Source organism: Chlorocebus sabaeus, chromosome 13 (genome assembly GCF_047675955.1).
Source record: "Chlorocebus sabaeus isolate Y175 chromosome 13, mChlSab1.0.hap1, whole genome shotgun sequence".
NCBI classification, from domain to species: Eukaryota; Metazoa; Chordata; class Mammalia; order Primates; family Cercopithecidae; genus Chlorocebus; species Chlorocebus sabaeus.
The window spans coordinates 92,056,684-92,345,041 of record NC_132916.1 but is presented as its reverse complement, the minus strand read 5'-3'; the positions used below and the strand labels follow the sequence as shown (position 1 = coordinate 92,345,041).

General features: G+C 37.1%; 2 protein-coding genes and 1 long non-coding RNA gene across 29 annotated transcripts; 2 read left to right on the top strand and 1 right to left on the bottom strand.

Annotated features, from left to right (window-relative positions):
* The first annotated feature begins 28,498 nt into the window (after positions 1–28,498).
* On the top strand, positions 28,499–41,452 carry PRSS35 (serine protease 35). The gene is made up of 2 exons (XM_008006476.3): positions 28,499–28,700; positions 39,016–41,452. The coding sequence occupies exon 2, from the start codon at positions 39,036–39,038 to the stop codon at positions 40,272–40,274; it is 1,239 nt and encodes a 412-aa protein (XP_008004667.3). The 5' UTR covers positions 28,499–28,700; positions 39,016–39,035; the 3' UTR covers positions 40,275–41,452.
* Positions 41,453–60,862: 19,410 nt separating this feature from the next.
* On the bottom strand, positions 60,863–211,501 carry SNAP91 (synaptosome associated protein 91). 27 transcript variants are annotated; one of them, XM_038002218.2, is made up of 29 exons: positions 211,141–211,255; positions 209,621–209,780; positions 173,586–173,728; positions 170,488–170,563; positions 169,646–169,748; positions 167,189–167,282; positions 164,929–165,040; positions 147,861–147,967; positions 129,811–129,852; positions 123,720–123,790; positions 117,398–117,425; positions 114,467–114,576; positions 112,345–112,463; positions 108,268–108,282; positions 107,954–108,121; positions 101,168–101,275; positions 100,271–100,534; positions 99,975–100,052; positions 99,737–99,808; positions 99,245–99,328; positions 98,123–98,206; positions 89,163–89,297; positions 87,367–87,501; positions 82,932–82,962; positions 81,934–82,045; positions 68,984–69,067; positions 68,232–68,336; positions 64,305–64,407; positions 60,863–62,452 (listed from the first exon to the last, which is right to left on the bottom strand). In XM_038002218.2, the coding sequence occupies exons 2-28, from the start codon at positions 209,748–209,750 to the stop codon at positions 64,315–64,317; spliced, it is 2,703 nt and encodes a 900-aa protein (XP_037858146.1). In that variant the 5' UTR covers positions 209,751–209,780; positions 211,141–211,255; the 3' UTR covers positions 60,863–62,452; positions 64,305–64,314. The 27 variants fall into 27 exon arrangements, 25 of the variants coding, with proteins under 25 accessions (XP_037858146.1, XP_037858145.1, XP_037858148.1 ...); XM_038002217.2 differs by having other exon boundaries at positions 210,929–211,209; XM_038002220.2 differs by lacking the exon at positions 211,141–211,255 and adding an exon at positions 210,489–210,603.
* LOC119625169 (uncharacterized) lies at positions 211,257–227,991 on the top strand. Its single transcript, XR_012095081.1, has 3 exons — positions 211,257–211,537; positions 224,533–224,610; positions 227,823–227,991. It is a non-coding gene; the product is annotated as an uncharacterized lncRNA (long non-coding RNA).
* The last annotated feature ends 60,367 nt before the right edge of the window (positions 227,992–288,358 follow it).

The following is a 288,358-nucleotide window of genomic DNA, read 5'->3' as shown; positions in this document are numbered from 1 at the left end:
GGCTGTATTTGGAGTAAGGAAGTGATTAGTGTCAAACAAGATGATAAGGGTGGGGCCCTTGTGGGTAGGATTAGCAGCCCTATAAGAAGAGACACCTCCAGCCTGGGCAACAAAGCGAGACCCCATCTGTACAAAAAATTAAATTAGCTGGATGTAGTAGAGCCTAGGAGTTCTAGTCTGCTATGATGCTGTGACCTATCATTGCACCACTGCACTCCAGCCTGGGTGACAGAGCGAGACCCTATCTCTAAAAAGCCAAAAAAAAAAAAAAGAGAGAGAGACACCAGGAAGCTGCTCAATCTCTCTCTGCCAAGTGAGAACACATCTGGAAGGTAGCTATCCACAAACCAGGAAGAAAGGCCTTACCAGAAACCAACCCTGCCAGACTTTGATCTGAAACATCTAGCATACGGAACTATGAGAAAATGGATTTCTGTTGTATAAACCACCAGTCTATGATATTATTTATGGCAGCCCAAACAGATTAATAATACACTACCAATTCATAGTTAATATTTAGTACCATGCCACTGGCCCTGAGGAACAGTTAACAGCAAAGTCCAATTGTGTTAATGCAAACTTATTACTATTTCTGAAAAACTGACTTAAAGTGCGTCACCTAAGCTAATGGATCTTGATAAATAGCACATTTCAATTTTTTGGGGGGCTAATACTGAAATGTTTGGTTTTGTTTTGTTTATGTGGGGTCTCACTCTGTTGCCCAGGCTGGAGTGCAGTGGTGCAATCTCAGCTCACTGCAACCTCTGCCTCCCAGGCTCAAGCCATTCTCCCACCTCAGCCTCCGAGTAGTTAGGATTACAGGCATGAGCCACCATGCCCAGCTAAATTTTTGTGTTCTTTGTAGAGGCAGGGTTTCACCATGTTGCCCAGGCTGGTCTTGAACTCATGAACTCAAGCAATCCACCCACCTCCGCCTCCCAAAGTGCTCAGATTACAGGTGTGAGCTAAAATGTATTTTTAAGTCTACTTCTAGTAATGAATTATTGACTATAGCTACTTAAATCAGCTCCTTGTCTTACCACTAAAAAATAATCACAGATATCTCTTTACAGGTTATAGCTTTCCTCTTGTAATACTATTAATGAGAGGCTCATGGTACTAATATAGCCATACACTAAAATGAGGAAATACAAAACAGGAACAAGATGAAAATGCCTGCTATCTCTTTTCCATACAGCATCCAATTACTTTTTATTAAAAGCCCTTCTGGTGTAAGACACAAGAAGAATAAAGAGATACAAGGATTAAAAAGAAAGTCATAAAACTGTCATTATTTTCCATTTATATGTTTTTCTACAATAAAATATTCAATGAATCAATAGATAATGGTCCTGCAAATCAATTGTATTCCTAAAAACCAGCAACAAATGGTTCAAAATACGATTTTTGAAGATATGTATTATAGCAATAATGCATATAAGGTATCTAGAAATAAATCTTTAAGACTTTTATAAAGAAAAATAAAAATTTTGAGAGATATTAAAGAAACAAATGCTCATGAATGGGAAGTCTCAACAACATAAAGACATCAGTTCATCCAAAATCCAACAGGCTTTTTTGATAAAAGTTACTGAGTTTATCCTAAAGTTATCCATATAAATGAGCAAAAGGCCAGGAATTGCCAAAATAATTCTGAAGAAGAATAAGGGACTCATTCTTTAAGATATCAGGAATCTTACATCCTAAAGATACAGTAATTAGAACAATGTGGTTTAAGACAGAGCATGGCTGTCTGAACCTGACCTCTTCTCCTTGAGGAATCTTTTTGCCCTTTACTCTGTGAGTAATAAACTTTATTTCGTATCTATTGGTGCCTATGTGTCATTCCTTCCAACATTCCTATAAATTCTGGGGTGGAGACTGCTAGCGTTCAGCCAGGGATACTAGATGCTCAAATAAAATGATGCTATTCTCAAAACCATAACAATGAAAGATGGGGGAAGAAACATCTTTCAGAAAGTTGCAAACACCATGATGCCATTTATGAAAAATTTTAAAAACATGCAAAATAATATTGTATCTTTATTGATAGATATATACACATTAGAGAAAGTATAAAACCACATGTGAATGAGAAACATCAAATTCAAGACAGTGATTACCTCTGGTGAAAAAGTGAGGGGAACAACAGGATTGGGGCAGTGTACACAGGGGTTTCATATGAGTCCGGAATCCACCCCTCCCCTTCCCTTCCCTCCTTTTTTCTTTGAGATAGGGTCTTGCTATGTCACCCAGGCTGGAGTGTGGTGGCACAAACACAGCTCACTGCAGCCTTGACCTCCTGGGTTCAAGTGATCCTCCCATCTCAACCACCATGCTTGGCTAATTTTTAAATTTTTCTGTAGAGATGAGATCTCCCTATGTTGCCCAGGCTGGTTTGAAACTCCTGGGCTTGAATGATCCTCCCACCTCAGCCTCTGAAAGTGCTGGGATTACAGGTGTAAGCCACTGTGCCCATCCAGGTGTAAGCTTTTCCTATCTTAGGGTCAACTGATTTGGGACCTTAATTACATGTTCAAAATTCATTCATAGCAACACCTAGATTGATGTTTGAATAGTGGAAGAAAGTATATGTACACCAGGACCCAGAAATTTGGAAGGCCAAATTGTGCCTACCACAGACTAGGACTAGGGAGAGTATAGAATAGAAGGTAAATGTCGGGGGAATTATTAAGTGGTGTGTCTACATATGCCCTAGATGTTTAATGTTAAAGATTAGCTAGTATATCTGGCTCATGATGTTCTGCATGCTTAAAAATTAAGGGAAGAGAACAAAGGTCATGAAAATCTCTATGACCTTGGCAGACTGAAGCTCATTAAGTAATAGTCTAGGTACTGCTAAAGATAGCTACAAGCAGGTCAGAGGAAAACTAGTTTGCTATTGGAACCAGTTATCTGAGTTATCAATGCCATTGAAAGTGATAGGTCAATATAAATCTTATATAAAGACAAATGTAAACATAACTAAACATAAATATAAATAAGCATTTTTAAAAACCAGAATATTTATTAAGTAGAATAAGGCAGAGACCATTTATATTGGTGAGAACTCTATATTATATCCTGTACATATATAGACCATGTTTCCTTATTTTCTACGTCTATACAGCAGCTACCCCTATATTGTAACACATGGTAAAAGGAATAAATCGTTAATTGTTTAATGAGTAATACTGATAGCTGGACATCTAAAACCCCCCTCGGTATGGTTCATCTTATCTTTCCAGAATTATCTATTATTTCTTTCCTACTTTTACTTTGTATACCAACAAAACAGAATGGCTCATTTTTCCTCCAAACCTATCACTACACCTTTATTAACGTGTTTACCTCTAATATTCTCCACTTCGTCAGTAGCTATTGTTTCTACCTAGCCTTTAGGGCCCAAATTAAATGCCCCCTCCTTTATAAAGCATTTTAAAAATCTTTCTCGGCTCCCATTGTAAAAAATCTTTCCCACTTGAACTCCCTTAGTATTTTGTTCAAATGTACAGTGCATGCCACTTTCTAGCTTATACTATGGTTATCTGTATTCATGACATAGCTCCTCCTACTTGACAAGGTCTTCCTTGAGCAGTAACTCAGACTTTTTAAATTTCAGATTACCTATGGTGCCTGGCAGAATACCCAGCACTAAAAGTGCTTAAAAATTGTGAATCAATCTTTTGAATGACTGTGTCTCTTTGTCTTTATCCTAGTGCCAAAAGCAAGGCAAAATACATCAATATTATTATGGCTAGGGAAAGACCTTAACTACATCAGAGAACTTAGTTACAATTACATTTCAAAGAATTATTTCTCAAAATTCCCCAAAGTTTAGTTTCACCATTGCACTAAGTAAACCCTTGGTTAAGCATAATCTTCACACATGCACAGACTTACATCATACCTGTGTGACACAAGCCAGGATCACATCAATTGCCAAGGGAGGTAAGTTCCTCTAGGAAGCCTGTCCCAAACCTCTCTTCCGCTACAGCTTTCCAGAGTTCAATCAATTTACCAGAGGGAGAGAAAGATATTTCCTTAAGAAATCATTTTTTTAAAAAAGGTGACATGAAACTGATAGAGTATATATTTGTTCTATGATAGAAGTGGCTGACATGACATGTTTCCTATAGTTTTCATGAGTTTTGTTGTAAGATTTTATGGAAATGCATACTGAATTAAATTTAGACATCATTCATATCTGTTTCACAGGAAGTTTTATGAGCATACAACTTTTCTCTTTAAACACTTGAGTTAAATTCTGGCTTACAAGTTAAAGAGCTTGACAGGACTGATATGTTGTCATTTAACCAATCACTTCAGTGCACTCAGAGATGAATGATGTAGCAACCACAAAAAAGAACAAAACCATGTCCTTTGCAGCAACATGGATGCAGCTGGAGGCCATTATCCTAAGTGAATTAACACAGAATCAGAAAATCAAATACTATATGTTTTCACTTATAAGTGGGGGCTAAACATTGGGTACACACAGTCATAAAGATAGAAACCATAGACACTGGAGACTCCCTAAGGGAGGAGGTATCAAGGAAGGCAATGGTTGAAGAAACACCTGTTGGGTACTCTGTCCACTATTTAGGTGACAGGTTCAATAGAAGCCTAAACCTCGGCATCATGCAATGTATCCATGTAACAAACCTGCGTGTGTACCCTCTGAATCTAAAATTTAAAAAAGAAATTAATGAAGTAACAGAATTAAATTATGTTCTTAACTTCATCACATTTTAATTTATAAATTAAAGGCAACATTCTCATGGCATAGTCACACACTACATGTGCAGACACATGTGAAGCACACATCCTGAAGAAGGCAGTAAAGGAGGAGCACAGAAATAAAAAACATATGAAGAAATAGAAAGTGAGTACTGAGAGGGTAGACCCAAAACCATATCAGTAATTACATTAAGTACAAAAGGATTAAACACTCCAACTAGAAGGCAGATAGTTAGACTAAATTAAAAAAACAAAACCAACGATCTTATAAGGCACAAAATTCAAGACTGGGCGCAGTGGTTCCCAGCACTTTGGGAGACTGAGGTGGCCAGATCACTTCAGGCCAGGAGTTTGAGACCAGCCTGGCCAACATGGCAAAGTCATTTCTCTACCAAAAATACAGAAATTAGGCATGGTGGCGTGTGCCTGTAAATTCCAGCTACTCAAGGAGGCTGAGGCATGAGAATCGCTTGAACCTGGGAGGCAGAGGTTGCAGTGAGCTGAGGTTGTGCCACTGCACTCCAGCTTGGGCGACAGAGCAAGACTCTGTCTCAAAAAATAAAAAGACAAAAAATTCACATATATGGACACAGAACAGTTGAAAGTAAAATGATAAAAACAAAAATACCATATACCATGTAAACACTAATCATAAGAAAGTTGATATGACTACATTGATACCAAATCAGACTTTCAGGCAAAAAATGTTACTAGATATAAAGGGGTACTTCCTAATGATGAAAGGGTCAATTCAATAGGAAGTCACAAAAATCCTTAACATATATTTGCCTTAGAGCATATCTTCAAAACAGAAGTAAAAATTGACAAAAATAAAAGGATAAACAGATAAATCTACAATTAGAACTGGAGATTTAAAAACACTTCTTTCTGTAATTGATAGACTAGCAGACAACATATCAGTAATATTAATAACATAGAAGATGTGAACAATACCATTAAACAATCTGATTAATTGAACATTTATAGAGTTTGTAGAATATTATACTCAACAACTACAAAAAAGAAAAAAAACATACTATTTATATGCACATAGATCACTCACCAAAATAGACAATATTCTGGGCTATAAAGCCAGTCTCAATAAATTTCAAAGGACTGAAGTCATACTCAGAATATATTTTCTTACCACAATGGAATTCAATTAGAAATCAAAAGCAAAAGGTATGTTCAGAAATTAAGAAATACATTTCTAAATTATCTATTGGTCAAAGAAGAAATCACAAGAAAAATTAGAAAGTATTTTGAATTGCACAAAAATACAAATAAGTTCTGTGAGATACAACCAAAGCAATACTTAGTAGAAAATGTGTATTAAATGCATATATTGGAAAGGATGAAAGTTTTCAAATCAGTGATCTAAGATTCCACTTCAAGGAGCTAGAAAAGAAAATTCTAAAAAAAGTGTGGAAGATCTATATGCTAAAAGCAATCAAACATTGCTCAAAAAATTAAATATCTGGTCGGGTGCGGTGGCTCATGCCTGTAATCCCAGCGTTTTGGGAGCCTGATGCAGGTGAATCACTTGAGCCCAGGAATTTGAGACCAGACGGAGCAACATAGTGAGACCTCTTCTCTAGCAAAAATAAAAACAATTAGCTGGGCATGGTGGTGCACCTGTAGTCCCAGCTACTCAGGAGGCTTGAGCACAGGGGAATCGGGGCAGCAGTGAGCCAGTGTTTGTGCCACTGCACTATAGTCTGGACAACAGAGGAGACTCAAAAAAAAAAAAAAAAAAAATTAAAGACCTGAATACGTGTAGAGATAAACCACTTGTGTGGTGTTTTTGAGATATCATTTCCCCCTAAACTGATCTATAGATTTAACAGAATCCCAATCAAAATCCCAGCAGGCTTAATTATTTGTGTGTAGAAACTGATAATATGAATCTGTAGTTCATATGAAAATGCAAAGGACCTACACTAGCCAAAACAATCCTAAAGAAAAAAACAAAAACAAAAACCCAACACTAAGCTAGAAGACCTACTTAAACAGATTTAAAACTTGCTATAATGGTTAGGCAATTAAGACAGTGTGGCACTGGCATAAAGATAGATAAATAGATCAATAGAACTGAAAAGAGTCCAGAAAATAGCCCATGGATATTTGGTCATTTGCTTTACAACAGGGACAATAATTTATATCCAAGAAAAAAAAAAGATGGTCTTATCAATGGATGGTGCTAGAGCAACTAGATATTTGTACATACAAGAAATAAAATTTGACCCTTATCTCACATCCATGCACTAAGTCAATTCTGGGTAGATCAAATATACACTTGAAAGCTTAAAATGCCTTGAAATAGGGAAAGGATTTTTTTAACAGGACACAAATGGCAACTAATCATAACATTTTTTAATTGATAAGTTGGTCTTCATCAAAATTTTAAAATTTGCTCATCAAAAGGTACTATTTAGGAAGAGAAAGGAACTCCATAGTCTAGAACGAGGGTGTTAAATCTTTTGGCTTCCCTGGGTCACATTGGAAGAAGAAGAATTTTCTTGGACCATACATAAAATACACTAACACTAACGATAGCTGATAAGCTAAAGAAAGAAATTGCAAAAAAACTCAATGTTTTAAGAAAGTTTATGAATTTGTGCCGGTTTGAATTCAAAGCCATCCTAGGTTGTGTGTGGCCCATGGGCTGTGGGTTGGACAAGCCTGGCCTAGAAGAACATACTTGAAATACATATATCTGACACAGGACTTGTATTCAGAATATTATATATTTTACATAACTATGTAAAAGTTTACAAGTTGTATTTTTAGGATTTGTATATATAATTGTTGATAAATTATACCTTAGTAACTTTTACATACATGTGATATATTTTTTAAAATCTATGTATTATAGATTAGGCCCTTACAACTCAATAATAAGGCAAGCAACCCAGCCTGGACAATATGGTGAAACCCCATCTCTACTACAAATACAAAAATTAGCCGGGTATACTGGCGCATACCTGTAGTCCCAGCTACTCAGGTGGCTGAGGTGGGAGGATGGCTTGAGCCGAGGTTTAGGTGTTGGGAGGGTTGGGGTGGGCAGAGGTTGCAGTGAGCTGAAATTGCCCCATCGTCAAAAAACAAAAAACAAAAAAAAAACAAACAAACAAACAAACAAAAAAAAACAAGAAGAAAAAGAAAGAAAAAAGAAACAAATCAAACGGAAAAATATTTAACAAGAGTGATTACAATACATAATAATTCAACCAGTTTCACAGAATCGACACCATGCCAGAGTGACCAACTATCACAGTTTGCTCAAGACTGAGGTTTTTCTTCGATAGGGACTTGAGTGCTAAAACTGGGACAGTCCTTAGCAAATCAAGATGATTAATCACTTATTAAAATAGAAACCCATAAATATTTCAGTACGTATCTGTAAAAGAACTCTTGTTTTCACACAAATCACTATACCATTATAGCAGCCCAAATTAACAATAATTATTTAATATCCACAGTATTGTATCCACTGAATAGCATCAACATCCAGTGGCTGTTCAAATTTCTGTGTTATAAATGTTGTATTTTTATAAGTTGCTTCAATCAGAATCTGAATAAGATATAAATATATTGTAATTGGTGAATATGTCCTTTTATAATCACTAGGTTCCCTTCCATATTTTTATATTTTCCTTGCAATTTATTTTTAAGAACAATGAGTTGTATTAAGGAAATTTCTACAGTTCGGATTTTGACAATTGCTTATCTGCAGTTTAGTTTAACGTATTCCTCTAGCTCCTTTATATGCTCTCAATTGATGGTTGGATTTTGAGGTTTAATCACATTCAGGCTCCATTATATTAGTATGACCATCTCATTTATGAAAATGTTCACTGTGTTTTTTATTTTAGTTTTAATCTCATCTTGAAAAAATTTATTTAGTTCTTTTTTCAGATCTGTTTGGTCTTTAGAAATGAATCTCTTGACCTTTACACATATTTTCAATACCTTCTTTTATTGCTTTAAACTGTTTAAACAGACTTATTTAAAATATGTCTATGGAATCCACCCAAATGCCTATCAATGATAGACTGGATAAAGAAGATGTGGTACATATACACCATGGAATACTATGCAGCCATAAATAGGAACGAGATCATATCCTTTGCAGGGACATGAATGGAGCTGGAAGCCATTATCCTCTGCAAACTAACACAGGAACAGAAAACCAAACACGGCATGTTCTCACTTATAGGGCAGAACTGAATGATGAGGTCACATAGACACAGGATGGGGAACAACATGCACTGGGGCCTTTTCAGGGGGCTGGGGGGCAACGGGAGGGAGAGCATCAGGATAAATAGCTAAGGCATGCTGGGCTTAATACCTAGGTGATGGGTTGACAGGTGTGGCAAGCCACCATGGCACACATTTACTTATGTGACAAACCTGCACATCCTGTATATGTGTCCTGGAACGTTAAATAAAATTAAATTTAAAAAATAAAATATGTCTAATAATTCAAATATGTGCAGTTTCTGTGCATCTTATTCTCTTGGATCTTGCTTATGTGTCTTGTTTCCTGGGAGCTTATATTCCTTGGAAATTTTTCTGAAGGAATTATTTTAGGTCTGTCTTAAAGGTATTTCAAGATAAATACAGTAAACAGACCTAGAACTCCAATTTCTTGAGGCACAAGCCATTGATCCAGAGGAGTGGCCCCTGGAGCAGAGTAAAGCAAGTGACAGACATCAAAGGTCACTACTACACTCATTGGAAACTAATCACTGACGGGGTATGGTGCCTCACGCCTATAATCCCGGCACTTTGAGAGGCCAAGGCAGGTGGATTGCTTGAAGTCAGGAGTTCGAGACCAGCCTGGCCAATATGGCGACCCTGTCTTGACTAAAAATACCAAAATTAGTCGGGCGTGGTGGTGGGCACCTGTAGTCCCAGCTACAGGGGAGGCTGAGGCATGAGAATCGCTCAAACCCGGGTAGGCGGAAGTTGCAGTGAGCCGAGATTGCACCACTGCACTCCAGCCTGGATGACAGAGTGAGACTCTGTCTCAAAAAAAAAAAAGAAAAGAAAAGAAAAGAGAAGCTGATCACTGCCTACACTGACTCCCAGGAGAGAAACAGCCCCTGAGACCTCTAATGTCAGTCTCTCTACCATGGTATGTTATGCCTTCCTGTTCTTTTCCCATTATGCCCCGAAGCTCTGACAGAACCTCCTACAGGATGAAAAGGTAAGCAGAGGCCAAGGAATGGCTATCGAGGAGAGAGAGTGATGTGCAAAAGCAATCTTGGAAGATTATTGGATTTGCTTCAAAATGATACTGGGCTAGGAGAAAGTGGATGGAAAAAATAGGCGAAAAAACACAGTTGTTGAAGTTGGCCAGTGGGAATATGGGCATTCATGATATTCTACTGTCTACTTTTGCATATGTTTGAAAATCATACAGAATAAAATATTTTAAAAATATCTTCAGTAGATGGGTTTAACCATAAATGACACAAAATAAACTGGAAGATATTGTGGAGGAAAAATAAACAGAATATAGTAGGGAGAGGGAAATAAAGGAAGTCCAGAGAGTATAACAGGTATTAAAAGTGGGAGCAGAGGACCAAGGATAAAAACAGGGAGAACTGGAAGGAACATGGTCAGAGAAGGGGACGGTAAAGGTCAGTGGCCCTTGAATGTCCCTAGAAGAGATGGTATATGTTTTTGGGTTTTGCTTGTACAGAAACTCAGTATGAACAAATTCAGATTCCTTCCTGAATTATCCCTAAAGAAAGGGAAATATATTATTTGGGGCATATATAACTTTGGGCATATATGGTTCCCTGGCAACCACCATCACCTCCAGCAAGTCCTAGGTTTCAGGAAGGCTTGCCCCATCTTAGTGAAGGCAACTACTTGTGAAGTGGATCTGGACAACTCTGACTTCTTTCCCTACTTTCAACTCCTCTGTCTGACTAATAGCACATGGAAAAACAATTAAATATGCAATATTTTTAGATGTCCCAGGTGAATATCACTTTTCTTTGAAAAGTGAACCAACCTTTGCTATCACCATCATGTCACAAATATGCTATGATTTCAGCTGATTTGGGCAAGTCTGTGAAATTTTAATAAGACTTCAAAATATCAATAACACCAACCTGGGCAACATAACAAGGTCCTGTCTCTACAAAGAATAATAAAATTAAAAGAAAAAGCTGGGTATGGTGGTGCTTACCTGGACTCCCAGCCTCTTGGGCAGCTAAGGTGAGAGGATCGCTTGAGCCCAGGAGTTAAAGGTTGCAATGAGCTTTAATTGTGCTATTGCACTCTAGCCTGAACAACAAACCAAGGCCTCATCTCTAAAAAAGAAAATAAATAAAATATCAACAGTAAGAGAAAAATATTTTCCAGAAAATATGAAAGAAAACTGCATAATGTAGGTGTTATATTAAAAGTACACATAAATTGGCAAGAAAAAACTGGCACTTGTCTATGATAAGAACATTATTTAAAAAAATTTTAACCAGGCATGGTGGCACATGCTTGTAGTCCCAGCTGCTCAGGAGTCTGAGGCAGGAAGATCACAAGTACCCAGGAGTTTGAGGCTGCTGTGAGCTGTGATTATACCACTGCACTCAGCCGGACAGCAGAGTGAGACCTTGTCTCTTAAAAAAATTTTTTTTGATAGACTTTATTTTTAGACTAGTTTTAGGATTACAAAATAATTGCAGAGAAAGTACCCCGCTCCCCGCCCATGACACAAACATTTACCTCTTATTAACATCCTGCATCAGTGTGACACATTTGCTAAAATTGGTGAGCCAATATTTATATGTTATTATACACTAAAATCTACAGTTTCCATTAAGGCTCACTCTGTGTTGTAGTTTCATGGGTTTCAACAAATGCATAAGGCCATGTAGCTACCACTATAGTATCATATAGAATAGTTTCATCACCTGGAAAATTGGCTAGCCATAAGTAGAAAGCTGAAACAGGATCCTTTCCTTACTCCTTATACGAAAATTAATTCAAGACGGATTAGAGACTTAAATGTTAGACCTAAAACCATAAACACCTTAGAAGAAAACCTAGGTAATACCATTCAGTACATAGGCATGGGCAAGGACTTCATGTCTAAAACACCAAAAGCAAGGGCAACAAAAGCCAAAATTGACAAATGGGATCTAATTAAACTAAAGAGCTTCTGCACAGCAAAAGAAGCTATCATCAGAGTGAACAGGCAACCTACAGAATGGGAGAAAATCTTTGCAATCTACTCATCTGACAAAGGGCTAATATCCAGAACCTACAAAGAACTCAAACAAATTTAAAAGAAAAAAACAAACAATCCTATCAAAAAGTGGGCAAAGTATATGAACAGACACTTCTCAAAAGAAGACATTCATACAGCCAACAGACACATGAAAAAATGCTCATCATCACTCGCCATCAGAGAAATGCAAATCAAAACCACAATGAGATACCATCTCACACCAGTTAGAATCGCAATCATTAAAAAATCAGGAAACAACAGGTGCCGGAGAGGATGTGGTGAAATAGGAACACTTTTACACTATTGGTGGGACTGTAAACTAGTTCAACCATTGTGGAAAACAGTGTGGTAATTCCTCAAGGATCTACAACTAGAAATACCATTTGACCCAGCCATCCCATTACTGGGGATATACCCAAAGGATTATAAGTCATGCTGCTATCAAGACACATGCACATGTATGTTTATTGCGACACTATTCACAATAGCAAAGACTTGGAATCAACCCAAATGTCCATCAGTGACAGATTGGATTAAGAAAATGTGGCACATATACACCACGGAATACTATGCAGCCATAAAAAAGGATGAGTTTATGTCCTTTGTAGGGACATGGATGCAGCTGGAAACCATCATTCTCAGAAAACTATCGCAAGAACAGAAAACCAAACACCGCATGTTCTCACTCGTAGGTGGGAATTGAACAATGAGATCACTTGGACACAGGAAGGGGAACATCACACACCGAGTCCTATTGTGGGGAGGGGGCAGGGGAGAGGGATAGCATTAGGAGACACACCTAATGTAAATGACGAGTTAATGGATGCAGCACACCAACATGGCACATGTATACATATGTAGCAAACCTGCACGTTGTGTACCCTAGAACTTAAATAAAAACAAAAAAGAATAGTTTCATCACCCTAAAAGTGCCTTGTGCTCTACCTACTCATCTTCTCTCTCTTCCCTGAACTCCCAATAACCACTCATCTTTTAAATTGTCTCTATAGTTTTGCCTTTTCCAAAATGTCAGATAGTTGGAATCATATCGTGTATTAGTCTACGCAGGCTGTCACAAGCTACCACTGAGTGAGCGGTTAAACAACAGAAATTTATTTGTTCACCGTTCTGGAGACTAGAAATCCAAGATCAAGGTGCTATTGGGGTTGGTTTCTTCTGAGACTGCTCTTCCTGACTGTCTTTGCATGTTCATGCTCTGCGCACATACACGAAGAGAGAGAACTCTGGTGTCTCTTACTCTTCTTATAGGAATACCAGTCCTCTTGACATAAGGTCCCACCCCTAAGACCTCATTTAACCTTAATTACCTCTCTAAAGGCCCTATCTACAAATCGAGTTAGGTTGTGGGTTAGGGTTTCAACATGAATTTTGAGAATACATAATTCAATCCATAACACTCTACCCTCTACGCCCCTAAAATTCATGTCCTTTGTACATGCAAGATGCATTCACTCCATCCCACAGCCCCAACAGTCTTAACTCAGCCTAAATATTAGCTGAATCAGGTATCTTAGGTGTGAATCACCTGAAGGCAAAATTCCTCTCCAGCTATGAACCTATAAAACCACGTAAATTATGTGCTTACAAAATACAATGGTGGGGCTGGGCACGGTGGCTCACGCCTGTAATACCAGCATTTTGGGAGGCCAAGGTGGGTGGATCACCTGAGGTCAGGAGTTCGAGACCAACCTGACCAATACGGTGAAACCCTGTCTCTACTAAAATACAAAAATTAGTGAACAGGGTGGCATGCACTTGTAGTCCTGGCTACTTGGGAGGCTGAGACAGGAGAATTGCTTGAACTCAGGAGGCAGAGGTTGCAGTGAGCTGAGATTGCGCCACTGCACTCGAACCTGGGTGAGAGAGTGAGACTCTCTCTCAAAAACAAAAACCCAGAAACCTAAAAACAAAATGCAATGGTAGGACAGGCATAGGATACACATTCTCATTCAGAAAGGGAGAAATTAGGCCAGGCTTGGTGGCTCATGCCTATAATCCTAGCACTTTGGGAGGCTGAGGTGGGCAGATCACCTGAGGTCAGGAGTTTGAGACCAGCCTGGCCAACATGACGAAACCCCATCTGTCTCTACTAAAAATACAAAAATTAGCTAGGCGTGGTGGCGCATGCCTGTAATCCCAGCTACTTGGGAGGCTGAGGCAGGAGAATTGCTTGAACCCGGGAGGCAGAGGTTGCAATGAGCAGAGATTGTGTCACTGTATTCCAGCCTGGGCGACATAGCAAGACTACATCTAAAAAAAAAGGCAGGGGAGAAATTGGAAAGAAGAGGGGGTGATAGTCCCCAGGCAAGTCCAAAACCTAGCAAGTCAAATTCCATTAGGTCTTAAGGCTCAAGAATAATCTTCTTGGCCGGGCGTGGTAACTCACGCCTGTAATCCCAGCACTTTGGGAGGTCAAGGCAGGTGAATCACCTGAGCTCGGGAGTTCAAAACCAGCATGACCAACATGGAGAAACCCCATCTCTAATAAAAATTACAAAATTAGCCGGGTGTCGGAGCGCATGCCTGTAATCCCAGCTACTCAGGAGACTGAGGCAGGAGAATCTCTTGAACCCAGGAGGCGGAGGTTGCGGTGAGCCAAGATCTTGCTATTGTACAACAATAGCCTGGACAACAGAGCGAAACTCTGTCTCTCTCTCTCTCTCTCTCTCACACACACACACACACACACAAACACACACACACACACACACAAGAATAATCCTTTTTGGCCTTAAGGCTCAAGAATAATCCTCGTTAGCCTTTTGTGTCCACTGGGGTGGCAGCAACACCCCTATAGCCCTAGGTAGTGGCCCTTCCACCTTGGCTCTTGGTGGAGGCCCCAGCCATACAGCTCTTTGCTATGGTCTTGCCCCTGAGGCACTGGATGGGAGTAGCCTGGTCTGCTGAAACCATGAAGGGGAGCCTCCCCTCTGAAACTGAGGAAGAGACAGCCTTGCTTCCTGGACCGGAGGTGGGAGTGGCAAACCTGATGATCTCTGAATTGCTCTCAGAGTCATTTTTCTTTTTCTCTGAAGGATAAAGCATTTTTACAGTCAAATAGCTCTATTATCTAATCCTGCAGAATCCCAGACATCCAAAAGCCTTCCTTTATTCCATTGTGTTCCTGTTTCTTTGGTGCAAACTGGCAGTGTCTCTGCGGGTATAATCCCCTCTCTATTGTGGTGCTGCTGAGATGACTGATTAGCTCCATGAGTAATCTCCTTATGGACTGATTGTCCCACCACGCCCTTGGTATTCTCTCCAGAACATGCTTCTCATTTTTTTGGAAATATGGATAGGTTAAGAATTTTCCAAATCATCAGTTTCTGGTTCCTTTTTGCTTAACAGTTCTTTCAATGTATTTCACCTCTTGCATTTTATTATAAGCAGTAAGGAGAAGCCAGGTTGCACCTGCAAGATCTTGCCTAAAAATCTCCTCAGCTAAATTTCCAATTTCATTGCTCATAAGTTCTACCTTCCACAAAACACTAAACACAATGCAATGAAGTTCCCTGCCACTTTATAACAAAGTTTGCCTTTCTTCTAGTTTCCAGCAGCCTGTTCCTTGTTTCAATCTGATACCTCACCAGAAGCACCTTTAACACCTATATTCCTAACAAAGGTCCCTTCAAGGCAATCTAGGCTCTCTCTAACATGCATCTCAAAATTCTTATAGCCTCTACCCATTACCCAGTTCCAAGGACACTTACACATTTTTAGGTATTTGTTACAGCAGCATCTCACTTCTCAGTATTTAAAATCTGTCATCTGCTTGGGCTGCCATAACAAAATACTGCACACTGGGTGGCTTAAAAAAAGAAATTTATTTTCTCACAGCTCTGGAGGCTAGAAATCCAAGATACAGGCTCTATCAGGGTTGGTTTCTGGTGAGGCCTCTCTTCCTGGCTTGTATATGGTTGCCTTCTTGCTGTGTCCTCACATGGCCTTTTCTCTGCAGAGAGAGTGGGAGAGAGAGGTGGGAGAGGGAGAGGAAGGAAAATGGGGGAAGAGGAAGGAAAATGGGGGAAGAGGAAAGAAAATGGGGGGAGAGAAAGCAGGGGAGAGGAGGAGCTCTCCTGTCTCTCTTTTTTGTTTTTTGAGATAGGGTCTTGCTCTGTCACCCAGGCTGAGTGCAGTGGTATGATCGTAGTTCATTGAGTCACAATCTCCTGAGCTCAAGCAATCTTCCCACCTCAACTTCCTGAGTACCTGGGACTACAGGCACATGACAACATGCCTGGCTAATTTTTTAAAATTGTATCTTTGTGGAGATGGGGTCTTACTATGTTGCCCAGGCTGGTTTTGAGCTGCTAGGCTCAAGTGAGCCTCCTGCCTTGTCCTCCCAAAGTGCTGGGATTACAGGCATGAGCCACTGCCCCGGCCCCTTTGTCTTCTTGAAAGCACAACAGTTTCACTGGACCACACTGTGACCTAATCTAACTTTACCTCGTAAAAGTCCTGTCTCCAAATACAGTAGTCACATTGTGAGTCAAGGCTTCAACATATAAATTTGGGAAGACACAATTCAGTCTATAACACACTATGTGTAGACTTTCAAACTGGTTTCTTTCACAAAGCAAAATGCACCATAGATTTCTTCATGTCTTGTCATGGCTTGACAGCTCATTTCTTTTCTTTTTTTTTTTTTTTTTTTTTTTTGAGATGAAGTCTCACTGTGTTGCCCAGGCTGGAGTGCAGTAGCACAATCTTGGCTCACTGCAACCTCAGCCTCCCGGGTTCAAGCGATTTTCCTGCCTTAGCGTCCTGAGTAGCTGGAACTACAGGTGCACACCACCACGCCTGGCTAATTTCTGTATTTTTAGTAGAGACAGGTTTTCACCATGTTGGCCAGACTAGTCTTGAATGCCTGACCTCAGGTGATCCACCCACCTCAGCCTCTCAAAGTGATGGCATTACAGGCATGACACTGCGCCCAGCTGTTCATTTCTTTTTATCACTGAATAATGTGCTATTGTATAGGTATATCTGTTTGTTTATCCATTCATCAATTTGAGGATATCTGGATTGCTTTCAAATTTTACCAATTATGAATAAAGTAGCTATAAACATTCCTGTGCAGGTTTTTGTGTGGATGTACATTTTCAACTCTTTGGGGTAAATACGTTTTCCATCCATATGTATTATTTGATTTTTGAACGTTGAATGAGCCTATATACCTAGAATTAGTCCTGCTTGGTTGTGATGAAATATAGATCTGCAACTTACTTTGATTTTTTTTTTTTTTTTGAAACAGAGTCTCGTTGTGTTTCCCAGGCTGGAGTGCAGTGGCGTGATCTCGGCTCACTGCAACCTCCACCTCCCGGTTCAAGCAATTCTCTGCCTCAGCCTCCCGTGTAGCTGGGATTACAGGTGCCTGCCACAACACCTGGCTAATTTTTTTTTTTTTTTTTTTTTTGTATTTTTAGTAGAGATGGGGGTTTCACCATCTTGGCCAGGCTGGTCTTGAACTTCCGACCTCATGATCCACCTGCCTCAGCCTCCCAAAGTGCTGGGATTACAGGCATGAATCACTGTGCCTGGCCTGAAGGGTATTTTCAAAATAACATGGATAAAAGAATGTATGTTTGAGAGATTTTGTAATAAAATGTTAGAAAAATTAGAACTCTATATAGATTAGGACTGTAAAGCCAGAGACAAATATAAAAACAAAAGTGATTTGATTTGTAGTCATTTTGTTATTGTGAGTACTTTTTTCTTTCTTCAATTTAGAGCACTGAGTATTTCTAAAACTTTTTTTAAAAAACACATCAGTGAGACCAGGCACAGTGTCTCATGCCTGAATTTCAGCACTTTAGGAGGCTGAGGTAGGGGGATTATTTGAGGCCAGGGTTTGATACCAACCTGAGCTGTATAGCGAGACCTCATCTCTACACAAACTAAAAAGTTAGCCAGGCATGGTGGTGCCTGCTTGTGGTCCCAGCTACTTGGGAGGCTGAGGTGGGAGGATTGCTTGAGCCCAGGAAGTCAAGATTGTAGTGAGCCATGATCGTACGCCACTGCTCTACAACTGGGGTGACAGAGCAAGACGCTGTCTTTAAAAAAAACCAAACAAACTGGTAAATCCCACTGAATTTTTAAAAAAGTGCTTATAATTCTCTACAAATATGTTTCTATTTTAAAACTCACTTTCTGGTTAAGAGCCTAAAGCTCAAAATTCCATCCAATATAACTGTTTTCCACTAACATCAGAAATTCTCCTTCTCTGAACCCTATTGCTTTTTCTTTCTTATTTACTTAAAAAAATCTAGTTAAATACATAATTAATTCAATTTTCCCCTAATGTTCTAATTTTTTATGAACACACTTGGCATTATAGGGAAAAAGTGTCTGCCACTCGCCCTGTCTGTTCATCACCATGTGAATTTGGCAAATGATTCCTCCTCTGATCTTGAAGTTCTGTAAACATAAGCTATAGGTTTCTGTATTTGCATTATTCTTTTACTGCAACTCCAGAAAACATTTTTTATGAGAAAAAAGGGTTACATTTCTCATTACAGACGTTTTTAATAAGAAAATTTCACAATCAAATATCTACATCTAGAAATATCAAAGGAAATGTTTATTGTGGCATTTTTCTCAGTTTCAATTATTTTCAACATCATTTAAGGATAATTTGACTTTTCAAAGGAGTAAGTTTAATTATTTGCTATGCTCAAGTTATTGTGCTACTATGGGAAATGTAAAAATGAAATAAATAAGGCCTTGTTGATATAGTTTGGCTGTCTCCCCACCCAAATCTCATCTTGAATTGTAGTTTCCATAATTCCCACGTGTTGTAGGAGGGACCAGGTGGCAGATAATTGAATCATAGGGGTGGTTACCCCCCTACTGTTCTTCTGGTAGCGAAGAAGTCTCATGAGACCTGATGTTTTCATAAGGGGTTTCCCCTTTCCTTGGTTTTTATTCTCTCTCTTGCCTGCTGCCATGTAAGATGTACCTTTCACTTTCTGCCATGATTGTGAGACCTCCCCAGCCATGTGGAACTGTGAGTCCACTAAACCTCTTTTTCTTTATAAATTACCCAGTGTCTTTATCAGGTATGTCTTTATCAGCATCATGAAAACGGACTAATACACCTGTCCTCATAGTGCAGATTTCCCAACTTTTCAAACATCACCTATGATGGCTATAAGAGCAATACCGGCAGAGGAAGGAGTGAGGTTAGTTGAACTGACTTTGTGGAGAAGAGAACATTTGAGCTTAGATGCAAAGCAGCTTTAGGGGAAAGGTTTCTTAGTAAGGGCTCTGCAGAGAAAATGAACTAATAAGATGTAGGTACAGGATAGAGAAATTTATTTTTAGGAACTGACTTATGCAGTTGTGGAGGCTGGCAAGTCCAAAATTGGCAGGCTAGGCCAGTAGGCTGGAGACTCAGGGAAGAGTAGCAGCTTAAGTCCAAAGGCAGTCTGCTGGCAGAATTTCTTCTTACTTACAGAAGGTCAGCCTTTTTTTTCTATTAAGTTCTCCAACAGATTTGATGAGGCCCACCCACATCAGGAAGGGTTACCTGCTTTACTCAAAGTCTGCTGATTTAAATGTTAATTCCATGTAAAAAATACCTTCACAGGAATATCTAGAATAATGTTTGACCAAATAGCTGGGTACTATGGCCTAGCCAAATTGACACAAAAAATTAACCATCGCAGTGGGATAAGCATGTTCTCAGGCTTAGGGAAGAATTGAAGCTTTGTAATAGGGATAATTTGCAATGGGGACAATTCATGAAGCAACATCAGAGGGAAAGGAGAGGGACAATCAAGGTCACACAGAGAGGGGATGGGCTTAAAAAGAAGGATGGTAAAGGATGGCTTGGGTGCCAGAATAATTGTGAGAAGAAGGCAGAAATGCTTATTCACATCAGATAGCTTTGATCTCTCAGGGAAAAATGGGGTATTTGTTGGAGGGAAGGGCTGGGAGCTGGTGGCAGCTACAAGCACATCTTGGGGACAAGGATGGTGTTGGAGAATATGGAAAAGTATTAGGAAGGAATAGCACTCAGGCACTCAGAATAAAATTTGTTTTAAGAAGTGTTGACCCTAAGTTGGCTTTCTCACCCTCTTCTCTCTTTTTTTTTTTTTTTTTCCCAGCATGATTTCTAAAAGAAGTGCAGCTGTGGAATTATAGCAACTGGAATTTGAATCCCAGGAACTCACTCACTTACCTACTATGTGACCTTGGGAAAATTACCTAAACTCTTATGGCCTCTGTTATGAAGAGTTATTAAAATGACCTGTGTAAAAGTGTCTGGGATAGTGAGTGGTACTCAATCAGAGGCGATTTTACCTCTCAAGGGATAGTTGGTGATGTCTGGAGACATTTTTTATTGTAAACAGCTGGACAGTGAGGCATGGTGCAAAGATGTGCTATTGGTATCTAGCGTGTAGAGGCAAGGGATGCTGCTAAGCATCCTACACTGCACAGGACAGCCACTTACAATAAAAAATTATGCAGAATTGGCATTATCCAACATGCCAATGACTCAGGCATTATACACAGTAAATGTTGAGTACTGTCTACTAATCATGGTAAACCAAATTGAACAGAATTTTTCCCATAGGTGACCACATCTGAAGGTTTGTTTTCTACAGTGTTGAAAATGCTCTTCCTTTTGAAGAAGGTTAAAGTGTACAGACACACACAAAAAGCAAACTCTATTCAGAAACTCTTACACAAATAAAATATTCCATTCAATTCAAGAAATACCCAAAATTCAGCTCTCTGATATTTGTTTTGAAAAGCTTTGGGCTAGGACAGACTTGAGATTTAATGTACTGTGCTCCATGAGCCAAACTTTGAGGGGAACTTTCAAGTGATTTGGATTTACGTTTGTAAATGCATTTATACATTTTCCCAATATTGGTGATATATTTATAAATAAAACAGAGAACTCAGCAAATCAAATGATTCTGTTTTATCTAGTCCTATGTGGAATTGCTTGGCTAAGAATAAAATACTCTAGGCAATTTCAGTGCCAACATAGTATAGCTTTATCTGAAATGTCTTAGTATCTCTTTCTCAGAAGTACAGATACTAAACAAATATGCAAATATAAGGTGATTTTAGTTCCGTTGAAGTGATTTGACCATATTTGTGTCAAAAGTTCAAGTAGTTTCCATCATATTTGTGGGGCAGGGAGGGAGCAGCGACTCTGTAAATACATTAGCTAGTTAGCTAGTTCTTAGTAATGCTATCACGTCTAAACCCTGCATTTATTTAATCCTTTCCTTTATGTTTTGGGCAAAACTTGCTAGACAAACCAACAAACAAAAACAAAAACAACTTACAGAAACTTACAAAAACAAGTTCTATTTTCTATTCATCAAATTAAATGTGGCTAGGAGGTTTGAAAACATATTTTGAATTTGATGGTTAAGTTTTAAACTATGAAGTGAGATCAGCTAAAATTGGATGAGGAAAAAACTGTGTGAGCCCTGCTGCTTGCTCACTGGACAGCAGGCCACAATTCATTCCCAGGCCTCAAGTAACTGATCAAAGTTGAGAGAAAAGGGGAAGAGACCATTATCCCCCAAACTGAACTGAGAAGTTCCAGTGGATGTTAGGGAGGGACTATAGGCCATGGCTGAAATCATCAATCATGTCACCCTTGTGACACCATGAGCAGGGGTAGAGAGTGATTTTGAAAAGTAGCTGCCATTTATTGAGAGCCTACTATGGGCTCTCATAGTAAGAGTTATAATACTTTAGATATTCTTTTATTTGATCCTGACAACACCTTTCAGGGTTGAGATTATCACTCCAATTTTTCCAATAAGAAAAATCAAGCTGAGGGAGATTAAGTAAATTGCCTGAATTCACCCAACTGGTAAATACCTGAAGCAGGATTTAGACCTAATGTGCGAGGAATGCTGAAATGGCTGAAAAAAAGTATACCTTGATTTGTGTTTGTCTATGTTAAAATAGATTTATTGTGGTTTAAAAAAAATGAATAAGCTTATTTTTTTCTTTTTGAGACAGCGTCTTGCTCTGGGCTGGAGTGCAGTAGTGCGATCCTAGCTCTCTGCAGCATGAAACTCCCCAGCTGTAGCAATCCTTCTGCCTCAGCCTCCTGAGTATCTGGGACTACACAACATGCCACCATGCTCAGCTAATGTTTTATTATTTGCAGAGACAAGGGTTCATTTTGTTGCCCAAGCTATTGCCTCGAACTCCTAGGCTCAAGTGATCTTTCCACCTCAGCCTCCCAAAGTGCCAGGATTACAGGTGTGAGCCACTGCACCTGACCCTAAACTTAATTTTAAAGAGCCTCTTTAGGTTCACATACTGTAGGGGTTTTATGCCAATTATATTATTATAAATAATCTATAATAATATAAGAAAATTAAAATAAGTTGGAGTCCCTCAAGCTCCATATGACAACCTCATGCATCTTTTTTATGGTTATATACACATATGCAGTTTGATAAAACAGAGTCATATACATTCTTTGAAAGCTCAAGATGACATTTTTTAATACAGATGTTTTGCTTTCTCCTTAGTTCTTTCCTCCTCCACTTACCCCCACATTCTAACATACAGTATATTTTCTATACCTTCTCCTTTATTCACATAATCATAATTACACATATGCATTTATGTATACATATCTACATATAGATACATATGTAAGTTCTTTGGTTGTTGCTTTTCTATAAATGGGAACATCTTATGTATGTTCCTCAGTGCATTTTACTTAACTACACTGAGGAAATCCCTACAATGCAGCTGGTTTGGTTCTGATTTATTCCTGATAATAGCAGCATAATATCCCAGAGTATGGATATACCATAGTGTATTCAACTATTTTCCTTTTATGGGCATTCACTTTATTTCTTCTTTTCTGCTATTATACAAAAATGATTGCCATAAGTATCTCTGTACATAGCCTTAATTTATTTTGAGCCCTGAAATCCTCCCTTTCCCTAACTCCATATCAGTCACCAGCTCACTCAATTTGAACCCTGACACATCTCTGGAATCTGTTCTCTCCCCAACTCCACCTCCATGGCTACTGCCTGGTTTGAAGCTTCATAATATCTAGCTTGAACTATTTTAACAGTCTCTTAGCTGTTCTTTGTTTTAAAACTTTCTCTCTCTCTCCCAACAATTCTTCTGCTTCCAGGATTCCCTTTTTGATATGCAAACGATCCTTATCTTTTCTGGTAACCTCGCATGTAGTTTGTGCAGTTGGCTAGGAGTAAGAGAAACAATCATGCATTGGAGATGGCGAATGGAAACCAATACTCTGACAGCATTTGGAGGCAACAACAAGGAGTGCTGACACCTGCCGACCTCAAGAGGGCCTGTTTCATCAGAATTGTTAGCTCCCACTTAGCTTCAGCTGACTACTGCCATGAGGGAATGTGGACCAGACTTGCCTGATAGTCTAATTTTTCTCTCACACACCAAAAATCTAGAAATCAAATTTTTAATGAAAATCTTCAAATTTTCTGGCCACACCAAAACATCTGCAATCTGAAACGTTTGTCCTTCAAGACAAAATGTGGCTCAGCCTGTGAGTTATTCACATCTCTCATTGTTCTTCTCATCTATCATCTCTTCATTGATGATTTTTTATTCATCCTCTAGGAGGTTACCTAAATGTGACGAAGGTTATTTGATTGAATGGATGTTTCATCTCTGGATCTAGTGAGAGTCTTGGGGCATTATAAGAAAGAGAAGGAGTTGGTTGCGGTGGCTCACACCTGTAATCCTAGCACTTTGGGAGGCCAAGGCAGGCAGATCACTTGAGGTCAGGAGTTCGAGACCAGCCTGACCAATATGGTGAAATCCTGTCTCTACTAAAAATACAAAAATAAGCTGGGTGTGGTGGCACATGCCTGTAGTCCCAGCTACTCGGGAGGCTGAGGCGGGGCAGGAGAATCACTTGAGCCTGGGAGGCAGAGGTTGCAATGAGCCAAGATTGTGCCACTGCACTCCAGCCTGGGCGATAGAGCAAGATTCCATGTCAAAAAAGGAAAAAAAAAAAAAAAAAAAAAAGAAGAAAAAGAAAGAAAGGGAAGGGAAAGTATAACAGAGAGAAGTTGACATTAGAGGTACCGTGGTCTCTTGCCTTTCCTGGGAGTGAAGTGGAAGCACAAAAACCAGTCATATGTCACTCACTAGACTCTGCTCCTGGGGCCAATTCCTGGCTCTCCTTATTAAGCACTTATGTGCCAGGCCACAGCTAAGGGTGTCCACATACATTCTTCATTTGCTCCTCATAACCACTCTTCCAGACAACTTTTATCATGCTGACTTTCAAATGAGGGAAGAGGGACTCCCAGAGGTTAAGTGGCTTGGCCCAAATCACATGGCAGGTAAGTGGTAGTGTTCAGGTTCAAACCTTAGTTTCCTAATCCCAGATATATTTCCATTGAGTACACTGTTCTTATCCATAGTGGGTTCAGTTCCATATTCAGAGGCCATGTAGAAGGAGGAGGAATAGCCTTCATTCTTCTTGACTGGGTATGTGATTAACTAGGTGGTTTGCCCAGGATATTTGATTCTGATAAAGCTCTTTATTGAAGGCTTATTCATGTCCTCTAGTTATTTAATCATCATTTCTAGAACCAAGAAAACATGTCATAATAAAAAATAAAACAAAAAGCTATCATAAATTTCCACACTGGAATATAAATGACTCTGATCCATTAGCCTTAATTTACATGCCTATGAATTAAACTTTACAAGAGTCTCTCTCCTCTGGCAATGTCCTGTGAAATCCTATCTCTGGGAGACTTTCTGGTTGGGGCCCAGTGCTTTAGTCCCGGCTGCATTTTCCGGAGTTCATGTCCTCTTCAGATTTTTAATTTATATTTATTTGTGATGCTTCTAGGTTAAGTCTCTGGTTTCTGTAAGAAATCCAGTTTCCTCTGATAATTCTCTCTATTGTGGCTAAACTACAGATGAGAGTGGCAGAATGTCTTGATTCTGGTTCATTTGATTTTCTCAGTTAACATTTGTTAAATATCTACGTTGCAGGTACTGTACTTAGTGCTGCATATATAAAAGTTTTGCTGCCCTTGAGGCTGTCCTATCTGGGAGGCAGACATGGAAAAAAATAATTCCCGAACAGTGTGGCAAGTACCCAGGACCAGTGCTGGCACAAAGGCAGCGGAGAGGTCAACACTGCCTATCAGAAAGAACAGGACCAAATGGAGGAGGGGCTGCACTGACAGACCCAACTTTCAGATTTTTGGGGGAACACATCATTGCATTTCCTTGGGCCACCCAAAAAGACAGAGAAAGCCAATGGTTTTGCAGGTTTGTGGAGCGCCAGCAACTGTTCCTCAAATGAGCAGATCATAGGTGGCTTCTATCAGAATATATCTAATTTGAGAACAAATGCTACCTTATCTTTTTTTCTTATTACATCTGCTTAATTTTCTCAGTCTGCCTTAAGCAAGGGACCCCTAGGTTTTTAAACAGGCAGAACCATACAACCTAATAAATAAAGAGGGTTTTGATAAAACCTTGGGATTAAAAGTTAACAGGAAGATTAGAGCCACAGCAATTCAGGTCCCTCTACAAGGTTGAGTCATCACTTAGACCTTCACTATGGACCATGAAACATCTCCTCTTCCTGTCTTTCCACAGCTAAAACTTTCCAAGTACATTTCCATGATAAATAAGATTTAGTCTTGGATAGAGATTTATTCTATTTTGGTCTCAGCCTCTTGGGAAATCAAGTGTAGAAGAAAAGGCTAAGTAGCACAGCCTAATCATAGCCAGGCCTGACAGTGGTCACCGCTTCTCTTCTAGAGAGACCACTGTATCCCTCATGACCTGAAATGTGACAGAAGATGTGTTCTGGGCCTCTTGGTTCCATTTCAGGAGAAGCATACAAATGCCTCCATTAAGCTGGGGACCTCACAAAGGACAGATAGTTATCAATTTTGTTGGCGCATTAATCAAGAATTTGGGCTGTATTAAAAGTAATTTGATAAAGTCTTTGGTCACAATAATCACAATAATTGAAAATAAAGTCTAAGAGCTTGGGGAGACATGGCTAGAAACTTTGTTATGAGTTTAATTTTTTTAACTGATAACATTTCCTACAATGCATTATTTCCTAAAAAGGTAAGAGTTATATTATACAAAGTTTTCATTCCTATGTGGAAAGCTGGTTGAGAAACACTGGAAAATTATAGGACCATCACTACAAGACCAGAACGAGGAATTTGATAGGTTGAGAATCTAGTTTGGTATGGGTGTCAGAATTGCTCATACTTTGCTATAGAAAACCTGAGAGGCTGGACTAGGCCAGGAGAAGAAATCTTGATTAAGAGAAGCCAGAATTCTGGCCAGGCATGGTGGCTCACTTCTATAATCACAGCACTTTGAGAGGCTAAGGCAGGAGGATCGCTTGAGGCCAGGACATCAAGACCAGCCGGAGCAACATAGCAAGATCGTGCCTCTACAAAAGAAATAATTTAAAAAGCTGGGTGAGATGGCATGTGCCTGTGTACCTGGGAGGTGGAGGTGGGAGAATTGCTTGAGCCCAGAGTTTGAGGTTGCAGTCAGCTATGATCCTGCCGCTGCACTCCAGCCTGGGTGACAGAGTGAGAATTAAAAAACCCTGTCTCTAAAACTTTAATGAATTAAAATTTTTTAAAAATAAGGAGGAAGCCAGAAGCCTAGAACTAGAGAAAGAGTAAACATGAAGCATCAGGACCAGATGAAGTAAAGCGATACATTTTGAAAACAGTCAAACCAACAAGACAACCTGGAATAGATCCAGAAATAGGGTGCACGGGGGCTTGGGGTCAAAGGTTCAGGAAGGGGGGCATGAAAATGAGAGAGCCCTGGAAGTCTGCTTTCTGTGATGCCAATGGAGAATGTTGAGTAAAGTGAAGGAAGCAGACCTGGGTCCGCAGTGAATCCTTCTGGATTTATACAGCCTTAGAAACCCAAAAATGTTTGAGAGCTGCAGGCCTTGGAACTCCTCCAGCTCAACCATCTCAATTTACAGATGAAAAAGCAGAGGCCCAGGGCACACAGCTATTTAGTGTCAGGCAGGATTCCCATTCTGCATTGTGGGCTTTCTCTGTGACTTCACACTCCAGCTGACTAGCAAACTTTTTAGTTCCACGTATAATCCAGCAGCTACTATATGCCAGGCCCTATGGTAGATGGTGGTGATTCAAAGATGCATGTGGCTATTATGATCTAATTGGTGAGGCAGAGAGCTTCAAAACTAATTCTAACCGGTAAAAATTACCAATGGACTTTAATATATGGGTAAATGCATATGTTAACGATGCTAAATGAGAAAACAGCAATGAAATTGTATATATAGTTGACCCTTGGACACATATTTGAACTGCACAGGTCCACTTACATTTTTTTTTTTTCACCCAAAAGAGGTTAGAAAACAGCATTTTCAGGCAGAACTGCTTAAACTGAGGGCAGACTTTTCCTATATACGTGTTCCCCAGGGCCCACAACTGGACTTGGACTTGAATATGAGATGATTTTAGTATGGGGGGCTGAGGGGAAGAGGGCCTGGAACCAGTCTGTTGAGTATAACGAGGGACAATGCTAAGTATGTTATGATCTCATTAAAAGTACATAGAAACTTGAGATATGCAGTGATTCACTAACGAACTGAGCGTTACAAGACATGCTAAGACCTTGTGTCATGAATACTTGTGCTTTTACTTGATCTCCCCGCTTTAGGGCCAGGACTGAGTTTTGTACTCGTTGTATCAGTGCATCTTGCCCCAGACCCGTCACCCACTGGAATTTGTTGTTAAACAAATGAGGCTTCCTTCCTCATGTGGCCCCCACCCCTCTCCTAAAGAGGACAATTAAAGTACGAGAGAACGGATGAGGTTAGAATGCTGGTGGGACTGAGATGGGAAAGGACCTTAAAGGTTATTCGTCCAAAGAAGAAAACCAGCCTTTTCCTGGCAGACGGAAACTGACGCGCTCCCCCTGGAGGCAGCGCAGGATGCTCCCGGGGGTCCGGGCGTCCCCGCTTGGGGTCCCCATCCTCGTGTGCAGTCAGGGCACTGGTGGGAACCCTGGGCTCCAGGCGGCCCTCGCGCTTGGCGCTGGTACAAGTCGGGGTAACCTTACGGCTTGTGCATCCAGAGAAGCGAGGTCCCTGGTGGAGACTAGCTTGGGATGGGTTGGGGAGACGCCCTCCGTTCTTCTAGATGCCTGGGGTCTCAACAGCAAGCAGTGGGGAATAAGACTTACTGAACAAACCCTGAGACTGTTAAAGGAGTGCATACTATCAAAGGGACAGGCATCCCCTGTGAACCTACTCAGGAATTTTTCCTAATGCTTAATTTAGCTTGTGGGTAGAAATGCTGGGGCGAGACACGGCCAGGTCCGTCCTGTTCCTCCAGGGAAGTCCCCTCTCCGCCCTCCCTCTCCATCTCCATCTCCTTTTGCCCACCTCCTCCTCCTCCCCTTCTCCCCCATCCCACCGCGCCCGCCCCGCGTCATCGCCCCCTTTCCCCTCCCACCTCCCGGCCGTGGTGCGGCGCAGCTCTCTCCTCCTCCGCAGTCTCGGCGGGAGCTCCGGGTGCTGTGGCCCGGCCTTGGCTGGGCGGCCTTCAGCTCAGGCTGGCTGAGTGGCTCCCAGCTGCAGCGTCCCCGCCCGCCTCCTCGGGAGCTCTGATCTCAGCTGACAGTGCCCTCAGGGACCAAACAAGCCTCGCAGGTAAAGATGAAGCTCCCCAAACCCAACAACCTTAGAACTTAGAAATTTCCCTGAGAAAGGCAGGACCTACCCGAGGAGCGCTTCTTTGAAGAAAGGGATCGAACTTGGCACTTTCTTTCAGTCCTCAAAGAAACTAACCACCCTTCCCATAGGCAATTCTGTGTGCTGGCCTCTGCAGTTTAATATTAACAGCAACAATGTTTGCATTGGAATATAAATGGAATTCTTTCTGCTTAAGCAGTACCAGAGGGGACCCTCTTTATTTTTATGATTGTTAACAGATGCCATTGAGAAAGGTATAAAACGCATTCCTGGAAAGTCTCTTTGGCGGGGTTACTATGAAAGCTAGCCTCGCCCTCTACCCTTTTATCAACTTGGCTGCAGGGGTCAGCAAAAGGAGCATAGGAAAACGTTTAGAAAATAAGGAGGCGAAACGAAGTAGAAAAGCTTTTGACTTGCTTTGAAATACTCTAGCTGAAGAAAAAAAGTGTGTGGGGTGGTGGTGGATGAAACATTGGCAAAATATTGACAATAGTTGAAGCTGGTGATGTGCACATGGGGGTTACACTTTTCTCTCAACTTTTAATACTTTTCTCTGTGCTTTTGCGTGGTCGTGAAATTTTTTATAATAAAAGGTTCTTTAAAAAGTTGTAGAAACACTCCCGCCTGATTGCTCAGACGTTTTTACACTGTCCTTGATTTGAAAAGAAGCTGCATGCTGTGTCTAGGGGGCTTTCACCCCTTATTAACCCTTCTGACTTCTGAAATTCATTCTTATTTTATCCGAAGTACATTTGTCTCCCCAGAGGATTAAAAAAGTCATATTTTGCTGGCCGGAGAATTATACTTAGAATCTGGTTTATAATTTAGAAGAGAGAATGTTAAAATCCCTGCCAAATAAGACATGTAGGCTTGAAAGTAGCGGCCAAGTATCATATGGAATTTTATTTTTATTAGGAAATATTAGAGGAGTTCCTTTAGTGAGGGAAGTGGTGGACGTGGATACTGTCCCCCATTTTTCTTCCAGATAGCTGGAAAAACTGTATGCTTTTAAGAAGCTTTTTCATGTTTTAAAATGTGAGATTGTTTAGCATATACTTGGCATATAGTATATGCTCATTAGATGTTAAAATAAACAATTGCTAGTGTGAGTTAATTTTCTCCATTGGGTAAATTGTTTTCCTCTGCCCAATGCTCAAATACCCAACAAGCATATTGCATTTTAACAGTAGGATCAGACTCAGAATTTGGGAGGAGGGAGCCACTTTGCCTTAGCACTGAGTTAACTTTGCAGATGAGAAATCTGAGATGGAGAGCTTAGGAAACAGTAAAGTCAAGTTAGTAGTATGCAAGTTGTTATTTTATAATTAAAAACTTTAAGCTTCGTATAGGTAAAACTTATGTGGGTTAGCTAAAAACATTGTGACCATAGATGCTTTAAAACCTGAAAAGTAGCATACCTATTTATAGATATTCTTTGCTCTCAAAGGCCAACTTGAAAAATACAGATAAGTTTAGAGCTATATGCTGTGCACTTCATAAGGCAGCATATGAAAGAATCCTCTTAGGGTTCCTTTAATGTCATTCACCCCAAATTTGATTGATCCATACCATTGCAGAAATTGCAGAAATTTACATGTACAGGTCATGGAAAAATAGCCCCAAAACAAAGGGAGGTTTTGTTTTTTATTGTGATGAGAAACAGAAGTTGTGGGTTACTGTAAAATAATCAACTGTGTAACTTTACCATCTTCCTTTCCCTCAAGTACTGCCAAACTTTTTAAACAGACATTTTTTTTGGTCTCCATTTATGAAACTAAACTTGAAAATAGTGCTATGGTATGATATTTTGAATAGAAATTGGCCCGCTGTCAATGAACTTTCTTGCCGTTTATTCTCAGCCTAGAATCAGTGGAGAGCTTATCCTTTAGTAATGGATTATAAAGCATTTGATAAACATATGTGAAATATCTGACAGGTTCAAGATTTTCCTTAGCATTGAAATAAATTGTGGCACGTTTGGGGGACTAGTTCACAGTGCTGTAGGTCATGCTGGAAGTGTGCTGGCACTACAACTGTTTTTGAAAAACTCTCTGCCAGAAAATTGTCTGGCTGTAGACACCATTATCAGCCCTCAGTTCATCAGGATGGGCTCCGTGGCCTGTAGGTGGGTTTTCTAAATGTAATAAATTCCATATGTCACAGCCATTTAGTATATTATTAGCCAGTTAGAAGTTTTGCCCCTGCTGAATCTTACATGTTTTTAAAATAAAATCTATTTCACAGCTGAGTAAGTGTAAATATTTTAAATACCTGCCTTAGATTTGCCATCAGCAGGCTAACTTTGCCATCTAGTGGTAGCAACATGGATAACAGGCAAGTTCTTCCCTGGATGACTAGGAATTGAACCTTCCTGAGAAGCATTGATGAGTAAGTTACTTGTGTTTTCTCATTTGCGGTTTACTCTAGAACTTTAAAGCTGGAAGAAATCTTAGAAATGTTCTAGTCCAACTCAACAGTTAAGGACTATCAGATAGATTCTTTAAAAAAGGCTTCGAAACGATGCATGACAGAGTTAGCACTTGGTATGCATTTGTTGAATAGACAAATTTACCGTTCTAATTCTTTTTTTTCCTCTAGCAATATTGCCTGTCCTACCGCCATGAAGTTTTATCGTGATCTTCTGTTTTTAGTGTTTTTAGATTTAAAATTGCATTTCTGTATATTATTTCTTAAAATAACACGTTTTCATTTATGTTTTAAGTCCCAGAAGGAAACATTCTTTTCCGCTGGATTTTTTTTTTTTGGAGACAGGGTTTACCTGTCTCATTCTAGTTGCCCAGGCTGGAGTGCAGTGACACAATCACAGCTCACTGCAGCCTCGACCTCCCAGCTTAGGTGATCCTCCCAACTCAGCCCAGAGTAGCTGGGACCACAGGCATGCGCCACCACACTTGTAGAGACAGGGTCTCCCTATGTTGCCCAGACTACTCTCAAACTCCTGGACTCAAGTGATCCTCCCATCTCAGCCTCCCAAAGTGCTAGGATTACAGGTGTGGGTCACCGCGCCTGGCCCTTTTCTACTTTTTAATCACTCCCTACTACTACTACTTGTTTTTTCTTTTTTTGACGGAGTCTCGCTTGTTGCCCAGGCTGGAGTGCAATGGCGTGATCTCAGCTCACTGCAACCTCTGTCTCCCAGTTCAAGGGATTCTCCTGCCTCAGCCTCCCCAGTAGCTGGGATTGCAGGTGCGCAACACCACACCCAGCTAATTTTTGTATTTTTAGTGGAGACGGGGTTTCACCACGTTGGCCGGGCTGGTCTGGAACTCCTCACCTCAAGTGATCCACCCACCTCGGCCTCCCACACTGCTGGGATTACAGGTGTGAGCCACTGCACCCGCCACTCCCTGCTACTTCTTTCTTTCTAAACAGTCAGGCAGCCTGTTGTTTTTACGTGTAGTAGTTTCCTACTGCTGCTGTAACAAATTACCGAAAACTTAGTGGCTTAAAACAACACAAATTTATTATCTTATGGATCTGCAGATCAGAAATCTAAAGCTTTATTGTGATCTATTTTTAGTTTTTAAATTGCATTTATGCATATTTTTCTTAAAATAACACATTTTCATTTATGTTCCTCCTTCTGGAAGTTCTAGGAAATACTTTTTTCCTCACCTTTTGCAGCATCTAGAGGGCACTCATATTCCTCAGCTCATGGTCCTGCGTTACTCTGGCCTCTGCTTCCATCTAGCAGCTCTTCCCACTCTTAACCCGTTTTTGCTCCTTCTTATATGAGCCCCTGTGATTGCACTGGACCCACCTGGATAATCCAGAATAACCACTTCACCTGAAAATCCTTAATGTAATCGTATTTGTAAAGTCTCTTTTCTTGTGTGTGGGAAGTAGTCACAGGTCTTGGGGATGAGGATATTTGGCATACCATGATGAGGCAGTTAGAGATGTATAAAATACCTTATAAATATCTACCTGAGGTTTGGCTCCCCCTGTTTGATATGAATAACATTTGCTTTAATCTTTGTGGAGTGCTTACTGTGCTCTGGGCATTGTGCCTATCATATTAGTTTCTCCCAAAAATATTCTAAAATATTATCTCTATCTAATAAATGTGGGAAATAATGTCTAGAGAGATTAGGTAACCTTCACAAGATCACAGTGTAACAAGTGGCAAGTGTACTTAAGTTGATTGGGCTTCAAAGCCCACTGCCCCCATAATCATGGAAACACTGTAGTTCTTACTCCCCTCTTTCATTACGTTACAGACACGATTATTTTCTCATACACTTTCTAACTTAAATGTTTCTAACTTATCTTTCTAACTTAAATGTTACCTCCATGCAGTGCTGCTGTCAGGGAGCGCCTCAGTGGGTCAGGAATTAGATTCCAGCATCTGTTCTCCTCAGCATCTCTTCCCCCAAAATAAAATTGACTTATGAAAGTTTTTACAATTGTCATCCAAAACATCACCGATTTCTTTAGTGATTGCTTTATTCCTGTTTATGTCATTTGTAACTCTCCCCCTCTCCTGCTGTGGCCTTTTGCCTAAGCCATTTCTCTCTGCAGTTATTTGGAATCATCCGGCCAGGCCCCAGTGTCTCCCTGTTGTGTGTCAATCCTGAGTAGGTGGAGGATGAAAGTAGAGAAGATGAGAGCATGTCCTCGAATTTAGGTATGCATGTAAACACAGCCAGTGGTGCTGGGAAGGACAGGTGTTGGGATTGCAGATGGCTAAATAGAGGACAGCCAAGTTTTAAAAGGTGGTCATGCAATCATTGGTGTGTCCTAACATACACACTAAGGTAGAGGGTGGTGTTGGCCCTACAGGGTCATTGATATGACTGAGTAGTTCCTGACCCACAGCAGCCTCCCAGGAACTGTTTGACAGATCAATGCAAAATCGTGTCGCATGGCAACATACTATATACATAAATATGGACAAGTTCCTCACTAGACATTACAAGGAACCAGGTGAAAAGAAAGGCATGAGTAATTGTGAATCTGTCACCTGGTGAGGGAAAGCAATTCAGTGCAGGTCCTTCAGTGTTAAGTCAGCATCTTTGCTTTCTCATAGACAGGAAAAATAATTGATTTGAAATATTAATACAGTGGGCAGCCTTCTAATCTTTCGTTAGTTTGCCTGCTCTATCTAAGCTAGAATATAAACTTCTAGAGTAAAAAACAAAACACAAAAGAGAAACTGAGCCTTAAGGTATAATGTCATTTCATCATAGGATTCTATATACTCTAGATAGACTCACTCAAAAAGTTGAGTTTTTCTTTCATTGTAGATCACTCCCTTAGAGTAATTATGTTGACATAGAGTCTGTTTCTTTTTAGACTGAGGGTCTGATGCAGTTCCAAAATTCCCAGTGAAGATCCAGGCTATAAATAAGACACAGAAAATGCAATTTACGTGTTTTGTGGCTGCAGAGTGTTTAATCACACTTAAGTTTAATAGCAATGAAAAAAATATATTATAGAGCCATGGATATTCATAGAAATGAGTAATTAGGAAAGCATTCATTTGGGAAGTCTCTAAAGTGAAGCTGTCCTTGAACAAAAAACAAAACAAAACAAAGAAAAAGGGAATTTTAGAGTGAGTTGGAAACTATCTATCTTGAAATAAAAATATTTGACTGTGAAACTGACTTTTTAGAACACTACAAGGTCTCTAATTTTGGCTTATATAACAAGCTGTTCTGAAGTGATACGAATTCACCAATTAAGGTAGGATAATAATTATAAAATAACATGTGCTAACTGCTTACTATCCTCTGGGCTCAGTAGTAATTCTTTGCATGTATCATCTCATTTAATCTCTATAACAATGTTATGAAGTTGAAATTACTGTAATATTATCCCCACTTTGCAGATGAGGAAAGTGAAGCTTCGAGAGTTAATGAAATGTCCACATGTACATGCCTCGTAAGTGGTGAAGAGGGAATTGAACCCAAGCCTTCCCACTCCTTGGTCTGCACTCATAACCACTATGGTGGAACAGATGCAGAAATATTCTCAACGCTGAGAGCAATCACATTTCTAAGAAACTATAAACAAATAACAAAAGGGTAATAGTAAGTGATCTCGTAGTTAAGTGTGGTCACGTCTGTTAATAGATTGGGTACAAATGTGTAATTACATCTCTTCCATCGGTAAGCGTTCGTCTGCGTACACAGACATTCTTACTTCCTCCTTAATTCCCTTCTACTCAATCTGTCTTCAGGATCTAACCTATAATCAGCTGTGTGTGTGCTGACTCACAGTGGTGGACAGCAATCACTGCAACTTCGCTTTCATTCACCAAAATTGGAATTTGAAGCCCCAAATCCAAGCCATCTGGAAATGGACAGTGAAGGTCACAATTATATTGCAAGACAGGAAAAATGAGGGGGGTGGGGAAGACAAGGGACGTTAGACTTTCAACATTTTATAGCTGCCCCTTCAATTGGGACTGTGTCTTTTTAGATCAATGAGTTAGTCCTTTTTGGACAATGGACATATGTAGATATCCACTGAACAAACTGGGGATTGCTCTATCAGTAAGAGCTATCATTTATGCCACATTGACATTTTACCACAGGACAAACTTAGATTTTCCAAAAGAAAGTGTCCTTAAACATTTGCCCAATTTTAAATTACAGGCCAAATTAGGCTAAATCCATGTCCTCTTATTACTGTGATTCTGAGGTCATATTACAAAGCTCTGCCCTTCCCATGCCCAAGGGTAGACGTGGGCATGGTTTTTATTGTGGTGCACTGCACAGAGCTCCCTCAAAGGGCACCAGGCAGGGCTGGTGAACCAATGCCATTGAATGATCTGTAGTATGAGATATTGGAGGCATTACATATAAACCTTATGAATTTCATTTTTTGAGACATATGATCCTAGTTCACACCACTGCACTCCAGCTTGGGTAACAGAGCAAGACTGCCTCTGAAAAAATAAATAAAAATAAAAATAAATAAAAGTAAGTTATGTTTGTTCTTTATGAACTGGCTGAGTGATTTGATATTGTCAGTTGCTAACATAGTAAAAGAATGAAGTCAGAATAAATTAATTTTGTACACAGAGATAAGCAGATGTCATTTAAAATCCAGATAAGCCATCATCCTTGCAAAGACCACCTTCTGGGGTACGGCTCATGTTGCTACACCAGAGCCTTGGCTACTGTAGTGGTTCTTAAACTTTATTGAGTGTCAAAATCACCTGGAGGGCCGGTTAAACCTACCTGGGAACTGCTCTCCACCACCCTTTCAGGAGAGTTTCTAACAGCAGGTCTGGGCAGGCCCTGGGAATTAGCATTTTTAACAAGTTCCCAGGTAATGCTGAAGTTACTAGTGTAGGGGCTGTCCTTTGAGAACCCCTGGTCTGGTGTTTCCTTTTGGTGAGCAACCAGGATTTGGGTTCTCAACCACCATTCATAACTGCTGTGAATGTGAATGTGAACACAGAACAGGAAAACCATGCCTATGTCATTGGTGTTATCATTTGGTAAATCAAATCATTGCTTTGTACCAAGCATGGTTTCAAAGGAACTAATGGCATTGGAAATTTCCAAAGTATTGGCTAAGGCCTTTGACTAGAAAATAGCTTTATCTACATAGCCAGAAATAAAATTATACTTAAATACAATTCAACTCTGATGAGGCTTTCTTAGAAGTCTGGCTACAGAATTATGGCATAGGACAGAACTACCTGGGGAAAGAATATCTCAGTAACACTATTTAGACCTCCTTTATTTTGCCCAGGAAGGACTTTCACATGCGTATTGCTGCTCAGATCATTAGTATCAAGTGTTAAGATATACCAAGTGAGATACTTTGTGTCTCTTGACGTGGATATTTGGCTGACTTTCAAGCTTTGATGTAATCATATATTAAGTACACAGTGGACAGCTGTTGTCATAAAGAGCTAAATGAAAAAGCAATTAAAAAAAAGTTTCCCACACCAAAACAACTCCCTTGATTGAAATTTTGCTGCGAATCAAGTAGATTTTTTTTTTAAAAAAATATATGTATAATGATATATATCATTTTTATGTATTTTGGTTTGTTGATAAGCTAAGTAGCAGTAAATAACTCTTTGATTTTCACTTTTTTTTTTCAGCCAAGGACGTAAATTTTCATCCTGGGAACTACAATTTCAGCGCTCAGTAGAGTTACTGAGTTGTGAGCCTTTTTCATTCTAATTAAATTAACTCGATGAAATACTATTGTGAAAAATTGCATAGAAGACAAAATAAAATACTAAGTGGCTCTACTCTACAAAATCCTTGATGATATAATTACTGCTTTGCAGTGGTGACTATTAGAAAATATTGTAACATAACGCAGATTTCCTCCTCTCCTCCCCTCCCCTCCCCTCTCCTCCCCTCCCCTCCCCTCTCCTCCCCTCCCCTCCCCTTCCCCCCCGTCTGTTCTTTGACAGGGTCTCACTTTGTTGCCCAGGCTGGAGTTCAGTGCCATGATCATGGTTTGCTGCAGCCTTGACCTCCTGGGTTCAAGCGATCCTGCCAAGTAGCAGGAACTACATGCGTTTGCCACCATGCCTGACTAATTTTTTAGAAGTTTTTTTTGTAGAGATGAGGTCTCAGTCTGGTCTTGAACTCCTGTATTCAAGGGATCCTCCCATCTTAGCCTCCCAAAGTGCTAGGATTACAGGTGTGAGCTACCACACCCGGCCTGCTTAATATTTCCAAATGTATAACAGTTCAAATTAATTATGTTTTCATTAATATATCACATTTAAACAATACATAGGTTAATGTAGCACACATTTTTGTAATGTTTTAGTTTGTTAATAAAATTATTGTACTTGTATATGGCAAAATAAATTCTGTTGTATCAAGGGATACCGATATTGAACTCTGCATCAGGGTTGATTTTTGCCTTTTGTGCCAGTGCATACATCCTGTGGGTGTACCCTGTGGTACAATGGCTGTGGGCCATTGCTAATGTGCTTTCTTTTCCATACAAAAACCAAATAAATAAAATAAAACTTATCAGAAAGCATTGAGGATGAAGGTATTGTAGGGCTAAGCGAATGCTGAATTGCCTCTGCTTTATACAAAGTACAAATCATTTGCTTAAGTCTTGATATTTTAACTATTAGTTAAAAATGACTTGAAGCATAGTTCACAAATAACAATGACACAGAGGTTCAAAATTGCTGCTCCAGCGTGCTCCTACTATACCCACCTCCAAGCAAAGATTGACACATATCAGTTCCACTAAATAGATACATGTACGTGCCAGTGAGCCTCTAGAAAAGAAAAAGAGAGCAAGAAGATTTGAACAGTAGGAGAAATATTATATAATTTATTACGTGCTGGCACCTTTAACAATATTTAAATAACACAACTACACTGGTCTTAGATAGTGAGACCTATGGTGAAAAGAGACTATATCTAACCATTATCCTGTCCTCCCAATAGCCTGTACTTCATAAATTCTTACAAATAATTTTAATATGCAGTAATGTCCCACCATAAGGCATTTTGTAGGATGCTTTGCTTAGATGGTGGTTTCAAGCATAACTTTGTTTTTTAACAATGCATGGTACATTTTTCTTACTTTAGCATAAAATGGTCTGTGCTGTATATTTTCTTTTTATGACCAAGAGTTCTATAAAAATCAAAGCAGATCAATAGAAGATTAATTAGCAATTTATTTATTGCTAACACTCTTACTGCTTTAAAACATTATCCAGTAATTTGCATTGCACCTTTACATCAGCTTGGGCTGCCCATCCTGGTTCATGGACATTCACTGTATTCAATGAGCGGTTTTTTTAGCTCTGTGCTAGGCAGTTACAGTCTAGAGATGAAGAAGTTATGATCCCTGTTTTTAAGTAGCTAAGTGTTGGAAAAGACCGCAGCGCATTTGCTGCTATCTTTATTTCTAAATCATCTGGATATAAAGTTGTAGGATACCTAAGGAGGAGAGTGTGGCTTAGCCGACAGAGGATCCCAACCTACTACCATATTGTACTCCCTCAGGCACTGGGCTGTTAGGGGAGCTGGAGGGGGAGGTGACAGGATGACAGGTTGGGGTGGGAGCGAGGTCGATTAGGGCTGGTGGAGGGAAGTTTGGGTGAAAAACAACTTACTGATTTTGGAAGTCTGTGTGAGCCCACTTACCAGCGTTTATCTAATCTCAATAAAATCTAGGTAAGGTGGAAATAAGGGCACCTCTTTGTAGGGAAGGTACATTTAGGATCCAAGGCCTAAATGAAATGGATAAGTAAGATTTAAAAAGAAAACACTGTAAACCTCTCTCTTTTTCTGTTTTTAAGGAAAAAATTAGAAGATCAAAATGGAAAATATGCTACTTTGGTTGATATTTTTCACACCCGGGTGGACCCTCATCGATGGATCTGAAATGGAACGGGATTTTACCTGGCACTTGAGAAAGGTACCCCGGATTGTCAGTGAAAGGACTTTCCATCTCACCAGCCCCACATTTGAGGCAGATGCTAAGATGATGGTAAATACAGTGTGCGGCATCGAATGCCAGAAAGAACTCCCAACTCCCAGCCTTTCTGAATTGGAGGATTATCTTTCCTATGAGACTGTCTTTGAGAATGGCACCCGAACCTTAACCAGGGTGAAAGTTCAGGATTTGGTTTTTGAGCCGACTCAAAATGCCACAAAGGGAGCATCTGTTAGGAGAAAGAGACAGGTGTATGGCACCGACAGCAGATTTAGCATCTTGGACAAAAGGTTCTTAACCAATTTCCCTTTCAGCACAGCTGTGAAGCTCTCCACGGGCTGTAGTGGCATTCTCATTTCCCCTCAGCACGTTCTAACTGCTGCCCACTGTGTTCATGATGGAAAGGACTATGTCAAAGGGAGTAAAAAGCTAAGGGTAGGGTTGTTGAAGATGAGGAATAAAAGTGGAGGCAAGAAACGTCGAGGTTCTAAGAGGAGCAGAAGAGAAACTAGTGGTGGTGACCAAAGAGAGGGTACCATAGAGCATCTGCAGGACAGAGTCAAGGGTGGGAGAAGAAGAAAACAATCTGGCCGGGGTCAGAGGGTTTCCGAAGGGAGGCCTTCCTTCCGGTGGACCCGGGTCAAGAATACCCACATTCCGAAGGGCTGGGCACGAGGAGGCATGGGGGACGCTGCCTTGGACTATGACTATGCTCTTCTGGAGCTGAAGCGTGCTCACAAAAAAAAATACATGGAACTCGGAATCAGCCCAACGATCAAGAAAATGCCTGGTGGAATGATCCACTTCTCAGGATTTGATAACGATAGGGCTGATCAGTTGGTCTATCGGTTTTGCAGTGTGTCCGACGAATCCAATGATCTCCTTTACCAATACTGCGATGCTGAGTCGGGCTCCACCGGTTCCGGGGTCTATCTGCGTCTGAAAGATCCAGACAAAAAGAATTGGAAGCGCAAAATCATTGCGGTCTACTCAGGCCACCAGTGGGTGGATGTCCACGGGGTTCAGAAGGACTACAACGTTGCTGTTCGCATCACTCCCCTCAAATACGCCCAGATTTGCCTCTGGATTCACGGGAACGATGCCAATTGTGCTTATGGCTAACAGACACCTAAAACAGGGCGGTGGATCATCTAAATCACAGAGAAAACCAGCTCTGATTATTGTAGTGAGATCACTTCATAGGTTATGCCTGGACTTGAACCCTATCAATAGCATTTCAACGTTTTTCAAAATCAGGAGATTTTCATCCATTTAAAAAATGTATAGGTACAGATATTGAAACTAGATGGACACTTCAATGCCAAGTATATACTCTTCTTTACATGGTGATGAGTTTCATTTGTAGGAAAATTTTGTTGCCTTCTTAAAAATTAGACACACTTTAAACCTTCAACAGGTATTATAAATAACATGTGATTTCTTAATGGACTTATTCTCAGGGTCCTACTCTAAGAAGAATCTAATAGGATACTGGTTGTGTATTAAATGTGAAATTGCATAAAAGTCAATGGTAACACAATTAGTATCAGGATAGAGACAGAAAGTTACAACATAGTTTGTACTACTCTGAGATGGATCCATTCAGCTCATGCCCTCAGTGTTTATATTGTGTTATCTGTTGGGTCTGAGACATTTAGTTTAGTTTTTTTGAAGAATTACAAATCAGAAGAAAAAGCAAGCATTATAAACAAAACTATTAACTGTTTTACTGATTTAAGAAATAACAATTACAATGTGTTATTTAAAAATGGGAGAAATAGTTTGTTCTATGAAATAATCTAGTTTAGAAATAGGGAAGCTGAGACATTTTAAGATCTCAAGTTTTTATTTAACTAATACTCAAAATATGGACTTTTCATGTATGCATAGGGAAGACACTTCACAAATTATGAATGATCATGTGTTGAAAGCCACATCATTTTATACTATACATTCTATGTATGAGGTGCTACATTTTTAGGACAAAGAATTCTGTAATCTTTTTCAAGAAAGAGTCTTTTTCTCCTTGACAAAATCCAGCTTTTGTATGAGGACCATAGGGTGAATTCTCTGATTAGTAATTTTAGATATGTCCTTTCCTAAAAATGAATAAAATTTATGAATATGACTTTTAAAAGGAGGGTCTGGTTATTTTCCTTAGGAACCAAGGCTGCAACACTCATTCTGGCCATCATGTAGTGTAAGCAGAGTCCAGTGACTGCCATGGGGCAAAACACACAGTAGGCACTCAATGTGTATTTCTTGAATAAATAAATACTTGCTGAAGGGCTGTAAAAAGGGAATAGTTCAGGGCATTATGTTTAAAGAGTTTTAGTGATCTATAAATCAAGTACACCTTAAAATTCAGCAATTGTAGGCCTTATTTCTGGTCTGGTCTGTTCTTTCCAGTAGTTTCTAAGGTCACATCATTCTCTCTCTCATGGCACACTCAAGTCGTTAATTCTGCCAGGGTTCAAATTTATCTTACCATTTTTTAATAATGGGGAGTTATACTCTGGACTAGTATGCCAAGAAATAATTGATTAGATTATGATAAATGATTTTGTGAATGATGTTCAAAACAGCAGAAATTCAGTACAAGTGCAGAATTTTTTTTTTTTTTTTTTTTTTTTTTTTTTTTTTTGAGATGGAGTCTGGCTCTCTTGCCTAGGCTGAAGTGCAGTGGCATGATCTCGGCTCACTGCAATCTCTGTCTCCTGGGTTCAAGCAATTCTACTGTCTCAGCCTCCAGAGAAGCTGGGACTACAGGTGTGTGCCACCATGCTTGGCTAACTTTTGTATTTTTAGTAGAGATGTGATTTCACCATATTGGTCAAGCTGGTCTCCAACTCCTGACCTTGGTTGATCCACCTGCCTCAGCCTCACAAAGTGCTGGGATTACAGGCATGAGCCGTTGCACCTGGCCATGCAGATTCTTCTATAATGTGAACCTCTTAAAAATAATTCCATAAAAATTTAAAAAATAAATTAGCTGTAACTCTTACTGTATCTGTATATATGCTTTTGTAATTTTTATTTAATTGAAGTAGAGATAGAGTCTTGCTACATTGACCAGGCTGGTGTCAAACTCCTGGCCTCAAATGATCCTCCTGCTTTGGCATTAAAGTGTTGAGATTACAAATTTGAGCCACCATGCCCAGCCATATGTGTTTTGTATACAGGATTTCAGCAAGTATTAACTACCATTTTATTTTTTTAATGATTTGATTTAATTCCAAGCACATTTCACTGAGTAGTATTTTATTATTGTTTCCAGTGGAATACGGTTATTGACTCAAACATTTTGCTCAGTTTTTTTGGGGGGGAAAACATCTATGTGATCACAGAAACAAAAATGTTCCAAGGTCAGTTTTGCATACTTACACACTTGCAAACACACAAAGACATACACAGAATCTTCGTCTTTGAGTCTTTGAATATAACTCCTAGGATTTGAGCAAGTTTAGAATACCTTTGGGTGCTTAGTAAAATAGTTTGGTACTGAAGGTTAAATTCTAAGTACATATTTATTATATATTTAATTATTAAAATCATTGTCCAATATACTTTTCAAAAATATAAAATTGAGCTTGTTTAATTTGCAGAGACTTTTTCTTTTTTTCTTTTAGGAACAGTCTTGCTCTGTCGCCCAGGTTGGAGTGCAGTGGCACAATTACAGCTCACTGCAGCCTTGAACTCCTGAGCTCAATAGATCCTCCCTCCTCAACCTTACAAGTAGCTGGGATAACAGGCATGCATTAGCATGCCTGGCTAGAGGTTTTTTGTTTTGTTTTTTTTTTATTCTGTCATGCACTTTTCTTTTCCAAGTGAATCCTGAATCTTATATGACCTATTTAGGAACACTAAAATGTATTGTATTAACCAGAAAGTTTTGCTTCATATACTTTTTCCTCTTATGTTTATCAGATTTGAAATTGAGAACTAGATTGAACTCACTTAGCTAAACAAACATACTTAGTAGACATGCATACATGTCTACTGTGTGCGAAGGACTGTACTGATTTATCGTCTTGGGATGCTTGCCAATGGTGGATTTCAAATAACAATTTTCAAAACAACTGAAATTTAAAATTATGGCATTCCCTCTTTATCTAAATAACACATTTTATTTACGTTTTTTTCTTGTTCAAACGAAATGTGTGTGGGCAGAAGCAACTTAACAATTTTTTCCGTTTTGATATGTTTCTTAGTTAAACCAATGTTTATTTTGAAAAAGATTTAGATAATGTTTGATTGTCTTAGTCCATTTAGGTGGCTGTAACAAAATATCTTAGACCGGGAACTCTTAAATGATAGAAATTTATTGTTCACAGTTCTGAAGGCTGGATAGTCCAAGATGGAGTCATCAATAGATTTAGTGTCTGATGAAGATCCATTCCTCCTAGACGGCACCTTCTTGCTGTGTCCTCATGTATTGGAAGGGGCACCCAAGCTTATGTAAGCCCCTTTTATAAGAGAATTAATTCCAGTTTTGAGGCAGGAGCCCTCATGACCTAATAATCTCCCACATGCCCTGTCTCTCAATATTATCACCTTCGGAGTTAGGTTTCAACATACAAACTTTGGGGGGATGTAAACATTCAGACCATAGCAATAACCAAGATCAGAGTTCTGGACACATTTTTACCTTTCTTACTTGTAGATAGAATAATTCTTTTCAATTCTTATTTCATAGAAAGAATCTCAGGACAAGAAGAGGCTATAAAAGATCATCTACTTTAACCCTATACTTTAAGTTTTAATCCCCTTCAGTCACATTCTCTGCAAGTGGTTGTCCAGTGATAAGAAAATTTTTTACCACTTATTGTTTAGTTATTAAAATTAATTCAGAAGTATAACTTACCATAAGTTATTCAGTTTGTTACATAGTGTAAAAATTATATTGTGTATATCTTGCATTTTATTCCAATGTTGACCATTTTAATTACTCATAAGTTTTTGTCCTTATGTTAGTAAATCAGGTTATTTACTCTCATCAAACATAAACTGTGATTATTAATCAAGAATATTGGGATAAGTCAACTGGACCAAGCACTGGATATTACAAGAATGTGGCTCTATAGCTATAAAGAACCTAGAATTAGCATCATTATTCTTTAGTGTGGTTTCCCAATAACAAATGCTTTTTTTGGCTACTGATTTTTAAAAGTACCTGCCAGGCTTTAAAAGTACTTTAATAAAACTACTTTTACTAAAAATGATCAGCAAAACCATCTTTCCTTAATTAACAGAAGAGCCTTTTTAATAAACTGATTTTTGCAACTAGGTCATTGCTCTTTCTTCAATGGCCAAATCATTAGGTTCAGAGATATTTAGGAGATTTGGTCTAACAGGTGGTGAAATCATGTCCTCGTCAAATACCATAGACCGACAGGCAGATTCACAAGTTTTAATTTTTATTAAAGTAAAATTTTAATAACATATTTCTCTGTTGCCCAGGCTAGAGCACAGTGGAGTGATCATGGCTCCCTGAAGCCTTCCTCCTGGACTCAAGAGATCCTCCTGCCTCAGCCTCCCAAGTAACTGGGACTACAGACAAGTGCCATCATGCCAGGCTAATTCTTTAAGTTTTTTTGTAGAGATGTGGTCTTGTTTTGTTGCCCAGGTTGGTCTCTAACTCCTGGGCTCAAGTGATCCTTCTGCTTTGGCCTCCCAAAGTGCTGGGATGATGGGTGAGAGTCACTGTGCCCTCCCACATGTTTTTATTGATTCACTATTCCACTAAGGGGAAAAACCATCCTCCGATGGTTTTCTTTTCTACTTATAAAATCTAGGGAGGGAAATTCCCTGCTTCTTCCTTTCTGTATTTAAAAGCTGATGATTTGATCCAGTTAGCTAAACTGTCTAGAATATGGTGGACAAAATGACTTATGATCCTGATATGGTCTAGTTTGCTTACCCACAGGTAAGGTGGTGTCTTAGTTGCCATAACAAAACACCACACACTGGGTGGTTGAAACAACAGACATTTAATTCTCACAACACTGGAGGCTCGGAAGTCCAAAATCAGGGAAGTTTCATTTTGAGACCTCTTCTCTTGTCTTGAAGTGGCTGCCATCTCACGGTATGCTCCTGTGATCTCTTCTTTGTGCACAAGCAGGATGACAGAGAGAGAGAGAGAGAGAGAGAGAGAGAGAGAGAGAGAGAGAGAACAGACTCTCTTTATTTTCATCTTATAAAGACACTAATCCCATCATGAGGGTCCCATCCTTATTACCTCATTTAACCTCAGTTACCTCCCAAAGACCGCATTTCCAAATACCATCACAATTGGGGGTTAGAAATTCAGCATGTGACATTTTTAGGGGTGGGAGTGGGACACAAACACAGAGTCCATAACATGTATCTAAACCTACAAGTTGCATTAAACTTCTAAACCTATAAGTTGCACCTTGGGCCAGACCCAGGGAATTCACAAGGATGTGTCACTAGAGAAACTAGGCAAAGGGGTATGAATGGCAGCTCAGGATAACCAATCTCTTTTTCCTAATTTTCATCATCATTATTTCAAGTACCAGTACCTGGCACAGAGGCAGCGATCGATACGTGCTTAAACTTATCACCAAGTATTCATTGAGGCTTACTCTTAAAGGGCTTTACTTACTGTATGCTATATGCTGAAGCTCAAAAATGCTATAGGTATTGTCTTAATCGTGTATCATATTAAAGATATAACCAAATATTTAGATAATGGGAATATTTTCTTGTAATAAGAATTTTAGTATTGGAATACACTATAGCGTGTGACTTAAGGAATTAGATATTTGACGCATTCTCTGCTGACTCATGTATGTTTCTGATAAAAATTACCTTCAGACAAGTGCCAACCTTCTGTAGCTACACCTTATCTTCTCCTCTGCCATGTAAATATTTAATCAGACAATCTCTGCCTCAAAACCTGTCACCAAAGTCTTTTTGCCTTAGTAATATTTAAAAATTTCCAATAACACCTTAACATCCATTCACTTTTCTCAAGCACTGAGGACAAATTGACCACTTACTTAGAATATCTACTTTGATCCACATTGTAATCAATCTATCATAGGACCTATCATTGCCTCCCTGTGTGGTTTTACCAACTGAGTTTACACAGTTTACCAAACTGAGACTGTATGATCATATTTCACTTTATATTTGTAAATGTTTACTCGTATTCAACTAGTATGAACTTGTGTTTGTTATTGAAATCTTCTGTGCGTGTTCACATTATACTGAAGTGTGTGTCCATTCTCACATGCAGCGTAGATAAGAGGAATACTTTGAAAACTGTTCACACAACCGAACACAGATGAGTTTGGAAAGTTCCTCTGGGCTTTTGCTCAGCCTAATTAACACTCATTTTCCTTACTCTTCTCTATTATATTTTCCATTTAATTTCATTAGTAATTTGTAATATACCACACAACATCTCACTTATCTAGAACTTCCTTTTCTGATGATTTCAAGTATCTAAAATGTAACAAAAAAATAAGCTATACAACGTATCTTCTGAATAACCGACATAGATGCCACAAAATTACTTTTACTCTAGAAATAATCTTAACAAGTTTGGTAATCTGATTTCTGGAGCTATAATGAGAAGGCTGCTACTGAGGCAAGTCCAACAGTCCCAAGAAGTGACAGCTGATAAGAGAAGGAGGATGTAGACAAACTATTAAACTATTTTAAAACCCCCCAGATATATAGGAACTATAAAATTTTAGTAGTTTGGAGCTACTGAGTTTGGGCAAGTAGCTCTGTGAGCCATATTAGCCTGTGAAATCATAGCGATATATGTTATGTTTATAACGATGACTGAAAAATCAATATAAAATCATGATCAGTATGAGTTTTGAAAGGCATTACATGATAGAAAAATTTTCATGAAAATGGCTTGACATTTTATTAAAGTCTCGTTTAAAATAAGAGAAACATCAGTGGTCAATGGAATTGACTTGTTTTTAGGCTCAAATGAAATTGTAGCCTCAAAAATTGAGGAAAAAACCTTACCCCAATATTTTGCTCATTCTTCAGGGTAAAAACTATTTTGAAGGCTAATGTGTGTTATTGAAAGTTTGAAAGTTGTCAAACAGCTACACCCTATTTACGCATATATACAGCGCTAGGAGATAGACACAGCAACTCTGGTATAATGGAAAAAGTTCAGGATGCAGAATAAAATACCTTAGTTGTCTAATCATAGTGGACTGCCCTGTAGAGAGCAAATGTTGACCAAATATAATGTGCTGATCATTGTAATTAGTATTCTAAAATTGCAAAAGTTACCTAAGACAACCAATAGTTGCATACAATAAATTAGTTGCATTCTGTTTTACCTTATGTTTGTGAAAGACAAACTGGAATTTCCTAAGAGCAGAGATCAACAATCATGTGTCCCTGTAGAACTAAGGTAAGTGTGTGTGCTGGTGCAAATTTTGTTCTCTGAAACTAGACACCCTCCCCTCCCCACCATTATGTTACTCCTAAACTTGAGCTTACCAGAGTTTGTGGTATAGCTCACAACACATTTTCTAAGAACTGTCCATTATGGAGCCTACCTCTTCTCAGCCAGCTAAGCAATCCGGGGATCTCCAGAGTAATCTAATACCCAGAGTACTAGGGGCTTCCGGAAGGTAAGGAAGAGAGACCTCTTTCTGTTACACGTGTGTTTCATTGACCAGCCCTTCCTCTCCTATTAATTGATAGGAGTCAAGACTGCAATTTTGCTTTGCTTAGAATTTAAACTACTGCTACTAACTCCAGATCGCAAAGCAATATAAATCTCAGGAAACAGAAGAAAAGAATTTACTGCTATACCCTAGAGAGAGATCTAGGAGGACATATGACTTTTTTTCTCCTTAAGCCTACTTTAAGTGGATAAGTTAGAAAAATTTGCAGCTAACAATCTTAGAAGACAGAACTTTTAAATTAAATTTTTTTCCTCTGCGATACCTGCAAAAATGCAGTTTATTTTACTTTTTTCTTTTAAAAATCAGGACTTACTTAATGCCAACATTCTACTGCCAAACAAAAGTACCACTTTATCAAGCAATTAACTAAAAATAAAAATGGGCTATTTTTGAGACAAAACTGAGTTTAGTACTCTGCCACTGTACTTGGACCATTTACTTTAAGAGGCGTTCTTCATGGCCTGGGGAAATAAGTGACACTGTTGTACCCAACAAACGTGCAGTTGTGCCACTTTATGTAGACTAGTACGTGACTGATGTGGTTCCATGAACAGATGTCCTGGAGCCACATGATGGCTATGTGTGGGCAGTCATTGGCTCCCATACAGTAGCATCTCTCTCCTGCACATACCCCCAAATTAAAGTTTGGTTTTTGGTGGAAACTAGTATATCACAATGCCACTGTGTTTAGTATCCTAAACACAGTATTTAAAATTTGCTGCTGTAGGAGGTTGGCGCCTCTTAGTGGCCAGGAATGGCAAGAAACAAAGCTTCCAAGCTAGACTTGGACCACCTTTTGGAAGGATTTCGAATTGTATGCTAGAGTGCTTGGACTTTAACCTTTAGATTACTAGGAATTGATACAGGTTTTAAGTCAGGTAAGTGTGATCAAATGGGAATTTTGAGAAGGAAACCTTCTGAAAGCACTATTTAGGCTGCACTGGGGTGGTTTGAGTGGGGATTAGACTAGAAGCAAAAGAGCCCAATAGAGAGACTGCTGAAGCAGCTGTCGTAAGGAAAAGGCAGAGAGAAAGGCAAGAGAGGACACCTTGTGAGAGATTCAGAGAGCTGAATGTTTACTATACTTAGGGGCCTTTGAATATAGGAGAGAAGAGTTGAGGGTGTTCTGTTCCCTGAACTTCTGGTTTGGGAGACTGGGTAGATGGTGAGACCACTGACGAAGACAGAAAGATTAGGGTTGGCAAAAAGATAATGAGTTCATTCTTAGACATGTATGTTAAAACGTGTTGTAGGATATTTATCAGTAACATTGACAATACCCTTAATAATGACAAGAAAGTTAAATAAAAAACGTGGTTCTATAGTGAACTAACCTATTAATTAACAACATAACCAGTAAATCATATAACTATATTTTGTTCTGAACTCAAATAGCAACTACACTTTTTTCTTTTCTTTCTCTTTTTCTTTCCTTTCTTTCTTTTCTTTCTTCTTTCCTTTCTTTCCTTCTTTTCTTCCTTCCTTTCTTTTTTCTTTTCCTTCCTCCCTCCCTCCTTTCTTTCCTTCCTTCCTTTTCTTTCTTTCTTTCCTTTGTTCTCTTTTTTCTTTCTTTCCTTTCTCTCTCCTTCCTTCTTCTTTCATTTTTTTCTTTTCTCTTTCTTTCCTTCTTCCTCTCTTTCCTTTCCTTCTTCCTCTTTCCTTTCCTTCTCTTTTTCTCACCTTCCTCTCCTCCTTCCTTCTTCTTTCTTTACTTCTTTCTCTGTTTTCTCTCTCCCTCCTTCCTCCCTCCCTTTTCTCTTTCTTTGCTTTTTTCTCTTTTCTCTCTCCTCCCTTTCCCTCCCTCCCTTTCTCTTCCTTTTCTTTTCTTTCCTTTCCTTTTTCTCTTTTCCTTCCTTCCTTCCTTCCTCCCTCCCTCCCTTCCCCCCTTCCCTTCCTTCCTTCCTTCCTTCCTTCCTTCCTTCCTTCCTTCCTTCCTTCCTTCCTTCCTTTTCTTGTTCTTTCTTTCTGAAAGAGTCCTTACTGTCACCCAGGCTGGAGTGCAGTGATACAGTTATGGCTCACTGCAACCTCAATTTGCCAGGCTCAAACAATGCTCCCACCTCAGCCTCCTGAGTGACTGGGACCACAGATGCACGTCACTATGCCTGAATAATTTTTGCATTTTCTTTAGAGACAGGGTTTTGCCAAGTTGCCCAGGATGGTGCTGAACTCCTGGGCTCAAGCGATTTGCCTGTCTCGACTTCCTAAAGTGCTGGGATTACATGTAGGCATGAACTGCCACACCTAGCTACCTTTGTTTTTCTGTTCTTAACAAAGTGCTCCTTTTATCTCTGAATCTTCAATTTTTTTCCGTAAGAGACAGGTTTTCTAAAAATCTGGTCCCAAATTTACATCTAAATATTACATGCATGGTCACAACTGCATTTCCTGTTTTTCAATAGAGTGCCAAAATCCACATGATCCAAAATACGGATGATTTTAGAAAAACTGCAAATTTCCTTGGGACACATTTATAAGACTTTTCAGATCATAAGGTTTAACTTTGTGTTCTGGTTTACAGATGCCATTACAAATTATAAAATTAGTTAACTTACCCCAAAGATGTTTCATACACTGAAAAAGAAAGATGAATCACAAGGATGTTGGGTATCTGGAGATGAATTTAGTATCAAAGGGTGGTTTAACACCAGAGAACATGATCACTAAGAGGTGATTGTCTCCCTTTACCTTTGTTGCAAGGGGACCCCTCCAGGTCCTGCCCCTTTGTGGGGTTACTGTTTGCAGGCCTGGGTGCTGTTCTAGGCTACAGTCTCTTGCAGTCATAGGCTTTTGCTCAAAATTGTCACCCTCCTCCAGCCCTGATGGTTGCAACCTGCACCACACTACTATGTTCACTCTGGATATTCTTATTGTTCGATATCATCTTCCATCTCAGTCTAATCCATTGCTAAATTTTTTTTTTCTTTAAAAAAGTCATTGTCAATTCACAAAGTATGTTTGTTAACCTTTTTGATCTCCAAATAAAAACACTTTAAATTTTATCATTGGCCAAAAGCATCCATTCGCATCTTTATGTTCTTAGAAAGTGTCACTGGATATTGGAAACTGTGTAAGGAGTCTCCAAGAAATGGAGTTTAATCTCTGTGATGGATGCTGCCCATGCCATGCCAGCCCACTTCCCAGCTGTAGCACCCATCCTCCAGTGTGGTCAGGGGACTCCTAAGGATGCCAGAGAACCTTTCAGAAGGTCTATGTCAAAACTGTCTTCACAGTAATACTAAGACACTCATTTTCCCACAAGTGTGCTCACAATGGAATTTTCCAATAACTACCTGACATAGGCTATTGTAACATATTGAATGCAGAAGCAGATATGAGAATGTGGCTGTCTTCTGTTAAGTCTAATATTAAAGAGGTTTGCAAAAATGGCAAAACAGTACCACTTTTCTAAGTTTGTAACATTTCACCTACATGTGAAATCTAAAAAAGTCAAACTCATAGAAGCAGAGGGTAGTATTTTTCATAAAACATTTTATGTATGTAAATATATAGTGGTTTTAATATTTATATTTTTACTTTTACTGCGTTTTTTTTTTGAGACAGAGTCCCACTTTGTTGACCAGGCTGGAGTGCAGTCTCATGATTCGGCTTACTGCAACCTCTGCCTGCCAGGTTCAAGTGATTCTCCTGTCCCAGCTCTGAGTAGCTGACATTACAGGTGAGTGCCACCATGCCAGGCTAATTTTTATATTTTTAGTAGAGATGGGATTTCACTATGTTGCCCAGGCTGGTCTTGAACTCCTGACCTCAAGTGATCTGCCCACCTCAGTCTCCCAAAGCGCTGAGAATGAATACAGGCATGAGCCACTGTGTTTGGCCATTTTTACTACATTACTTTTAATGGCAAAACCAGCAATTACTTTTCCATCAATCTAATACATGAATTAAAATTAAACAAATATGAAAGAATTTCAGTTTTAATTTCTAACACAGTAAATATTGACAGACATAACCCACCTACATAAAAGCTTTTGGGGGTGCCTCAATAAATTTTAAGAGTGTAAAGGAGTCCTGAGACTAATGAGTTTGAAAACTCCACTCTGTGAATCAATTATAGAAAACTTTTATGTTTCAAAATTGAATGTGTATGTGATGAGTGGAAATTAATTCACAGAATTAAATTAACATGAGAGTTTAGCTAAGGTTAACTACTATATCACTAAATCACAAAACATCACTCCCTCATATGTCTCATTACAGAGGAGATCTGAATGACGTATCCAGAGATGAAATCTGCTGTCAACCAGGCTATGAGAAACAAATTTCCTTAAAACCCAAGAGGATTAACCAAAAAACCAAAATACTTTAAATAGAACAAACAAGATATTTTGCTTCAAAAATATAGGTCAATGTGACTTTTCAACTAATATACACATTATTTTGATTTCCAACAAGTGCTTCTACACAAACCACATGTAATCACTGCTGCAAGACCATGCCTTTTTCCATCAACAAAATTGTGGGCATCTATTGTTAAAGATGTCTATTTAAGGGTCAGAAAGAAGCCTTCGCACAAATTTATCTTTCTGTGCATTGAATTCTCATTTCTTTGTACATGTCCACACCTTTCCTCTTCTTCTGAACCTCAGGACTCCTTCTAAAGTCTCTAGTCTATCCTTTTTTTTTTTTTTTTTTTTTAAAAAGTGTAATAAATAACATAAAAGAGAACAAGGGAGACAATTTATTTATTTATTTATTTTGAGATGGAGTCTTGCTCTGTCACCCAGGCTGGAGAAGGGAGATAATTTAATATGGAGAGAACCACCTTTGCAATCATTATTACATATATGAAATGATTCAAATCTTCAAGATGGGGTGTCAATTAGAGTAAGTTCTTCTACTATAATACACAAAGCTATCAAAACTCTAATAAAGGAGAACTGCCAAATGATCTAGCTATCTTGCTTCTGGATATATATGCAAAGGATTTGAAATCAGTGTATTGAAGAGATATCAGTACTCCTATGTTCACTGTAGCACTATTCACAATAGCCAAGGTATGGAATCAAACTAAGTGTCCATCAGTATATAAATAGACACAGAAAATGTGGTGTGTATATATACACAATGGAATACTATTTAGCCTTAAAAAGAAGGATGTTCTGTCATTTGAGACAACATAGTTGAACCTGGAAGACAATATGTTAACTGAAATACACTAGGCACAGAAATAAAAATTCTGAATCATCTCACATATATGTGAAATCTAAAAAAGTCAAACTCATAGAAGCAGAGAGTAGAATGGTGACTACTGGGGCTGGGTGGGGTAGGAGGTGAGGATGGAGAGATGTTGGTCAAAGGGTACAAAGTTTCAATTAGAGGGGAAAAATAACTTTTTGAGGTCTATTCCACAGCATGGTAACTATAGTTAATAATGATGTATTGCAAAATTCTAAGTTGCTGTGTTTCTTTGTTTTTAATTAATTTTTTAAATTGACAATAATTGTAGATATCAGGTTGGCTGGCAAGATAGCTGAATAAGAACAGTTCCAGTCTGCAGCTCCCAGCAAGATCGACGTGGAAGGTGAGTGATTTCTGCATTTACAACTGAGGTACTCGGTTCATCTCACTGGGACTGGTTGGACAGTGGGTGCAGCCCACAGAGGATGAGCCGAAGCAGGGTGGGCTCACCTTGATCCTCACCGGGGAAGCTCAAGGGGTCAGGAGATTTCCCTTTCCTAGCCAAGGGAAGCCGTGACAGACTGTACTGGGAGAAACAGTACACTCCGGCCCAGATACTGCGCTTTTCCAGTGGTCTTCGCAACCAGCAGACCAGGAGATTCCCTCAGGTGCCTAGCTCAGCAGGTCCCACCTGCGTGGAGCCCAGCAAGCTCAGATCCACTGGCTTGAAATTCTCGCTGCTAGCACAGCAGTCTGAGGTTGACCTGAAACACTCGAGCTTGGTGGGGGAAGCGGAGTCTGACATTGCTGAGGCTTGAGTAGGCGGTTTCACCCTCACAGTGTAAACAAAGTTGCCAGGGAAGTTCGAATTGGGTGGAGCCCACCACAGCTCAGCAAGACCGACTGCCTCTCTAGTTTCCTCCTCTCTGGGCAGGGCATCTCTGAAAAAAAGGCAGCAGCTCCAGTCAGGGACTTATAGATAAAACCCCCATCTCCCTGGGACAGAGCACCTGGGGGAAGGGCCAGCTGTGGGCATGGCTTCAGCAGACTTAAACATCCCCGCCTGACAGCTCTGAAAAGAGCAGTGATTCTCACAGCACAGCGTTTGAGCTCTGATAAGGGACAGACTGCCTCCTCAAGTGGGTCCCTGACCCCCGTGCCTCCTGACTGGGAGACACCTCCCAGTAGGGGCCAACAGACACCTCATACAGGAGAGCTCTGACTAGCATTTGGCGGGAGCCCCTCTGGGATGAAGCTTCCAGAGGAAGGAACAGACAGCAATCTTTGCTGTTCTGCAGCCTCCACTGGTGATACCCAGGCAAACAGTGTCTGGAGTGGACCTCCAGCAAACTACAGTAGACCTGCAGCAGAGGGGCCTGTTAGAAGTAAAACTAACAAACAGAAAGGAATAGCATCAACATCAACAAAAAGGACATCCACTCAGAGACTTCATCCGAAGGTCACCAACATCAAAGACCAAAGGTAGATAAATCCATGAAGATAGGGAGAAACTAGGGCAAAAAGGCTGAAAATCCCAAAAACCAGAATGCCTCTTTTCCAGAGGATCACAACTCCTCGCCAGCAAGGAGTTGTGAAAACTAGATGGAGAATGAGTCTGACAAATTGACAGAAGTAGGCTTCAGAAGGTGGGTAATAACAAACTCCTCTGAGCTAAAGGAGCATGTTCTAACTCAATGCAAGGAAGCTAAGAACGTTGAAAAAAGGTTAGACGAATGGCTTACTAGAATAACCAGTTTAGAGAAGAAGGTAAATGATCTGATGGAGCTGGAAAACACAGCACGAGAACTTTGTAAAGAATAAACAAGTATCAATAGCCAAAGTGATCAAGTAGAAGAAAGGGTATCAGAGACTGAAAACCAATTCAATGAAATAAAGCGAGAAGACAACATTAGAGAAAAAAGAGTGAAAAGAAATGAGTAAAGCCTTCAAGAAATATGGGACTATGTGAAAAGACCAAATCTACGTTTGATTGGTGTTCTTGAAAGTGATGGGGAGAATGGGACCAAGTTGGAAAACACTCTTCAGGATATTATCCAGGAGAACTTCCCCAACCTAGCAAGGCAAGTTACCATTCAAATTCAGAAAATACAGAGAACACCATAAAGATACTCCTCAAGAAAAACAACCCTAAAACACATAATCGTCAGATTCACCAAGGTTGAAATGAAGGAAAAAATGTTAATGGCAGCCAGAGAGAAAGGTTGGGTTCCCCACAAAGGGAAGCCCATCAGACTAACAGTACATCTCTCTGCAGAAATCCTGCAAGCCAGAAGAGAGTGGGGGCCAATATTCAACATTCTTAAAGAAAAGAACTTTCAATCCAGAATTTCACATCCAGCCAAACTAAGCTTCATAAGCAAAGGAGAAATAAAATCCTTTACAGACAAGCAAACGCTGAGAGATTTTGTCACCACCAGGCCTACCTTACGAGAGACCCTGAAGGAAGCACTAAACATGGAAAGGAAAAACCAGTACTAGCCACTGCAAAAACATACCAAATTGTAAAGACCATCGATGCTATGAAGAAACTGCATCAACTAACCAGCTAGCATCATAACGACAGGATCAAATTCAAACACAACAATATTAACCTTAAATGTAAACGGGCTAAATGCCCCAATTAAAAGACATACAGTGGCAAATTGGATAAAGAGTCAAGACCCATCAATGTGCTGTATTGAGACCCATCTCATGTGCAAAGATACACATAGGCTCAAAATAAAGAGATGGAAGAAGCTTTACCAAGCCAATGGAAAGCAAAGAAAAGCAGGGGTTGCAATCCTAGTCTCTGATAAAACAGACTTTAAACAAACAAAGATCAAAAGAGACAAAGAAGGGCACCACATAATGGTTAATGGATCAATGCAACAAGAAAAGCTAACTATACTAAATATATATGCACCCAATACAGGAGCACTTATATTCATAAAGCGAATTCTTAGAGACCTACAAAGAGACTTAGACTCCCACACAATAATGGTGGGAGACTTTAACACCCCACTGTCAATATGAGACAGATCAATGAGACAGAAAATTAACAAGGATATCCAGGACTTGAACTCAGCTCCGGACCAAGCAGACCTAATAGACATCTACAGAACTCTCCACCCCAAATCAACAGAATATACATTCTTCTCAGCATCACATAGCACTTATTCTAAAATTGAACGAACAATTGGAAGTAAAACACTCCTCAGCAAATGCAAAAGAACAGAAATAATAACAAACTGTCTCTCAGACCATAGTGCAATCAAACTAGAACTCAGGACTAAGAAACTCACTCAAAACCGCACAACTACATGGAAACTGAACAACCTGCTCCTGAATGCCTACTGGGTAAATAACAAAATTAAGGCAGAAATAAATATGTTCTTTAAAACCAATGAGAATAAAGACACAATGTACCAGAATCTCTGGGACACACTTAAAGCAGTGTGTAGAGGGAAATTTATAGCGCTAAATGCCCACAAGAGAAAGCAGGAGAGATCTAAAATCGACACCCTAACATCACAATTAAAAGAACTAGAGAAGCAAGAGCAAACACATTCAAAAGCTAGCAGAAGACAAGAAATAACTAAGATCAGAGCAGAACTGAGGGAGACAGAGACATGAAAAACCATTCAAAAATCAATGAATCTAGGAGCTTGTATTTTGAAAAGATCAACAAAATAGATAGACCACTAGCAAGACTAATAAAGAATAAAAGAGAAGAATCCAATGGACACAATAAAAAATGATAAAGGGGATATCACCACCAATCTCACAGAAATACAAACTACCATCATAGAATATTATAAACACTTCTATGCAAATAAACTAGGAAATCTAGAAGAAATGGATAAATTCCTAGACACATACACCCTCCCAAGACTAAACCAGGAAGGAGTCAAATCCCTGAATAGACTAATAACAAGTTCTAAAACTGAGGCAATAATTAATAGCCTATCAAGCAATAAAAAGTCCAGGACCAGACAGATTCACAGCCGAATTCTACATAGGTACAAAGAGGAGCTGATATCATTCCTTTTGAAACTATTTCAAACAATAGAAAAAAAGGGAATCCTCCCTAACTCATTTTATGAGGCCAGCATCATCCTGAAACCAAAACCTGGCAGAGACACAACAAAAAAAGAAAATTTAGGCCAATATCCCTGATGAACATTGATGAGAAAATCCTCAATAAAATACTGGAAACTGAATCCAGCAGCACATCAAAAAGCTTATCCACCATGATCAAGTCGGCTTCATCCCTGACGTGCAAGGCTGGTTCAACACACTCTAATCAATAAATGTAATTCATCACATAAACCAAACCAATGACAAAAACCACATGATTATCTCAATAGATGTGGAAAAGGTCTTCGACACAATTCAACAGCCCTTCATGCTGAAAACTCTCAATAAAGTAGGCATTGATGAAATGGATCTCAAAATAGTAAGAGCTATTTATGAGAAACCCACAGCTAATATCATACTGAATAGGCAAAAACTGGAAGCATTCCCTTTGAAAACCAGCACAAGACAAGGATGCCCTCTCTCACCACTCCTATTCAACATAGTATTGGAAGTTCTGGCCGGGGCAATCAGGCAAAAGAAATAAATAAAGGGTATTCAATTAGGAAAAGAGGAAGTGGAATTGTCTTTGTTTGCAGATGACATGATTGTATATTTAGAAAACTCTATCATCTCAGCCCCAAATCTCCTTAAGCGATAAGCAACTTCAGCAAACTCTCAGGATACAAAATCAATGTGCAAAAATCACAAGCATTCCTATACATCAATAACAGACAGAGAGCCAAATCATGAGCAAACTCCCATTCACATATGCTACAAAGAGAATAAAAAATACCCAGGAATACACCTTACAAGGGATGTGAAGAACCTCTTCAAGGAGAACTACAAACCACTGCTCAAGGAAATAAGAGAAGACAGAAACAAATGGAAAAACATTCCACGCTCATGAATATGAAGAATCAATATCGTGAACACGGCCATATTGCCCAAAGTAATTTATAGATTCAGTGCTATCCCCATCAAGCTACCATGGACTTTCTTCACAGAATTGGAAAAAAACTGCTTTAAATTTCATATGGAACCAAAAAGGAGCCCACATAGTCAAGACAATCCTAAGCAAAAAGAACAAAGCTGGAGGCATCACACTACCTGACGTCAAACTATACTACAAGGCTACAGTAACCAAAACAGCATGGTACTGGTAACAAAACAGATATATAGACCAATGGAGCAGAACAGAGGCTTCAGAAATAACATCACACATCTACAACCATCTGATCTTTGACAAACCTGACAAAAACAAGGAATGGGGAAAGGATTCCTTATTTAATAAATGGTGTTGAGAAAACTGGCTAGCCATATGCAGAAAGCTGAAACTGAATCTCTTCCTTAAACCTTATACAAAAATTCACTCAAGATGGATTAAATACTTAAACAGAAGACCTAAAATCCTAAAACCCTAGAAGAAAACCTAGGCAATACCATTCAGGATGTAGGCATGTGCAAAGACTTCATGACTAAAACATCAAAAGCAATGGCAACAAAAGCCAAAATAGACAAATGGGATCTAATTAAAGTAAAGAGCTTCTGCACAGCAAAAGAAACTATCAGCAGAGTGAACAGGCAACCTAGAGAATGGGAGATAATTTTTGCCATCCATCCATCTGACAAAGGGCTAATATCCAGAATATACAAAGAACTTAAATTTACAAGAAAAAGCAAACAACCCCATCAAACAGTGGGGGAAGGATATGAACAGACACTTGTCAAAAGAAAACATTTATGCAGCCAACAAACATATGAAAAAATGCTCATCATCACTGGTCATTAGAGAAATGTAAATCAAAACCACAATGAGATACCATCTCACACCAGTTAGAATGGTGATCATTAAAAAGTCAGGAAACATCAGATGCTGGAGAGGTTGTGGAGAAATAACACTTTTACACTATTGGTGGGAGTGTGAATTAGTTCAACCATTGTGGAAGGCAGTGTGGTGATTCCTCAAGGATCTAGAACTAGAAATACCATTTGACCCAGCAATCCCATTACTGGCTATATACCCAAAGGATTATAAATCATTCTACAATAAAGACACATGCATATGTATGTTTATTGCTGCACTGTTCACAATAGCAAAGACTTGGAACCAACCCAAATGCCCATCAATGATAGACTGGATGAAGAAAATGTGACACATATACACCATGGAATACTATGCTGCCATAAAAAGGAATGAGTTCATGTCCTTTGCAGGGACATGGATGAAGCTGGAAACCATCATTCTCAGCAAACTAACACAAGAACGGAAAACCAAACACCGCATTTTCTCACTCGTAAGTGGGAGCTGAACAATGAGAACACATGGACACAGGGTGGGGAACATCACATACCAGGGCTTGTCAGGGGGTGGGGGTCTGGGGGATGGATAGCCTTAGGAGAAATACCTAATGGAGATGACGGGTTGATAGGTGCAGCAAACCACCATGGCATGTGTATACCTATGTAACAAAACTGCACATTCTGCACATTTACCCCAGAACTTAAAGCATAATAAATTGTAGATATCAGGTACAGCATAATGTTTTGAAATATATATACATTGTGGAACAGCTAAACTGAGCTAATTAACATATGAATTACCTCACATATTTATCACAGGAGAGTAAATTTCAAATGCTCTCATCATAAAAAGGATGTGAGGTGATGAATGTTAATTAGCCTGATTTAATCATTCCACATTATACACATATAACATCACATTGTATCCCATAACTATACACAATTAAAATGATTTTTAAATAAAATGGTAAAAATCACCTATTTGACAATAAATGTACTATATGAGAGTTATTCTTCAGTAATTAGAACTACAATAATGGCCCAGCCATACCTAGGTAAGTGAAGAAACCTCTGAGAACTAATATACTTGTGTTCATCCTTCATATATTTATCAGGCACCTACTGAAGTGCTAGTTGCCAAGGACAGGAACAAGAGGAGATGTTTCCTGCCTAGGAAGCTCCCAATTGGCTAGAGCAGATGACACTTTCACAGCTGATCATAATACAATATGTTAAATGCCATAAAGGCTGATGAATATTGTGCTCTAAAAGAGAGGGTGGAAAGCAGGAATGGACTGCACTGGCAGGGTTGGTTAGGTAGTTTCAGGCATAGGGATCCTGTGTGAGCCAGCAAAGTGCTTGGAGGGAACAGCTGGTGTGGTCATGAACGGAATGGTGTGTGTGCACACACAGTCTGATTTGAAAATAATGCTCTTGCAGCTTCACTTATTAAGAATTTATACCACATGGGCCATTCAATGAAGAAATAAAAGCTTATTAAAATGCAATATTAAACTTCAAATTATTTACAATCTTAAATATATTTTTATTGCAATAAGCCCATGAAATAATATATGATTAAAATGTAATCTATAAAATTCATATTACATACTTGGATACTAGCTGCTGAAAGTTAGTTCTCAAGACACACATCTTAAGTAACTAAGGGAAAGAAAGTTTTAAAATAGAAATAAGAATATGTCTCACTAAAGAAATTCTTCTATTTGAGACTGGACTACTTTTTGAGACATAACAATCTAGTTGTAGGCATAATATCACTAATTTTATTAACATAGGCTAATCTAGGTATTGTGTGAGAGTATACATGTGTGCCAGTGTGTCAGTACACTATAACCTACCTAAAGTCATATTATTCTTCAACTTTCATGGCTAATTCTCATAAAAATGATTACAAGACTTTAATTGCACATTTTAAAAGAAAGTTCACCGTAAAAATACATATACATCTTGAAATATGGAATTTCAACTCATTTGGCAGCAGCTATGGAGACCCAAGTTTAACGAAAGCTTGTTAAAATTGCTTTTTCCTTGTTTTTAATTTTTTTGTAAAATAATCAAAACTCTATTGGCATGAACAGCATTTTAAAATCTTCAGTATTATGTCTGCTGTGTGTGTCATTTGAAACAGATCTTTTTCTCAAAACATAATCAAAGAGAGAAGGGTTATGTTTGCATTTCTTTGTTCAAGGTGTTTATTGCATCTCAGAGGGCATACATGCACTGGGTTTTTAAACTGAAATACAAAGAAAGCCATTTTGAAATTGGTTTTAGGTAATTTTTCCCCATTACAGTGTATGTTATCCCCACAGTAAATTCAGATACAACCACTTTTAAATGGTACCATACATCTATTAAATAATTTGAAAAATAGGCAAACACCTTTCCAACCCAATATGCTTTTATGAAGAGCTGCCAAGCCACTAGCAACACTGATCAACAGTGACCTCATTTGTGCATCAAAATCTTAAGCCAAGCCATCAGCACAGACAGTATGACGACAAATTAAAACTTAAAGAATACAGTATGTACAGTAAAAGATACAATTCTCTGAATTAGTTTAAATCCTAATCACAATGTTACAACAAAACCTACTTTGAGCTCAATTGAAGGATGGAAGAACACTAGTCTACAAAACACACAAAGAAATACTAAATCAACAGATGTACCAAAAACCCACAGTAAAGTAAAAATATCTGCAGTAATATCTTTAAATTACAGATATACCTTGGGGTGCCTTCAGAATAACTTGAACAGTACCTCTCTAACTGCATTTTCATGAACGTGATACAAACAGACTCTACTTTTCAGTGCATTTAATCAAGAATGAATAAATAGGTCAATTTAGATGCAAAACCTGTCAAATATAATTAAAATATATATATTTTAATATAGCAGTGATAAATAGGGGATTCTTCCCATATGATTTTTCATTCTTGATAAGGTAGCTTCAAAGAGAAGTATTTATTATGGACGTTAACCTTTATATTTTTTAAAATAAAATTTCTGAACATATACAGTGCCACAAAAATAAACATTTCTCACAACAGTTGAAGTTCCTGTGATTGGAAAAATGTACTCCACACTGAAAAAAGTTTTGTATATTTATGAGTGTTTTCCTTATTATCTGATATTATCGCACTACGCTTGTAACAGATACAGAAGAAAAGATAATTTATGGGAAGAGTTTTGGGTTTGTTCGAAAGTTATATGTACATTGAAACCTTCAAAAACACAGACACATCTTTCCAAATAGCTCACCACACAACAGCTGCATCATCTGTCCTCAGGCGAAGTCCAGAAAAGCACTAAAGGCATCAGTAACATCCATTCATTGTTTACATCGTACAATACACAAATAATCCAAATACACTACAATTTCGAGAGTAGGGATAACAGCTAAGGTAGTACACATTCCTAATGTTCACTTTCACGGCTGTGCTACACATTTTGGAAGAGAAGTTATGAGTAAGCATTGGGTTTGGTACTGGTGGCTCCCTTTGAAACTGAGCATCAATCTCATTTGAAGTCTCCAAATTCATTTATTTTCCTATTCAGTCACAAAAATTGCAGCTGTAAAGAAAACAAGAATTAGAATTAGAAAAAAAGAGTATTACATAGTCCTCAAACATTTTACTTGCAATTTTACTTCACAGTTTCTGCAAACAACTTTTACATAAAAAGGTCTCTGCATGGACAAATTCACATTTACATACTTTTCACGGCTTTTTAAAACAAGCTTAACATTTTTAAAATTTAGCCAGAAATTAAAAAAAAAACTTTCGAGGTATAGTTTCATTTTAATAATTATATCAACAAAAATTTGAAATTTAGACACATATTAAAAATTTTAGTAGCAGGACATTCGGTATAGCATTCAGTATCTAAGAGCAGCTAACCTTTAAAAACGTCAGCCAAAGAAAAAGGGGGCATGGCCATGACCTTACATTATTTTTTCATGTATTCAGTTACGGTGTTCAATGAGTCACTTACTAAACAGCTGAACCAGTGACAGAATAGAAGAGAATGGAGAGATCCCTGGTGACTCAATGCCTTTTCTCAGCCACTTCCCATTCATCTCCTTGGCTAATTCATGCATCATTCATTTCTGCTGGAAACATTTGTGGGGTCTTAAGGCTTAGCCGCATAGATAACTCTTCATAAAATAGTCATTCTCTCTGTGTGTCTGTCTTTATCTGGCTCTGTCTCTGTCTCTCTTTCTCTGTTTCTGTCTGTCTGTCTCTCTCTCTCTCTCAGGTAAGGACTGTCTCAAGCATACCTGTTTCCTGTACTTATCAAAGTTCCAGGCATATGATTAGAGCAACATTTATTAAGAGGTGAATACAGGCTGCTCTACGCAGTTTCCTTGGTCACTCCTGAAAGTTATTAAGTGTTCATTGTCTCACTTATGTCTACATTAGCCAATCCAAAGTGTAATAGAAAAGTTGGGCATAAGGAGAGTTTACTTGACTGAGATGTCAATACCTTAAAATAATACATCATTAATCTTGTATATTTAAAAAAAATCAAGAATCCACAAAAATCTTAGTAGGCATTAGGGAAGGTTTTTAAGAAATATATGTAGCACAGTAGGTGCATACTGAAAACAACACTGGACAGAAGTCCAAAAACACTGAGTTCTTCCTGGTGGGACACTGGGCAAATTCCTTAATGCCCAAGGATCAGTTCTTTCGGCTGTGAAATGGAGACAAAAAATTTCTGGCTAGTTTATCTCACATGATTGATCTCCTACTAAGAAGTGGATGTGAAAAGTACCATGTAAATTATGTTCGTCCATTCAGCAAGGATTTGTTGAGAACCTACCCACTGTGTTAGGTGCTGGGGTCAATAGTGAACATTTTTCCTTCATTAGTTTCCTTCCATAACTTCAGCATGACTCATTTCATAAATTATACGAAATTTGTGAAATTTAAAACTCGAACATTAGAAATTTAAAATTCTGCTTGAATGCAGAAATGTAAAGAGTAATAATCTAAGCTTTGTGGGGCAAAAGAAGGATAAGCAAAATAAAAATACAATTATGCAGTCAAATACATTCTTAGATGATTTCTAAATGCAATAGTATAAATGTTGACTTTCTATAAATTCCAGTCATCATGTAATAAAGTGGCAATTTTCTAATTTACCAAGTAGCTTGGGCACCTTTTTGCTTTATTAAAGTTAATCGTTGTGCTTTCCAGGATAAGGACAATTTGGAGGTTACTTGTCCTCCCAGTTACATAAATTAAGATTTTAAAAAATTCTTAAAGATAGCTTTTAGTATCTTTAATAAATTATTTTAATAAATTATTACTATTACATACAGCTATTCAACACGCAGAAATAATGAATACCTCTTGAAATAGCTAAGCATTGTATACAGCTCATTATTACAAGCCTACAGGAAAAGCTCAATATTAGATACCTTAAATTGTTTACAAGAAATCCTTGATGTTAAGATCCGCTAATGGGTCCTTTGCTGGAGGTTTCTTGGGACTCTGAGTGGCAGGTGTAGGGCTTGGAGAAAGCTAATGGGAAAAAGACAGCCCCAAAGAGCAGGAATAAAAAGGAGAGGGGGAGAGAGAGACAGAGAGACAGAGACAGAGACAGAGACAGAGACAGACAGAGAGAGAGAGAGAGAGAGAGAGAGAGAGAGAGAGAGAGAGAAAAGCATTAGGCAGAACACATATCAAAGAAAACAAACATGCAGAAAATTAGATGGTTAAAGGCTTATAAAATCTACTTGTTCTACATAGTCACAGAGTTGTGTTTAATTCTGGACTGGTAAAATATACTTCAACTGATATTTGGCTTTCTTGAACTTCTCTGACATCGGATTTAGCCAAAGTAAAATTTAGGGACTCCAGTAGAATAATATGGATATGACTTAGGGAAGATGTGAAAAACTAGTAACATAAAGATACTATGAACAAACAGTAAAACAAACAAACAAACAACTGTTTTCTCTATACAAAAGCATTTTTACTTTGAGTCATTAGTACCTCTAAACTAATAAAGCAATTTAAATGGCTTTTCTTATATGAGAGTGAATTTGAAGGAAAAATAGGAAACAGTTTGCAGAAAGCTATTTAAGAAATTACTTATACTTATTAGCTAAATATACTAGAATTTCATATACATTCTTTTAAGTGAAAATCAGTCAAGTTTGAGGGCACTGTTTGTTTCACATGACCAAATAATTTCCTAGTAGTGAATGCCACTAAATTCTAATGCAACCTATTCAGCTCTCAGAGAAGGCTAAAACTTATTATTAAATACAATAGGAAAGAATCATATTGGACTTGCAGCAAAAGTAACAAATAATTAACTTGCCTTGTTTCTGTTTAACCAGAATCTAAATTATTTTTTCATTGTGTCACAGATACAACTTCTGGGAGCTGGCTTTTACAGGACACAAGGTCTTGAAAAATCTCATGTAGTCTATAGAGTAATAGTTGACATCTAGGCTTTGAGTCTAATTAATCTCCTATGCTTGTAGTAACATGCTGGGACTGTGGGGCAGTGATGTATATTTTTATTAGTTCAGCAAACAGAGTTCCAGAAGTGTGGATTTTGAGCTTTGGTCCTATGTCCAGAAACTGCTGACTAATTATATTATCTATTTGTCAAATTTCCATGTTTAAAACTGGGACATGGGCTGGGTGTGATGACTCATATCTGTAAAATTCCAGCACTTTGGGAGGCCGAGGCAGGAGGATCACTTGAGGCCAGGAGTTTGAGACCAGCCTGGGCAACAAGGTGAGGCCTCATCTCTACAAAAAGTAAAAAAAAAAAATTAGCTGGGTACAGTGGCTTGCACTTGTGGTCCCAGCTACTCAAGAGGCTGAGGTGAGAGATTCCTGGAGCCTGGGAGTTCAAGGCTGCAGTGAGCTATGAGTGCACCACTGCACTTCAGCCTGGGCAACAGAGTGAGACCCTATCTCAAACAAACAAACAAACAAATAACAACAAAAAACCTGGGATCTGCTTCATAGAAATATTTAAAAAAAAGTAAGACTTGAAGTTCCTTAGATAACTCAAAGATTGGTCCATTATTGATAATTAGGTAAGATGACGATATCATACCAACCAATGAAAGAATGCTGGGATAGTCCTGGCATCAGTAATAAAAAAACTACTTTGTTTTCTGAAGCTACCAACTCAACATTTATTTTATTATCTAGTATAATTATGCTTCTCCTCTGATATAGGAAATATAATCTAAAAATTACATAAATATGATGTATCATTACCTGGCTTATTATGAATTCAATTACTGATTAAAACAATGTATTTCCATGATACTATCTATCTTTTATTTTCATTCTTCTAATTAAGTAAATTGTTGCTAACATTGGTATTACACAAGAAAAACAACTGCCTTAAGTAATAAAATTATATTCATTTATTTCTGAAGCTTTCAATATATCAAACACAATAAGGTTAAAAGAAATCTCAGTAACATTGCTCCAAGTTCATAATAACAGAAATATTTCTTTTATTCAAAAAGATGATAGTCATGGATCTATTCAAACATCAAGGAAACATTTATGATAAATGAGATCCCATAGAATTTAAGTATATCTAAGTTACACTTAACCGCAACCATTATACCCAAAACCTTCCTCACTGTCCCCAAAAACAACACTACACAGGGTTCAGTAGTCTTCAGGTAGACTAGAAAATTTCTCCTGAAGCCAGTTATGGCCAGTAATAGCCATGAAGGCTAGGGCTTCTCACATTCTAAATTTCTGTCTTTCAATATCCACCATTCTTTCTCTTGGTCCCTGTTGCTTTTGAGGGGCAAAGTGAAGAAGCTGAAACGAAATCTTGGTAACAGGTCCATGGATTTAGAGATGCATCAAAGAAGCAAAAGCGATTAAGGTATACTCAGAAAGTTCACAGCAGGTATTCCACAGATAAGGCAGTATAAATACTGATTTGATAAGTTAAAAATAGTATAGGACTGAAAACATTTACTCATAGCATTAAAATATATTTGAACTATTTGGTCTAGTTTGTAAAGCATGCTGCTACCAAAGTAGTAATTTGGTGTCCTGACTCCATCCAAGTCAATTTCTCATGAGGAAAACTTCTTTGGTTTGACATGTACCATCACCTCAGCCAGACAATTTAAAAGAGGAATCAGGAAAGCATGATTCATCACTAAGACTAGCACCTCTAGCAGCAAAACGGTTCAACAAAGTGTAATATATTTTGTCATTTTTGAAGAGGAAGTAGCACAGTGTGTAGTAAGGAATTTAGCTTTACCTAAACTGAGATTTTTCCTTTTCCCAGAAAGGTAACCTCTAAATCCTTCTAATTTCCCAAATGGTAGGCGTGTCTTTGTTATTCAAGGTGGGCTCCAGGAACACCTGACAGTTTATGCTAACAAGGTGACTCAGAGTGGAGGCAGAAAGCCCAACCATGTGATTTTAGGGCTGGGTCTTTGGGCCGCATGAAACCAGTCTGATCTTCAGGGGGGAGCAGGGGTTGAAGATTGAGTTCCACAAAATGGGTAACAATTCAACCAACCAATCCTACATAATGAAGCATCAATAAATGCTGGACGCTGAAGCTCAGGTGAGCTTGCGATACTGCATGTGTACTGTCATACGATGATGCCCGGAGGAGAACCCACCTCTGAGGACAAAGAAGCTTCATGTTTAGAACTTTCCCAGATGATGTTTATGTATCTTTTCCTATAACTGGATCTAATTTGTATCCTTTTACTACAATAAAACTCTTATAAGTTTAGTGCTTTCCTGAGTTCTGTGAATCATTCTAGGAAACTGCTTAACCTGAGGGTGGCCATGGAAAAACCTCGAATTTGTAGCCAGCCAGTCTGAAGTGGGGGTGGCCCCGAGGACTCACAAATGTGTGCTTTTTTCCTGCAGTGAGGAGATTCTAAAAGGGACTATTCTCACAGACTATGCAGTTTGGCAAACTTATTGCAGTTAGTGTCACGAGTCTTGGGCAGACATGGCAGTCTGGAGGACTGTGCTGCCAACCTTTCTGGCTAACACTAGGAACACATGCTAAAACTACAGGCCAGAAGCACCCACTTCTCTGGGACAAATGCCTTGGATGCCCTGAATATCTGGATGTTCTCAGGAACCAATCTGAATTAAGTAGGAAGACAATGGAGGGATCTTTAGACAGTAAGTTATTTCCATCCTTTTTTCCCCCAAATCTCACACTTTTGCAGATCTGTCTTCCATGCTCCCTTTACTTCTGAAGCAACAGGTATGAGAATTACATTAGGTAAAAACACTTTACAGTTTGCTACACCAGTGTTTTATACTTATTAGTTAATGTCACTGGCTGGTTTGTGGACATTGAACAAACTGACCTGCGTGCCAGGTACAGCAGCAGCTCCAAAGGGCGGCCTCATCATGGGCTGTGCAAACATGACTGGCTGCTGAGGCATCATGGGCATGCCTGTCCCAGCAGGAGGCTGAGGAGGAAGAATGGAGAGTGGTTCAGAGCATGAGTGGAACCCACTAGGGCACTATCCTGACATTTATTGCTTTTATGTACTTCTGACAATATTTGAGGAATGCAGGACTATGAGGAAGTATAATTTGTAATTTTAACTAGGGATAATGTGAGGCTGTACTGTGAGGGAGAGAGTCGCTAAGGTGGGTGGGTAGCATAAGCCTGGTTGGCCACATGGTATCCTCATCCTAACCAAACTTTATCGTTGTTTATTCATCTTCTCTAAGCATAATTCTTGGAGAGATAAAAATTTGTTTCTTTATGAAAGATGGTCCTAAAATTGGCTGGTAAAATTGGTGAATAAACAGTCCTAGTATAATAATTAAGGGTTGATTTTGATGATGGGCTAACACTATTTGTAAATATTCTAGTAAAAATGATATAACAACGTACTATAGAAATTAATTTGATGGTAGAACATATTTTATGACTGATTTTGTCACTTCATGTGTAGACTACTTAAGGTTTAAAGCAGATGACAACTTTTTAAGTTTTGCTTACTGTGTTTTGGGAAGAATTATATTCTGTAGGAATACTTACTAATTTGGGATTTGGCAAATAATTTAGAAATGTCGATTACAATTTTTAGCATAGGTCATCACTCACCATTCCAAATCCTGCTCCAGGTTGTCCAACCGATGGGGCCCCGGCAACAGGAGGAACTGAACTGGTTGGAGGTACAGCTCCTTGCTACACAGATAGACAGACAGACATACACATACAAATAACACAAAAACACACAAAACAAACAAAAAGAACAATATAATTTGGTTATTGTTTATTTATTTTAAAGATGGGGTATCACTCCATTGCCCAGGCTGGAGTACGATGGCATGATCACAGCTCACTGCAGCCTTGAACTCCTGGGCTCAAGCAATTCTCCCACCTCAGCCTCCTGAATAGCTGGGACCATGAGCACATGCTGCCATGGCTGACCAAGTTTTAAAAATTTTTTGTAGAGATGGGTCATGCTATGCTGCCTAGGCTGGTCTCAAGCTCCTGGCCTCAAACAATCCTCCTGCCTTGGCCTCCCAAAATGCTGGGATTACAGGCAAGAGCCACTGTACCCAGCCGAACATAATTTGATTTTAAAATGACAGAATTTTAAAATGAATGCATGTCAAATATGTATGAGTGGATATGTAAAGAAAATCTCAAATTTCAGTTTTAAATTTAAAAAGGAAAATGGTTTCAGCACCACATCAATGATATAAACAAGATTACTGACTTGATGTTCTCTGTTACAGTGTCATTTGGACTTGCTGGCTTGCAGTTTGCTCACAACATTGGACTTTCTCTCTATCTTTTTAGACCCATCCTCACTGGAAATGAGTCAAACTTCCCTAAGGTTGTCTTTTCCTATCATCATATCCTCTAACGGTATTGGGTTAGACATTTGAGAATTGTTCTAATCTTTCTATATGGCTCCAATTTATATTAAGCAAGGTTTACAGGTGGATGTGGTGGCTCACGCCTGTAATCCCAGCATATTAGGAGGCCGAGGCAGGAGAATCACTTGAGGCCAGGAGTTTAGGAACAGCAACACAGCAGTATGGGCAATGTAGCAAGAACCCATCTCAACAAAAAAAATTTTAAAAGTTAGCTGGGCCTAATTTTTGGTGGTGTGTGCCTGTAGTCTTAGCTACTCAGGAGGCTGAGGTGGGAGGATAGCTTTAGCTCAGAGCTTGAGAATGCAGTGAGTTGTGATAGCACCACTGTACTTCAGCCTGTGTGGCAAAGTGAGACCCTGTCTCTAAAAAAACATCAATAGCAACAAAAACCTTCCATCAAAGAAAAAATCCAGAACTAGATATTTTCATTGGTGAATTCTACCAAATATATAAAGAATTAATATCAATTCTTCTCAAGCTTTTCAAAATAAAGGTAACACTTTTTAACCATTCTTTGATGCCAGTATTACCCTGACACCAAAGCTAGACAAAGATATCACAAACAAAAGAAAACTACAGCACAATATTCCTTATGAATGTTGATGAAAAAATTCTCAACAAAATGCTAGCACACTGGATCCAGGAGCATATTAAAAGATTATACACCATGACCAGGTTTTACCCAGGAATGCAAGGTTGGTTTAATATATGATTAACACATGCAATACACCATATTAATAGAATAAAATAAAAAATTACATGATTATAGTTAACTCCTATAATTTATGTTACCTCAGCATCTATTTAGGATACACCTTTAATTTTCTCATATCAGAAGCAGGGCTTAGTCACTCTTGACACAGTTTCTAGTTCTCTGCCTCCTCCCAGTTCCTTCAGGTGGTCATCTAGACATCTGCTTCATACCAACACCTTCCCTATGGGATAGCTAGATACAACCTACTTGATTTACCCCACTGTCCCCTACACTCTGCAGAGCTAACTGTACAGATATGCCACAACAACCAACTCTCAGTCACAGCGTCATTCCATGGAACTTGTGCCTGCTTGCTGTAAACCTACCAATTAAATTCCTGTGGAAAATCTGCTTGGGTGATATACTAGACCCCAATAAAGGCCTTGGCCCACAGATCCCTCACTCTCACTCTCTTTTGCTCCTACCCACTGGTTGAACACATGTGTCCTGGATGGCTCCCCACTTCCCTTTGGCATGTTGCCCTCTTCTCCCTGGAATCTGTAAGTTTTATTACTGACAGATTCTGTAATTTCATGTGTTTTATCGTATGCCTCCTCTGTGTCTCACTTGACTGACACCTAACTTCTTTGCAGGTCAAGTTCTCTTAGAGAGTGGCTATGTTGGTAGAAATAACACAGTTTAGACAAGAGCCACAAGGGCATTTGCCAGTATAAACAAGCTTCCTGTGAGAGAGACATCTTAGACATGAGGCTTCCACCACAATAAAGAAGTATCCCATGAAAGGCACATTGTAAACAGCAACCCGCTTTTGAGGCCTGTCAGGGCAGGGTTAGAGTTTGCAGCCACTTTCCTAAGAGAGACCTCAAAAACGAATAAGGGAAAATCACAACAATGATCATATCAACAGATGTAGAAAAGCATTTGACAAAGTCCAACAGCTTTTCATGACAAAAAGTACTCAACAAACTAGAAATAGCACGGAAATTCCTCAACCTGATAAAGGGTATCTACAAAAAGCCCACAGCTAACATCATACTTAGTGACTGAAAAAAAATGACTGAAAGCTTTCTACCTAAGAACAGGACAAGGAGGTTCTGAAAGTTCTAAGTCAGGGCAGTTAGCAGGAAAAAGCAAGAAATGGCATCCAGGTGGGAAAGAAAGAATGAAACTATCTTTATGCATTGATGACACAATCTTTTTTATATATAGAAATCCCTAAAGAATCCATATACAACAAAACTATCAAAGCTAATAAACATGTTCTTCAAAGTTGCAGGATATAAGACCAATATACAAAACTCAGTGCAGTGTTCCTGTGGAACTAGCAATGAACAATTGAAAAATGTAATTATGAAAACAGTTCTATTTATAATAGCATCAACAATAAAATATTAAAAAATAAATTTAACAGAAATATGAGACTTGAACACTGCAACTATAGAACATTGTTGAAAGAAATTAAAGAAGAACTAAATAAATGGAAAGACACCCTTTGTTCATGGGTTGGAAGCCTTAATATTAAGATGGTAATAATCTGCAAATTGCTACACAGATTCAATGAAATCCCTATCAAAATTTCAACCACTTTTTTTTGGAGAAACGGATAATCTGAACCTAAAATTTATACAAAAATGCAAGAGAACCAGGATAGCCAAAACAGTTTTTAAAAAGAACAAATTTGGGGGAATCACACTTCCTGGTTTCAAAACTTAAAACAAAGGTACATTAATCAAAACAGGTGGTACTAGCATAAGGACAGACACATAGATCAACATAAGCAAATAAAGAGTCTGGAAATAAACCCACACATCTATGGATAATTTTTTTTCTCTTTCTTAAATTATTCAGCCCAATATGTCAGATGGTCAATTAATTTTTGACAAGGTTATCAAAATCAATTAATCAAGAAAAAATAATCTCTTCCTTTTTTTCTTTTTCTTTTTTTAAGACAGGATCTTGCTCTGTCACCAAGGCTGGAGTGCAGTGGCATGATCATGGCTCACTGCGGCCTCTAGTTCCCTGGCTCAAGTGATTCTCTACTTGCCTGGATCAAGCAATCCTCTTATTTCAGCCTCCTGAGTAGGTGGAACCACAGATGCATGCCACCACATCCGGCTAATTTTATTTTATTTTTTGTACAGATAGGGTGTCATCATGTTGCTCAGGCTAGTCTCAGACTCCTGAGCTCAAGTAATCCATACACCTTAGCTTTCAAAAGTACTGGGATTACAGGTATGAGCTGTTGTACCCAGTCAGAGTAGTCCTTTAAACAAATAATTCTAAGACAACTGAACTTCCACATGCAAAACAATAAATTTGGACCCCTATCATATAAAAAAAAAAAAGAGCTCAAAATAGGTCAAAGATTTAATGTAAGAAGTAAAACTATAAAACTCCTGGAAAGAAACATAGGTAAAAAATTTCAAGACCTATGATTAAGGCAATAGTTTTTAGCAATATGACACCAAAAGCACAAGTAATAAAAGCAAAAAATAGATAAATTGGAGTTTATCAAAATTAAGAACTTTTGTGCATCAAAGGACACTATCAAGAAAATGAAGAGCTAACTCGCAGAATGAGATAAAAATATTGGCAAATCATTTATCTGATAAGCATCTAGTATCCCGAATATGAAAGATCTCTTTCAACTCCATAATAAAAAGACAACCCAATTATAAAATGGGCTAAGGATATTGTAGGGTAGCAGAATATGCCACCCCAAAATATGACACTTTGGCATAATAATTACTTTGAGCTGAAGGCAACTGAAAAGAAGCAGATACAAGAAAAGCTCTCCTCCTTCTCACTATTTGGAACATAAATTTACAGAGATATTTCTCCTCCCCTCTCTATCAGGGACAAACGTTTATCACTAGAGACAACTTGAGACCCGAATCAGCCTGAAGAGGGCATCAGAACAAAATGCCTAACAAACTTGACTAATTAGCCTTGAACTGCCATTATTTTCTCATCTATTTGCCACCTTAGAGAGTCAAAGTCCTTTTCCTTTGTCTTGTGACTTCTCTAAACATTTATTGTTCCTTTGCTAAGATGCCACCTAAGCCCACGTTCTAATCAAGCCTCTGAGTTACTCATCCTGAGTGCTCCCATGAGTAAGCATGATGCATGCGCTAATAACTGCTGTTTCTTTTATTCTTTTTAATTTGTCTTTGGTCAGTCCAGTGTTCACAGCCCCAGCCAGAGAGTCTAGGAGCGTAGAAAGAATTCTTCCTCCTCTACAACATAAATAGACATTTCTCTAAAGAAGATATACAAATGATCAATACACACATGAAAAGATGTTAAACATTGTTAGTCATCAGGGAAATGCATATCAATGTCATAATGAAATACCACTTCATGCTCATTAGAATGATATAATAAATAATGAAATGAAAAATAACAAGTGTTGGGAGGATAAAGAGAACTGGAAACCCTATGTATTGCTGGTGGCAATGTAAAATAATGTAGCTGTTATGGAAAAGCTTGGCAGTTCCTCAAAAGTTAAACATCGACTTACAGATGACCCAGAGTTCTATTCCAAATAGAAATGAGGATATATGTTCATATGAAAACTCATATATGATAATAAATACCTATTATGTGTAACAGAAACAACATAAGTGTTCATCAACTGATGAATGGATAAACAAAATGTGATATATCCATAAAATGAAATATATTCAGCCATAAAAATGAAGTACTGATACATACTTCAATATGGATAAACCTAGAAAATGTTATGCTAATTAGTAAAAGAAGCCAGGCACAAAAAGCTATAAGGGTAAGGGGAAATTGAAAGAGACTGCATTTCTTTTTGGGGTGATGGAAATATTATGAAATTAAGACAATAGTGATGGTTTTGCAATGCTGTAAATATACTAAGAATCATTGAATTGTATACTTTAAGTTGTTAAAATAGTGAATTTAAATGTTACGTGAATTTTATGTCAATAAAAAATTTTTCAAAAGAAATAAAATACCTATAAAACTATATTTCACATTAATGCTTTACCCATCACTCAATAGGGTAGGTGGTAGGCTATTTACTAGACCAGAATTGCATCATTAGGACTTCAGGCTATAAAAGAGAAAAGGGCTTTATTAGTTATCAAAGCAAAATGAACCTGCAGAAATTCCTGATCAAATAAATGGTCAAACAGTTTGAAGAAATTGTCTGAGTTAGTCATTTTGCTAAAATGGTAGATTAACTCTTAGATTCAGTGGTGATAAGATTTTAATTGGGATGCCACTTGACTGGTACAGCTCTAGCACCTTGAGTTCTCATGTAAGCAAAATGAAGCCCAACATAAATAATAAAATGAAGCTGGAGACTTTACCAATCAGAAATTGCCAACTAACAGATTCTAACTAGAGACTTTATCAAGTAGAGATCAACAACTAACTTCTAATTAGGGTCTTTCTATTCTGATCAACCAAATATATTTTGTTGTACTTCTCTATCAGCCAATAGAAGTTCATGGTCCACACTGCTATGCTGGAGCTCTCGGAACCTCTTCTGTTTCTGACTGGTACCTGATTAATGGATCATTCTTCACTTAAATAAACTCTGTTAAACTTGCATAATCATAGCTCACTGTAGGCTCAAACTCTTGGGCTCAAGCAATCCTCCTGTCTCAGCCTCTCATGTAGCTTTTACTACAGGCATGTGCCACCACACCCAGCTAACTTTTTAATTTTTCTAGAGATGGGGCCTCACTATGCTGCCCAGGCTGGTCTCAAATTCCTGGCCTCAAGTGATCCTCCTGCCTCAGTTGCTGGGAGTATATGGGTAAGTCATTGCACCCAGTTCAACTCTGTTAAATTAATTTTGTCTAAAGCTTTTCTTTTAACAGTGATCTTCTTGCAAAATGCACATATTTCTGAATTGCAAGTATCTTCCCACTTCTTCGATAAAAAGTTAATAGGTCTGCTGTGCACTGTAAAACACATTCGAATAAGTAACCCAGGAAGCACAGGGCTCCTGATGGCAATGATGACAGAGCCCTGCCAGCAGACATAGTTCAAATTCAAGTCCTGCTAAGGTTTTTAGATCTAACTTGGGTTCTGTGATCTGAAAAATGTTATAGCTACACCTCTAAGAAGCAATTAAGGGAAAATTGGAATAAGTGGGGATAAGTAATCTTAGTTCTTATCTATCAATAAAAACTTTAAAAAAGCAGCAAAAGGATCCCCCTTCCCAAATCTGCATCCTTCCTCTCCTTCTCAATAGCAAAGACCTGTAGATTACAAGGAAAATTGGGAAACACTGCTTTGCTGCTTCTGAAGCACTTGTTTCTGGTGTCTCTAGCTTCTTTTCTTTGAGTATTCCTAGAAAGAGACTATAAAGGAACAGAAGGATGGAAGAGATCAACCGGGGAGGCAGGGTATAAGGGCATGTGAGAGAAAGCTAGACTAGTTCCCTCAGAATAATTTCTTAAGTAAAAGCAAAGCCACAGCTTTGTTAGGAAAGAACAGCTTTGTAAAAAATAAATGGAGTAAATGGCAGCGAATTTATAAAAGAATATAGATAAAACTAAGAATTAATAAAGATAAAATATGCATAAGAGAGCCTTTATATTGTGGTGTAAAATGGTAAGTAAAATAAAGGAAATAAAACTTTATGTAACTCTTTATTGTAACAAATAGTTTCTGTTGTTCTAATTTCTCTTTCCATAGCTGCTGTGGATACTTTATGCTAAAACTTTCCATATTTAACTTTCTGGGGTTTAATTACCAATAATTAAAAATTTTCTGCTTCATAAACAAAAATAAGGAGTTTTGGGGTTAAAAAATGAGACATTAATCTCAGTCTCTGTGAAACTGCCTACCAATCAGTCAGCAGCTTTGTCTAAAGATGCCAAACAGTTGTTAATTAAATACTTGATGAATTCTTAACTTTGCACAGTTAAGTCTTGATCTCAGGGTGAGTAATGGCCAAGGAAGTTGTTCAACTTAATATTACTTTTAAAGTGCTTTTCCCTTGTTCCCTTCTGGGTTAGTGGCCTCATTATTTAGTAAATTGCCTCACATAGAAACCTGGGTGATATGGTTTGACTGTCTTCCTACCCAAGTCTCATCTCGAATTCTCACGTGTTGTGGGACGGCCTGGTGGGAGGTAATTGAATCATGGGGGGTGGTCTCTCCTGTGCTGTTCTTGTGGTAGTGAATAAGTCTCATGAGATCTGATGGTTTTATAAGGGGGAGTTTCCCCAAACAAGCTCTCTCTTTGCTGGCTGCCATCCATGTAAGATGTGACTTGCTCCTCCTCGTCTTCCACCATGATTGTGAGGCCTCCCCAGCCATGAACTGTAAGTTCATGAAACCTCTTTCTTTTGTAAATTGCCCACTCTCAGGTATGTCTTGATCAGCAGTGTAAAAACAAACTAATACAGTAAATTGCTACCAGTAGAGTGGAGCACTGTGGAAAAGACACCTGAAAATGAGGAATCAACTTTGGAACTGGGTAACAGGCCAAGGTTGGAACAGTTTGGAGGTCTCAGAAGATGATGGCAAAATGTGGGCTACGGTGGTCTCAGGTAGAGATGAGGAACTTCTTGAGAATTAGAGTGAAGGTGACTCTTGTTACATTTTAGCAAAGAGACTGCTGGCATTTTGCCCCTGCCCCAGAGATTTGTGGAACTTTGAACTTGAGAAAGATGATTTAAGGTATCCGGTGGAAGAAATTTCTAAGCAGCTAAACATTCAAGAAGTGACATGGGTGCTGTTAAAGCCAATCAGTTTTAAAACAGAAACAGAGCATAAAAGTTTGGAAAATTTGCAGCCTGACAATGTGATAGAAAAGAAAATCCCATTTTTCTAAGGAGAAATTCAAGCCAGCTGCATAAATTTCCATAAGTAATGAGGAGCTGAATGTTAATCACCAACACAATGGGGAAAATGTCTCCAGGACACGTCAGAGATCTTTGTAGCAGCCCCTCTCATTGTATACCAGAGGTTTATGGGGGGAAAAAGTGGTTTCATGGGCCAAGTCCAGGGTCCCTCTGCTGTGTGCAGTCTAGGGACCTGGTGCCCAGTGTTCCAGCTGCTCCAGTTGTGACTCAAAGGGGCCAAAGTACAGCTCCGTCTGTTGCTTCAGAGGGTGGAAGTCCCAAACCTTGGCAGTTTACATGTGGTGCTGAGCCACAGAAGCCAAGAATTGAGGTTTGGGAACCTCCACACAGATTTCAGAGATGTATAGAAACACCTGGATGCCCAGGCAGAAGTTTGCTGCAGGGGCAGGGCTCTCATGGAGAACCTTTGCTAGGGCAGTGCAGGGCAGTGCAGAAGGGAAATGTGGGGTGGGGGCCCCGATGCAGAGTCCCTACTGGGACACCACCAAGTGGAGCTATGAGAAGAAGGCCACTGTCCTCCAGACCTCAGAATGGTAGATCCACTGACAGCTTGCACCATGGGCCTGGAAAAGTCACAGACACTCAATACCAGCCTGTGAAAGCAGTCAGGAGGGGGTCTATAACCCTGCAAAGCTAACGGGGTGGAGCTGCTCAAGGACCACTGGAGCCCACCGCTTTTTTTTTTTTTTTTTTTTTTTTTTTTTGGAGATGGAGTCTCACTCTGTCACAGGGCTGGAGTGTAGTGGCGTGATCTTGGCTCACTGCAACCCCTGCCTCCCAGGTTCAAGCAATTCTCCTGCCTCAGCCTCCCAAGCAGCTGGGATTATAGGCACGTGCGACGATGACCAGTTAATTTTTGTATTTTTAGTAGAGATGGGGTTTCACCATCTGGCCAGGATGGTCTTGATCTCTTGACCTTGTGATCTGCCTGCCTTGGCCTCCCAAAGTGTTGGGATTACAGGCATGAGCCACTGTGCCCGACCCGGGAGCCCACCTCTTGTATCATGTGTGACCTGGATATGAGACATGGTGTCAAAGGAGATCATTTTGGAGCTTTAAAATTTGACTATCCCACTGGATTTCAGACTTGCATGGGGCTTGTAGCCCCTCTGTTTTGGCCAATTTCTCCCATTTGGAATGGCTGTATTTACCCAAAGCCTGTACACCCAGTGTATCTAGGAAGTAACTAACTTGCTTTTGATTTTACAGGCTCATAGGTGAAAAAAACTTGCCTTGTCTCAGATGAGACTCTGGACTGTGGACTTTTGAGTTAATGCTGAAATGAGTTAAGACTTTGGGGGACTGTTGGGAAGCCATGATTGGTTTTGAAATGCGAAGATGAGATTTGGGAGGGTCCAGGGGCGGAATTAAATGATTTGGTTTTGTCCCCACCAAAATTTTATATTGAATTCCCACATGTTGTGGGAGAGATGCAATGGGAGGTAACTGAATCATGAGGGCAGGTCTCTCCTGTGCTGTTCTTGTGATAGTGAATAAGTCTCACAAGATCTGATGGTTTTATAAGGGGGAGTTTCTCTGCACAAGCTCTTCCTTTGCCTGCTGCCATCCATGTAAGATATGACTTGCTTCTCCTTGTCTTCCACCATGATTGTGAGGCCTCCCCAGCCATGTGGAACTGTAAGTCCATTAAACCTCTTTTTCTTGTAAATTGCCCAGTCTCGGGTATGTCTTTATCAGCAGTGTGAAAACGGAATGATACACTGGGCAACCACTGTCTTGGTTGTCTCATCTATAAAAATCCCCACTTGTGTGGATTCTAACTGAAAATTTGCCTTCTCCTCTTCCTTTCTACCCTAACCTCAGGCTCTAAACTTGTTTTTCTTTTGTTTTTTTTGAGACAGGGACTCATTGTCGCCCAGGGCTGGAGTGTAGTAGTGCAATCTTGGCTCACAGCAACCTCCTCCTCCTGGGTTCAAGTGATTCTCCCACCTCAGCCTCCTGAGTAGCTGAGACTACAGGTACATGCCACCATGCCTTGCTAAGTTTTGCAATTTTTTTGTAGAGATGGGGTTTCACCATGTTGGCCATGGCTGGTCTTGAATTCCTGACCTCAAGTGATCTGCCTGCCTTGGCCTCACAAAGTGCTGGGATTACAGGCATGAGCCACCATGCCCAGCCAACTTTTTTTCCTTTTCTTAACCTACAGTCTGTCTGCCAGATACGAATATTCTCACCACCATGCCTTCCAATCCCCTTAACTCATTTTAGACTGTGCTACTACCAGTGATTGTTCTGAAACTTGTTAAAAAACAAAAGTTTTATCCTGGTGATAAGGGCAACATCACCAAAGTATAAATTCCTTAGAACAGCAAATAAGGCCTTTCTAATCCTGCACAGAAGAGAATAGGAAAATTAATTCCTTTACTTTGATAATGATAATATACACACATTATGAGATTTTATGTCATTATGTCATATTAATAGACTTACCAAATCAGTTCTAAAAAAGCTTGCTTCTTCCTTTGGGAATTTTATTCAGATTTATTTACTCTGTCTCCCCCTTCCCACAGCAAAATAGAGGCTATCAAATGTTTCATATCTAAGAATGGAGGGCAGTCCCCTGGGCTGGAGTGCTACTTGCTTATGGTCTCAGCACCTGGGTCAACAGGCACAAGCCATGTTTAGGGTCCCAGGGCAATAATGACAGTCCCTTTCACCCTCAAACCTTTATTCCTGGTTTGGAAATAAATTATGTATCATCCTAGGCAAAAGTTAGTTTAAAAGAGATTCGTAGTTTTCTACTAAATATCCTTCATTAAGAATTAAATTGAAACCCTTTATTTTATAGCTAAATATGAAAACTGTCCTCTTAAGCATTGTTTTAAAATAATGCATAGAAAGATGTAAATAGAAAAATATCTAGATTTAATAGGTATTTTTATCATTGTTATCTGTTAGAAACCATTTCTTAAAACTAAGTTATTTCATACCATGAACTCACCAAAGTCAGAGAACATTAAGTGCCTAAATTTCCTGCTCTCTCACAAACACCAAAAGACGAGGTGGAAAGACCAGAGGAAAATGAGTTTAGAGAACTCAAGTCTAAGCACAAAAGGTATTTTCCTTAGAAACTATGTAATTTAATTAATGCTACTAGTACTGCTTAGTGGCAAATTCTTCATTCAAAAGGCCATTTTCAGATTGATTTGAACTTATTAAACTATTTTAAAAACTTTTTATATATAAAAATATCAATACAGCTATTTAAAAGAAAATGTGTTCTAGGCCGGGCGTGGTGGCTCATGCCTGTAATCCCACCACTTTGGGAGGCTGAGGCAGGTGTATCATCTGAGGTCAGGAGTTCTAGACCAGCCTGGCCAAATGGTGAAACCCCGTGTCTACTAAAAACTACAAAAATTAGCCAGGCATGGTGGAAGGCACCTGTAATCTCAGCTACTTGGGAGGCTGAGGCAGGAGAATCGCTTGAACCCGGGAGGTGGAGGTTGCAGTGAGCCAAGAATGCACCATTGCACTCTGTCTCAAAAAAAAAAAAAAAAAAAAAGGAAAGAAAAGAAAAGAAAATGTGTTCTACATCCCAAAACTCAGATATTTAAATCAATTTCTGGAACACAATATTTTTAATGGTGTGTTTCTAAAACATTTTAATTAGAATTTATATTAATTTACTTCTTGCATGTTTGTTTGGCTGGCAGAAGTGAACGATGGTTAAGAATTAATTCAGGTAACAAGGAAAGGATGACATCAAGAAAGTCTTAGAGATGGGTTTGATTTAGATAGGTGGAGGTGGTAAGCAAAGGTGAAAAACTGCCAGTAAGTTTGGGAAACAGTGATTAGCTTAGTTTTGCTAAACACAGAGTGTATATAGAAAAATTATACATTTTGCTACTCCAAAAACATGTTGTTTTTGTGTCATCTAATTTCACGGAGCAATAGTCTTTATTTCCAGTGATATGTTCTTTCCCAGAGTGAATGGCAGTATTGATATATTAACAGAAGTTTAAAATACAGAAATGAAATCTATTTAAACCTTATAGAAAATATAGTGTGAGTAGTTCCAATTTTTTAAATGGTGAGCAGAAGTAATAGGATTTTAAAACGAACTTTTACTTACACAATAGAAAACTGCCCGATCTTTCTGGTAAGGAAAAACGTTATTACTTGGTAAGACAATCAGAAAATTTGGGCAAGAAATATGATAAGATAGATAAAATGATCAATGATATGACATGCTTTTGATAAATCATTTTCATAATTTTACAAATATGGAAGTATAAATATTAATTAAAATGTTTAAAAATTTTAAAAGGTCATAATCATTATTAAATATAAAGTCAATGGAATCTGCATTTTGGTAACTTTTACATCTTGCTTAGTTTTTGCATCTTGCTTATTTACTCTCTCTCCCCCTTCCCACAGCAAAATAGAGGCTATCGAATGTTTTCATACCTAAGAATGGAGGGCAGCCCCCTGGGCTGGAGTGCTATTTGCTTATATTTCTTCAATCCAGAGGAATAAGTACACCGTTGGCAGCAAAGTTAGCAAAATGCACTCTACTCTACACACTTGGAAACTGGCAAACTGCCTGCGCTGCCCTGGGCTCTGACTGCTACATACCAAAGGTGCACTTGGTGGAACGCCTGCTGACCAGGTTGCTGGAGCTACTTTCGGCTGCCAGTTGGCTCCACCAGTCAACTTTTTCTCTCCAGCATTCCACTGAAGATCTCCCCTAAAATCAACCATGCAAAACAAGCAACAAACAAAAAAACACAAGTCAGAAAAAATGGTGTGTGGCTCCTTAGATTATTTTATTTGGGTTTAAAAGCAGTTTGTTTGAGTCAAATGGTATAGTAATAAGAACAGCAGTTAAAACTTACAGAGGAATCTTGCCATTCTGTATCTAAGAAAGCTTAAAAGCATTTGAAAAAATATCATTTAGAGTTTGGACCTCAGTAAGTTCAGGAATTTCCTATCCTCTATAAAGAAAAGTATGTCAGAAAATCCAATTGAATTCATTTGTTATTAAAAATGCAAATACATATATATACTGTACACTTATGTTTTGTTGAATTTAAGATGCATTGATGATGGCACTTTCTGGATCTTAGAGGGTTCAGCAGAATGTTTCATACAACTGTATCGTGACTGCAACTTGCCTTACAGTGATCGTAAGACACCATCTACTGAAAAATATGTCTCAATTTCAATGACAAAATATACATCTAAAAAAGAATATATTGCTTACCATTTTTACTGTCCTTCCTTACAATTAATAATTCATGAAAGACTTTTAAAAATTCATATTAGCTAGAACTATGGTAATGAATCTAGAATTTAATGCTATTAAAATATTCAAGCCACAATTCCCAAATATTTCTAGATATAACTTAGTGACAATCTCAGAGATTGAAATAGATTATTCCTTTTCATTGCAAAGCAACAGTTTGGAGCTTCCAGTAAAACAACAACAAAAATCTGGGATGAAATAAAAAAACCAATTGTGAAATTATCTAGCATGAGAATGAATAATTACTCCAATGAGTAAAATGGTTGATAGTCTCAAATGAATACAAATATACTGTCAAAAGGAAATCACATAATTTCCAAACACTTACTTTTTTGATGTGGTACCAGAAATTCCAAGATCTATAAATGGATAAAAGAAAAAAGATTGTAAATCCCTATATTCAGCTTATATGATAGGACATTTAAAAGATCAAAGAATCAAAAGTCTATAAAAAACGTCCTTATTTTGCCTAGGAATGACTGCATTCAGTTATACAGAAAACAAACTATATTAGGAAATATTTTCATAAATTAAAGATTTTCTTTTACTTCATGTTAGACTTAAGGATCCATTTTAATGTCAACTGGTGTCCAGAAAAGAGCAAACATACCAGGTTTGATGTTGCTATTTTAGAAAGGCTGCTATCTGGGGACTTGGTTAGTAAATTGTTCTCTATACTGGGATAAAACTTTCCCTAAATGATAAAGGTGGATCACTGTGCCTACAGTATTTGTACAAATGATATTGCTTATGCTACATAGCCACTTTCGTTCTGCAAGTCTGAAATTTTGGCACATGCCAGGCAGAAAATGCCTACATGATCACTGCCCAATAAAGACTCAGGGTGTGGAGTCTCTAAAGGTCTTCTTTAGGCATAAATGCCTCACACATGCTGCTGCATTTTTGTTCCTGGGTGAAGAGTATGTTCTTCTCCTCAAGGGAGAGACAGAGCATAAGGAAGTCTGCATGTGGATTATTCTAGACTCTGTTTGTCTTTTCCCCTTATCATCAGCCGTGTATCCTTCCTCTGCTTCCGTAACAAATCTCAGCTGTGAGTACAACGATGTGCTGAGTCCCATGTGTCCTTCTAGTGGCTCTGTGAATCCCTTGACATAGTTGGCTTAATCAGTCTGCTCTAATGTCAATTCATTTATTACTTCAGAAAATATTTATTGAGCATCTACATATGCCAGGCACCGTTTTAGGTACTTGGAACATGTTAGTAAAGAAAACAGTTTCTCCTATCCTGGAGAAACTTGCGTTCTGATGGTGTCAGACAGATGACAAAATAATAAAAAAGTAAATGATATAGGCTGCTAGAAGGCGATATGGAAAGCTTACAGAAAAAATGAAAAGGAAGGGCAGAGTAAGTAGGGTTGAAGGGATAGGATAGGCATGGGGCTAGAGAATATTACACAGGGCACTTGGGGAAGGATTCATAGAGGTGAGACTTGGGCAAAGCTGAGCAGAGATCTGGGTGAGAGCTTTCTAGGCAGATGGAACAGCCAGGACAACAGCCCTAATCAGGTGAATAATCAATGTATTAGAGGATGAAGTTAATATTTATTTCTTACCAAATCTTGGCATTACAAAATAGAATAAGGTATATTTTAACTGAACACCAAATATAAAAATGATTACCCATAATTTATTTTTTTTGTTTTTTAAAAGACAAAATTCATTTTAAAATTTATTTTTCAATTAGACTATAAAACTAAATCTATATGTATTAAATGATTAAAAAGCTAAACCAAGTATTTATGCCTGTTTATGTGAAAAAGCAAAAGAAAGTAGAAGTGTGTCCTACACATGTATATATGAATCCCTCGTCAAATTTTGTGGCAGACAGGAATGAGTACCTCAGGGCCTGGGCCTCTGTTGCAAGCTAGGTCTCCTGGGAGGAAGGCTCTGGGATGGAGATTAGCATGCAGGAGATTTATTTTGAAAGGGAAGAGAGGAAACTGTGATTGGGCAAGACTGCAATGCAGTCTCAATAGAAGCCTCAGCTAACACTGAAAAATGTTTTATAAAAACATTTTTATTGAGATATAATTCACATACCATAAAATTCACCCCTTTAAAGTGCATAATTCAATGGTTTTAGTTTTTTCACAGTGTTAATATAGAACTTTTTTTGTCACAACAAAAAGAAACCCTGTACCGATTAGTAGTCACTCCTCTTCCTCTCCACTTCCCTCAGCCCCTTGAAGGCCCAGTCTACTTCCTGTCTCTATGCATTTGTCTATTCTGGACATTTCATATAAATGGAATCATATATGAAAATACATAGTCTTTTATGCCGGACTTCTTTCACTTGGCTTGTTTTCACAGTGAATCCAGTTGTAGCATGTATTAATACTTCATTTCTTTTTATTGCCAAATAATATTTCATCATGTAGATATATCATGTTTTGTTTGTCCATTCAACAAGTGATGAACATTAGGGTTGTCTACTTTTTGGCTATTATGAATAACAATACTATAATCATTCGTGTACAAATTTTTGTGTGCATACACATTTTCATTTCCACTCCATACACCTAGGAGTGGAAATGCTGAGTCATACGATAATCTATGTTTAACATTTTGAGTAACTATCAGACTTCTTTCTATAGCAGCTAAACCATGTCACATTTTTACCAGCAATGTCTATGGGTTTCAAGTTTTCCATATCCTCATCAATACTCGTTATATGTTTTTAATTATCTTCATCCTAATGGGTATAAAGTGATATCTTATTTGGTTTTGATTTGCATTTCACTGATGAATAACGGTGAGCATCTTTTCATGTGCATATTGGTCATTTGTACATATTCTTTGGAGAATACAGGTGCTTGGGTCAAAAAGTCTATTCAAAAAATATGTTTGCCATTTAAAAAACTGCATTATTTGTTTTTTCATTATTGAATTGTAAAAGTTCTTTATTCTGAGTACAGGTCTCTTTTCTGATAAATAATTTGCAAAATTTTCTCCCATTCTACGGCTTGTCCTTTCACTTTCTTACTGGTATTGTCTACAGCACAAAAGTATTTTGATATATTCCTATTTATCTATTTTTTCTTTTGTTTCTTGTACTTTTGGTGTCATATGTAAGAACCAAACATAACCTAATCTAAGGTCATAAGGATTTACTCCTATGTTTTCTTCTAAATGTTGTATAGATTTAGCTCTTACATTTGGTTGTATGACCTATTGTGAATTAATTTTTTTGGTATAAGGGTAAAATTTCATTCTTTTTCATGAAGTTATTTAGTCTTTTCCCAATATTTTTCTCCTGAAAAGAATGTCTTTTCCCTCACTTGAATGGTCTTGGTATCCTTGTCAAAAATCATTTGACTATATATGTGGGTTTATTTCTGGGATCTTTATTCTATACCTTTGGTCTCTAAGTCTATCCTTATACCAGCACCATTTGTCCTGATTATTGTAGCTTTGTAGAAGTTTTGAAATTGGAAACACAATTGATTCAAATTTTTTCTTTTTCAAGATTGTTTGGCCATCACTCTAGCAGGTTAGCTTCTTTCAGCTGGGATCATTCTCAAAGGTGGTTGACAGCTGAGGGCTGTGTGTTGGTGGCACTCTCAGCAGCTGGAGGTATGAGTCCTTTATTTCTGAAAGGGGATACATTATAGTATGCAGAAAAACCAATCACTTAGTGAGATGAAATTTTAGTGTAGGGGGAAATATTCAAATAACCTCTCCCTGGGTATTATAAAAGTATTTTCATGGTTGCTAAAACCACAGGGAAGGAATGGAAAACAAAATGTATGTCCACAGGCAAATTCACAGGTAAAGAAGTCTGTATCAGTGATCTGCTAAACTTTTGATACTGCCTTGAATATTACATACGTACAGTGGTAAACCCATTCACATGAATACAAAATTCAGAATTAGGAGCAAAGGTCGATCTTTATAATAGCTGCCCTCCTCCCTAGGACTCTCTCCTTCACCCACTCAGCTCTAGTCACTCATCTCCTGGAAGTCCCTTGACTCTGCCAGGCAAACCTCAAAGCCTTTGCACTGACTATTTCATTTTCCTGCAGATGTCCTTCTTTAGATCATCACATAGTTTACCCCTTTACCTTCAAAATCTTTGCTCAAATTTTACCTTCTTATTGAGGTTTGCTTTAGCTCCTACCCTGCAGCACTCCCAGCTCTCCTTTGTCTGTTCTGTTTTTCTCCATGGAACTTATGATCTAACACACTATACAATTTATTTATTTTAAAGTTTGTGTCTGCCCTTCCCAAGTGCCATAAGTACAGACATTTTTATCTGTTTTGCTTACTGGTTTATCTCTAGAGCCTAGAATAATGCTTGGTAACCAATAAATATTTGTCGAACAAATGACTGAAACTCAGTTGGATACTCAATTTATAAAGATACTGTGCTTCATGTAAGTTACTCTATGTTCTTATTTCCAAATGAAATGGAAAGTTAAGTGCTTATTACACATAATACACTTAGTTTCATACTTGTATATGCTCCCTAATTATACCTTTAATACTTTAGATTACAATGACATGGGTATTGCTCATGAGTCAATGGTATAGGAACTGTTTGCCTTCCAAGGACCTGCACTGGGTAAAGCACTAAGTATTTCTATTCCCTCCCTGCTATACTCACCCATAAGAGACTCCAGAAACAAAACATATGAGATGAGATGTGAGAGAGAGAGAGAGAGAGAGAGAGAGAGAGAGAGAGAAAGACAAAAAACAATTCACATATGCTTCAGTTAAAAAAAAACACAAACTAGATTACTCACTGCCTACTAAGCTGGCAAGAGAAGAATCAAGATCACTTCCAAGTGCTTTGCTGGCTGCCATCGCAGGACTGGGTGGTACCATTGAGACAGGTGCAGGCTGCCCAGCTGGTGCCATGGTTGGCATCAAAAGATCACCTAGACCATCAAACACTGGAAATCAAATGGACTAGGTTCAGAATAATTGAAAACAAAAAAAGCTCATATGCAAAATTAAAGCAAAACTGTCTTTTGATAAACTATGGAAACAAGTGAATACACAATCTTATAAAAGAAGGCATGTAATTCACACTTTCCATGACTGTAACACCAAGAAGAACATGTCGACATATGTCTACTCATAAAGTATGAAAATACTAATGAACATGAACAAGGATGGAAAAAAATCTGTATAATGTATAGGAATGAACACAGACTTTGCAGCCAGAACTGGGCTTCAATTCAGCTGCATGCCTCACTGGCTATACAACTTTAAGAAAATTACTCTCTGAGCTTTTTAGTTTTCTCATCTGTAAATGGGGAGAGTATGACCAATACATGGCTTTGTTATAAATATCAAATTAGGTGATATATGTCATGTGTTTATTATAATGCTTGCTTTATATGGGCACTCAATATTGCCATTGTTGCTCTTATTCAAGAAAACAGCAAAAAGACTTCTAATGTGCTTTATGGCGAAGTCTAAATAATTTCCTCTGAAAACCTAAAATGTTTACTTTAAAAATAATTCTTAAATGAGAAAATAATGCATCTCTTAGTTTCCTATGAAATTAGGAAACAAAACATCTGATATAACAGTCAGCATCTAGTAATAGGCACCTGAAAAAGTTGATCACATTTTAGAATTAATCATTTTGATTTTTTTCTCTCTAATTAGAGCAATCATTTCTGGTTGTAACTCTAAGGGCATAAGTAAATTAAATACTATTTTAAATATCAGGGATCAAATGCATTATTGATGGCTCCTGATCACCAAATAAGTTACTAATTGTTCAGTTCCTAGAATACAGAAAGTCCATTCAAAATGCAGACACATGGCATTTGCATAAGACATTGCTAATATTATCTATGTCAAAAACTTTGTAGTTATAAAATTTTATCAAAAAACTATGCATATCTACCACAACAACTACTATACAATAATTTTAAAGTGAAAAAGGACAGCATTCAACTAGGCACTGGCAATAGAAGCAACCAAATTGTCAGGCAGAGGATTTATTTGGGGTGTTTCTGAAACACATTTAATTGCCAAAAACTCACCAATTGAAAATTTGTAGTAAGGACCCAGCATGGGAAGAGTAGAATGGAAGAGAATACAAACAAAATGACAGCAGTGATGAAAGGTTAAAGGCAGGCAAAGAATACTATTTGTGTCTCAACTTCATAAAACTGAGGGCCATGCAGGCTTCAGGGGATGTAAGCAACAGCAGTGGGAGTGTTCACATATTCAAACACTGTACAAAGATTTAGTACAAAGTATTTGTTTTTCTTTAACCATCTCTAAACCATGTGCATGTAAGCTCAGGCAAATAGACAGTGTGCAGATTAAGTTAGATTTCTGCTAAAAACAAACAGAAACAGAGAAAGGATTGCAGGTTATTCTTATGGATACCAATATGTACTGTAAATTTTAATTTAAGTTACTGAATGAGAGATTTATTAATGTTTTATAAACCAAATTATCACTCAATATTTGCTTGTTGTAAATTTCCTGAGAGCATACTAACCTTAGGTAGTTTATTATTACTATTATTATTGCCAAGGCACATGAAGAGAATGTTTGAAAGTCACTGCCTCACCTGATGGATCAAAGGAGCTGCTGCTGGAAGTTGAAGGCGTTGTCCCAAAAGCTGCCTCAAAATTGGGCTGTAGCAGGTTATTCTGAGCTGGAGTCACTGGAGATGGGGAAGGGGCCATGAAAGAACCCCCAAATCCTGAAAAAAAAGTTCCAAAAAAACATAAGCAGAAATAACATAAAGGTGGGTAAAGGCCATAAAAACAGAATTTAAAAATTTACAGAAAAGTGAAAAGGAATTGATTGCATGTTGATTAGCAGTGAGTGAAACAGAGTAGCTCTAAAAAGTTTAATATTTTGACATCTGATATGCATTAATGAGAGATTTAATTTAATTAGAAATAAGATAGCACACAAGTATACCCTTATTAAGAGGAAACTATAGCAAGTAAATCTATTATTACAATGGAGTATATAAAACAAAGAAGGTATCACTAGGGTTAAAATTCAGATACTGAAATTTTATGTTTCTTCAAATCATAATATCTGGTTTCAGAAAATGTTTACTGCAAATTATAATAAAATGCAAATACAAATCATAAAAATACACATCAAATCTTTAACATCTATCATACATGTTCTAGCCCCACTGCTGTTACCACCAGTGCAGATCCCTACAACACTGCTCTCTGGATTCATGAACAGTCATGGAGTGGGATGCAATCCTGTCTCTAGTCTAGATCTCCTCCAATCTAGTCTCCACAGTGCAGCCAGAGTGATCTTTCCAAGTGGAAAATGTTGACAAAGTTACTTCTCCAAAATCTTCTATCAGCTTCCCATAATTTTTCAATTCATGTAATTTGAATTCCTTTGGATAGTGATCAGGTCCTTCTGTCTCTACCCACTGGCCCCTGCAGCAAAGCAGGCTGCAGCTGTGATCCGCCACCAGCAGTGCCAGATGCCTGCTCTGGGAGGAATTCCTTGCCCTCACACTGCTGCCCACCACCAGCTGCACCCCACCCACATCCCATATACATGCCGAGTATTCTCAGCACTTGGTACATGGCCCCATGCTACTCTCATTACATGTATTTATCCCACTGCCCTGACTCCAACCCCAAGATGGCTTTATGAGGCCAGGAACTGTGTCTTCTTTTCGTGTTTTTTCCACTAATATCCTGCATAGTACCTAAAACACTGAATTAATGCTTATTAAATGAAGGACACTTTTGAATATAAAAGGTGAGGACAAATCAAAGATTACTGTAAAGTAATCCAACCTCAGATGAACTGTTTATCCTTTGATGGCTAGAAGCAAAACATTTCTCTCAATCAACAAACAGAAACAAGCAGAGATCACTCTGTATTGCTGCTGAACAAAACTATACAACCTGTGAAGGAAGTGGTTTCTTAACAAGACACTGGATGATGTTCTATTATAAAAGAATTTATTACCACCAGAAGTCATTCCTATATACAGCTTAAGTATATGTTCCTTTCAAATCCAGCCACATTGTCTCTTCTTCACAAACTGCTTGCAAAAACAATGTTTCAGAAAATATCCGTAAGTTTACATTTCATAGAATCAATATGTAATTTTGAAAATGATTTCCACTAAAATTCTCTACTATTTTCTAAAGAGGGTGGCAATGCTGTTCAAGTTATATTATTCCTAGAAATTGACAGTGACGTGGGTTTAGGCTTTCCTCATGTGTGTATGAAAAAATTTTAATTTGGAAAAAAAGTTACTGATTAGATGATCTTTACAGTTCATGATGGCTACTTTAAGTGATTTTAGTATTTGAAAGGCATAAGTATCATGTAACTTTCTTTACTGGAGAAGACATTCTCTAAATCAGTAAGACCTTAGCCCAGCAAAGGTAGGTTAAAAGTAATTATTTTTGTGAATGTGACCATTTTGATTTTAGGAAGATTGGTAGCTGTATTAATGTTGATTTTTAAGAAACATTATCCTGCACCTCAAGTTGGAGTGTGTCTGGTTCATTTAGGCAACTGTTGCCTAAATTATGTTGTGATTCTCTTTCTATAGGTGAATGTAGAGACAATCTGACTCTTGACTTCTTAAAACTTGGCCACGGAAAGGACAATTTATTTTAGAATCACAGCAGATTAGTGTTGGAAAGGGCCTCAGGATCATCTGATTCAGTCCTGTCATCTCATGGCTAGAAGAAATGACTCAAAGAGGAGTTAACACACTGGTAAGATTCAGCAAAAAGAGGAAAAAGAGTGCATTTACCTAGGACACTCTGCTTAGTGCTATTTCCACTTTACACTAACATCACATCTATAGGTGAATAAATAAAGCTGTTCACTGAAAAAAACATAGTGCCTTCTCTAAGAAAATTAAAGGTAAAGCCAACATTGGCCTGGGGTTCACCAAGTGCCAGGCACTGTTCTAGGTTTCCTTTTTTAGGGTGAACCATATGAATGACACGAATGACTGATATTTGACTGTTTTGATCCTAGAAAACCAGCAGTTTTAAACGGTTCAATCTAAAACACACATTAGCTTATCTAATCTTTATAACAACCCCATGAAGTTCAAAGATGAGAAAGCTGAGGTCAGAGATGTTAAATAATTTGTCTAAGGTCATATGAAGGCAAATGGCGGATCCAGGATTCCACACAGGAATTCTCCAGAGTCTGGACTCTTCGCCACTGTACCACACAGCCTCTTTCCCACATCCAGAAAAAAATGCTGTAGTGGTAACCTTCCTATACATTTATAAAATTTTCCAGATCTGGCAGGATGACTTTTTCCCATTATACTTGGTTCTTATGAAGTAAGTGCCCTCACAAGCCTAGAATAATTAAACAGCTATTAGGTGATATAAAATGACCAACTGATTATGTCAAAAAATTGCTATAATGAAGAACTAAACAGGAACATTACAGACATTAATGAAGAGTTTGAGGAATTCCTCCTGGTAACTAACTGAAAAGTTTTAAGGCCCTGGAATAGAGTTAATAGGAAAATCTAAACAACTAATCTTTCTATGTGGTTCTAATTTATATTAAGAAAGATGTTTACACGGGTACAGTGGCTAATGTAATCTCAGCACTTGGGGAGAGGTTGTGGCAAAGGATCATTTAAGGCCAGGAGTTTGAGACCAGCCTGGTCAATATAGCAGACCTCATTTTATATATATATATAAGCCAGGGGGCATGATGGCACATGCCTGTAGTCCCAGCTGCTCAGGAGGCTGAAGTGGGAGGATTGCTTTAGCTCATCAGTTCTAAAGGCTGCAGTGAGCTATGTTCACACCAGTGCCCTCCAGCTTATGCAACAGAGGGTGACCTTGTTGCTTAAAAAAATAAAAACAAAAAGAAAGGTGCTCTATGGAATGGAATTGGAAACAGGGTAAGGCTTTTGTGCGTCCTGTAGTCATATTTGAACTGTCCTACATTATAACTGAAGAGCCAACTGTTTTCAGGTACTCAAGCATCTGCTGACACACTGCTTTTTAATCACAAATGATTAGTCTTATGATTGTATTATTCTAAAGGGGAGTAGCTTAGACACTTAATGAAGTTCTATTGATTCAGATATAACAAATCTGACTGGCATAGTCTACTTGATCTATATAACACATCATATCATTTCAGTTGTAAGAGTACAGTTTTTTATTTTTATTTATTTTTTTATTTTTTGAGATGTCTGTCTCGGTCTGTCACCAGGCTGGAGTGCAACAGCACCATCTCGACTCACCGCAATCTCCACCTCCTGGGTTCAAGGCATTCTCCTGCCTCAGCCTCCCAAGTAGCTGGGATTACAGGTGCATGCCACTACACCCAGGTAGTTTTTGTATTTTCAGTAGTGACGGGGTTTCACCATGTTGGCCAGGATGGTCTCAATCTCCTGACCTCGTGATCCACCTGCCTTGGCCTCCCAAAGTGCTGGGATTATAGGCGTGAGCCACTGCGCCTGGCCGCAAGAGTACAATTTTAAAACTATTGCTACAGACACTCACACAGGATGATAGAATTGATCCTCTGTAGACCTTTACCCTTTAGAGATTTTTACTTTTTAATTCCACACTGGGCATGTTTGTATTTTAAATTCAGTTCAAGGACTTCTGTGGCTCATTTTAAGCAATTAATGTGGTTAAGAGAACAAATGCAAAACTACAAAGAGCCTCACAGGCTGGACCATATAGTCCCCTGTCTTTGCAATTAAAGATAAGATGTGAAATACTCTTATACTAGTACAGATTTATGGTGCAGTCACCCTAAAATTGTGTCTATTATGGAAAAACATGGTTGTCCTGCTTGATGCCAACCTCAGATATTAGGTATATTCCTCAACACACCTAACTTCCTTAACAGTCCATTTTTACCTTTGTCATCCAGTAATCTGCCTCTAGCTTTCAAACATATATATTTTCAGTTGGTATATTTTAAGCAAAGTTTGACAGCTTTAAGCTTCACTGTATGAAATATTTACTTTTATTATTTAAAAACTTAACTTTCAAGTTTTTATTCAGATGCTACCTGAGATATGGATAATATCTGTATCCTACCAGTAATCTCAATGGCTTGGAGAGAATTACTCATTGTTGCTATGGATTCTCCTCTCTGCTTCCCCCTCTCCCCATTACTCCCTTTCTTCATTATTTTGAGAATGCTTTTTCTAGCCCGGCCTCATTGGAAGTTGTCTCCTCCAGAATTTTTTATCATTTCACTATATTGCATGCACCAAACACCTTAAAATTTTTACTCAAGGGGTAGAAGATGACTAAGGCAATATTTCAAGTGCTGTTTAATTCTGGAATTGGTATTATCTGACAGTTCTAGGACGGAATTTGAATAAAGAATAATAATAGTTTTTATGACAGATAGGTTCATTTTCAAGAGACTATCCACTTAGTCTTTGTTTTCAAGTTTCAAAATACATACCAATTTTTAATAAAGCCTTCTCCTCAATTTTAAAATGGTTCTTAAGTTTTAGTTTAAAATCTCTAAAATCATTTTAACATTTAATTATATCATATATTTATTGCCTAATCTTTATGATTCACATGTAAATACATTCCCTCAAAAAAATGTAATCTTAGCCATGGGGTAAGAGTCCTTAGTCCAGTGACCAAGGTTCCCTTTGAACAGTCTAAACCTCCCATGACAGTGTCTGCATATGATTATTTTTTCATTCTTTCTCAAAACAGTTTTATTACTAACAGACAATCACAGGATTTTAGAGAATCTGTTTCTCTCTTCTCTCTCTCTGATTCTGATCATATTTGTGGGCTTGTTAACCATGACTAGGCTCACTTATTTATTTATTTAAAAAAAAAGTCCTCTTAGTTTCAACAGACTCTGGACTTAGCTGATTCTTCCCCCAAATAAACACAGACACAACTATAATACAAATGCTAAGCTTCACTGCAAATTACTATACACAGTGCCCCCAAATATTTGTCCTACTTAATATGCATTAAACAAAAAATGTATGAGAATTGTGAAAACTCAGAAACAGCCAATTGTCAGCTAGGTTACATATATAAATGTGACTGTGGTTTTATATTGTGTTTCTTAGCAGAAATTTTTTCATTTTTCTTTTTTTGGCTAGGAAAGCCGCTCCTAGTTCGCAGGATAGAATTATATTAATATTCCACGATGTTCTTTAGTGAGAACATGACTTCCTTATGCTTTGATACTTGAACAAGTGTGAGAAATCTTTTTCTATAAGTATGAAAAATTAGCCCCCAAAATTAAGCCCTACAGAAATTAAAAGTAAGTTAAAATTTTATACACTAGGTTTTTTTTTTTTTTTTGTAGAGACTAGGGTTTCACCATGTTGGCCAGGCTAGCTCGAACTCCTGACTTCAAGTGATCTGCCCACCTCGGCCTCCCAAAATGGTGGGATTATGATTGTGAGACACTGTGCCAAAGCCCTTATATCAGGATATAAGGTGAAATAACAGTTTACATTGTGCCAAATAAATCAGGCACTGACATATGTATACATTAAATTACAAGAATTGTTTTGAAAGCAAATGGGACATTAAAACTCATCTATACTGATTTACATTGAATATTAATTTATTTAAATAGAAAAGAAGAAAGAAAGTGTACACAATATATAACTTTTCCTATCACTGAAAGAGTCACAAGAAGATGCAGTAGAAGAAATGGAAAGTGTACAGTAAATGAGACCTATGTAGATGATATTGGGTACTTTCATTGCTGATTTTCTCCTGTTTTTTTACCCCATTTTAATAAGACTTCAGAATGGACAACACAACTGAATCATTTTATTTTTTGTAAAGTGAACTAACATACTTTTGTTGTACACTTCCCCTGCTGGACCTGTCCATACAAGCTGTGCAGTTGTGGCACAGGTATGTGCAGTTACACCTGGCAGCAGGTGACAAACCCCTTCAGGCTTGTTCTAGATATGTTTTTAGATCTTATTATGGGCCCCAGGGTCAAACTTCTTGGCTCTGTTACTGACCTCTGACTTGGAATTGAATGGGAACACTCCTTTTTCCCACAGGCTTTGGCCTTTCAGCTCCAGTTTCCAGTGTCCTGGGCTCTTTTGGAAACACAATATCTCAGGTTCTAGCCTTGGAGGGCATAGAGAGGCCACAATGCAGGAGGACCCTGGAGTAGACAGTGTGGCTGTGCAGCACTGGAGATGGTCAACAGTGGCTGACCGCTCTGCCAGGCTCCTGTCTGGTAGGCTTCAAATCCCCATTTGAGATCTGTGGCAGGGGATGGGTTACCCAGGAGAGAAAGAAAGCATTCACAGGTTTCTGTGAAAGGCCAGAGCATTTGATTTTATGGGCCGTTTTAACCTTAACTATAACTTCAAAGCGAAATGTTTGTAATCGCTAATCTCATTTTAAAATTAACAAGGTCATGATCCCCCAAATAGCTATGAAAACTATGCTATTTCTATGGCATATTAAAATCTTATTGCTGAACCCCCAAAACGTGTATGAAGTTTAGTGGTTTAGTAAGAGTTTGAAAGTTTCTGTAGCCAATTTGAAGCTTATATAAGAATATCTAGGACTGGAGAAAAGCCAGGCAAACGAGTGGTTTATTTCACCAAGTAACCAGCTGTGGTTTGTGTTAAGTATACTGCCTCTTATTATCTCTGCAACTTCCAAAGTTCTCAGCAATATCATGGTGGGTCCCTGGTTCTTCAATGTTGAGGAAAATACCTAGTGGTAGTCATTGGTATGAGTGGTTTCAGCACACAAAACTGTCATGTTTGATCAAGGTAGTCTGGAAAGGATGGGAGAACTATTGCCCCTGGGAAAGACTGTTAAATAGCCAGTCTGAATTACCGATGGAAGGAAAGGCTAACAGCTGGGCTATGACTACCTGCTTCAGCTTCCTGAGGAAAGATTTGACCTCGACTCAAACTTCTTTTTTTTTTTTTTTTTGAGACGGAGTCTGGCTCTGTCGCCCAGGCTGGAGTGCAGTGGCCGGATCTCAGCTCACTGCAAGCTCCGCCTCCCGGGTTCACGCCATTCTCCTGCCTCAGCCTCCCGAGTAGCTGGGACTACAGGCACCCGCCACTTCGCCCGGCTAATTTTTTGTATTTTTCACTAGAGACTTCTTACAACTCTGAAGGCTGATGAGGATCCTTTAGGATCTGCCATTACTCACTACTAATCCAAGAATAAATGTTCCTTAGCTTGCTGTACCTGGTGCCAGGACTGTTTATTGTATAACTTGTAATTTTATGGGCTATATCCACACTAAAAAAGAGAACTATTCATATGCTGTATCAAGGTCTACATGGCTAGCACTAGCACGGTATTTAAGATGTAAGACTTCAGACATGCGTGGCAGCTTCCCAGTGGTGATATGACCCATGCTCTTGTCAGTCCCTTGTCAACCTTAGGACCAAAATTCATCCCTTGTGGTGACTGTGGAGGGACCTCAGAATCTGCATCTGAGTGAATGAGTGCTCTGTGATACTACTGTTGTGCTTCCTGTTACGTACCCTTCTAAGTAAAATCAGAGTAAGATAAGCCAACAAAAATCAGAGTAAGATAACTCACAACAATGTCTTGTGAGTTTGACTAATAATCTGAACTTAATCTTACTACTGTGGTCTTGCAACTGGTCTTTCATAATGCTTTGCTTATGAAAATAATAATTTCTCGGTCAAGGCTATCACTAAGCACAACTTTGTCTTGCTCCCAAGGAAGACCAATACTTGGCTTTTACCATTTTTGAGTCCTTGAACTGTTTCCTTTTATCATATATATACTACCTGGGCCACAAGCAGTAATCCTAGGCAAACTGTACCAATCTATTTCACACTATGACCCTGTTGAACTGAGATCACCCCATGTGTTTTCACATAGAAAAATGATCAGCTTGTTTAAAAAAAAAAAAAAAGTGGTCTATGTAATAGCAGTTTTGACCCAATGGTAGGAGTCTATAACAGTTTCTCGTGGAGTGATTCATATATTATGAAACCTATTTTCAAACAGCATGGTACATTTCTCCACAAATTCCTTTAAAAAAAGATGGGCATAGACATTCCAAGACAAAAATTGTTACATAAGCATATTACCTTTTAAATAATCTAAAGGAAACATGTTGACTGACACTAAGGCAGATCTGGAGCATCCGAGAAGCCACAAAGGTGGCTTGTATACAGCTGCAATTTTAAGATTAATTTCATAAAACCCTGAGAAATAATCAAACTTCTATTGTACAATGACTTAATTTTCAATTTCATGTCCTTTAAAATTATTTTAAAAAATAATTTCAATTTTGTTTCAGATTTCGGGGGGCAAGTACAAATTTGTTACATGGGTGTATTACGTGATGCTGAAGTTCGGGGTATGATTGATCCTGTCACCCAACTAATAAGCATAGTACCCGATATTCAGTTTTTCAATCCTTTGCCCCCTCCCTCAATTTCATGTCTTGAAAGAAAAAGAAAACATGCACCCCGCAATTTATGTAATTTTTATAATTGTTACTTATAAAAATATATCCAAATTTAATTTCTACAAAATACCATTTTAATTGAATTACCAGCCAGTAGGTCTGCCGATGCTGATGAACTAGAAGCAGCCTGAGATGCAGGTTGGGGTTCAGAAGCACTACTTCCAAACGCATCTATCCATTATCCATTGTGCAGCAGAAAAGTAAGAAAGCGTAAAAAGTAAGTACAGTAAGTAACTTAAGTATTATGTAGAGAAATGCAGAGACATGACAGTGTACAGTGAGCTTGTCTTTTGTGGGTGTGTGAAATGATCACATGAATTGAATTATGCTCCCACAGAGGTATTCTCTCAAAAAGAGTTCTAAAATATTAACAAGTAAAGGGAATTCTTTTTTTGTTTTTTTTAAGAATACAATTTTTGGACCAAACCCTGTCATCTGTCAAAACAGAAGCAAGGTTTTAAACTTTTTACCTAAAGGTATTAAAACAGAATTTTTCAATTTAAAATTATATTAAATGTTTAAAAAATTAATAGACTTAATTCAAGAAGCAGCAATATTATTTGTACCTACATGTCAAGGTTTAGTGTTTATTTGACACAAGTCTTGAGTCCCCAAATATCAGACACTTCAACATCTTTGTATTCCTCATGTACCCATCATGGAATGTCCATGATGCTTTAATGTACAGGAGGTACTCAACATGGGTTAAGCTTTCTAAGGACGGTATTTAAGCTCAAGAGTTAATTCAGTACACCTTTCTGCCCTCAGATAACACATAAAGGCAGAGGGAAATATATTCAGTTTTAACTGGCTTATTTTAATTTCTAAATTATCTATTAATAGGTCATGTTTATTTGGCTTTTAGGAACTTAGAGATGTTGATTTAGCCAACAGATCAGGATCACCAAAGAAGAACAGTAGAAGGAAATTCCAGTCAGGTAATTCTACATTAGGATGAACACAAAGTTGAAAACATCAAGTGAAAAATTATGTGTTTTGTTAGGTCATGCACTGAAAATTATGATGAAATGATGAGGATGAAGATGATGATGGCAAAGAAATGAAAATGATCTTAAAAACTTGTTTACATTTAAGAGATGGAAGTTTTATATAGCCTAAAGAAAAAATGATGAAATATAATAAAATAGATCTAAAAATTATTCTGAAGAAAAAAAGATTCCTAAGTGTTGATGGAGGAGAAATACGCACCCCCAAAAAGGTCTATGACACCTGAAGAATCCACCTTTGCTGGCGAGGCAGTGGTTGCAGGAGATGGTGCTGCAAATGCATCCACTGCAGTGAGGCACAGACAGGAAAAAGTGCATGTCACCCAAGGGAAAAGAAAACCATGAGCCTGGACAAATGGCATCTTGGGATTTCATGGTTCACTCCAGGCAGAAAGACTGCAGACAATCTTAACAGTTAAGGAAAAGCAAACGGATTTTAAAACACACACTCTCCAGAACAAAATAAAATTCGACTCCTTGAGGTCAGAAGTTTCAGGGTGAAAAAAATGTTCACTAGCCTTCGATTTGAAATATTAACCCTCATCAGTTGATGATGGTACCAAGAGTGAGTTTTTCTTTTCCAATAAATTTTAAATTTAAAAGAACTCAAGAAAAACCCACATGTCATATCCTTCTCTCGATGCATGACTCCCACAAGACATCTCTGAAGGCCTGACCTTGGCAAAGCACTCACCGGATAAGAGGTCAGCAGTGAGAGAACTCTCAGGCACAGGAGAGGCCCCTTGTGGTGGAGAGGAGAAAGCATCTTCCGAAAGTGAAACAAACCAAAACCAAGCAGAGGTAAGTAGTAGAAAGCTGAAATCAAAGTAAAAAATCTAACAAATGCATTATCACAGGTGAGTACTAAGAGCTTAATCAGGAAAACATCTAAGAAACTAAAGTGGAAAAAAAGGGTTGCTTTGGTTTTTTACCTGTACCAAACAGGTCTATGCTAGGAGCAGCATCTGGCTTAGGCGCTGCAGCAACTTCAGGAGCGGACTCAAATAAATCTAAGACCAAGAACACACATGCCTTTACTCAGCTTGAACAGTAAGCCTGACACAGCATCACTTCCTAGTCCTGAATTAGCACTTTGCAGAACTCTGAATTAAGCAGCAAATGGTTTCTAGAGAACCATTTAATTAAACAGTCTTCATGCAGTACATCTCAAGGACCAGAATTCAATCCACTAGACGGAAAGAAGTCGACAACAATAACAAAAAATTACCACCAAAGATATCTAGAGCAGGAGGAGCAGTGGTGGCGGTGGCAGCGGAAGTGGTGGTAGTGGTGGTGGCAGCGGCGGTGGCAGCGGTAGTGGCAGCAGCAGCAGCTGCAACGGCAGGAGCAGGAGAAGGAGCAGTTGCGGGAACCGGAGGGGCTGTGCTAGCTGTAGGGGTAACTACAGGAACACTGGTCTCAGGTGGCTTCATTGCAAAGAGGTCCAGCTCAGGTGCAGCCTCTGCACTACCTTCAGACGGGGCAAAGGGGTCTTTTGGAAAGGAAAGTGGAGACACACACAGCATCAGTAAGGAAAGAGACAAGAGACAGCGTCATAACTATGGCAAGAGACACCCTACACAGATATTTACACACTAGCTAGGTGTGAGGCTCCTTGGATTTAACTACTATCCTGTTGGCAGGGGTTAGTGATTAGGATGTTTTTCTAAAGAAAAGGGGAAACTTAGTAGGTACCACAAGTTAGCAAACTAAAGGACTTTGCAAAGTGCTGTAAGATTAACCTACAGTCTAGGATCAGAGATTGCTATCCTTCAAATCTTCACTTAATTTGGTCAATCTGGTAGCTTTGAAAATCATTAAAACATGCCAATATATTTGAACTCAATGTTACAAAAGAGTACAATATAGCATTAGAAAAAAAAAAACATTAAGACAGCATACTTGCACTGACAAAAATTGTCAATCTTAAGAAATTGTCAATTTTGATAAGTATGTACTTCATTGTCTTAATGTTTTAAATGCTGGCATTATTTATTCAGTTATGATGAATGACACTTTATACTCAGAAGAAAATAAAATTAGAAAAACATATGGCCACTTCTAACTATGGGGGTTTTACATAAGGACAGAAAAATAACAGACTGGCTAATGACTTTAAACCCACCATTTCCTGAACATGCATCAAGTGCTGCTGCTACAGGGGTTGGGGTAGCTGGTGCGGCGGCCCCTTCGGATGCTGCAGGGGCCTCCCCAGGAGAAGCTGCAAAGGCATCTTGGGTGCAGTTTTTAAAACAATAGAAATTAAAAGAATAAAAAGAGAAGAAAATATAGTAAAAGAACCAAGTTAAATTGTGAAGAAGGCTCCCTTATACAACATGAATTTTTAAAAACACATTTTTATGGCTCATGCACTGTTGGTGGTCACACAACAATTATTCTTTGCACACCTTCATGTTAGTTAACATGCAAGTGATACAGTGTTGATACTGCGGAGGTCTAATAGGATCCAAAAGGTAATGAGATTCTCATTGTATAAGGGCTCTGAGAAGCATGTTTTATGTATCATTAGAGATGGATGTAAAAATTAAAACAAAAAATATTTTTATTATGTAATTTAAGACATTAAACTTTCATGTCCAGGTAATACTGACTCACTGTGTTATTAAAATGTCCCTGTCTCATAGTTTCTAGCAAACATAATATTTTCTTTAATGCCAACAAAATTAAATATACAATGGCAATGTAAATAATTCTAGTTTTAAGACTTTTTATAATCTAGTACAGGCAAAATTACAGTGTTAACATGAAAGGTTTACTAAGCATTCCTAAGTGTTAAATCTTCACTATCCTTGAAAAGCATTTTCAAACATAACCAATAACTTATTTTAAAGACATAAAGAAATAAAAATAGGGTATGATACCATAATGCAATTACATTTTTCTAGTTATTCGAAAAATAATCTATTTTCAACAGATTAAAGCTAGAGTTTCACATTTTAAGACTATAAGCATATTATTACTCATAGTAGAATATCATTAACATATAAGCAGCCACAGTTTATAAATCCCCAATTTACAAATGGCTGATGTGTACAAATGCTTCCCAGTGTGTTTCTACCAACAAACAATGTTAGCTAAGGTAAAAAGTCCTTGAGCTTGCATAGAGATACTATAGTTTCAAAACTACAGAAGGAATCAAGCCATGATAAGAATGACAGGCTTAGGATAAGAAAACCCTGGAGAGACCAGCACCCACCTAGAATCTGTCACTTACCTGCTAAACTTCCCATCCCCAAATACATCTTCCGCAATATCTACCCATGTTTCCTGGAACACTGTTCCTTCAGTCATGAAAACAACTTGTCATAGATACTTGGGAAGTGCTATACAGTATATGCTTTTCCTTGGTGATTTACTTAGTATATTAGGCTCTAGGACATGTTACTGTCAAGATACTTGTTTCTTAGTTTGACCTGGCATGTCCCAAATTGAGTATGAAACACTCTTTAGTAATGCAGAGTTCTAGTTTTATGCAGAATAATAAACATTAAACTAGATACTTACTTGGGTTAAAAGGCCCTTTACCAAATCACAAATATCCCTAGAAGGGACAACAGGACATCAGTTGTTCATATCTATTGGATTAATCTGATCTGATTGTTCCTCTTGGTTATACTGAGGAAATATATTTTCAACTTATTTATTATTAGAGACAGAATCTTGCTCTGTTGCCCAGGCTGGAGTGCAGCAGCACTATCATAGCTCAATATAGCTTTGAACTACTGGGCTCAAGTGATCCTCTGGCCTCAGCCTCCTCAAGTACTGGGATTACAGGCCTAGGGCAGTATGCCTGGCCACGAATATATGTTTTGAGTGTCAGGTCAACTGAGAGGCCAAATTAATAAAACTAAAGAAAGAAGAATACATGAAGGGATAGGGTAGGCATACTTTCTAAATGCCATGTTAAGGATACTACGCTTGAGGACTTAGGGCAACACACCGCCTAAGAGTGGGGCAGAAGAATATAAGAGAAGTATGAAGAGATTTTGGGAGGGCTGTAAATATTTTGCCATGAGTCAGGTTAGTTGTTTTCTTTTTTTTCATTCCTATAAAATTTGGAACCGAGGCCAATAATACTGCAAAGAGTAGAAACACATAGCAGTCATATACATTGCCATTATTAAATTTAATTTCTGTAGCCATCTTGTGATTTAGGTTCTACTGTCTCCATTCTGTAGATAACAGAACCAAAGCTCAAAGCGTGTGTGTTCTCATCACAAACAATAAGTGAGACAATGTATATATGTTGATTAGCTCAACTTAGCCATTCCACAATGTATACATACTTCAAAACATCATGTTGTACATGATATATATATATATATTTATATATACATATACTTTTTCAATTAAAATTATTATTTTTTAAAAGTCTGATGACTTGACTAAAGTTACACAGCAAAAATGGCAGAGATAGGATTTGGCTCAGAGCTGTCTGACTGAGCTTTGTGTGTTTAGCCACTGTACTGCATTTTTTATGAAATATGCCTCATTCTACTATATTACTCCCTTCTTTATAATTGAATAAACATCAGTTACATTGGTTCCAGGGATCAAATAGATATTTATGGGCTGACCCCTTTAGGTTATCACTTATGTGTAAGGAGATAAAGCCCATATTGTTATAGCTACATCCTTAGAAAAGGGTTTTAAAAAATCTCCTTGTCAGCAAGATACCTCCTTTTAATGCTTCTCTTGTTACTTGAAACTAAATATTATCAACTTAATTCAACTACACCTGTCAGAACTTTTCTTAAAGGTAGGAGCTGCAGCTGCTTCCACCCCCAGCTGTTTGAATCTTCCTAGCCCCAAAGGAGACATGAATGAGTGTCCAGATAGTACCAGGCCCAGTCACTGTCTGACTGCAGCCACAAAAGTGACCTTGAGTGAGAATTGCCCAGCTGAGCTCAGTCAGCCATCAGAACTGTGAGAGAGAAAATTTGAATTTGTTAAAAAAAAAAAAGGAAACTTTTTTTTAATATCTAGTTTTTTCATTATAAATGGCAGCATTATCTTTCCAGTATTGTAAACTAAAGCTATTTCCAGTTCAGTTCTCTTTTTCATGTTACCCATTTGCAGTTAATTTCTACATTCTGTCAGTTTTTCAACCAGTGCTATTTCCTAGAAATGCATGCTCCTGCTGTTCTTCAATTATGGACTCAGTCTAGGCCTTAACTCATAAACTGATCTGACTGCTGCAGACTAGTGTTTTTTTCCCTTCTAGCACTCTAAGAAAGAATTTTCCTCTCAAACTTTTTATCATGTAGACTACCTCTCTCATGAGAACTGCTGTTTCCCCCAGCCTGACCTTTTCTCCCCATCTACTTTGGGCACATAAGCCATCTTAAATCACACACTCAGCACAAAGGTTCCAATTGTTCTCAACAGCCCAAATGTCACATTCTGGTTCCTCTTTGTCCCCAAAGGTCCCAGGTTATACGGCTCTTACATGAAATCTAGATGAAAGTGTTTAAGTATTGGTTTTAAGGAAGGTTGGTGAACTTAGTTTTTTGACCAACATATACCCAATGTGATCAGGGTTTTGAGGTAAGTTCTTTGGTTTTCCAGCCACCTGGTTTAATGTTTGCAGACTACTAACCTCATGAAGGTTTGCTCACAAATTGACACAGCTGATTGAAAGAGTATCCTTGGTGTGCAGAGGAATTAGCATCAATTTAGCATTCTAGTGTTTAGAAAAATCCTGTGTTCTTCAAATCAATGTGCTGTTGTTGGTAAAATTTGCATCAATGTAAAATAGGTTATTTTTAAGGATTTTATCTTTTATTTTTGTCAATATTTATAAATTTTACTAAATTTTTAAAGCATAACACTGCCTTGCAATCCTGTTCTGCATGATCATAAAAAGATCTCATTTCTTAAAAGTTCACTTTAAAAAATGAAGCATTTAATAAATGTAAGGTACTGACAAAAATTTTTTAATGACTTACATCAACTACTTACATTGAAAGGACTAAAACATTATTTGTGTATCAATCAGAAAATTTCTTTTAAAAAATAACAGAAATTTATTATTTTCAAAATTTATAATTTAAATATAGTACTAAAATACATTAACAGTTTTAATATTTCATAGAGATGAAACTAAATAGCCATCTTTCTGAAATTAAAATCTATTAAGCTTTCTTTCTAAAGAAATCTACTTAGTTGCTATATATATGGCATAGGACCTCAAAAAGGCATGTTTTAAAGTTGTAAAGTTATGCTGTGTTAAACAAAACATAACTGTTTTTCTGATTATTCTGGAGTTCTACTACTTGTCAATTGTAGAGAGACAAAGTATTTAAAAAATGGTCACACAAAATGGCCAAAGAGATTTTAGCTTAGGTTTTTATTAAAAATTAAATCTCTGAATAATTTCTTAAAAACCAATGAAGGGCATGAAAGAAATTACAGAAAATCACTGAAAATCACAAAACAGATAATGACATATATAGACTCCCGAACATAAAGGATGGAGATTTTATAGCTATCAGAAGCCAGGAGACAGTTTAAAGAATTATACAGATCAATAGAATAATTATGATGTGATTTTCAGATGTAATTGTCATTGTACACTCATTTATCAGCTAGATGACTGGAAAGGATATTGATAAAATCACAAGAACAGTCTCATTCTTTGGCAGTAAGTTACATGATTCTCTGCAGTACTCCTCCTTTAAGCTTATATTTAAAGCTATAAAGAATGCCATCATGAAAATTTTCTAAACATACAGGTTTTTCTACTTGATGAATATAGTCAAAGCAGAAATAAATGAAACAAAAACAGCATAATGGTGCAAAGAATATTTCAAAGAAATATCTTAGTCTCTATTATTCTAGAGGGCTATGCAGGAAGTAAGATAGACTTGATTGATTTCTTTGAGGTAATCAGCTCCTTATAAGTGGACTGAAAACAAAAATCTAAACAGCTAAGGCGTAGAAATGTTTCAGCACAAAATTATTATGCATCCTGTCCATATTTTCCTGACATTTTTTTTTTCTGTTAGGATAAGCCTATGAGAAACTACCCATAGCCACACCAATAACAGAGGGTGGGGGAAGGATAAATTTTAAATTAAAACATTTATTAAGTGTATTATCTATTATTATTATGGAACTTTCAAGCTAGAAGGACCTTAGAGATCTTCTAGACCAAGTTTCTAATTGTATAGATGGGAGAACTGAGGCCAAAGGAGTCAAGAGGCTTACCTTAAGTCAGGCCTAAACAACTTTGACAAACTCTACTTCCCACCTGATTTAGATTTGTGGAAGGAAGAGGAAGTTGATTTTATAAATGTAAGCTAAAATTAAAATTTTTGGTTTCAAAGGATATAGGGGCATAAATGAAAACCTAACCCTCTATAGTGGGTGACTCTTTTTAATTTAATTTTATTTTTGAGATAGGGCCTTGCTCTGTCACTCAGGCTAAATTGCAATGGCATGATCATGGCTCACCGTAACCTCCACCTCCTGGGCTCAAGCAATCCTTCTGCCTCAGCCTCCCAAGTAGCAGGGACTACAGGTGTGCACCACCACAACTGGCTAGTTTTTAATTATTTTGCAGAGACAGGGTCTCATTATATTGCCCAGGTTGGTCTCAAACTCCTGAGCTCAAGCAATTCTTCCATCTTGGCCTCCCAAAGTACTAGTATTACAGACGTGAGCCACTGCGCCAGACCATGGGTGACTCTTTATTCAAGGGTCTGCAATCCTTTCTCTCCTACTCTTTTACAAACAGATTTCTCCTGTAATAGGAATGACAGTACAGCAAGGCAGCAGAAAATGTCTTTTGTGTAGCAGTGGCTACAACGATGTGTCTAGTGGAGTGCTCCTTGTCTTGGATGATGTTGGCCAACCTTAGAGACTGGAGCATGGCATGTAGCAGAGTGGTAGGTGACAGTGTGTTAAATGTATTTTTCCAGGGGTACATATTGATTACAACAAAGCCTGCCAAATCTCTCCTGCTCTCACCATTTTCTTCCCCCAATTTCTTTACCATATTCTCAAAATGCCCTGGGAAAGATGTTATATGGTAATGAAGATATACAAAACTATAATGACTATAACATCACTTGATGTATGTGTTTGATGTAAGAACTTCTTTAGGTGTGGACATTAGCACCACACAGATGGGGATACATATATGAATAAACCAGCTTCGCATGGCTCCTCAGGTCCGGGCATATTATACTGGCAGAGTCCAAGATATTTTTGTGGGTCAGAATTTACATTTCCATGGAAAGCACATTTTTAGACAATCATTTCAAAGACTGACTTAAATCTGTTTTCAATCAGCCTTTCAAGTGCTACTTCAGATGTTTTCTCAGAGTTCCAAAAACCAAAGATGATCCAAGTTTTTATTTGGACAGAGCAAGCTTAAAGCTCTAAAAACAAGCACATCCCTAAACTCTCTTCAGATGCTTCCAAACCTGAATTACTCTTATTTTTTGCCCCAAATATTAAGAAATAACTTAGGCTAGTATTGCTCCTCCTACATTCCCCAAATATTCTCTGGGCTAGTTCTAATCTGGCCAAAAAGCTAAATAAACCTAAAGGTGACAGAGAGCTCTGGTACCACTTTTACACAGACACTGGAGAGCAGGAACATAAAGGCAGGAGTTCTGAAGGTAGCAACATGAATTCTAATGTTAAAAAACCTGAAAATCAAATAGGCCAGATACATTGCAATCTCTGCTATAAAATTATTAAAATTAAGTGAAGAGAAAGTTGATGAATTAAGTGAAGATAAATATACATGAATAAACATTGAAAAAGCACTTAAACACTCTGACATGCTGTTACATAACGTAAAAAAATTTAAAGAACTTAACTCCCAAGTAATTTTAGCAATCCTGAAAGGAACATGAAAATAGTGGCGAGACTAACTAACCTCCAAAGAGATCCACTTCAGCAGTGACAGCAGTAACAGTTGTAGTAGTGGAGGCAGAAGCTGAGGCAGTTGCAATTTCAGCAGTTGTAGTAGGAGGGGTAGGTTCTGGTGCAAATGGATCTGAAATCTGTGCTTCAGAGGGAACAGAGGAAAGTGCAGCCAAAGAATCTATATTTCACCAGAGACAGAGAGCAAATGGAGAGAAGAAAAGCAGAGGACAAAAGATATACCAGACTCCAAATGATCAAAATGAGGACAGTTGTTACACACAGAAGTCTGTCAAAATGAAACTTGAAAAACAAAGCTTTACTCACCCTCTCCCAAAAGGTCTATCGATGTCCATTGCATGGAAGCATATGAATAAATAAGAGCTAAAGTTGAAACATGCAACCATACCAATGTCCAAGCCAGATAAGGCGCTAACTAAAAAAACCTTAGCTTTATGTGTCTTTTACACCATTTGTCATTAAAAACATAAATATGCTACCTATTATCATGGAACTTTCAAGCTAGATGTGACCTAGAGATCCTCTAGACCAAGTTTCACCTATAGACATGTACCCCAGATTTTATTAACAAGCAAATGGGTCACAAAACTACTTGTGCTATAGCTAACCTTATACATGAAGATATCAAAGTCATATGATCACATAATATTGATGAGTTTTCAAATGCATGTTGGTAAATAATTTTAATTCTAATAAATTCTGGCAGTAATCCCATATTTCTCAAAAAAGTAGAAATTTCACTTTAAGCATATATAAAAAGAAACTGTTTTCCTATGTTTAAAATATACAGACACACAACACACACTTATTTGTGCTTCTGCAACATGAATTTACCATGAAAAAAAAAATAAAACACTCTATTATGGAGCCAAAGATGAGGATTTAAAAAATCCTCTGTATTCTTTCAGCCGATTGGGTTCATCGCCAGCCTGTAGAAATGCCAAATCTTACATGCACAATTTAAATTAAATTTACTAAAATGAATTTGCTAAAATTTGGTTGCTTTACACCAACAGGAAAAAAACACTATCATTACAATATGTCCCCTGAAATAAAAATCTGTGTTAGTACCTATAACCTCCAAGAAAAATTTAGAGACATCTGAAATGGCTATGGTCCTTGGAAAAGAGACCATCCAATTAGGCTTATAGACTTTTAGAGTTTATAATTTACTGACTAGTTATACAGAATTCAAATGGCTTGATCTTATCAAACAAGATTGAGAAAACAATTTTTTTTTTTTTTTGCTTAGTCAAATGAACAAACACATATCTGTTACAATTTAGCATCACCTTTAACCATGACTGGGTATCTACTGGGCAAATTATAGAAGTTTATTTCAATTTCTTAAAGTCTTACAATTTTTACTATGTTGCTTAGAAATTAGAGAATTTCTTTATTAGCATTTCCCCATAAAGCTGACTTTTCTATTGCTATGAAATGTTGCAGTTGTAGATGTTTTGTTGAGGCAAAAGTGCTGTCTAATCATCAAAAGATGAACATCAGGCCCTATAAGGTGCCTTTGTACTAATTATAAAAACATACTCCCTGGGGCAAGGGGAGGGAAAGCATTAGGACAAATACCTAATGCATGCAGGGCTTAAAACCTAGATGACGGGTTGACAGGTGCAGCAAACCACCATGGCACATGTATACCTATGTAACAAACACTCTGCACATGTATCCCAGAACCTAAAGTTAAAAAAAAATAAGAAAATTTACATGGTTTTCACATATTTATCATTTTAAACAGGTTAAAGATAGTACCTTTCTTGTGTAAGTGTAGTGATGACCAGCATAGTACTTGTCACAGAAGGAGCACTCAATCAATACTAGCTTTCATTGTAACTTGAGAACTATCTTAGTTTTTATTTTAAAACAAATCTTATGTGTTTACCAAAAAAACTTTAACCTTATATAGTCATTTAAAATAATTGAAAAAAGCATGAAAATATGCTTTAAAAATCAAACTACTATGGAAACTGCTTTACCCCAAATTTTGGCCCATTAGCTTACCTATTGGGACAACTGATGTTTAGCCATGTGAACAGGCCCCATTTTGTCAGAAATATAATGTGGATCCAACTGCCTTTTTTTTTTTTTTTTTTTTTCCTTGTTTTTGAGAAAGGATCTCACTACGTTGCTCAGGCTGGACTCTCAACTACTGGGCTTAAGTGAGATTCTCATCTCAGCCTCCTCAGAAGCTAGATGCATGAGCCACTGTACCCAGTTTTTTAAATCCAACTGTCTTTGGTAAACCAGTGAGTTTGTTTTACTGTCTTATGGTTAAAATTTGAAAATAAAATAAAAGCTATATTCTAAAATAAAAGCTATAATATCTTTAAAAGAAAAAACAGGTACTCCCTGTAGTGAGACAGATTAGAAAAAGTAAAGCATCTCTTTCTCAAGGATAATGAGAAAGGCTCACAGCATGGCTACAGAGTTCCGGCTGGATTTCAGCCTCCTTGTCCTGCCTTTGAGCAATGCATGATCTACATGTCCATGTAGTACAGCCCTGGCTAAAACCATACTGCTCTGCTTTCTCTTTTTATGTCTAATGATATTTTAATGTTTCAGTCATCAATAGTTACATATTTCTAACTAGTAAAGGCTAAAATGTATACTAATGAAATTGGTTATTACAATCAATTCCTTACAATATTATGTGTCTTAGCAAAAAGCACTTAGAGATGAATATGAATAAAAATGTTATACTGCAATTCAACAAAATGTCACCTTTTATTTTTATTTTTTCCTTTTATTTATTTGGCATTCTTCTTTTGGTGTCAAAATTTTTTTTAAAAAGATAAAAATTATCTTCAGTTTCATGCCAGGGAATATGGAAAAGGGACTAGTTTACAGTTTCACTGTTTATTCATTAAACTTCTAACAAAGACAATAAGGTAATGAAAATAAATTATTAGCAAATTAAAATAATCAATGACGAAGCTCAGAATAAAAACATGAGTAAAAAAGAATGCCCTTATAAAACCTCTTCAGCAATACTTTCCTTTACCAACTGAAATTTAATAAAGTTAAATAAAGCTGAAAGAACAATTTCATCTTAAAAATTGATAGCTACAGCCTTAGGAGTTGAACATTTCAATACAGGGTAAGGTTTATATATTTAAAATGGAAATGTGCCAACATTTTAAATGTTCTTATTTATAGTTAGCAACATTATTTCAGAACTGGTTATCTTTCTCTTATTTTTGTCACCAAAATAACTTGGAAATGAGATCAAGAGATTACAGATAGGACTTTTGATGTTATACTGACACACTGTTTAACAAGACCACCAAAGGATATTTAATTAGAGAAATATAACTTATTTGACTTAGTCATTATTGTGCATTAAAGGCTCTGATTCTGCAATGTTAAGTTGTTACAGATCTTGTGTGCTAGTGATGCAAATAATCTCTGTATAGGAGAAAAGATAACCTCAAGGCTATGGTTTTTATTACCCGATAGAACATTAACAGCTTTCTATCTAACCTAGCCATCTTATTCTAACATTCCTTTTAAAATACCTATAAATACTCAGTTTCTCAAAATGTTCTTTGAGACAGCTTTATCGTCTTACTGGTTCCCCATTAGTGAGTTACTAAGTCTTTTATTTGTGTTGCTTCTATAGTTGTACAGGCATGTCTTAAACTTTTTGAAAATTTTATTCTGATAGTTTGATGCATCCATTAAAACCAACTCTTTGCAGCTTTGAGCATTATGAAGCAATCACTTTAATTTTTATATTAATATTAAATGTTTTAAATCAAATATTTGTAAAAGGCTTATTTTTTTCCTGAGATCCATAAATAAAATGGGAATCAAGTGCTTAGATGTGATTCCTTTCAGTCAATCAGTTTAAGTATGGATTTTTTCTGGTACAAATAAGAATCTGTAAAAAGATTTCAACTGTATGAAGCCAAATACAATGTGAATAAAATCAATTCAGGCCTAAAAGAATCCAGGAAGGAGGCTACACTGGACCAAACCGAATTAGAAATGCTACCTTTGAGTAACCATAAATTAAGGGGAATACTCAATCCTCTAAGGCCTGAGTCTCTAGACAACAATTACTAAAAATAATCAGAATTTTAGAGTAGTAATAAAAAAGAACAACAGAAAATCCACAAAACTTCCCTGTTGCAATTGTTAAAATAAAAAATATATGACTATTTGAACATTCTCACTGTATTATAGGCACTTTCTCTGTCTCTCTCTCAATATATATTTCAATAAATAAATGCCATTCTTAGCATTTTCCCTCCAAGTTTCTAACGCCATTTTGGATAATCAAAAGGTAAATATTAACAATTATAGCCTAAGTAAAAACAATGAAATAAAATGAATAGAGAAATGGCAAGGCTGTCTGGCTTCACTCACCTCCCCATGCAGTGGCTCCTCCAGCAGGTGGTGGTGGTGCTGGTGCTGCGGCTGCTGCTGCCCCTCCAGAGGAAAAGTCTGGCTGGAGGTCCAGGAGATCACTAGATGGTTTAGAAGTGCTAAAAGGAAAATAAAACATTAAAAACAGATTTTGAAATTTTATAACATAAAGGTGTTTTTGAATAAAGACATGCAGAAATCATCAAAGATTTTAGGTATTTTAAATGCAACAAAAGAATAATACTTTGGAAAGTATGGAGACAGAGCATATACCAAGAGTTGGCAAACTACTTTTGTCGAGGGCAAGATGGCAAGTATTTTAGACTTTGAGGGCCAGTTGGTTTCTATCATTATTTGACTCTGCTATTGTAGAATGAGATTAAGACATAGGCAATACATAAACAAATCAACAGGTCTTTGTTCAAATAAAACTTTATTTACAAAAACAGAGAGTGGGCTGGACTTGATCTATGTGAAGCACCCTATAGGGAAATCAAAATCGTAACTTTGAGGTTATCTTTTCTCTATTTCCCAAAATCTTTTCTATAGAAAAAAAATTCATGTCTTGAGAAGAATTTATTTATAAACCAAAGGACACTAAAGAGAATTATTAACCACTAATTTATCTTTTTCCTACATTAGACTATAACATATCAATGTTTTGTTGAGGCAAAAGTGCTATCTAATCATCAAAAGATGAACATCAGGCCCTATAAGGTGCCTTTGTACTAATTATAAAAACATACTCCCTGGGGTAAGGGGAGGGAAAGCATTAGGACAAATGTAAGAGGACTCACCTAAAACGACTACTGCATTTTTTATTTTTACTCAGTTGAGGCTGTGCTTTTCAAAGCTTCTCTGTCTGTAGAAGCTCCAAGGAGCAGCCTTACTATTTGAAGTATAGACCTCAAAGTAGCAGCATCCTGGGATGTTGTTATAAATGCAAAATCTCAGGCATACCCTGTATCTACTACCTCAGAATCTTCATTTTAGGCAGATGCCAAAGCAATGCACATGTACATTCAGATTTGAGGAGAACTGGCTTAAAGGTTACCAGGCCAGGTGCGAAGCCATCAGGTTCCCAGGTTCCCCACCTGCCTTCATAAACAGCAGTTTCATCTTTATCTTTTTTTTACATATTAGATTTCCAAGTAATATTCTTTTGAAGAAAGGATGCTTTTAAAAAGTAGTTTCAAAACCACTGAAGGCATTGCTTAGTTTTGATGTCCATTTCATAAATACAACTGGACTAAATAACAGGAAAGGAATACATATTTATTATTAATATATTAAAGCTTTTATAAGAAGCGATTTATATTAGAACAGTAACAGAAAGGACTTGGTTATACCAAGCTTGCTATTATAAAATGCAGAACTAAGCAAGTAAAGCATGGGTTAACATGGGTACAGTACTTGGATTTCTTGCTGAAAGTTCAAGTCTCCAAACATAGGCCATTCATAATCAGAGTCAAAGATACTACAAAATGATACTAGAATCCTCTTAAGGCAAATGAACTAAGGAATTGACCTAAATTTATTATTTGAGGATACCCCTATGAGCTGGGGATTGATTTTAGGTGGCCTGAGATTTCAAAGAACGCACCGTCATCTCCAGATTTCTCACGACTGTTCTGATCTCTAAGTGCTATAAAAACTGATTAGGAATACCCCGAAGGCCTCCTCCTACCACCAGAGTGTGAGTTCCTCATATGCACTAGATAATTGGTCTAACAATTCCAAGTTTAGTGTGTGTGTGTGTGTGTGTGTGTGTGTGTGTGTGTGTTTAAAGCATTTTAAAATACCTTTTGAATTTCCCACAAGAAGAAACTAATTTTAGAAAACACTTTCCACATCAGTCAATTTCAGAAAAAAATTGTGTGTATCATTCTTCCATTTTCTTTCCCAGTTTGTGACACCAAGGTGATTTCTATAGCTTAGGTCTTTCTAATGATTTAAGAGGCACAGGAGTAAAACAATGTACTTTGTGTAGTAAAAACCCCAATGTATCACATTACTAGGATTAGATTTCCTTTGGTGAAACCGTTTAGGTACAGCACATAAAAATAAAACCAAATTCTAATAAAATACTAATAAACAGCTAAGTGCATATTTATTAACCAACCTGACTGGGATAGCCGCAGATGCAGTTGCAAATAAATCAACCGGTGGGGATGTGTCAATAGTTTTAGCTGGTGTAGAATTGGGAGACGTAACAGTTGTGGCTGGAGAAGACTGAAAGTGAAGATGCACAACACACTTGAGTCGAATATGAATCTACAGGACACAGAGCAACAGGACTTTTCTTTGTATACCCATGACACGCCCAGAAATTTTTTTTTTTTTTGTAATTCTTTGTGGAGGAAAAAAAAAAACTCAATAAAATTTGAAATCAATAATTGTAATAAATAATCAATATTGGCTAAACATGTTACAAATTTTAAATGTAACATATAAAATGATAAAATATTTGGTTTAACATTGTAATGACTTCCATTCATTAATTAAAATAAAAGCTAAATATATTTCTTGAACATAAAATTATTAGGAAAGATCTTACTGGCTGCAAAAAATTTCAAATATTATCAATTGTAATAATTGCTAAAAAAAACCCCAAAAAACAAAAAACCAATGTCATTATGTTTTCTTGTCATCCTAAAAAGATTTCATGTGAGGTCCTGTCAGATGACTTTCAAATCCAGAAATCTAACTTGCAAAATAGTTCACAGTTGGAAGAGAACGATTCCCAAGCAAGATTCAAGTCACTGATGTTTTGAAGATGTCGTGACTATAGCCCATCACTAATACGACATAGATAAAACTAAAAAAGTAAAAATAAAATCCAGTATTTATTTTTCTGGACTATTTTTTAAGAAGAGGTATTAATAGTCAAATAATATATTAAAAGATTTTTATGTAGTTACTGTAACTAAACAATTTCGTCTGGTATATTTAATTCTTCATGCATTCACAAGAGAAAGATTAATGGAACATTTCAAAACAATCTATTGATACTTAGTTCTGTAAGTGGAGATGAGATTAACAGCAGGTAAAATTCATGAAGACCAAGACCAAGCCAGGGCTATCAGATACTCCCCTAACTGGACATCTGACTTCAAACAGACCAAACTTAAAGGAAGTTTTAAAAAGAATAATTAAAAAAAAAAAAAAACCTGAGGAGGTAAGAAATTTACAGAAATTTACAGACTTAAATAATATGTTTGTCCAAGAATATAACTAATCCAAAAGTCAAAATTCAATAGATATGCAAGTGTCAAGCATTCAGCACTTCAAGAAAGGTGGACACATGAGCAGTGTGGATGTTGCTGATCAGAAAATACCAACTCAGACCTCTCTCTTCAGCAAAAATCCAAATCTTCCAAATGGAATACAAAACATGATCAATGGAAGAGAAACGACTAGTTAAAGCTAATTGTATGTCATCCATTGGGAACAATGAGAAATCCTCTAAGAAAAGGTATACATGTAAATAAGTTTAGAAAAATGATATTGATGAAACATTGAGAACTTAATGACAGCAATAAATATTATTAACATAAATGCAAAAAATGAAACTCTACAGAAGCCCATTAAAAATGCCCTGGAACAACAAGCTCTGAGGAGATGTAAAAGCTAGGAAAACAGAACCCAAATAATCTGTTACTACAAAAAGAAAAAGTCAGTAAAATTCAATTTGGCCAAAATGTAGAAACAGATCAACCCAAAGGACGCCACAATTTTATGACACTCTACTCAGCAGTTACGTATTGGAGTTTTTCACATAGACATAATGGTTTTAAACCTGGCCTTATATCAGAATAAATGGAGCTTTTCACTTGTTTGTTTTATTTGACTGATTTTTCAAGGTCCCTGAGGGGATCTTAGGCAGTCAGCCAACCCATCATTGGCATAGTACATGGTGTCTGGAGATCACCAGTGCAGCTATAATGATATCTTGAATATCTGTAATGACAGCAATTATATAATGGAAATTTGTCATAGAGGAAAAAACACATCTATTACATTTTTCTCTGAAGAATACAATGGTAAATGTGAACTAGAGACCTATAGAAGTAAATACTCTTGTCACTAATAACCCTAATCCTGTCCTTCCACATGGTAAAAAAGAGATGAGGAGGTAAATGAGTTACTAAAGTTATTATAGTAGACTGTCTAAAAGGCATATTTGTGGAAAGACACCCAATTACAATGAATTTCTCTACCATTGAAACATGCTTACCCATCTCATAGGACTCTGATTTAGAATATGTAAAAATGTTTTACAACTATTAAAACATTCTACTGATAACATTTGTTTTCTGCTGTAATATAAATACATGAAAATCTCTCCAACTTTAAAAATATTTAGTCCAAACAAAGGACTAAGTTGCATATACTATACTACATTGGACTTAGAGACAAATATAAAGGAGGATACATAAAAACGTAACTTACCTTTCCTCAAACAATTTAAATTAGAATTACCATATGACCTAGCAATCCCACTTCTGGGTATATACCCCCAAAGAATCAAAACCAGGGACTTAAATAGATATTTGTACACCCACATTCACAGAAGCATTATTCATAAGCCCAAATGATATAAGCAACCAAATATCTACTGACAGATGAATGCATGAATAAAGTGTGGTATATACATATAATGGAATATAATTCGGCCTTCAAAAGGGAGGAAACTCAGGCACATGGTACAACATGGCTGAACCTTGAAGACATGCTAAGTGAAATAAACCAGCCACCAAAGGACAGATACTATATGAATTCACATATATGAGGTTCCTAGAGTAATCAAATTCATAGAGACAGAAAGCAGAATGGTGGTAACCAGGTGCTCGGGGAGACAGGGAGGTGGGGAGTTATTGTTTAATGGTATAGTTACAGTTTTGAAAGATAAAAACAAGTTCTGGAAATGGATAGTGGGGATGGTTGTACAACAGTGTAAAGGTACATAATGCCACTGAACTGTATACTTTATGATGGTAAAATGGTAAAAAGTGAAAAACAAAGAACCCCCTAAACAGAAAACCAAACTTACCTTACTTAATGGAGAGGGAGCACCAGATCTAAAAGGCAACATAAAAAAAATTAAAACTGAATATATATATGTGAATATATTTGTAGAAGCTTTTAAGTTGGATTTCATTTGGTCAAGCATTAACTTGTTTTATATACAGACTTTTAAAATAGTAGACAAACTATTTTTTAAAAACTTTTAATCTTTTACTTAAAAATGACATCGCCTTCCACTGTTTTCCATCTACTTAATTTCCAGTACTAGAAATACTTAAATTCAACATTATTTTCTATATCTCTAGCAACTCAAATTCTTTGAGTCAAACATTATTGCCTATGTCCATAAAACACAAACTATCCAAATGGGAATTTAAAACTATTTTCAGAAGGCTTGGAAAAAACCATGCTTTGTAGAATTATAAAAAACCCCAACACCCAGTGGTTTAGATCACTAAGGTTAAAGTACACTGTGAAGATCCCTATGGGCCCTGTGCCTGAAATATGTCTCGGCTTCTATATTCATACCCTTGAAGTCTGTTTTTTTTTTTTTTCCCTATGGCTGTAATAAAAACTCTAGCAAGAATATTCTAGGAAAAATATTCCCATCATCCTGTTATAACTAGTGGGAGCTAGGAAACAAACAGCAACTTTGATGCTTTTTTCTAAGACAATGAGGGAAAATTAGGAAGGGGTGAATTTTAAGTTACATTACTGGTAGCACTGACTATTGCAGATCATTTCTAGCAAAGTGCTTTGGAAATAACTGCCAGAACAGTTCACATTTTACTAACTTAAGTTGGTGAAAAATGAATAACAAAACAAGATGAAGACTAAATACATTTCAATAAGCAGCCTATATTCACCGCCTTAGTATGAATGGCAGGGATGATTTTTTACTCATCTACAGAGAAAATATCACACACATAGCAGCAGCAAAAGAAAATTACAGCAGAAATTTAGTAAGTAGAATTTTGTACAATATTATGAATTTTTGTCTTATTGGATATAGCAAATTTAACAGTATTATACGCCAAGTTAATATATATTTTTTTGAGACGGAGTTTCACTCTGTCGCCCAGGCTGCAGTGCAGTGGTACGATCTCGGCTCACTGCAAGCTCCACCTCCCGGGTTCACGCCATTCTCCTGCCTCAGCCTCCTGACTAGCTGGGACTACAGGCGCCCGCCACCACACCCAGCTTTTTTTTTTTTTTTTTTTTTTTTTTTTTTTTTTTGTATTTTTAGTAAAGATGGGCTTTCATAGTGTTAGCTAGGACGGTCTCGATCTCCTGGCCTCGTGATCTGCCCACCTCGGCCTCCCAAAGTGCTGGGATTACAGGCGTGAGCAACCGCGCGGGGCCCAAGTTAATATCTTTTAAGTTCAACTTCATTTGCAAATACATGCCTGCCATTTTTTGTTTGAATTTAATTTCTACCTAAAATGAATATAAACAACAGGTGGCAAGGGCACAGAGAATTCCGCTATATAACAAGCATAAGGGTAACAACTTGGTTACATGCAGTTTGGCTAAAAGTTATCTTAAGAGTAATACAATTTATGAGGGAAAGGATATACCTTTATCTATACTGTTCATGTCAAAGGGTCTACTGAAATATTTACAGTAAATTACTTAAGAACCTAAAAATCTAGTACAGCATAAGGTGGAAAATGTCCTAGTGAGTTTTGGCTAATAATTTCTTCACTCCCACGATTTTTTCCCTTTACGTATGGAAAAAGAAGAGAGTTAAATCTGAATAAAAATTCAAGAAAATAATAGCCTGAATTCTTCAAAGAAGACATAGAAGCCTTTGGCATAGTCACTTTCTAAGAATGAATTAATTTAAATTAATTTGTTTCTCTCTCAAGCAATTTTCATAAACCAGTTCTTAGTGATATTGATACAATTATAAATACTAATAAAGAAAAGAGAATAGCCCAGGTGGGGTGGCTCATGCCTATAATCCCAGCACTTTGGGAGGTCAAGGCGGGCAGATCACTTGAGGTCAGGAGTTCGACACCAGCCTGACCAATATGGCGAAACCCTGTCTCTACTAAAAATACACACACACACACACACACACACACACACACACACAAACAAAAATTAGCTGGCTGTGGTGGCACCCGCCTGTAATCCCAGCTACTCAAGAGGCTGAGGTGGAGAATCGCTTGACTCTGGTGGGTGGAGGTTGCAGTGAGCTAAGATCGCACCCTGCGCTCCCCCCAGTCTAGGAGACAGAGCGAGACTCCGTCTCGAAAAAAAAATAAAAATAAAAACAAATCAAGGGCTTTAGAAATACATCTCCGAACTCATACCTAAAATATTATAACTTCCTCTATAACATCTTCTACCCCATAGCAAGAATGAAGATATAATAAAAATGATAGAATTGTTCTACCTGCTATAAAAAAGAATATCGTACTTAAGTATGAAAAATCATAATTGGTACAAGAATCATTTTGCCAAGCTTCCACATAAACAATATTACTAAATGATACTTACAGTTATCCCATGAATTATGCAAACAAACAAAAATCTACTGTCTCTGTTGAGATATCATCCCACTTGCCACATTATATCTTAGTTGCCTGTTTAATTCTCTATCTTCTTCACTAGATACTAAGTTTTTTGAAAGGAAGGAACTCATCCCATTGTTTTATATCCCTAGCACTTTACCTATCACCTGACATTTTCTGTATTATTTGAATTTTTAAATTAGAATATATTCATGTATTCGTTCTATAATCAATAAATTAACCAGAAGTCTTTAAAAAGTTATTTTCTGTGAAATAAAACTGTCAGGATGTGTGACCTCTGTTTTCATAAACCAGAGTTGGCTTCTTCATGATTTAATTAAAAGGGTGAGAACCAGAGGTGCTCCAATAGCTTTCAAAAGCACCATTAATCACTGATTAAAATCTGAAGGTTCCCAGGCTCAGAGAGGTTAATAACTTTCCCATGTCTCATCATGCTTCAACGGTGGATTCCAGACTCTAGTCCAAGTCTATCTGCTCCTCAGAGCCTATGCTCATTCCACATTCCAACCCCCAAAACACAGATAAGCTTGGCACATTTGCTTCTCTCTTACACAACATATAAATTGCTCTTCTTGTGTGTTTCTCGCTTGATTTTCCACCCTGATGTTAGTCATTGCCCTTTAGGAAAGAAGACGCTACATTGTTTATATATAGATAATATTTATTAAAAAGACCAATACTTATATTAATAATTTCACCTAGAAAAATCTAGTAGGTAATGAACCATGTTGGAAAAACAAGGCATTAAGATAATTTTAGAAGAAAATGAATGACCCATATAAGTAATCTACTCTAAATTCTGTAAAATTACTACAAAGTCTTGGGTTTCACTATGAACACAGCAAATGTCCATATTTCCTTCCAAGATGTTAATAGGAAGCTGTCAAATAGAATATTTTGTTAAGTTTTATTTGAGTCATAACAATAATCCCTGTGTAGTTTTGAGTATAAATGCTAGCCAAAAAAAAAAAAAAAAAAAAAGATGTGAAACATCTATCTACATCCTTCAAATAACTTGAATTACAAAAGACTTATCTTAAATTTCCTGTAACTTCAACACTTAGTAAACCCACATAAATAATAAAATAAATTTTTCTTTTTTGTCCTGTGGAATTATAGACACAGATAATATATAAAGGTATATCACAGAGTATTGCACAAAATTACAAAAATAAATAGCAGTGGACACAAGGCACTAAATATAAAGGGCATACATATTCTTTATAATAGACATTTGCAAATGCTTCAATTTATGTATATACTTGGCTTAGAGGTTAGAATAGTTTTACACTGTGACTAGAAGACAAATAAAACAATTTTAAGTAATTAATTTTCTTTATAAATTTCTCTTTTGGCATTTATGCTATAAGCCATGGGGAAATCTTTTGTTTACTAAACAAATAAAAAAACTTTCATTTCTAAAATCTAAGAGGAATATATAAATATATATATACATATATACATCTAAGAGAGACTGTTAGTCTAGATCCAAGAAGACCAAAAGAAAGTAAAACCATTTATGCTAGTCAACTTGGGAGACAAAAATAAAGAATAATGAAAAAACACAGATATGTAAAAGGGACAGAAATCAGTTTTATATGTTCTAAATACCAAATGTGGAATTTTAAGAGTTTTTTTTTGCATTTTTAGTAATTACCAAATGCAAAAAAACTCACTCCATACAGTACTCACCCTTCACTTAAGTTCCAAGGTAAGCACAAACATACAAAGAAGAGAATAGTTAACTACTATAGTTCATTCATTTTTAATAATAGGGAATAAGCAAAAGACAAGTTCAAATGTGGTTTTAGCCAATTCAGAAGATAAATATGACAAGCATAAAATGATTTTAAAGGAAAAAGAAAAATTATTCTAAGAAAAAAGTAATTCAAAATGGAGGATTATTGAATTTTAAATTTCACTTTTCTAGAAATGTAACTAAATGTCCATAGCTACTTCTTTTTTTTTTTTTTTTTTCCCCCAAAAATAGCTTGTGGTGACCACAAGGGGGCAAATTTAGATTGGAAGTCAGGGCTGATGAGACCCATTCTAGCTACCCAAGGAGGCTTCTTTGTGACTGCAGCACTGATAGATTTAACAAAAAAAACAAGGGAAGGGTGTGGCCCTATATGGGGTATGGGGAACCCTGAGTGGGAATACAGTGCAGAGAAGCTGACTTATAGTGTGCATCCAGCACCGCACAAGAGAGATTTTAACTTTATGGGATGTGCATATTTCCTTAGCTAAAGAGGTCCTTCTGTCACAGGAGCAGAAAAATTTCTTGGCTTCCTGTCTGCATTTTCTTAAATCCTAGGCAACTCATTTGGTTTCCCAGATACCCTGATAGAGGGTGGACCCAGAAATAATTGGACTAGGGCATCTCTTATTGTGAGCTAACATACTCTCATGTCAAGTCTGATCATCCCTGGCCACACTGAGATTCGAGGCAGAGCCTGGACTGTGGAAACAACCTTGAAAGAGCCCCTGAGAGCTCCTGCTATCCATCATTCCAAATAGCTCTGCCATAATTGTCTGGAAGACTCTTACGTTGTTGCTTATCGTTGCAAATTTAAAACATGCAATAATTTCTACACTAACTTGAAAAAATATTATAGAAATAACACAGCTAATGAAATAACCAGAAAAAACAAGTAACATCAAGATACAAGCCTAGATTCTAGGAGAATGTCCAGAGGGAAGAAAGTCAGAAAACAGTTGCATTTTGATAGCTCTGTTATAGGTAAAATCTGTGATCAGCCTACAGTCCCGAAATGATCATTATACTGGTTATCTCTACTAACTCCTGCTGTCAACCTAAATGGAATAAACAGAAAGTTGGTATCATTAACAAAGACAGATTCCAAACTCTCTCTGTAGAGGACCTACATTAGGTGTTTAAATGGACATAATGAAGTGTAAAATAGTACCTAACCTTTAGATTCAGAAAATCTACTTAAATCATACATGTAAAAAAAGAAATAGCCACGATACTGAGCAGTTCAGGATAAAGAAAGGCTTCATGAGGAAGTAGGACTGGAGATGGCCCTCCCAGGATGCATAAGATTTACAAAGCAGGACAAAGGGGGGTGAGCATCCTAAGACTCACAGAATTACAGTCTGAATAAGGCACAAAGATTGGAAAGCACCAGGCCTTGTGAATAGACAAGCTTCAGACCTGTTGGAGAGATGGGGGTGGGGGGAAGGAACCTGGACATTTTGTGCATGCAGTGAGGAAAAATAGTCAAAAATATAGGTACCCAAACACAAACGTATGAAAATCTAGTAAAATTGTAATCACTACTTCATTGCTATTCTCTATATAAAAGGATCTATGAATAAAATGTCAGTAGCATGCCATGTCTAATGGTTCAAATAGGGAGCGACTGGTGTCCAAAAACTATACTTGAGGGTTTTTCTTTTTTCACAGTGGTGTTGATAACAATAATAGAGTAATCAAGGCTGCTTGTGAAATTGTGCTTGTTTTCACTCATGTCCAATGATAACAGCTTCGATTTTTAAACATGAGTAACTATTTTTCCATATACTGTGAATTCTTTCAAGGGCAAATGTTCAAATCCTTAGGTTCAGTTAATGTAGGTACAATCTACTAATTTGCTGCATTAGCCTGCAGAGAGATTGTCTATACCCACTGTCATAATAGGAAGGGTAGGGGTTCTGAGGAAGCCCAGAAAATTACAACAAAGCAAGCCCTAAAACTGAGCAATATAAGTTGTACCATGATAAATCTCATTCTTAGAACGACTCTAGTATTTTTCATCTTATTTAGAATATACAGCTAATGCGTACTTGTTTCCAGGTTTCTTTCCTTCTAATGTATTTAGATGCTGTTCAAGCGTCTCCATAAGACTGCTGGGAGCCTACAATAAGAAAGTAAAAATAAATGTCTGCATTGTTTACTTTCAACGTAAACACACTGTAACGTCACTGTAACTTTGTATGGTGGAAGTCTGTGGATGGACCCCGATATACATGTGAGATAATTTAATTCCAGGTTCTTTCAGTATTTAGATATTTAAATTCCACTGCCTGACTTTCAGGCAAGCCCATCTTAAATAGACTTAACTCCACTGCATGACAAATAGCATTACAGTGTGGTTTCAGTGTAGAGATTACATTGGATAGACTTTTACTAATATATTACTTATATGCAGTAAACTCAAATCAAGTTTACCACCTCCTTCTCATAAGACCATAGTAAAAATGAATAAGTGTTTGTATTCAAGTCAAAAATATAAGTGCCCAAATACAAATTTACAGAAATTTGAAAATACAGTAAAATTCCACTTATCTACATTTGTCTGAAACATTAGGAAAATCCATTATAATATATTTTTAAAAGGTGGTGGGTGAGAGTTGTGGGGAAAAGAATATAATTCTAATAATCAATAACAATTAAGATTTTATTATTGACCTATTTATATATAATATAAAAATATATTTATATGTATAATAAAGTAACTTTTAGCAAATATAATATTAGAGCACTATGTATTGACACATTTAATAAATTTCAACTCTTATTAAGAATTACTTGAATGTTTCCATTTATAAATAAAATTTTAGGCAATATAAAGTGATGACATTTTACTGTACACTTAAGGAGAAAGAACAGGTTCATGCAAATGTTTCACCCAATCTATTCCTTCAGCATTAGAGATTTAATTTCATCTTTCTCAAATAGTTGTAACACAAATTAGACCTTAACAGCAGCATAGGCATTCAAAGAATAGCATTTCTTAAATGAAATATATAACTATCCTTATAGATATATTTAATTCTGACAATTCTTCTTTAAATTAATGTGAAATTAATTTTGAAGGACATTGAAGTAACTATGCTGATAAAGGAACTCACAGAATTCACAGACATTCATATAACTGTATCTTTTACACTGTACATTTAATGACAGATTAAAATTCTTATTAAAAATCTTTAATTTTGAAAATTCAGGACATTTATTTAATATTCATTTTTCATTTCACTAATAGACTCTTAAACTGTCTTAACATTCATGTGATTATTATATTTGTAATTATGTGATTATAAATGTAAATTACCGAGTGAACTAAAACATGTAAATGTAGATATATAAAAATTACTAAGTGAACCAAAATATTAACTTGATCAAAATGATGAAGGTAAGATAGAAAGGAATAGCCCTGTCAGCATTATTTTAAAAGCTTTTAACTACAGAGTTAAAAAAATAAGATTATCAGGAGATATAATAAGCTTAGAAAATTACAAAAATTAGGATTTTTAAAACACAACTCAGATGAAAATGGACTTAATAAATTCTAGTAAACCACAACTAAGACTGTATTTCTAAGTTTAAAAAATGAATTTTAAAAGAGATATAGAATATTTTGTTCTAGATACCAGATTATAAACTATAAAGAAATGCTCATTGAATAGAGAATGTACACAGTAACCTTAAGAAGAAAAAATAGAAATGGTTTCAAAATTTTTAGATGAATTTACATCTGATAACTTCGAAATTATCATATTAATTGCCAGTGATGATGATAATGATGATGATGATGGAATTTAGGAGGTCTGGGCATATAAACTTTTCATATTTCTATTTTTTCAATGGTATTGCAGTAAGGAAAAAAAAATAAGCCATAGAACTTCTTTCCAGTTACAAGACTTAAGATACTCTGAATGTTAAATGTAATGTAAAGAAAGTGTGATGTTTTTTGGCTAAGCCTAACTTTAAAACATGGTCTAAGAAAAATGCAATTTATAGTCACAAAATAGCAACAAATATAGGATAACCAAAAATAGGTAATATTTTCTCCTATTAAGTTTCTTAGTTACCTAAAACAAAACAAAAAACCTGGAAGAGAGTTCACTATTTTATTCATTTTGTAAAGTTTCTTAACTAAGTGAGAAAATTGAAAAAATAAGTAGAAGTCACAACAAATCACAATAGCTGAAAGAGAAATTTGATCAAGGAATACAAGACTATCAAACTGACTTCTGTCTTAAAGGGAAATTAAGTTTGGAGCATTCCATCCCAGAAGTTTGAAAGTGCTGCATCATTTATATTTCTTATAAGGACATGTAAAATCGAAGAGAAATAAATTCCTCAAATGTCTTTGGAGGAAAAAAAAGTACTTTGATAGTAATATCCAGGAGTGCAGGAATGTCTACCTTTTCTCTACTGCATCTATGGCAGCGAGGACATCCTGGCATGCAGTAGACAATAAATGAAAACCACCTCTTAAATTTCCAAGGAGCAAAAACTTTGAGAATGCCTCTGCTGTTGTGAAAGGAATGTAACATAACAAAATATAATGAACAGGCTCTTTAGTTGCTTGTTTTTAAAAATGCCAAAGTCAACAGACCAAGCAGATGGGAACACCAATCCAAAGAACAAGAGTCAGCCTGTGAAAGCTAATAGATAACAGCAACATATCATGGTTACCGATTCATCAGTTGTATGGTCTTTAAAGGGAGACCTTTCTTTACCAGTAGTTTTCATATCAACCAGAATTCCTGAGATCAAAACCTAAGATTTTTTTCATAAATGAAGATATTTTACATTTGGAATGTACACATGCCACAAACAGGAAATAATATTAGAAAATTCTTTTCTTGGAACAAATTCATAGCTGATTGTGAGCCCAGGCTCCAAAAGAAAGCATCCATCTACAATTTAGATGCTATAGCTTATAAAGCATCATTAAAACCAAATTTTAAAAAAGCAATCACAAGATCATTCAAATTTTTATCATTATATCTAAGAAACCATTTGAAAGTGCTGAGGATATTTCAGTACTGATATATTCAGTTCTTACCCAAAACAGTTATTTTTGAATGTCCTTAAAAATTTCATTGATATTTGTGAAAAATTTAAATGTAACAATTATGATACTATGTGTATAAGTTAAAAAGGGTTACAGATGATTGTATTCATGTTTAATGTGCAGTCTCTAACCTAAAAGGTGTCCATTAAATCCATAAAGAGATCCATGAAATTCCTCCATTCCATTTTGCTGCAAGAGGAATTCTAATCCTTTTTTAAGTTATGAGCATTCTATTCCTACTCCCAGTAGGAAGCCCTTCTGATCTCCATCTCTTCTTTAGCACTCTCTTCTGGCAGGTATTTTTGTTCATTACCTGGATAGAATGAATGGCCATGGTGGCCACAGACAAGCCTGGTAGAAAGCAGAATCTAATCTTAGAAGAGTAGAACCGAATCCATATAACCTGGTACTTTGGGCTCATCTGCAGATTAATCCTGGTTTTAAGGATGAAACAACTGTCTAAAGGACTAACCCCAGAACAATTCACATGCTGGCTCAGACCTGATCACAACTGTCAGAGGTCTAACTCCTCAGTTCAATTAGAGACTTCCATTAGACCTGCTGACGGGTTCTATGCAGGAATGAAGAGGGGTGTTTAGCTCTATGTCACTCATAACCCCAAAAGAAACCACAGTATTAAGAAATTTCAGAAGCATATCATATTCTTGTATTGAACTAGAGGAATTTTTCTATGAACAGGTAATTTAAAAATAAATATTTTTCCCCATTTAAAACATCTTTTAGGTTCAGGGATACTTGTGCAGGTTTGTCATATAGGTAAATTACATGTCACAGGGGTTTGGTGTACAGATTATTTCATCACCCAGGTAATAAGCATAGTACCTGATAGATAGTTTTTCAATCCTTACCCTCATACCACCTTCTACCCTCCAGTAGGCCTTGGTGTCTGTTGTTCACTTCTTTGTGACATATATACTCAGTGTCTAGCTCCCACTTATAAGTGAGAACATGCAGTATTTGGTTTTCTGTTTCTGCATTCGTTTATTTGGGATATTGGCCTCAAGCTCCATCCATGTCGCTGCAAAGTACATGATCTTTCCTTTTTAATAGTTGTGTAGTATTCCATGGTGTATATATATGTATCACATAAAAATAAACGTTAATATTGAAATGTATGTGGTGCTTAAGGTCATAACAAAAGCAGATAATAGAGTGCTAACAGATTCTGATGAATTTCTACCATAGAATAGCTTTCTAACAGACCCAGGGCAAGATTTTATTTTCTTTGAGGGAGGAGTCTCTGTTCCCTAAATTGTGAAAACACACATATTAAATCATTCAGTAAAATATAATGTTTCTGGGCTTCTTGAAGGGGAGATTGTAAAAATTATAATGACTATAATAGTATCATTAAAAATTTAATCCAAGTATATGATTTCAATGATGTACTTTCAATGATATGCTCTCATTGTTTAATGTTAAAAGTGAAACGGGATTTAAGTAGTCATTTGAATATTTTCTTGTTTCCCCTCAGACTCCACCCAAACTAAGTACGACAGATGAGGACCTATATTCTTAACTGACAGCCTAGTTTCTCTTTTATTCTATAGTAAGGGTGTCCATAGAGTTGAAATAAAGATGATTTGCCACTTCTAGAAGCTATTCATTAGCTTATAAATGTCAGAGCTAAATATTTTAATGTCTTAAAAGTTAACATGTATTACTTATGTGGATTATTTTTTTAAATGTACTATAAATTTTACTAAAAATGATGAGTTTAAATGAAAACACACTTATTTTCTTTGCTTTTTAGTGTTACAAAGATAAATCTATGTCTAATAAAGAGATTTTTAGTGATACTTAATGCACACTTAATATTTTGGCCATATCCAAAATGATACCAATATCTTACTCAGGTATGTGCCTCATCAAAAAACACTATTTTCTCATAGTAGCAGAAATATTTTATACCAATATTCTGTCTATGAGAAAGAACTATCTCTCAACTTTTAACTAAAAAATACAATGCCATCATGTTCTGAATTGCTCTGTGAATTTTATTCATAAAGAATTCTTGATATTTAATTGGTATTTTAATAATACAAATAGAGAAGATCATTTCTTTGAGTTTCCCTAATTTTTAATAAAAATTTAAGGATTAATATTATTTTAAAGATGGAAACATTTCAAGGCATAATAAGGATAGCAAATTACTAAATGCACTTTGATATTATTAAAAGTGGATATCTTTCACAATTTTTTTCTATTATAATGACTATACAAGGATAGAAAGTTCATATATTCATTACTGGTATATAAGATAGCAGCTCTATGTTTTCTCCTATTATCTCTACAATAACATCATTTCTAGTTAAATAACATGTTTGGGATATAAATGTACCATAACAGAGTGCTTAAGTAAAAACAGTTCCGGCCAATAATGAGAAAGGTTATACAATAAAGCTGGACCCATGAATGACCTTGAATCTATATATTAGGATCCATACACAGTACCCTCTTCACAGATAAAATGATTGACACAGAAGCCCCTCTATTGTTGGCATTTACTAGATGGGCTCCAGAAAAATTGCTCATCTACCACTACTATTTTATTAGCTTATTTTATGCATGGACAAGCTTCCATTTCATAGGGGAGACAAGTAGTTAATCTGTGACATCAGCGTTTTCACTATTCATGTGTCTCCTTCATATCTGGGACATGCTGGAAACTAGGAAGACAAGCATGAGGAAAAGTTCTAATCTAATTATCAGGCCTAGAAATAGTGACTTTTCATTACTAAAGCACTTCTATTAACATTATTCAAGGTTTCCTTTTAATCAAGTTTAAAATGAAAAGATGAGTTCATTTACTAAATTCAGTTGCATTTAAAGAAGAAACTATTTCATAAGAACAAGAAAATCCTCCTATTACTTCCAGAAATATATTCAATGTCTAGAAAAAATAAATAAGGTAGAATAATTTCCAAGAAAGTTGTTTGGCCTAAATTCAAAATGCATGAAATGCTTACAAGACTATGCCCATTTGTGGCAATATATGTTGTAATAATCTCATGCATAGTGAATCTTCCACTGGGAGAGTTGCTTACCTGTGTGAGGTCAGGAATGTCACCTTTATCAATACCAACTTGCTGTGGATTAAAAAAATTAGAAATTAGTAGAACTTTTAAAACTAATTTTTTTCATTTAATGGAAGATCACCTATACAATTAGTTAAAACAGCTCAATATTGTTGTAAATGAATTATTTTATATATCAGTCTCACTTGGAACATATGCTTTTTATTCAGTTTTTCACTCAATATAATAGAGCAATAATTTCATGAATATAGCTAGATATAACAAATGTATAGAATTCTACTAGAATCTAAAAACAAATGACAATAAATTAAAGCATAAAATGTAACGGTATCCTCCTTAGTCAACAGAAGCTCAAAACGTACAACACTGCTTAGACTAAATTTAGTAGTTAATTATGCCCAGCTTCTGGATAGGGAATGCCCATTTAGTTCTAAAACTCATTCAGGGCATAATTTCCACTCTTTCTCCCACAGACCTAACTTTTTTAGTTTCTTATGTATCCTTTCAGAGTTTCTTTACGTATATTCAAGGAAATATGAAATTATACAAATATATACTTATTTCCCATTACTATACAAATAATAGCATATTATATATAATGAACTTGTATTTTTCACTTAAAATATATCTTAGACATATATCCATATAAACACACAGTATGTCCTCATTTAATAAACAGCTGCATAGAACTTCCTTGTCCTATATTTAATTAGTAACTTATTAATGGACACTAAATTTGCTTTTGATCTCTTGCCACTGCAAGCAGTGCTGCACACACCATTCTGTGTGTGTGTGTACATATCTGTGTGATATACTTGTAGAACTGGAATTACCAGGTAAAAGTATATGCATATTGTTAATTTTGTTAGCATGGGGTAGGGGCAGAGAAAGAGAGAAGGCAGGAAAAGCAAATATGAAAAAATATTAATAAAGGTAAATCAATGAAGAGACCATATTTGTTCATTATACATCAATTCTTTTATAGGTCTGAAAATTATTCAAAGTGAAAAGTTGGGGAAAAACACAAATCACAAGTTCATCATAACATTTTCATATAAATAATGAAATTAAGGTTCAAAGAAACAAAGTGGGTTAAGCCAAAGTATCTCTCCTTGAGAAATGAAGAGCTTTGATTATACTGATGGAAATGTAGGAGTAAATACATGAAGAAAATGTGCTGCTACAAAGATAATAAAGCAAACTGGAGATCAGAAAATCCATTTGTGCGTCAAATGCTGAACTACCTTCTTTCCTTTTTCTTCTCTGTGTCTACAGCAGGGTTTCTCAGTCTTGGCACCATAGGCAATTGGGGAAGATAATTCTTGTTGGGTGGTATCCTGTGCATCGTAGGATATTTAGCAGCATCCCTGACCTCTACCCACAGGATGCTAGTAGCCACCCTCTCCAGTGTAATAACAAAAACATCTCTAAATGTTATCCTTTGAGGAAGGGAGGGAAGCCAAGTCACTTGCTGTTGAGACCACTGACATAGAGCACTTGCTCTAATCTCTCTGGATCAAATAATGTTTGAATCCAGAATTCCAGACTTTACTTTTTTTTGCAACTACCAAATATTTTTTAATTTCTTTTAAAAATTTTTCCATTTTTATTTTAAATTCAGGGGTACAAGTGCAGATTTGTTACAAAGGTACATTGTACGATGTGGAGGTTTGGGCTTCTATTAATGCTGTTACCCAGATAGTGAACACAGTGCCTAACAGGAAGGTTTTCAGCCCTTGACTTCTTCCCTTTGTAGCTCTTTTTGGAGTCCCCAGTGTCTACTATTCTCATCTGTATGTGTGTACCCAAGGTTTAGCTCTCACTAATAAGTAAGAACATGTGGTATTTAGTTTTATGTTTCTGTGTTAGTTCACTTAGGATAATGGCCCCCCAGCTACATTCACATTGCTGCAAAGGGCATGATTTCATTCTTTTTTATAGCTGCATAGTATTCCATGGTGCATATATACCACATTTTCTTTAACCAGTCCACCACTGATGGGCACCTAGGTTGATTCCACGCCTTTGCTATTGTGAATAGTGCTGCAATGAACATATGAGTGCATGTGTCTTTTCGGTAGAACAATTTATTTTCCTTTGGGTATATACTCAGTAATGGGATTACTCAAACAGTAGTTCCATTGTTAGTTCTTTGAGAAATCTCCAAACCACTTTCTGCAGTGGCTGAACTACATTCCCACCAACGGTGTATATGAGTTCCCTTTTCTCTGCAGCCTTGTCAACATGTTGTTTTTTTGGCTTTTTAATAATATTCATTCTGACTAGGTGTAAGATAGTATCTCACTGTGGTTCTGATTTGCATTTCTCTGATGATTGGTGATGTTGAGCATTTTTTCATACATTTGTTGGCCACTTATATGTCTTCCTTTGAGAAGTGTCTGTTCATGTCCTTTGCCCACTTTTTAATGGAGTTGTTTTTCTTGGTGATTTATTTAAATTCCTTATAGATTCTGGACATTAGTCATTGGTCAGAAACAAAGGTGATGAATATTTTCTCTCACTCTGTAGGTTGTCTGTTTACTCTGTTAATAGTTTCTTTTGCTGTGCAGCTCTTCAGTTTAAACACGTCTCAGTTGCCAATTTTAATTTTTGTTGCAATTGATTTTGAGGACTTGGTCATAAATTCTTTGCCAATGCCAATGTCCAGAAGGGTATTTTCTAAGTTTCCTTCTAGCACTTTTATAGTTTGAGGTCTTTCATCCATCTTTAGTTAATTTTTGTATGTGGTGATATAGGTAGGGGATCCAGTCTCATTCTTTTGCATATGGCTAGCCAGTTTTCCCAGCGCCATTTTTGAATAAGGAGTCCTTTCCCCTTGTTACGCTTATTTTTATCAACTTATCAAGGATCAGTTGGTTGTAGATAAGCTGCTTTATTTCTGGGTTCTCTATTCTGTTCCACTGTTCTATGTGTCTGTTTTTGTACCAGTATCATGCTGTTTTGTTTACTGTACCCTTGTAGTATAGTTTGAAGTCAGGTAATGTGATGCCTCTGGCTTTGTTCTTTTTGCTTAAGATTGCTTTGGCGATTCCACCTCTTTTTTGGCTTCATATAAATGTAGAATAATTTCTTCTAGTTCTGTGGAAAATATGTTGATAATTTGATAGACATAGCATTAAATCTACAGATTGCTTTGGGCAGTAGAGCCATTTTAACAATATTTATTCTTCCAATCTGTGAGCATGAAATGTTTTTCCATTTGTTTGTGTTATCTCTGACTTCCAGTAGTGTTTTGTAGTCCTCCTTGTAGAGATCTTTTATCTCCTTGGTTAGAGGTACTCCTAGGTTTTAAATTTTTTTGTTTGGCTATTGTAAATGGGATTGCATTCTTGATTTGGTTCTCAGATTGGAAGTTACTGGTGCATAGAAATGCTATCGATTTTGATGTTTATAGGTAGATTTTGTATCCTGAAACTTTACTGAAGTTGTTTATCAGGTCTAGGAGTTTTTTGATGGAATCTTGAGGATTTTCTGGTATAGAATCATATCCTTAGCAAAGAGAGATAGTTTTACTTCGTCTTTTCCTATTTGGATTCCTTTTATTTCTCTCTCTATCCTGACTGCTCTGTAGGACTTGCAGTATTATGCTGAATAGTAGTGGTGAGAGTGGGCATCCTTGTCTTGTTCTAGTTCTTAAAGGGAATGCTTCTAGCTTTTGCTCATTCAGTGTGATGTTGGCTGTGGGTTTGTCATAGATGGTTCTTATATTTTGAAGTATGCTCCTTCAATGTCTAATTTGTTGAGGGTTTGTATCACGAAGGGAGGTTGGATTTTACAGAAAGCTTTTGCTGCGTCTATTGAGATAATGATATGGTTTTTGCTTTTAATTCTGTTTACGTGGTGAATTACATTTATTGTTTTGCACATGTTGAACCAACCTTGCATCCCAGGAATAAAGCCCACTTGATTGTGGTTAATTAACTTTTTGATGTGCTGCTGGATTTGATTTGCTATTATTTTGTTGAGGGTTTCTGCATCTATATTTGTCAGGGATATTGACTTGTAGTTTTCTTTTTTTCTTGTGCCTCTGCCAGATTTTAGTATCAGGATGACACTGGTTTCACACAATGAGTTAGGGAGGAATCCCTCCTTCTCAATTTATTGAAATAGTTTCAGTAGAATTGCTACCAGTTCTTCTTTTTACATCTGATAGAATTTAGCTGTGAATCAATTTGGTCCAAGGCTTTTATTGCTTAGTAGGTTTTCTCACTATTGAAGTCAGCTGCAGAACTTGTTATTGGTTTTTCAGACCAATAGCGGAGTTTCAATTTCTTCCTGGTCCAATACTGAAAGGTTGTATGTTTCCAGAAATTTATGCATTTCCTCTAGATTTCTACTTTGCTTGCATAGAGGTGTTCATAGTAGTCCAGAGGATGTTTTCTATTTTTGTGGGATCAATTGTAATGTCACCTTTGTCTGTCTGATTGTATTTATTTGGATCTTCTTTTTTTTCATTGTTAATATAGCTAGTGGTCGATCAATCTTGTTTATCCTTTCAAAGAACCAATTTTTATTTCATTGATTCTTTGTATGTTTTGGGGGTGTCAATTCCATTTATTTATTTATTTAACTTCCATAGGTTATTGGGGAACAAGTGAGGTGGTGTTTGGTTACATGAGTGAGTTATTTAGTGGTGATCTGTGAGATTTTGGAGCACCCATCACCTGAGCAGTATACACTGCACCCTATTTGTAGTCTTTATCCCTCACCCTCTTCCCACCCTTTCCCCCTGATTTCCCCAAAGCCCATTGTGTCATTCTTATGCTTTTGCATCCTCATGGCTTAGCTCCCACTTATGAGTGAGAACATACAATGTTTGGTTTTCCATTCCTGAGTTACTTCACTTAGAATAATAGTCTCCAATCTAATCCATGTCACTGCAAATGCCATTAACTCATTCCTTTTTATAGCTAAGTAATATTCCATTTTACATATATATACACACACACACACACACACACACAAATATATATATCACAGTTTATTTATCCATTCATTGATAGGTAGGCAGTTCAGTTGGTTCCACGATTTTGCAATTATGAATTGTGCTGCTATAAACATGTGTGCGCAAGTATGACTTCTTTTCCTCTGGGTAGATACCCAGTAGAGGGATTGCTGGATCAAATGGTAGTTCTGCTTTCAGTTATTTAAGGAATCTCCACACTGTTTTCCACAGTGGCTGTACTAGTTTACATTCCCACCAGCAGTGAGAAGCATTCCCTGATCACCGCATCCATGCCAACATCTACTGTGTTTCATTGTTGTTGTTGTTGTTGTTGTTGTTGTTGTCTGTTTGTTTGATGTTTTGATTATGGCCATTCTTGCAGGAGTAAGGTGGTATCACATTGCAGTTTTGATTTGCATTTCCCTGATTGTTAGTGATGTTAAGCATTTTTTCATATGTCTGTTGGCCATTTGTGTATCTTCTTTTGCGAATTGTTTATGTCCTTAGCCCACTTTTTGATGGGATTTTTTTTTTCTTGCTGATTTGAGTTCATTGTAGATTCTGTGAAGATTTTTTCCCACTCTGTGGGTTGTCTGTTTACTGTGCTGACTATTCCTTTTGCTTTGCAAAAGTTCTTTAGTTTAGATGTATAGATTGTGAAGATTCTTTCCCACTCTGTGGGTTGTCTGTTTACTGTGCTGACTATTCCCTTTGCTTTGCAAAAGTTCTTTAGTTTAATTAAGTCCCAGAAATTTATCTTTGTTTTTATTGTATTTGCTTTTGGGTTCCTGGTCATGAAATCCTCGCCTACGCCAATGTCTAGAAGGGTTTTTCCAATGTTATCTTCTAGAACTTTTATAGTTTCAGATCTTAGATTTAAGTATTTAATCCATCTTGAGTTTGTTTTGTATAAGGTGAGAGATGAGGATCCAATCTTATTCTCGTACATGTGGCTAGCCAATTATCCCAGCACCATTTGTTGAAAAGGTTGTCCTTTCCCCCACTTTGTTTTTGTTGGCTTTGTTGAAGATCAGTAGGCTGTAAGCATTTGGGTTTATTTCTGGGCTCTCTGTTCTGTTTCATTGGTCTATGTGCCTATTTTTACACAAGTACCATGCTGTTTTGGTGACTATAGCCTTATAGTATAGTTTTAAATCAGGTAATGTGATGCCTCCAGATTTGTTCTCTTTGCTTAGTCTTGCTTTGGCTATGTGGGCTCTTTTTTGGTTCCACATGAATTTTAGAGTTGTTTTTTTCTTATTCCATGAAGAGTAATTCATTTTGATAGGAATTGCATTTAATTTGTAGATTGCTTTTGGCAGTATGGTCATTTTCACAATATGGATTCTACACAATATGGGATGTGTTTTCATTTGTGTTGTCTATGATATCTTTGAGTAGCGTTTTGTAGTTTTTCTTGTAAAGGTCTTTTACCTCCTCGGTTAGGTATATTGCTAAGTATTTTATTTTTTTGCAGTTATTGTAAAAGAGGTTGAGATCTTGATTTGATTCTCTGTTTGGTAGCTGTTGGTGTATAGAAGAGCTACTGATTTGCGCACATTAATTCTGTATCCGGAAACTCTGTTACATTCTTTTATCAGGTCTAAGAGCTTTCTAGAGAGTCTTTAGGGTTTTTTAGGTAAACAATAATATCATCAGCAAACAGCAACAGCTTGACCTCCTCTTTACCAATTTGGATGCCATTTCTTTCTCTTGTTTGATTACTCTGGCTAGGACTTCTGGTACTATGCTGAAGAGGAATGGTGAGAGTGGGCATCCTCGTCTTGTTCCAGTTCTCAGAGGAAATGCTATCAACTTTTCCCCATTCAGTATTATGTTGGCTGTGGGTTTGTCATAGATGGCTTTTATTATATTGATGTATGTCCCTTGTATGCCAATTTTGCTGAGAGTTTTAATCATAAAGGGATGCTAGAATTTGTCAAATGCTTTTTCTGCATCTATTGAGATGATCATGTGATTTTTGTTTTTAATTCTGATTATGTGGTGTATCACATTTATTGATTTGCATATGTTAAACCTTCCCTGTACCCCCAGTATGAAACCCTTGATCGTGGTGGATCATCTTTTTGATATGTTGTTGGATTCAGTTAGCTAGTATTTTGTTAAGGATGTTAGCATCTATGTTTATCAGGGATATTGGTCTGTAGTTTTCTTTTTTGGTTATGTCCTTTTCTGGTTTGGGTATTAGGGTGATACTGGGTTAATAGAATGATTTAGGGAGGGTTCCCTCTTTCTCTGTCTTGTGGAATAGTGTCAATAGGATTGATACCAATTCTTCTTTGAATGTCTGGTAGAAATCTGCTGTGAATTGGTCTGGTCCTGGGCATTTATTTTATTGGTAATTTTAAAATTACCATTTCAATCTCACTGCTTGTCTGTTCAGGATATCTAATTCTTCCCTATGTAAGCTAGGAGGGTTGTATCTTTTCAGAAATTAATCCATCTCTTCTAGGTTTTCTAGTTTATGTGTGTAAAGGTGTTCACAGTAGCCTTGAATGATCTTTTGTATTTCTGTGGTGTCAGTTGTAATATTTCCCATTTCATTTCTTATTGAGCTTATTTGGATTTTCTCTCTTCCTTTCTTGGTTAATCTTGCTAATAGTCTATCAATTTTATTTATCTTTTTAAAAAAACAGTTTTTTGTTTCATTTATCTTCTGTATTGCTTTTTATTTCAATTTCATTTAGTTTTGCTCTGGATCTTGGTTATTTCCTTTATTCTGCTGGGTTTGGGTTTTGTTCATTCTTGTTTCTCTTGTTCCTTGAGGTGTGACCTTAGATTGTCTGTTTGTATTCTTTCAAATTTTTTGATGTAGGCATTTAGGGCTATGACCTTTCCTCTTAGCACCGCCTTTGCTGTGTCCCGAAGGTTTTGATAGGTTGTGTCACTACTGTCATTCAGTTTGAAGAAATTTTTTATTTTCACTTTGATTTCATGTTTGACCCAATGCTCATTCAGGAGCAGGTTATTAAATTTCCATATATTTGCATGGTTTTGGAGTTTCCTTTTGGAGTTGATTTCCAGTTTTATTCCACGGTGGTCTGAGAGAGGGCCTGATATAATTTCAATTTTCTTAAATGTATTGAGGCTCAGTTTGTGGTCTATAATATGGTCTATCTTCAAGAAAGTTCCATGTTTTATTGAATAGAATGTATATTCTGAATTTGATGGATGGAATGTTCTACATACATCTGTTAAGTCCATTTGTTCCAGGGTACCATTGACATTCATTGTTTCTTTGTTGATTTCTGTCTTCATGACCGGTCTAGTGCTGTCAGTGAAATACTGAAGTCTTCCAATATTATTGTGTTGCTATCTCATTTCTTAGGTCTATTAGTAATCATTTTTATAAATTTGGGAGCTCCAGTGTTAGGTACATATAGGTTTAGGATTGTAATATTTACCTGTTGGATGAGACCTTTTATCATTATATAATGTCCTTTTTTGTCTTTTTTAACTGCTGTTGCTTTAAAGTTTGTATTGTCTGATATAAGAATAGCTCCTCCTGCTCACTTTTGGTGCCCATTTTTCTGAAATGTCCTTTTTCCACCCCTTTACCTTAAGTTTGTGTGAGTCTTTATGTGTTAGGTGAGTCTCTTGAAGGTGGCAGGTAGTTGGCTGGTGAATTCTTATCCATTCTGCAATTCTGTACTTTTTAAGTGGAGTATTTAGGCCATTTACATTCAATCTTAGTATTGAGATGTGAGGTACCATTCCATTCACTGTGCTATTTGTTGCCTGTATACCTTGGTTTTTTGTTTTTGTTTTATAAATTATATTTTTGTTTTATACTTCCCAGGAGATTTATGCTTTACAGAGGTTCTGTTTTGATGTGTTTCCAGGATTTGTTTCAAGATTTAGAGTTCCTTTTAGCAGTTCTTGTAGAGGTGGCTTGGTAGTGGTGAATTCTCTTAGCATTCATTTGTCTGAAAAAGACTGTATCTTTCCTTTATATATGAAGTTTAGTTTCACTGGGTACAAAATTCTTGGCTGATAATTGTTTTATTTGAGGAGGCTGAAGATAGGGCATCCATCCCTTCTAGCTTGTAGGGTTTCTGCTGAGAAATATGCTGTTAATCTATAATTTAAAGTTATAGTTATACCTTTTCCTTTATAGGTTAACTGGTGCTTCTGTCTCACAACTCAAGATTCTTTCCTTCATCCTAACGTTAAATAACCTGATGACAATGTGCCTAGGTAATGTTCTTTTTGTGACGAATTTCCCCGGTGTTCTTTGTGCTTCTTGTATTTGTATGTCTAGGTCTCTAGCAAGGCCATGGAAATTTTCCTCAATTATTCCCTCAAATATATTTTCCAAACTTTTAAAATTCTCTTCTTCCTTGGGAACACCAATTATTCTTAGGTTTGGTTGTTTAACAAAATCCCAGACTTCTTGGAGGTTTTGTTTGTATTTTCTTATTCTTTTTTCTTTGCTAGATTGGGTTAATTTGAAGACCTTGTCTTTGAGCTCTGGGTTTCTTTCTTCTACCTGTTCAATTCTATTGCTGAGACTTTCCAGAGCATTTTGCATTTCTACAAGTGTGTCCGTTGTTTCCTGAAGTTTTGATTGTTTTTATTTATGCTATCTAATTTCTTGAATATTTCTCCCTTCACTTCTTGTATCACTTTTTGGATTTCCTTACACTGGGCTTTGCCTTTCTCTGGTGCCTCCCTGATTTGCTTAATAACTAACCTCCTGAATTCTTTATCAGGTAAATCAGGGATTTGATGGTTTGGGTCCATTGCTGGTGAGCTAGTATGATTTTTTTTTTGGAGGATTTAAAGAACCTTGTTTTGTCTATTATCAGAGTTGGTTTTCTGGTTCCTTCTCATTTGGGTAGGCTCTGTCAGAGGAAATGTCTAAGGCTGAAGGCTGTTGTTCAGATTCTTTTGTCCCATGTGGTCTTCCCTTGCTGTAGTACTCTCCCCCTTTTCCTATGGATGTGGCTTCCAGTGAACCAAGCTGTAGTGATTGTTTTCTCTCTTCTGGATCTAGCCACCCAGCAAGTCTATCAGGCTCCAGGCTGGTACTGGGGGTTTTCTCACAGAGTCCTGTGATATGAACTGTCTGTGGGTCTCTCAGCCATGGATACCAGCACCTGTTCTGGCAGAGGTGGCAGAAATGAACTCTATGAGGGTTTTTAGCTTTGGTGGTTTAATGCACTATTTTTGTGCTGGTTGGCCTCCTGCCAGGACATGGCACTTTCTAGAGAGCATCAGCTGTGGTAGTATGAGGAGGAACAGGTGGGAGGCAGGGCCCTAGAACTCCCATGAGTATATGCCCTTGTCTTCAGTTACCAGGTAGGTAGGGAAGGACCACTGGGCAAGGGCAGGGCTAGGCATGTTTGAGTTCAGACTCTCCTTGGGTGGGTCTTGCTGCGGCTGCTGTGGGGGTTAGGGGTGAGGTTCCCAGGTCAATGGAGTTATGCTCCTAGGGGGATTATGACTGTCTCTACTGTGTCATGCAGGTTGTCAGGGAAGTGGGGGAAAGGTGGCAGTCACAGGCCTCACCCAGCTCCCATGCAATCCAAAAGACCAGTCTCACTCCCACTGTGCCCCCCAGCAACAGCACTGAATGTGTTTCCAGTCAGTGGGCAAGCAGGGCTGAGAACTAGCCCCAGGCTACCTATCTCCCAGCTGCGAAGGCAAATAAGGCTTTTCTTCTTCCCCTGCCTGTGGTGTCTGCACACCAGATTCATACCCTCCCCCGAGTTCTGGCCAAGAGGCCTCTCAATCAGTTCAAATTGTTACAAAGCCCAGCTGGAGATTTCTTTCTCCCTGTGGCCTTTTCTTAGTGCCTCTGGCCACCGTCCTGAAGGACCCCTGTGAGGTCAGGCAAAAACGGCTTGCTAGGGGACCCAGTAAACTCACAGGGATTTTTTCACTGCTTCTTCTATTCCTGTATTTCGTTTGGCTCTCTAAATTGACTCAGTTCTAGGTAAGGTCAAAATCTTCTCCTGTTATCTAGGCCTACAGTTTCCCCAGTGGGGGGTGTGTGTTCAGGGGCAGATGATCTCCCTTTCCCAGCTCCACGGTTTGGGCACTCACAGTATTTGAGGTGTCTTCTGGGTCTTGTAGGAGCAATCTGCTTTCTTTACGGGGTCTATGGGTCCTCTTAGGTTTCCTAATTTATTCCTGCAGTCGTTCTGGAGCAAAAATTCACAGTGCGAGCCTCCATATGCTGCTCTGTCCGTCCAAGTTGGAGCTGCAATCTGGTCCTGCCTCCCATCCGCCATGACCCCCTCTTATTGTCAATTACATTTAGTTTTGCTCTGATTTGGGCTATCTGTTTTCTTCTGCTACCTTTGGGATTAGTTTGTTCTTGTTTTTCTAGTTCCTTTATGTGTGATGTTAGGTTATTAATTTGAGATCTTTCTAGCTTCTTGATGTAGGCATTTAGTGCTATAAACTTTCGTCTTAAAACTGCCTTTGCTGCCTCCCAGGTATTTTGGTATGTTGTGTCTCTGTTTTCATTTGTTTCAAAGAATGTTTTGATTTCTGCCTTAATTTTGTTGTTTACCCAGTAGTCATTCAAGAACAAGTTATTCAGTTTCCATGTAATTGTGTGGTTTTGAGAGTTCCTCTTGGTATTGATTTCTATTTTTATTCTACTGTGGTCTAAGAATATACTTGTTATGATTTGATTTTTTAAATTTATTGAGATTTGCTTTATGGCTGAGCATGCGGTGGATCTTAGGGTATGTACCCTGTACAGGTGACAAGAACATATATTCTGTGGTTGTTGGGTGGAGTATTCTGCAGATGTCAATTAGGTCCAATTGGTCTAGTGTCAAATTTAAGTTCATAATTTCTTTGTTTTCTGCCTCAATGATCTGTCTAACGCTTTCAGTGGGGTGATGAAGTCCCTCATTATTATTGTGTGGCTGTCTGTCTTTTATTAGGTCAAGAAGTACTTATTTTACAAATCCAGGTGCTCCAATGCTGGGTGTGTATATATTGAGGATAGTTAAGTCTTTTTTTTCCCCTAATCTCTCACCTTTGGCTAAAAATTAAGCCTTCTTGTTGAATTTAACACTTTATCACTATGTAATGCCCTTCTTTGTCCTTTTTCTTTCTTTCTTTCTTTTTTACTCTTTACTGTTGGTTTTAAGTCTATTTTATCAGATACAAGAGCAACAACCTCTGTCCTTTTTTGTTTTCTGTTGGTATGATAGATCTTTTTTCATCCCTTTACTTTGAGGCTATGGGTGTCATTACATGAGATGGATGTACTGACGACAGCAGAAGGTTGGGTCTTTTTTTTTAATCCAACTTGACACTCTGTGTCTTTTCAGGCGGGTATTTGTACCATTTACATTCAAGGTTAGTATTCACATGTGAGGTTTCATTCCTGTCATGGTATTGTTAGTTGGTTGCTTTATAGTCTCAATTGTGAAGTTGCTTTGTAGGAACTATGGACTATGTACTTATACGTGTTTCTGTCGTAGCAGGTTTCTTTGGTTTCCAAGTTTAGAACTCCCTTAAGCACGTCTTGTAAGGCCAGTTGATTGGTAACACATTCCCTTGGCAAATGCTTGTCTGGGAAAGATTTTATTTCACTTTCACTTACGAAACTTAGTTTGGTGGGGTATGAAATTCTTAGTTGGAATTTCTTTTCTTTAAGAATGCTAAGAATAGGCTACCAATCTCCGGCTTGTAAAGTTTCTTTTAAGAAGTCTGCCATTAGCCTGATGAGGTTCGTTTTATAGGTGATTTGATCCTTTTCTCTAGCTGCCATTAGGATTTTTTCTTGTGTTGATCTTAGAAAGTCTGATGACTACGTGCCTTGGGATGGTCATCTTGTATAGTATCTTATAGGGGTTCTCTGAATTTCTTGTATTCACATGTCAATCTCTTCAGCAAGACTGGGGAAATTTTTGTGGATTATATCCTCAAATATGTTTTCCAAGTTGCTCACTCACTCTTCTTCTCTCTCAGGAATGCCAATGAATTGTAGGTTTGGTTGCTTTACTTAATACCATATTTCTTGGAGGTTTTGTTCATTTTTAAAAATTCTTTGCTTTATTTGTGTCTGGCTGAGTTGATTCAAAGGACTGGTCTTCAAGCTCTGAAATTCTCTCCTTTGTGTGATCTAGTCTGTCATTAAGGCTTCCAACTACATTTTGAAATTCCAGTAGTGAACTTCTCAACTGTAGAAGTTCCGTTTAGTCCTTTTTAAATATAGCTACATCATCTTTCATATCTTGGATCATTTTTCTGGCTTCCTTGGATTGGATTTCAACTTTCCCTTGGATCTTATTAAGCTTCCTTGCCATCCAGATTCTGAATTCAGTGTCCATAATTTCAGACATTTCAATGTGGTTAGGATCCACTGCTAGGGAGCTAATGCCATCCTTTAGAAGTAACAAGGCCGGGCGCGGTGGCTCACGCCTGTAATCCCAGCACTTTGGGAGGCCGAGATGGGCAGATCATGAGGTCAGGAGATCGAGACCATCCTGACTAACACGGTGGAACCCCGTCTCTACTAAAAATACAAAAAAAAAAAAATTAGCCGGGCGCGGTGGCGGGCGTCTGTAGTCCCAGCCACACGGGAGGCTGAGGCAGGAGAATGGCGTGAACCCGGGAGGCGGAGCTTGCAGTGAGTGGAGATTGCGCCACCGCACTCCAGCCTGGCGACAGAGTGAGACTCCATCTCAAAAAAAAAAAAAAAAAAAAAAAAAAAAGTAACAAAACACTCTGACTTTTTTCATTGCCTAAGTTCTTGAGCTGATTCCTTCTCACCTGAGGGAGCTGGCTTTTCTTTTTCTTTGTCAATTTGCTTTCGTTTGGACAGGGCTTTTTGTTTTTACATTATATTTTTCCCTTAAGGGTTGACTGGTGAATGTTGCATACAGTTGATTGGTTTTGTTTCTGAGTGCTTTCAGAGGGTCAAGGCTCTGTTTTAGGTTCTGAGGTTATGGATGGGTTCCTGTGGTGCGTTTCAGAGGTATTGCATGGTGAAACAATGTATTTTTGTTTGGTGGTGCAATTTAGGTTGCAGTCTCGTAGATGGCGTTTCACAGTGACATCAGGGTCAGCAGATATACTCTTACTCAGCCAGGCACCTCTTATTTTTCAGTGTGTATGTGGCAGTGCTCTGGGGAGGGGAGGCAGGGGCCAAGAGATAACTCCCTGTCCAAGTTTGTTTCCAGGCCTTGGGCCTTGGTGCTGTCCCCTTCAACTACTGGTGCTGTACCCATGTTTTCTTTGCCCAAAAGGGGGCTTTGGCGGGCTGTGCTACCCTCTCCCTTTAGAGGTGGTCCCAGCTGAGAGGTCACCAGGAGATCTCTAACTCTTGGGGGGCCCACTGTGCTTGTTAGAGTCAGAGCAGGTTGTGGGATATGACTGCTAGTGGTCTGGTGCTGCAGTGGGTTGGGGTGAAGGACCCCTGGGCAGGGCAATGGTATCATGCGTATGCAAGTGGAAAAGTGCCTGTGGCCCAGGGTTTCCAACCTGGCAGACAGCTGTGGGACCCACTCAGCTTGTGTTCCTCTCACCCAACAGGTCTTCCTCCAGTGTCTGCCCCAGGACCATCTTGACTGGCTAGACTTGTCCCAAGTCTTCTGCTCCCAGATCACGGAGCTGTTCAGATGATGTAGGCTGCAGGGCTCCCTGGGAAAGAAGCTGTGGCTATCAGGCCGCACCCTCCCCAGATGGGTCTTGTGAAGGGAGGGACACACAGCTCCTATATTTGCACAAGAACCTGCACCAGCATAAGAATCTAAGTCCCAGTCTTCTTTTTGTTCTGACACTGGGGGCTCCTCCTCCACTTGGGCTCAGGCCATAGATCTCAGCAAGATACTTGTGGGCCGTGTGCTTGAGTCCCAGGGAGTTGAAACCAGGCCTGCAGATTTGTCTTCTGGCCCCTTGGGGTCAAGCACTGGCTGCGCTGGGGGTGCCAGACTGCTTCCAGGCCACCAGCAAAACACTCAAGTAGGGAAACGGGGGCTGCACTGTGGATATCCTCCTGTGGGGGTGCCAGCAGGCGAGGGGGCATTCATCCTGGTCCTGCAGCAATGGCAGCTCCTGGCCAGCAGAGAGCAGGAACTGCAGAGCAAGATGGAGAGCCTTGGGGGATGGGCACCTATGGATGTGTTTTACTGCAGCTGGCATGTGGTGGCTCCCAGCAGGCTTCCCAGCTTCCTCCCTCTTCAACTATGGTATCTGTGTTGCCCCTCTATTGATTTTCAGTATTTTCTCTCAAAAGATCTGTTGATCATCAGTGTGATGATTCACTCGATATTTTGGTTCCTCCTGGTGGGAGAGGCATTTGCCAGCTTTGTCTAGTTGGCCGTCTTCCTTCCCTCTCTGGAATTCACATTCTAATGACTGAACTCTGACTTTAGGAACAGTTTAGCCACTGATACCTCCCTAAACCCACTTATATTATTACAAATTTGGGAAATTGTAAATTAAAGCAACTGCATTGTGTTTATTTGTACGTTTTAACACCACTTTAGATGATCCATTTAAAAATATTAATATGAACAAAAGAGGCATTTTTATGAGATTGACTCGCTGCCTACTGTGCTAAGAAGGCACCGAAAGAGGCATTTTTTAAAATAAAATATTATGGATCCCTAATACTGAAATCACTTCAGGAAAAGGTGACGTATTTCCATTAAATGGATAATTGTGTTCAAAGAGACAATTTAAGAATTCTTCCTCAACACTGCTATTTTTGTTGCTCTGAACTTCTGAACCACATTATCATTAGAGGATTAAAGTGTGTTACAGAAATCTCATCACTTTCTGTCTGCAAATATTCTGGGAGATGTAACTCCTACGATTTCGATATCTACCTTAGAATAGAAAACTAAGAATAACTTAGTTCTATAAAAGAGAAGAGTATTTAGCAGAAATATGTCTTACCTGTAAAAATTATTTTACAAAGTTTTACTTGTCTGCCATAGGAGACTTCAGAATAAGAATATAAGACATAGTAAGTTTTCTGTACTTGAAGCAATTTAAAAAATTTGAGTATTTCCATAGAACTTGTTCAACTACTTTACCTTTTCTTCAATACAATGAACAACTTACTGTTACTATTTCCCAAATAACCAATATATAAAGTTGTATTTTGAAAATCAGATTCTAGAAATTTTCTTGAGACTCTTCAGGTAAGTGTTACTAACTATGGGATAGCTATTGAGTATGAATCCATACATAGACCACACGAGTACTATACAGTAAAGAGAGATTTGTACATTTGTTGAAAAATTTCTCTATTAACCAATCATAACCAAACCACTCAACACTGGTATTCAAACATTGTGTGTTCAAATTATGAACAATGTGATTTAAATGTGAAAGAAAACACAAATGGTTATGGTTGTCCCATTGTGATTTAATGTTTACTCTATTAAAAATAATTTTGTAAATTAGTATTCATTCTATGAAAAAGTCTAAATCACAATGTTCAAATAAAAATAATTTTAAAATTTATTATCCAGTTATTTAAAGACAGGCTCTTAAAATGACATCCGATCTCTGTATATCTCTTTCTCAATGGCCTCAGTTGGGCTTGTGCTAACATGAGGTATCAATAGACAAAAAGTAAAATTTTACATGTTAAGACAGAAGGAACTGACACGTAAGCAGAACTTTTCTCATGGGAATCCTGAGCCCAGCCTTGTAACACCGATTAGAGAAATGCATACCCCAGACTGCCACATGCCAGCTCCTTACTTATATACAATAACAAATGGGAAACTGGGATGAATGTACACCAAGATTTAATGAAACAATAAAATAATCTGTTCTGGGTACTTAGGCATAATTTACCTTTTCACAGAAAGAAATTAGGCAAATTTTACTACAGTAAGCCGATAATTACGGTTAAACCATGGCAAAATCATACTAAATACAAAAAATAAAACCTGTATAGCAGCAAAAGAAAAAATTTTGAGCAATTCTATAATTTCTTATAGACTACCAACATTGATAAACCCATGAGGAAAGAAACATGAATGTGCTTTAATGCATATACAATTTACATAAGCTAATCTTTACCTTTTGTTTCCCTTATATTTAAAAAAGATTTTTATTCTAACTACATGCTGTATGGGTGAAAGTTCAAGAATCAGCATTTTGTGATATTATTTTGGTTCCAGAACTTGCATGTGATAATTATTACTTCTATGAATAAAAGATTTTAAACAATGCATGGACTACAGTATTTCTTAAATTGTGTGTATAAAATGCCTGTTCTTGCAGTATATTCTTAAAATGACAAAAACAGCAAAAACATGGCATGAATGTTCCACATCCACAGCATTGTATGGTTTGCTGCTGAGCTGTAGAACCTCTTTCACACAACATTTCAATCAGTTCCTAGTAATCAGTTAATTGACATGTAAGATAAAAATACACTGTGATTCTTCCAAAGGACTATAATAACAATGTTATAATTTCCAATATCAGCATGAATCATTAATTGGATTTTATAAGAGAAAATACAAACTCACAGATAATTTCAGGAACAGCAACTGTATAGTTACACAGGTATTCTAATCAAGTATAAAGATACATCCTTAAGAAACAATTTATAAATTTTATAAAACAAATTATGCTATCCTTAAGAAACAATTTATAAATTTTATAAAACAAATTATGCTTTCTGTTTTTTCATTGTGTATAAATCATTGCCAAAGTAAGGAAGGTCAGAATTTATGATTTATCATTTACATGCTAAGAATAATAAACAGGCTTTTCTAAAGGCAAACCTAAGGTTCAATGAAAATAAAGGCTTTTCTAACAATTAAAGATAGCTATTAGGTAGAATGGAGGAATAGACCACCTTGCAAAGCAGCAAATGAGCTTATTATCCATGAAACTTTTATTTGAATGCAGAATGATCATCTGATTAGGATGCAGGAGTACAGAGTACAGCTCTGAGTGAGAAATTGGATGAGATGACTTCCAAAGTCACTTCCAACCTTAATATACTGTGACTCCGAGGCACTTTCAACCCTAACATACTGTGACTCTCTTACACCTTCTATTATATACTCCAGATATATAAGCAAATATTTAAAAAATTATATTCCCAACAAAACTTAATATTACTTACCTCTGCAACCTTGAGAAATTCAGACACTCGTGTCATTCTAGTTAGAAATCGTTTGTAAATTTCTAGAGCGTCTTTACATTGTCCTTTCTTCATTTCAAAAAACTTTTCTAGAAAAAATAAAGAGATAAGCAATTTGAAGAGTATTCTATTCTATTTTTTTCTAAGCTTATGTTAAGATTACTACTTAAAACTTAATGTTTGAATCAAAACACTTGGTAGCAAAACTTATATGTGGTATTAAGGCACCTAAACAAAGGGAACCTGAATAGATTAAGAAAAGTGTTATGTTCCAAGATAATCATCTCTCTCAAATAAAAAAATTTAAATAATGAAAACAGAACTAAAGTAGAAGAATATATAAATTGCCACAACTGGCTAAATTTATGTTCCATATATCCCAATATCCTGTCTTGGAAAATAGCAGCAAATTCTTACTGATTATAATCTCAAAATTTATGACTGCATTCTACAGAATCCTTATTTTCTTATTAGCTCACCATAAACTAATAATCTATAAATTATAAGGCAATAATCAATAAACCTTACTGAATTAAATAATTCTTTACATTTTCTACACTAAGTTGATACTTGCTTTTATTGGTCATAAATTATTTCTTTCAAACATTACGATGTGGCTCTTTTAGACGGTAGAGTTTTGTGAAAAAATTTGTTTTACTGTATCCTTAATGACTTTCTAGTCTATGCTCTCTTTCTCAACTTTTAGCTTTCTAAACAGAAAAACGGAAGCTTATTTTGCTGTTCTCTTTCACACACTCAAGACTAGAATTCAGTCATCAGGGAACTACAGCTCCATTACACTTGCAATATGAGAGTATAATTTTTCCATACATGCTTTGAAGAAAACCAGTACTTCATCAGTGTTTAAATCAGTTATTCATTGATCATTCAGTCAATAATTATTGACACTGCAGATGGAGACACAGCAGGCCATGTCTGTCTACAGTAGTTCCCAGGCAACTCTGGATTATAACTGATGGCCTAGTATCTTCTTTATAAGTTCATTATTTTATATTTACACATGGTTTAACATATGCTATTTTAATATTCTCTCATACTTGACAGTTATTTCATTCAGCATGTAATTTTACTTTCTTAAGGAAAGTTTAATAATATATAATTACACAAAGACTGGCTTCTTTCACTTAGTAATACGCATTTAAGATTCCTTCATGCCTTTTCATGGATTGATAGTGCATTTTCTTTTAGCACTGAATAATATCTGCATATCTTTGTTGGTGAGGTACCACCAACAATATTCAGAAGTATTTTTAGTTTTCTTAAGGAAAGTTTAATAATATATAATTACACAAAAAACTAATTATCAAGAGCAGTTACTCATTACCTTCTGTTGACAGTCTTTGGGTAATTTTGCTTTTTACATGGACCTCCCCTGTAGGGTATTCAAGGGAAGCAAAAAGATCAAGAAAACAAACACATACTGTTTTCTACTTGCTAGGAGTTTAGAGAAAAGAGTCTTTTTAAAAATGACCAAATCTAAGGATACTTTCTTTATCCACTCTGTCCCATTTTCTAATGCAATGGATAAACTCATGGTGCTATAAGAGGAAAGTATTTTCTTGTTAAGAAATTTGAAAATAAGGATTTATTCAGGCAAAACATACTTTTTGTTCTCTCTTTTTACAACAATCTTCATATAAATAATTTCTTTCAAATATCCAAATTACTTCTCTTTAGTATAACCTGAGTTTGTATCTTTGCATCTGATCTTCAGCAATAATACAAAAAGAAAAATCAAGTGGAATATCTCAATTTCCTTTTAGAACCAGTGACCAAAATTTTAACCAATTTTTTTTCTGTCTCCTCTGGATACTTTTAAAATTGTTTATATCCTCCATGATAATTTAGGACTCAGCAATAAAAAGCTCTCGATCATTGTGGATTTAGGTTATAATCTCATAATTGTTTCTATAATAGTAGCATTGACACAGAAAGGCAACATGTTCTATTTCACTGACACAGGCACAGCTATGAGGCTTCCCTGTCCAGACCAGCACGGGGCCTAGGGAAACCAACACTTTTACATAGGGGATTGGTCATCCAAAAATGAGCCTCTAACTTTCCTTTGCAGTAAAGATAACATATGTTAATTTTCAATATTTGAAATGATCAAATTTCATGTTTGTAACATGAACCTTTGTAAAGCTGTGATAAATTACCCCTGTCATACTGTATTAACTTTTGAAGGATAATTGTGCTAGGAAAGAAACCAAATGAAAAAAATTATCATCTCTGAGAGACAAACTGAGAGTTTCTACATAAGCTATTACTGATGACCATTAGTCAGGGAGACAGCTTAGTTACAAGTCAGAGTTTCATTATAGCAATAAAGCATTTGTGAAGATTTATAGCACGAATATTGATTCCAACACTAGATGTAAAGTATTGGTCATGAAGTCCTTGATTAAAATTAACCCACAACATATTCATAAGGTTAACTCCTAGCACTATCAGGTAAACAAGTGAAAAACACACCTGCCTCAAAATTTATCAAATTGGGTGAATATGCCAAAATGTGTGAATTCAAAATGCTAGTCTGAGCATCTGGGAGTGGTTCTAATACAATGATTCCCATACTAAAGTCCCCAAACCACCAGGAACAGCATGTCTTTGGCCCTTATCAGGAATGCAAATTCTCAGGCCCCACCTCAGACCTACTGAATTAGAAACTCTGGGTTACAGGGTCAGCAACCCGAGCTTTAACAAGTTCTCCAGATATTCTTGAGGAAAATCCTTGAACACTGCTTAAAGTACTTTTTCCTTGTCTTCTGCATAAATGGACCTTTACCATAGTGACTATGCATAGGGGAAAGGGATATATTCTGACTTTTTTTTTTTTTTTAGAAAAATACTTTTTAAAGAGTAGTTTTAGGTTCACAACAAAATTAAACGAAAGTTACAGAGATTTCCTATATTCTAAACATGCATAGCCTCCCCCACTATCAATACCTCCGAAAGAGTGCCATATTAGTTACAACTGATGAACCTACATTGAATGTCATTATCACCCCAAGTCCATAGCATTCCTTACTGTTCACTCTTGGTGTTGCACATTGTATGGGTTTGGACAAATGTATAATGACATGAATCTGCCATTTTAGTATCATACAGCGTATTTTCACTGTCCTAAAACTCTGGCCAGGCATGGTGGCTCATGCCTATAATCTCAGTACTGTGGGAGGCTGACGCAGGAAGATTACTTGAACCCAGGAGTTTGAGACCAGCCTGGGAAACAAGGCGAGGCCCTATGTCTACAAAAAAAAAAAAAAAAAATTCAAAAATTAGTCAGGAGATGTGGTATGTGCCTGTAATTCCAGCTACTCGGGAGGCTAAGGCAGGAGGATCAGTTGAGCACAGAAGGTCAAGGCTGGAGTGAACTGTGTTCATGCCACTGCACTCCAGTCTGGGAGACAAAACAAGACCTCCACTAAACACAATATCTTTTTTATTGACTTCATAGCTTTGCCTTTTGTAGAATGACAGAGAGCTGAAAACATGCCTTTTCAGACTGGCTTCTTTCACTTAGTAATATGCATTTAAGGTTCCTTCATGCCTTTTCATGGAAATGTGCTTTTCATAGCACATTCCTTTTAGCACTGAATAATATCTGCATATCTTTGTTGGTGAGGTATCAGAGTTTTCAGCCCATTTTTAATTGGGTTGTTTATTATTTTTTAATTCTAAGAGTTCTTTGTATATTTTGGACAACAGTCCTTTATTAGATGCGGTTTTCACAAATATTGTCTTCCAGTGTGTGGCACATCTTACCCTTTTCTTGACACTGTCTTTCATGGAGCAGAAGTTTTTAATTTTTAAAGTCCAGTTTATCAATTATTTCTTTCACGGATCATGCCTCTGGTGTTGTATCTAAAATGTCACCACCATATCCAAGGTCATTTAGGTTTTCTCCTATGTTACCTTCTAGGATGTTTATAGGTTTGCATTTTACATTGAGGTCTATGATCCATTTTGAATTAATATTTGTAAAGGGTATAAAGTCTGTGTCCAGATTAATTTTTTTGGTGTATGAATGTCCAGTTGTTCCAGCACCATTTGTTCAAAATATTGTTTTTGCTTCTTTATTATAGATCAGGTTATATAAATGTGGGTTGATTTCTGGGCTCTCTATTCTGTTCCACTGATCTATTTGTCTATTATTTTGCCAATACCACAATATCTTGATTACTGTAGCATTATAGTAGGTTTTAAAGTGAAATAGGTCATTCAACTTTGTTCTTCTTCAATAATATTGTGTTGGCTATTCTGGGTCTTTTGCCTTATTAGAATCAGTTTGTCAATATCCACAAAGTTACTTGCTGAAATACTGAAAACTATTGCAATAAATCTATAGACCATGTTGGAAAGAACTGACATATTCACAATATTGAACCTTCTTATCCATGAACATGGAACATCTCTCCATTTATTAGTTGTTTGATTTCTTTCATAAGAGTTGTATAGTTTTCCTCATATAGATCTCATAGACATTTTGTTAAGTTTATACCTAAGTATTTCATTTTAGGGAGTGTTGATGTTAACGGCATTGTGTTTTTAATTTCAAATTCTGCTTGTTCATTGCTAGTATATCAGAAAGCAACTGACTTTTGTACATTAACCATTTTTCTAGCAACCTTGCTATAATTACTTATTAGTTCCAGGAGTTTTTTTGTTGATTCTTTTGGATTTTCTACAATACATGGTCATATAATCTGGGAACAAAGAAGTCTTATTGCTCCATCCCAAATCTGTATACCTCTCATCTCTGTTTCTTGTCTTACTGCATTAGCTAGAACTTCCAGTATGATGGTGAAAAGCAGTGGTGAGAGGGGACACTTTGCCTTCCTCCTGATCTTACTGGGAAAGCTTCTAGCTTTTTCACCATTAAATATGATGTTAGCTATTAAGTTTTTGTACATATTCTTTATCAAGTTGACGAAGTTCCCCCTCTATTCCTAGTTTGCTGATAATTTTTATCATGAATGGGTGTTGGATTTCATCAAATTCTTTTCTTGTATCTACTGACATGATGATATGATTTTTCTCTTCTAGCTTTTTGATGTGGCAGATTACATTAATTGATTTTCAAATGTTGAACCAGCTTTGCATACCTGGGTAAATCCCCTTGGTCTTGGTTTATAATTCTTTTTATACATTGTTGGATTTAATTTGCTAGTATTTTGTTGAGGATTTTTCAACTATATTCATGTAATTTCCTTTTCTTTTTAAATTTTAAATAAAATTTACTGAGCTATTATTTATATAGAATATATTACATTCATTTAAGGTGCAGATTTTATGTGTATTGGCACTTATACGCAACATCAATTACTGTCACAAGCAAGGTACATGTCAGTCCATTTTCTGCTGCTATCATGGAATACCACACACTAGATAATTTGTAAAAAAAAGATGTATTTGGCTCACAGTTCTTGTGGCTGGAAGTCCAAGATCAAGGGGCTGTATCTGATAAGGGCCTTCTTGCTGCATCATAACATGACAGAAGGTATCACATGGTGAGAGACTGCACGCCTGAGAAAAGTCACCTCTTAAAAGTTTCACCTCTTAATATCACCACAATGCCAATTAAATTCCAATATGAGTTTTGGAGGGGACATTCAAACCACAGCAGTACAGAACATTTTTATTACCCCCAAAAGATTTCTTGTGTCTCTTTGTAGTTCATTCCTTCCTCCACTCTGAACCATGGGTAACCACTGGTCTACTTTCTGTCACTGTAAGTTAGTTTGCATTTTCTAAAATTTTATGTAAATAGCCATACAGCATGCACTGTCTTTTCTTTGGTTTCTTTCAACCTAATGATTTTGAAATTCATTTATGTTATTACCTAAATGTAACGGTTCATTCCTTTTTATTGTTGAGTAGCACTGTATAATATATATATGTCTTGTTTTGTTTATGTACCTATTAATGAATATTTAGTTTATGATTTTTTCTATTATGAACATTTTTGAACATTCATGTGCTAGTCTTTGTATGGATACTGGTTTTTATTTCTCTTGGGTAAGTATCCAGGATATGATCTTAGTGGGTCGTAAGTTAGGTGTATGTTCAACTGTTTAAGTAAAACAGTAAATGTAAAATGGTAAAATCATTTGACGTTTTACCATTTTACACTCTTATCAGATGTGTATAGGAGTTCTAGTTACTGTACATCCTCACTAATACTTGATACCATCAGTAGTTTTAATTTTAGTGAGTCTAGTAGGTCCAAGAGGTATCTTACTGTGATTTTAGTTTACGTTTCCTCAGAAACTAATGACATTGAGAATTTTTTTATGTCTTTGTTAGCCATTTAATATCTCCTTTCATAAAGTGTCTGTTCAAATCTTTTGTGTGTTATAAAAATTGAGTTGTCTTCATTACTGAGTTCTTTATATGTTCTTGATAGGCATCCCTAAAACATAAACACATGTACTTTCTTCTCCTCTGTGACTTGTATTTTCATTCTTAATGATGTCTTTTGAATAGCATGAGTAATTTTGATGAAGTCCAACTTGTCAACGTTCCCTTTTAAAGTTCATGTTTTCTGTATTTTATTTTTTTGCAGTTTTTATGTACTTTTAATGAGCTAGAAAATGCATACTATAAATAGAATATACAAATGATTTTATACAGATAAAGCATTAAAAAATCACAAATTCTATATTTGGTTATCCACAGTCTATAAAATAATACTTCCAAATTACTTTTTTTTTTATTATACTTTAAGTTCTAGGGTACATGTGCACAATGTGCAGGTTTGCTACATATGTATACATGTGCCATATTGGTGTGCTGCACCCATTAACTCGTCATTTACATTAGGTATATCTCCTAATGCTATCCTTCCCCCCTCTACCCCTCCCCACAATAGGACCCGGTGTGTGATGTTCCCTTCCTGTGTCCAAGTGATCTCATTGTTCAGTTCCCACCTATGAGTGAGAACATGCAGTGTTTGGTTTTCTGTTCTTGTGATAGTTTGCTGAGAATGATGGTTTCCAGCTGCATCCATGTCCCTACAAAGGACACAAACTCATCCTTTTTTATGGCTGCATAGTATTCCATGGTGTATATGTGCCACATTTTCTTAATCCAGAATGTCACTGATGGACATTTGGGTTGATTTCAAGTCTTTGCTATTGTGAATAGTGCTGCATTAAACATACATGAGCATGTGTCTTTGTAGCAGCATGATTTATAATCCTTTGGGTATATTCCCAGTAATGGGATGGCTGCGTCAAATGGTATTTCTAGTTCTAGATCCTTGAGGAATCGACACACTGTTTTCCACAATGGTTGAACTAGTTTGCAGTCCCACCAATAGTGTAAAAGTGTTCCTATTTCTCCACATCCTCTCCAGTACCTGTTGTTTCCTGATTTTTTAATGATTGCGATTCTAACTGGTGAGAGATGGTATCTCATTGTGGTTTTGTTTTGCATTTCTCTGATGGCGAGTGATGATGAGCATTTTTTCATGTGTCTGTTGGCTGTATGAATGTCTTCTCTTGAGAAGTGTCTGTTCATATTCTTTGCCCACTTTTTGATGGGGTTGTTTTTTTCTTGTAAATTTGTTTGAGTTCTTTGTAGGTTCTGGATATTAGCCCTTTGTCAGATGAATAGATTGCAAAAAAAATTTCTCCCATTCTGTAGGTTGCCTGTTCATTCTGATGGCAGTTTCTTTTGCTGTGCAGAAGCTGTTTAGTTAAATTAGATCCCATTGGTCAATTTTGGCTTTTGTTGCCATTGCTTTTGGTGTTTTAGACATGAAGTCCTTGCCCATTCCTATGTCCTGAATAGTATTACCTAGGTTTTCTTCTAGGGTTTTTATGGTTTTAGGTCTAACATTTAAGTCTCTAATCCATCTTGAATTAATTTTTGTATAAGGAGTAAGGAAAGGATCCAGTTTCAGCTTTCTACATATGGCTAGCCAATTTTCCCAGCACCATTTATTAAATAGGGGATCCTTTCCCCATTTCTTGTTTTTCTCAGGTTTCTCAAAGATCAGATGGCTTTAGATGTGTAGTATTATTTCTGAGGGCTCTGTTCTGTTCCATTGGTCTATATCTCTGTTTTGGTACCAGTACCATGCTGTTTTGGTTACTGTAGCCTTGTAGTATAGTTTGAAGTCAGGTAGCGTGATGCCTCCAACTTTGTTCCTTTGGCTTAGGATTGTCTTGGCAATGCGGGCTCTTTTTTGGTTCCATATGAACTTTAAAGCAGTTTTTTTCCAATTCTGTGAAGAAAGTCATTGGTAGCTTAATGGGGATGGCATTGAATCTATAAATTACCTTGGACAGTATGGCCATTTTCACAATATTGATTCTTCCTGTCCATGAGCATGGTATGTTCTTCCATTTGTTTGTATCCTCCTTTATTTCACTGAGCAGTGGTTTGTAGTTCTCCTTGAAGAGGTCCTTTACATCCCTTGTAAGTTGGATTCCTAGGTATTTTATTCTCTTTGAGGCTATTGTGAATGGGAGTTCATTCATGATGTGGCTCTCCATTTGTCTGTTACTGGTGTATAAGAATGCTTGTGATTTTTGCACATTTATTTTGTATCCTGAGACTTTGCTGAACTTGCTTATCAGCTTAAGGAGATTTTGGGCTGAGACGATGGGGTTTTCTTAAATCACAATCATGTCATCTGCAAACAGGGACAATTTGACCTCTTCTTTTCCTATTTGAATACCCTTTATTTCTTTCTCTTGCCTGATTGCCCTAGCCAGAACTTCCAACACTATGTTGAATAGGAGTGGTGAGAAAGGGCATCCCTGTTTTTGTGCCAGTTTTCAAAGGGAATGCTTCCAGTTTTTGTCCATTCAGTAGGATATTGGCTGTGGGTTTGTCATAAATAGCTCTTATTATTTTGAGATACGTCCCATCAATACCAAATTTATTGAGAGTTTTTAGCATGAAGGGCTGTTGAATTTTGTCAAAGGCCTTTTCTGCATCTATTGAGATAATCATGTGGTTTTTGTCTGTGGTTCTGTTTATATGCTGGATTATGTTTATTGATTTGCATATGTTGAACCAGCCTTGCATCCCTGGGATGAAGCCCACTTGATCATGGTGGATAAGCTTTTTGATGTGCTGCTGGATTCGGTTTGCCAGTATTTTATTGAGGATTTTTGCATCGATGTTCATCACGGATATTGGTCTAAAATTCTCTTTTTTTTGTTGTGTCTCTGCCAGGCTTTGGTATCAGGATGATGTTGGCCTCATAATTCTGTATTTTAATTAAGAAATCTTTGCCTAGTCCTTGTTTTCTTCTAGAAGCTTTATAGTTTTAACCTTTATATTTAGGCCAATAAGTCTTTTGATTTTATTTCTAGGCCTGCTGTGAGGCATATTATCTACTACTGAATAACAAATTACTCCAAAATTTAGCAGTTAAAGCAACAAATAAATTCCTGGTCTCACACAGCTTGTAAGTCATGAATTTGGAAGTGGCTTAGCTGGATGGGTCGGGTTCAGGGCCTCATGAGGTTATAGTCAAACTGTTGGCCGTGCCTGTAGCCCTCAGTGGTCTGGGGCCAAAAGTTCTGCTTGCAGGGTGGCTTACTCACATACCTGTTGACAGAAGGTCTCAGCTTCTTGCTGTATGGAACTCTCTACAAGGCTGTCTGGTGTCCTCACAACTTTACTCCTGGCTTTCTCTAGAGCAAATGATCTAAGCAAGAACTAGTGAGGAAGACATCAAGGTGTTTCTTATAACTTAGTATCAAAATGTCACACCATTGCTTCAACTTCATTCTATTCATTAGAAGTCTGTCTCTAAGTCCATCTCACATTGAAGGTGATAGGAGTTGATTTATATCTTTTTTTTTTTTTTTTTTTAGGTGGAGTCTCCCTTTGTTGCCCAGGCTGGAGTGCAGTAGTATAATCTTGGCTCACTGCCACCTCCACCTCCCAATTCAAGTGATTCTCCTGCCTTAGCCTCCCTAGTAGCTGGGACTACATGCATGCGCCACTGTGCCTGTTTTTTTTTTGTTTTGTTTTGTTTTTGTATTTTTAGTAGAGATGAGGTTTCACCATGTTGGCCAGGCTGGTCTCAAATTCCTGACCTCAAGTGATCTGCCCACCTCAGCCTCCCAAAGTGTTGGGATTACAGGTGTGAGCCACCACGCCCAGCCAATTCATACCTTTTTTGGGGATGAGTATCAAAGAATTTGTAGGCATATTTTGAACAACTAATTGAGATAAAGTTCAAAGTTCATTTCCTTCCCATGTGGATATCCAGTTGTTCTACCATAATTTGTTGAAAAGATTTTTTTAACCCATAGGTGGCATTATGAGTTCTACTTTCTTTTCCAGATGAATATTATTCATATTTCAAAAGCAAACTGAATTTTTTAAAAGTCAAGCCTACAGCAAAAGATTATTGAAAATACATAAATGAAAAATTCAAATGATGGTATTAATTCTAATAATGTACTTTCTATAATTCTGCATTTTCAATTTTCAATTGCAATAGTTAATACAGTCTTCGGACATTAATGTTGGAAGACATCTAAGACATTAGCTAATTTACCGCAGTTGTATTATAAATATTGAAGCAGAAGTGTTAGGAAACTAAATTAATGGTTCAGGATATAATACAAGATACAGGCAGATCTGAGAATATTAGCTATTTAATAGCCTGGCTTGGTAATCTAACAGTCAAATTAATTTTTTTTTTGAGATGGAGTCTTCCTCTGTTGCTCAGGCTGGAGTGCAATGGCACAATCTCAGCTCACTGCAACCTCCACTTCCTGGTTCAAGCAATTCTCTTGCTTCAGCCTCCTGAGTAGCTGGGATTACAGGTGCCTGTCACCACATCCAGCTAATTTTTGTATTTTTAGTAGAGATGGGGTTTCACCATCTTGGCCAGGCTGGTCTCAAACTCCTGACTTCAAGTGATCTGCCCCCCACTGGCGTCCCAAAGTGCTGGGATAACAGGCGTGAGCCATCACACCCGGCCACTTTCCTTTTCTTGTAATGTCCTTGGTTTTGAAGTTAAGGTAACGCTGGCCTCATAAAAAGAGTTAAGAAGAATCTTCTCTATTTCTATCTTCTGGAAGAGACTGTCAAGTGTTGGTATAATTTCTCACTTAAGTGCTTGGTAGAATTCACCAGTAAACCCACGTGGGCCTGATGTTTTTGTTTTCAAAGGTTATTATTGACTAAGTATCTTTAATAGATAGAGGCCTATCCAGGTTGTCTATTTCTTCTTGTGTGAGTTTAGATAGATTGTATCTTTCAAGGAGTTAGTCCATTTCATTTAGTTATCAAATTTGTGAGCACATAGTTGCTCATAATATTCTCTTACCTTTTTAATGTCCATAAGATCTGTGGTAGTCTCCTCTCTTTAATTTCTATTATTAGTAATTTGTGTCCTTTTTTTTTTTTCATAGTCTGGCTGGAGACTTACTGATTTTAATGATCTTTTCAAAGAACCAGCTTTTGGTTTCATCATTTTTTTTCTATTCATTTCCTGTTTTCAGTTTCATTGATTTACGTTCTAATTCTTATTATTTCTTTTCTTCCATTTACTTTGAACAATTTTCTCTTCTTTTTCTTGTTTCCCAAGGTAGAAGCTTAGGTGACTGATTTTAGATCTTTCTTCTAGTATATGCATTCAATACTACAAATTTCCCTATAAGCACTGCTTTCAATGCATCCTACACATTTTGATAAGGTGTATTTTCAGTGTCATTTAGTTCAAAATATTATTAGATTTCTCTTGAGCTTTCTTCTTTGACCCATGTGTTATTTAGAAGTGTGTTTAGAGATTTTCCAGTTATTTTTGTTACTATTTTTAGTTTAATTCCACTGTGGTCTGAGAGCAGATGGTTGTATGATTTCTATTAGTTTAAATTTGTCAAGAATCGTTTTATGGTTCAGATTGTGGTCTCTACTGGTGAATGTTCCCTGCAAGATTGAGAAGAATGTGCATTCTTCTGTTTTTAGATCAAGTAGTCTATATAGATATATGTCCATTATATCTAGTTAATGGTGTTGTTGAGTTCACCTTCACCCCTACTGATTTTCTGCCTGCTGAATCCGTCCATTACTGACAGAGGGGTGTGGAAGATCCAACTCTACCAGCAGATTTATCTATTTCTCCTTGCAGTTCTAGCAGTTTTTGCCACACATACTTGTTGATTGTCTGCTGTTAGGTGCATACACATTAACGACTGTTGCGTCTGTTTGAAAAATTGACCCCTTTATCATTATGTAATGTCCTTCTTTATCTTTGATAACTGTCCTTGCTTTGAAGTCTGCCATGTCTGGAAATTAATATAACTACTCTTGCTTTATTTTGATTAGTGTTAGCACGGTATATTTTTCTCCATCTCTCTACTCTTAATTTATGTGTGTCTTTATATTTAAAGTCGATTTCCTATAGACAACCTATAGTTGGGTCTTGTTTTTAGATCTACTCTGGTAATCCCTGTCTTAATTGATGCATTTAGACTACTGAAGTTAAAGTGACTTTTGGTATAGTTGGATTAGTATCTACCATATTTGTTACTATTTTCTATTTGCTGCCTTTGTTTTTTGTTACTATTTTTGTCTTCCACTCTTTTTCTACCCTTTGTGGTTTTAAACGAGCATTTTATAAGATTCCATTTTCTCTCCTTTCTTAGCATATCAATTACACTTCTTTTTTACTTTTTTAGTGGTCACCATAGAGTTTGCTACGTACATTTACAACTAATCCAAGGCCACTTTCAAATTACACCATAGTGCTTCATTGATAGTGTGAGTATCTTATAATAACAAAACATCCAAATTCCTCCCTACTATCCCTTGTATTATTGCTGTCATTCATTTCACCTATATATAAGCATATATGTATATACTTTATATAAATACATAAACATATATTATTGCTATTATTATTTTGAACAAACTGTTGTCTGTCAGAACAACTAAGAATAAGGGAAGTAAAAGTTTTTATTTAACCTTCACTCACTCTTCTTTTGATATTCTTCCTTTCTTTATGTAGACCCAAGTTTCTGACCCATATGATTTTCCTTCTCCCTATAGAACTTCTTTTAGCATTTTTCGCAAATGCAGATCTACTGGCAATAAATTCTTTCTAGTTGTGTTTGACTGAGAAAGTCTTTATTTCTCTTTCACTTTTAAAGGACTGTTTCACACGGTAAAGAATTTTAGGTTAAGTGGGTTGTCTCAACACTAAACATTTCACTCCATTCTCTTCTCGTTTGTATGGTTTGTGAGGTGAAGTCACACATAATTCTTATTTTTTTCTCCTCCATAGACAAAGTGATTTTTCCCTCTGGCTTTTTCATGATTTATTTCTTCACCTTTGATTTTCAATAGTTTGAAAATTATATGCCTCAGGGTAGTTTTGGGGGCATTTACTCTACTTGGTGTTCTCTGAGCTTCCTGGATATGTGGTTTGATATCTGACATAAATTTGGGAAAATTCTCTGTCATTATTATTTCAAATATTTCGTTCCTTTCTCTCTTTTCATTCTGGTATTCCATTATACATATATGACACCTTTTGTTGTTGTCCCACAGTCTTATTCTGTTCTGACGTTTTGTTTTGTTTTTAGTTGTTTGTGTTGTCCCACAGTCTTATTCTGTTCTGATGTTTTTGTTTTGTTTTTAGTCTTTGTTCTCTTTGCTCTGTAGTTTTGGAGGTTTCTATTGATTTGTCTGCAAGCTTAAAGATTGTTTCCTCAGCCATGTCCTGTTTGCTAATAATCCCACCGTGGTTTTGATCTCTAGTACTTCTTTTTAGTTCTTTTTCAGGATTTCCATCTCTCTGCTTACACTGCCTATCTGTTCTTGCATGCTGCCTATTTTAGCCATTGCAGCCCTTAGCCTATTAATCATAATTGCTTTAAATTCCCAGTCTGATCATTCCTTCATCCCTGCCATGTCAGGTTCTGATGCTTGCTCTGTCTTTTTGAACGTTTTTTTGGTCATTTACTATGACTTGTAATTTTTTCTCGATAGCTGTACATGATGTACCAAGTAAAAGGAACTGCTGTAAATGGGTCTTTATTAATGTGGTGTTAAGGTGTGGGGAGGTCAAGTGTTCCATTGTCCTGTGTTTAGGTCCCACTTTTTAGTGAGTCTATGCCTCTGGATTGTGAACTTCACAAATGCTTCTTGGTTTTTCCTCTTGGATAGGATAGATGCAGTGGGCTAGAGTTGGGTATTTCTCTTGCCCTAGTCCAGTTAGGCTCTGATAAAATCTCAGCACATCAGGTGAGACTCTGGTTAAGTAGTTGCTCCTTCTTAAGAACAAGAGTACTCTGGCATATTTCAAAATGGTTCCTTTTCTTCTCCCTGTCCTGGAAGCACAAGCAGATTTTTCCCTAATATTTACTATAGGAGCCTAGTTGAGCTCCTGGAGGTAAAACAAAAGTGGTGCTCCCTATGACTGGGTTCCCTAGGAGTTTTAAACTCTCAGACTTGGCCACATTGAACCTCCAACAATTCATCAATTATAGTTCAAATCTTCCTACTTCAACACTAGTTCCTATGGCAGTTTCCATTCACGAGTCTCTGTTCCAGTAATCCATGACTCCTTGTATTTGCCTGTCTCCCCAATCTTGGGGGCAGAGGTTTTCCCTATGTCTTCACCTCTCTTGTGGATCCCAGAAGAGCTATTGATTTTTCAGTCTGTTCAGTTTTGTACTTATTTTTAGGACAGAGTTGTGACTTCTAAGGTCCTTCCATGTGGAACCAGAAACCAGAAGTCAGATTTATCTACCCAGACTTTTCAGGGACACTGACTCTAAGCTCATTCTACTCCTTGGGGACCCGTAATGTCACTACATGTTCTAGCTGTCTGAGTGGAGGCTTTATGGGGATTAAGTTATAAAAGGAAATTAGATCCAGTGACTGCACAAGACCATCGGTGGTTATATCCTCAGCTTTCTGAATGCATAGTTTGAGTAGATATACTTTAAAACTAGCAGAATCCGCACTGTTTTTCTGATTTCTGCAAAGATACAGGGGTAGAAATTCCATCACATCCTCAGTATACTTGCATATTTGTTTTATGAAAAGATGTATGTATTTGAGAGGTTAACAGTAGATTGTAAACTTAATCAGGTGATAACTGCTAATGTGCAGGTTTCCAGATACATCCTCATTCACCAGAAGAAAATTAATGCAGCTCCTGGTACGTCATATGTAGTTACAGAACTATGTAATGCTTTTATCTCTACCTCAATAAGCAGAAACCACTGGAAGTAGTTTTCTGTCATCTAGCAGAGATGCCATTAAAGCCTCACTGTCTTATTTCAGGGATATCAACCTCTTGGCTGTCATACTCCCACAGGATATCATCTCGATGACATAAGGCTAAATGTATGTAGTGGGTAAGAACTGAAAGTATCTTAGCTGCCTTGATAAGTCACATGCATGTCAAAGTATGGGAGACAGAATCCATGAAAATTCAGAGACCAGCCACCTCAATGAAGTTTCTAAGGGCCCTGAAGTCTGTGCATTTCAGAGAAATTCCTTCCATGTCAAAGAGAAACTTTTTACCTTGCACTCTTTGTAACCAAGAAGGGGCAGAAGTCTGCTACACTGCTTTCGTGGCAACACAGAGGACATGTGTATGTGCTGCAAAGCATTTGGTATAGTGTCACATATGAGTCAGGCCCAGACTAAGGGAAGACTCTGCAACTTCTCCAAACTGATGCCACGTGGGGCTCTGTTTCAGAAGATCTAAAGGTACTCAAAGCGTGTACAGCAGATTCAAATGCTGTAGAGTGCCTTTGGTGCACTCCAATACAGGCCTCCAGTGCTTTGGAGTAGAGCCATGTCTTCTTCAAACAGTAGCTAATCTCCTTTGGAAAAAATGCTCTTGGTTTACTTTTACCTCAGTTTACCTTGGTTTATTTTTCCTACCTTTTACTTTTAGAGACTTCAATTTTGACCAAAGAACATCAAGTGATCATCAGACCTAAAGTGGGTGTTATCTAACGTACCAAACAATAAAGTTGAACAAGTGCAATCATACTCCATTATCAAAAGAAGTAGTCTGTAAGAGACAAGCCTCAAGCAGGCTGTGAATAAGCAGGTAGATTGTATGAACAGATGGTTCATATTCTCAGTGCATCTTTTTCTTTCCCATTTCTTCCTCAGATTACACCCATGGACTCTGGAGGAGTTCCCTATCACCAGCTGACTGAGGAAGAAAACATTCAAATTTGGTTTAGAGATGGTTCCTCATGTTGGCACCACCTGGAAGTGAAAAGCTGAATAATATCCCCACAAAGGGATAGCTTTGACATAGAAAGAAATCTTCACAGTGAGTCGAATTTCCAGAAATATATCTATCTAATTTTCTACTTTTTGGAAAAGAAAAAATGATAAGACACATTGAACTACACCAAATTATGTGTAGCAACTGACGGTTGGCCTGGATGATAAGGTACTTGAAAAAAATAAAACTGGAGGATTGGTGACAAGGAAGTCTGGAGAAAAGGTGATGGATGGACTTCTCAGAATGGATAGAGAGCATGAGACTATCTTCATCCCACTTGAATAAAAACCAAACGGCATATCCCACAAAATGGCTCTTGCTAATCAAAGGGCTAAGAGAACTCTATAGGAAGTGGGCATGATATCAGGAACAGAGGTCATGAATAGGCTAAACAGCATAGGCTTCCCATTGCCAAGGCTTATATGCCTATCATCACTGCTGAGTCCTCAGTTGGCCAACACCCTGGATCAACAGAGAGCTTTCATCGTAACAAAATAGTCCAAGGAGACAAGCCATCCACCAAGAGGTTGAGGATTAATTCCTTTTACTAGGGTGGCTAGCAGCAATCTGTCTACACTAGGATTAGCACCCAGTTATCCTAGATATGGATTTACCATCTCTGCCCACATCATTCTGCCAGTATCACCATCTGTGGACTTACTCACTATTATGGTATTTCACACAATATTGCCTGCCAAGAAGTGAGACAAGAGACTCACCCCACAGAATTCATCAATCTTACTGTGTATCCCATCAGCCCAGTCATGTTTCAGTTGTTCCACCTACCGAGTAAGTTAATAACACCATCATTGTAGCAAGCAAAAAGTTTGATAAGATCTTTGAAAAGAAGCATAAATGCTGCATTTATGACACCATTTGTTAGTTCGTTTGGATGCACCTAGAAAAATAGAAAAATTTAATATTAGCTGCATATCAAGTCATAATTTTTCTTGAATCACATTAAAATGTCTCGAATTACTACTAAGAAATTCATGAATATTCTACAAACATTTAGTAACCCTACCAATATCAAAAGATGGACTACATATGTTTTTGCTTCAATTTAAGTCAATGAAGTTAGTCTTATCAATTAAAAGACAGATATATGTGCATATATATATGTCTTTATATAGATTAATCCATAGATTATTCAAATTTGACTTTTGAACATCTGGTGTTTTGTTACTTTTACTGTTATGTTACATTTCTTCCACTTCTCCTATCTAATAGTTTCTGTGAAAGAATTCAGACTCCAGGGTCCTGCAATGACTCACTGTGGAAGGATAGCATGGGGAATACCTTAGTCAGCTACCTCTAAAATAACTCTAGAGACTCGTAACTGTTCATCCATTCCAAACTACTATAATCATCAACACAAAGGTGCGTAATTTCTCCCTATTCCTCAATCCTTTTCTTTTTCCCTTTATGACTTTCTCTTTCAAGACAGAACCCTTACTAAGGGCAAGGAAAGTAAAGAAAAATAAATGAAAAAAAGAAAAACAAGTTAAAAGGCAATTCGACAGATACTTAGTGAAGTCTTTATTGTAAAATCTGTTAAAAAATAAGATGGTTTGCAGCTTTTATGAAATTTCACAGGAGTTAGGTGTTGTGATTTGCACCCAATTATATACTAAACCATACAATCATAACAGAGACACTAAGTTACTAAAATTTGAGGAAAACCTTTGTTGTGGGCAACTACCAAAATACAAAAAGGCTGAACAATATGAGTTAAGAATGTCTCTCCATGTCAAAATATTTTATTTTCATGAATCAGATTTCAGATTTTTTTTTTTTTTTTTTTTTTTTTTTTTTGAGACAGAGTCTCACTCTGTTGTCCAGACTGGAGTGCAGCGGCATGATCTCAGTTCACTGCTACCTCTGCCTCCCAGGTTCAAGCGATCCTCTCACCTCAGCCTCCCAAGTAGCTAGGATTACAGGCATGTACCACCACATCTGGCTAATTTTTTTTTTTTTTTTTTTTTTGTACTTTTAGTAGAGACAGGGTTTCACCATGTTGGCCAGGCTGCTCTCAAACTCCTGACCTCAAGTGATCTACCCGCCTTGGCCTCCCAAAGTTTGGGATTAGAGGTGTGAGCCATGCCCGGTCTCAAGACTCTTCAAAATTAATTTTTTTATTTTAAGATAACTCTAAATTTACATGCAGTGTAAGAAGGAACACAGAAAGATCCCATATACCATTTACCCAGTTTATCCTAATGGTAACATCCTATAAAACTATAGTACAATATCATAACCAGGATATTGACAATGAAACAATTCACTAATTTATCTAAGATTAAACACAATTATTTGGTGGATAGTGTGATTTAAGCAATCCACATAAAATGGTTTCTAGGCCAGGCATGGTGGCTCACGCCTGTAATCCCAGAACTTTGGGAGGCCGAGGCGGGCAGATCATGAGGTAAGGAGATCAAGACCATCCTGGATAGCACGGTGAGATGCCATCTCTACTGAAAATGCAGAAAATTGGCCAGGCGTGATGGCGGGTGCCTATAGTACCAGCTGCTTAGGAGGCTGATGCAGTAGAATGGCGTGAACCCGAGAGGCGGAGCTTGCAGTGAGCGGAGATCGCGCCACTGCACTTCAGCCTGGGTGACAGAATGAGACTCCGTCTCAAAAATAAAATAAAATAAAATAAAATAAAATAAAATAAAATAAAATAAAATAAAATAAAATATTTCTAACAGCAGGTCAAGTTATTTAGCTGCCTGAAGGCACATCCTGCAGATACTTCATCGTGTCAAGTACAATAGGAAGCCACTATCCTACCAGAACATGAAGTTCCAGGAATGTACTATTCATATTTTTCCATGACGTATGTAAACACCTGGTAAACTGCTTAGAAAAATCAGGCAGAACCTAAATAATCCTTACCGAGCTTAACAGCCTGAACTAAGTATTCATCTAAATGATGAAGATCTACAGTTGCTTCCCAAGGAAATCTTTGGATTTACCTGTAGCCCACCTTCAAATGACAGACAACATTGATTGTGTAAGAAACATTTTCTAGTGAGATACATACATCAAATTCAAGCAGTGCATCAATTTGTCCCTGCAGTATTGGCATACTCTTTAGTAGCTTTTCGGGAGCCATTGTCCTCATTACACCATCAGCCCTACATTAAAAAAAAAAAAAAGATACAATTTCATTGGATATGGACAATTCAAGACCATATGCGTTGTTCTAAGCTGTTCCCCCATACCACCCCGTTTCCTTATTAATCCCGTGGGATCAATTTGAGGCATTACAAGGTTGTAGTCGTTTCCCCCTTCTATGTATTATCTGTTCTTATTCCACTGCACAGGCAATGCTTGTTTATTTTCTATCTGTACTGCCCTTAGGAAGAAAGCAATGCGGTCTGGATAAAAGAGGTAAGTTGAATTTCTGAATGGATTTTTCTAACTCTGTAATAAAGGTAATAGTGTTGAAAAGTATGTTTTCTTTTTCTTTTCTTTCTTTTATCTTTTCTTTTTTTTTTTTTTTTTTTGAGAGAGTCTCCCTCTGTCACCCAAACTGGAGTGCAACGGCATGATCATAGCTCACTGTAATCTCGAACTCCTGGGCACAAGTGATTCTCCTGCCTCAGCCTCATGAGTAGCTGGAACTACAGATGCAGGCCACCATATCCGGTTAATTTTTTAAAAATTTGTTTTGGGAGGGATGGGAGTCTCACTATGTTGCCCAGGCTGGTCTTGAACTCCTGACCTCACAGTCCTCCCTCCATGATCTACCAAAGTGCTGAGACTATAGCCATGAGCCACTTTGCCCAAAAAGATAAACTTTCTAAAAAGCCAGTTTTTTTTTTCTTTTTTTGAGAAAGAGAAAACATGTCTGGGAGGTTTATAAAACGTATATGACTTGGAGTACAGGGTTGATGCTATTAACCATCAAGGGAAGAAAAATGCATGCTGATAAGAACACTTTTCCCAAACAAAGGTAAGAGTTTAGCTACAGAAGATGAGATTGAAGATTAATGCTGATGTCAGAGGGTGCACTGCCCCATCTCCACCTTCAGGTCTCTTAGCAAGCCCTTGTATCCAGGGATGGTGATGGCTGAGGAGCAGCAGTACAACTTTCAGGGTCTCTCCCAGACCAACAGTGAGAAAGCAACCCGAAGTGTCCACATGTGTTCATACAGGGGGGCAGAAGTTTCTAGGAAGGCCATGGACCTATTGCAGAGGTCACAATGCAGCTGGGAACATCAGCAATGGTTGCACGGTGCCATGTAAGAAGTTAGAGGAAGGCATATGAACTAGAATCATCTCTCGTGAGAAGAGGGTGAAGGAAAACACCTACTATAATAAAGTATTCATCTACAATAAATTATTTTCAATATGCAAGTTGATGCTTTTCACCACCATGATAAAAAAAGTAGCCCAAAACTAAGGTTAGGTTAGCCATTGCAAAAATAAAGTTACATCTTTTTGTGTGGATTCTTGAGACTAAAATATTAAAGCTGCTCTAGTACCTTGCATTATTTCAAATGAGGAACAGATATAAGATATGCACAAATATGTGGCTGAATGCTTCTGACTAGATTTATACATCTATTTAGAGGGAAATAAATGGTAATTATAGATAAAATTCAAGTGTTTCTGTTTCAATGAGGTTTTCTTAATTGGTAGTATTAACAATTAGTTTGATTATGGTGTGTGCTTTATGTACGTGTTTTCTAGGATGATACTATCCCTCAAAAACAGATCAAAGTTCAGATTCACCTCAATCAAAAAAACATTCATATAGCTATTGTCTATTTTCCATCTTTTTTTTTGTTTTTTTGGTTTTTTTTTAGACACAGGGCCTTAGAGACAGGGTTGCCGAGGTAGACTGCAGTGGCACAAACGTAGCTCACTGTAGCCTCAGTCTCCTGGGATCGAGCAATCCTCCTGCCTTAGCCTCCCAAGCAGCTGGGACTACAGGCATGCACCACCACACCTGACTACTTTGTTTGATTTTTAGTAGAGAGAAAGTCCCACTACATTGCCCAGGCTGGTCTTTAACTCCTGAGCTCAAATGATCCTCCCAGGTTGGCCTCCCAAAGTACTGGGATTACAGGTATCACTGTGCCAGGTCAAATTGCTATTGTCACCTACAGTCACTATACTTTTAAGTGAATCTTGTCTTAATTCCCTCCTTCATAAATTATTTAAAGGTACACACATGTTTAAAATTTTTGAATTAATTTTAACAAATAAAATGTTATATAATTTGTCCTGGGGTTAGAGAGAAGAAAAAAATGTGATAGCATATAAACTGAGAAGCAAATCAGATTTTTCTGCATGAAGATATAAATAAAATAATGCATATTGCAACTTCAAGGCTAACTTCTACAATATTATTTATTGAGTTTCTTTTTTTAGGTTATTGTAAACTGGGCCTTCAAGAAAATTAGCTGGCATTTAAGCTTAGTTAAAATAAATCGAGTATGCCTCAAGGACTTATTCTCCTCTAATAAATATAAGAAAGACAAAAACATACCCTTTCTTCACCCTGGCAAAATCAAAGGCCATCTGTCTGTAAGAAAAAGCCTTTTCATTCAAATATCTACTATAGCGCCTTATGAAGGTAGACATATCATAACCTGGGGGAGTGGAAAGAAGAAATAAAACTAATTAATAAAACACCTTCAACTGTGCTTTGCATACTACTATTTTTTTTAAACTCTCTAAATGGTAATAGTCCTAGGATAGGGTCAATAACTGTATCAGACCCCATTTAAAATCCTGCTTCTAGGCAAAAAACTTTTGACATGAGGCATTCCAGGATGATTCCATTACTTATTCCACCATTCCAGTACATAATATGTTTTTAAATTTTCCTTGAATTTTTGTTCATTTTTTCAAATAATAGCCAGTTTCAGACTAAATTCATGCAGCCATCTGATAATGTTCCATTTGCTTGATGTGCTTTCTTTACATATAACAGATAAACAGTGAATATGATCAATGAACAAATGAATGCAGTTCAAACCCTATTAATCCACACAAAAAATTTATTTAAGACTGGAATCATTTTTTTAATTGAGAAGGCATCGTTTATTTCATTGTCTCCTGTACCTTCATAAAAAACAACTGTGGGTCTAGCACACTCACTATTACTTTTTAAGGTAAACATGTGGTAAAAATCCCCAAAATAAACTTAATATATATTTTATACACTGAGTAGTCTATAATTAAATATTTTAAAGCTATATTTAAATATAATTATTTTTGCATTCTTAAATATTCAATGAAGCTATCAATTGTAATGATTTTGGATTAATAGTCTCACTTCAAAAATCAAAGCATTGGCAAAAGATTATAAAATACAAATATTCTCACCATGGGATCCACTTTTGTCCAAAAAATTGCTGAGATTGAATAGCGTATTTCTGGAAGCCAAATACTGAATAAACCTCTGAAAAATAAAAATTAGAATTAAATATACATATGCTTAAAATATACCTTTAAATAATTTCTGATACTAAAGGGATTTTTTTTTTTTTTGACAAATTCTCATTGTGATCTCTTTTGCTCAGTTATAAAGTTTCCTAGAATGCTGAATGTCTCTGAGAGGAAAAAAAGCTTTGTGAATTAGAATTAAATTGTATGATCTTTCATTTCTGCACATAATGGAAATACTACAATTTATTAGGATTCAGTAGGCATCCTACATAAATTTGGTAATTTTAATTTTATCAGTGTTTTCCAAAATAAACATCTTATGATTGCAATTTTCACTCAAAGATTCAAAGGAATCTTTCCTATGGGAAAAATAATTCTATTGTTCTTTCTTCTAACATTTTTGCTTAAAAATAGGTTTACATGGTATATCCATTTCCTGAACCTATAATTTTAACACGGGCATATCTCATTTTATTGAGCTTTATTTTTATTGCACTTTTTGCAAATTGAAGATTTGTGGCAACCCAGGGATAAGCCAGTCTATCAGTGCTCACTTTGTGTCACATTTTGGTAATTCTTACAATATTTCAAACTTTTTCATTATTATTATATCTGTTTTGGTGATCTGTCATCAGTGATCTTTGATGTTACTAATGTAATTGTTTTGAGGTGCCACGAACTGTGCCCATAAATAATGGCAAACTTAATCAGTAAATGTTGTGTATGTTCTGACTGTACCACTGCTGGTTGTTTCCCTGACTTTCTCCCTCTCCTCAGGCCTCCTTATTCCCTGAGACACAACAATATTGAAATTAAGCCAACTAATAACCCTACAATGATCTCTAGATATTCAAGTGAAAGGAAGAGTCACACATCTCTCACTTTAAGTCAAGAGCTAGAAGTGATTAAGCTTAGTGGCAGTGGCATGTCGAAAGCTGAGAAAGGCCAAAAGCTAGCTCTCCTATGCCAGTTAGTCAAGTTGTAAATATAAAGGAGGAGTCTTGAAGAAAATTAAAAGTGCTACTTTAGTGAACACACAAATGATAAGAAAGTGAAATAGCTTTCTTGCTGATATGGGGAATGTTTGAGTGGTTTGGATAAAAGATCAAACCAGCTACAACATTCCCTTAAGCCAAAGCCTAATTCAGAGCAAGGCCCCAACTTTTTTTCAATTCTAGGAAGACTGAGAAAGGTGAGGAAACTGTAGAATAAAAGTTTGATGCTAGCAGAGGTTAGTTCATGAGGTTTAAGCAAAGAAGTCATCTCCACAATATAAAAGTACAAGGTGAAGCAGGAAGTGCTAACGAAGAAGCTGCAGCAAGTTATCCAGAAGATCTAGCTGAGATAATTCATGAAGGTGGCTACACGAAACAGATTTTCAATGTAGGCAAAGTAGCCTTCTATTGGAAGAAGATGTCATCTAGAACTTTCTTATCTAGAAAGGAGAATATAGTACCTGACTTCAAAACTTCAAAAGACAGCCTGACTCTCTTGTTAGGGGCTAATACAGCTGATGACATGAAGTGGAAGTCAATGCTGATTTACCATTCTGAAAATCTAGGGCCCTTAAGAATTACACTAAACCTACTCTGCTCGTGCTCTATAAATGGAACAACAAAGCCTGGAAGACAGCACATCTGTTTACAGAATGGTTTACTGAATATTCGAAGCCCACTGTTGAGACTTACTGCTCAGAAAAAAAAAGATTCCTTTCAAACTATTACTGCTCATTGACATGCACCTTGTCACCATAAGAGCTCTGATGGAAATGTACAGAGAGATGCATGTTGTTTTCATGACTGCTAACACAACACTTATTGTGCAGCCCATGGATCAAGGAGTAATTTTTACTTTCAAGTCTTGTTATTTAAGAAATACCTTTTGTAAGGCTATAGCTACTATAGATAGTGATTCCTCTGATGAATGTGAGCAAAGTAAATTGAAAACCTTCTAGAAAAGATTCACCATTCTAGATGCCATTAAAACATTTGTGATTCATTGGAGGACATACAGATACCAACATTAGCAGGAATCTGAAAGAAGAGCATTTCAGCCCCTGTGGATGACTTTGAGGGATTCAAGACCAGTGGAGGAAGTAACTGCAGATGTGTGGGAAAATAGCAAGATAACTAGAATTAGACATGGAGCCTGAAGATGGGACTGAATTGCTATAATCTCTTGATAAAACTTGAATGGATGAGGAGTTGCTTCTTATGGATGAGAAAGAAAGTGGTTTCTTGAGATAAAATCTTCTCCTGGTAAAGATACTGTGAACATTGTTGAAATAACAACAAAGGGTATATAAATTACATAAACAGCTGATAAAGCAGTAGCAAGGTTTGAGAGATTAACTCCAATTTTGAAAGAAGTTCTGCTGTAGATAAAATGCTATCAAAGATCATTGAATGCTACAGAGAAATCTTTTGTAAAAGGAAGAGTCAATTGATGTGGCAAACTTCACTGTTGTCTTATTTTAAGAAATTTCTGCAGCTACTTCAACCTTAAACAACCACCATCCTAATCAGTCAGCAGCCATCAACATCAGGGCAAGACCTTCTAGCAGCAAATATTACAACTCACTGAAGGCTCAGATGATCATTTGATAATCATTTTTTCAGCAATAAAGGATTTTAAAATTAAGATATGTACTTTTTTAGACATAATACTATTGTACACTTAAATAGAGTACAGTATAAGTGTAAATGTAACTTTTACAAGCACTGGGAAACCAAAACATTTGTGTGACTCACTTTATTGCAATGTAAGGGTTTTTTTGCAGTGGTCTGGAATCAAATCCGCAATATCTCTGAGGTATACCTATACCTCATGTCTCTAAGACAATGTCTAGCTTAAAGTTTATTTTTTGTTAAATAACTAAGGAGAAGATTAAACTTGTATTCTAGATGATCTGGAACTGTGTATTTCCTTTTCTTTTTCTCCGAATTAGTGAAAATTCAGAGCCTTAAATCATCACCATGCTCTTCCTAAAAGCCTCCTTCCTCCATCAAAAAAAGAGAAAAGTTTACTTAGTTTACCTCATTGCCATGCACCATGAGATGATGTGTTGTCACTAAAGCCTTAAACACGACCACCCAGCTACTGTTTGTTGCCCGCTCAAAGAGAGTGTCGGCCATCTGAGGAATATTAACATTGGTCTCGTTGGTAGCCTGGATCAAATCTATGAAAATAGAAGATATTAATCAATGATATTAACAATTACATACAAAAATTCATTTCAAACTTGGAACATATAAACCTGTTTACTAAAATATGACCTCAAAAGTACTTTGATAACAGCTGATAACAAAATTAAAAAAATTAAACTGTAATATTTTACCCATAGACATGTACATATATTATTTACCCAATATATTTATTTATTCTCGAGTATATTTTGCTTCTTAATTTTATTCTGTACTCTCTTCTGAATTTACCTGTTTGCTGGTACTTATGCCATTTTTAAAATTATAAACTCGAGAAAGGCTAAGCCTCATATATTTAATCTTCTTTGTTACTGCTATAAGCACAATGTCTCAAATGTGGGCATTTATTTGATATGCCATTTGAAGGCAATAACATAAATGCACTCTTCAAACTTAATAGCTAAAAGTATATCTCATTTGGATTTGAACTTTGAAAGGTGCTAGTAAATACACTTTTCATATGAGTGGCAGAATGAGGTCAAATATTAAAGAGAAAAGAATTCTATACACATGTAAGCTTTCGTAGAACATGCATACATTAAATTACTATAATTTGACCTGAGTTTCTAAGACAGTAAACCTTTATAATATATTCACTGTTCACATATACATTTTATTAGTATGAGTCCAGGTGTATTTTATTTTCTTTTTTTTTTTTTGAGACAGAGTCTCACTCTGTCACCCAGACTGGAGTGCAGTGGTGCAATCTCCGCTTACGGCAAGCTCTGCCTCCCGGGTTCATGCCATTCTCCTGCCTCAACCTTCCGAGTACCTGGGACTACAGGTGCCCACCACCACACCCAGCTAATTTTTTGTATCTTTAGTAGAGACAAGGTTTCACTGTGTTAGCCAGGATGGTCTTGATCTTCTGACCTCGCGATCTGCCCACGTCGGCCTCCCAAAGCGCTGGGATAACAGGCATGAGCCACCGGAGTACAGGTGAATTTTTTTTTTTAAATTATCTACTGGCCAACAAGGAGTGCCCAGCTTCAGAAAAGTAGTTAATGCTGTCAAAGAGTTAGCTGGGACAACCAAAGATCATGTGCTAAGCAACAGAAGCTAAGCTACAGCCAGACAGTACAGACTTAAGTACTTCCAACAGTACAGGATGACCTCTTCAGGACAGCAGACACTGCATGACTTCTGTTACAGTCCACACTTATCTTGCAGAGACCTGCATGTGATACCCATTTCCTAGGCAATCCCATGCAACAAACATGCACTTGCAACAAAAATGCACATGCATTCTTCTTACTCCAAATCCACACTTGGTAATCATTAAACTATACATTTTATGCATTGCATTTCTCTTCAAAATAAATGTTTTTAAAAATTGATATTCCATCACTGAAAAATAAATATAAACTCCTTAGACTAAAGGATATTAATAATTGTTCTGAATTACAAGTGGATCAAGGCAGGCTCATTTCTTAATTTATACTGATTTTAGATTTCTGCCATCATCCCCTTTCCATCAACACCCTTCTCTCAATATTTTCCTTTATTGAACTTTTCCTGATCCTTCAGGAAATCTTTCCTGGTCCCTTTCAAATGCAGTTCCACGTGGCCTTCCTGTGCTTTAAAACTTGAGGCACTTTGTTCCTGCTGGGTGTTCAGAATAGATATATATTTGTCATAACTTCTACCATGCCACAGCTCCTTAAAAGTGATAATGTCTGTTTCATGTACAGCACTTTGCAGAGCATTACAATATTTGTTGAGACAAAAGTATAAAAGACACACTTTAGCTAAAATAATCAAATGAGTTAACATTTCGAAGGTGTAAATAACTCAGTGAACCAATATTTTCCAAGTGACTAGTGCATAACATTACAAAATAATGCATGAGTAAAAAAATCTATTCAAAGTATGATATAGACCAATGCATTTTAATGTAGCAGAAAGTAAAAAAAAAATTCACTGATACAGTTTCAGAGTCAATGTTGCAATTTAAACTTAAGAAACTACAACTTGGAGAATTGCAGTGTAGTATCAAAAGAATATTCACAATTTTCTGAAAAGGTTATTAAAATGGTTCTCATTTTTTCTAACTGAATATCTTTATGAGGCCAGGTTTTCTTCACACACTCTTAACTAAAATAATATTACCAAACAGATTGATTACAGAAACAGATATAGATGCTCATCTTTTATTGAGTAAGAAATCAAAAAGATTTATAAAAATGTAAAATGATAATACTCTTTTCACTGTTTTTTAAAAACAATCATTTCCCCTAAAAGTATTATTTGTATTAACATGTTTATATGTAACATGTTAACAGATTTATTATTGTCATTTAAAAGTGAATTTTAAAAAACTGTCCCAGTTGTAATTTTTAATATAGTAAATATCTCACATACACAAAAGCTTTTTCAGTTCCTTAGTAATTTAAGAGTACAAAAGAGTCTTGAGACCAGTTTGAGAGCAACTATTCTTCATCTACAGATACTCCATGACTTATTGTGGGTAACACCTTATACACTCACCGTGAGTTAAAAATATTATTAAGTTGAAAATGCACTTAACACACCGATCCTACTGGACATCATAGCTTAGCTTAGCCTACCTTAAATGTGCTCAAAACACTGACGTTAGCCTATAGTTGGGCAAAGTCATCAAACACAAAGCCTATTTTATAATAAAGTGTTGAATACGTCATGTAATTTATTGAATACTGTACTGAACATCAAAAACAAAATTGTTTCACACCATTGTAAAGTTGAAAAGCCAGAGGTCGAACCATCATAGGTCAAGGCCTTCTGTATATCTAGAAAGAGAATTGCTAGGTTGTAGGGTATGCACGTATTTAACTTGAAAGTTTTTTTCCATAGTAATTGTTGTAAATGCTCTCAGAAGTAGTTATTATATAAGTTTCTACTGCTCTACTCTCTCACCAAAAAGATAATTTTCATTTAAAGAATTTAAAAAGCAAAGTATAGATGTTGGTCTCATAAAATCTATACTTTGTTTTTTAAATTCTTTAAATGAAAATTATCTTTTTGGTGAGAGAGTAGAGCAGTAGAAAAGGATATGAACAGACAGTTCTCAAAAGAAGACATTCATACAGCCAACAGACACATGAAAAAATGCTCATTATCACTGGCCATGAGAGAAATGCAAATCAAAACCACAATGAGATACCATCTCACACCAGTTAGAATGGTAATCATTAAAAAGTCAGGAAACAACAGGTGCTGGAGAGGATGTGGAGAAATAGGAAAACTTTTACACTGTTGGTGGGATTGTAAACTAGTTCAACCATTATGGAAAACAGTATGGCGATTCCTCAAGGATCTAGAACTAGAAGTACCATATGACCCAGCCATCCCATTACTGGGTATATACCCAAAGGATTATAAATCATGCTGCTATAAAGACACATGCACACGTATGTTTATTGTGGCACTATTCACAATAGCAAAGACTTGGAATCAACCTAAATGTCCATCAGTGACAGACTGGATTAAGAAAATGTGGCACATATACACCATGGAATACTAAGCAGCCATAAAAAAGGATGAGTTTGTGTCCTTTGTAGGGACATGGATGCAGCTGGAAACCATCATTCTCAGCAAACTATCACAAGAACAGAAAACCAAACACTGCATGTTCTCACTCATAGGTGGGAACTGAACAATGAGATCACTTGGACTCGGGAAGGGGAACATCACACAGGGGAACATCACACACCGGGGCCTAACACGGGGAGGGAGGAGGGAGGAGGGATTGCATTGGGAGTTATACCTGATGTAAATGACGAGTTGATGGGTGCTGACAAGTTGATGGGTGCAGCACGCCAACATGGCACATGTATACATATGTAACAAACCTGCATGTTATCCACATGTACCCTAGAACTTAAAGTATAAAAAAAAAAAGTATAGATATAAACACACAGAAAAAAACTCTTAAATAAAATTGTGAGATCTAAATGCTATGTATAGGTCATGTATCAGTTTCTTAGAATTCTAAGTTTTATTTGAACTTGGGAAGATGTATCTGGTATCTTTTTGGTAGTTTATAAAACAGCTTTGTTGAAGTATAGTTGACAATAGAATTGCACATATGTAAAGTGTACTATTTGATAAGTTTTGACAAACCTATACATTCATAAAACTATCACCAAAAATAAGATAATTAACATATCCACCACCTCTAACAGTTTCCCCATATCCTTTAAAAATTCCTCTTTCTCTTCTCCTGCTGTTCTTTAGCAACCATCAATTTGCTTTCAGTCAATATAAATAAATTTGCATATTCTAAATTTTATGTGAAGGGAATAAAACTTTTTTCTTGAGAGGGAATGATTGGATTCTTTCAGTTAGCTAATTATTTTGAGATTTATCCATGTTATTGAATGTGTTAATAATTCATTCCTTTTTATTGTGAAGGTATATTCCATTATATGAACATACAAAAATTATTTATTCATTCACCTGTTGATGAACCTGTTGATGAATTAAGGGTGATTCCAGTGTTTGGTGATTACAAATAAAGCTGCTATGAACATTTACATATATCTATTTATACGGACATATGCCTTCATTTCTCTTGGGTAATTTTCTAGAAGTAGAATAGTTGAGTCATTTTTAAGTAAACACTTAATTTTAGGGAACTGCTTTCAGAAAGCTGTTTTTCAAACTACCAAAAATATTCCATATATATCTTCCCAAGTTCAAATATTTAATTTTAGGGAACAACTTTCTTGCCTGATGGCATTTCTACCATGTTACATTACCACCAGCAGTGTATGAGCATTCTAGTTGCTCTACATCCCTGCCAAGACTTGATATGGTCTTTTTTTTTTTTTTTTTCTATTCTATTCTAACAGGTATGTTGTGGTATCTCTCGGTGGTTTTTCTCTGCATTTCCCTAATGACTATAATAGTGTTAAACATTTATGTCATGAGCTTTTCATTTGTTTGTTTGCCATTGGTATACATTCTTTTCCTATTTTTATTGAATTATTTTATTATTGAGTTATTCTGTATCAAGTCCTCTATCATATATGTGACTTACAAATAATTCCTCTAAGTCTATGGCTTCTCTTTCCATTTTCTTAACGGTGTCTTTGAAAGAACAGAAATTTAAAATTATGATGAAGTCCTATTTATGGAGGACTTCTTTTATGGACTATACTTTTGGAGTCATATCTAAGAAATCTTTGCTTAATCCAAGGTCACAAAGATTTTCTATGTTTCTTCTACACATTTTATAGTTTTAGGGTTGTACATACACTTAGGTCAATAATACATTGTTAGTTTTTATAAATGGTATGAGGTATGGATGTTTCATTTTTCTGCATATGGATATCAAATTGTTCCAAAGCCATTTGCTGGAAAAAAAAAAAAGCTATTCTTTCTCCACTGAATCGCCTTTGTGTATTTGTCAAAAATAAATGGACCACACATCTTTGAGTCTCTTTTAGGACTCTTTATTCTGTTCTGTTTACCTATCTGTCTGTCTGTATACCAATACCACACTATCTTGATTACTATAAATTTATCATAATTCATAAAATCAGGTAGTGTTAGCCCTCCAAGTTTATTATATTTTTTTCAAAATGGTTTTTGGCTCTTTTAGGTCTTTTGCGCTTCCGTATGAGTTTTAGACTGAGCTTATCAACTTTAACAACAACAAAAAAGGTTTCTGGGATTTTGATTGGGAATATGTTGACTCTACAGATTAATTTGGGGTAAACTGGCATCTTAACAACATTGAGTTTTACAATCCATGTACATGGTCTATTTATTTTGGTCTTTAATTCCTCTCAGCAATGTTTTGTTCTTTGCAGTATATTAGTCTTACACATATTTTGCCAGATACATTCCTAATGTTTTATATTTCTTCAAGATATGGTGATATTTATTTTTCATTTCAATATCCAAATGATCTTGCCAATATTGAGAAATATAATTGATTTCTGTATCTTGATCTTGTATTCTGAAACTCTGCTAAACTTGCTTATCAGTTCTTTTTGGTAGAGTCCATCATATTTTCTGCATGAATGATGGTGTTATTTGTGATAAATTCAGTTTTACTTTGGTATTCAATATACTGACAACACTTATTTAATATGCTTTTGTCCAGTGTTTTGGTTGTCTCAGGCATGAGTGAAAATAAAGACAATCTCACTCTGCTACTTGTTACCCCTTCTTGCCACAAAGTATCAATCTCTCTTTTTGGTAGTTTGAAACAATTGAAATTAATCTCAGAAAATCTCTCTAAGGTGAGATATATCATAAACAAGAGAATGAAGGAAATAGGTATAAGTATAAAGACAACTTTAACTTTCAGGAGTTATAAATAATTGTTCACTAAAACAAGAAAATAGCAACAAATCTAAATAGTTCTCAAATTTGTGGTCACCTACTTCTTTTCCCACTACTATATGAGATTGTCAATCACTTAAATCCTAGGAAAACATAGCTCTTTATGACAGGGCCCTTGTTATCTGTTGCTTGGACTGCTCTACAAACTCTTCTCTGAGTCATCTCCAGCACAACTAGATACATTTGTGAAAAATTAACTACCCATGTGTGCCCTTCTGATCATAGCTGTCACTTGCTCAAACCCCCCCTGGGACCTCCTGCTGTCCATTTAATAAAATATAAATACCTGAAGTATATACTTTATACTTTATATTTTGACCATACAGCCTCTCATTAGAAGACTCAGCTACCTTACTAATCTTTTCTCTGCTACAAATTGTGCCAGCAAAATTGTTATGATACCTTTACATGCTATTCTCATTGCCCAGAATGTCTCTGCCTTCACACTACTGAGAGCTCATCTCTCAAGATCAATCTCAAATACTGTATTCTCCATGAAGTGTTTGCTAATATTCTCTTCAAATAGAAGAGAGACTTTGATTTTCTCTTCCCTGCAAGTAAGGCAAAGGACACTGGACTGGGGGCAAGAGGCCTAGTTCACAGTCTCACTCTGCAACTTACGGACAAGTTAATTTGACCACTCTGCAGCTCCATTTTTTTTCACCTAGAAATAAGGATAATATTAACTATTTTATGATTTGTGGTAATTATCACCCTATATGACTCTATGGTAGTCCTTTTTACACAGAATTATCATTATTAGTCTACGTAGGTCTCTCCCCAACTGGAGCTCAAGGTCTAACAGGTAATAAGAGGGCCATATCTGTATCTATAGATCCCTAGTACCTACCACAGGTCTTCATGTATAAAAGACACTTAATAAATTAAAGATGGCTATAACTGGCTTGTCATATGTCTGAATCTAAAATACTTTCATACTAAAACTAATAGTAGATATTACAGGCCAATTCTTTCAATAACTCTTACTAGACATAATTGAATCAACAAATTAGAAAGGGTTACTTTCTGTTTCATTGTTATGTATACTTTTATCAGCAGCCTAATTTAGGAAAGTATCCTCTATTCCATTTTAAAATCTCACCCTAAGTTTAATTATATGACTCTGTAAAACCCCACTAGTATAGCAATTTTCCTTCGCACAAATGTCAGAAAGGGGTATAAAAATTGTTCATTCTTTTTTTTTTTTTTTTTTTTTTTTTTGGAGACGGAGTTTCGCAATGTCGCCCGGGCTGGAGTGCAGTGGCTTCATCTCGGCTCACTGCAAGCTCTGCCTCCTGGGTTCACACCATTTTCCTGCCTCAGCCTCCCAAGTAGCTGGTACTACAGGCGCCCGCCACCATGCCCGGCTAATTTTTTTTGTATTTTTAGTAGAGACGGGGTTTCACCGTGTTAACCACAATGGTGTCACTCTCCTGACCTCATGATCCGCCCGCCTTGGCCTCCCAAAGTGCTGGGATTACAGGCATGAGCCACCGTGGCGGTCCATTCTTTTATTTTATAATCATCATGTAAACTTGAGCTTCAACAAAGAGAAATGAGAAACTACAGACCACAGTCCAAGGTCACACTAAAATGCAATTTAAAAATATTCCTTTCACATAATAATAGCTCAGAATATTTGCCACACGGACAAACTTACACACACACACACACACACACACACACACACACACACATATATATATATATATATATATATGCAAGATTATTCATTATAATTCTTTTAAATTTACATCTCATTCCTTCCTTCTTCCCTGTTATGGACTGAATATTTGTGTCCCCTCAACCAAATTCATATGTTGAAATCTACCCCCAATGTAATGGTATGAGGAGAGGAAGACTGTGGGAGATGATTATGTCATGAGAGTAGAGGCCGCATGAATGGGATTAGTATCTTATAAGAGAGTCCCCAGAGAGCATACTAATTCTTTCCACCATATAAGGGCACAACGAGAAGTCAGCAGTGTATAGTACAGAAGGGAACCCTCACCAAAACCTGACTATGCTGGACTTCCCATCTCCAGAACTGTGAAAACCAAATTTCTGTTGTTTATAAGCATCTAGTCTAGGACGTTTTTGGTAGCCCCTGCAAACTAATATCCATTGTATCTCCCTCCTTTCCTTGATCCCTCCCTTCTAGTTAACAACAATCAAAGAGTTCAAACTTGCAAACATTTGTAAACAGAAAAAATTGTTGCTATCTGGACAATAGGAAAAAGTGATACAGATGATTCAGACGTTTTTCTTCTCGGGTTCAGCACAAATGACAGACATTAACATTGCCTCACCAACAGCTATTTCCTTCCCTCTTCTTCTCTGCCAGCAGAATCCTGCCCCCATCCCTTCTCTGCCCATCAGAAAGGTCAAAATGCCAGACAGGTGCAATCCGGGCTTCCCATGTAGCTAGATATGTAAGCGGCAGTCTGCTGAGGTCACTTGGGAAAACTTTTTTTTTTCATAATAAACAGAGTTGTCATTAATATAATAAACAGAATGGAAACATGTCTCCTTTCCTTCAAGAATATAGTTGTGTATGCATGTGATGTCACGGCCATCTCAACAGGACAGACTTCACCTATAAGTTGAAGATAGCAGATGGGAGTTATAGAAAGCACCTGGATCCGAATGATTTTTTGTTTGTTTGTTTTATTTTGTTTTGTTTTGTTTTCACTGCAAATCAAATCCTGCAAGTACCCTTACTGGGGACTTCTTGTTAAGAAAGATAGTAGGCCACGTGTGGTGGCTCACGCCTGTAATCCCAGCACTTTGGGAGGCCAAGACGGGCCGATCACTTGAGGTCATGAGTTTGAAACCTGACCTCAGCCTGGCCAACCTGGTGAAACCCTGTCTCTACTAAGAACACAAAAAAGTCAGCCAGGCATAGTGGTGGACACCTGTAATCCCAGCTACTTGGGAGGCTGAGGCAGGAGAATCGCTTGAACCAGGGAGGCAGAGGTTGCTGTGGGTGGAGATAGTGCCACTGCACTTCAGCCTGGGCAACAGAGACAGATTCCGTCTCAAAAAAAAAAGATAAATAATTTTAATTGTATTGTTTTGTCCTTAGTTGGGGTATTCTGTTACTTGCAACCAAATGCATGCTAAGTGATACAAGCTACAACAAAACACCAAAGAAAAGGAACCAGACCTATGGCCTCTCAAGTATCTTCCAGCTCTAACTTTCTCTGAGTATCTCACTGCTCCTCAAAATCACAAGGCTTGTTCAAAATTGTAGTAGTGTCTTCCTGTGGGATAAGAGCCCTTTGCCTAAGTTCAGTTACAGGTGAGTTGGTTACAGATACCTAATGGGTTATATTTTGGGATGGAGAAAGGGACTATCTTTTTCCCAAGTGGAATGAAGACCTAATAATGTGAAACAATTGTATAAAATATAAATTCTGCATAGAGAAGTTCTGAGGTAACATGGTAAAGACAGGGAAATCATCAGAACAAGAATCTAAAGAGGATATTGGACATGTCATGCACTTCCTAGAAGGGAGGGTAAAGAGAGGTATTGGGTGAACTGTGCAAGTCTAGGCAAGACTGAGCTAGAGGGGCTCTCCATTGTCAAATGAAACAACCTAGTGAGGGTTTAGGTGGGAGGGATACCTGAAGGGGAGGTGCTGAGAACTGCATAAATGAGAATAAAGGAGGAGAAAACAAGAATAAGAAGTGATAACCTTTACTTGCTAACTGTAGATAATGGATGAATAGGGCAAGTAAGAAAAGAATAGACACCTTCTAAGCTTATAGAGATAGATAAAGGGGAGCAGTTTATAAATGTGCCTAATACGATAAATTTTATTTGTAGAATTTAACAACAGATATCCTTCCTCAAATAAATTCTTTAAATAGAAAGATAACGTGAGTTTTAATATACATTATTTACTTTAGTTGACATAACTGAATACCTGTATATTTATATTAACATGTAAACTTTAATGTAACATTATTTACTTCAGTTGATGTAGCTGAATAAATAATTGTATTAACATGTGAACTTTCATGTAATCTGGTTTCTAAACTCTTTCAGTAACTTCTTTCATCTTGAAGAAAATATATATACTTTGTAATTTTTTGTAGTCCTCTGTGGAAATATATGCTACAAAAATTCTCTTACACTATTTGTTCCCCAATAGGATTTTGGCAGATTCAAAATTAGGAAATGCAGCATATATCACAGTTATTGAGTTAAGGTTTTGGAGCCAGACGAGACCTAGTTCAATTACCTTATATTATTTAATAACGTGTGAACTTGAGCAAAGTTGCCTCTCTTAACCTCCATTTCTTTATTACCGTAAGGGAGATAATAATAGCACCTACCTGACAGCTGTTTCACTAAATTGGGTAATGCAAGCAAAGTATATAGCACAGAGCCTGATACATTGAAGGAACACACACACGCACACACACACAACACACACACACACACACACAAATTATAATTAGATTCACCCTTTGGCTGCCTATGTCAAAAAAGATTTGGCCATGGCAGGATGATTGCTTGAGGCCAGGAGCTCGAGACCAGACTGGGCAAAATGGATAGACATCATCATCTCTACAAAAAGTCCTAGCTGCTGGGAGGCTGAGGTGGGAAGATCACTTGAGCCCAGTAATTCAAGGTTACAATGAACTATGATTGCCTCACTGCACTCCAACTTGGGCAACAGAGTAAGACCTTGTCTCAAAAAAAAAAAAAGAATGTGGCATACTTTGTTGATTAATATATTAATTCATTAACACATTTTTTATTTAGTGCCTACTATGCGCCAGGCACTGTTCTATCTATTATCTACATATAATAGCAGTGAACAAAACAGACAGTGTCTGCCTTCATGGAGCACACATTCTAATGAAGGAAACAGGAAGAAAACTAGATATACAACGTCGAGCACAGATAATGTTATGAAAAATAAAAAAGAAAGAAGATAAATAGATAGAGGACACTGCTTCAGATAGGGTGATCAGAAAAGGCCTCCCCAAGGAAATGAAATTTGAAGTGGTCTAAAAGTAGTGAGAAAGCCAGCGATTCAGTAATCTTGGGAAGGAACACTCCAGGCAGAGGAAAGCAGCAAAAGCAAAGGTCCTAAGGCAAGGGCATGCCTGATGGATTCAAGAAAGAACCAGAACGTCAGTGTGACTGGAGAACAGCAAGCAAGGGACAGAGTGGCAGACAGAGAACTGACCAGGTTCCAGACAACTCTGTGCATTATAGGTCACAGAAGGGACTTGATATTTCATTCAAAATGTAATGGGAAGCTGCTAGAGGGTTTTAGTCAGGAGAGTATTGTGACCCAAGTTTTATTTTGAAGAATTACTATTGTGGCTATATGGAGCAAAGACTGGGTGGGGAAAGGGGAGTCAGGGAGACAAATAAAAGAGGTTATTTTAATAGTTCAGGTGAGTGCTGACAATGAGCCTATATTAGTGTGGCAATGGGATAGAAGCAGGAAAACAAAAGGTAGGATTCTGGATATTCCAAAGGCAGAGCCAAGAGGAATAGCTGATAGATTTGATGTGGGGAGGAAGACATAAGACACCAAAGGAACAAAGAATGATAAGCTTGCAGCCCCTGAACAACTGGACAAAATAGCTCTTGCACACTCTGGAAAAAGGAAAGAAAAGCACTGTAGGTGAGCCGTGCTTGTATCTAGTTCACGTTTCTCTTTCCACCCACTTCCACCTACTTGTCACTCTCTTCCTTAACTTCACTCCCAACCACAAGAGACTCCATGCCTTGTGCAATGTTTGAGACACATCCAAAGGGATTTCTACTTTCTATGGAGCAGATAAGGGGGTGCCCTCAGAGATACGTCAGTCATTTCAGAATCACTGGCAAGCTGTACCCCAAAATGTTCTCAATGTAGGCCAGTCTGAGGTACAGGCATCAGCAACACTTCAGAATGAACAGTATAAATTACTGATTATGATTCTACTGACCAGTTGGAGTAGAGGAGATAATGACCATGAATGTAACACCATGAACTCACAGAGCTCCAAGAGCCAGCAAAATTTCCAACCACCTGCATGAGTCTGAAACTGGGGCCAAGCACCACTATTACTTCAGAAGGGGATGGTGGAGGGAAGCTGGCCATGTGCCAAATACTGTCAATCCCTAGGGTAGTAGAAAATTATTTAGACAAAAATGGGAAATTTATATTTTTGTCTTTTAGGGTTTGTGCATAGCTTGTTGTGTCATTAACAATGTGACTTGTTAATAACAATGTGACTTGTTAACAATGTGACTTGTAAATAACCAAGTCATTCGATTTCCTTATCCTACAGTTTTCTGTGAGGTAGAAATAATACATGCATGCCAGCTGAAATACTATATTGCTTTTATATTTTATCCTCTTTTGATTGTTTTCTTATAAATTATCATGGGATTCTCAAAAGAACTCTGTGCTTTAAGAATCAGAAATTTATAGGAATAGAACTTTAAAAGGATAAGTAAAAACACAGATCATTCTATAGCAGTGGAAGATGACCATTTGTAACACACTACTGAAACAGAAGATCTAGGTGTTCTGGGCAATCCACAAAGAATCTCAAGCCAGTTCTCTAAGCTGGCAGTAATTGCTGGAAGGATGGCCTTTGCTGACTTTGTTGCTAGGGAGATTTTAGAAGATACGAGCAGCTTGGGTTACTGATTTCCTGCTACTGCCACACAATGATCAATTACCACATCTAGTCTTCAAGTATGTTAGGTAAATTAACACACGTCCTATTTACATGACAGCCCTGAGGGTTTTTTTTTCTTTTTCAAAGAACCTTAAACTAAAAATAAACTTCAGGAGTTTACATTCAAATTATCTCCAAAACAGTATTTTAGGTGTCTCTAGAGAAGAATTTACCATATTGGTAAACTTACTACCATCTCCCAACACTGATTGACCAGTCCTGAATGTCTTTTAAAAATATCTAACCCTCATGCTCTAACCACAACCCATCACTTCCTACTCTATCCTCAGAAAAGAATAGCTATTTTATCCTTAGTTAACTCCTTACCTTCAACACTTCCTGGTAGAGTGCTCTCGAGCCATTAAAAAAAAAAAAAAAAGGCAGTGTTTCATAAATGGGACTCAAACAGCAGACACAAGACATCAGTTTTCTGTTCCAATCAAGCTGCCTACCCACACACGTGAAACTTATGTTTCCTAAAAATAAATAGTTCAGAAATGGCAACTGCTGCTGCGGGCATTTGGGACTTTTCTCCTTTGCTGTATCTGTATCTCTAAGATGTCTCCCAAATTCTTTTCTATTTTTCATTACAAGGCTATCACAGGACTGGATCTAAGATGGTCCTTATCTTATTTCCTAGGAGGAATCATCCAATAACAATTCAAGTCTGTTTTCTCTCAGAAGTACCAAGGAATACAACTTTAGTTCTCAATACATAATTTCACTTTACTGCAGGATTTAAGTAAAAAGAAAGAAATAATAACTAAGTGAAATGAAAAAAAAAATACAGCTGGCCTTCTGTATCCACAGGGTCCACATCCTCAGATTCAACCAAATTCAGATGGAAAATAATTGAAAAGAAAACCACCACACACACACACACACACACACACACACACACACACACACAAAATACAACAATAAAAAAATACAAATAAAAAACCAATATGGGATAACAACTATTTACATAGCATTCCCATTGTGTTAGGTATTATAAGTAATCCAGGGATGACTTAAAGCATAAGGAGAATGTGCACAGGTTATATGCAAACACTACATTTTATATCAGGCACTTGAGCTTCCATGGAATTTGGTATCCCACAGGGAGTCCTAGAATCAATCCACCATAGATACCGAGGGACACCTGAATTTAAGCTTCCCCTCCATAAATATCCTTAATTCCTAGGGGAAAAAAAGAAAAGGGAAAACTAGTTTTTAAAAATACTGTTTTTCCACTTCTTTAAAAACACTGAAGAGAAGTTGCTGAGACTACATTTGCTGATAAGTAAATTGTTGGGAGAAATGAAGACTGGTCAGAAATTTAGAAATAAAAGTTGATAGCAGCAGAAAGGCAAACCTTTCAGTAGGTCAACCCCTGAAGCCCCAGGCCCTATCTCTTCTTTTTCTATGAGGCCCTGCACAGCTGAGATCCTTGACCGGGTCAACCCGTTCCATTCTCTTTTATCCAACAGGTAGAAAAATGAATCAAGTTCCTAGTTCCACCATAGTTTGGAGTCAAGAGGAAAGATCTTTCTCACCCCCCCAAATAGAACTTTATGTTTTTAATCCTTAAAACACTGTAACAATGATTAGTTTCTTCAAGTAGTTCAGCCCTAGGCTTCAATGCACTTCAGGCTTGGTGAGCTACCTGGAGAACTTAAATATTATTCAGAATATAGTTCTAGAATAAAGTGATTTCTAAGATTTAAAAAACTTCAGTGTTCACAATCAGCAACACAAAATTATATACTACTCATGTCCACTTACTTTTTTTTTCAAAAAGTTAAGCCAAATCAAAATACAGCTGTCTTTCCCATAGCACAGATAATACTTCATATACTCAATTATTAACAGCTCTTTATAAGGACACCTCTTAACATATCTTTATAGCTCTCAGAGCTAAGAGCAACTCAGTCAAATATATTTACAGAACTTTCTGGGTCACCCAGGTAATTTATGCCAAATAAAAGGCTAGACCGCTCTCTATCAAGTTTAAAAATTCAGGATTAAAGAGTTTATCATGTTACTTCCCCCTCCCCACCATTCATACGTATACCACTATTCATACCCGAAAATGTACCCACCTTAGTAACCATAGTAGTAGACACATCAACTACTCAATTCAAAAGGAATAAAAAGTTTTAAATGTTTACTTTCTGTATGGCAATGTCCCTCTTATCCTATTCTATAACCTCTGTTCTTGTTTTCATTTCCCTTCATTAAAGCAGTAGAAAAAATTTGGCACTGTCACATTCCATCAGAAACTCACTCTCTGATGACCCAACTCTTTTTTAAAACTATCCAAGTCTAAGTTCTCTAAGAATGTTCACCAGACAGGCATTTTCACAACTGTAGGATATTTAGGCAATCCATTTTATTCTATTATATCTTCTCCAAACTTAATTCTTCTTAGTTCTGCCCTCCTGTTTATAAACTTTTCATACCACTAAAAAGGATGATATACAAGTTTGCAGGCATTTTCTTGAGTTCTCTAGTGCTCAGTCTAGAACAAGTTTCTTAGCTTTGGCACTACTGATATTTTAGGCCAGAAAATTCTTCATTATGAAGGCCTGTTTTGTGTATTGAGGATGTTTAGCAGCATCCCTAACCTCCACCCACAATATGCCAGTAGAATCCTCCTTCCCTCCAAGACAATCAACAGCATGTCCAGACTTTGTAGCCTGTTGAGAACTGTTTGCCTAGAGTAAGTGTTTGGAGATCTCAGGGATTGAAGTTGAGCTGCAGTAGGACCCCAGGGAAGCTGTCCTAGCTTGTGACCAACACTTATCTAGTTTTAGTTGTGGCCAAATGACCATGCTGCCTGAGTAACAGTCTGTAAGAACCTAATATGTGTGCATGCTGCTTATAATTATAACCAAAAAATGATTTACAGAAAAGGGACTCTCACACATAATCAAGCATAGCAGTCCCTAGCTTTTGAAGGGGTTATGATCCAAAAGTATATTTTACAATCACTAGGTTGAATTATATGAAATTACCATTTTTGTCAGTCAAAAATGGTTAACACCATCAGCAATTTTATATAATTCAACCTAATAATTTCTGAAGCAATTATAGGTTCCCACAAAATCCTATCTAACTGTTCTATCCTGGCTGTTTCCTTTTCTCCTGAGGTCCCCAGATAGCATTGGCCTAAACTTTGATTTTCACCAGGAGCAGTCACTGGCTCTGAGGAGGTTTTCTATCCCTCTAGGTCTCGTGGAACAACACACACAACCTTAGAGCTTTTGGAAAGCCCTGCTGTCCAAAGAGAGAGATGCCTATTTCCTACATTTCTCTTCAACTCTTTTCCCTCATCTGTTTAGATAATCAAGATAAAGACCAATGGTACATATACAAAAATCCACAGAAGATTCATCTATAGTTTACAACATGACAACTATTACTAGCCACCTCAGGAAAAAAAAGTTAGAAAACATCAAGGGAAAAACAAGCAAGAAAAAGAAAAGAACTGCATTTACTGGAGGTAGAGAATACTATAAAATATAGGTAACTGAAGGGATGTATACTTTGAGCAGCAGTGCTCCATGAGAGCAAGGGTTGAGAGAGAAAGAGAGATGAGAGGGGTATTTGTCAATCAATAATCAACTCTGAACATAATAAGCTGTACAAAAGATGACCAGTCCTGGTCTACCATTCCCCCAAATGTTCTAGAATGACAAATGGTGGCAGAAATCCTGGACTGAAAAACACTGTAAACTCCATATGAGTTTAAATTTGAAACTATGGGTCACAGAGCTCCCACGATCAAGCAACAGAATGGGGAACAATAAGCACACAGCAATGTTTCTTTAAGTTACAGGTTAATGAAAGCTTCCTTTAATTCTCCTGATACCCTCTGGACCTCCCTTCCATTTGGTGACATGATGGTTCACTGTTTTCTCTCCTCAATCCTGGAGAAAAAAAGAGTCCTTCCTCCTTCCTCCTTCCTCCTTCCTCCTTCCTCCTTCCTCCTTCCTAAGGCCATACCACATTCTGGGCTCTCATTCCTGCAGCAGGCTTTCTTCTGCCTACTCTGTCATTATTCTTTAATTCTTTTTTTTTTTTTTTTCCTTGAAACAGGATCTCACTCTGTTGTGCAGGCTAGAGTGCAGTGGCACAATCATGGCTCACTGAAGCCTCAACCTCCTGGGCTCAAGAGATCCTCCTTCCTCAGCTTCCAATTCTACCTCAGCTACCTCAGCTTCACCATCAGGTGTGCCACCCATCATAGTTCAGAGTGGAGCTTAGGAAACCTTCTGCTATCCCATCTGCAACATTAGGGACAAAGACATTTAGGACCACCCAAAGAAAGGGAAGCTGGTGGCAGGTGAAAACGGCTTGATAACAGAGCAGCCAGCGTGATTCATGAACTGTCAGCTATCTCTTTATACTTGAATATAATGAGGTCTTTACAACATTTCTATGAGACTACATAGCAGTTTTCAAACTGTCATCCGATTAATCCCTCAAAATTAAAAATTCTGTTTTTGCTTTCCTATCAAATTATAAAACCATAAAAGCAAGAAAACTAACACCTAGAATAATACGCTATGTCTCTAGTAAAAATTAGTGGAATAGAGCTATGATAAATGAACTTTAATATATTTTACTCATACAAAAAATGGTAAACAGTAGTAGACTACTAGTAAAAATGAACATAAGCACTAAAAATGAAAACCTCCAAATAATTTTGAGATAAATATAAAAATACCTAGTAAAAAGTAATTCAAATTCAGTATGATGGTGCTCCCTTCATTCCATAATCTAAGTACAAAAATCAGAAGAGAAGACAGTAAAGAAAAGAATGAGGGCACGCATTTAGAAAACAATTCATTTTTGACATCACTCCTCAAAGATTGCGAATATTGTAATATCTACATACTTTTCTATTAATCCATGCCAAAAATTTGTTTCCAAACATTTTATTTCTTCATGTTAGCAGTCTTGCATTCCTTTTTCTTCTACCTTACACATTCTATTTTGACATTTAACTCTTAACCTTTTTCTCAAGATATAAAATTTTATCTTAAGTATATTACTATAATTGTCTTCATTTTTTCCTTTTATTTCCTATTTCTCATCATTTACTTTTTCTCATTTTATAAATTAAAACATTTTTACTAATCTTAATGATTTTTTCCTATTCGATCCTTTTGCTGAACAACGAATTAAAATCTTGTTTGCATTTTTGTTTAATATAAAAATCCTCTCAAGTAAATTTTTATAAACACAGGATAAAAGTGAGCATCACATTTGAGAGTTTTCCTAATGATTACGGTTACGAAAGCAATAACTTAATTTGAATATTTGAATTTTTTTCAGGGAATTCTTACTAATACTATCATGATGAATAAATCTCTTCTTGAGAAATAAATAATACTGTGATCCAAAACAAATGTAACACATTTCTGAAGTATTTCTCCTTTAGCACAACTTTTTAAAAGACTTGTAATCTCCTCATACTTTAGTTGTACCATTCAAAAGATGCTGGAACATACTTTCAGATCTCAAAATTAGGAAGCACTTGTTGAAACAAGGTTTATAGGTCTAAGAAAACAATGCAGCTCAGTTACACATTAATAATAAAATACTCAATTCTCTGCTAAAGCAACAGATACACTGAAAAAGTGTTTTGTTTGGTTGGTAATATCCATTCTGACTAATATACCTCTAAGGAAAGAGAAGGCCTACTAAAATCGGATGCATTTCCATAGGAATAAATTTTGAAACAGGAATAACGAATCTTTAGCTCACAAGAGACAGGTAAGTCTTATAAAAGGCAATTTCTGCTTGTATATCTCATGCTCTAGGACCTTTCAATTTTTAACTCCTCACGTTAAGAAAAATGAGATGGGCAGTGTTAGATTAGTTCCTGTACTAACTAGCAGTCTAAAAATTATTACTAAATTAGTGTAAGAATGGCATTAATATTTTTAAGGGTTTTCATAAAATATAAGGAAAATTAAACTACACTATAACACCATTTTAAATAAGATAACGAAAATTTGATATACATAATGAATCACTATGACATAGAAATTGCTAATAATCAATTTCTTATGCATTTCAAGTCTAATGCTCTGCTACTGATAATTCTTGGTTTTTAAAATCAAAAGTTTAACTAAAGATGGTACTTCTAAGTCAAGGTAGACATTTGTCCTTTTCACACTCTTAAATAGAGCCTGGCTAAGTATAGCAATTTTAAGAAATACATAACACCACATACAAAATGTTTAAAAATAAGATAGCTCTTAATGATAACCTACTTAAGATTTTGACAAGCTCTATGAATTATAACCTCCCTAAAGTTATATTGTACCTGGTAAATTAGTTTATTAAATATTATAAATTCTTAACCACGATTACATAGCTTATTGTTAGCTATAAGAATTCTTAAATGTAAAATGTGAAATGATTAAATTATCCACTAACAATTTTTCAAAACATCTTCAATCCAAACAATGAATATCAGTAACCTTATTTACTAACTAAATTCTGTTATATGGTTCCTCTCAGTCTTGCCTACCTTTTCATTAGTACTAAAATTGTCAAAGTTCAAATATATTTCACTATTAGTATATACAATGTATATTGAGATTCACCACAACTACTGATTGTCATTTTCTAATTAACTTCCCTATTAGATCAGCTCTTTTTCTAAATATTTTACAAATTGTTCCTCAATGGCAATTTATTAGTGGTCAATGTAGATATATTTAGTGTCTCCCTGTTGGCATTTACGTCTTCAACTCCAACCTAAGAATAGTGTACGATGCTGACCACGAAAAACCCAGGCCCAATAATAAAGTCACTCCACATATGTTTTACTTTATTGCTTTCCATCTATTTGAAATAATTCAATGGACAACCACCATTATTTTCTTAAAGAAGCAATAATCTTCTTTAACAAAAACCTCAATATTTGAAAAGTGTAAAGTAATATCTAAAAAATGCTAAGTCTAAACTTATCAAGTCTCAACAATCTATACTAATAAAGGAAAGCCATAACAGACACTCTAAAGTCATTTGTATTTGATTTTAGGAGATCATTTTAATAAAGTAAACTTATATTTTGGTAATTACATTTATCAACAAATTATGAAACAGTACAGTGAAGGCATAATTGCCCCATTCTCTTCTCATATCTTCCAAGAATAAACTATCAACTCTCAAGCAGATGCCAGAGATAAGCCCAGAGCAGCTGAGGCTGAGCTCTTTGTACATATCTATTTTGCTTACAGTACCTGAAAGATACCTAGGAAGATAACTATTAGATTCTGAAAGGCTCTTTCCTCTAATAACAATAATTTATAGAGTAAGGACTAAAGTTTGTTGTTGCTATTATTGCCATTTTTAACAAATGTACTCGCCTGTAATCCTAGGACTTTGGGAGGCCAAGGTGGGTAGATCACTTGAGGTCAGGAGTTCAAGACCAGCCTGGCCAACATGGCGAAACCTCACCTCTACTAAAAATACAAAAATTAGCTGGGTGTGGTGGAGCGTGCCTGTAATCCCAGGTACTCAGGAGGCTGAGGCAGAAGAATCCCTTGAATCTGGGATGCAGAGGTTACAGTGAACCAAGATCACACCATTGCACTCCAACCTGGGCAACACGGCGAGACTCCGTCTCAAAAAAATAAAAATAAATTTTAAAAAATTACTCATTTAAATGTTACCATAACCCCATGATGCCGTACAAAAGAGGAGACTGGGGTCTAAAGAAATTAAATTAATGTAGCTAAGATCACAGTCAGAAAGCAGCAGAGCCTGGAATTACACTAGGTGCTCCGATCACAAATCAGTGCCCTTTCTGCTGTACCTTCCACCACCCCCAAGGTCCTTAATTAACAAGCATGTTAAAATAATGCTTCAGTAGCAAATCACCAAAAGACATAACTGATGAGGGGTGAGACTGGCTCAAGGACAGTCATTTGAACCCACCCCCTTCCACTTTTTTCCCTATTAGCTAGAGATGGGCCTTCACAGAGCTTTACCCATCTAGTTAATTAGTTGTCTTTGGATTTCACCCCATTTTTTCTTTCTAAAACAATCATATGGTCATGTGGTGTGTTTTTGTTTTTGAGACAGGGTCTCACTATGTTGCCTATGCTGGGTCTTAAAGTACTAGGCTCAGGTGATCCTCCCTCCTGAGCCTCCTGAGTAGCTGGGATTACCCCACCACACTGGGCCTGATGTTTTAACTATTTTTGTTTTTGCTTTTGATTATTGCTACCTGTGACACTAAAGATAGAGAACAAACAAAAATCATTACATAAAAGAAAAAAGCATAAGTCTTGCAGTTAGGACCAGTGAAGAAATCCTGACTCCTCCCCTCATTAGGCGTGGGACCTTGGATGAATTTCCTAACCTCCTTGGGCCTTGTTTTCCTCCTCTGTAAACTGGGAATAAGAGTATTTAACTAATGGGCTTTGTGAAGACGAAATCAATCAATAACATACATGGACCAGGCACAGTAAGTGCTCACACATCAGCCTCTCCTTCACTCTAAAGAGCGCGTTTATTTTTTCTTCACTTGAATCTTGTAGTGGAGAGACTGCTAATGTATCATACATCAAACAACTGAATCAAAAATTATCTTAAATTGAAAAAGAAACTATATTCATGTAGGTACCTAAGTGACAACTCAAAGAAAATTTCTTGGGTACTAATATGCTTTGCATTAGATATATTTTAAGGCAATTGATTAATATCAGACTCGATGCTGGAAGACAGTTTAAATATTAAATGCAAAATTCAAAATGTCTTTTCCCTGTCTCACAATAGCTATTACTGTTTCCACTAATGCAAAATGTAAAATCAAGAACAACTACCTTTTGCTATCGAGCAGAGAGAGGAAGAACTTCTCCCTAGGGCGTAACAATACAAATCACTGAATTACTAGCTTATAAAGATAAGATCACTGGCAGAAGAATCCCAGCTTGGAACCATCCATGCTGAATGCAATTCCTGGGTCTTTGTAAATCTAGTGAGCAGCTTGCTTTAGTATCCAGCATGGATATATTGCATAGACTAGGGATAGCAAGTCTATTTCATCTTAAGTGTCAACAGTGATTGACAGTGACAATCTAAAGCACTGTATATGGATGCACTCTGAGGCAAAATCAAAGCTTTGCAGAAAAGAGTGCCAGGATTAATCTGCAATGTCTGCCAAGAATGGAAGAACATGCAGTGAGTCCACTGACATAAAAGAAGTATTTTTAAGTTATAGGTGAAAAAACTATAATCTAATTTCCTTTTCCATGGGCATGATAGATGAATGCTGTGTATTCACATCCCATTTCCTCCTGCTCCTGGACACACAACTAGGCTTCATCTCCAGCTTTTCCTGCATTTGGATGAGGTCATTAATAGATTTATTGCCAATGGAATACAGGTAGAAATGATATTTAGGCCTGGACCTACATCTTCTCTTGCAATACTCCCCTTTTTTGTCTGTCTCCCTCTGTCAGCCAGATGCATAGATGACAGTGGAGGACTCTGAAGCTCTAGATGACAGAATTTCTAGATAGGAGGAGCCATCCATGGCAGACTATGATACAAGCCAAAAATTAAACTTGTAGCATGCCACTAGCTCTTGGTATTCCCAACAATGTAGTTCTGATTGAGACTGACAATCATAATATCATGCCACATACATGGGTCAACCATGACCTGTGCTAAGCAAATCAGAATTCTTCCCTATGATTTTGGAAAACTCTCTCTCTAGGAAGAGAACTCATTTTTCTCAGTGAGGCTGTGATAATGTGAACCTGGGAGCTTTAGTTCAGAATCATTGAAAAAGTCTTTAAGAATGGAATAGGTACTTCACTACTAATGTGAGGGAGAATCCTGAACAAGCACTAGAGAGGTCCAGCTTCACCCCTGACTTTTCCTCTTATTGGTTACAAGGGCCAAAATGCTTCTCTTTTCACCAAAACTATTTTATCTATAGTCCTGTAACCTGCCAACACAACAGCCATGACTAATACGGGTATAAATTAGAAAACAAAAATCTTTAAACTGACAGACAACATTTTGACATATATTCTCCCAAAATTATGGGCATACGTATACTTTTAAAAAATGAAAACTGTGGGGCCGGGTGCAATGACTCACTCCTGTAATCCCAATACTTTGGGAGGCCAAGGTGGGCAGATCACCTGAGGCCAGGAGTTCGAGACCAGCCTGACCAACATGGTGAAACCCCATCTCTACTAAAAATAAAAAACTTTAAAAAAATTAGCCAGGTGTGTTAGAATGAACCTCTAATCTCACCTACTAGGGAGGCTGAGGCAGAAGAATCACCTGAACCGGGGAGGCAGAGGTTGCAGTGAGCCAAGATCCAGCCACTGCACTCCAGCCTGGGTGACAAAGCGAGGCTCCATCTCAAAAAATAAAAAAAGAAATAAAAAAAGAAAAAGAAAAAAGAAAGAAAACTGTGATTTATGATCACACTTCATAAATTTTCCTTTCCATGTCAAATATACTTTAACAAGCTCGTTTTTTCAAGGTTGGCCAGTATCTTATTGTTTGAATACACTATCATTTTTTTAAAAAGTATTTGGGTATATTCAATTTTGCATTCCCCTATATACAGTGATGCAACAAATTTGGGGTAAACAAAACATTTTTCCAATTATTTATCTGATGTAAAGCTGTAGAATTCAACTTGCTGGTCAAAGGATATTCAAGGGTTCTGATTAATATTGCCAACACTTCCTCCCAAATATTTATACCCATTTACACTCGCAGCAACTGAGTGCTCGATTCATACTATTTTTCCACCTGAGAAAGTAATGCTGAGCTGAACTGAAAAAACACTTGTTTCTTAATTCACAGCACTATCCTACAAAATGATTAGTATAACCTACAATAGGGGCCAAAGTCAAATTTCTGTTTCATTAAGATATATATAGAATAGACCACTGGTACTGTAATGTCACCAAGGCACACAGTCCTTCACAAAATGCAATAAAATATAACTAACAATTAAGCAACTCCTTTGGAACAATAATGAAAATTATTGTGGGAAGGGGGGTGGGAAAGAACCACAAAGCAGTGAGGAGATGCATATGTTAAACAGTTGGTCACAGCCCACTCATTAGCACAGTCTCCAATCAACCTCCTATGGAACCTTCCATGGGTACACTCATGCTCACTCAAGGGTAGCCAAAACCAGAATGTTACATGTTAAAATACATAATGAAGAGGCCAGAAAAACATGAACACACTGCAACCTAGATGTTTTAGGGAGAAAAAAACACAACAAAACTACATGAAGCCATCGTCTAACTCAACTATTTAGTTAGAAGTTGGAACAGCTGTAAGCTCTATACTTTGACATTAATGAGGTTCATAGTGATACTATAGTGAAATCCATTGGTTTAGATGTAACAATCAGAACTAGGTGAATAAGGCAATTACACATCAGGGCACCTATTCAAGATAGGTAGATAAGAATTATTCAGTATTAACACATACAGAAAGTGTAATTTTGTCACTTTGGGACTCAGCTTACTCATCTATAAAAAATGAAAAGGCTGATCAACTTCTAAGATTCTCCTGAGCCTAAAAGGCCCTGCACATCTCAGGCAATCTACAACATTGGTGTTATTTCTTAACGTTCTCTGTCTTCCTACACTCATTTGTCCAGCGACCTTCAACTTTTTCAAACTCCTAAATTGTGGCTTGCTCTCTGTGAGCCTCTTCCTAGAAGCATTCTGCAGCAGTTCTTGTTCACACCTCACCTACTTTAAGTCCCGTTCATTCGTCACGTCTGGGCTTAAACATCTCTTCCTCTGCAATGTGCCTCCACTGTAGTCTTCACCTTCTTTATTAAAACTTAATTCTTTTTGAATCACCTGTAATTATTTCTTTAATTTTCTGTTTCCCCTACTAAGTCACGAGCTCTCTGATGCCAAAGGCCATGCATATCTTGTTCACCATGGTATCCCTGTTTCCTGGAACAATTCCTGGCATTTGGAAATTATCCAAATATTTGTTAAATGAATAAATAATGGGATTGTGCTAAGTAAGCTAGTGAAAGACTCAGCACTGAAAGTAATTTCTAATTTTTCCAAGTAGGTCATTGAAAATAAAACTAAATATGTTGTTATTTATTGCTTTCTGTACAAAGGCAAAAGAACCCTAAGTTTCAGGTTAATCTTGCCCCCTTTCCTTACTGCTTGTCAAAAGCCCCCAAGTTGTTAAGGGAAATTATATCATGTTAATGAATAGTATCACCAAGTACTTAGTGAATACTATCATTTCAGTGACTATTGAAAGTGAGTAGTCACTTTTGAAATTTTTTTCTTTTGTAATTATCTTAACCAGGTATAATATATGTAGTTATGAATTATAAAATGAATATTGAAAAACAATGCTTCCCAACTGTATCCAACTCTACAGAAAATAGTTGCACACATATACACAAACACACAATGCCAGCAAAGGATTTTCTCTAATATTAATACTTAACCATCTAATATCTAATAGTTAATGATATGTACTGACAGAAGTCCAATATGCTTTAAATCCACAACGAAAAAAATGATGGATATAATTGTTTAAAATCTAACATTTTTTCAAATTTACCAACTTGCTCATTGTTCTAACTTTTAATATCAAGGTTCTAATTTTCCCCAGATAAAATCTTCACATCATGGCCATGCAAGTGTTGAGAGGATGTCAGGAAATACATATTATATACATTAAATAATTTAATGTTTATTTGTTTGTATTCCTCCAATATTACACTTCTATTGTTTTTATAGTCTTCTGAGAGAAAGAATTGAGTTTAACCCCTTGCTCTTCTGAAGTTTATTGGGTAAAAGTAAAATTTTTAAGTAGAAAGTTTATGAGAAAACAAAGGTTTAAAATTAGAGAAATATGAAGAATAATAAAAACCATTCAACAAGTATTTACCCAAACCTGCTATCATGCTATGTTTGGTGTGAGGAATAAGAGAGTCTCAAAGAAACTACAGACTAGAGAAAGAAAACCACCACTAAAGAGAATCCCACTATAGTTCTGGGAGGGATATGAAAGAAATATATGCACAGGGGACCATCTAGGCACTGAAAAGAATGCCTAAAACTAGAGTTTTAGAAATTAGATTTTAAAAATATATTAAAACTTAAAAACAACACATGCAAAGGCCCAAAAGTAATGCAGAATATAGTAAATCTAATGTTTCAAAGTAGTTCAGCAATGAACTGTGGGGTATGTGAGTGTGTAGGCAAAAACAAAGAATAGGAAAATACGCTGGTTCCATATCTAGCATACAGGTGGACTATCAAGGGAAAAACACCTGATAACCTGGATAAATATTACAGGCATCCTTCCACTCATTTGGCTGAACTCACAAGAAAATAAAAGCAATTTCCAAGGCCAAAAAGGTAAAGAAATTGCAGAAAACCACATAGTAAAGTAATACTGAAGAGGAGGCTGCCCTGAAGTCATGTGTTAATCAAAGTGGCTTAGAGTCTTAGATTCTAGCAGCCCCATGGCAAACAGGGGACAAGGCCTTTGAGACTAAGCAAGGTTACTAGTTGGAACTAATACAACCATATAAAGCTAGGATCCTCAAAGGGTTACTCCTTTAGTAAAATTAATAGAAAAACAAAAACAAAAAAGAATACCTTTCAGCAAAAGGAGACAAGGGAAAATGTGTCCTGCTCTTCCTAGGCTTTGGGTAGATAAGGGAAAAAAATCTCTGGGGCATTTGTAACCATAGCTTTCACCCTGATGAACTTTGTGATTCAAATTTATACTACAGATCCACACTCCAATATCTAAAGCCCTTAGGGCCATATATGTTTCAAAGTTCATGATTTTTGAGATTCTACAAGGGTATTATGGTACAGACATCATATATGAAGTAACACCTCACTATAATCTGAATAGCATACCATAATATGACAATATTTTTATAGCTTAACATATGACTCTTCATGATAGGCAGTATATAAAGACTATAGAGGGTCAACTTTTCCTGCCAAATGATTTACAAAAATAATTTTGGTTTTCTGAGCATTTTGGATTTTCAAATTATGGATAAGGATTATGGATCTGGACCTGCACTGGATGGGAAACTCCAAGAGCAGAAATCAACTTCAGGTGCTCTCAGAATGGCAGCACCTGTGGGACCTCTCTGAAGCAAAATCTTTCTAGGTGACCCTAGGCTCCCTAGGATTCCCACAAATTAAGTCCTAGCCAACATGACCTCAGAGTCTAAAATTACAAAACATATGAGGAATCATGATTGAATATCAGGCAAAAACAACAGTAGAAACAGAACTTCCTGTCATAGATCTATGAAACATAGAATATAAAATTAGTTTTGTTTAAAATGGTAAAGAAATAAAAGAGGAACTCAAAAATATTAGCAAGAAAAATACAGTATCCAGAAAATGGGCAAATTTGAAAAAATTCAAAAACATAAAATATAAATAAAGTAAAAAACTAAGAATGCATAAAAGCAGACAAGACACAGCTAAACAGAGAATTAATGAACTGGAAGGTATCTGAAAAACAAATCATGCTGAACAGAAAAGAAAACATTAGAAAATACAAAAAGTATATTAAGATTTATATGGATGTAATAAAGTCTAACATATTTCTAATCATGTTTGAAGGACATAAAAAGAAAGAGAATGAGAATAAGCAATAATCAATGATAACTGAAAAGCTGAGAATTTTCTAGAACTGATGAGAGACATACATTCTCAGATTTTAAAAACCCAACAAACTCCAAATAGAATAAACAAACAAACAAAAATGCCACATCTAGACACACATACAAATCAGAAGGACAAGACAAACAGAAGATTTGAATGTAGCCCCCATCAAACAAAGGAATTACCTAAAGGCAGGTAGACAGATAAATTCTCCTAAGAGCAATAATAGAAGCCAAATGAGTGAAATATCAAACTGAAAATAACTGTCATTCTAGAATCTTATATACAGATACATTATCTTCAAAATATACTTCAAGAAAAGTATATAGTTCAAGAAAATCTTATATATGATGAAGGAATGGTAAGCAAAGAAGTCAGTTACAAGGTAGGCATATCTAAGTAAACATTGCTTTCATCAAATAATAATGTACAGCTTTATGAGTTAAAACTACAGTGAAACTTAAAACACTGAATAATAATAGCACGTAAGATAGAAGTGGGTGATTGAAGTTAAAAGTTTCTACATTTCTTGGGAAGAAAAACGAGATATTGATCAACTTCAGACATTACATATGCATATTAAAATTTTAAGGTTAATCACTAAAAGAACAGAAATAGTATATATATCTTCCAAAGTACAGAAAGAGAAAGTTAGAATTAAAGGAAAAACTGATACAATTAAGAGGGGGCACAAAAAAGCATGGAGAAGAAGGGCCGAATCACTGGCAATATATATGGAATTGTTATAGTGGTGGTAGTAGCAATAATTGTACTAGTAATGTTTATTATTAGTAGTGGTATTAATAACTGATTGTTATTGCATATTTGTGTATCAAGTTCTGGTCTAGGTATTTTACATGCATTATCTTATGCATTACTCATTAAAAGTGAAGTAGGTACTATAATTAGTCTTCATTTTACAAATTAGGCTTATTACTGTTCTAAATCAAGCAGAAGACAACTAAAGAACGAGATTTCAGATAGTTTTCTATTTTGTTTTGCTTTCAGACAGGGTCTTGCTCTGTCACTTAGGCTGGAGTACAGTGGCATGATCATGGCTCACTGCAGGCCTGGCATCCTCCGCAGCCTTCCAAGTACCTGGGACCATGGGTACACAAGATCATGACTAATTTATTTTATTTTTTATAGAGATGGGCTCTCCCTATGTTACCCAGGCTGGTCTCAAACTCCTGGGCTAAAGTGATCCTCCTGCCTTGGCCTCCCAGAGTGTTAGGATTACAGGCATGAGACACTGCATCCAGCTCAGAGAGTTTTTAAATAATTATCACTCACTGGATTTGAGGGATGAGGGATAACTCTAAAGTTAGTGGCTTGGGCAACTGAGTAGGCAATGCCTGGCATCTAATAGCAATTCTAAGATTTCATGCATGAATTATGCCATTCAAAGACACAGAATATTTAAAGAGGGGTACAGTTGTGTCTGTTTTCTTTGGAATGGTGAGTAAATCACTATTTCAAGCAGCTTGGTTGTGGGAAAAAAGAAAAAGCAAAGAATGACAGGTTGGTTGCTGAAAAGCTATTATTAAGATAATAGAGGCCAAAGAGACGTGTGTGTGGTTTGTTTGTTTTAAATGGAGATACTTGAAAATACTTATAAGAGAGACAGAAGATGTTAAAGATACAGATTACAGAGAGAATAACTCATGTAGAAAGGACAGTTGTAATTTAAAATAAAAATGCTAAGCCTAGGAGAAAAATCAAATGGTGCAGCCCAAAAGCAAAACTACACCAACCAGGGAGAGACCTAGATTCTCTCTCTCTTAAAATTTCTTTTTCTTTTTTTTTTTTTTTTTTTTTTTTTTTTGAGATGAAGTCTTGCTCTTGTTCCCCAGCCTGGAGCGCAATGGCGTGATCTCAGCTCACTGCAACCTCTGCCTCTTGGGTTCCAGCGATTATCCTGCCTCAGCCTCCCGAGTAGCTGTGATTACAGGTGCCTGCCACCACACCCGGCTAATTTTTTTGTATTTTTAGTAAAGACAGGGTTTCATCATGTTGGCCAGGCTGGTCTCGAACTCCTGACCTCAGGTGATCTGACCGCCTTGGTGTCCTAAAGGGCTGGGATTACAGGCGTGAGCCACAGCGCCTGGCAAAAATTCTTTAGAAAATGCTAGATCCTCCTTAAAAATGAATAATAAAGAAGGCTTCTGTACACAAGGGAGAGGAGGATCCTCACACATCTGGGACAAATGGAGAGACAGCAGAAAAACAGCTACAGAAAGACTGTGGGCTTCAGGGTACAATTCTCTCTGGTTTGTGCTTTCACCCAATTGTTTCAAGGAAGAGTCGTCATTTCTTACTCACAAGTCATTGTGCAATTGACACAGGGGTATGCCATTCAACCAATCTTCCCTTGGTGAGAAAGAAAAAAATAGGGCAACTCCCACATTACATAAATGCCTAAGAAAAAACATAGCCAACATTCTTATTCATAAATATACAATACATTTTTCTAAAAAGAGAAAACATTGTAAAAGAAATGAAACTAAGGATAAATATTTTTAATGGCAAGGAATTTGATTTTTCAAATTATTTAAATGCACTATGATTTTGTTTGAAGGTTCTCTTAGTAGATGCTGGCTCAGGAGTTGAGTCACTTAAAATACAACTCTGCAAGGAAAACATCCTCGGCCCCTAGGGAATAGGGTTATATGTCACTTCTGACCTTCTTTACCAAGATAAGCTCTGAAGAACACCCTATCCCAGCATCAGTCAATTGAAGAGAGGAGGTAAGGTATTTAAAGGATATTGATTTGTGAAAAGCTAAAAGAGAGGTCCATGGCAACTAAGCACACAGATTAAATTACAAATAAATCTTCAGCCACCATTTATTAAACATTACAATTAATGTGGCAATATATCAAGAAATTTAGATTTTAATCTAAAATGCTACAAGCTAATATTGCAATTAGGATATGAATTTGCCTACTATCTATATAATTTTCAATATTTTTTCCATATCAACATTTTAAATCACTAAAGCAACTTTTTAAAAATCGAATTGTTACCAATTTTATTCTAAGAAAGTATCTGCTAACCACGCTGACTGCAAAAAGCGAAAAAAAATAACTAAAGTGACCCAAATATATTTAACATTATACCATTAAAAAAAGATTATTCTGAAAATGAGAAAGCAAAAAGATCTGAAAAAAAAATCCCTATTGTTCCACTAGCTGCTATAAAGTCTGTTTAATTATTTTTGTGTCATTTTTAAAGCATGCGCCCTCCTACTACCTAAGACTCTTGGTCACTCTGCTTCCCCTGCTCCTGCCCACCCTGATCACGTGATCTCTTCTCTCCCCTCCTAGGACACTAAGCATCTTTGAGAATGTCACAGAATCACGCACATTGAGCCCATTACACATGTATGGTATGAATTATAATCATATTAAATACTTTTCAGAAGTGTGTCTACCCCATCTCTTCACCCTTGGGCTGGGTCTTCTGGTAAAATCAAGAGGAAGGAACAGATTATGTTCTGGTACAGAAAAATGAGAGGGTGTGTTTTGTTTTGTTTTGTTTTGATTTAAAAAAAACGAATAGTTAAATGAGAACAACTAGAATCAAATTAAAATATATTTACAGCAAGTTAGTATACTTCTCAAATTCAAAGTTACTCTAGTGTTCAGTAATCTTTTACACATTGTTCTACTTAATTTTATTCAGTAAACTTTGCTTACTTTTTGGATCTTTCAGCACTTATAGAAAGCCCTACTAAATTATCGCAAATCTAAATACATGGTGGCTGCTGAATTAGTGTGCTAACAGAATTTCTATTAATTAAAATATATCTCAGGTTTACTAAGCACATTTATGCAAAGCAAACTCACTTTCAGGTTTAAATTTTCATTCTATTTTTAACTCACAAAATTTCTTTTTTGCAGAATATTTGATGAATAAAATTAAAGCAGCAGGAATTTGTGTTGATGTGCTAGTGTTTGTCTTCAATCAAAAATCAGTCCATATCTCCTACTACCTTTACCAGATAGTCTTATAAGAAACATAATCTTTTTCTTTTTTGTAATTTGGGAGGAACAGAATTGTTAATAAAATTCTAGTATCTCTCAAACATCAGATTCAGAACGTGAAGCACTTACTTTTCATGTGGGATAAGCTCATTACTAAATAGCTTCAAGTGTTTAATACGGAAAAAATAGGATTACTGAAAACCAAATTGGCTTTTCATAAGGTTTGTTTTGATGTTAACAGTAATGTCTAGGTTTGAATTCTGATAATCATAAATAGGATACTTTAACAATGTAGCATATATAGAAATCATTCATAAGCACTATTAACTGAAATGAATTATATAGCAGGGCTGCAAAGCTTTCCAAATTTACCCCTGCAGATGTTACTTTGGACCAACTCTATTTTATCGTTTATCCTTGACATAATACCAGGTACACACTGGGTTCCTATTACTACCTAATCTTTTTACTTTATTATTTGACTTGGGCTATCCTTTAGGGCATCACACACAAAATAGAAAAAACAAACAACACTGAAGTGTCAAACAGATGTAACTAAGAAGGTAAATACTCATTGACTCCTGGATGTTTTATATGCTAGCAAATAGGCACAACAAGTTACAAGGGAAAGGAGGCGAGGATGTACAGGTGGACCCAGAAAAGTTAATGTCAAACCAATATTGGTTAGGTATTTAATTTTCACATACAAAGGGCAACATTATTATAGTTGAGTATGGAATGAAAGTTTTACATAATCCAAAAGTACCATAAAACATATAATCCTTACTTAGATTGTTAAGTGCTGTCACTGAAAAAAGAAAAAAAATCTGGGAATAAATGTACAGAGCTTCTTCATCTTGAACTTTTCACCATATATAATTCTGCCCTCGGATGTTAACAAGTCATTTCTTCAAGTGTATAAATCATATATCTTTAAGAATCATTTTATAAGTCACCATAATTAACAATAGTTTTCTTGGCCTATCAACCTAAAGAGAAAAGAATTTATCATTTAAACCAGTACCTTAATATTAAATTCATATTTCAAAAGGATTTTGAGCCCAATTAATCCAATACCTCTAAAAAAATGACAGAATCATAAATCTATTTTAACGATCTTCCAATCTAAACTCCAAACTAAAAAGTTATACACAAACCAAACTAATAATAAATTGGAATTGTTTTTGTTTCACACCCCCAAACTCTACATTTTGTGCTCTTTTTCTCCAAACCAGTATTTAATATTTTCAAAACTAAAACACCAACTACTTGAGAATGCTTCAGTGCCTATAGAGAAACTTAATTATGTGTTTGCACGTTTTAATAACAACTCACTTTTATAACTGATGTTTACTGAAAACCTGTGAATAAATTACTGAGATAGTTTACTGTTTTTTTAAAGGAACTTCACAAAGAATTCTGAGCAAAGATGTCCTCTCAATAATGTATATAACATATATATTCAGGTTTTCCATATCATCTTTTCTTAGAATAGTACATATTAATAATGTGATACCTATGTCACCAAATTCCACCCAAAAGTTGGTTTTAAGTAGATGTTTTATTTTATGAGTTACTAGAAAAGCAAAACATTAAAAAGAAAAACCACTAACCAATACTCCTCAGTGCTTGGATTTTGGTCATTGTTTTATGCAACAGAATTAAAATTTTTTCATTCAATTTTTTTCATGACAGAATTAAAATTTTTTCATGCATATTATAAAGACTGCAATATGTATGCAGATTTTCATGCTCAATTCCACAGAAAGCTATCCAAGCAAGGTGAGTGTTTTGAGATTAGACCATTTAGGTTAATATGGTTCATTTTCTCTCATCTCTCAATAGAGTATATTACTGAACTACAGATGGCAGTTAAGTGCACTGGTTAAAAGCTATGAAAGTTTGGCCAGGGGAAGTGGTGGCCCACTCCTGTAATCCCAGCACTTTGGGAGGCCAAGGTAGGTGCATAACCTGAGGGAAGGAGTTCAAGACCAGCCTGGCCAACATGAAGAAACCCCATCTGTACTAAAAAAACACACAAGAATTAGCCAGGTGTGGTGGTGCACGCCTGTAAGTCCCAGCGACTCAGGAGGCTGAGGCAGGAGAATTACTCAAACCCGGGAGGCTGCAGTGGGCCGACAATGCACCACCGCACTCCAGCCTGGGTGACAGAGCGAGACTCCATCACACAAAGAAAAAAAAAAAAATAAGCCATGAAAGTTAATTACCCTCCCTGAACCCATTAAGTGGTGAAAGATTAATAATATAAAGCTCAGTGCCTGCTATATAGTAACTGCTCAATAAATGTTCAGCTCTTATGACCATTCATATTAATAATTCAACACCAGTTCCTATTTCAACTGCTTTCTTTTATAACATGGAATCTCTTCCCCCTATTTTCCACATCTTAGAAATCATATTGGAAAACCTCCTACCTTCAAAATTTTCGAAAGACTTTTCCACTAAAATACTAATGTGACTAAATATTTAGATCTGGAGAAGTTGGTCTTTATCTGAATGATGTTTTAATGAACTGTTCAAAACTGTGAATGTTCTCTGAAACACATCAGTATACTGATTTATCATTTTCATTATAGACCAGCATGTAGCAAATTCATAACCTATACCTTTTTATTATGAGGATTTTCTAGACTGATATACACCTTTAAGACATGAATCATCCTCCTAGAGTTGGGGAAACTGATGGGAAAATGGCTAAATGATTCAGCATGCTGCAGCAAAGTGAGCTGGTCATAAATTTACAATTTCCACTTCTGTTAGGTGCCCTGGCCCTGGTGGCCTCTTTCATCTTGTACTGCATATATAACATATAATACTGTAATCAACAAATTTTGTTAAACATTCCCTTGGGAAAGGCATAATGGTACTTTCTCCTCAGATCAGCTTCTAGAAACAAAATTATTCAATTCTATGAGACAACAGGTTCAGAAGGCTAGACAACTCTTACAATGTCCAGTTGTAAGCTTCACCAAGCTTGACTTATGCAGATAACAGGGCGAGAGTGAATTCTGACACTGGTACCACTTTCTCAGCTGCACAAAGGAGATAGTAGGGAAAAGATGTCAGGCCAAAAAAACCCAAAAGATGGGCAAAGGAAGCCAGCTGAGGAAATGGTTATGGCCATACCTGTGTCTCTCATGCCAACACTGACCTTTATACCAAAAACATCACAATAGAACAGAAGATCCTAAGCAGGTCAAGAGAACTAAATAGCAACTGCTGAACATACACTCATATAGCCTGACTTATGAGGAGCCTCACCACCCAAAGCAGGTGAAAGCCTTTTTCTTTTCTAAGTGCCTCTGTTTATCCTTCAATGACAAAAAATGTACTGTTAATTAAGGTATTTCAGAAATGTACAGATTCCAGAGTAGAATAAAGCCTTTTCCATCAAATAACCAGTTACAAAAACAACATTAAGAATTAAATGTTTTCATCTAAAATTGCACCATCTCAGATGCTGGGGAAGTACATCCATTTTGTGACCATAGCATAGTCATCTCACCCAGCATTTTCTGAGAATGAGACAAAATGTACCAGGATGTGTAAAATGAAATTGCCATAGCTGTTAAGTCCAATTTCCTCATTCAGTATCTTGAATTCATTTGTTTGGTATGGTAACATACACACACACACACTCACAAAAAAATCCTCAGGAGCAACACTGAAAAAGATGATACTATCTTAGAACTATCTGAAATGTATTTAGGAAAGAACTAGGGTGACAAGTTTGACCTTCCATAAATTCATCTTTTTTTTTTTTTTTTGACTGTGCAACCTCTAATTTCCTCTAATTTGGAGAAGGGAGGGTGGGTGGAGAAAGAAAAAAAGGTGCAAAACATCTAATTCAGAGTGTACAATCTGTGTGTGTGTGTATATATACACATAATGTGTGTGTGTGTGTGTGTGTATTTTTCCCCCTTCACCAAGACCTTAGAGGTAAATAAGAGGAAAAAATGGCTCACAAGACAAGGTTTCAGGACTAACCCAAGGGAACACCTCCACAGCTGGAGAATTTCAGCTCAGGGGCAACCTGGCTGGGAATATCAGAGGCCGCAGCATTACCGACCAAGAGCACAGGCAGCACCACCAGCATCCCAGGCGCCTCTGCCGTGCGCATGTCCCTCTTATATAAAGAGATGCTTACAGTCCAGGTGCTTTTTCTTGGGGCCCATCACTTCATGAGTAGTGGCTTTGCAGACCGCTCTCGCTACAGCAGAGCCTGTCACGCTGTACTGAGCCGCGGCGATCCGATCCGTGAGCGTTTGGCCCGACATCTTCTCTGGTCGCGTCTACCGCCTCCTCTTCTGCAGGAAACAAGGGGAGACGGTCCGGCTTTAATCCGCAGACCCTCCCCTCCAAGCACCCAGGCCTCGCCTCCTCCAGCCGCGCGGCGGCTCTCTCCTCCTCCATCCCCACCCTGGCACCACCTCTTGGAGCCAGCAACGCGCCAAGCCCCGCTCCTGCGATGCGGTCCAGGGAGTCTTGGCCTTGAGTGGGGCAGTCACGGAACCCCAGCGTGGGCTCCAGTCTCAGCATCGTGGCACCGTCCCCATTCTCCCCCAACCCCCACACAGGACCAGACTCGCCCCCTGGGGACCCCTCTGTCAATCAGCACTTTCCCCGCAACCTGACACGCGGGTGCTGCGCTAGCCACGACGTGCGTCCGGGTTATTCCCTGGGCGCCGCACCCACCGGTGCCCACCTCCCACCTTCGCAGACTTTCCTCCTAGCAGCCTGCAGGCTTCGGGGAATGCATCGGCTACCCAACCCCTGACTGCCTCCCTCCTCCTCCTCGCGCTGCTGCAGCAAAGGGCTCGTCCTCCCTCAGTCGCGAAGGAGATTATCCTAGCATTGCGCCATGTTATGCCCTCGCTTCCCCTTCCTTCCCCGCCTCCGGTTCCAAAGCCTCGCCGAGGCCGATAGCCCGGGCCCCTTCCCCCCGGTCTCCAAATCCCTGCCGCAGGGGCCGCCCGGGAGCGCTGCGGCGGCGCCGGAGTCTTGGGGCACCTCACCCTTCCTGGATTTGGAGCGGAGCCGGGCTGACAGCGCAGCCCAGCCCCCCTGCCCGCCCTGGAGCGCTCCGCGGAGCTGTCACCCGGCCGCTGCCCTTCTCCGCACCCTGGGATTATCCTCTGTGGATCCCCGCGCGGCGGGGAGGGGGCCGAGTACGGCCGCGGGTACTCACCCCGCCCCTGAGCGGCGCCGCCCGCCGCAGGATGAGCGGAGCCCGGGCAGCTGAGGGAAGCCGCGCCGGTGGGTGTGTGCGACCGCGCGCAGACCGGGTGCCCCTGGGCGCAAAGTCTCCAGCCCTGGCCGGGCCCCGCTCCTCAGCTCCGCGGTCCCGACACCCGTCGCCCCTGGCCCCAGAAGCCAGTACCCGCCCGCCGCCTCTTCTGCAAGCGCCGCCGCGTCTCTCTAGCGCTCCAAGCTGCGTCCCCATCCCCGCCCCCACCTCAGCTGTGGCTCCTCCGACGAGTCAGGTGACGGCGGCGGACAAACCCGGACGAGCCCTCGGCGGAGTGCCTCGCGGCCCCCTCCCAGCTACTCACACACACCGCCCCCCGGGGCTGGGAGCTTAAAGGCGAGGGGGCGCCTCGCGCAAGCATCCCCGACAAGCGGGAGGGGAGAAGAAGGAGGCGGGGAGGCGAGGAGGCCGACACCCACCCAGCCAGCCGCTCTCCGCTGGGCTCCCGGCCGCCCCTCCGCTGCTGGCTCCGCACCCGGCACGCACTGGGAGCGCGCACCGCGCACACCTGCCCGCCGACTGCTGGGGGCTCCCTGGGCGGTAGGGGCGTTGGCCAAGCCAGGCGAGAGGGCTTCTCGGGTTCTACTCGGTGAAGGCCAAGGCAAGGGCGTCGTCGCCCGCTGCCTGGCGAAGCCCAGCCCCTTCTCCCCCACACTGTCGCTGACACGCCCGCCTGTCAAAGGCACCCAGGCCCAGATGAGCAGGGTGATTTTAAATGTCAGATCCTGCCGGCCATCTGCGACCGTTACCTGTGCGTCTTCAGCTCCTCAGGCTCCTCCGCTTGTCTCAGTTACAACTGGGAGCCCGGGTGGGCCGGTAATTCTAGCCACTTTAGTCTTAAAGGGATACTGAGGTCTGCTGAAGGGAGAATAATTAACAGCCATTAATCGAGTCCCAGGTTACCTTCGACAGTAATCATTTGAGTGCGTAAGGATAAACCCTTTGTACCCTTTAAAAGTAATTCTGCCAGTTGAATATAGTGTTGGAACGTCCGTCAATTGAATATCAAGTGTATACTTGAATAGTAAGCAGGAATTTCTAAACGGGGATGTGGAGTTGGTTAATAGTTTCACACATTGACATTTTCAAAGGTTGTTATTTATGTTCAACTCTTTTTTTTTAATTCTCACAGTAGCATGAAGATCAAAACTATATTTGTGAACTTTCCTGACATTTTTTCCCCCTGGCTTCTGGTGGCTTCTGCTTAGCCTTGAAGCCATGTATGGATACCTATCAATCTCAAGGTTTTGTTATATATTCCTCTCTTTCACCTGGTCCAGTGTTCAGTATGCAGTCATGATTTCCTGACTGTTGAGAATGATTCTAGCACTAATTGGAAGCTTAATGACTAAAGAGAGACAGCTTAAGAGCACCATTGTCTCAAATACTAGTTTTACCGTATTTACGAGGGAAATAAAAACGCAATTCTATTTTAAACAAAACAAAACAAAACAAAACAAAAAAACCTTATACTCCAGTTTTATAGCAGCTTAATATAATGGTCCCAGACTGGAGGAAAGCCAGATGTTATTCTAGAAGCAAATGAATAAACAAGACATGGTATATCCACATAATGGAATACTACTTAGCAATAACAAGAAACAAACTAATACCATTCATGAATCTCAGATGCATTAGGTGAAAGCAAAGAAGCTCAATCAAAAAATCTACTTATTATTTTGATTTCATTTATGTGACATTCTGGAAAAATCAAAACTATAGAAACAGAAAACATATCAGGTGCCAAGTCAGGTGACGGTGGCATTGAGGGAGGGGCCTGCAAAGGGGTAGAAGGAAACTTTTTGGAGAGATGGAAGTGTTTTATATCATGACGGTGATGATTATACAACTGCATGTATTTCTCAAAACTCATCAATTTGTACACTTAAAATTGATGCATTTTGTTGTTTTTTAATTATACCTCAATATAATCTGATAGAGTTGGAGTGGCGATATTAATATCAAAGTAAGTTTTACAAAAAGGAATATTAATAGCAATAAACAGGCACATTTCTTTTTTCTTTTCTTTTTTTTTTTTTTTTTTTTGAGACAGAGTCTGGCTCTGTGGCTCAGGCTGGAGTGCAGTGGCCGGATCTCAGCTCACTGCAAGCTCTGCCTCCTGGGTTCACGCCATTCTCCTGCCTCAGCCTCCCGAGTACCTGGGACTACAGGCGCCCGCCACCTCGCCCGGCTAGTTTTTTGTATTTTTTTTTTTTTTTTTTTTTTTTTTAGTAGAGACGGGGTTTCACCGTGTTAGCCAGGATGGTCTTGATCTTGTGACCTCGTGATCCGCCCGTCTCGGCATCCCAAAGTGCTGGGATTACAGGCTTGAGCCACCGCGCCCGGCCAGCAGGCACATTTCACAATGAAAAATTCATTAAGAGCATGGAACAATTCTACATGTTTATATATCTAAGAACAGAGTTTCAAAATAGGATGAAGCAAAACCTAATAGCATTAAAAGGAGAAATAGGCAAATCCACAATTATACTTGAAGATTTCAGAACTTTTCTCTGTGTAATAAATAGGACAAGTAGACAGGAAACCTGTAAGGGTATAGGTGACTTGAAATAGCCCTGTAGGCCGGGCACGGTGACTCATGCTTGTAATCCCAGCACTTTGGGAGGCCGTGCCAGCCAGGCGGATCACGAGGTTAGGAGATCCAGACCATCCTGGCTAACACGGTGAAACCCCGTCTCTACTAGCCTGGCGTGGTGGCGGGTGCCTGTAGCCCCAGTTACTCGGGAGTCTGAGGCAGGAGAATGCCTTGAACCCGGGAGGCGGAGCTTGCAGTGAGCAGACGTAGCGCGCGGCTGCACTCCAGCCTGGGCGACAGAGCGAGACTCTGTCTCAAAAAAAAAAAAAAAAAGAAGTAGCCCTGCAGACAAATTTGACCTAACTGACATTTATAAAATAGTCCACCCAACAGTGGTGGAATACTTTCTTCAAGTGTGCGTGGAACATTCACCAGGATTGACCATACTGACTGATACTAAGCCATGAAGCTTAGTATTTTAAATGTTAAAAGATTATAATCATACATATTATGTTCTCTCACCACAGTGGAATTTAACTAAAAATCAGTAACAGATAGATATATAGAAATCTCCATCTGATAATTAACACATTCTAAATAACCTATGGGTCTAATTTTCTCATAAGGAAAATTGGAAATTTATTTGAACTAAATAATAATGAAAATTCCACATATCAAAATTTGTGGGTTGCAGGCAAAGCACTGATTAGAGGCAAGTTTATAGCATTAAAATGCTTAGGAATGAAGAAAGATCTAAAAATATTTATTTGAGTTTCAACCTTAAGGCACTAGAAAAAGAACAAATTGAATTCAACATGAGCAGAAAGAAGGAAGTAATAAAGATAAGAGTACAAATCAATGAAAGAGAAAATGACAAATAATAGATAAAATCAATTAAACCAAAAGCCATTTTTTGGAAAAGATCACAAAATCGATAACCGCCCTAGCCAGATTGAGCAAGGAAAAATAAGATGGCACAAATTTCCAATGTTAGGAGTGAAAGGAGAAATCAATTCTATGGACATTAAAAAATAAGAGAATGTTATAAACAACATTGTGCAATAAGTTGGACAATTTACATAAAATGAGGAAGTAGTATAAAATAATGCTTTTACAACAGTCCAATAATGATGTCATGTCACGTACGTTGCTATTAGTTAAGTTTTGAGCAAATAACATGTTTCCAATAATAATTAAAATAATACAATGTGAATAATTTATTTTTCAAAATAGATTGGAATGGGTTCAAAGTCAATCCCATAATAGTTGCAGTTACATACAATACACTGGGAAGTATTTGAAGCCAGAGCTTATTCTTGGTATGCTACCCGTGTCTCTGGTACTATGCATGGGAGAATATCCCACACATAAACATCCTGACCTAGTGTTAGCAGAATGTTTGAAAATCCCTCAACTATAGAAGTATCATATACAAATCAATGAATAATGTCAAGGATGGAACCAATATATGAAATGTGGGTTGTTTTGGAAGATTTTAATGAGCTTTGAAAATAGTAGAATATTTTCAGTGGCAAGATTTGGAGATGCTGGCTTCTTACAGCCTGGAAAATTTAGTTACATCCATGAATGTTATATACTAAAGTGAAAGAAAGAAAATAGACTAAAAGAAAGAAATATATTGAGATAAAAAATTATTTGTTGACATGTTCTCTTTGAAGGCGCAGGCACATAATAAATGATATTCAGTAAATCTTAGGCAAGAATAAGAATTGACATTTAATGTTTTACAAGTTGAAACATCTTTGATCTTAGTGGTCAGAAAATAGGGTAATTATAATAAACACCCCAAACTGTTTTTAAAAAATACACATTGAGGCTGGTGCAGTGGTTCATTCCTGTAATCCCAGCACTTTGAGAGGCCGAGACCAGTAGATCACTTGAGGTCAGGAGTTTGAGACTAGCATGGCCAACATGGTGAAACCCCGTCTCTACTAAAAATACAAAAAATTAGCCAGGCATGGTGGCGCATGCCTGTAGTCCCAGCTACTGGGGAGGCTGAGGCCCTTCAAGAGGTTGCAGTGAGCTGAGATCATGCCACTGCACACCATCCTGGGCGACAGAGTGAGACTCCGTCTCAAAAAAAAAAAAAAAAATTGAATTTGTTTTCTGGGCCAATATACATAAATGTATATATATTACTAAATAGATTTTTTTTCTAAGTCTCTGATTTATTTATTTATTTATTTATTTACTTTTTGTATAGACAGGGTCTCATTTTATTGCCCAGGCTGGTCTTGAACTCCTGGCCTTAAGTGATACTCTTGCCTTGACTTCCTAAAGCACTGGGATTACAGGTGTGAGCCACCATACCCAGCTAAGTCTTTGTTGTAATACACATGTTTTCTTCTGAGTATCAGATTTAATATAGAAAAATCAAGCCAACAATAATTACACGTAGACCAACAATTTATTTCAGCATGAGGGCAAGTGTCTTCAAGTTCTTGATTTCAGTTTGTTTGTAAGATACAACGCATGTACAAGAAACAGAGAAACAAAGCTGAAGATAATTTGATTGCCTCAGATAACAACCTGAGGTGAAATTAGAAAATTTATACCTTTTTCCTAAATCTAAAATATTCTCAAGGTAAAACTATAGGGTGAATTTCATTCCAGGAATGCTTTTCTGTCAAAGTAGAAAAAAACATATTGGTTCAAGAATAATCACCCTGGTATATATCCACTCCTATACACAAATGTGACATGGTCACCCAAACTCAAAAGCAATTCACAACAAAAAGCAAATTTTGATATCCTGAATGCACTTGAGGAGAGACAAAAAGCTTGCTTCTCTTTTATAAGACAAGAAATGAAAAAGTGCATAAAACTGATGAACACCGTAGTGTAGCAAGAAAAAATTGTAGGTTGCACAAAATGCACAAAATATCAGTGAGACTGACATTCAAACAACTTGATCATCTTAGGGAAGTATATCATTCATACATGAAACCATTCAAGTTTCTTAAGAATTACAGTTAATGAAGTATATTCCAAGCCAGAACAAACATATTTACTAAGTTTTGTTTTGCCTAAAATTCAGGTTAGAAATGAATTCATCATGGCAACTGGCATGATAAAAGGAACATGTACATTTTACATGCCTAATGGCATAAAAACAATTTAAGTATGTTATTTTCATTTGTCTCCCAGTTTTAAAACTATTGTCAATTGTCGTATAACAAACTTAGTGGCATACAACAGCAAATTTTTATTCTTTCTCACAATTTTGTGAGTGAATAGGACTCTGCTGGGTAGTTCTCCTTTGAAGTCTTTTATATAGTTGCAGTCAGGTGACAGCTGGTCTGTAGTCATTGGAATTCTCCTCTGGGCTACCCGAGATGGCTTATGCACTTTGACATCTGGCAGATGAAACTGGCTGTTTAAATGAGAGCTGGGTTGGAGTTTTGACCAGAGCACCTACACAGGGCATCTCTATGTGTTTGGGCTACTCATGCAGAGTGGTTCAGGTTAAACACATTTCTTACACGGTGGCTGGCTTCCAAGAGGAAACATCCCAAGTTGGAATGTTCTAAGAAACACTGGTGGAGACTATAAGGTTTTTTATGACCTAACCACCAAGCTTCAGTTTGTTGTATTCGATTGATCAAAAGCAAGTTACAGAGACAGCTCAGATGCAAGGGGAGGAGATTTATTGGGGGACTAACTACCACAGTGACATAAAAAAGTAAACCTTTGTGAAGAATCTGCAGAAATCTCTGAGAGGTATACAGTTAAGTCTTTCATATAAGATTCATTGAAGTAAGAAGTTAAGTGATTCACATAAGATTCATTCATCAGAAAATTACTTCAACATAAATTAAAATAACACATTGAATTATTTCCTCCAGTTGAAATATTCTTTATTATGTAGCAGGTCATATTAGTCTGTTCACATGCTGCTAATAAAGACATACCCAAGACTGGGTAATTTATAAAGGAAAGAGGTCTAATTGACTCACAGTTCAGCATGACTGGGAGGTCTCAGAAAACTTACAGTCGTGGCAGAAGGGGAAGCAAATACGTCGTTCTCCACATGGCAGCAGGAAAAGAAGTATGAGAGCTGAGCAAAGGGGAAAGCCCCCTAGAAAACCATCAGATCTCATGAAAACTTACTCAGTATCACGAGAAGAGCATGGGGACAACCATCTCCATGATTCAGTTATCTCCCACCGGGTCCCTCCCACAATACATGGGGACTATGGAAACTACAATTCAAGATGAGGTTTGAGTGAGAACACAGCCAAACCATATCACAAATGAATTCCTACAAGATTGTGGTCAAGCTGTACATGATCTGCAAATCTTTCCCAAAGCCTCTATTTTAGTCACTTCTTTTTATATACGAGGAAATTTAAAACCAGAAAGTTTAAGTGACTTTCTCTTCATCACACACGGTGAGATAACAGCATAACCAATCCTAAACTTCATTGTTGAACATCCAATCCAGCGTTCTTTCCACTGCATTCATTGCTTCTGATAAAGGTATAACAGTATGATGTTAGATTTATTTCATACTAATTAATTATTCAGTCAAAAATAATCCTTCTTTTTAAAATTTATGGGCTAGAAGGATGGTGGCTAATATCTTAGGTTATAGAAGTAAATGAGCCCTGGTTTGATTCCCTAGCATTGGTCCTTACTAGCTGTGTGACTTTGGGCAAGGTTTGTAGCCTTTAAGGATGAGTTTCCTTATCTGTAAAATGTGCTTCATCCATAATATCCACCTCAAAGGATTGCTGTTACTATCAAATGAGGTAATGCAAATAAAACCAGTAGCACAGTGTTTGGCATGCAATAAAAGCCAATAAATATGACTGATAATACTCTGTAATTGTTGATAGACTGATTTTATTATTACTATATTTTCATTTTTATTATTTGGAACTACAACTCAAGTGTATATAGTTCTCTGATTGAAATATTGTTTTACTAGTATCATCTTTAAAGTGAGAAAATAAATTAATAATTTTCCTAGCTCCAGAGATGTGAAATCAGATTACTTCAAAATTATCATGGAGAGGATCAAGCTTCTATTAGTTTCAGGAAACAAGAGTAGAAAACATATATACAGCTGGGTGTGGTGGTTCATACCTGTAATTCTAGCACTTTGGGAGGCCCAGGTGGGCAGATCACCTGAGATCAGGAGTTCGACACCAGGCTGGCCAACATGGCGAAACCCCGTCTCTACTAAAAATACAAAAAAAAAATTAGCCAGGTGTGGTAGCTGTAATCCCAGCTACTCGGGAGGCTGAGGCAAGACAATCTCTTGAACCCAGGAGGTGGAAGTTGCAGTGAGCCAAGATCCTGTCATTGCACTCCAGCCCAGGCAACAGAGCAAGACTCTGTCTCAAAAATAATAATGATAAAATAAAATAAAACGTATCTACATATGCAAATAGATGTTGTACAGCAATACTGTTATGAACGGCATTTTGTTATTTCCTTTTTTTTTTAATTGAAAAAGATGATTGCAAGAGAATTCTTTGGAGTAAGAAGATTTTACTTTGAGAAAGAAGAGGATTAATCAGCAAAGTCTGTCTGAAGAAGGAAGTTTCCCAAGGAAACTTCTAACTCAAGGGCATAGGAGAGTCGAAGCAGTGTGCCTCACCTTCAACTGTGTATCTCCAGGTTTTCCTCTCATTCTTTAACTTGCTCCTGTATTTTAGGTTGCTGTTTTTGTTTGTCTACAGCTCATTTTATATTTGAAGTTGCTTATGGAAAATGACCCTGACTTTACTTGATGCTTCATCGCACGAGTATCACAGAAGCCACATGCATTTGCCTTTGTGCAGCTCCAGGAGCACAGCGGTGGACTGTGAGAAGAGCTAGTATTTCTCATACTCCTTCAAATTGTGTATCTAAAACACACACGTTACTGATAACTTCAAAAATTCTCATGCAAAAAATAAGTGAGTTGTTTTTGTTTTTGTTTTAGACGGAGTCTTGCTCTGTCGCCAGGCTGGAGTACAGTGGCATGATCTCGGCTCACTGCAACCTCCGCCTCCCGGGTTCAAGCGATTCTCCTGCCTCAGCCTCCCGAGTATTTGGGATTACGGGCGTGTGCCACCATGCCCGGCTAATTTTTGTATTTTCAGTAGAGATGGTGTTTCACCATGTTTGCCAGGATCGTCTCGATCTCTTGACCTCGTGATCTGCCCACCTCAGCCTCCCAAAGTGCTGGGATTACAAGCATGAGCCACCATGCCCAGCTATATACTTATATGTATATAAATATATGTATATAAATATGTGTGTACATATATAAGCACTTATGTATGTGTATATATGTACACACATATAAGTATACATATACATATATGTACATATATACACACATATACATATATGTACATATATACAGATATATATGTACATATATATACACACACACATACACATACACATATATATAGGTCTTTATAGTCAACCTTTTCTGTTTCTCTAGTAACAATAATATTAAAGAGGAATGGAAAGTTTAGGCTATTTGGTATTCAGTATAACCAGATGAGAATGAACTGCTGTGTTACTATTTAAACTAATTTTGGCTAGAACAAGTGCAACCTTAGTCTTTCTAGAGCATAATGCATTTAACAATATTGAATTTCTTTTTTAATTTGCCTCAAGTACTTTCCTTTGTCCAAGGACTTATGCTTCAGACAGTCAGGAGTCATACATAGCACAGAACATTGTTGTGGGAGGTTCAGATAATTAGTGGACACTACATTTGCAGTTTGTTCAAATACTGTACTTGAATTATGCTAGCCACACATCAGAAAGTTCCCAAATAAACCCCCAAATGAAAGCATAATAAAACAAATTATATAATATTCTTTCTTGTAAAATGTTATTTTGGAGAAAGTTTTCAGCTGAGAATCACTTTTCACTTTTAAGTTGGAAAATAAATTAGAATAATGCTGGAGTGCCAACGATTTCCCATGGAGAAACTTAAGAGTGAGTTAATTGTTGTACTCCCAATTTATGGCTGTTATTGATTTGATTAACAGGTGTCTTCACCTTAAAATTGTGTCGCATTCAGCCTAAAACTGGGTTAATTCTCTTTTCATTGTGAATGATTTTAAACATATTCATATAAACAAAACTCAAGAAATTGTCTGGCATTGTCTCTCATGAGCTTGGATCCTTGTTTAGTCCCTGTATCAGATGCTTTTAGGTGAGCATTATCAGAGATGTACATTTGGTTTATGACACCCATGTCAGTGTTAATGGTGCATTTCTTATATCTGGTAGATATGGGGAGACAATTTGTTTCCATTGTTACTCACTTTATTCTACAGCCCCTGTCAAGTTCGCTATTTTGCTGATAAAAAAGAACAGACATTCTGCCTGTAATCCCAGCACTTTGGGAGGCCGAAGTGAGCGGATCACTTGAGACCAAGAGTTTGAGACCAGCCTGGACAACATGGTGAAATTCTGTCTCTACCAAAATACAAAAATTAGCCGGGCATGGTGGTATGCACCTGTAATCCCAGCTACTCTTGAGGCTGAGGCAGGAGAATCGCTTGAACCCGGGAGACAGAGGTTGCAGTGAGCTGAGATTGTGCCACTGCACTCCTGTGTGGGCAACAGAGGGAGACTCCATCTCAAAAACAAACAAACAAACAAACAAACAAACAAACAAAAAACCCAACATTGGCATTACAATAAAATTCTGAAATTTCCATTTCATGGGCAAAAGTAGTAAAATATAGATCAAACAAGTAAGTTGATAAATTTAGTATTTATGCAACAATGTTTATTAGGGATATCAAAGTATTTCTTATTAATACTCCACAAAATTTTCAAGACATATATATAACTGAAGTAACAAATACTGATTTTTGTTTCTTTGAAGTTTTGTTGAGGGTTTTAGCCCTCAGCCTGATGCTATCCAGTGAGGAACATTATTTAGCAGCTGCATGATTTATTGCTGGTTGCATTTGGAAATGTTACTGATTGCCATTATCACATGATCTCTATTAGGAAGCCATAGTCTATTCTGAACTCTATATATATATATATATATATATAGTTCATATATATATATGGAAACTATATATATATATATATATGGAAACTATATATATATATATATATATATATATATATAGAGAGAGAGAGAGAGAGAGAGAGAGAGAGAGAGTTGATTGATTTCCAACTATAGTAATGGATTATGTGGCTGCCTCTGTTTGCAGCCCACCTCAGACACACAATATCTTGCTTATAAGCCCTTAAAGGTAATTATGTCTGCTTAAGTACTTCATCTTTCAGGGGTTATAATCCCCCAGCAGCCTTGCCACTTACTAGGCATCAGTTAAGTTCTTAAAATATATCTTGTGTTTTTTCTAGTAGCAGTTGTCTGAGCTTCAACTGGCCATCCTGGAGGTATTTCCATATCCTTATTCTCATTTGCTTCATCCCATACAGCTGTATGTACAAGGAATCGTTTTCATGACAGGGAACTGACCACAGTCACAGAACTCATTGCCAGATAGTCTTTTGCCCCTTGGTTCCCCTTAGTGACCATTTCAAAAGCTGTATATGACATTTATGATAGCTTTAAGTGTCACTATCATCTGGAAAGCTGAACACATACCTCTGGAACTTGATACTTCACTGACTCAAGATAAAACTTTGTCAGTTTAGTCTTGGCCTCCTTGATTCCGGAAACCAAAGTACCTATCATTAAATAATGCCCTATGTGTTTTAGCCCCACAGAGTAGATGAAATGTCACGACTGTGGGTAGGGCTACCTGACAGAGGCTTGTCTGAAATCTGGTCTGTAGATAAGTACTCATTCCACGGTTAGCAAGTTTCTTCTTATATGGAAACTTCCAGAAGAACAGCAATTAGCAGAATCATTTGAGAAATTAAATAACTTTAGCTACCATCATAATGTGGATGATATCTTGGGGTACTGAATCTTGTTACATGTGTGGAAAAATATTCTAACACAATCTATGTCTAATTTTTATAACTATAAGCAAGCATATGTAGATTGCTTTAACTGTTGCTGAAAGCATGTACTCTGATGCTTCATTTAGGCGGGGCCAGCTATGGAAAAATGAAAAAAAATGAGATGCAGACCTCAGCCTACCTCCAGGGTTCAAGGTGCAGGTGCCTAAGCCCAAATTGCATATGCTAAGATAACATTCAACATTCCAGAAAATAATTGGTGTTTGTTAGACATAGCAAGCAGAGAGCCAAGCAGGCAGTAGTTGGTTAGCCAGGCAAATCTGCCATAAGGAATCACAGCCCAGTCAGCAAACTAGGGGTAGGGGCAGGACTCCAACTTAAGTGGGAGGAGTGCTGGTAAGAAAAAATCTAGAACAAGACTTAAATGTCATTCTTAAATACTACCTGGCTTGTATCAGGCTTAGTTTTGACTTGGAATAGCATAGATCCTGCAAGTATGAATAAAGTAGTCCCATTTCTAACAAAGGGTGTAGAGGCGGGAAATGAAGGTAGCAAGAATTCTGCCAATTTAGCCTTATTATCTTGCACTATAGTTTCATGTTTAAGCTGTCTTCAAGTGGTCTGGAAAGTAGAGTGTTAATAATATGCAAACATATTTCTTCATAGTGTTAAACATAAAATTCAAATAATATAATTACTTTTTGGTGTTTATATTTGGTTTAATATACCTATATATGTTTAACACAAATAATTTTAATCATAATCTTATCTTGCTTTCAGCATTAACTACAGCAAAAGTAACTTTTGAAATTGGTGCTAATTGGATGTGTTCTTTTTATAAAAAGCAAATGTCTTCCTTTATTTACCTAAGCCCTCTCAATTTTTATAGATGAATGAATTTACTGACTCTGCAACTGTCTGATTTTACCTCTTAAAATTTGTGCCTCTCCTCAGTACAGATATGTTTGATGAGTGAGCTAATGAATAAATGGACCAACATCCAGCACAATTGTAAAACTTAGTATATGCCTAATAAATGAATTTAATAAATGAATGAATGTGAAATCATGGGTAGTAACGACATTGGCAATGGAAATTAATTTTTTGGAAAATTTAATTTCTGAACTCAGAAACCTCGATTGTATGAGGTCAGATACATAGAGAAATTAAAAGGACACTACCTGCCTTTTTTTTTTTTTTTTTTTCAATTCAGATGGCTTTACTCCAAGGAATTCTAGGCATTGCCACAAGGTGTAATTTGCCAACTGCATATGAGTCCTTAAAATACCTTCAAGTAAGGCTACAATAATTGTTCAAAAGTAGGTTTATAGAGTTAATCACTGCTGTGTTGTGAAAAAACTACAATTTTGTTAGCACAGTAGTACATTTTGATAGGTATATGTAGCCACATTGTAAAATAGCTAATCTGTCACACTGTGACTCATGATTCTTGACCATGTTTCATAATATTTCTTCCTAAAATTTGCTCAAAGCTTTGATATTTTACCAACTAAAAACACTTTTCCATAAGCCTTAATAAGCTTATGATGAATTTCTGCTGCAAGAGCAATTTTCATATTTAAGAATTAAATCGGCCATGCGCAGTGGCTCACACCTGTAATCCCAGCACTTTGGGAGGCCAAGGCAGGTGGATCCCCTGAGGTCAGGAGTTTAAGACCAGCCTAGCCAACATGGTGAAACCCCATCTCTACTAAAAATACAAAAATTAGCCAGGCATGGTAGCGGGCACCTATAATCCCAGCTACTTGGGAGGCTGAGGCAGGAGAATCACTTGAACCTGGGAGGCGGCGGCTGCAGTGAGCTGAGATCACACCATTGCACTCCAGCCTGGAGTGAAACTCCATCTCAAAAAAAAAAAAAAAAAAAAAAGAATTAAATCACAGTATATGCTTTGCCTAAGGGCCATATATGTAGGAGATAGTTGTTTTAAATTAAATATATTAAACCATAAACACTGACAGATAAATCATCTTACAAGACAGCTTTAAATCATAATGTGATGTGACATTAATTTATCAAATATTTGTTCAAGACCCATATGCCAAGCACTTTCTAGGCAAAAAGCATTCTAGCAAGAGAACATAGACAATAAACTAATAAGAAAATTGTCTAAAATATTAGAAAGTGGTAAATGCTCTTGTAAAAGAGTAAGCAGGATCTGAGGGCTAGTGTGGGAGGAGTGGAGATGTGATCTTAAATAGGGGGTGGTTGAAAGTGGGTGCTCATGAAAGAGGTACATTTGAGTAAAGAAGATGGTGAAGGAATGAGTTGCTTTTGTGTACAATACGTTAATAATTATTCTTGTAAATTTCCTTCCGGACAGCCCTCATTGTCTATATGGATGATGTCATTCTCTTGCCAAAAACTCTTCAATGACTTCCTACAGCATTTGGCGTAATATGTAAGCTCCTTAATTTGTTTTATGACTACCTCCGTGATCTCAACTCATCTTCAGTCTCTAGCCCCTTGCCTTTTTCTCTTGATTACTCTGCTTCAGCCGTACTGGATTTATTTCAGTTAGCTCGTGAGTACCAATGGCTTTCCTACCTTTTGGCCTTCTCACAAGCATTTCTTCCTCTCTGCTTGTAATCATTCTCCAGACTTTTACCTGACCAACTTCCCAACTAGCTGACTACTCTACTTTGCCCTGTTCTTACATTCTCATTGCACAATATGTTTGCCTTCCCATCCCTTATTACAATCATAAGTAAATAAAATGTAATCATTTGCTTAGTTTCTATTTTTCTGATAGATATTAAGCTCCTTGACGATAGGGATGTTGTGAGATGTCTGCGTTGTTCGTCCCTGTGTCTCCAATACCTGCCACATGGTAGATGCTCAGTATTTATTGAATGACTAAACCATGCTTCCAAAGGGCATGTAGCTGGGCTAAGAAAAGAGAATGTACACAAGGTTAGGGTGGGAAAATAAAAGTGAAAAGTGTTTTTTCCCTGACTGCACTTAATATTTCAGCAAGTTAAATGGCCAAGACTGAAAGACCCTTAAGGTCTTTAAGCAGTTCTTTTAGGGTGTATTCTTCTCACGAATCCACATATAACTGGCAATGAATCTCCTTAGGTAATGATTATAGACTAGGAAATGTAGCTATTAGACACTTCTCCAAACATTTTGGTTCTCTCTGCTACCAGGCATGTGGTAGAAATCCACTTCCCTACCCTCTTGAAGTTGGAGATGGTCATGTGACCTTGGATTATGAACTCTGAGTGGATATAGGATGTCACTTTTGGGAAGAAGCTTTAAGAGTCACGACACAATTAGCACCTTTCTCTTTGCCACAGTACCTGGCAGTGCTTCAGGTAGTAGCTAGCCTGTTAGTGGGTCCCTGTTCCCTTCTTCATTGTTTTGCTTTCTACCTGTCTCTGCCTTATCTCAGGCGTCTACTGTTTCTGTCCTGGAAAACCTCTTAACTTATGTCCTTGTTTTCACTTTCACTCCCCCCTGGTATATCTACTGCATTGTGGCCAAAGTGTATTCTCTAAAAGAGGCTCTGATCACACTCCTCTGTTTAAAACTCTCCGGGAAATTCTCATTAACTTCAGGAATAAGTCTACACCCTCAGCAGAGTGTATTCAAGCAGGACCTTTGAGACCCTCAGCCACTGCCCTGTCCCATCACAAGCTAGTCGGATGTCCATCCCCCATAATCCCATATCTTACACTTCTATATTAGTGCTTTTCACAATATCTCACAGCAACCCCTGTCAGCTCTGTGACAGCAGAACACTGGGCTGCAAGGATCTTAGTGCCACTCCAGGGTGGCACACCCTCAGCCCTGCAAATGTTTTTTACTCACAATTGACCAGGCAAGTAAAAAGAGAGCATACAGTATGCTTGTTATTGAAATCACCAGGTATACATCTCTGATTTCTGATTCATTTTCTTTTCCCCCCTTTTTCCCTTAAGATAAAAGATTTATATCTTTTATTTGTGTTGAACATATTCAGTCTTGAAACGTGTTCATCTCTGATATGTATGTGCCCTCTATATTAATTATAAGTCCCTTTTCCTAATTTATTTTTAATCACTGGATGTTGTCCTCCTCTTAGGATTTATTACTATGGGAGCCTGAACAAAATAAAAATTTAAGTATAGACTACTTTATTCAAAGTATCTTAACTACATTTAAGTCCTATTGGGTTTACAAAAAACAAAACAAAAACAAAACAAAAAAAACAGGAGAAAATTAACGAGTGTCAACTAACACTGTCAAAGGGGCAGAAACTGAAGGCCCTCAAACCATGCCCAGAGGGACCAAATCTCCATGTGGTCCTATTCAAGTAAAATAAATTACTGACCTTAAATGTACTTGAATATCACCAAAGCTTAGAAACTACATTAAAAATACGTATTTTTACACTACAGAAAAATAGAGAAATAAGTTGATGATCAAGTTTGAAATACCAGGACCTCATGAATAGAAAGACTGGGTAAGAATAAAGGACTGTAAAGCCAAAGACTGTTGAGTGTTTATCTAGTACAGTACATCCTCTCCTTCTGGCAACAATCCATTTAAGTCATCCTATAATAGGGAGAATCTCTTCTTTTTGTGAAGTCATGAGAAATGAATTCCATAAGCTCTCTTGATTGTTCATTCCACTGGGATACCTTGGTCATCCCAAACCGTTTCAACATTTTAACTGCCTTCTAATTTCTTTATCATCTTTGATTTGCCCTACTTTAAAATATTTAATTTTGGCAATTTGGTTCAATTATTTTTATATCACAGTTATCATTTGTCGAGGGTAAGTTTTAGCTTACATATATTTAGGTGGGCTTATATTTTGTCCTGTAGGAAAAAGTGATGTAAGAATTAAGCATGTATATAAGAATATTATATGTTTACCTAATTTTAAAATTGCAAATCACATTTTAAAATTTGGTGGCTCAAACTATAAATAAAAATTTTTGACTGGGCACGGTAGCTCATGTCTGTAATCCCAGCACTTTGGGAGGCCGAGGTGAGCGGATCACAAGGTCAGGAGTTTAAGGACCAGCCTGGCCAACATGGTGAAACCCTGTCTCTACTAAAAATACAAAAATTACCTAGGCATGGTGGCATGCACCTGTAATCCCAGCTATTTGAGAGGCTGAGGCAGGAAAATTGCTTGAACCCAGGAGGTGGAGGTTGCAGTGAGCTGAGAATGCGCCATTGCACACCAGCCTGGGCAACAGAGCAAGACTCTGTCTCAAAAAAAAGAAATTTACTTGGTAAGTAATAAGAGCTTAATAGTAATTTTTAAAAGGAAAAGATTATTCTTTTCAGTTTAAAATTTATTTTACAAAACATAATATTAATTTAGCTCAATTAAGCCATTCCATAATGTACACATATTTCAAAACATCATGATTAATGTATGCAAATCTTTGTCCAATTGAAAAACTCATTAATTAAAAATCTAGAACATATTACTATTAAATGAATGTTTAGTTTTAAATATGTGAAAAATGTTGAGAATAACATAGTTGTAGTTTCTTTTAAAAACCACCGCCACAACAATAAAAGATGAAAAAGGCCATTTTCCTATTTATAGCAGGGGCTACAAATAAAATATTTTATTTTATTCAATACATTTTTCAAAGCTCTTTTGCTTAGATTAGTTGCCAGGGAGCCTGAAGTTTTCATTATCTGAATTTCACCTTGGGATTAGGGGAAAGAAATTGGATAGTGTTGTCTTCTGAAGGCACTATTCAGATGAATCCACAAGAACTCAGAGGAAGAGAGGGAATATGCTAAAGAAACTCATTTACCCTTGTCCCTATTACCAAATATTTATTTTTATTAAGGAGCTATCAACACAAAAGACACAGAGACCCTGGCTGTGAATGAATGAGGTAATGTACAATTAGCTTTTAGTAAATTTTTTAAAAAAGAAGCAATGAACAGAAACACAATGTTTGGTTTGTGGGATAAGACCTCAGAGAACCTCCTATTAGGATTACTGAGGTCAAGAGTATAGGGAAGGATTGGAACTACTGGGAGGCCAGGCAAAATTTTGTAGCCATGATAGGATAAAAAGCTGATTACACCTGCTCTTCTACAATTTTACCTAAGGCTAGGGCTTCAATATTTATTCAATTTTGTCATTTTTTCATTAGTTTAGTCTTTCATTCACTACTCATTTGATGAACACCTACTTTTTAACCAAACACTATCATGAACACTGGATGACAAAGATGAAAAGGACAGAGAGCCTGCCCTGGAAGGAGTCAGAGTTGATGCAGGTCCAAACACTAGTGTTTACAAGAATCGCCTAGTGGTTTTTGCTTCAATAGGAGATTCCTGGATTCCATCCACAGAGCCTGGGATTCAGGAAGCATGGAGGTACTGAGGTGAGTGTAGCAATGATCTTCTGAGTGTGCACTGATTTGTCTCTTGGCCTGGCGTTGTATGTGCTCTAAATTCAGACTGATCTCCTTCAGTTCGTTAGAAGGAATAAAGTGTGTCTTGACAGAAGAAAGGAATAAATCAGTAAGGAAAGTATAAATATAGAGAAAAAAATGATCACTTTCTTCTTCTCTCTCCTCCTCTACGCTCGTCGCCGCTTCCCCTTAGTGGGACCCCCCAAAAAGACAAGACTGGGCAGTATTGGAGTGACACACAGATACGAGGCTGTTTCCACACCGGAAAGATCCTGACATCTGAGGAAGTGGAATTCCACACTTCACAGGATGGGCAGCAGTTGCAGTCCCTAACTGTGAGGCAAGCCAGCTTGTTAGTGACCCCAGGAAGAGGTACCCCGCTTGGTCTAAGTGTTTGTGTAGCAGCCACCTTTGAGTTCTGTGGGAAATGTGCCAGCTTCCTACAGGGTGAGCCTGAGGAGCCTTAGAAAGCTACCACTGGTGCATGCCTGTAGTCCCAGCTACTTGGGAGGCTGAGGCAGGAGAATCGCTTGAACCTGGGAGGTGAAGGTCGCAGTGAGCCGAGATTGAGTTACTGCACTCCAGCCTGGGCGACAGAGTGAGACTCCCAAAAAAAGAGAAAGAAAGAAAAAGAAAGAAGGAAAGAAGGAAAGAAGAAAAAAGAAAGAGAAAGAAAGAAAGAAAGAAAGAAAGAAAGAAAGAAAGAAAGAAAGAAAGAAAGAAAGAAAGGAAGGAAGGAAGGAAGGAAGGAAGGAAGGAAGGAAGGAAGGAAGGAAGGAAGGAAGGAAGGAAGGAAGGAGGGAAGGAGGAAGGAAGGAAGGAAGGGGGAAGGAAGGAAGGAGAGAAAGAAAGAGAGAAAGGAAGAGAGGGAGGGATGAAGGGAAGGAGGGAGGGAAACTGAGGCAGGAGAATCGCTTGAGCCCAGAGGTGGAGCTTGCAGTGAGCTGAGATAGTACCACTGCACTCCAGCCTGGGCAACAAGAGTGAAACTCTATCTTGCAAGAAAGAAAAAGAGAAAGAGAGAGAGAAAGAGAGAGAAAGAGAGAAAGGGAAAGCTGGAAAGCCGCCACCGGCTCACAGATCCAGGGACCACCACCATTTGAATAACTCACATCGGAGGCAGTAATGCAGTATTAAAGATTTTCCACTGAAATGATCCAGGCCATGGGGACTAACTGCCACACTCACTCCCACCAAGAGCTACCCTCTGCCTGTCCATTATCGCCCCTCACCATCCTCTTCTGCCCTCTCACCTGCTCCCTCCTTCCGGCTGGCCATCCTACTCAACATGGCTTCTGATTCCCAGTTGCTCGCACTGGAGTTGGATTTCCCCTGATGTGGTACTGCCAAGAGGCCCCTGACCTCTGTGTCTCCGGGCACAGCCCTGGAACACCCATCGGTGAACTGCACCCTGACAATTTGGAGTCCAGCTTTCAGCCTTAAGGGACTGGACTAGATATTCCCTGGTAAGGACAGTTATAGTCCCCTGGGAAGGGAAGGAAAGAGGCAAATACAGCGTTCTTACAGGCCCAGGATTGCACCTGCTCCACCCACAAAACCCTTGTATGCACTCCTTCCTCCAAAATAAAAATAATAACAGCACTTTTCAGACTTTCCAGACTACCTGGTTTGGAAATAAGGCAGAGAAATGGGGTCCGCTACTGGTCCCCTGCCTGACTGGTGATGCCACCTGGACTGCAGGTGTCGGTGGGAGAATAATGAAGGATCCCTTCATCTGCTCTTTGAGAAGAGAAGCCAATCTGGTCAAACAACATGAACAGGGAATCTGGATGCTTCTGCTGGTTCAGTGGTTCTCGGACACTTGCCACTATTTATCTCTGGCTCCACCTGAGGGCTAGACTGTCCTGGAGGTAGTGACCAGGGTTGCAGGGTTGTTTACACTGAAACCATGTGGTGGGAGCCATGATGCTTATGCAGGAGACAGTGATTCAGTCCACTTTCCTCAGAAGTGTGCTGAGTCCATAGGATTTTGACAACATATGGATGCCTCTTGAAGCCCAACAGGAGTATAAGGTTGACTTATCCTATCTTATTATTTGGAGTGACTTAGTCTGTTCTTCAAAACAGGTGTGTTCTCCGAATTCTTTCCCTGTAAATAAAAAGGGAATGTTAGCTTGGAGGAGAAGAAAGTATAAATACTATGCAGCCATAAAAAGGATGAGTTCATGTCCTTTGCAGGGACATGGATTAAGCTGGAAACCATCATTCTCAGCAAATTAACACAAGAAGAGAAAACCAAACACCGCATGTTGTCACCCATAAGTGGTAGTTGAACAATGAGAACACATGGACACAGGGAGGGACACATCACACACTGGAGCCTGTTGTGGGGTGGGGGTTGGGGGAGGGATAGCATTAGGAGAAATACCTAATGTAGATGATAGGTTGATGGATGCAGCAAACCACCAAGGCTCATGTATACCTATGTAACAAACCTGCACATTCTGCACGTATACCCCAGAATGTAAAGTATAATAATTTAAAAAATTTTTAAAAAAGAACTAACAATGAGACTTACAAGAATGGAGTGATAATTTCTTAGGTCAAGAGAAAAAAAATCAGAAATTAGGTGGAGTTGAAAACACAATGTGAAGGATATTTTTGGTGAAGTGTTTGATAAACACATTTTAACAACTTAAACTGAGAACTCAAAATTGGTATCTGATTGACTGAAAGTCCCAAACTGTGTTTTAATGTATTATAAATACTAGATTATACATGCATAGACAGCAGACCCTTATCTAGCTTGGAGTTACATTACTTTTACTGTTTAAGCCATTATGATTGGCCATTAACACTTGAGCAGACTATTTAAATCTGACATCTCCTTTCTAGGATTTCTCTCAAGTATTTCTGGGAATCCTTAGAGAATGCTACCACATCCCTCTAACCCATCTTGGTGACCACTCTGCCCTACAGAACTCTCCAAGTCACCTTTGGCCATTTCTAAGTGAAAACTGATACTGTTCACAACACACTGTTTTGTTCCTAGTATAGACATACCCTTTCTCTTAAACTTTCCAAATCTCAGCAAAGTAAGGGACAATGATGCTTTACTGTTTGGGAGATAAACTCTGGTACCTCAGTAATTTACCATGGACATTAGAATACAGTGTTGGGGTTGTAGCCTGGCTCTATGCAGATTCCTGTGTGTCTAGACACCAGTGCACTACTCCAGCCAAGGAGAAATTTCCATGTTCCTTCACTTCAAGACCCCTATTCTTTGGTCCTATATTTCAGAAATGCCCCAAGGACCAGGCCCATCAATTCTTGCCCCACCTAGACTGATATTGAAAATAGGTACCTGTTCTTTTAGCAGAAGAAACCAGGCATGGGTTGACAGTCAAGGGTTAGATGATGCAATTATAGTGGTTGAAAATGTCCTTCCCAAGTTTTTGGATAATTCAGTCTTAACATGGAGGCCACTGACATTCTGTTTGTGTCCATATTTTCGGAAAACAGTTCTCTAACTCTGCAGGTCTATAGTCTGCCTAAAAATGCAGCCATTTATATTACTACATTCAAATTTGTGGAGACTTCACAATTTTCTCCAGGAACAATGATAGGTACTTTTATGTAATTAAAAGTTCCATCCTGGTGAATTTCCCAAAACAAAGGGAATTTGTTCTAAAACTTAATTGATATTTCCAACTCTGGGAACTGAAACATTTAGCAACCACAAATAGTAGTTTCTTTTCTAAAAATAATTTTAAAAAGTAATTCTTAAATTCTTCCCAAAAAACCCACATGAAGTTATAGTTAATATTCACAATGAATTCAGGTTAATATGGGGAAACATAGAACAGAGATGAGATATTCACATGCATTTATTTTTAAAAGATATAACTCAAAGAAATACATTGGCATTTCCAAGTGTATATCTTTTTTTTTTCTGGAGGAAAGTTCTAGTGTAGGCTTTCTTTCTATTTTCATAACAGCATTGACACACATGTCTTCAAACAGAATTATGTTCTAATTCAAATAATTTATGAAAATATACATCTTAAACTACCGAAGTGATTGCAGCAATTAGCTAGAAATGAAATATACGGAAAATTAAGAGTGATTTTATAACATTTTAAGCATGAAGGTTTTTACTTACACAAATAGTACCTATTTCTTGTTTTCAAAAATTGTGAGATATGGGAAGGTATACATAAGAAAAATGCTTACCAATAATCCTACCATCCAAAGAAAATCAGTTGTTATTTTGCTGTCTTTCCTTGGTGTATTTTTCTAATAATTAAAAAGTAGTTGTGATTATATGCTATCCTAATTTTCCCATGTTATTTGAAATAAAAGTATTTTCCTATATCATTAAAAATGATTTACAAATATCATTTTGATGAAAAGAATAATATTATTATCGACTTTGGCTTTTGATGATCTTTTTAATTCCTGAGATTAGTTATAAGGCATGCTTGTACAGGTCAATGTAGAACAAATAGTTTTGTCAGAATTGAAGTTCTGCTGCATTCCAGTTTAACTTACCATATCATTATGAGAAGACTAGACTTTTCAGAAGCCGGTTAAAAGCAAAACACATGGTTTGCCTCCAAACTGAGGTGGAACTCTTGGTTCAAGCCTTTTATAGGCCAGTGAACATTCTCATCAGTCCTAAAAGAGCCTCTAATGAAGGGAGAGCTAAGTGAGTCAATCATAACTACATTGGATTGTGCTATCTAGTTCCCCTAATGGATGTACACCAAAAGCCTTCTTTGATCTCCTTTTATGTACCAGACTTATTTCTAGATGTTGTACAGTAGTAAACAATTAGAGCAGACCCTGCCTGTGTGGCACTGCATGGGTGAAAGGTATGCTCCCTGTCCTCACTCATCATAAGGGTCATGGTCAACACTCCTATAACAAAAGACAGGTTAATAAGAAAAAAGCATAGCAAATTTATTTAATCTAAGTTTTACGTGATACAAGAGCCTCAGAAATGAAGACCTAAAGGCCCAGGGAAAACTGTTGTAGGTTCGATGAAGAAAGGAGAGCCATGTAGGAATGTGATTGGATAAAGGATATGATCTAATGATCATAGACTGGTGGGAGAAACATAGCAAGGCCTTTCTGTACAGATTCTCCTTGGCCTGTCTGTGTAGCATTCCTTCCTCTGAGGTATGGATAACACCCCTCTGGAATGAAGATCTTGAAGGGAAAAGGGAGAGGGGAAAGACCTTTCTAGACTTTATGGCTTGCTTTGAGGGAGAGAGGTTCTAGTTTCTATGACTCAAGTCATAGTCAAGTCTATTATTGACTTTGAAAGAGTAATTTTGGCTTCTATGGCCTGTTTCTGGGGAGAACAAGGGGAAAGAGACAGGAGGGCAGGAGAAGATCATAGAAAATTTTCTTCCAAGGCCTTTCAATCTCCTTTGGTTCAAAATACTCAGCATGCCAATGTGCCATACTTTGGGATATCATGTTCTGAGCCCTGAGAGCACTAGCAAGCTGGCTGGAGCTTGTTAAGTAAAATTTATTTGAAAGTTTCTGTGCAGCGTTACCTCATCGGAGTAAGTCTTCTTAATCATTGAGCATGTAAGATAGTGGTACAGATTAGAAAGCAGTATTATAATTCTTCAAAATAAAACAAATGAAGAAATGTCTATTTGATTATCTGGCATATTTCATTTCTCGAACCTTGCAAAATAAAAAAATGCCCTTTGTAGCTAGTCTAGGGAAAGAAAAAAAACATGCAGTTATCCTATTTAAGAGCAGATCATGAGTCTCAGGAGTCAATAAGTAATGTGTCAAAAGTATACTGCACAAAATATATCCTTCATAGAGCTTATAATCAGAAGATAATGTACTAGGCAATGAATTTTATATACAAAATAATCAAATAGATGGAGTTCTTATAGCAAAAAAAGTTATCTATTTTATACTTTTTAACTTTTATTTTAGGCTCAGGGGTACTTGTACAGGTTTGTTATATAGGTAAACTCATGCCATGGGGGTTTGTTGTACAGATTATTCGTCACCCCAGGTACTAAGCGTAGTACCAATAGTTATTTTTTCAGCTCCTCTTCCTCCTCCCACTCTCCACCGTCAAGTAGACCCCAGTGTCTGTTGTCCCCTCTTTGTGTCCATGTGTTCTCATCAGTCAGCTTTCACTTATAAGTGAGAACATGTGATATTTGATTTTCTGTTCCTGCATTAGTTTGCTAAGGATAATGGCCTCCAGCTCCATCCATGTTCCTACAAAGTACATGATCTCATTCTTTTTATGGCTGCATAGTATTCCGTGGTAGACTCTTTATCCAGTCTACCATTTATGAGCATTTAGGTTGATTCCATGGTTTTGCTATTGTGAGTAGTGCAGCAATAAACATAGAAGTGTAAATGTCTTTTTGGTAGAATGACTTCTATTCCTTTGGGTATATACCCAGTAATGGGATTGCTGAGTTGAATGATAGTTCTGTTTTTAGTTCTTTGAGAAATCACCCACAGCTTTCCACAAGGTTTGAACTAATTTACTCTCCCACCAACAGTGTATAAGTGGTCCATTTGCTCTGCAACCTCACCAACATCTGTTATTTTTTGACTTTTTAATAATAACCATTCTGACTGGTAGGAGATGGTATCTCATTGTGGTTTTGATTTGCATTTCTCTAATGATCAGTGATGAGATTTTTTTCATGTGCTTGTTGGCAACATGTATGTCTTCTTTTGAAAATTGTTCATGTCCTTTACTCACTTTTTAATGGAGTTTTTGTTTTTCTCTTGTAAATTTGTTTAAGTTCCTTAAAGATGTTGGCTATTAGACCTTTGTTAGATGCATAGTTTGCAAATATTTTCTCCCATTTTGTAGTTTGTCTGTTTACTTTGTTGATAGTTTCTTCTTGTTTTTACTTTTACATGAATGTTTATAGCAACAATATTCACAAAAGCCAAAACATTAAAACAACCTAAATATTCATCAACTGATGAATAGAAAAACAAAATGTGGCACAGCCATACAACGGAATATTATTCAGCCATAAAAAGAAATGAAGTACTGTCACATGCTGCAATTTGGATGAACTTTGAAAATATTATGTTAAAGAAGCTATACATGAAACGTTACATATTATATAATTGCATTTACATGAAATACCCAGAATACATAAATCTTTAAAGACAGAAAGCAGATTAGTGGTTTATTAATATACATTATGATTAACTAAAGTCCATACTTATTTAGGTTTCCTTGGTTGTTACCTAATACTCTTTTTAAGATACCACATTAAATTTACTCACCATTTCCCTTACTGTTGATACTTTATTTTGCTGTGCATAAGCTCTTAAGTTTAATTGGATTCCATTTGTCAATTTTTGCTTTTGTTACAATTGCTTTTGGAGTCTTCATTATAAAATCTTTGCCAGGTTCCTATTTCCCAAATGATATTGCCTAGGTTGCTTTCCAGGGTTCTTATAGTTTTGGGTTTTACATTTCTCTTTAATCCATCTTGAGTTGATTTTTGTACATGGTGTAAGGAAGGGGTCTGGTTTTAATCTTCTGCATATGGCTAACTAGTTATCCCAGTGCCATTTATTAAATAGGGAATCCTTTCCCCATTGCTTGTTTTTATCAAAAGAAAGCTATCTATTTTAGAATAAACAACTCCCCCTTCATAAGGAAGTATTCTAGGTGGATAGATGAATGTTATGGAAGCACAAAATAGCTATACATTTGTAATTTGAATCTGAAGAACATGAAAATCACTTCAGGTAACTTACTATTGAATAGCAATAAGGTCAATGTCTTTAAAAAAGAAGTGTAACAGAGAAAGGGAAACAAATAGGAAGAAGCCAAATATAAAGTTCTGGATGTATATTTATATATCTAGCACCTGCTACCAAGAAATTTTGAAGATCTCATTCCATGCATGCTATACTAAAAGCAACCATTTTATCACATGTGCATTTAAATTGCATTAGATAATATTCTTTTATTCCACTTGTTTTCTACACTCTAAGATTCTTGAGAGTGTAAGGTGTCACTAATTATCGTGTATATGGTGTATGAATATGAAACTCTGTTAGCACACAGACAAGGGCAAATTTGTTTTATGCCATTATTTGTACTGCAGCAGAGAAAAATTAACTTATCACTACAATGTGAGGATTTAACATTTTTCATTACACTCATCACTCTGTTATAGATATGTGTGTGTGTGTGTGTGTGTGTGTAACTATTAAATCTTTCCTACAGTGGCCACAAGTATCTTTTTCAATAAATGTTGTCATCTGATGTCTTTGCTTGATGCCAGCATTAAAATAAAATGAATTGTGACAAAAGATTAATAACTAGCATCACATTAAACTGGCTCTCTTAAATTGAGTATGCAAAAGTGTTAATTGCCCATTTATAAGCATTATAGAACTGAACTCAAATGTGTGTGACTGCAGAGGTAGTCATATATGTTGCTAGTTTATTTTTATGATTAGATTTTGAAGGAAAATGGTCCAGAAATTGTACAACACAATACATGAGCAAATTAGTATTTGATAATTAAAACAGAGAGTTTAGGTTTTGAACATGTTATTCCTGACAACATGTTAAAGTAAAAGGATGCCTTTCATACCAGAAAACAGTTGTTGACTGGGTGTTGCCAATGAATCATTGAAAAAAATGCTGGATTTAAGGAGCCAAAAACAGTGCAAGCTTTCTCATTTTGTGCTTTCTAGTATTCAATAAGGTTAGTTACTGAATTTCCTAATTACAAAATTCTCATTCTTTTCAGTCTTGCTTACAGAAATGAGAGATTACTGAACTAATAAATTACACATTGCTCTAGAAACATATAAACTTAAAAACAGAAATCTGTATTCGATTTTGTTTTTAATGGTGAGGAGTTAAACTAAAAGTTTTAGCCTTGGAACACCAGAGAAAAATATCATGAAAGCTTGCCACAGGGAAGCACTAACTGAAAGTCATGTGTATGCATTCAGCGAAGAAAATCCCCATAGCAATGAGAAAATGTTGAGAATTTCACAGAGGAGGTAAAAGGTTTTCATTTCTATTGTACTTCCCTGTTGTTAGGGTTAATGTTGAACAGGATGGAATTTTTTACATGCAGTCACTTTAGGACTTTTATTCCAAGTTTTAAGATCATGGCTGAGAAACTGTTTCCTTAAATCTAAACCATTGAAAATTTATTTTGTAATGCAAAATAATGTCTGAGGCAGAAGTTGAATTCTGTAAGTAATTAGGTTGCTGAATTATTAGTTAAATGTGCCTGCAATTTTGTGCTTCCAATTTCACCCAAAATCAACTTTAAACAGGTCAAGAAAACGATTGATGAGAAGTGTCTGGAGTCCTTCATATGAAGACAGAAATCCCCTGGGATAAAGTGGAAAGAGACCTGTCTCTATAAACAACTGAAATAGCTTAATTTTGAAAGCAACACAATTATTTGTTATGAAGAAAAAAAGTCTCCAATACATTTTTCTCAAAATAATTCCTAGTATTTCTTAATGACTACTAAAAAATCTGACTACTTATATTAAATATTTACTGGAAATCTTTTTATTATTTTTAATTTTTGTGGGTACATAGAAGGTGTGTATATTTATGGGGTACATGAGATACTTTGATACGGTCACGAAATAAGCAATAATCACGTAATGGAAAATGGGGTATCCATCCCCTCAAGCATTTATTATTTGTTTTGCAAACAATCCAATCATACTCTTTGTTATTTTTAAATGAATAATGGCAGGGTGTGGTGGCTCATGCCTGTAATCTCAGCACTTTGGGAGGCTGAAGCAGGTAGATCACTTCAGGTCAGGAATTTAAGACCAGACTGGCCAACATGGTGAAACCCTGTCTCTACTAAAAATGCAAAAATAAGCCAAGCGTGGTGGCAGATGCCTGTAATCCCAGCTACTTGGGAGACTGAGGCAGGAGAATGGCTTGAACCCCGGAGGTGGAGGTTGCAGTGAGCCGAGATCACGCCATTGCACTCCAGCCTGGGCAACAAGAATGAAACTCCATCTCAAAAACAAACAAACAAACAAAACTCTAAAAACAATCCAATCATATTATTTTAGTGATTTTTAAATGAATAATGGCCAGGTGCGGTGGCTCATGCCTGTAATCCCAGCACTTTGGGAAGCTGAGACTGGCAGATAGATCACTTGAGGTCACGAATTCAAGACCAGCCTGGCTAAGATGGTGAAACCCGGTCTCTACTAAAAATACAAAAATTAGCCGGGAGTGGTGGTGGGCACCTGTAATCCCAGCTACTCTCGAGGCTCAGGCAGGAGAATCACTTAAACCCAGGAGATGGAGGTTGCAGTGAGCTGAGATAGCACTCCTGAACATTAACCTGGGCGAGAGAGCAAGATTCCATCTAAAAAAAAAACAAACAACAAAAAAAACCCCAAAAAACCATATATATATATATATAATTGGCTATAGTCACCCTGTTGTGCTATCAAACACTAGGTTTTATTCATTGTCTCTCTCTCTCTCTCTCTCTCTCTCTCTCTCTCTCTCTCTCTCGTACTCATTAATCATCTCCACTTGTTCTCCACCTGTCTACTACCCTTCCCAGTCTCTGGTAACCATCTTTCAACTCTCTAACTCTGAGAGTTCAATTATATTTTCACTTCTGTCGCTCAGGCTGGAGTGCAGTAGCGTGATCCCGGCTCACTGCAACCTCTGCCTCCCAGGTTGAAGTGATTCTTGTGTCTCAGCCTCTCAATTAGCTGGGATTACAGGCCTGTACCACCATGTCCTGCTGATTTTTGTATTTTTAGTAGAGGCGAGGTTTCACCATGTTTGCCAGGCTGGTCTCAAACTCCTAGCCTCCAGTGATCCACCTGTCTTGGCCTCCCAAAGTGTTGGGATTACAGGCATGAGCCACTGTGCTGGGCCAATTATTTTCATTCTTAGCACCCACAAATAAATGAGAACATATGAAGTTTATCTTTTTGTCTAACTTATTTCACTTAACATAATGGCCTGCAGCTCCCTCCATGTTGTTGCAAATGACAGGATCTCATTCTTTTTTATCACTGAATAGTACTTCGTTGTGTATATGTATCACACGTTTTATCCAATCATCTGTTGATGAGCATTTAAGTTGCTTCCAAATCTTGGCTATTGTGAACAATGCTGCAACAAACAGCATGGAGGATATCTCTTCAATAAACTGATTTCCTTTCTTTTGGGCATATACTCAGCAGTGGGATCGATGGATCATATTGTAGCTCTATTTTAGTTTTGTGAGGAACCTCCAAACTTCTCCACAGTGGTTGTACTGATGTACATTCCTACCAACAGCGTACAAAGGTTTCCTTTTCTCCATGTTCTCACCACCATTTGTTATTGCCTGTCTTTTGGATAAAAGCCATTTTAACTGGGATGAGATGAAGTCTTATTGTAGTTTTGATTTGCATTTCACTGAGATCAATGATGTTGAGCACCTTTTCATATGCCTGCTTGCCATTTGTATGTCTTCTTTTCAAAAATGTCTATTCAAATATTTTGCCCATTTTAAAATCTGATTATTAGATTTTTTCCTATGGAGTTATTTAAGCTCCTAATGTATTCTGGTTATCTTGTCAGATGGGCAGTTTGTCAATATTTTCCCTCATTCTGTGAGCTGTTTCTTTGCTTTAGTTTTTCCTTCACTGTGTAGAAGCTTTTTTAAACTTGATGTGATCCCATTTGTTCATTTTCGCTATGGTTGCCTGTGGTTGTGGGGTACTATTCAAGAATTTTTTGTCCAAGCCAGTGTTTCATAGTTTGAGGTCTTAGATTTAAGTCTTTACTTCATTTTGATTTGGATTTTGTATATGGTGGGAAATAGGGGTCTAGTTTCATTCTCCTGCATATGGATATCCAGTTTTCCCAGTACCATTTGTAGAAGAGACTGTCTTTTCCCCAGTGTATGTTCTTGGCGTCTTTGTTGAAAATAAGTGCACTGTAGATGCATAGATTTATTTCTGCTTTCTCTATTCTGTTCCATTGGTCTATGTGTCTGTTTTTATGACAGTCCCATGCTGTTTTGGTTACTATAGCTGTGTAGTATAATTTGAAGTCAGGTAATGTGATTTCTCCTGTTTTGTTCTTTTTGCTCAGGCTAGCTTTGACTATTCTGGGTCTTTTGTGGTTCCGTATAAATTTTAGGATTAGTTTTTCTATTTCTGTGAAGGATGTTATTGGTATTTTGATAAGTATTGCATTAAATCTGTAGATTGGGTAGTACGTACATTTTAACAATATTGATTCTTCCGATTCATGAGCATGGACTGTCTTTAGATTTTTTGTATGTCTTCTTCAATTTTTTTCATCAGTGTTTTATAGTTTTTATCATAGAGATCTTTCACATCTTTGGTTAATTTTTAGGTTCTTAATTTTATTTTGTGGCTATTGTACATGGGATTACTTTTTGATTTCTTTTTCAGATTGTTTGCTCTTTGCATATAGCAGTGCCACTAGTTTTTGTGTGTTCATTTTGTATCCTGCAGCTTTACTGAATTTGTTTATCAGTTCAAATAGGTTTCTGGTGGAATCTTCAGGTTTTTCCATGTATAAGATCATATTATCTGAAAACAAGGATAATTTGACTTCTTCCTTTCCAACTGGGATGTCCTTTATTTCTTTTCCTTATCTGATTGCTCTAGCTAGAACTTCCAGTGCCACATTAAATAATAGTGACGAAAGCAGGCATTCCTGTCTTGTTCCAAATCTAACAGGAAAGGCTTAGTTTTTCCCCATTCAGTAAGATACTAGTTGTGGGTCTGTCATAAATGGATTTTATTGTGTTGAGGTATGTTCCTTCTATGCCTAGTTTGTTAGGGTTTTTATCATGAAGGGATGTTGAACTTTATCAAATGCTTTTGCAATATCCATTGAAATGCTCATATGGTTTTTATCCTTCATTGTGTTGATATGATGTATCACAATGATTGGTTTATGTAGACTGAACTATACTTGGCAACTGTGAGATAAATCCCACTTGGTCATGATGAATAATCTTTTTAATGTATTGTTGAATTCAGTTTGATAATATTTTGTTGAGGATTTTTGCATTAATATCCATCTCGCGTATTGGCCTGTAGTTTTCTTTTTTTGATGTGTTTTTGTCTCATTTTGGTATCAGGGTAATATTGGCCTCAGAGAATGAGTTTGGCAGTATTCTCTTCTTCTCTGTTTTTCAGAATATTTTGAGTAGGTTTAGTATTAATTCTTTAAATGTTTGGTATAATTCAGGGAAACTATTAGATCCTGGGATTTTCTTTACTGGGAGACTTTTCATTACAGTTTTGATCTCACTACTTGTTATTAGTCTGTTTAGGTTTTGGATTTCCTCATGGTTCAATCTTGGTAGATTGTATGAGTTTAGGAAATTCTACATTTCCTCTAGATTTTCAATTTTTCTATATTGTATGAATTTAGGAAATTACACATTTCCTCTAGATTAGCAATTTTTTCATATAGTTGCTCATAGTAGCCACTAATGATCCTTTGAAGTTCTGTAGTATCAGTTGTAATGTCTTCTTTTTCATCTTTGATTTTATTTATTTTGGTCTTCTCTCTCTTTTTTTCTTAGTTAGCCTGGCTAGCCATTTCTCAATTTTGTTAATATAAAATTTTTTTAAAATTCATTAATTTCTGCTCTTGTCTTTATTTCTTTTCTTGTACTAAATTTCTGGTTTGGTTTTCTCTTGCTTTTCTAGTTCTCTGGTGTTTTTTTTTTTTTTTTTTGTACTAACTTTTTGGTTTGTTTTGTTTTACTCTTTCTTGTCTAGTTCTCTGGTCCTTATTTCTTTTCTTGTGCTAACTTTTTCATCTGGTTTGCTTCTGCTTTTCTAGTTCTTTAAGATGCACTGTTAGGTTATTTATTTGAATTTTTTCTCATTTGGTGATGTAGACACTTATAAATCTTTTTTCTTAGTACTGCTTTTGGTGTATCCCATAGGTTTTGATATGTTATGTTTTCACTATAATTTGTTTCAAGAAATTTTTCAGTTTCCCTCTTAATTTCTTCATTGACCCACTGGTCATTCAGGAGCATATTGTTTAATTTCCATGCGTTTGCAAAGTTTCCACAATTCCTCTTGCTCTTGATTTCTAGTTTTATTCCATTGTGGTCAGAGAAAATGTTTGATGTTATTTCAGTTTTTCAAACATTCTAAGATTTGTTTTGTGACCTAACATATGGTCTATCGTTGAGGATAATCCATGTGCTGAGGGGAAGAATGTGTATACTGTAGCCTTTGGATGTAATGTTCTGTAAATATCTATTAGGTCAATTTGTTCTATAGTGCAGATTAATTCCAGTGTTTCCTCATTGATTTTTTGTCTGGAAGATCTGTCCAGTGCTGAAAGTGGAGTGTTGAAGTCTCCAGCTCTTACTGTATTGAGATCCATCTTTGTCTTTAGCTCTAATAATATTTGTTTTATATATCTGGGTGCTCCAGTGTTAGGTGCATATATGTTTATTACAATTGTTATATCTTCTGACTGAATGGACCCCTTTATCATTATATAATACCCTGCTTCATCTCTTTTTATGGTTTTTATCCTCAAGTCTATTTTGTCTGAATAAGTATAGCTACTCCTGGTATTTTTTAATTTCCATTGGCATGGAATTTTTTTCCATCCCTTTATTTTCAGCTTATGTGTGTCTTTATAAATGAAGCTTATTTCTTGTAGGCAAGATATTGAGTCTTCCTTTTTTATCTATTCAGCCACTCTATGTCTTTTGATTGGAAAGTTTGGTCCATTTACATTCAATGTTATTATTGATAAGTCAGGACCTACTCCTGCCATTTTGTTATTTGTTTTCTGGTTGTTTTGTGGTCCTCTTTTCTTTCTTTCCTTCCTCCCTGTATTTCTTTTAGTGAAAGTGATTTTCTCTTGTGGTATGAACTACTTTTTTGTTTTTTACATTTTGTGTATCTGTTGTGTGTTTTTCACTTTTAGGTTGCCATGAGATTTGCAAATACTATCTTATAACTCATTATTTTAAACTAATGACAACTTAACACTGGTTGCATAAATGAACAAATAAGTAAACAAATAGAAAACTAATAAAAAGTCTGCACTTTAACTTTGTCCCCCTCCTTTTTAACTTTTTGTTGTTTCTATTTATGTCTTACTGTACTGCCTATATTTTGAAAAGTTGTTGTAGTTATTATTTTTGATTGGTTCATAGTTTATTCTTCCTATTTAAGAATATTTTACACATTACATTTACAGTATTATAATATTATTTGCTTTTCTGTGTGCTATTAGCAGTGAGTTTTATACCTCCTTATGAATTATTACTGCTCAATTACATCTTTTTCTTTTAGATTGATGTACACCATTTAGCATTTCTTATAGAACAGGTCTGGAGTTGATGAAATCCCTCAGCTTTTGTTTGTCTGAGAAGGTCTTTATTTCTCCTTCATGTTTGAAGGGTATTTTCTCTGTATACTATTCTAGGGTAAAGGTTCCTTTCCTGAAGCACTTTAAAGATGTCATGTGACTCTCCCATGGCCTGTAAGGCTTCCACTGAAAAGTCTGCTGCCAGACATATTGGAGTTCCATTGTATGTTATTTGCTTCTTTTCTCTTGCTGCTTTTAGAATACTTTCTTTATCTTTTACCTTTGGGACTTTTATTATTAAATGCCTTCAGTTAGTCTTTGAGTTCCATCTGCTTCATGTTCTATAACCTCCTTGTACTTGCATATCGGTATATATCTCTAAGTTTAGAAAGTTCTCTGATATTATCCTTTTAAATAAACTTTCTACCCCATCTCTTTCTCTACCTCCTCTTTAAGGTCAATAACTCATAGATTTGCCCTTTTAAGGTTATATTCTAGATCTTGTAGGTGTGCTTAATACTTTTTTATTTTTTTTCTTTTGTCTCTCCTCTGACTGTATAGTTTCAAAGATCCTGTCTTCAGTCTCACTAATTCATTCTTCTGCTTGAACAGTTCTGCTATTAAAGGACTCTGACATGTTCTTCAGTATGCCAGTTGTGTTTTTCAGCTCCAGAATTTCTGCTTAATTCTTTGTAATTATTTCAATCTCTTTGTTACATTTATCTGATAGAATTCTGAATTATTTCTATGTGTTATCTTGGATTTCTTTGAGTTTCCTCAACACAACTTTTTTGAATTCTCTGTCTAAAAGGTTACATATCTCTGTTTCTACAGGATTGGTCCCTGGTTCCTTATTTAGTTCATATGGTGAGGTCATGTTTTCCTGGATGGTCTTGATGCTTGTTCGTCGGTGTTTGGGCATTGAAGAGTTAGGCATTTATTGTAGTATTTGCATTCTGGGTTTGTTTGTACCTGCCCTTCTTGGGAAGGCTTTCCAGGTACTTGAAAAGATTGGGGCCCCGAATTCAATAATGCTGTGGTTCTCGAAGATTCACAGAGTTACTGCTTGGTGATCTTGGATAAGATTTAGAAGAAATCTCTGGATTACCAGGCTTAGACTCTTGTTCTTTTCCCTTACTTTCTCCAAAACACAGCACCCCAGTGGCCACCACCATTGGGGCTGTACTGGGTCAGACCTGAAGCCAGAACATCACTGGGACTTGCCTGAGGCCTGCTGTAACCACTACCTGGCTACCCCCTAAGTTCACTCAAGTGCCTATAGTTATACAATCAGCAGGTGGCAAAGCTAGCCAGAGTTTTGTCCCTTCCTTCAGGGCAGTGACTTCCCCCTGGCCCTGGATGGATCCAGAGATGCTGTCTGGGAGCTAGAGATTGATGTCAAAAATCTTGGAAATTTACTCGGTGTTCTAGTCCACTGTGGCTAAGCTGGCACTCAAACCACACAAGATACACCTTTCCCACTCATCCATCCTCTTTCCACAGACCAAGGAGCCTCTCCATGTGGCCACCACCATCATTGACCCACAGGGGTTCTGCCAGGCCACCACCAGTGTTCAGTTAAAGCCCAGGAGCTCTTCAGTCAGCTTGTGATTAATGCTGTCAGGCCCGAGACTCACTGTTCAGGGTGGTGGGCACCCCCTCTGGCCCCACAGGTTTATAAATGCTAACCAAGAGCTTAGGTCTAGACTTGGGAACCACAAGGGCTTGCTTGGTGCTCTACCCCACTGTAGCTAAGCTAGTGCCTAAGGTCCCATACAGAGTCCCCTTTATTTTTCCCTCTGCTTTTCTCAAACAGAAGGAGTCTTTCACCATAGCCACCACAGCTGTGAATGTGCTGGATCACACCTGAAGCCAGCAAGTCTTAGACTCCAAGGCCCATGGCATATTACCTGGGTGTTGCTTTGGTCATTCAGGGCCCAGGGGCTCTTTAGTCATCAGGTGATGAATCCTGCTAGGTGTCTGCTATGACAGGGCAGCAGAGTTCAATGTAAAGTCCCCCATGGCTGCCTTCTCCCTCTCCCAAGAACATAGATTTCTCCATGCCACCTACCCATTGCCAGGAGGTGGGGGAGAAGTGGCACAGGCACTCCCTTAGCCACACCGTCTAGTGTCTCAATAAGTCATGTGCCCCCCAAATCCACTGGCTCTGAGCCCGGCTCAACACTAGGAATTGCCTAGGAATCGCAGTCCTTGTGGCCTAGACTGCCCCTCAAGTTCACTTAGGGCTCCAGAGCACTCCACCTCCCAGTGGCAAGTCTTGCTGGAACTCAAGCTCTAACTACTAGAGCAGGAAATTCCCTTCTGTCTAGGGCTGGTCCAAATGCTCCCTCCATGGGCGAGCATTGGCTAAGTTCACCCTGGTTCTGCTTTCTGCTGTGACAGAGCAGCACTGAGTTCACTACAAAGCCCCACATTTGCTGCACTCTCCCTCTCTGTGCAGCACTGGTAGGGGGTTGGGGAGGGAGCATCAGCACTTCAAGATAATCTTTCCTGACCTCTTCAATGTCTCTGTCAGTAATGTGAAGTTAAAACCAGGTACTGTAATTGCTCACCTGATTTTTGGTTCTTATGATAGTGATTTTTGTGTGTAGTTAGTTAATTTGATGTTCCTGCAGTGGGGTCCGAGTAGGCTTGCATTAGGCTATCTTGCTCCACCTCTCCTGGAAATCTATTTTCATGCAAATCTAGTGATCAATAAACATCTGATGAGTTATATAAAGTAACGGTCAATTCTACCTTCTGAAATAGTAATGACTCTTCCAAGAAAACTTACTAACTCAGAGGAACTTTGAGAAACTATAAAATATGGGACCTTGGTAGTAGTCTTACTTATGAAACCTACAGGGGCTTTTGGGGAAATGAAGATCAATAGCCATTTAGGAATATTCAACATCAACTTTGCAACTTCTGGATATGGAAGAGAAATACAATTAAGATAAAAATAAAACATATATTTAAAAACCCCTAGGGACATCGTTTCCTCTCATAACACAAAAACAGATTATTTTTTTAGGCAAATCTGTGTTAATTATCTACCTGGATTTCAGGAAGGCATTTCTCAAAGTTTCTTATGGTGACATAGTGGACGAGAGAGAGATGTGGACTAGATTACAGTGCAGCTCCATGGACCTCTAAGTGTTTAAAGAAGAAAGAAGAACTTTAGCGCATGCCAGCAATCCTATATTTAACACAAATTTTCAGTCAGTAAGTTATGTGAAAATATAAGAAACATTTACCTTATCAAGTTTTTGTTTGTTTATTTGTTTCTGTTTTTAGAAACAGTCTTGCTCTGTTGCCCAGGCTGGAGTGCATTGGTGCAATCGTGGCTCACTGCAGTCTCGAACTCCTGGGCTCAAGCGATCCTCCCACCTCAGCCTCTTGAGTAGCTAGGGCTACTGTGCCTGGCTAGTACCTAACTGGCTAGTACATGCCACTGTGCCTGGTTAGGTTTTTAATTTTTATTTATTTATTTATTTTAGAAACAGGGTTTTGCTATGTTGCTCAGGCTGATATTGAACTCATGGCCTCATGTGATCCTCCTGCCTCAGCCTTCCAAAAGCACTGGGATTGCAGGCAAGATCCTGGCCCTTATTAAGTTTTATATGATAAATTTGCTCATGTCAATATATTGAGGAACAGAATTTATATTCAGAAGGACCCTGAAAGGTATATTAATGGGTTAAAATTAAAAAGATGAAGATTTTTGTTTTGTGTGTGTGTTTGAGACAAAATCTCATTCTGTTGCCCAAGCTGGAATGCGGTGGTGTGATCCTGGCTTGCCACAGCATCAACCTCCTGGGCTCAAGTGATCCTCCTGCCTCAGCCTCCTGAGTAGGTAGGACTACAAGCATTCACCACTATGCCCAGTTCAGTTTTTAATTTTTTTAGTAGAAACGCTGTCTCACTGTGTTGCCTAGGCTGATCTTGAACTCCTGGCCTCAATTGATCCTCCTGCCTCAGCCTCTCAAAGTGTTGAATTACAGACATGAGCAACCATACCAGACCAATATTAAGATTTAAAGGAAGAGCATGACACTTCCCTGCCAGTCCTGATGTTTTTCAAAATCTGTCCACTTTCTGAGCTTTGAAATAATTGGACAAATGGTAAAGGAAAACACCAACAGCTTCTCTCGATGCAATGAGGTAAGCTAGAATCTCTATATGGAGCAGTGGCCAGTGTAAAACTAAGAAGTGGCAGAGGATGCTGAAGCTAAGAGTATATGCTTGAGAGCATATGTGGACTGTGGTTTGGAGAGTGGGGGGCATTGCATTAATACTCTAAGGGATGCCATGGTCTGTAAGCATAAAAAGAAGTTTAAAATCATGAGGTCTAAAAGATGAGGTGGGTTCAGACTCAAAGGAAACCTTTTATTATCCCTCAGAATTCTCATAGTTGGGGCAAAACAGTGGGAGTTTATCAGGAAAAGGTACAGTCTGCCTAGTAGTGTCCAGGTGGACTGCCTGAGATGAGTGGGCTGATTTGATGGAGGAACAGCACAATCTCCAGCAGTGGAAGCTGGCAAAAGTGATGGAGAATCAATCTAATTAGATAAGTGAATATCAGTATTAACAACGAAAGGGAATTACTTTCTGGAAACAAAGGTAAAATGTTCACAATCAGGATCATGTGGGTAGATGGGGATAAATAAGATGCTCGGAGCCTACTTTGAGGTGTCAGATGCCAGGCTGGGCAAATCAACATTAAAAATAACCAACCTATTTGATGGAGTGGGGTTCCAAGGACCATAATCCAGCTCTGGTCTGGATCATATTAGACACTGAAATTATTTTAAAATTTCAATACAACTGGTCGGGTGTGGTGGCTCACACCTGTAATCCCAGCACTTTGGGAGGCCAAGGCAGGCGGATCATCACGAGGTCAGGAGATCGAGACCATCCTGGCTAACAAGGTGAAACTCTGTCTCTACTAAAAAAAAATACAAAAAATTAGCCAGGTGTGGTGGCAGGCACCTGTAGTCCCAGCTACTTGGGAGGCTGAGGCAGGAGAACGGCGTGAAACCCAGGAGGCGGAGCTTGCAGTGAGCCGAGATTGTGCCACTGCACTCCAGCCTGGGTGACAGAGTGAAGACTCTGTCTCGGAAAAAAAAAAAAAAAAAAAAAAAATCAATACAACTAATATTAAAACTATAAAATTAAAACAATAAAATAACTATAAAAGCCACAAAAGATGAGTTGATTGATTATAACAGAGATTATGAAAAGCTAATATTAAAATATAAAATAAGAATGCATAAAATAGGAATTAGGAGCACGGACTCTGAAGTCCCTAGATTTATATCTTGGCTCTACCATTTACAAACGATGCAACTTCAGAAAAACTGCTTAGTTTCTATATACCCCTGTACCAAAGACAGCACCTATCTCAAAGCGGCTTTGCAAGGATTGAGTTAATATTTTTAAAGTGCTTAGAGCAATACATAGTAGATAAGTGCTATATAAGCATTCGTTAAATAAAAAGAAATTCATGAACATTCAGGTTGATGGGAGTAATATAAAGGCCTATACCAACATATAAATGGGCAAAGAGCATAAACAATCACACAGTAGATGATTTTCAACCTTAAGACTAATTGATGGAATGTATCTTAAACCAATAACAAGTTACCATTATGATGGTAATACCACTGTAGACAAGATTGAATGGATATGTTCATAAGACCCTTATTCTTTATGTTAGGCAACTTGTAGGTACCAGTAGTAGATAAATGAAGACCTCATCCTTCCCTTGAAAACTCCACAGTCTAGGTGAGAGACAAATATGTAGACAATTATGAAACAATGTGATGAGTTGTATACCTTATACATGCACATGTATAAGTGGTTATTGGAACAGAGAAGTGGAAGTTATTAACTTGGTTTAGAGGAAGAGAGGAAAGTAGGAGGAAAGTATCTGGGAAAGGTAATTGCAGGCTAGACTATAACAGATGCTTACATAGCATTGCTAGGAAACATGGCACAAAGTAGGAAAGGATCCTAACTGCTCTTCATTTTATAACATTAAGAAGTTAAACCTACAATATTTGTAATGTCCAAGCCTCGATCTGAGAGAAAAAAAGACGCTCTTAAATGTTTAGAGGATAGCCCTTGATGCTCTTAAATGCTTAGAGGATAGCCCTTGATGCTCTTAAATGCTTAGAGGATAGCATCTCCTTTCATTTTGGAAGCAACTTGGCAATGGTACTGTGGATTCATAAAGGGCTTCCCTAACTTTATATTTCTGAGAGTTTATTCTAAGGCAATAAGTAAGGTTATTTAAAATAACAAAAAATGTAATAAGAAAGTAACCAAAAAAAAAGCTTAATGAAACTGGCACATCAACTTCATGGAAAATTTTGCAGAAGATTTTAAAAAGATGAAAATTTGAGGATCCCTGTAAAAATGTGGAAACATGTTTATGACATAATGTGAAATGAAAAAATTTAAAATGGTATCTGTGGTATGATTATTGCTAAGTATATGGGAAAGACTTAGGGAAAAATTTAAGTAATTGATTTGACATGCTTACATTGCTAGAATTCTGAGTATTTAAGTATTTTTAGGACCCTATTTTTGATAATTAAATTTATTACAAGATAAAACAAATAAATTTTTGTCATATAAATCCAAAAAGATAAATATTAAATTAAGGACAATAGTGTGATAACACATCAGATAAAAAGGCCCAAAGAGCTTATTCAACTGTAAATTCAAAATGAAACAACAACTCGACATCACTTCCTGAGAAAGTAAATTTTATATTAAGGAGCAAAAGCACAAGAAGAAGATTTAAGAACTGTCTTGGAGAAGACAGAATGAACTGTATGTAAATCCAGGAGTCTTAATTAGTGGACATTACATGAAAGCAGATCTAGGTTTATAGAGTTAAGATCATTAATAATATACTTTAGTACTATTTAAAACAAAATGGACTGGGCATGGTGGCTTACAACTATAATCCCAGCACTTTGGGAGGTCAAGGCGGGCGGACCACATGAGGCCAGGAATTTGAGACCAGCCTGGCCAACATGACAAAACCTTGTCTCTACTAAAAAATACAAAAATTAGCCGGGCTTGGTGGTGCATGTCTGTAATCCCAGCTCCTTGGAAGGCTGAGGCACAAGAATGGTTCGAACCCAGGAGGCAGAGGTTGCATTGAGCTGAGATGACACCACTGTACTCTACCCTGAGTCTCACTCTGTCCCCCACACTCCCCAGAAATTTTTTTTAAAAAAGTCTGTTATGAAAAATAATGAATTCCTTGGAGTTGGACTGGTTTAGCCAGATGCTGTCTGCAACCTGTAGGAGATATTGCAGAGGCAGTGAGAGTTTGTAATAAATGTCATTTAACATATATCCAGGTCCTGAACTCAATAAAGCAAAGTAATGTCCTCTGAAGAAACTCACAACTGGCATGCTCTTCCAAACCTGCAGAACCTACCTGTTACTTCACTTTTGGATTAAGCTTAGGATTAGTAATGACAAAGGACTGGATAAGATACAAGAATAACAGCTGAAATGAAGAAAATTGATATTTAAAGATGAAAGAGATGACTTGAAGAAGGTGCTCCTATCAAATCCTGTTGTAATCAAAAGTTTGATAAGTAACAGAAACCTTGTGTTATGGTAAATATTCCAATCACTGATATTTTGAAATGAAGGATAGTTTCATTAAAATTTAATTCCAGTAAAAATTAAATCCATTTAAATCCTCAGAAAGAATGTTGAAAAAACATTGCAGAACCTTAGAGAAATGGCTATGGCCACACATAGTTTCTGGTCTATGAGAATGAAAGATGTACTTAAAATATATTTTAAAGTGGATTCCTTTTATTCAGGGAGAATGAATTTCTGAACTAAGAATTTTCTGTGATTAACTATGAAAGACCTGTCCACCCAAAGTTTCCAATATGATAGTATATGTATTGCTTTCTGCTTCACCAATTTTCATAGGACAGCATTATTTTCTTTGGGTTAATAGCATAAACAAAGTCAGAGGTTCAGATTACATTATAATAATTTAAGATTTTTTGTTTTAATTGAATGATTTATGACAAACTACCAGGACAGACTTCAGTCAGAGGGTTGTTCTGAATCTCTTTTGGTGTCTTCTGTCGACCCTTGAAGTGTTGCACAGTGTAATCACTGAAGAATGACTAATCTTTCAGAAGTTCCTTCTTGTTATAACTCACTTTAGTCTCCTAGATCTTGAAGTTTTTGTTTTAATGTGGAAATGTAAAGATAACTTTTGACATCTATTTTTAAAGTTCTTACTAACTATAAATACTATGTGTAGTTCTTTAATATGGGTAATGGTGTGCTGTAGTAAACTAGTTTAATTAAAGACAATTGATTGAAACTATTTTATCTTGTGGAAAATTGATTTTGGGGCTCCAAAAGAGATGACCTATGTAGCATACGTTTTATTTCAAGACAATTTGGCTATGTCCTTTCTTGTCTGATGAGATTTTACATTGTTTTGTTTGGTGTTTGTTGTTATTGTACCACCAGAAATTTTGTTGAACTTGAAACTTTGATTCGGTTTAAATTTTATGGTCTTATTCTGAAAGAAAATATATATGTATGTATGACATATATATATGATATATATACATGCATATATCTCATAGGTAGATATTACTTGTCATCTCAAAATTAGTTCAGAAATTATTCTACTTTGTAATGTTTTCTTTTGTCAAATCTCAGAAGAAAGTATTTACATTTTAATCTATTTTTTTCTTGGTGAATAGTAGGCCAAGTGACATTTATTGCAAATAGAGCAAATATAAATAAATTAAAATGAACAGAGTTAATGAGGTTCAAGCATATAACATACTGGTATTCATAAACATTTGAAAGTTCCCACTGCTGAATAAACACACAGCCAAATAAAACCAAGTTATGGTTTTACAACTTTCTGTGTTCATCATATTAAGCTTTAAAGCTTACATATGAAAAAAACACTTTTAATGGATTAAATATGAACATAATGGTATATTTATATTAGATTTCTATAGTTCCCCCCTCTCAAATAACTAAAATTCAGAACAAATGCTTTATAATCAGCAAAACGTAAGGCAGGGGAAGTAGAGCTTAACAATTATCAGAAAATATTCCTTTCTTTAAAGACTTATAAGCAGGTGTCCCTAGCAGGCAAAAACATACACAAACACACACCCACACATGCCCTCCATCTACAACTGCTGCCCTACCTTATAGACTAATTCTGTTCTTGGCAGATGGCCATCTGTTTCTGGCCTTGGGCCTTGACGTTGACCTTAAAAAAGGAAACAGATGACTATAGGAAATTGGTCCAAGAAGATGCAGGACTAAATTTTCAAAATAGTCCAAAATGCTAGGAAAAGAAAGACATTCAAAGGAGAGTTGGTACAAATCCTACTGAAACTATTCCAAAAGATAAAGAAATAGGGAATCCTCCTAATTCATTCTATAAAGACAGTATTACCATAATTCCAAAACCGGGAAAGGATATAACCAAAAAAGAAAACTACAGACCAATATCCCTGATGAACATAGATGCAAAAATCCTCAACAAAATACCAAGTAACTGACTCCAGCAGCATTTCAAAAAGATAATACATCATGATCAAGTGTGTTTCACACCAGGGATGCAGGGACGGTTTAATATATGGAGGTCAACAAATGTGATGCCCCACATAAACAGAATTAAAAACAAAAATTATATGATCATCTTGAAAGATGCATAAAAAGCATTTGACAAAATCCAGCATCCCTTTATGATTAAAACCTTCAGCAAAATTGGCATAGAACAAATATACTTCAAGGTAATAAAGGCCATCTATGACAAACAATAAAGGCCATCTATGACAAACCCACAGTCAACATTATACTAAATGGGGAAAAGTTGAAAGCATTCACCCTGAGAACTGGAACAAGACAAGGATGCCCACTTTCACTACTTCTATTCAACATAGTACTGGAAGTCCTAGCCAGAGGAATCAGACAAGAGAAATAAATAAAAGACATCTAAATCAGTAAAGAGGAAGTCAAATTGTCATGGTTCACTGAGGATATGATCGTATACTTAGAAACCTCTAAAAACTCATCAAGAAAAAGCTCCCAGATTTGACAAATGAATTCAGTAAAGTTTCAGGATACAAAATACATGATCACAAATCAGTAGCACTGCTATACACCAACAGCGACCAAGCTGAGAATCAAATCAAGAACTCAACCTCTTTTACAACAGCTGCAAAAAATTAAAATACTTAGGAATATACCTAACCAAGGAGGTGAAAGATCTCTACAAGGAAAGCTACAAAACACTGCTGAAAGAAATCATAGGTGACACAAACAAATGGAAACACATCCCCTGATTATGGATGGGTAGAATCAACATTGTGAAAATGACCATACTGCCAAAAGTAATCTATAAATTCAATGAAATTCTCATCAAAATGCTATCATCATTTTTCACAGAACTAGAAAAAGCAACCCTAAAGTTCATATGGAATTTTTAAAAAAGCCCACATATCCAAAGCAAAACTAAGAAAAAAAAAGGACAAATCTGGAGGCATCACATTACCCAACTTCAAACGATTAATATACTATAAGCCATAGTCACCAAAATAGTGTGTTACTGGTATAAAGATGGGCATGTAGATCAATGGAACAGAATAGAGAACCAAGAAATAAAGCCAAATATGTATAGTCAACTGATCTTTGACAAAGCAAACAAAAACATAAAGTGGGGAAAGGACACCCTATTCAACAAATGGTGCTGGGATAATTCGCAAGTCACATACAGAAAAATGAAACTGGATCCTCATCTCTCACCATATACAAAAATCAACTCAAGATGGATCAAACACTTAAACCTAAGACTTGAAAACATAAAAATTCTAGCAAATAACATTGGAAAAACTTTCAGACATTGGCTTAGGCAAAGAGTTCATAACCAAGAACCCAAAAGCAAATGCAACAAAAGCAAAGATAAATAAGTGAGGCTTAATTAAACTTAAAAGCTTCTGCGCAGCAAAAGAAATAATCAGCAGAGCAAACAGACAACCTGCAGAGTGGGAGAAAATTTTTGCAAACTATGCATCTGAAAAAGGACTAATATCCAGAATCTACAAGGAATTTAAACAAACCAGCAAGAAAAATAATAATAATTTCATCAAAAAGTGGGCTAAGGACATGAATACACAATTCTCAAAAGATGTACAAATAGCCAACAAACATTTGAAAAAATTCTGAACATCACTAATGATCAGGGAAATGCAAATCAAAACCAAAATGTGATACCACCTTCTTCCTGCAAGAATGGCCATAATTTAAAAATTAAAAAAAAATACATGTCAGTATGATGTGGTGAAAAGGGAACACTTTTACACTGCTGGTGGAAATGTAAACTAGTACAAACCCTATGGAAAACAGTATGGACACTCCTTAAGGAACTAAAAGTAGAACTATCATTCTATTCAACAATTCCACTACTGGATATCTACCCAGAGGAAAAGAAGTCATTATATGAAAAAGACACTTGCACAGTCACGTTTATAGTAGCACAATTCGAAACTGCAAAAATATGGAACCACCCTAACCATCAGTCAATGGTGGATCACGAGGTCAGGAGTTTGAGACCAGCCTGGCCAAGATGGTGAAACCCTGTTTCTACTAAAAATACAAAAATTAGCTGGGTGCAGTGTTGGGCACCTGTAATCCCAGCTACTCGGGAGGCTGAGGCAGGAGAATCGCTTGAACCTGGGAGGGGGAGGTTACAGTGAGCCGAGATCATGCCACTGCACTCCAGCCTGGGCAACAGAGCAAGACTCCAAGAAAGAAAAGAAAAGAAAAGAGGGAGGGAGGGAGGGAGGGAGGAAGGAAGGAAGGAAGGAAGGAAGGAAGGAAGGAAGGAAGGAAGGAAGGAAGGAAGGAAGGAAGGAAAGAAAGAAAATGTGGTATATGTGTACCATAGAATACCACTTAGCCATAAAAAGGAACAAAATAATGGCATTTGTAGCAACGTGGATGAAGTTGGAGACCATTATTCTAAGTGAAGTAATTCAGGAATGGAAAATCAAACACTGTATGCTCTCTCTTATAAGTGTGAGCTAAGCTGTGAGGACACAAAGGTGTAAGAATGATTATAATAGACTCTGGGGACTCAGAAGGAAAGGTGGAAGAGGGGCGAGGGATAAAAGACTACACACTGGGTAGAGTGTACACTGCTCAGGTGATACGTGCACCAAAATCACAGAAATCACCACTAATGAACTTCTCTATGTAACTAAATACCGCCTGTCCTCCTAAAACTATTGCCATAATGATTAATAAAGAAATACATAGAAGGGAAAAAAGTTGTGAGAATGAAAACAAGCCACTGAAATTAAAAACTCTAAAAAGAGAATATACTCTGGGTTGGTCTTAGTAAAAAAGAGAACTGGCAATTTGAAAGATGGTATCGAAGAGTTTGCTCAGAGTGACAAAAAGATAAGATACATGGAAAAATCAGTTGCGACAAAGAGAATAGGTATTGCTGCTCTATTATATGTCTATCAGAACTGCCATAAGAAGGGAATTGAAGAAAAATAATATTTGAATAAATAATAACTGAACTGAAGAAATATATGATTTTTATAACATAAGTACATTATGAGTATTAAACAGAATAAATACATTCAAACCAAGATACATCATGATGAAACTGCGGAGCATCAAAGAAAAAATAAAAGTATTGGCAATGAGAAGGAGAAAACACAAATTAAACAGGGTGGAAACACTTTGAAACTGGCAACAAACTTTTCCTCAGCAACACATGAATGTTAGAACATAATGGGGCAATATCTTTAAGGTGCCAAAGGAACATATCTGCCAAATTAAAATAATAGGTGGCTAAACCATTGTACAAAAGTGGGGGTAAAACTAAAAGAAGAAAGTCAGAAAAACTCAGAAAAAGAGAATTTGCTCCCTCTAAACCTTTACTAAATTATAAAAGTATTAAGAACACTAAATCAAGACTGGAAGCGTGTAATCCAGGAAACAATTGTAAGCTCAGAAAATGATTAATAAAAAAGAGTCATTAAATATAGTTGACTTTAACAATAATAATTTTTGCATTAAAATAAAAATAAAAAGGTTGATAACATTAAGATTGCAAGTAGAGTAGCTGAATAGGTAAATTGCAATAATTTGAGAGAAAAATAGAAGTAGACTGTTAGAAACATTTACATATATATTTTTAAAATTTAAGAGTAGTCAACGAAAGAGTAGAAATACAATACACAGCTTCTAAATCAGCAGAAGAAGGAAGTGGGAGATGTGAAAACTTTTTTTTAAAAAAGACACTAGACTGTGCATGGTGGCTCATGCCTGTAAACCCAACACATTGGGAAGCTGAGGCAGGCAGATCACTTGAGACCAGGAGTCTGAGACCAGACTGACCAACATGACAAAATCTTGTCTCTCCCAAAAAAAAAAAGAATACAAAAATTATCCAGGCATGGTGGCACATGCCTGTGATCCCAGCTACTTGAGACACAGAAAAGAAAATTGCATGAACCTAGGAGGTGGAGGTTGCAGTTAGCTGAGACTAAAGCAAAAACTAAGACAGCGATAAGCAAATTTGACAAAGTTCACAATTATTGTGGGTGATTTAACAGAGCTTTCAAAAATTCACGAATCAAATACAAAATTAAGAAGGATATAAAAGATCTTAACAATGAAACAACAATCCTATTTAATGAATATATATAGAACCCTGCACCTTCTAATCAAAGAATACACCTTTTTATTTTTCAAGTCCACTCTGAACATGTGCAAAAACTGACCTTGTACTAGGCCAGAGGAGCTTCAGTAATTTCCAAAAAATCAGTACAATATTGATAAAATTCTCTCATTATAAGAGAATATTAGAATTCAAAAGTTAAAAGTCAAAACATATACAGATGAAAATATGTAGGAAAAGTTTGAAAAAAATGAGATAAGAGTTGCCAATCATATATGTGAACATGCCACAGAGCTACAATAATCGTAAGAGTGTGTTTTACACTCAAGAATAGATAGCTCAGAACCAGGCCATAGAATATGTAAAATTATATGTACGTGTGTGTGTGTGTGTGCGCGCGCGCGCCTAGATATGTGTGTGGCATAATGATTAAGTAGAAAATAAAAGATTTATTAAATTGCATTAAAACAATTATATCATACCTTGGAAAAAAATCCTTAACATCCTTGTATTATATATCAAAACCAATTCCAGATAGGTTAAACAGTTGAATATAAAAGTCAAGACAGAAAATAAGTAGACAATAATAGAAATAAATATTGTATTTCTGGGTGAGAGAGTATTTTTTAAGCCTAGAAGTAAAGAAAATATTCAGTAAGCAAAAAATAAATTTGTTTACATAAAAATTTTCTTTAAAAATCTCTGTATATTAAAATTGCACAATTTTAAAAACAAAAACAATTGCAATATAATTTAAATAGAGACAATATCTATAACTATAAATATCACATACAAATTAATGAGAAAAACACTATGAACTTTAGATAAATGAGCATTGGAAAAAAATGAATTATTCACAGAAGAAAATATACAATATAAAATTTGAATTTTTTATTTAAACAATAAGATTTTATTTTCGCTATTGAAATTAGTAAATACTTTAAGGGTCTGTGAATCTCTGTTGAGATGGTCTGAATACCAACACTTGAAAAGAGTTTTTTATATACATATTTGCCATTTGTATGTCTTCGTTTAAGAAATATTTATTCAGGTCTTTTTGCCCATTTTTAAATGGGACTTTTTGTTTTTTGGCTTTGAGTTGTTTGAGTTTATTATATTCTGGTTATGAATCCCTTGTCAGATGGGTAGTTTGCATGTATTTAATCCCATTCTGTAGTTTGTCTCTCCACTTTGTTAATTGCTGTCTTTGCTATATAGATGTTTTTTGGTTTGCCATCCCATTTGTCCATTTCTGCTTTTGTTGCCTATGCTTTTGAGGTCTTACCCAAAAGATCCTTGCCCAGACGAGTGTCCTGTAGTGTTTTCCCAATGTTTTCCTTTAGTAGTTTCATAGTTTCAGTTCTTACATGCAAGTTTTTAATCCATTTTGTGTTGATTGTTGTATATGGTGAACGATAGGGATTTAGTTTCATTCATCTGTATATGGAGATACAGATTTTTCAGCACCATTTATTGAAGAGACCATCCTTTCCTATTAGTGCCTTTGTTGAAAATAAGTTGAGCGTAAATATGTGGATTTATTTGTAGGCTCTGTATTCAGTTTTATTTGTCTACGTGACTGTTTTTAAGCCAGTACCATGCTGTTTTGGTTACTATAGTCTCATAGTATGTTTTTAAGTCAGGAAGTGTGATGCTGCCAGCTTTGTTCTTTTTGCTCAGAATTGCTTTAGCTACTTGGGGTCCTTTGATGTTTCATATGAATTTTAGGATTGTTTTTCTATTTCCATAAATAATTTCATAACACTTTATAGGAATTGCATTGAATCTGTAAATCACTTTGTATAGCATAGACATTTTAACAATTTAACAATATTAATTCTTCTTATCTTTTTGTGTGTGTGTGTCCTCTTCAATTTCTTTTATCAATGCTTTAAAGTTTTCTTTGTAAAGATCTTTCACTTCTATGGTTAAATTTATTTCTAGATATTTTATTTTATTTTTGGTAGCTATTGCAGATGAGATTGCTTTTTTATTTGTTTTTCAGATTGATTACTGTTAGCATATAGAAATGCTACTGATTTTTGTATGTTGATTTTGTATCCTGCAGTTTTTCTGAATTTGTTTATCTGTTCTAAGAGCTTTTTGGTGTAATTATGACGTTTTTCTAAATATAAGATTATGTTAACTGTAAACAAGGCAAATTTGACTTCTCCCTTTCCAATTCGGATCTTCTCTGTTTCTTTCTCTTGCCTAGTTGCTCTGGTTAGGACTTCCAGTAGTATGTTGAATAGAAGTGGTGAAAGTGGGCATCCTTGTCATGTTCCAGATCTGAGTACAAAGGCTTTCAATTTTTCCCCATTTAGTATGTTATTAGCTGTGGGTTTGTCATATATGGCTTTTATTGTATTGAGGTATGTTTCTTCTATACCCAATTTAGTAAGAGTTTTTTATCATGAAAAGATGCTAAGTTTTATTGAACGCATTTTTAGCATCTATTGAAATGATCATGTGTTTTTGTCCCTGAGTCTGTTGATGTGATGTATCATATTTATTGATTTGTGTATGTTGAACCATGCTTGCATCCCTGGGATGAATCTCACTTGATCATGGTGAAAGATATTTTTAATGTATTGTTGAATTCTGTTTGCTAGTGTTTTCTGAGGATTTTTGATGAGTATTTGTTGATCTATGCTTATTGAGTCTTTGGCCTACAGTTTTCTCTCTTTTTTGTTATGTTCTTATTTGGTTTTGGCCTGTGGTTTTCTTTTTTTAAAAATGCCCTTGTCTGAGTTCAGTATCAGGGTAATGCTGGCCTGAGAGAATGAGTTGGAAAGTATTCCCTTATCTTCAATTTTTTTGAAATAGATTGAGGAGAATTGGTTCAGTTCTACTTTAAATGTCTGGCAGGATTTAACAGTGAATCCATCAGGTCCTGGGATTCCTTTGATGAGGGACTTTTTATTACTGCTTTATTCTTTTTACTCATTTTTGCTTTGTTCAACTTTTCTGTTTCTTCGTGTTCAATCTTGATAGGTTGTATGTTTACAGAAATTTCTCCACATCTCACAAGTTGTCAGATGTGTTGGTATATAGTCTCTAATGATCTATTGTATTTCTATTGTATCAGTTGTAACCTTTTCTTTTTAATTTCATTTTATATTTTTCATTTTCTCTCTTTTTTCTTACTTGGTCTAGCTAAAGGTTTGTCAATTTTGTTTATCTTTTCAAATAACAAATTTTTTATTTCTTTGATCTTTTGTATTTGTTTTTAATCTCAATTTTATTTATTTCTGCTCTGACCTTTGTTACTTGTTTCTTTCTACTAATTTTGGGTTGTGTTTGTTATTACTTTTCTAGTTCCTTGGGTTGCATGGTTAGGTTGTTTATTTGAAGTCTTTCTACTTTTTTGATGTAGATGTTTATTGCTATAAGCTGCCCCCTTAGTACTTCTGTTGTTCTACCCCATAGATTCTGATATGTTGTGTTTCTATTTTCATTTATTTCAAATCATTTTAAATTTCTTCTTTGACCCACTGGTCATTTAGGAGCATGTTGTTTAATTTTCATAGATTTGCACAGTTTCTAGAGTTCCTCTTGGTATTAATTTCTAGTTTTGTTTTATTGTGGCCAGAAAAGATACTTGATATAATTTTGACGTTTTTGAATGTGTGGGGACTTATTTTATGGCCTAACATATGACCAATTCTGGAGAATGTTCCATGTGCTGACGAGAAGAATGCATATTTTGCAGCAGTTGGATGAATATGTAAATGTCTATTTGGTTCATTTGGTCCACATAATAGTTTAACTTCTATGTTTCTTTCTTGATTTCCTACCTGGATGATCTTTTCATGGCCAAAAGTAGGGGTGTAGAAGTCTGCTAATATTACTGCAATGCAGTCTATCTCTTCCTTTAGAGCTAGTAACATTTGCTTTACATACTCAGGTGCTCTGGTGTTGGGTGCACATATATTTACTATTATATCCTCTTGCTGAATTGACACCTTTATTATCATATAATGTCTTCTTTGTCTCTTTTTCTGGTTTTTGACCTACAGTCTATTTCATCTTGTATAGGTATAGCTAGTCTTTTGGTTTCTATTTGCATGAAACATCTTTCTGCTTTCCTTCACTTTCAGTTTATGTTTGTGTTTACAGGTGAAGTGAGTTTTTGTAGGTGGTATATAGTTGGTTTTGATTTTTACTTCATTCAGCCTCTCTATGTCTTTCAATTGGAAAATTTAGTCCATTTCCATTCAATGTTATTATTGATAGGTAATAACAATGTGTAACTACTACTATTTTGTTGCTTGTTTTCTAGCTGTTTTGTAACTCCTCTGTTCCTTTCTTCTTTTCTTACTGTTTTCCTTTGTGATTAAGTGGTTTTCTTTGGTAGTATGTTTTAATTTGTTACTTTTTATTTTTAATGTATCTATTATATGCTTTGGTTTAGTGATTACTATGAGGCTTAGCAAAAACATCCTATAGTTCAGGTGTGTCCAATCTTTTGGTTTCCCTGGGCCACATTGGAAGAGGAAGAATTGTCTTGTGCCACCCATAAAATACACTAACACTAATGATAGCTGATGGGATAAAAAAAAAAAATCACACAAAAAATCTCATAATGTTTTAAGAAAGTTTACAAATTTATGTTGGGCCACATTGAAACCTGTCCTGGGTCACTGGGTCATGAATTGGATAAGCTTGCTATAGTTCTAACAAGTTATTTAAAACTGATACCAATTTAACTTTTGTCACAAAAAAGGAAAAAAAAAAGACCACCAGCAAAAAAGTCAGTATAAATTAATTATCTTCTCCTTCCACATTTAAAATTTTTGATATCACAATTTACACTTTTATGCTGTCTCTTTAAAAAGTGTTGTAGTTATTATTTTTAATAGTTTTCCTTTTAGTCTTGTTGTAAAGATATAAGTGGTTTATACACCATGATTACAATATTAGTGTAACAATCATGTTAGCATTCTTTTCTTTTGGTTTGAAGAACTCCCTTTAGCATTTTTTGTAGAACAGATCTGGTAGCAATTAATTCCCTCACCTTTCATTTGTCTGGGAAAGTCTTTATTGTTCCTTAGTTTTTGATGGACAGCTTTGCTTGGTATAACATTTTATTTTTATTAATAGCTTTTATTTTTCCTTCAGCAGTCTGAATATATTGTCTCACTCCCTTCCGGACTGTAAGGTTACTGCTATGAAGTCTGCTGCCAGGGGTATAGGATCTCCCTTACATGTTAGTTGTTTCTTTTCTCTCTCTGCTTTCAGAATCTTCTCTTTGGCTTGGGCCTTTGAGAGTTTGATCATAATATGTCTTACGGTATTCTTATTTGGTTTAAATCTGATTGGTGACTTTTGACCTCCCTGTATCTAGATATTTCTATCTTTTTCCAGGTTTGGAAAGTTTTCTGTGATTATTTCTTCTAATAAGCATTCTACTCTTTTGTCTTTCTCAGTTTCTTCTTTAACTCCAATAACTGAATTATTTGCTCTTTTGATGTTTTCTCATGGATCTCATAAGGCTTCCTTCTTTTTAATTCTTTTTTTGTCTTCTCTATTTTTAAACAGTGTGTCTTCAAGCCTACTGATTCTTTCTTCTGTTTGATCAATAATGCTGTTGATGCTATCTGTCAAATTTTTCATTTTATTTACTATACTGTTCAGTTCCAGGATTTCTGCTTAATTTTAAAAAATTATTTCAATATCTTAAATTTTTTTCGGTAAATTTATGAATTAATTTTTTTGTGTTTTATTGTAGTTCGTTGAGCTTTCTTAAAACAGATGTTTTGAATTCTTTCTATAAGAGATCATACATCTTTATCACTTTAGGTTCATTCTCTAACACCTTATTTTGCCCATTTGGTAAGGGCATGTTTCCCTGAATCTTCTTGATGCTTATGAACATGCAACAGTGTCTGCACATTGAGAGATTAAGTATTTATTTAAGTCTTCACAGTCTGGCTTTGCTTGTGCTTGTCCTTTTCCAGAGGGCCTTCCAGAGATTCTAAGCAGACTGACTGTTGTGTTCCCTGAGTCTGTGCCCACTGCAGCTGCCTCAGCAATAGAGAATGCTCTAAGTCCAGGCTGGCTGCAAGTCTCATGAGGACTTTGAGGTTTATATGGCAACACTGGGATCTGAGTTCAGAAGACTGTCCCAGTGCCCCAGATGGATGTGCCTCCCAGCAGGTCTCTGCACATACAGGATAGGTCTCCCACTGCACTGAGAGGGCCTGGAGTTGAGACTGGACCCCCTCAGGATTTACTGGTAGGAACAAAGGTGGTAGGCCCATCTCACTGGTTCAGGTGGCTGTGCATCACCCTGCAGGACCCTGCAAAAGCCAAGTAGTTCCTCAACTGCAACAGGAGGGGCCAGAGCTGAGATGGGGTCTTCTTAGGATCTGCTGTGGAATTAAGGTTGGCATGTTTATCATGTTATCTCAGATGGGTATGCATCTCCCAGCATACCCATACATGGACAGGCTAGTACTCCAACTGTAGCAGAAGGAGCCTGGAACTGAGACTAGAATCTGAGATTTGCTGTAAGAAAGAGGCTGGAGAAGCTGGGTGTGGTGCCTCACGCCTGTAATCCCAACATTTTGGGAGGTCAAGGCAGGTGGATTACCTGAGCTCAGGAGTTCGACACCACCCTGGGAAACATGATGAAATCTCATCTCTACTATATAAAAAAATTAGCCAGGCACACACCTGTAGTACCAGCTACTCAGGAAGCTGAGGGAAGAGAATCGCTTGAGCGTGGGTGACAGAGGTTGCAGTGAGCTGAGATTGTGCCACTACACTCCAGCCTGGGTAACAGAGTGAAACTCTGTCTCCAAAGAGAGAGAGAGAGGCTGGAGAGTTGGGTCTCATTGGATCAGAGTGGCACACACCTCCCAACAAGTCCCTGCACATATGGGATAGTTCTCTGACTGCAGTAGGAGGAGCTGGAGCTGAGACTAAGTTCCCTCAGGATCTGTGGGAGGGAGATTGGTGAGACCATCTGGGAGGCTCAGATTCCTGGGCTGTGAGACGTGGGTGAATATCCCTCTGGGTCCTTGTGTGAGCGACTCTGAGCTAGGACCTCAGCTGAAGGGGACTGGAGCAGAGTCACAGGACAACTTTCAGGTTCACTGCTGTGACTGCTATCAGTGAGTAGATGAACCTTTCTGCCAAGCACTAGTGTGTGCAATTCCTATGGACCCCTTGGAAGATGGTTTTATTTGCAGGCTCAAGGCCAAATGGGGCTGCAGCCAAGCTCCTTGGAGGACTGGGCCATTTCCAGGCTTGAACCCAGGAGCAAGGTTGGCAGATTAGCCACCTGGGTGTTGGTTTTCATTCTCAAAGTGACTCTCCAAGATCTTGGACTCCACCAGGGTTTCACAAACTCTTACCTAAATCCTTAGGCTCTTGCTGAGAGAATGTGGATAGGTGCGGAATTCTTGTTGTGGGGGAATGTTATTAGGTTATCTTCTATTCTGCCATCTTGGTGACATCACTCTCCTTTAATTGTGGATAATTTCTATGCTTTGAAATACTCTCCTGTATGTCCCATGTATTGCCTTTTTTTAACAAGTAATAAAATAAAATAAAAATAGGCTGGAGAGGGAACAGGCCAGTCAGAAATTTCAAGGATGAGAGAAATAACAACTTTAGAAATCTAAGAAATCCTAGAAATCTTGCCTAGTGACCAAGACTTTGGTGTGCTTTTTAGACGTTGTATGACCTAACCCTGGCCAGAAACAAAACAAAGCAACCAGTACATAAACAAAAGTAATATTTTTATTTCATTTAATGCAAGTATTTACCAAGTAGTTCTTATGATGGAGCTTAGAAATATTTATGAACTGTGGAATGATACTCCACTGCATTGTCATGTAATTTAACTTATCATTCAATTATTGGTATTTTGTTAGTAACTAAAACCCTGCTCTTAATAATGTTTGTTATATATTTTGTGTTACTGTTCCTTCAGGACCAATGAATTAATTGATCAGCAAATTTTTACTAACACATTTTATTTAGATACCTAACTTGAGATCTATTTATTGGATACCTACTTTAGATCTCTGGCTCAGTTTTCTGGTACATTTAATGAAAGGCGTGGTTTTCAAATTTTTCTGTGTATGCAAATGTCTTGAGGATCTTGTTAAATCACAGATTCTTGGACAGTAGTTAGAGAGGCTCCCTGAGAATCTGCATTTCTATCCAACCATTACTTTTAATAGCAGGATTTTAGAGAACTCCAAGGCCCCCAACAACTTCAAGAAGTCTATGATATCGTTTCCTACTATTAAGATGATTCCTACAGAGCTGTGAGACTTAGGACTAGTTATGCTATAAAGGGCCTTTTCTTCATTGTCTCCTTACCAACAATTTTATCAACTTAAGTCCTTTGGCTGGAGGGCAGAGGTGGGAAGTGACATCTGCCAGATTGTGACTGTCAGTGTCAAAGAGGTGGCTGAATGGTGACAGTGGAGGGAGGAGGCAGCAGAATAACGTGCTGACATAAATTGCATTTGCTGACTGACTTCTATTTTTATGACACTTCATCCTTCTCCTGCCTTCTCACTGGAACTAATTAAATAGGCCCATCAGGCTGAGATGTGACACAGCTTCAACCCCATCAAATTGTAAAATTACTTTCAGTTGTCCCATTCTTCCAGGCCATAGGGACTGTTTTACCCAGCGGACTCATGCGAGACACCCAAGGCAATAAAAAACAATGATGCTTGATATTTTTTCTCTGGAGGAGCTGACACCCCACTTGAGGAGACAAGAAATTGGGAGAAGCAATGAGAAAGTGAGAAAAATTGGAGTATTGTTAATTACTTTGAAGAACTGAGGACATCAAGTTAACCTTGCTTTGTTTGAAGAAATTTTGAGGTAGTGTGAATTTAATAAGAGAAAACATTGCATCTGAATTGATCCCAATCAAGTTAATTGAACAAAGGGAAGCATTCCAAGAATACCTTTAATACTAAATGAGAACATTGGTTTTCACTGCAAGGCATACACCCTAAGGAACCCTCCATATCTTTCTGAAATAAAACGTTAACACTTACAATAAAGTTGATATTCCATTTTTACATTATTAGTAGGATCCAACCATATGCTGGGAATATTAATAAATATGTTCTAAATTTATAATACCAAACTTTTTTGTTTTTATTTCAAGAAATATATTTGATAAAATTATTGCCTCCCAGAGAAACAAAGAAAGTTGGTTTGACATTTGGTAAGGCAATTAAAAACAATGGTTTCACATTCCTGTTGTTGAAACTGTTATTGAAAGTACTTTTATTGACCTGATAGCAGAAATGTATAGTGTGACCTTGTGAAATCTAATGCATAGAAAATTGGTTTAAAATTAGTTCACAGCAAAGCTCTGGCATCTTTGGATAACATCATCCCTGCTCAATAGACCTTTTTCTTCTTTAGGACGCTCTGCTGGTTAGCGGTAGCTGTTTTATGGTAAGGATAGGAAAGAAAACTCTCAAGAGGGAAAAAGATTAATGCTTCCAAATTAGAAATTTTTAAATGTCTCCTAGATTTAATTATAGTGGCTAAAGTTTTCAGTGCCCAGGATGGAATTTAAACTACAGAATTATGGAATTCTGGTCCGGATCCAGCGAAATAGGAAAAGACTAAGGAGATTTTTTGAAAATGGTCCCCAGACCCCTAGAATCTGCCTGAATCTCATAAAGTCAGAAAGTAATATCTAAAGCAGAGCCTAAGGTCAAACACACCTATATAAGATGCTATTAAACCAATTTTAGTTACAGTTATATCATTTCCCCACAAAACCTTTTTTATATGTAATCTTTTTCACAAACTAAAGTAGAAATCCCTTTCCAAAATACATTTTTAAAAACTCTCTTAGCGACCTTACAGTGCACGAAGTATTTAGGTCAGCGAGATTTTGCAGTATTTTCCAAAGCAAATGGGAAAATTTTGGCCCACACTCTGGGCTGCAAATTAAGATCAGGCCTGAAAGAAGCCTATAGTCTTTCAAGTGCAATCTAGGGTTATTTTGGAGGATTAGAATTCTTTTCAGACCTGACATAATCTGCATTTGTCCTCATGGATCTCTGTGGTAGAAACAATCAATCCCTCTTCCAGAAAGAACTTAATGCCTCAGGTGTCAGCACCTTCTGAGTTTGCCTCAGCTGCCCAGCCCCATTTTTCAAGGGCAAAGGCCTTCCCAGCAGCCCACATCCAATGACTGATGGCAGATACAATGACTGATGGTGGTGGAGTACAGAGGACCAATGTGGTACCCCTCCGATGAACATATGTGCTCCAGCTCCCCTGGGGATTGTCATCGTATATCACAATTTGGCATATCCCTTTGCCCAATTCTGGCCCCGCCTCTCCCTTATACATGAGTTGATTTCTGAATCCTGAGAAGCTGGTCTGAGACATGACCAGGAGTGGTGCTAGAGTGCAGGTGATAAGATGGAGCTTTGGAGCTGTATCACTTGCTGTCCAGCGGGCAATAAGGACTCCAATAATGGTGGTGAATGGAGCACAGTGCACCTGGCATTGGCTGTGAATTAGGGTGGTATACTGATGGAAAGAAATTCACCAGCAGATGTGATTTATCAGCCTGGTTGAGAAGTATGAGGAAATAGTAAATATAAAGAAAATGGCATAGGATAGCTATTGTTTAGTATCACTGATAAATTTGAAGATGAAGAAAAGCTATAGGTGAAGAAACAGTGCTTCTACCAATAGAAAATGAGTTGGGATTCAGATAAACCAATAAGGAAACACATTTCTAGGCCATAGGACATTCTGTATAGGTGACAACTGTCTGGAATAGCCAAAAGAAAAAACAAATAGTTGAGAAGGGATTAAAGATTTTAGAAAGAAAAAAAAAAAAAAAATGTGAGAGGTTCTCTCCACCAATGTAACTTGTTGAAATAAAGCTGATTATTTTTAGTCACTTTTCTTACTAGCTTTTTTTTTTTTAAACTTTTCTACCTTTCCTTGTGGTTTTTGAGGGATTATCAATACCCACATTTGTGAATTTCAATTGTGAATATTCAAATTATTTTCACATATAAATGTGTCAATTGATTTTTCTTTGTTGGGCTATTTGTCATGATTGCTATTAACTAGATGTGCAAAGTGCTAATACATCTCTTTTGTTTACATCGGAGATTCTCTTGAATTTTGTTGATCTGAATGCATTCCACATTGCTCACCCCAAAAGCAGAAAACGTGAGCATTTTTCTGCCTTCATTATCTTGTCAAGTAGAATTAAGGCACTGAATGAACATAATAAGCATTTTGCAGTGGACCAGTTTCTCAATCTCCTGATGGAGAGAGAAACTCTTCTTTTCCCAAGTATTTTCAGACTCTTTCTAAATGCTTTTTAAAATAAACAGAAAGTGAAAACCACCAAAAATCAGAAGATTAACACTGAGGATATCAGAACATTGGTTTAACTAATGTCAAGTAGAGATATAAAAAGACACCTGAGAGAAATATATATCACTTCTTTCATATATATTTATAGATACTCTTACCACTTGTCATTTCTAAATAGTAGAAATTATCAGAGAAAGTTTTCATGGGAAAAGAGACAGAAATGTTCACTCACTCTTAGGTGAAAGAGATCTCTCGGACAGCCCATGGAATTTACATAGACTGGGCTTATTAGGGAAAATATATACAGTTTAAGATTTGGGATTCCATTGTGTAATACATATAATGAAGTGCTGGTTTGAATCTTTTTTCCCTAATGGCAGCAGCAGCAGCTAGGAATCAAGAGACCTTGGCCAAATTACCTCACCTTCTGGGCCCTCAGTTACCTCCTCTGTATATAAGTGGTTCTCAAACCCAGATGCCCATTAGAACTTTTTGGAGCTTTAAAAAAAATTCTATCATTATAGGTTAGTTTTGCCTTTCTTTGAACTTAATAAAACAAAAGAATACAAAATGTACTTTTTTTTTCTGCCAAATTTTTAAGTTTAACATCATTTCTGTGAAATTTTCCTTGTTGCATATACTAGTAGTGTATTCTTTATTATTGCTGTAAAACATTCATTGTATAAATATGTCATAATTTCTCCATTTTCTTGTTGGTAGTCATTTGGGTTGTTTCTAGTCAGGGGCTATGAATAGCACACTGCTATAACAATTCTCATCTGTGCCTTACAGTATAAATACATACTCATTTCTTCAGGGTAGCAACCTAGAAGTAGAATTGCTGGATCACAGGGGTTTGTATATTTAACTTTAATAGCTATTGCCAATCAATTTTCCAAAGAGGTTGTGCCAAACAGCAGCATATGAGTTCTGGGTGCTTCATATCCTTTCTGATCGTTAGTATTATCCTTTAAAAAAATTTCAATCATTCTGGCAGATGTGTCATGATATTTCACTGCAGTTTTAGTTTGCACTTTCCTACTGGCTATCAATCTTGAGCACTTTCTAAAAGTTCTTATTGAACCTTTAGGTAACCTTTTTCACGAAGTGCTTGTTTAGAGTTTTTGGCCCCTAAAAATTGGTTTGCTTTTCTTTATTGAGCTGTAGTGGTCCTTTATATATTTTAGATACAAGATACAAGTCTTTTGCTAAAGATATCTATTGAAAAATTATTTTCCTGCTCTGTAACTTTTCATTTAGTTGCTGCTGTCTCTTGATAAAGAGCATTTATTATTTTAACAAAGTCTAATTTAATGAAATGTAATTTGTTGTGGTTTATCATTAATGTTCTTTGTGTCTTATTTAAGAAATCTTTGCCTGCCCCATGGCCATTAAATATTCTATATTTTCTTCTCACAGCTTTATTATTCTCAAAGCATTTATATTTAGATCGAACTGCAATCCATTTGGAATTAGTATAAATTAAGGTTCAAGTTTCATTTTTCCATGTGCACATCTAATCATTTATTAAAAATATTTTTGCATTTAAGTTCATGAGATATATGGGGTTATAATTCACTGTTCTTATAATGTCTTTGCCAGGTTTTTTTAATCTGCATTATGCTGGCCTCATAAACAAGTTTGGAAATGTTTCCTGTTTCTCCATACTCACAGAGTTTATGTAAGAGTGGTGTTATTCCTTCTTTAAACGTTCAGAAAAATTCACCAGTGAAGCTTTCTGGTCAGTTTCCCAAATCGAAGTCTTAGTGGGTTTCTGGAATAGCCTTCTAGCTGTTTTCTAGCCTGCGTATGCCCCCACCCCACCCCCACAATTTTTTGCTTATTTGATCAGTTATGAAGCCGTTTTAAAGTACAAAAGAGGAATTAAATATCATTACAAAAGATTTTCCAAGAGTATTCATACTAATTCCCCAGAGGAAATTCTAGTTATGGTTTAGAAAACTAGGAATCATATGTGTGTCATTTCTCCATTTAAGTGGATTTAAGTGCATTTAAGTGGATGGAATCAGGGGGGAAAATAGTGTGTAGGTGTGATAAGTGTTCTTTCCTTTTTGTACCAAACAAAATAGGAGAGCTGTGTCTGTGATCTAAGGATGTGTTTGCTTATTTGTTAGATTTCTAAAAATGTGCTGCTGGATATTTATAAAAATAAGCATTGTAATTAAACAAACTAAATGGTATGGCTCTGTTGAACTGTGAGTTTTGTTTCACACAGAAATGACTGCAGTCCTATTTAGGGGAGGGGTAGAGAGTAAATGGGTAGGTTGTCCAGGTAACAAATATTACCACTATCTGGGAAAAATGACTGCCTCCATTAACTTAGCAATGTATGAAGTGACTATGAAAGGATTAGCTACTGCAGCAGGTTGGAATTTTATGGAGACTCAATCTCTCTCTCCCTCACTTTTCCCCTCCGCCCCAGCTTTGACCTTCCATACTTCCATCCGGCTCCTTTGACCTCCCTGACTCCCACAGTCCTGCCAACACAGCTTAACTACATGGTGCAGAAGAACACCCATCTCCCAACAAAATCCCCACAAAAACTCAGATACAAACTAGAGAGTGAAATAATTCACATGGGCAGAAAATAAAACCAACAAAGTCTGTCTGAAGAGGTGTGATATGGTTTGGCTGTGTCCTCACCCAAATCTCAGCTTGAATTGTAGTTCCCATAATTCCCATGTGAATGTCATGTGAATTGTCCCGGTGGGGGGTCATTTAATCATGGGGGTGGGTCTTTCCCGTGCTGTTCTCCTGTTAGTGAATAAGAGATCTGATGGTTTTATAAAGGGGAGTTCCCTTGCACACATGATCCTGCCTGTAGCCATGTAAGGTGTGCCTTTCTCCTCTTTCGCCTTCTGCCATGATTGTGAGGCCTCCCCAGCCATGTGACACTGTGAGCCCATTAAACCTCTTTTTCTTTATAAATTATCCAGTTTAGGGTATGTCTTTATTAGCAGCATAAGTACAGACTGATGCAAGGTGCTATAATGTTTCATTTGGAGTTATTTAAAGAGTACAGACTAGATGTGGGCCTTGGAGTGTGAGCTCCCTGGGGACTGAGGAGATCCTAGGAGTTAGAAAAAAATCATTGGAAAAATTGAAAGCAAACTTGAGAGTTTTTAGAGAAGGTTTCAAAACATGAAGAAGTAGTTACAACATAAATAACTTTGAACCTCTGAACCAGAGCTACGTAATTGGTGATAATTTTATGAACTAATTAAGTTACAGTTGAAGTAGATTTAAGCAATGAAATGAATATGACCTGGAAATGGGGGTGAACCTGTAGCTCAAAGAGAAGAAATTTCACTTTCCTATTAATAAGGAGACTGGGAGAATTGGCTCTGATTTTCAAGGAAGATGCAAGTACATAGAAATTAGGAAAGAGCCTGTGAAACTGCCACAAAATGCCATCACATTTGTCAACTTATGCCAAAAAGAATGTATCACTCCAAACTCATGAGGCTGTAACTCATGTGCTTTATAGGCAGTAAAATGTTCATGCATCCCATACAGCTGACTGAAGAAATGGGAAAAGGGCCGTGTGAGAACACGAAGGATCATGCTCCAAGGGACACAGTCTCTTCAGGGGAATCTTCTGGTCTACTGGGTGTTAGACATAGAAAGTAAAGTAGGTGAAACTACTGAAAGCCTTTTTGCAACTGTATTTGGCCATCTTGTATGGCTGTGACATAGCAGCCAAGACAAAGATTGTTTACCAGGCTTCAAAGGAAGTCCAATTTGGTTGGCTGCAAGAATTCCATGTGTAACCTTGTGTAAGTGTCTTGACCTCTAGGGCATGATTTACAGCTTTGCCTTTTTTTTAGTCTTTGCATTGCTTCAGCCCAATAGGAATCCCCTGGGCCCTGATATCAACAGTCTGGGATTTTCAGTCAGATAAGTGTTTCTCAGCTGTCATGAACCATGTTAAATTGTTCCCAACTGCATGTCTGTCAAACCACAAAGCATTATATCAGACCATTAGATGTACTGATCCCCTGTCCCACCCCACCTTGCTTGCTGATCTCTATGAAGCTGGTGCTGATGGGCTTGGCTATTGTTCTTCCTGCTGTGCCTTCCCCATTGCGTAACCGGAATTCACACAGTTTCACTTCCTTTCTAGAAATGAACCAGAAATATTTTGCTCATTTGAGGTGAATGGAGCGCCTGATGAGAAAGAGGGATGTAGCTTAATTCCAGTGTTGAATGTGGCTCTTGAGGCCAGTATACACTAAAACTCAGAATGAGGATCCCTTTCCAATTCTTTCTGTGTTCTCATCCTTTGTGGTTAGTTATCCTAGAGACAAATCAGTTGGCAAGGAGTCATTAAGGCTGAAGATTAAGCTACACTTCTAGGCAGGAGGATAACTGCTAACGACCCTCCAAAAGTCCACTTTTCTAGTGGACTTTTTTTATTTAAAAATTATTTTAAATTATTTTAAAATAATTTTATTTTAAAATAAAATTATTATTTTATTGCTTGCATGCTGGCAAGTGAAAGCACATCTAGGAGATTATGCAGGTGAGATGGGCCAGAGGGACTTCCAAAAGAAAATAGCCCAAGTTACATGTGTCCCTACCTTTGCTGTTTACCATACATAGTGAAATCTACAAATCTGTATGGAGCCTCCTCTGATTCTTGCAGAGTTTGGGCCCACACTGAGTTCATTAAAGCCTTGCTGATGTGTTCATTTTTGCTAATCCCACTGTAGTCATATTTTTCTACCCTGCTCTTCTGCCTCAAAGCTATAGAAAGTCTTAGGTGTCATGGAGGAGTTGCTCTCTGATCACTGTCTTCTCTTTGTCTATAGTAGGAAATTAACAAATGTTGACCAAATGTACTACTGAGTGAATGTTAGGGATTTCTGGACAATATCAATAAAGAGAATGTGAAAGAACAGAGCAGCCAAGGAAGGAAAATAGGGCTTGGAAGAATGGACTAGAAGACAGACAGGTCCAATGACAAAGAGATTTGAGGAATGGATATACAAATGGATAAGGTTTTGTAAGGGGGGTTAGAGAGTTTATAAAACAGTGCTCCCTAGATGCTAAAAATGAAGCGACAACCTCTCCCAGCTTCTCCTCATTTGCTTGTGCACACCAATGGTAAGACATAGGGAAGAAGAAGTAGATATTTGACTAGTACTCGTGTTGGGGATTAGCTTGGAAAGTATTCAAGTGGGTAAATCCACCAGACCTCTAGTCACTCTTCCTTTCAGATCTTGAGTTTGTATGCATTGATTCTCTTTCCTTAGGAGTTCTCAAGTCCATCTCTTCTCCATTCCAATGGCATGCCTTAATTCCAACCCTCACATCATTTCTTACCTTGAAGGCTAGAGTGATCTTCTAACTCATTTCTTAGACTTCAGTAGTACCTGTCCAATATACAACCAACATTGCTACCAGAGAGCTTTATAAAACACAGATCCAATTGTATTACTATCTTATTGAAAATTATTTAGTGGTCCCATTGTCCTCCAAACTTGAGGCCTGCAAGACACTTTATGATCATCCCCCACCTACCTCTTAAGCATATTTCTTGCCAGGCCCCTAGCATTGCTGAACCACCTGCAGTCCCAGAGATTTACAGTGAATTTCTAACCTCTGTTCCTTTCTACAAGTGGCTCCATCGACCAGGAATCCTCTGCATTCTTCCTCTTCATCTTCGCCAACCTCCTACTCCCGTCACTGAGGTGACTCTTACTTATTCTTTTAGACATTGTTCAAGCATCATCTTACCTAAGGAGTCTCTCTGGCATCCCCATCTGTTGAGGTGTCCTTTTGGTTGCTTCTTAAGAACGCTTTATTGTAGCAGTTATGACAATACCTAAAAGCTGTTGCTAGCTTCCTTTCTCTCCTGGACGATTAGCTTCTTGAAAGCAGAGACTGAGGCTAGAACAGTAATGGGTACATAGTGGGTATTCAGTAGCTATTTGAAAAAAAAAATGAGAGAAAAATAGAAGACTATACTAAATATTGTTCATTGCCTGCCCTGCTCATAGCCCCTTCTGTATCCATGTGATCCTATCCCTCAGCCTGAGTGGATTAAGACCATCAATGGTCTGACTTGAAAAGACCAGCTGAGCCAATCAGATTTATTTATTGGTATTTTGGAATTGGGGAATGAGAAACTGAGTGAATTGAAAAAGGCTACTGGAATTGAAGGTATGATGTAGAGTCAGGATATAGACGCATGGTGAAAATGGAAATTATAGGAAGAAGAAGTTAGTTAACAGAGAGATGTGAACTGAGCAAATGCACACAGAAAAACAAAGATGTCATGAGAGAAAGGTCATATGAGAGAGAGAGAGAGAGAGAGAATCCTCTGTTGTTCCTAAAATTTTTTCTTGGGTGGGTTCTGGCAAAATCTGCTTTGTTTTGGGGGCGTGCTTTTTTTTTTTTTTTTGGCAGTGTCTCACTTTGTCACCCAAGCTGGAGTACAGTGGCGCCATCTTTGCTCACTGCAGCCTTGACCTCACAGGCTCAGTGATCCTCCTGCTTCAGCCTGCCAACTAGCTGGGACTACAGGCACATGCCACCACACCCAGCTAAGTTTTGAATTTTCTGTAGAGGTGGAGTTTTGCCATGTTGCCCAGGCTGGTCTCCTGGACTCAAGGGATCTGACTGCCTCAGCCTCTCAAAGTGCTACTGTTACAGATTTGAGCCACTGCACCTGGCCTTTTTTTCTTTTCTTCTTCTTCTTTTTGAGTCAGGGTCTCACTCTGTTGCCCAGGCTGGAGTGCAGTGGCCTGATCTCAGTTCACTGCAACCTCCAACTCCATGGCTCAAGCAATTCTCCAGCCTTAGCCTCCCGAGTAGCTGAGACCACAGGCACATGCCACCATGCTGAGCTAAAATCTCTGGATTTTAACATTGAATCATTATGGGAACTAATATGAACAAATTTCTGTTCCGAGTATGTAAAGGAGTCTAAACTGAAATAGCGACAGAAGAGAGAAAGGGAGAGAGGAGGAGAAGAGGGAAAGAAAAGAGCAAATAAGGCTTGTTCTAGACCACCAACTTCCCTTTTGCCCTAGGCTTCTTGTTTGCTTGGGATTTACTCCATGCCATAAAGGAACAAGGAAACCCATTCTCTCTCCACTAGCCCTAACCAGGGACGAAGTCTGCCCAGGGTTTGATATCCATAATTTCTCCACCCCTATGGGCCCACTTTGGTCACTCACTGCTCCATAGCATTGTCATTGTGAATGATGCACAAATAAACAGAGGTCTGAAGAAACACCATAAATCCCTGGTGCTAATGTAAAGAAATTAATTAGGAAAGCTAAAAATGTTAAATATTTTATTAAACCCCAAACATAGTTCACAAAAGCAAAACTTCAGTAACAAAAAAAAGTTCGATCCAAGAAATATTTTTGACCTTAAGAAATTGATTAATAAATGTTTTTTAAAATATGCATGAGTTAAATATCAATGCTATCAAAGAAAAGTTGCAAAACAAATGAGAGACAAAAATTATTTTGTTTCTAGTTATGTATCTGAACAATTGTTTTATTGGTTGCTTGTGTGGTTAAAACTTAATAATTTATTATGCAAAATGGACATGAGGATTTATAATGCCAAGAAACAGAACTCTGTTTTGCTCTTTTTTGGATTTCTCAAAAGGAATACCTTGAAAGAATGTCTTATAAGGATGTTCAAAATATTTTGAGCTAGTTATTGGTAAACAAAAATTTATGTACTTAGATGAGATGCCAAATAATTGAAAAAATGAAGTAACATTTTTTCTTGTAGTTGGAAGCATGGCTAATATTTTAATACATTTATAGGCATTTATCATAATTGCCTGTTAGATATTTAATACATTATCATAATTACAAATTTATGATAAAGTGTTAGATGCTGGCACAAATTCATTAACTCTGTGTGATAGCTGTCATGGAAAGAATTTCTTGGGAAAAAAAATTATTAAAAGCATATTTGTATGGGAATGACCAAAATTTCCAAGAAGGGTGTTTTTTTCACTTATTAAATGAGAGGAGTTTATACTTAATTCTTGAATTCTTTCTTAATAAAAAGCAGAAGTTAGAAAACTGTCAACTAGAATGATAGATGTGCAGTATAAAATTTAATGAACTCTTTGGGGAATTCCATATATTTTAAAGAAGTTTCTTTTCTTAAAGAAACACATTAATGGAATGGGTTCCTTTTCTACAGGAGCATTTTATTTATTATTTTTATTTTTAAAACTTTTATTTTAGGTTTAGAGGTACATGTGCAGGTTTGCTCTATAGGCAAACTCGTGTCACAGGGATTTATTGTACAGATTATTTTGTCACCCAGGTACTAAACCCAGTACCTAATAGTTCTTTTTTCTGATCGTCTGCCTCCTCCCAACCTCCACCTTCAAGTAGACCACAGTGTCTTTTGTTTCCTTCTTTATATCTGTATGTTCTCATCACTTAGCTCCTACTTATAAGGGAGAACATGCGGTATTTGGTTTTATGTTCCTGCGTTAGTTTGCTAAGGATAATGGCCTCCAGCTCCATTCATGTTCCTGCAAAAGATATAATGTCATTCTTTTTATCGCTTGATAGTATTCCATGGTGTATACGTACCACATTTTCTTCATTCAGTCCATCATTGATGGGCATTTAGGTTGATTCTGTGTCTTTGCTATTGTGAATAGTGCTGCAATGAACATTCTCATCCATGTGTCTTTATGGTAGAATGATTTATATTCCTCTGGATACATAACCAGTAATGGAATTGCTGGGTTGAATGGTAGTTGTGTTTTTAGCTCTTTAAGGAATCACCATATCACTTTCCACAATGGTTACACTAATTAACACTCCCACCAACGTGTATAAGAGTTCCCTTTTCTCCTCGACCTTGCCAGCATCTGTTATTTTTTTAGTTTTTAACAATAGCCATTTGGAACGGTATGAAATGGTACCTCCTTGTGGTTTTGATTTGCATTTCTCTAATGATCAGTGATATTGAGCTTTTTTTAATATATGCTTGTTGGCTGCATGTATGTCTTCTATTGAAAAACGTCTGTTCGTGTTCCTTGACCCCTTTTAATGGGGTTGTTATTTATTGTTAATTTGTTTAACTTCCTTATAGATGCTGGCTGTTAGACCTTCGTCAGATGCATAGTTTGCGAATATTTTCTCCCATTCTGTAGGTTGCCTGTTTATTCTGTTGATAGCTTTTTTTTTTTTTTTTTTTCTGTGCAGAGGCTTTTAAGTTTAATCAGGTCCCACTTTTCATTTTTTGCCTTTGTTGTGATTCCTTTTGGTATCTTTGTCATGGAATCTTTGCCTGTTTCTATGTTCAGGATAGTATTGCCTCATTGTCCTCTAGGGTTTTCATAGTTTTGGGTTTCACATTTAAGTCTTTAACCCATCATGAGTTGATTTTTGTATATGGTATCGGGAAAGGGTCTGGTTTCAATATTCCACGTATGCCAGTTATCCCAGCGTCATTTATTGACTATAGAGCCCTTTTCCCATTGCTTATTTTTATGAGGTTTGTTGAAGATCAGATGGTTGCAGGTGTGCAGCCATATTTCTGGGCTCTCTATTCTGTTCCATTTGTCTATGTGTCTGTTTTTATACCAGTAACATGCTGTTTTGGTTACTGTAGCCCTTTCACAGGGGCATTTTAGTTAAGAAGACTATAGCTAATGTTAACAAAGTCTAATTATATATATTCATAGAAAGCTTAAGTACAGAACCTATTTTTTTCATCAAGGGCCACTAATTTATTTTTTAAATTGTTTTATGATTGATTGATTTTTTAAATTTTACTTTAAGTTCTGGGACACATGTGCAGAACGTGCAGGTTTGTTATATAGGTGTACATGTGCCATAGTGGTTTACTGTACCTATCAAACCATCATCTAGGTTTTAAGCCCCACATGCATTAGGTATTTGTCCTAATGCTCTCCCTCCCCTTGCCCCTGCCCCCACCCCTTTGACAGGCCCTGGTGTGTGATGCTCCCCTCCCTGTGTTCGTGTGTTCTCACTGTTCAACTCCCACTTATGAGTTAGAACATGCGGTGTTTGGTTTTCTGTTCCTATGTTAGTTTGCTGAGAATGATGGCTTCCAGTTTCATCCATGTCCCTGCAAAGGACATGAAGTCATTCTTTTTTATGGCTGCATAGTATTCCATGGTGTATATGTGCCACATTTTCTTTATCCAGTAGAATGACTTATAATCCTTTGGGCATATACCCAGTAATGAGATTGCTGGGTCAAATGGTATTTCTGGTTCTAGATTCTTGAGAAATCGCCACACTGTCTTCCACAATGGTTGAACTAATTTACACTCCCACCAAGAGTGTAAAAGCATTCCTATTTCTCCACAGCCTTGCCAGCATCTGTTGTTTCCTGACTTTTTAATAATCGCCATTCTGACTGGCATGAGATGGTATCGCATTGTCGTTTTGATTTGCATTTCTCTAATGACCAGTGATAATGAGCTTTTTTGATATGTTTGTTGGCTGCATAAATATCTTATTTTGAGAAATGTCTGTTCATATCTTTCACCCACTTCTTGATGGGGTTGTTTGTTTTTTCTTGTAAATTTGTTTAAGTTCCTTGTAGATTCTGGACATTAGACCTTTGTCAGATGGGTAGCTTGCAAAAATTTTCTGCCATTTTGCAGATTGCCTGTTCACTCTGATGATAGTTTCTTTTGCTGTACAGAAGCTCTTTAGTTTGATTAGACAAGGGCCATTAATTTCTAAATGTTAATCCACTGTGGGTCATATAAAAAGAAAAATAACTTGGTTTTTTTTTCAGAAAAATAAGGAATGTTCAACTCATCCATTTAAAACTCAAATAGGGAAAGATGACATCATTACAGATCCTATGGACAGTTAAAGGATAATACAGGAATATTACAAGCAATTCTATGCCCACAGATTCAATAACCTAGATAAAATGGACCAATTCTTTGAAAGATGCAATCTGCCAAAACTCATACAAGAAGAAATAGACAATCTGAATAGACCTATATCTATTGAATAAATTTAATCAATAATTAATAACATTCCAAGGCAAAAAGCATCAGGTCCAGATGGGTTCGCTGGTGAATTCTACCAAATATTTAAGGGAAAAACTGTACCGATTCTCTGCAATCTCTTCCAGAAGATACAAGCAAAAGAAATATTTTCTCACTAATTCTATGAGGCCAGCATTGCCCTAATGCCAATATCAAAGATATTATAAAAAAAGAAAACTATACACCAATATCTCTAATGAATATAGATGTAAAAATACTTACAAAACTCTAGCAATCAAATCCAACAGCAGCTAGAAAGTTAAAACATCATGATCAATGGAGTTTATTTCATGAATGCAAGATTGGTTTAACATTCAAAAATTAATTAATCTATCACATGAACAGGCTAAAAAAGAAAAATCACATGATTATACCAAGAGATGCAGAAAAAGCATTTGACAAAATCCAACATCCATTCATGGAAAAAAAGAGCCAGTAAACTAGGACTAGAGGAGAATATCCTGAACTTAAGAGGGAATATTTACACAAATCTTTCAGTGAATAGCATGCTTAATGGTGAGAAACAAAACTTTCCTGCTAAGATCAGAAACAAGGCAATAATGTCCTCTCTCACCACTGCTCTTCAACATTGTGGTAGAAGTCCTAGCTAATGCAACAAGATGAGAAAAGGAAATTAAAGGCAAAAATATTGGGAAGGAAGAAATAAAACTATCTTTTTCTGTAGATGATATGATTATTGACAGTCATCCCTTAGTATCCATGAGGTATTGGTTACAGGACCTCTCTCACAAACCAAAATTGACAGATGCTCAAATCCCTTATATAAAATGACAGCGTATCTGCATATAACCTGCACATATCTTCCTGTATACTTTATCATCTCTAGGTTACTTGTAATACCTAATACCATGTAAATGCTTTCTACATAGTTGTTATAGTGTATTGCTTTTTAATTCGTATTATCTTTATTGTTGTACTGCTAATTTTATTATTTTTTCTGAATATTTTTTATACACTGTCATTTGAATCTGTGGATGTGGAACCCACAGATACAGAGGGCCAACTTCATGTAGGCATTCTGAAAGAATTGACAAAGAAATCTTCTGGAACTAACAACCAAAGTTGCAGGTTACAAGGTTAATATATAAAAGTCAATTGCTTTTCTATATACCATCAATGAACAAGTGGAATTTGAAATTAAAAATACATTTAACACCCTCCACAAAGTAAAATACTTAAGAATATATCTAACAAAATATGTTTTTATGACTTATCTTCTCTTATACAAAGTTTTTGTTGATTACAAATGTAAAACTTATATGAGGTTCGTCATGAGGAAAACTACAAAAATCTGATGAAAAAGTCTGATGAAAGATATCAAAGAAGAATTGAATAGAAAGATATTGAAGTCTATTGAAAATAAGACAATATGATCAAGATGTCAATTCTTCCCAACTTGATCAATAGGTTCAATGCAAATCCAGTCAAGATCCTAGCAAGTTATTTTGTGGATATCAACTGTGGAGGCTAAGGTGGGTGGATCACCTGAGGTCAGGAGTTCAACACCAATCTGGTCAACATGGCAAAACTCTGTCTCTACTAAAAATACAAAAATTAGCTGGGTATGTTGGCATGTGCATGTAATGCCAGCTACTCAGGAGGCTGAGGCATGAGAATCACCTGAACTCAGGAGGCAGAGGTTGCAGCGAGCCGAGATTGCGCTACTGTACTCCAACTTGAGCCACAACATGAAACTGGGTCTCCCCTTTCCACTGCCCACCAAAAAAAAAAAAGTTTATACAGTGAAGCAAAAGGCTAGATAGCTAACTACTGAATAAGAATAAAGTTTGAAGGACTGGCACCACTCAACTTCAAGACATACTTTAAAGCTACACTAATGAAGGCAGTGTGGCATTGGCAAAAGAATAGGCAAAAATAGAGCAATGGAACAGAATAGAGAGCCCAGAAATATACCCACAAATATATAGCCAACCCATCTGTATTAGTCAGGGTTTTCTAGGGGGACAGAACTAATAAGATAGATGTATATATGAAGGGGAGTTTATTAAGGAGTACTGACTCACACAGCCACAAGGTGAATGACCAAAATTCAAAACAGTGACAACAGCAAATGCTGGCAAGGGCGTGGAACAACATGAACTCTCATACATTGCTGATGGGAATGCAAAATGGTACAGTCACTTTCGATGATAATTTGGCGGTTTCTTACAAAACTAAATATACTCTTTACATACAATCCAGCAATTGTGCTCCTTGGTATTTACACAAAGGAACTGAAAACTTATAGCCACAGAAAAGCCTGCACAGGGATGTTTATAGCAGCTTTATTTACAATTACCAAGATTTGGAAGCAACGAAAGATGTCCTTCAGTAGGTGAATGGATAAATTAACTTGGACCATCTCGACAATGGGATATTATTCAGCATTTTAAAAAAGAGCTATCAAGCCATGAAAAGCCATGGAGGAAATTTAAATGCATATAACTAATTGAAAGAAGCTAATTTGAAAATAAAACTTATTTATGACTCTAGCTATTTGACATTCTGGAAAGGGTAAAACTGGGGAGATAGTAAAAAGATTAGTTGTTGCCAGAAGTTATTGGGGAGGGAGCAGAGAACAGGTGAAGCACAGAGGATTTTTAGGGTGGTGAAATTATTCTGCATAATGCGATAGTGGAGAATACCTGTCATTATACATTTGTCCAAGCCCCAACATAAAGAATAAACTCTTATGAGGCTGGATACAGTGGCTCCTGCCTGTAATCCTAGTACTTTGGGAGGCCAAAACTTTAAGACCAGCTTGGGCAACATGGTGAAACCCTGTCTCTACAAAAAATACAAAAAATTAGCTGGACATGGTGGCACATGCCTGCAGTCCCAGCTACTTGGGAGGCTAAACTGGGAGGATTATCTGAGCCTGAGAGGTCAAGGCTGCAGTGAGCTGTGACTATGCCACTGCACTCCAGCCTAGGCAACAGAGTAAGATCTTGTCAAAAAAAAAAAAAAAAAAAAAAAAAAAAAAGAATAAACCCTAATGTATACTATGGACTTTGTGGGCTAATGGTATGTCAGTGTAGGTTTATTAATTGTAACAAACGTACTACTCTAGTGAGGATGTTGATAATGAAAGAGGAAGAAGTCGTGTGTGTGTGCGCATGCGTGCATAGACAGAAATATATGGGAACTCTTTGCACTTTTTGCTTAGTTTTTCTGTTAACCTAAAACTTCTCTGAAAAAATAAAGTTTACTAACTTAAAAAAACTTACTAGAAAAGTGTATTTAATAAGCACAGAAAATAATACATTGTTTTGATTACATGTTATAACCAATTTAGGGAAAAGTAGGACTCTCCTTGCTTAGCAGCTTTATTTATAATTGCCAAGATTTGGAAGCAATGAAAGATGTCTTTTAGTAGGTGAATCGATAAATAAACTTGGACCATCTGGACAATGGAATATTAGTAGTTCCTCCTACACACTCCATTTTCAAGGTCCCAACTTCCAAAACTTGTATTATTGTCTATTCCTTCCCTAGGTCTAACAAAAGGAACTTGGTAAAAAGGAACTTGGTAAAAATACATGAACAATTTCAGAAATGCGATGTTGTAATATGCACAATAGTTCTGCTGATTTTATTGTTAAGAAACTGTTATCCTTCAGGACTCAACTAGGAAATATCTAACATTACTGAATGGAATTCAACTATTCAACAAACCAAATAGTAACTTAATGTTTAGCACCTTTGAGGTCCTTGAATCTAGTCAAAATTAATTTTCTCCTGAAACTGACAGAGATCTCTAAATGGTCTTGATCCAGTCCCAATCCTAAATCATGATTCACTTGTTGATTTATATGTCATGTAATATAATATATGACAGATATATGACATATAATATATGATATGTGATATATATTATATATACATAATATACAATATAATATATGACATATACATAATATATAACATAAATATGACATATATGTCATATAATATTGATTATGTAGTCACAAAAATGCTGACAGAATGCATTCTATTAAATTTCATGAATTGAATGAAAATTTTTGAAGTGAAAAATGTCTTAGGAATCATCTCATAAAACACTTCATTTTACAGATTAGGGAATTGAGTGACAGTGAATTTAGTGACCTGACCAAGGTGTTCATTAGCAGCAAACCTGAAATTAGAACACAATTTTTCTGACTCCATAAATTAAGAGTTAAGTCCGTAGAATATACAAAGTGTTGACCTCAAAAGGGAAATGGGAAATATTTGTAGACTTAATGCTTTTATCAATCAAAATTTTGAGCAATATTAATTATTAATTTGACCAAAATGAGTTAATTTATTAACTCAAACTTTCTTGGACTTGATATAGCTCACTTGTCATGGCAGGGCACTATAACACAACCCAAGGAAACAATAAATGTATTGTAGGATGTGATCTCAGTTAGGTCTCTCAAAATAGAAGCTAGCTCTATTTAGAGAGCAGGTATGTTATTGGGGAAAACATACCAACTTTTCACTTTGAGTATACTCCAATGCAGCACTCAATTTCTGATGAAGAAAAGAGAGGAAACATGCTTAATATTTAATAATATGCTGTTTTGTGGTTTCTTCTAAACCTCAATGTGAAGACAATATTTGTTTGTCTTGAGTGATGATTACACTTGGTGCATTATGTTCCATTCAGTACGTAATATATGCCATGTCAAAATCATTAGTGCTATGAGAAAAGGGATAAAACAAAACTATAGTTGTTTACGGTCCTAGAGAAGAGAAGCAATGTTTTTATTAGGGTATAAATCAGTTTTCACAGATAGAATGCATCTTCACCAGAGACAAGCAAATAATAACTTATTCCCTTTATTTGAGCTTGTGTCCCTTTGATGACTCTTCCTAAAATGACTAGATGACTCTTCCTTCAGGTTAAAGAAAGAACATATTTGAGTGTTTCTTTCATTTCATTCAATTCATTGATTTACTCCCCATCTTATAACAGAGGATTCAAGAATTTTGTTATAATGTTTTCAGACTTCCATCAAAAGCAAGGCTGAAGGCTCCCTACCTTGAACTTCTTTCAAATATTTTGAATCTCCCTGCATGACATTTCTTTCCCTTGCTTAGTCCCCAAAAGCTATTCTAATTTTAAATTTTTCCTTGACAACTCCTCTAAAGAAAAAAACAAATTTATTTTAGAACGAATACTCACAATGGTGTAAGCACAAACAAGCAGTGTATTGACATTTTTTCTGTAATTACTCCTTATTTCTATTTAAGTTAATATTGACATTTAGGAAGTGTGTTATCAGATCTCAAAAATTAAACTCTAAATGTAAACATTGCTTTTGTCACATGATGAAACGCTAAAACATTTTTCTTGTCACAATCCCTTATATTGTTGAACTATCAGGCAAATCTTTATATTTTGGTATAAAGAATTTGCACCAAGCATGCAAATAACTTTGAAAAACCATTAGGTGGCAGAAATCGTATATTGATTGACCATTCTTAACATTTAAAATTTCTCATTCTAGCCTCTCCTGCCTTATCCTACTGCTGCCTCTCAGGACTGATGAGGAGAGTGCTGTTGCCTTACAAAAGCAGTTACTCTCGGATGATGCGCAGACTCTCATTACACAGCAAAGCACACCAGAGAAGAGGGGCATGATCGTTTTACAAAAAGTGAGATGATTTATGTGAGAGGGATTTGTGATCACAAAATAACATAGTAAAAATGTAAATCCAAGGTATTGAATTACTATTAGGAGTTGTTGAAGCCAGGATAATAGACTGGCAGGCAGGAGCACTTATTGCTAGATTCAACCCTGCCACTAACCACTTACATGATTCTGGGAACAACATTTAATTACCCTTTTATCCTGTGCTTGTATCACTGCGTAAATTAGTCTACCACCAAACATGTTGTGTTATAATTATTTGCCTATGTATCTTTCTCACCTATCAAAATTACATTTTCCTTAAGTATAAGAATCACATTACACACATGTCTCCATCACTCATGCACAGCTCTGTTCCTGATACAAAGTAAGTGCTAAAAGAACTTCAGTTGATGAATACATTTAACCAGTGTTTGCATCGAAGATCTTATTGCTTAATTCTCATAAAGTCTAGTTAAGACCCCAGGTACAAAGCCTGGTGCCTGTTTTTTCCACATCTGATTTAAAATAATCTTTGCGTAAGAAAGTGAGATAGAGAATATAAGGTGTAAGGGATTATTTTACAGACAAAACCTCTGTGGAATATCAGCAGCATTCCTACTCAGGGGAGGTATTTTATAAGATCACTGTCAAAGTTAAAACATATGCATGTGAAGCTCCCACTGAAATGGGAGTTACACATGTCAGCGTCTGCCAAATTGAGCCTGCCTTCCCTATTTTTGTCAGACAACTCACCTCCCACATGAAAACCACCACAAATGCCTGCACATGCTATTTTTAAATGCATTTCTGGGTGTGCTCTTGAGTGAGCACCACTTCTAGCTGTCCATTCCTTGTGATACAGATTTCATCTGGGTCAAGTTGTTGGGTCAGTACATTTAGAAGAATTCCATCAGAAGTTTTTTGAGCCAATGTCTATGTTCAATAGGAGCGTGTGTTCTGGGTTCAGGATGTGGCCATACACATGCCAAGGGTTTGTCCTCTTTGTTGGGTATGTTTGATAGGTTTGATAATAATGATGTCTAAATTTATTAAATACTTACTATGACAGGAGCTCCTACAAAGCACTTTACAACCATTAGTTCATTTGATCCTTTCAATAACCCTTGAGATATGTACAAAAATCACTGTTTTACAGATGAGGAAATGGATGTTTAGAGATGTCAAGTAATTTCTTTGAGGCTATTGGTATGTCTACAGAGTAGCTGCTCTGCCATTTAAACACAAGCCATCATTTTCCAGGGCCTGTACACCTAATACTATACATACTACTCCAGATATATTCACCGTGGAATATCTTATTTCTCTCTGATATCATCATCATCAACAACAACAACAACAAAATTTATGACACTATGAAGGCTCTCAAGTCCTTTGTCATCTGTCATGCCTTTTATTAAAAGAAAAAAACTGACTTCAGTGCTCAGGGGGACTCTGCTTCCTTTCTGTAAATGGACTTGAAATGGCATATCTCCAACATAAGCATCTTTAAAAGGTGTAAGTTTGGAAGTCTGGGGAGGCTGTGGAATTATTGAGTTCATTGCTTTTTCTTTCCTTTTTCTCCAGTGAAGACATTAGCCATGATATTATCTGATAAATGCTTTTGCTTTGAATGTAGTTGCTTCTTTAGTAAAAAGCTCAATAAGGTGGGGCCTGTATTTCATTAACAGGCCACACCTCCAAATCCCATGTTTATTGAAGGGCACAAACGTGTACCCATTTAAACCGAAGGTTCTGTGTCATAAAATGCAGGAGAAAAATCTTTGACTTAGAAGATTTTTTTGAGATGTGTCTTGCTATGTTGCCCAGGCTAGAGTGTAGTGTCTATTCACAGATGCCAACATAGTGCACTACAGCCTTGAGTTCCTGGCCTCAAGGAATCATCCCACCTCAGCATCCTGAGTAGCTGGACCATTTTGAAGATGGAAGTTGTAAAATACCCTCACTCACATTTAGCCTCATATGACTTACCATCGTTAAATCTTTACATAGCTCCCCTTGCATATTTATTTTGTGCAGAAAGGTAACCTTACAACCCTGTCAGATTCAATAGGTATTTTTTTCCAAAACCACTCTATGCTAATATTTGTGCCAGATAATATTAGCTACAAAATAGACCCTGAGCAAATGAGCTGATCTATTCAATACAATTGTTTGATAGCATTCATTAGCAAGTATGTTTAACAAAAACAACAGTCTGGAGGTTGCTATAATAAATATTTAAATGTTTAAAACATCTTGAGCTTCTCACAAGACCATTTCTAGCACTGAAAGAAAGGCTCATACAAGCAAAATATGGATTTTTACTATCACGTTTGTTATGGTTAGGGTCACCTGGTTTGCCTGGGACAGTTCATGCTGATACCTCTTGCCTCGGTTCAGTTATTAATAGGATCCTATTTCACTTTCAAAATTGCCCTGATTTGGATGACAAGCTATATTATTATCTTAGTATTGGCTTGTGTCATAACTCAGACAAACTCAGGCCTGAGGCACACTGTAACTGAGCAATATGGCTGAAGTGGGGATCAAGAAGGAAACCTCAACAAAATGGGGAAAGGATGGGAGAGTGGAAAGATCTCATGGAACTGTAACACACTAAAAAGTCCCAAAGTGGTGCATTTTTGTTCTAGAGGGTTTTACACAAGGTCTAATA

Excerpts from the sequence above, each read along its gene's own strand:
- PRSS35 (XM_008006476.3), top strand. The coding sequence starts at position 39,036 with ATGGAAAATATGCTACTTTGGTTGATATTTTTCACACCCGGGTGGACC.
- SNAP91 (XM_073022602.1), bottom strand. The coding sequence starts at position 209,750 with ATGTCGGGCCAAACGCTCACGGATCGGATCGCCGCGGCTCAGTACAGC. Across the intron at positions 169,749-170,487 it reads GGACAAAAGTGGATCCCATG|GTTATGATATGTCTACCTTC; the intron begins GTGAGAATATTT and ends CCACTCCCCCAG. Across the intron at positions 99,329-99,736 it reads CACTGCTGACCTCTTATCCG|TGGATGCATTTGCAGCACCA; the intron begins GTGAGTGCTTTG and ends GCCTCACTGCAG.